Genomic DNA, 288,358 nt, shown 5'->3' on the forward strand with positions numbered 1-288,358 from the left:
TCTGCTTGGCAATTCCTGCTTTTCTGGTTATTCCTAGTTATGCCAACCACCTGTGTAACCTACCTGTTGGTAACCCAGTGAGTTGGTAACATTTGCCAGGCCTGGGCAAGGGCAGAGTCCTGCTTGTGCAAGGTAATTCCACTCCTGCAATCCTCCTTTGGGGTCTGAAAGGTGTTACAGTGTGTGTGTGGTCTGGCTGTGCCAGCTGCCCTTTGGGCCAGCAATGGGCATGGGCTCTGCCTGGCCTGTTCCACAGGCACAGGGATAGCCAAAGGGTAAAGGCCTGTCAGGACATCTAACATTTAACAGTTTTATTCTTAAGGCATTTATATTCTTTCCTCTTTATCATTTTCCTCTTGCTTCCAGATATTATACCACCTTAATTCAAGAAGTTTCCAGTTTTTGTTTGCTTTTGGGTTTTTTTTAACTAAATATTTGTTAGCTGATGCTCTGCTTCACTTTATCAGGAAAATACAAAAGAGAGAACTGTGACTGGAAGGGCCTTAAACGTGAGTTAACTAACCTGAAGATGTACAAAGCCTTCTGCCAAAGACTTCAGAAGACAAATCTAAATTCCCAGAATAATAAAACTTGTGAATCTGTAAACTCAGTTAAATCTCTGAATCTGGGATTACTTCACATTATTTTGAAGTATATTCAGTTGGAAAAGAAATTGCCATTTGAATTTGCAGTCTGGGGCAAAATCTGTTGAAACCCTTGGTAGTTTTGTTGGTGCTCACAACTGGGGCTAGGCTTGGCTTCCAAATGTAAGCACTATTAGAACAAAAAGCATTATAGTCAAGTGGAAATTACATTTATTACTCAAAATAATCTCTCTGTTCAGAGAGGCCAGGCCTTGAAAGTGTCCCAGAATTAAGACTTCACCAAAAAGTTATAAAAAATTCGTGTAAATTTGTACACTGTTCAGAAAAATGCCTGGGAAGCACACAAAGCTATTGGGAAATTATTTTTTTTCATTAATCATTTAATTTGTGTAACATACAGCAATCAAATTTAGAATAAGCCATCTCCACTCAGTAAAGAAATGCTCTCCATATCTCTATGTTCCTACATTTTTATAGCATTTTGACACCGAGTTGATGTAGTGCTAAAGCCGATGTCTCCTGGTACATGTGACAGAGCAGGACATTTCACTGCCTTGTACTAAGCCTGTATTCCATCAAGGAATCTCCCAGTGATGCTCTAGTGATTATTTTTGGTTCTAAGTGCCTGCAATGGAAAGAGCAGCTTTCATCTTGAAGAAATTTTGGTTTTGTGTGTGCCAAGAGCAGCTCATGAGGTGTATGAAGAGAAAAACTACGTGAAAACTTTTGACAGAGTTCCCCAGGACCAGGGCTGAAACATGGCATAGTTCTACCAAACCCTAGATATGAGGAATCTTGAGTGACCCACCCTACCAAGTTCCAGATTTTCTTTATGCTTGCAGTAGAAAGAGGGGCTCAAGGGCCAATAAGAGAGTTAAATTACTGCACAACATGGATATATAATCTGCAAAGGTCAAAAGGAGCCTGAATCAACCCTTGAGTTGTAGCCTAACATGAAACTGCCTGGCACTTTTGAAAAACTCAGATTTGATCTCCTTTAAAGAAGTCATAACTAAAAATATGTTTGTGTTAAGACTGAGACGTGTTGGTGACATGAGAATGGGCAAATTACAGTTACTGGGTTGAGTTCCTGCTACGTTTATTTTTATTGAATGACATAGTTTAATTATGCTGCAGTAGGGGATAATTTAACTTGTCCAAAAAAGTCAAATTACTGCCAAGTTCACATATTTATAATACCCTAGGTTAGATTGAACTAGAGCTGTATTTTGAAAAGGAAAGAAAAAATTATATTTTGCACTGGAAGCATAAAATTTTCAGGGTAGCATGAGGGTAGCAAGAAGTGTAATTGGGTAACTTCAGTTAGAATTATTGAAGAAATTATGCTTTTAATAGCTTATCAGTTACTTACTGATATTTAGATAGATTTCTAAAAAATTAGATTTTTAGATTTCTTGTGTAGCATCCCTTTGAAAGTCTAACTTCAATATTCTGTATTTTATCATTTATATGTCACTTTAAAGGAACACTGCCTGCTTATATCCTTTGTTTTGGTACCTCCTCTTTACATTTATGCAGTCATTCTGTGTATGATAGTAGGAGGCTGTTCTATGCAAACAGTGGTGGAACAAGGTTTAATGGATAGCAGGAAGGTGTTTATTCTGCCTGGAGGGGAAGAAACCCAGCACATTTCATCTACTTTTGTGTAAAGGCCTAATATTTTTAGGAAGGACTGAATTATTTTTTGTGTGTAATCAGAACTATGGAAAATATACAACATCCTGTTTGTATAATATGCTTCTCAGATGTTCCTCATTAGTAGAATCATCCTTCCTATCCAAGCATTCCTCAATCCAGCATCATTTATCTATTGCTATCCTACCCAAATTCATTGCAATTTGCTTCTATCACAATTTAAAGATATCAAGAACATATTTTAAAGAAAGCCATGCATGACTTAAAGTTCATCCATGAGAAAACTTGTTGAAGTCATGGTTTTATTTTTTTGGAAGGGGGAAGGTTAGATTTAATCTTTTGCAGGAGAAAAATAGCATTTGTTTCTCTTCGCCAAATCTCACAAAGCTTTCCCCATAACTGAATCATCAGCTTTTGCATCAGTGGGCAGGCAAATAAGGTGATGAGTTTTTCCATGGAGATTTACCAGAAAATGCTTCAATATGTTAAGCATATATTGCAAAAAAAAGAGTAATAAGATAATGATTTTAGATGTACAGCATGTTTTAAAATATATATAACACATGATGAAATTGTTAAAATGTTATTTGCCCTAGCATCAGTATTCCTAGTTTCCTTATTTTTTCCTCTCTAGCAGTTTTCTCAATTTGGTCATTCATTAGCAGTAAACAAAATAGACTTGCACTATGTCAGGGCAAAAAAACAAGGCAATCTAGTTAAGATAAAGTAGATTTTGCTGAAGTTAAAGAGACTTAAAATCCCAGAAAAAGGCTTCAGAGAGTATTTGAGTTGATAGTTAAGATAAAGGTATGACAGGTCTGATTTTAAGTATGTATGAAAATATGCATATTTTCAGATCAGCCAACATATCTTTGAAGTGTAACAGTGCAATGTCAGCTTACATTAACAGTTGTTATTTAGCAGATCTGGCAGGCCTTTTGTCTTTTATTACCAATGCACCTGGCAAGCTGAGACCTTCATCAATGGCTGATGCTCTGAGGCTCTGCCACACTACAGTTACCCAGCTAGGGACAGGGGAGGTGCTAATATTGGCTCTCCAAGATAAACTCCCAATTACTTTCAAAACATAGCTTCAGTCTCCTACTCTGTGTTTTCCAATATTGTCTTTTCCCAAATTTTACTATAAATTGACTGATAGGATAAGTTCAGCATTGCTACTAAAGACTAGGGAATATACATGGGTGTAATATATTGGAACATTCGCAGAATGTTACTTTTAAAATAATTTCTAATCCCTCATATCTGTTATGTAGTAATACCAAAAACCTCAAATCTCTAAATAGGCTCTAAAAATGATTAAGGAACAAATATATTTGGCAGATTACCCATATTTCATCACTGCAGTGTATCATGCTGTGAGGTTAATATGGATATGTAGCTTGGTAAACAGTAGGACACTTGGATACATAAATGTAGTTTCAGCTAAATATGTCTTTAAAGTGTTTTTAATGTAACATATACACATAGGCTGCTTAGTTTGTTATTGTTTCTTCCTAGTTCATTTTGTTAAAATGACTTCCATGCAAAGTACATGATTAGGTTCAGGAGTTCAGTGCTAATAGTGCTTGAAACTTTTCTCTGATTTGAAAGTAGAGGTAAGATGAAGTTTGTGATGGAAAATTTAGAGGTCGCCTCTGCCTGTATGCTATGAGCTGATATTGCTGTAATGCAACAGCTTTTTATTCTTCCAAGCATGCCAAATTTTGCTTTCACAGTGAAATATGATAATGCAGTTAATTCTGTTTTCACCACACAGCCTTTCTCTATGTTCTTGAATGGTGAGAACAGAATTAGAGCCCTTGTGCACATCACAACAAGAACTCTCTCTCTGGTCTTTGTGTGTGCTGTAATTCAGCTCAGTGGTGGTACTTGATGAGAGCAGAGGGATTTGGGGCTGTCTCTTCAGGGCCAAATACTGGCAGTAGAGGTTAGTGGTGTGTTGCAATCTGCATGATGATGTGCTGGAGGAGGAGGGAGCCCTACCTATCTCATCTGCCTTGGGAATCTCCCCAAGGTAAACAGGAGGAGAACGGCATGTGTGAGGGAGGACAACCCCAGTGTGGCTGAGTAACAAAAACAGCCAATAAATTCACATCAAGCATGCCATCCAGGACACCAATACACACTGAAATCTGTGATCTGAGTGTAAAAAAAAGAAATCCCCCTTGAATAAATGAGATTATCTGACTGAAATGCCAAGCAAAGGGTCAAACGGTTACAGGAAGATTAAGGGGGAGAGGAATTAATAACAAAAGTGCTGCAATGGTGGAAAAAAAGAAAGATCAGAGAGAAATGTTTCAATGCAAGATTGTCAGAAAGGTTGCCCAGCATACATTATGAAATGCATCCTTTAGAATAATTTGCTTCTTCCTTCCTATATCTTTTAATAGCTATCATTAGCAGTTTTCACAAATTATAATTAACAAGATAAATGATAGTTTAATTAAAGTTCACTGAGGATTTTTCAATGGAATTCAATTTGCCTTGGATTTAACAGGGAACAATTATTGAATACTATTTTCACCTTGCAAATTTGGACTGAAAAAGTTATTTCTCATAACTTCATGAGAAATAAATCCATCTAATTTTTAGTTTACTTGATATAAAAGGTCACCCAGTTGCAACACAGTTGCTGATCTGAATTAATAGATTGAGGAATTTTTGTTTTCTGCCCTTGTTTTCCTCAGAAAAAAATAAAAGGAGCAGTTGTTTGGTCAGAGTAGAAATCGCAGCGTGTGATCTACCTTTTTGTATGCACAATGTGAAAGAAAAAAATAATCAATAAATACCTGAAACTACTAAGTAATACACATCTTATTTGTTGAAAATTCATTAATCTTTGTGATTACGTCAGGAGGCAGACTCGTTTTATTTTCTTCTATGGTCAGCACTTGTGAAGAAAATTTGTGTTTTCCTAAGGTTTTGGTGCTTCTTTCTTTTGAAAATATTACCTTTAAAAATGCTGGCAGTTTCAATTCATTGGTACTACATTACATTAGTGAGAAGTCTGGAATATTCTTCAACACTTCCAGTGAATCAGGGACTTGCTGTTTGGTTTGGATCTGTTCTTTGGACGTACTGGATCAACCTATCTCCAACATATGGCTGATGCACATCCTTGTATGCTCTATTCACTCAGGATAAATGATACTATATCAAATATGCAGTACCAAACAAGACAAGATGTTTAGAACCCTATAAAACTATGGTTTACGACATGAGGTTTTATCCCACAGTATTGGGATTGCTGATAGAGTGGGGCAAAATAAGTGGGGAAATACTGAGTGGTTGCTTTAACCTATTTGGAGCATGAGAATGTGGATGATTAAAACAATTAGGCATGCTTCTCACAGAACTTAATGAGATTGATAAATCCTGCTACAGATTCAGCTCATATTATATTACATTACAGCCACAGCTCCTAACATTCCCAAAGGATCTTATTTAAGAGAGACCACTGAAAAGATCCCAAGAGTTACCAGAGGATAGAAGTATCATATTTGGACAGAGTTTTGGAGGAACCATCATGTTAATTTTGATTGTCAAGTCTTATTTATTCATTATTAAACCAACATTTGGTTATGTAGTTCCACACAGTAAACCAGAACAAGAAAGTGATTATGGCTGAAAAATTATCTGAAAAAGCACAAAAAAGATATCTTCTGGAACTGCAGCCAAATACAGAGTAAAAATAGATACCTACATTCGAGGAACACTGAGGAGCTTTTTCTGAAATCTTGCTTGTCTCTGAAATGATGATATATATGTTTACTGAGAAAAAATTACCACAGATTTAAAAAACCATTTAACTTAAAATATTTGACGTTTCAAATTCCCAGTATTACACAGGGATTCAGTTTTGCTGTAGAGATGCTCAGCAGCTCGTAAAAATAAAGGATTTTTTTCCTGAGGTGTCTCAGACAAGGCAAATAAAAACTAATGCACATGAAATTACTGATTGCCTTCTGAAAACTTACACATTTAGATGCAGATGGAATTTCTTGGCCAGGGATGGAGAAATAATGTGTCTGAACTGAAACTGGTTGGTGCTACAGGAGACATTTTAGATGCTGGCTGAATTTTCTGCAGTTTAATGAGTGGAATAATTCAGGTGTTGAATTAATGACCTTGCTCTTATTCCTAGATGTTGATAATTTTTCACATATATTGCTCATATTCTCCTATGCATAAAAGCACAATAGGACAAAAATTCATCTACCTTTTAAAAATTATTTTAAAGGAACCAAAGCGATTTAGGTAATCACTTCAATTGAATGTCTTTGGAGATATCATCATCATGTGATTATGAATTTAATAGCTCTTTAAATTATGAAGAATGCTACTGTCATTTTAGATCTATACTGATCAATATAAAAATCTGATACTGTTGCCTTTCAGAAAATAGAGAGATCCATAGCTGATTGTGTTTAAGCAGGAATCAGATTCAAACAGTCCTAAAATAAAAGTATAACAAAATGAAACTGATTTGTTGTGAGTCAGCTAATAAATATACGGAGTAAGGAAAACAAAACAAATTATGCCTCAGATATTTTTCTTTTCTCTTCATGCTTTCATATTTTGAGTTAAGCATGCTTGAATGATGAATTACTCAAGAATACTTTCATTCTAAATTACCCTGGCTGTACTTTGTAGCTCATGTAATTAAAATAGTTGTTTGGAGAATGCAAATGACTTGCAGTTTATGTGAGATCATGTCTTTAGGAGATAATCATAAAGCGGATTACTAACTGCCTCTGGAGCATTTTAAATTTATTTAATTGCAATAGAAACAACCCATTCTCTTGACAAAATTCCATTCCACTGATATTCCTATTTGCCCTTAGAACTGTCCATAGCTACCTTGCAGGATCAAATCACACAGTTTTGTTTTGTAGTTTCACCGTTGTGTACTGCGTTTTCTTCTCTTAGCAAACACGTGCATAGTGTCCAATTAAAAAAATAAAAAACAAAAGGGAAATTAACAAAACCACAACCGAAATCTGACTTAAACATTTGGAGAGGGGTTTTGCAAGATAACTATGAAAAACCAAAAACTTAAATCCTGTTAGTTAGTCTAAACAGAAATGGCATTTGAAAGAAGGCAAGGTGATTCTTGGTCAAGTATCTACTTGAACAGTGGTATGTGCTGGTGCTGAGGAACTCAGATTTGGAATTCAATATATTTTTAGAGAGTTTCAGCTGCAGCCAATCTTTATAAATACTGAAAGTACATTGCAGCTTGGAATGATCAGTTATTGGCCTAGGCTGAATGGTACATTATTTAAATTATTTTATGTAGTTTATCCTATATGCAGCTTCAAAATTTTCCGTTTGCTTGTTGGATGTTGTTGCTGTATTTGGCCCTTTGTAGTATAAATGAAAAGCCCTCCTTCTGATTTTTATAAGATTCATAACTTAGCAGTACAGAAACAAGCATATTTGGAAGGCACAAACTAAACAAAAAAAGCAACTGAAACATTTCAGGTAGCTGTAAATATTTCCATTTTGCATGGCAAATAGACCATGGCAGATATCAGAATTTCACGTCTTTTCCCTGGGTTTTATTTTTACCAGATGCATATTTTTATCCCATTTATACTATTTTGTCCCTAAGCCAAAAAGAATATATCCATTAAAACAAAAATTTCTTTAGTGGTTACACATAACCACCGTGTTGTTTTTTTTTTTTTTTTTGTTTTGTGCTTCTTGTATATATTTTTAGAAAAAGTCCTAAACTTAACCATAATCTTATTCACCTTTCAAGTGTTAATGCATTTCAGGGTTTGGACAAAAAAAGTAAATTCAGAATTTTAACTAATAATATATATAGCTTATGGCTTTAACCTGAAGGAACTGAGCACCCTAAGTAGTGTTCATTGCATTTTAGAGATGGCATTTGAGAACTAGCAAAATAAGCCAAAATATTGGAAATGCTGATTCAAACTCTGGCACTAACTTGGAATTTCATGTTATTTATATAAACATTTGAATATCCTTTAATTTTGGATCTGTCAGCTTGAGGAGGTTCCAGGGGCTGTCATTTAGGTCATAAATATGGTATAAGTCACAGGTCAGGTTACCAAATCAGAAGTGTGGTTATATGTCATTATATATCAAAGTAACATTTTCCTCTCCAGTCAATATTGCCTCTGAGTTAGAAATTGAAGCTCTTGTTGATGAGCACCTTGGACTAGGCTGCCTTTGGATAGGCTTTCTTGTTCCAGGCTCCTCTTCTGGAGGATGAGGATCCAAACTGTGCTGCCAACATGAGCTTCAGTACATCTGGTCCAGCATGCTCTGACCAAGCATGTAACAGTGCTGCTGTACTCGGATGGTTCTTTGTTTCTGCCCTGGTGGTGGTTAGTCTGGTGATCCTGGTGCATGCCTTAGGTTAAGGATGGCCTTCCTTCATGGAAATAGCTTTATGATCCCTGTTGTGCAACGATGCATGAAACTGTAAACACCTGGAGAGATTTTTCCATGGTGCAAGCACTTGTGCATCAGTGGCCAAATGTCTGGAACTCATTGCAAGATTCTCAGTGGTCCCTTCAAGTGCTGATTGAGATTTCTTTCTTTTTTAAGATGCACATCTCTCTTGATGTTGATTCTGAAAACTGAGGGAACGCGGAGGGGGCATGGAAAGTTTCAGACTGGCAAATATTATCTACTGCCTAAAACATGATCTGTTAAAAATGAAAATTGTCAGCATGCATGTATATAAATGTTTTGAAATAAAATGCTCACTTAATACTGCATTTGTTGTAGTTACCAAATAACAAACTTTTGGGTATCAGGGTGACTGTAAATACTTCGGAGGTTTGATTTAAAATTTTAAAGTGGTAAACTTTAAAATTTGTGGCCTCAACACAGTAACTGAAATTCCCCAATTTAGGCTGGTTCTCATAATGTACATTCTTCTCCTACTTTGTGGTTTTCTTTTTTCTTCTTTTTCTGTGTAATGATTTAGAGAGGAGCAGTGAAGGGAGATGAAGCAGTTCCAGTTCTGTTATTTCCAGCTTGTCAGGTTTCCTCCTTTCCGGCCTTTCAAACATAAGTCTTTATTGTGACTTGTTGCTGATACCTGATCATATTGGTGCTTGGTACCACACTCTTTTGAGGATATCTGGCACATTGTGGCTTCACCACATTTGGAAGTTGGTACAAATTAATCTGTAATGACTGCTTAAAGTCAGTCATTTTTGAGTTACAACAATGGTGTAATTTTCAACTCTGTATGATGGCATATGTGGAAACTTCTTACATTATTATCTTTCTAATCTATCTTCCTTTTATTTTGACTTTTCCTGTGAGAAAATAGGGCTTTTTCCTGAGATGTTTTGATGCTGCTCAATGTAGGACATTTAGTGAATTCTTCCTTGTCAGGCTGATCACTTAGCAAGCATTGGAGGAAGAAAAATAAAAGCCTCCTTATCCCACGTCTTTTTTCCCCAGAAGCATGAGCTGTATAAAGAAACTGGGAAGCAAATATTTGTGATGACTTTATGCTACTCAAAGATACTTCTTAGAGGGAGATAATAGCATAGCTCTAGTAGCTGCCTCTATGTTCTGCTAGTGTGTCAGCAACCAGATGGAACCAGTCAGAGGCTTTAGCTTTAATTGTAAAATTCATGTTAAAAGGCTTCCATATGCATATTTTGGTTGCTTCTAATATTACTTTTTAAGAAGCTGAAAGATACTGACTGCTGGGATTTGGTTTGTGTGAGTTTTTTGTTTGTTGGGTTTTGGTTTGGCTTTTTTGTTGTATTTTTTATAGAAAATGAATACAGAGTTTTGAACCGATGATGCTGAGTATCCGTAGTTTGAGTATCTGCAGAGGTTTAAGCTTCTCTAATCTAATGCATTTATGCTGAGTTGTCATACATGATTGAAAAAATGAAAGCTGAATCAGCATTTGCATAAGTCATATCTGTTACACAGCTTTTTTTGGATTTACTTTGAACATATAGAAAGTATTGTTATGTTAACCCAGAGCTGTATTAAAAAAAGAAAGACATCTGCCTGGTCCTCTAACTTTAAAAAAAATATTAGCCTGGATGTATTGATCGTGGTGGTTCTTTGGGAGCATGAAAGCAAAAGTTTTGAAGGGTTGTGAATTGAAAAAAACAGTTTGTTGAAAAGGTAAAGGAAGAGCTGGAAAATGTTTCCTCTCTTCACAGTAATTGTTCTGATTTAATTGTGTATGTAACTGTTCCAAACAGAGGGAAAAATACCCAGGTCATAAAGTGAGCTCTGTATTCATTTTCTTTGGAGCGAAGCTTCCAAGTCTCATTGAGTCTTTGTCTTCATTGAGAATAATTGAGAGGTGGTGGAGACTGAACTGCAGAACAAACCAGAGGATAGAGTGTGAGCATTTTGAGATTGACTTCAGCCTAGCTCTCATGTGGCTCCATGGGCTGCATACACCTGTGGCTGGAGCTCATATTCACTTTAACTTCAGCTGAAAGAGATCCAGTTCTCATGGTCCAAATCAATAGTCTTTATGCAGGGACAATTGGGAGACATAACCTAAACCAGTAATGAAACTCATCCATTGCTGACTGAGAACATGCCTAGGTCATTGATTACTGGTTCTGACAATTTTTACTGGAAGTAAATGAGTGCGACCTAAAAATGAGGAGTTTAGAAAAGATTGAGCTGTGTATACATTTCCATTTTACTTTTCCTGTGGAATTTAAGATTCCTTTTTCAAAAGCATGAACAGTATTTATATCCTATCCTCATTTTCAGGTGTCTGTTTTTAATGCAAAAGTTTCATAAGGGTTCTTAATTTTAAATGAATTAGAGTATGAGAAACCTTTTCTAGAATCTTATGATCTATAATTAGCTTCTTGGACAGCAGAATGTTCTAAACTGCTGACTTTGAGAAGTTTGACATATACAAAAATGTAGCTAGAAGATGTTTGACAAAAAGGTTACATATGGATGCAGCAGTGACTTCAGCAAATTTGTATTGAATTGATAATTTTTTTTGGACAGCTACTGGTTTACAATGAAGAAAATGTCCAATATAATTTTGGGTGGTAAACTTAATTCTTTTTAAGAATACACATATGTGTGCACAAGGTGTGTGTGTGTGGATATATATATATATGTAAAAGTGAGAACACTATAGTTTTTCCTGAGGTAAAGGAAAGCTTCATTCAGTGCCTAGAGTAACAGGAAAAATTTCACTAGATTTAGACTGTCACATATGATTCAGGTCTTGCCAGAGACTGAAGTCAGTGGGATGTGCTAAGTATGTTACTGGCCCAGGATCGAAGGCTTTTTCAGACTCACATAAGACTTGTGTGGCAACGGTGGAAGCTTAGTTCAGATCTTCTGATTCCTGGTCTGGCCTTCAGATTGCAGGAACATTCACCTTTCCTCTGTTCCTCAGCTTCCTGTACTAAGTTTTCTTGTGTGTTGAGCAGTTATAATAGGCTTGTAGGTCAAACAGATGAGCCACTGGTAGATTTAAATATTTCATCCCATATTCCATAAACTCTGCTTTTGTTATCAGTGAAAGGAGTTTGTAGAGAGAGCCCTTAAACACAAAACGATAAAAATACGATAAAAATGTGTCCTTCATCTTTACTGCTCACTCTTCCTGTCACCTCCCAGCTTTGCTAATACTGTCAATACATATCTCATGTGAGGCCTTGAGGAGAAATGTAAACTTTTAGTGCACTGAGGCACACCAACTGTGAGCAACTTAATGATAAAGGAGCCATTGAAATATATTGCTGGAAAGCCAGGCTACATTTTTCAAGCATGTGTTTATAAACTCTCGTTCTAAGCACAATGGCTGCATTATAAACCAGAGCTGGGGAATAGGCACAGCTCCAAGCAGTCAGGAGTGCAGGAGGAATAACAGCTGACTTTTGTTTATCAGAGCAGCTTGAGCAGGATGTGCTTTCACGTATCTAAATATTTATGTAAACAGATGCACATTAAACCACTTAGAAATAAATAAAATTTTCTGAAAATAGAACTCCACAATGATGTCAGGGGCTGTTTCTCTTTGAGAAGTGTGGGAATGAGCTTGAGTATGCAAATATTTCATTGAAAAAAGGCAGTAAAACTAGATTCAGATGTAATTTCTTCAGATTATAAAACACAGGCCATTTTTCTCTGCTGAGTGTATAGATGTACTAGCTGTTTTTTCTAAAACCAGCCAACTTTACTTTCTTGCCTAGCTTCTCATAATGGTAGGTGGCATTTACTTGTTGGCAGTATAGACTTTGGGAGAGTTCTGTATGCTTTTCTGCATGCTGAGGCAGAGCTGGAGTTGTGTCTGCTCTGCTAGGCAAGGACAGAGCTTCAGTATTGGCTGTGTCTTGCCTGCACAGTGCAAACACCCCAGGGCAGCACAGGTTTTCTCCACTTACATTGCATGCCTGTAGGGAATTTTGTCTCTGCAGAAAGTCCCACAGAGTTTCTGAAAGATGCTATAGCAGAGCTATGATTTAAGGTTGCTCTCTCCATGCTTTGGACATTTTTGGTTTGGTTGCTGAGGTCAGCTTGGTGGTGGTGATTTTTTTTTTTTAATGTCATTCTGCTTTTGGCAGCTTTGTGAAATTTTTCTTTTATAACTTAAAACATGTCCTAAATGTCCTTCCCTCCCCCCGCTTCCTTTTTTTTTTGTTTGATGCACCAACTCAGGTTGTTACTTTATGTAATGAACTTTTCCAAACTCTTAAATCTGAAACACTACCGTGGACTTCTCTGTGATCTTGTCTTCCCACATCCTCTGAAAATGCAGCTGTTTTTACATTTCTTTTCCTTAGAGCATTTGTAAAGGTTTTCAGGTAGATGGTTAAGACGTTTTAGAAGTGCATTTAGGAAATATAAAAATACTTTTTTCAGTCAAAATTTATACAGAAGGAAGAGGAACTGACCAGCACATGATCAGCACGTGACTGGAATGTGCCCGGCACCCGTGGGGCTCTGCCCTTGTGCCCACGGACACTGAGCACTGCCTGGCTCAGTCACCTGCCCTGCTCCATGTTCCCACCTGCTCTCCCTGAGCCTTGAGGCAGTGATCCCTTCTCCTTTGGCCACTCCAGTCCCCCTGCAGTTGCAGGGTCTGAAAGCTGGTTTGCATCCCTGCCCCATGCCAGCCCACGGCATGACTGCCAGAGGGATGCTGCTAGCAGCAGGCAGCAAATCTTGACATGAAATGGCAACTTATAAAAAAATCACTCCTGGATGTGAATTTTACCTTTTCTGGATTTGATGTCTTCTACTTGACAACATTAGTTCAGATTTTTGATAGGTTTCTATTCTATTACCTTGATTACACTGTTAGCCCTTTATGGCTTCTGGACCAGCTTCATGTGAAAGAAGCTTGTAAAAAGAGCTTTGAAACAAACTTAAAATGTTGTAAATTTGGGACAAATTAACTTTAGAGCATATAATAGCCATCAAGATATATTAACAGATTTTCATGATCATTTTACATCAATAAATGCTAGTCCTTATTCCATGTGTACTTTCTGTGAGAACAGTGCAGCTGGTCAAATGACTAGAGAGTTTGTGGTTGGAAAAGGAAATTAGTTCTGCTCAGTCTTAAATTGAGGTAGACAAAAGCTTTTTTTTTTTTTTCTGCTTCTGCACGAAGCACCATGTTTTTCAAACTTAGTGTTTTGATACCTTAGGTTTGCCCTTGCTTCCAGTAAATGTGGAGGTTCTGGTGCTGCAACCAAGTAAAAAAAATTGTATTCTGTGATTATGAAATTCTTGTAGCTCTTTGTTCCCAAAGAGCTTCATTTCATGAATGGGACAAACCAGACCATAGCTCTTTTGGCCAGAACACTCATGGTCATAATGATAGACTATTCCTCCCCCCGCTCCCTATCACAATTTACATTTGCTGAATTTGTCTACAGTTAAAATATATCTGGTTTGGCACCCTGCTATGTAGGATTAAAGTCAACAGTCTGATTTTGACTGATTTTATTAGTTGGGCCTGATAAATCCAAAAAGTCAAAACTGCCATTACTTCAGATGCCAACCAAAAATGTTGTTCACCTTTTCTACCTGAAACATTACCCTAGACTGGGGACAGAATTTTTTTCCTAGACTCTTCCTATTTCTTTGAAACCTTTTTTATGTTTCTTCTAGTACCTTACCTCTATTGAAGATAGTTAAAAAGAGAAAAAAACAAATCAATTATTAAACATGAGTTATTTCTTCTGACAATTTTGGTTTAGCCAAGCTTCATGACAGTTAATTTGTAGAATAAAGCAATGCTTTAGCAGTCTTAGAATCCTATAGGATTGCAGCATTATTATCATCCTATGTTGCACAGGATTTATCTTAGAACTTAGTTAAATTGGACTAAATAAATTTTGTTCAACAGTAATTCCAAATACATGATGACTATGTTGATTAAAGTGGTATTGTATTACTATACTAGATTTCTCCTAGGGTTAGTAAATAGTAATGTAATTCTAGGTCTGAAGTTACATTTTCTACTAAAGTCAGGAAGTTTTAGTTTAAAATTAAAATGTCTTGAAATACAGACAAGTTAAGGAAAAAAGAAAATTTCTTCTATGAGAAAAACCCTAATAGTCAAATCTTGTTTGTTCACCTTATCATCCTCGCTACTTACTTTTTTAAAATTTGGTTAATGTAAAACCAATATTTATACTCTCATGTAACAGTGGGTAAAAAAAGATTTGGAAGTTACATTTTTTTTCTTAACAAGTGATCCTGATATTTTTTAACTAAAATTTTGATTCAGACTTTCCCTTTGGTACCTTAGGTATGTATGAGTGGAAAAGGAATTTCTCATCTTTTTCCACCTGTCTTCTGAATAACAATCCAAAAAATTTTCTAATTTGGCTTTCCTTGTTGCACTTCCAAGAGCTACAAGTTTGTATGGAATATATTTCTTCTGTTCTGTTCAAATCTGAAAAGGAGGAAAAGTGAAAACTTAAAATCCTTCCAATTTTTGTGTGCTCACTCCAACTGCTGCAAAATTAATGATATGGATGTGTGTGAATACACTTGAATTTTTCATGCTTAGAGGAAACTGTACAAGACATCAGGGAAAAATATTCCATAAGTATTTTCCAGTTTAGTTTTCTCTACTCTTGTTGACAAGTCGAGATATGTGACATGGATGGATACATTTAGCTTTTATTTGCAGCTATAAAATTCTAAGGGATTTAATACCTCTTGGAGAATAGAGTTGTATTCTTAGAATTTTTTCAATTTTCTGTGCTCCCTAATCGGTGTCATCAGTTGAATGTTTTTTCTGTAAGTGCTCTGCACAAAAAATAAAAAGCTCTTTCATGGATGCTTCTGTGAGAACATGTTGAAGAGGAATGTGTGAAAGAAAGAGGAATGAGAGAAAACCAGAGATTTTCCAAAGTTGTCTTGGGAAGCACAGTTTCTCTTCCCCACTATTATGAATGTAGATGCAAGTGCACATAAACAATCAGAAGAGTTAAATTAACTTCATAAATTTTAGCTACTTTAAATGTTTTTGAAGTTCACTGTCTTACATGAGTAATACAGTATAAATTATCAAGAAAACTAATCTTCTCTTCATACTCAGTTTCCTACTAGCTTTAAGTCTGTGATTAAAATATTCTACAGTGTGTGCTCTGCAGTACTCACATGCCCTATTAGAGTGTGTGCAACTACTTCACGTTTCATTGGAGATTTTTTTTTTTTTTTGATTACTTAGTGATTCATTATGGATGGTGTCTTAAGAGATGATGTGTTCCTTGACTTTGTGTTCATTGTTGGTCGTGGTGGGCCTTAGAGACACACACATGCTTTGTAGCACTGAGTTTTTCTCAAGCATACAAATCTCAAATGATAACAACTCCCTGTTGTTATGAGTTGATTTGCTTTATAGAGCTATATTTCAGCTTTTCCAAAATGCCCAGTATTCAGTGGGCATTTTGGAAAAGTGTGCTTGGCTTTGTTGTTGCTGTTCTTGGCTTGACTATGACTATCCTGCAACTCCTCACATATTGAGAGAGGAATCAATTGGCATAATTGTGGAAGTGTTGGTTGACTGAGACCTTTCAAGGTCATCCAGTCCAACTTCCTTCTCAAAGCATGAACATCAAATCAGTCATGGCTTTAGTCAGCTTTGGACTTAAGACCTGAAGGCCACATGCTGCAGCCTCCAGGCCATGTTAGAAGCCGGTTACTGGACCCTCTCCAAACCCCCCCTGTTCTTCTTGGAGCAGGGGTTGAAGATGGATGAGGCTCTCCGGCTGCAGCCTTACCAGCGCTGCACAGAAGCAGAAAGTGTCTTCCCTTACCCTCCTGCCTGTGCTCCCCCTGCCGTAGCCCAGCTCTGCAGTTTCCCTCGTTGTCATGGAAGTGCACTGCTGCCTTGTTTGTAGTTGGCAGCTTCTGGAACTGCCAAGCTTCTTTTCAGCAGGTGCCAGTTCGGCCTGTGCTTCTGCCCTGGGAGCAGAGCTTTTCACCTCTTGTTGAACTCTCTAAGTTTTCTGCCGGGCCAGGCTGCAATTTTCACCACCTCCCTCTCATTTGAAGCTCCACCCTCTAATTTCTGTTAGTGTTTGAATTCCTGACAAAACGTCTGGGTTTCCCATACGCTGAATATTTGTGGCTTGTGAGAGTAGAACAGTCCCTGCCTCATGTGGTGTTTCTGCTCTGGGCAGAAGGTTACAGAGGTAGTATTTCAAGTTACAATCCAAATGACATTTTTTCATTCATTAAACTCTCTTTAATGACATTTTTCTTGATACCAAAAGCATTTTGAAGACAGATTTCCTCATGGATATGGTAATTGGAGATCATGCAGATAGCGATTAAGCTTGCTGCCTGCAGTAGTGGAGGCCTTGAGAAAGAAGTTTAGCAATGAAGTTTGTCTCTGTTGCAAGCAGATGATAGGTATTTTGTAAAGCTATGATCCTCATTTGTGTTCATTAGCATTCATGAATGGTCATGTCATACTACTTTACAACGAGATTAAAATCCTCAGCTATTACCTGCTTGTTTTGAAAGTTTCCTATTATGATGGCCAGATCATTCTGGCACCATTCATGGTAGTCTTAAAAAGATGGCAAGGGTTTGAACCACCAAACCTTAAAAAATATGTATGCATTGTGAATAGCGTATAGGAAAACACCACACAGAATTTCTTAATGCTCCATTTTGCATTTTTAAGAGTGCTGGTGTGACAATGTGCACAATGAACAATGCTCTGGGCGTTGGGCTTGTTAGTTGTTGGAATAGTCAGTAGTCAATGTTTGCTGCAAAGTATTAGAGATGTAAAAGTCAAGCTGGCCATTAAGCTTTTAATGGTAATTCAGGAAACCAAAACCTAAAATGTGTTCTGTACTTGCATTGCCTTCCTCAAATCTTCCTTTCCTGCTGTGTTGACACCTTTGCATTCAGACCTGTCTGTGTCTGCCAATGAGCCTGGCAGATACATGGCTTTACCATGTGGGATTACCTGCCAAAAGGCATACAAACATGGTGGGGGAGTAAAATTTGTGAGTTCTGCTGGAGTCTTTGCAGATAAAAGAACATCTGAGGAAGACTTGTAAGCATTTTTGAGACCTATTGTTTTTGCTGATGTTGTGTGCTCTTTTAAGAGTGACCTTGGTGTGCCTATCAGTGATTTAATTCTATGTCCATAACAACAAGACTGTTTATCTGTTGTTTTAATTTCTTCATAGAAATTTTGGCACACAGCTGATCTTGAGGTGATGCTACAAGAAAAGATCTAAAGGTCTTTAGTAATATCTTAATGCTGTCTTCTGTTCCATTTCTTTAGGGAAAATTGTGGAGTGATAAGTTGCCATGAAATGTATTCTTTCTGTGCTGTCCTTGATGAAGTCAGTTTTGATGCTGGAGAGAGGGGACATGGTTGTCTTCTGCTTTCTTGATGCTGCTCCCCTTCTTCTTGGAAGGATCTATGCTGTCTTCAGGGACCACTCAGGAGCCCAGAACAACCTGTGGGCAATGTAGAGAGGGGATCCTATCTTGTGGCAAGGTGTCCTGGCTCCCACCAGGACAGGGTTAATTTTATCTGTAGCCAGGACAGGGCATGGCTGGTACAAGGAGATTATTCACAGTGCCTCACCTCATTGCCAGGCACAAGGGCAAGGGACTCTCTTCTTGGGAAAAGGGGCTCCTTTCAGCTGAGTAAGGTGGCAGAGGGAACAGTCAGGTAATGCTGGCTCGGAGTGTTTTGGATGTGAATTTTTGCTCATTTCTGTCTTGTACACTTTTGTTATTAATATTGTTCCTGTTCATTTTCTTACCTCATTGCTGTTTCCAGTAAATTGTTCTTATCTCAGCCATGATCTTTATCTTTTGTGCCTCAAAATCTCTGCTCCTATCGCCGTGGGGGATGGGAGTGGGGAAGGGAGGGAGTGAGCAAGTGACACCTGGTTTCAAGGGTCTCAGTGAGAGCACTAAATTGGGGAGTACCATTCCTAAAGCACAGCACAAAGGAAAGCAATCTTCATGTAGATTAACAGGGTACATCATATGTGAAAAATACAGCTATTTTCAGCTATCAAATGATTTTAGAAGGAAGGAAGAAAAAAATAAAAAAAGCAGCTGATATTCTGTTCGACTGTAGTACTTATGGAAATACCTGCTGATGCTCCAGGAGTGCTGACAGGGGACTTGGACCATCGTCCATAATTTCAGCCATATCATTTAAGTAGTGCATACTCAGAGGTCTTGGAATGCTTAAGGAAGGAAGCTACAATACCTGAATGAATTTTTGCATTCTGGGAATTTTGATGTTGTTTAGGTAGATTGAGAAAGCACTCTAATAATTTCTGTTTAAAGTCTTAGCTTGTGTACCTTAAATAACCTCCAGAGCATGGCACTGCTGACTTCAGAGATGTGTGTCTTTGTGAAAACTTTTGTGTTTGAAATTAATGAATTACAAAATAAAAAATGAAAGCCATGTCAAAATTCTGAATTGGTTTCTAAGAAACAGTTTGAGAAAAAAAAATTCTTATCAGTTTTTCACTGCTTTCGTTCACACTGCCAATGCTTCTTCTATGTGTTGGTGAAGTTTGCCTTTTTTTTTCCCCTTCACTTTCTGCCCTAATTTCTTATATAACCATGGGCTGTGGAACTTTAGCCTGTTCACATAAACCTGAAGGTGTCAGTATCACTTCTGGATACCAAAATGTTTCATCACAAGAGAAATTGATGGTAAATATTTTTTTTTTTTAGTGGGTGGAGATTTACTGCTTTATTCATTTTTATAGTTTCTTGAATCTGGCTTGAGTCACTGGGAACCAAGCCATGGATTCTTTGGTGTAGAGCCTTTGAGCAGCCTGTGTGTTATTGTGCTGAATCACAGCACCTGCACAAGCCCAAACAAACCGCTTTTCTCAAGCCCCTGGAGATCCTAGACTTATGAACTGCAATATTCTAGTCCAACCAACATAATTGTAATAAAAGCATAAAATGTTTTGAAACAGATAAATATTAATCTACTTGTGCCTGGTCTGAGCATAATTAAATTGCACCTGATTTTTGTGATTGATTCTATGAAGATTTACAAAATGTTCTTGTGGTATGTGAAATATTTTGAATGTTGAATTGCTTTGTGTGATACACTTCTATTATTATTTCCATATGCATAAACCCTGGGAGTTTTGTTATCCATTGAACTTCCATAAATCATTATGAATTACCAAAAGATTGTTGTATAGGTCAGATTACATTTTTCCATAATTTTATTAAAATATATATTGTGGTGATATTTTTTCTTATTTTCCATTCTTGCTTCCCTGTGATGTTTTTGTATAACTTTCATCGCTATTACTTGACAGTTAACTAAAGTGAAGAAAGAAGGAGGCGACACAAGTTCTTTCTTTCAAAGTGACTCATATTTCCTATGTGAGTTTGGGCAAATCACTTAACTGCTCCATGTCTGTTTCCACATCTGTACAGCAGGAGTAAATTTCCCATGGGCTTTATAAAAATTAATTAATCTTCGGAAAGTACCTAGAAATCCTGAAATAGAAGGGCCTGTTGATTCCAACATCTTATAAATTACATCATGATGGCATTGACTAATGGAGGACTTGGTTAGAAGAACGTGCTGATTATTTGTCTATTTGTGTCAATAGCTGTTAGTGGTGTTAATATATGTTTCACAGGAATATATGATTATCACGAGCCTTCTACATTGTTCTCTATGGTTAAATAATGTCAACAGCAAAACTGAAAAATGTTAGCCCTGGAAGACTTACATCATTGCTAAAAAGTTCAGCTGCCAATACATAAAGTAGGAGCAGGACAAAAAGGCTGGACTTAAAAAAGAACTGTTTTAAAAAAGTAATTATAGTATTTATTATCAAGGTAAATACTCTTAAAACACTTTGCTTGCATTTTTATCATTGTGGCTCTATCTTTTGTTCCTGACTTCTCTTGCCTGTTATTACTCCATATTTAATCTTTCTCTTTTGGGCCACAAGAATGAAGAGGATTGGATATTTGCAAAGCAATGCTACAGCCATCTGGAGAGTTGTGCTTTTGGCCTACTTCTGTCTTTTTCATGGTAATTGTACTAATTTTCCTGGTACAACTTGTGATCAATAGAACTCCATATTGATGCTGATTATTATTTTAGATTTTATTAGGAATATTAATTAGTATGGCAAAGAGCTTTTCAAATTTTTTTTGGGTGGACCTGGGAGGAATAGCTGAGTCTACACTGAGGAAGCCTCAGAAAGGAGTAAGCAGGTTTTCATCACCAATTTGTGTGACAAAGCAGCTGCCTTTGAGTGTCTTTGGTGTCCTTCTACATCCAATCAGCTGAGGCTGTTGGCCTGACCCAGCCTTTGCTGAACAAGCCTTGCTGCTGAGCAGCCTTTGCTGAGTCTTCTGGTTCTGGAGACTTCTCTGAGCTGTAAGGTAGAGCTGCAGTGTAATGCATTATCACTTGGGCATTGTTATGTGAGAATTACTCAGTAGAAAGAACTATCACTTGAGGCCCTATGAACACAAAGTAAAATATAGTTCTTGATGATCAGCAGTAGTAACAAAGAGGAAGTCCACCAATAATTAGCTGCATAATTACATTTGGTTAGCCCTCTGGAAAAGCCATTTTCCCCCACACCCTTTTCTTCTTCAATCCCCTTTGCAAATTAGCCCTTGCCCAGCCCAAACTTAAAGCCCTTGGCAGGCATATTTAGTCGTCTCTTACTCTGTATAAAGTACCCTCCATGTGAGGCACACATACAGAGAAAGTTTGGGTAATGGTTGGCTTGGCAAAGAGGTTTTTTTGGATGGATAAAAATTCCCAAGGCCTCTGTTTATTTATATAGTTCTTGGAATAACGCTGTTTTCAAAAGGCTGCTCGCCAGCTGCTGAGACAGCGTTCCAGCTAATATATTCCCAATGCAATCACCACACTTTGCTTTTCCCATCATAATATCCCCAAGGCTGTTCTTGGTTAAGTCTCATGACTGGAATATAGGAAAGTTCACATTAAGTCAAAGCTCACAATGCCACAATGTTTCTTATTTTCCTTCTTTCCTTCTTTCTTTTTTTTTTTTTCTAATTTTCTTAATTTCTTTTAGCCAAGCCTCTTTAAATGGAATGGTGCCTGTTTCAGTTGCTCTGTCTGTGGGGAGAATAGAGCTGCATATATAATGCCAAAAATTAATGGGTCACTATGGTGGATCTCAAAACATCTTTGTGAAGAGTTTACTTCTAGCAAGTAGATTAAACGTTCTGTTTCAGTGACTAAGACAAAAGCAGAGCCAGTGCTAAGGATTTCTGTGGTACAAATGTCCGTTTAGCATTTCATTGTTCTTAGCAACCAAACCACTGAGGCAATGAGCCAGGACAACAAACTACACTTTTTCTGTTTGTTTTTTTTTAAGTTGTAAAATTGAAGAGCAAGGCTCATGTGTCTCGTGGTCATAGTGCACAGAGAGCCCAAGGGACTTGAGTTTGTGAGACTTGAGTTTACAAGAATTTCTTTTTTTTATTAGGCAAACTACTACTATCTTTGTAGAAAATTCTTGCCCATTTCCATCCTTCCTCCCCACAACACTTCTTGTATTTTTTTCCCAGGCATGAAAAGAGAAATAAATAATAACACCTAAACAGAGCAATGACCCAAACAATTAGTTTAGATTCATGGTGGTGGTGCCTGTCTGCCCTTGTGATGAAGGCAGTAAGGTTCCCTAGGCAAAGTAATGTATGTATGCTTTCACAGTCCAGCTAGACACAGGAAAGGTGGTTTTATATGCTGCTGTGGGGGATGAGGACTGAGCTGTCCTGGAATGAGCTTTAGGCATTTTTAGCAAAGGCTGAATACAGGCAGAGCCAGGCCCAGCAAGATAACTGTCCTGCAAGATAACTTTACCTAAGACACTTGAAGTATCTGCTGTTCTCCTGCCACTGCTTGACTACACCAAGTATCCAGTGAGACTGTTTCGTGTGGGGGTTTTTTGTTTGTTTTTATTTTCTCCCCTACATAACTATTCCTCATTCTTTTATCTAGGGTAAAGCAACTTTTACCACTGATTTAGCTACATTCAGTATCACCAATGTCTTTACTTGTTATAAGGAACATATCAAATTCAGTGTTTAACCCTTCCTTCACTCCAAACCCATATGTTTAGGCAGAAAGTAATTTAAAGTTTGGCCAGTTCTTGTCAAAATCCATTCTTCATTTCCCTCCTTCATAGGGCCTTTTGTGTTTATTGTTAACCACAGCTCATCCTCACTGTGATGAAGCAGTGCCAAAGACATCTCCTGCTTCCAGTGAAGTTTTTGTATTACGGGGAATTCTGTGACAAATAAATTTCTAAGACCTTAATTCTAAGTAAGCCTTGACTGGGCTACTGGCTTGTTCTACTGCCCTGTCTTGAAGCTTTTGGATGGAGAAATGCTTAAATATGAAAGAGGAAAACATATTTAGAGAATATGACATGAAAGAGGAAAACATATTTAGAGAATATGACATGAACCTTTTGCCACCATGTTTAGCAGAAAAACTAAAATTGCCATAGAGTAAGTTATAGGAAAAGTGGCTAGCAGATAGCAAAGTACCATAAATTGAATTGAGCTCCCCAATTCAAAACCTGGGGGCACTTCAAAATCCAGTCATTGAGAAGTACTTGCAGGGGGCTCCAGTTTCCATAGAGATCACTCTATAAAGACAATGACTTGAATTATTATGTTTGTATTTTGAGAAAGCAAGATTGCTTGCTTAATGAGGGTTATTGCAAATATTGTTCATTCTCATCCCACATTGTTAAAATTTTGTTAGTATAGAACTATTTATTGAACTCATCCGTTCTGAGAGGAGTCAAGTTTTTCAAGCACCCAAAATTTGATTTTTCCCAAAAGGCTGGATACGAACCTCAGGATGCTGCAGGTGGCTTGTCACAGGCAGAGAGTTGCAAGGTCACTGTATGTTAAAGGTCTTGGCAGCCTTTTTGCTGAGAGTCCCACTGTGTTTCATAGATGGCACTATTAGAAAGCCTGAATGTTTTTCCTGCTGTTTCATTAAGCACACATGGGAAAGCAGTATTTCTGTGAAAATGAGCTCAGCTCATGTGCAGTCTGATTTATGTTATCATCACTTACATCTTCTGCACTGAGAGTTACAAAATCTTTTATTTACAACATCACATTACATCTAGTAGCTATACCATTGGATTGGAGGGCAATAAAAATGTCCCATCTTCATTTGTAAAATGCTCCTTGCCACACAGAAATCAAAGATCACATAAATTATTTTAGAGAGTTTCAAAAATCAGAGATCTTGGTAGAGTAAGGTAGATTTGGAAAAAAACCACAGCACGAATCATTATGACTATGACTAATTTTTCCATCACTGAAAAAAATGTTGCCCTGTTACTCTGCTTGATTTCTGAGCAGGAGCATATGTATCTGAGATTACATAAATTTTTATGTATATAGGTGTATACTTAATAAAACAGATATGGACACTAGCTGCTTGTGTATACATAAGCTCTTACCAATCAAAAGTGTAGTCTTTTTTTAACTTGTGCAGGTTATATTGATTCTTTTTTCATGAATGAATGGTAAAAATATAAAATCTCAGTAAAAGATGTATGTAAATAGTTCACTAGCTCCTGTTCCTTTCCTCTGCATATTTAAGCTCATAAATACACCTAGCCTAAATGTTTCAGTATGAATAGCAGGTGGGGGAGGGGAAGGGTCAGTCAAGAATAATATAGATAGATGTGATTATTTATTTAAAAGCTATTGGCTGGGCTACCTTAATAGCTAGGTTTGGTCAGTTCTATCTGGTTTCCACATGTGTTTCCTGTTTTTCTTCTAAATTCTATACTGCTCAGGGACCTGGGGAGTGCAAGTCCAGGATTTTCCTGAAGGGAAGGACTGCTTTGTTCATTACTGCCATGGGAATGTGTTAAATTTAAATATGTGCTGTACAGGTCTCAGCTGTGTTTCTCCAATGGCAGATACAAGCTCAGCTCTTTGAAAATGTAAGAACGGGGAGAAAGCAAGCGGAATATTACTTTTTTTTTAGTGGAGAATAAGTGGAGAGAGGATGTGTATGTGTCTGTATGTGCTATTTACTCTAGTCCTCCTTTTTGTCTGCCAAAGTCAGAGTGAGCAAATTAAAAAAGTGACTTTGAAGTATGTAAACAAGCTCTGTTTTTTAGCCTAGCATAAACAATGTCAAATACATTAGTAGTCTTGAACATTCAGGAAGAGATAAAACATCCCAAACAGAAAACCTGGGAACATTTCAAAAATGTGTTTATTTGAAATCTGTGACAAGGCACAATTGTATTTTTTTTTCCTCCCTGGACAATAGTATTTTAATTGTAAGTGGTTCTGTCTCTTATTATGGCAATCCACTCTACCCCTCCATAAATTGCTTGTTAAGAATCAAGGTTCTGACTGTCCAGCTAAGAGAAACAAGATACTAAGACCGTGGGAGCCAGTTCATTATCAACATATTTTTCTAAAAGTTATGTGCCAAATTTTAGTGGAATTAACACAGTAAAAAGCAGAATTTTCCTGTCTACTCTGTCATGAGAGATGGCTGTAAATTATATTCCAGTATTAAGTACCCTAATACATCCAAAAGAAGGAATTTCTACAGTCCACTCCAGGTCCCTGATATCAGCTGAAAAAATCAGAGCATGATTTTTTTAAATTCCTTTTACAGTTGAGAGAATATATATGTTCTCCTGCAGAAGGAAACCCTGTAAGAAGCAATTGCTACAAGAAACATCATCTCCATTGAATTTTAAAATATTAGCATGTTCAAAATTAACTACTTCATACTCTGTGACTCCCAACCCTCTACAGCAAAGCTCTCCTGCTTTTAGAGCATCTCAGCTTCTCAGAGTCACTGTTAGGGACCAGGCTTAAGCACAACCCTAAAATTCTTGTTTTAGTCCTCAAATAGTTAGCTAAGCTTTGATTAATTAATTTCATTGGCTTCTCCTGACTGCCCAAGGCAACAGAAGGGGAACTAACAGCCTCCTAGCACACACTTTTACCATGCCAACTCCAAATTATTTTATTTCATCAAATAGTGTGGAAGAGTGTAGGTGTGTTGATTTCCTGGCTCCCTGCCCTGTTTGTTACCAACCTGTGCAATCAGCTCAGCTCCTCCCTTTTGAGACAACTGAAGACTGCCTTGGTACTGAGGTTCAGAAATTTGCCTGGAATCTGGACAGGTGGGAAAGCTCTCTTGAGTTGCTCAGACAGGTCTAAGTGGAGACCTGGGTATTGCATTTTCCCAAAGTCAATCCTTCTCCCCCAAGGCCCAGAGGTGTGTCCATGTGTGTGTGTAATGGGGTGGCCGTGGCTTGGTCTCAGACTGAAGCTATGGTTTTGATGCTGGAGTCTCTACATTATCCAGGTGTCATATAGATTTCCTGCCAATGTGTATGACCAGGTGCTAAGTCAGATTTTAATATGTTTAAGCTGCTGTGATACACCACAAAAATGACACAAATTCTGTATCTGAATGCATTCCATGTGAAGACTGAATTGCTGACTCGTATGGCGGCTTAAAATGAAGGGAAAAAGATTTTCCTGATGTGGTGGTGTGTCCATGTGTGTGAGTCATGGGGTGGCCATGGCTTGGTCTCAGACTGGAGCTATGGTTTTGATGCTGGAGTCTCTTTACATTATCCAGGTGTTGCAGAGATGACAATGTGATGAAGTCATTCTTGCATTAGTTAATTAAAGTCTTTAGGGAGGAGAGATGGAAACATTCTTAATCATATAATAAACATGCTTCATTCTTGTTTAGATGATTGAGGAAAATGTTGCCCAATTAGGGCTTAAGGAATCAAATTAAGGACTTAGGCAAGATCTAAACTAAAACCATATTTCAAAATGTCAAGGACTGGTTTGGGAGTCCTAATCTGTCTTTCTAAAAGTATTCCAGAGAATAATTCTTTATAATTTTTAAGGAAACCACAACTTTTGGAAAAGGACAATAAAATATCTGTATGAGAGTATGGTTAATCATCCTTTCCACTCAGAAGATTTTGTAGAGGATGAAAAATGCTTACAAATCCTTGTCTATGTTTCACCAAACTTCCTGGGGAAAAAAAAAAATCAAAGAAATATATATATGGCCAAGGTATGTGGCTTGGAAGGTGAGAAGCAAAAGTGATCACCTTGATAAATATGAGGGCAAAGGTAAAGAACACTACTGGAGAAAACAGATCTGTTAAAATAGGATTTTACTCCTCAATTTTTAAAGAAGCAATAGAATGCAGAGATGCTGTAGGAAAATACTATTTTTTCAAAACAGTTTAACAGGAATATTTAATATTTTCAGATAAATATAGAGCTGAACATCAAGATTTGGTGCTGTTGAGGCAGGAAAAGTTTTATGGCAAAGCGTTACAAAACTTGTGCGTGTGAAGGGAATTTGTGTTGTTCTCTAATGGTGTGCCAGATTCAAAACAATGGTAGAGAGAAACTCTACCATTACTCAGACAGGAGCCACGAATTAAGTTGCTACCATAGCTATGAAATACCAGAAGTACTTCTATGACTAGACCAGCTTTGCCAAATCATAGTATAAACAAGCATGAACAATCAGGGTGACAGAGGAAGTATTTTGGCAATTTAAGTTACAGGCTTGGTCAGAACTTTTCCTTTTCTGCAGTGGTCATGACCTTGCTTCAGGTAACAGTAGAGATTTTTGTTCAACTCTAGTGACCATGGGATTTTGATACTTATAAATCTTTTCTTCTAAAGAGAGCTAACTTATTTCTCAAGAGGTGCCAAGTCAGCTCTGTCTCTGCCACATTAGACAGAGCTCTGCACCTAAACCTGTTTTGGGGCAGAATGCTGCTGCTGGCATGGAGTCACCCTCTCTAGTATTAACAACTTGACTATGTCTAACCCTGATAGAATTACATTTTTTCTTGATAATTCCAAAAATGTATTGTAGTACCATGATTAGGTATGTGTATTAGAGGAGAGCATGTATATTTGTTCTTCCTCTCTGGGAAGAAATCTTGGCTTGGTATAGTCCACAGATAAAATACTCCCTTTTGTGATCTGGAGCTGCCCAGTTTAATTCCTGCCTGTGTTGGCTGAGAAGATTGTTGTGGTTCTTTTGTCTCAAACTGAGATAGTAGTAGTTATGGTTTCATGGGCAAAACTCCTTTGTCCTAGAAAGGAGTAAAGATTACTGGTAAAGTTATGTAACAGTTCATGCTGTGTGTCACTGTTCCTGTTTTTGGAATTGTCTATATTTCAGTGTTGTTGGTCAAAATTGCCTCTTTCCTGCCAATGTGTAAGAACAGGTGCTAAGTCAGAATTTAATACACTTAAGCTACTCTCTCTGATATGCCACAAAAAGGACACAAATACTGTATCTGAATGCATTTCATGTGAAGACTGATTTGTTGACTCTTATGGTGGCTTAACATGAAGGGAAAAAGATTTTCCTGATGTCTGGTGGTACCACAGAAATGGTTTTCATGAAAAGTGAGAGCGATCCATATATAAAACTTTAAGCAAAAGTTAATAAAACCAGTCATTTTTTGGTGTGTGGGTGTTGCTGTGACACCACATAAACTGGGAGTGGTTGGCTCTTAGACACTGCACCTGATTGCTTCTGTTATTCCTGGTTTGAGGAATGCAGCTACAGAAATTGTGTTGTGGTGTTTTTTGCTTTAATTGGGTCCTGTGAAACCAATTTAACAAATACTTGAACCTCAATTTTAATTTTGAAGTTGGTGCTCAAAAGTCCTGGCATCACAAGATTTCACACTTTATGTTACAGTTTAAGCAAAAGTCTGCAAACAATTTTTTCCTAAAATTCTAAATAAAAAGTAAGTGCATTGTTCCATATCTTAATTCTTCTAGAAACTTTTTGATCTTTTCTGCGGACTTGCTTATACTCTAAAACTCCTTACTATGAAACATTTTGGGTTTGTTTTTTTTTTTTTTCCATAAGCTAGGTGAAAAGTTCTGAAGTTTTAGAAGTGTAACGACTGATTTTTACGTTGGTGACTTAGGATTACTTCAGCCACTTCACTGAATCTGTTTCAAAATTTCTTCAAGAGCATTGGTTTCTTCATAAATCAATGAGTATTGATTTTTATTTTTACATTTATCTTAATAAGTACAGAAATATAACCACAGAGTGATTTTTTTAAAATTGAAACTAGGGCACATATCTGGAAATGTATAGCCATTCTATCCATTCACAGGGGAAAATAGGAAAGGAGCAGCTCTTCTCTTGATGCACTTCAGTGTTGTTAGCTTTTTCTCTGGCCTTTTCCAAGGACTGGAATGCAGAATCCAGGGAGCTTTCAGTTAGCTCACAGTAAGTTAGCGTTGCTGATGAGGCCAAGTAACTTATTTGTGTTATTATATGTATATATTTCCCTTGAATAAGGAAAAAACATTATAGTTTAATAAAATATGAAATTAAAACTCTAAGAATATCTCTTCTTCTGGGAGTCTCTCTTTTTTCACAATTTTTTCCATGTTGAATAATCAGCTAATAGTGTTCAAAACAATTGTCTTGCTAAAGGAAAGTAAATATCTTAGAGTTACCAGTAATGTGTATAATGGCAATTGTAGAAGTCTTTTTGGAGAAAGACTTGTCTTCCAACATAGCTGACTGAGCTTAAACAGAGCTCAGTGGGAAGAGCCTGTTGAATTCTCTCTGTGTCCACTGAAGTTTTTCTGAAAACTATCTGCAAACTCAAGTTCATACACTAGCAGAAAATACCCCAAGAAGAAACCCAAAATCAACAACTTAGTGCTATGTATATGGTGTTGAAGGGCAATGCCACCAAAGGCAGATACTACAGATAAATAAGCTGAAATTCAACAGTGAATGCTTTGGAGTTGGATGACTCCCCCAAATGCTTCTCACTTTCTTTAATTTGATCTTTGCATTCATAACTCAGATTCCATTACTACCTGGTTTCTTATTTTTCTATGCTGATTTTATTTAGAGAGCCAGTGATTTGGGAGCTCTTATAGCCTAATGAAGAACTATAATGAGAAAAGAATAATATAAAAACCTTCAGGGGATAATGCTGCCTTTGAGGATTTTCAGGTTAAACTAAAAGTTTTCCTCTAATAAATATGTTAGAACCCTATCAGGGTATTGCTCAGTGTGTTTCTGATTAGGCAGTGCTGGCACCTCATTTATTTTTGCTGTATTTTTCATTAGCTTTGTTATAAAATATATTTAGTTGAGTAATTTTTTTCTTTTAATTATTTTAATGGCAATGCTCCAGATAAGTTTTTTGGAACTCTTCAGATATTTCATCTCTCTGTATAGCTTATATTTTTCTCCTGAGAACTGGACAATTAGTGCAATGTGTAGAGGGAGTTGTTTTTTATGTTCAGACTATTAAAGAAAAGTGTCCTTGCTTCCTTTTGGATTTTTTCCCCCCTGATTTTGCCCTGAAGTTCAATTAAAAAAAGTTCAAGGACAGTTTTCAATGGAACAGATGATTTCTTGGCTCCTAAATTTCACCTTGAGTGGAGAAAATTATTCTGGACTCCGTCCTCCTAGGCAAAAAAAAAAAAAAAAAAAAAAAAAAAAGATTGCCTAGATTAGATTGCCTAGCTGAATTAAAATGTAAATTCATTCAAGTCTGATCTGGATGTAGAAATGCAAAGGATATTCACATCTAAAGTTGTAGCTGTGTCAAAAGGAAAGTCCCAGGATAGTAGAGAAAAAATGAAAATGAGAAAAAAAGTCCCAAACAACCAAAGAAAAAAAAGCAAGAAAGGCCATGCCTCAAACAGAATGGATTTTAATATCCTGAAGTATCTGACAGAACAGAATGAGAGGACATAGCCTTAAGCTGCACCAAGGGAAATATAGATTGGATATTAGGAAAAAGTTTTTTACAGAAAGGATGATCAAGTACTGGAATGGTCTGCCTGGGAAGGTGGTAGGGTCACCATCCCTGGATGTGTTTAATAAAAGACTGGATGTGGCACTTGGTGTCATGGTCTAGTTGAGGTGTTAGGGTCTGGGGTAGACTTGATGATCTTAAAGATCTCTTCCAACCTAGTGATTCTGTGATCTGTGTTTGTGTTTCCAAAATATTCCAACAATACTCACATGTAATTGTACCAAGGTGAATAAAATATGGTGATGTGTGTATATATGTGTGCATTTATACATACAGTTAAGATCTATGTGTATGTAAATAAAAAATAATTAAAATTTTCTTAATTAAATGTGGATTAAGCCTTACTAACAGAGAAAAAAATCTTAAATTATCATAAATTAATCCTGTGCAATTGGTCGCATTTTTACAATTCATTAGCAAGTAAAACCCAAAACAATTTTTTTTCCTTGTTTCTTTCTTTCAGGAATGATTCTTTTCCCAGAAGAATTTTTTTTTCCATCAGAATTGACTCTGAAATTTGCTGTGGGCCTAATGTGTCCATGAAATGCTTAACTTAATGGAAATGAAAAATGCCCTTTGAGATGTTCCCTTCATTTTAGACATTGCACTTGAATGAAAAACAAAACTAAAATACCTTCAAAAGTGAAACTAAACCCCAGTAACTTCAAAATATTTTTCTCCAAAAAGTACTGGAATTCTGGATGCTTGGCAATGATTTATGACAATACATTTGAACTTTATTGTGCTTAATATATGTTTTCTTGTAACTTCTGTCTGTTCAAAGTTGCTTTATTTTTAAACTGTGTTGGCAAATTCTGTGGTCTGCTTGTCTTTTTCTTGTAATAATTCTGCAGCAAACATTTAGATTGGTATCAATTAGGATGCTCTATAAAGACAAATAATTTTCAGTGCATTCCTCTGAGGCCAGTACTTAATGCTAGAAGCTGGTTTGGGGAACTTTATGTCCTGTAGATCTCAGAATAATGATTGAAAGAATGTACTCATTGTTTGTATTCTTCAGAAAATCTTCATAAATAATACAGCTGCAGACTCGGAGTCCTTAGGAAGTGTAATCTATTTAGATGTCCTATGACAGAAGACTATGAAAAGGAATATGATAATACACTTTAGAAAGCAAAGTGACATAAGGAAGATGACGTGCTGAGATTTGCTTCTAACATGTTGCTGGTACAGATAATTCCATCAGAATAATAATCATTTTGTATTGTGCTTAAAGGTCTTCCTGCCAGCTAAAAGTGGTCATTTCCTGATGTGATCAGATTGCTCTGCTGGGCCAGTGTGTTATGACTGTTGTTCTTCTGTTGCTATGCATGTCTTACACACTGTGAGAGAGAGCTCTTGCAGGGAGATCTTTAAAAAAAACAACAGATGAGATAAATTTGGATTTTATTAATTTCTGTATTTCAGAGTAAACATTAGCATTGGTTTCACCTGTCATGGCACAGACTTCCCTTTAGTAAGTACTGATAGAATAAGAACTTCACTGAATTTTTGGACTTTTAAAAAGATTCTTTTTTTTCACACTCCTATAATCTTGACTGACAGCTTAGAAAACTGGAAGTATGGTAGTAAGTAAATTAGCCACAAAAGATTTGTAGGCTAAGTTTTGTCTGTTTCTGTAGCCTTTCAGCCTGCCATGGTTAAGCTACCTCAGTTTCTGCAGATGATTTCCTACAGGAATGTGATTTCTGAAATGTGATACCCACAAGCCCTTGCCTCCCTACTTGGACTACCAGAAGGAAGGTTCAGCCAAAAGTTCTGAGCAAGAATTAAAGTAATGCCTCTGGATCCATAGCAAGATACTTCAGTCTTTCAGAGACCAATGTTAGGAAAGAGCAATATCCTCTCATGATATAAATTTTTGCTGCAATGCCCTTTCTCCTCACACATGGACACATGGAGTTTGTTCTTGCTGTCCTGGGTTCTGAGTGCATTTCTGTTCATTGTGCAGCCATCCTGCAAGTGCCCTGGTGGGCTGCACATTCTCTGCATCCTTCAGGCCTTCCTGTGCCAGTCTGAGTCTGGGCTGGAGCCTGATACAGGTGGTTACCTTGCATGTTCTGTGAATGCAGGATCACTTTGGGCTGCACCTTCTGGTTTGTAACACACAAAGAGCACATTTTAGGCCTAATGATGGGAAATTATGGGAGAACCAGAGGAAGAGGTGCCATTAATGTGGTCAAACTGTATGCTTCTTATTCACAGTTAAATAACATTTAATTAGTTTGACCACAGCTTCAAGATCATTCCTCAAAGACTTTTGTGTTCCTGAAAGCAAGTTCCCTTGGAAAGGAAGATGAGGAGGGAAAGCAGGGTAACCTTTAGGGCAGTTCTTGGGGTGAAGCTCACTCTCAGCCAGCTACAGCTCACTCTCAGCTAGCTCCAGGCTGCTGTGGGGTGCAATCAGCCTGTGGGCTGAGCTGCTGCCTTTCCTGCACCTACTCCCTGAGGAAGTGATCATCCTGATCTGTGCAGGGTGTAGGTCCAAGAGACCCTTGAGCCTACTTGTACTGTAGCTCATTCCCATCCTGCAGTGAAATGGAGGAATTGTGACAGAAGCAATGCTGTTCCTGGCAGAGGAACAGCTCCTTGAGCTCCCTATCCGCTGAGTTCTTTGTGGTATGAAGTATGTATTATGTAAAGTTCTTGGGGTTTAGGATGTGGCATGTAGGATTAATAGGGCTGGACATTCCTAACCTAGAGTATTTTTAAGTATTTAAAGGCTTCTCTTTCCTAATTCATACTTTTTCAATAAAAACGCAGTTATCAGATCAGAAACTTGGTTTCTTCTTTGTTTATTGATCCAGAAATAGACTGTGAAGACATAACTATGGTTTTATGAAGGAAATTTAAAATTAATCTCAATATTATAAAGGAATTTACTTATTCTGTCTTGTATTACTGTTCCACATTTTATTGTGTTGTGTCCAGGCCAAAACAACAGTGGAGGATTGTTCTTGATTATTTCTAAGTCAGCAGAAGGAAATAATTTTTTGGCATTTAAAGCCATTAACTTTCTCTTCTTCAAGATTGAGTGGCCTGTACTATAAGAGTGTTTAACTCAGCAATAGAATTCTGGATTTATGTTAATTTCCCCTCTTCTGGTTAGACAAACTGTTCTCATATCAGATGTTCCCTTTGACAGTGATGCACAGTATTTGAAACAATCAATGGTGCCATAAAATTGTTGTGTAAACTTCAAATGATCTGTACAATTTTTTGGTTCTTCAGGAGAGTCTACCAGCTGTTATTAGGATTTGCTTTAGACTGTCACCATTTGCACTAATTAGCAATAGCTTCATGATGCATGAAATGTGGCATCCATGTTGTTGTAGTAAGATTCAGAATAAATTCTTGGTTTTCTGATGCATTCATACATCAGCTATCTAATACATTATAATCATAAAAAACTAAAAGTTTTGGCAAGCATTGAGACTCTCAGGAGGTATGAAGTATTTTAGTCCTTAACAGTGACAGTTCTGAGCTATTGGCTCTGGGCTTGTCCAGGACAATTAAACTGTATGTAAGAATATGGAACTCCTATATTTCAAATTCATCCTTTACATCATAGTAGTAGTTCATGCTCAATATGTTATTTACAGGAATTTGTCATTATATTATTGCATTTTCACTATTTTCCTATTCAAATATTTCCAGAGAGAAAAAGGATTTGATTTCATTTTTTAAATTATTTTTTGAATTAGTATAGACTCTATAAATATGGGATTGTGAGGGAGGACAGACATACATTCTGTGAAATCTTGCAGATTAATTATTTCAGACAGCTCACCTATCACTTTAATAGGTATCTCAGTAAGGAAAACCCAAGTTTTTTCTCTTTGGCTGCCATGAGATAGGTAAGGAACAGAATAATTGATGCTTTACGATGCAACTTTTTTAAAGAGTTTTTTATAACAAAGGCATAAACCATTTGTAACTGCAGAAAAAAGTATAAAAAGTCAGTTCTTATATAAACTCTGATGATCTAGCCATAGCTGGTCTACTGCAGCCAGTAGAAGGCAGAAAATAGCAGCAATAAAAATTACTGCTTAAAAGAAGAAAAAAAAGTCCTTGGCAGCAAGTTTTCATAGGCAGCTTGCCAGTATCCTGATTCAGTGTTTATGGGAGCATCTTGAAATGACTCCCAAATTAATGACTGTATCTTCCATCACTACAGTCTGATGTCTGAACATGAGGAGAAATAAACAATAGTTAATGATCTGGAAGCTGCTGGCAGTTACTCTATTAGTTCTGGTTCTTATTTTCACTTACCAACAGCAAACTGTTCTGATCAGATGTTTATCTTTGAAAAACACGTGCAATGGAAAATTGCACCTCGGATTGCTATCTGTTTTACAGTCTCTTTCACAGGGACACTTTCACACAGTGTGAAATTATTTCATTTTGATTTCATAGCTAGGTGGTTTAGAGATTAAATAGACAGTGTTTTTTTTGGTTTTTTTTTTTACTGAGAAACCCTAGGCACCTGAATATTCTGTAGTGTAGGGTTTCCATGTAAACTCAGTAGGGATACATGCCCAACAGTACCAAAAAGGCTTTTCTTGCCCAATACCATTGGCCAGGCCAAGCTGATGGGGAGAGGCAATTAGTTTTTTAAGCTAAGCAAGCAGATGATAAATTGCCATAAGATTAATGATTTTTCATTTCACATTGAGTCCACATATACGATGTAAAGGGCTTCTGTGACATTAGCTGTAAACATAAAATTAGACTTTTGCTTTTTATCCTTTTCATTTATTTGGAAGTGAATGTATCATTTTGCTGGATAATGTCAGAAATTGGGATTTTACACGCACTTGCAGGCTCATACAGTATGTAATTGAATGCAGAGGTAAGACCCATGTGATAGATTTCACAATCATGTGATAAATATTTTCAAAGTTAGCTCTGTATTACGTAATTCTAACATTGGAACCAAGCTTCTACAGGTCCCTCAGCAACTTCATAAGCTCACGTGTTTCTGCAACAGCGATTTTATTTTTGCAAATTAACGTTTTGTGTCAGCTAGGGACATAGAACTTGAAGGATGCATTAATTTTTCAAGCCCAGAACCTGGGTGGTAGAGGCACCATGTTAAGTAGCTCTTTCCCTGTATTTACAGTGCTGCATTTTAAGATTTTTTTTTTCCCTTTCCTGCCTCCCTAAATGTGAAACTCTTATTCTTCCTCAGAGAGCAAGAAAAAGCTTTCATTCCCCTAGACATAAAATCTGCACCTTTTTCTAATATCCTTTGGTCAAAGAGAGAAAGTGAGTGTTTCATGTTGTCCTTCCTCTTCAAAATATCTGTTTGTAGGCTTTGCATTATCCTGGGTCTAAGATTCTGCATAATTTGATTAAAAAGTTTCTGAAGGTCTCACATATCCAACTAAAAATCTCTTCTACTGAACAACCTTCATTTTGACTTATTTTACTAAAAGACTAGAGCTGCTGTCATGTATAGAGAAATACAAGAATACATTTTGTCTTTATATTGCAGTGGTCTTTATATTCCCATGATATCATGGAGAAGTTCTGGAAACCTTCATTTAGGATAATGTCTCAAATGCATCATTGCTATGTGCAATTTAGGCTTCTCCAGCTAAGACTGATGAAAATCGTTGTTGCATTAGGATATATTATCTTCTTATATGCTTTTGAGTTCTAAATCTATTTTCTGCCTTACTCTATAATTACTCTCATTCCAGCTCATCTTATTAACTTCCCTTACTTCTCCTTAGAGAACTGTTGCTATTTTTCTAGGTACATTTTAAGGAATTACATCTCTAATGACATGCTTCAAACACTGCTGGAGTGGTTGAAGAAATTGCTAAGTAACTTAGAGAAATGTAATTTTTTTTCTGATTAATTATTGGGTTTGCTTCTTTGAATACCTTTTCCTGAAATATGCATATCAGGTGTCATTTTCAACATCTATTTCTGAGCTTGAGAATCCTCACAGGCATCTTCCTTGTAAGCACAGCTAATAACCTCCCAATCCATTTCAATTTCAGAGTTTCAGAACTGTATATCTAGTTCCACAAAAAAACCCCACACTATTTACAGGAAGCTTCCAAAGTAAGAAAATGGTTTTCATAACAGTGGCAGCTGAATTTCAGGTGAACGTGCATTATTAAACTTTATTCAAGCTGCAGTTTAGGAAACAAAAATAGAATTCCAATGTGAACAAATTTTAATCATTGTATGTTGAGTCTGGATAAAAACCTTACCCTGTGTGAATTCATTGAAACACAACTATTTATTGTCATTGAATAAAGGTAAATCTTGACATGAAAGAAATTAACCTGGACCTTTATATGGAGGAAAAATACTCTATTAGGAAAGCTACTCTAACAAAAAATGAAATTTATTTTTCAAGAGTCAACAATTATAATTTGAGGTAGAGAGGAATGTTCACGAAATTATGGCAGCTTGCCAGACCACAAAAACTTTCCCATTCTCCATCTCTGATCTGTGTTAGCCATAGGAGAAGCAGCAAGGTGCAGCCAGACCTGCAGCTGAATTTTGGAGAGAACTCTCTCTGAGGTTTGGCACATTCAAGTCAGCTGTGATCACAGCAGTCTCATTGGGCACCTCTACTTTCTCATACCTTGTGATTGAAACCAACAGGGCAGATAGGCTATAAGGAGTCCCCATTGCAGAGATACTGTATTTTAGAGCTGTAAATACACCCCAGTCTGAAATTTTGTTCTTTTGTCTAACCTGCTTGTATCAGCTTCATCCATTTATGCTTTAGACTGTATTTGCCAGTGATCTCAAAGGCAAGTAGGAAACTGCACAGTTTACTGCTTGTCTCCTGTACTGCTTGATACCTGCATGAAATAAACATTTCTTATGAAATCGCTTTCCAAGAATAGACACATTCTTTTTACCCAGAAAGAATTATGGTAAAGAGCTTTGAAGACATCAGATTTTGGTATTCTGCTCTGGAGCTAAGGACATGCATTTGCACTTTCACCTGGTTTCACACCAGAGGTTATTTTCAGTAGGACCAGCTGGAAGTAAGTGTGACTAGGTATTTAGGACTGGAAGAGGAGGCAAGGGTACCTGGATATGCTGCTGCTTTGTATATTAACAGCTCCAGAGACAGGTGTGCCTTACCTGATCTAGCCCTCATTATGTGTTTTTGAGTACCTCTTTTATCTTTTTTTTTTTTTTTTGATGATTAGGTGCAGGATCCAAAGTTAGATACCCACATTAGGAAACATGAGCTGGTGTCCCAGCTCATGAAGAGATGGTTGTGTAATATAGATGCAGTAGAATTTCTCTGATTATGGTCAGAGATTATTTTTAATTTATAGCTCACATTAGCAACTTTTTCCTTAAGTATAAAGGAAGAAAAAAGCAGATTTTTTTTTTTTTTAAATCCAGAGATTTTTCTATATGTATATTTTTTTTAGTATCCAGAGAAAAGCTCACTCTGGCTAAGCCTGAGGTGAAAGCATCTGTAATCAAAAAATGTGCATTCACTTTTCAAGTTTAAGTAAAAATCAAAACTGACAAATTATGGTCCATTAAAAGAAAAAATATTTTTTTAATTTCTTGATACCTGGAAGCCGTACTTGGATGAGGGAACCATGGACAAAAGTAAACTAATGTCTTTCTACCCATTTCCCAGAATGGCTGTAGAAATGGCACCAAAATTAGACAAAGACTCTTAGATTTTTGAGGGATAAGTATGTGTCATCTGCTTGGATCTTCTGCCTAACACAGGTGAAACAAGCTCACATATTCTCTGACACAAGGAGCCAAGACCTTCTGTTTAAGCTGCAGCACATTTGTCTGTAAAATGCCAAACCTTATTTGAAAATTTTGGTTGGTGAACTTTCTGCTATGTGGTTTTAGATAAGTCTTTATATAGCCCCATTATTGAAATGTGTCTCTCATTGTTGGTTTTTGTTTGATTACTGGCTCTATTAGCCCTTTCTCTGCTGTCTGGAGAGCTGTGGACCATTAGAAATTTCCTCTTCGTTAGCCTCATTACTGCTCTTGGGTTTTGGCTTGCAATTTTGACAGTGCCAGAATGCCCCCCGCCTACCAGGCTGCTTCATTGCTCTAAAACTCGGGAGGGATTCACCAGTCATCTATGCACTCTTTGTTGACAAGGAGCTTGATTACTGCTAGTAAGAAGTATTTTAAACTTCTACAAGTTCTGCTTAAGTTTGGCCATAAATATCCCATTCAATATTAGAACAGAACAAGAAATTGTGCAAAAATTAGAGAGTATTTTTTTTTTTTTTGCATCAAACAATTTTCCCACTGTATAATTATGCAATTATTTAGGTAATAAAATTTTAAGCTGGTAAACGCCTGTAACTTCCTTATACTTTTTCTATTAAAACCAAGTGCCCTTAAGCATTTCACTTTTGTTTTATACTCACTTAATTTCCCAGAATAATTAAAGCTTAGTCATTCTTTATGGTGCCATGCAGGTAGGAACATAGGCCTGGTTTACAATCACAAAGGTAGAGCCAGGCAGCACTTTGAGTCTGCTGTTGTAAGAGTAACAACTTTTCAATAAAGTTCTCAACTTTCTGCATTATATAATAAAAGAAAACAAAAATTTGGTGTCAGAGCATCCAAGATCAGAGGTCTAGTTGTGCAAAGAAATATTCATTCTACTGACTTGAATACAAAAAGGAGGTTACAGCAGCAAAGTATCAGGGTCTACACATTCAAGACAAGCCCTTGTTGTTTAAGCAAGCAGTACTACACCACTTTAGATGAAGGAAGGCTGAGACAGATTAACAGGGTCACACTGTTCTATATTTACCTGTTCTATGAGACCAGAATTTTCAATTTTAGTGTTTTCAGGCAATGCATGGGTACCCACTGCAGAGCTTGCAGTGGTGTTTATAATGATTGCAGGAATCCCAGAGCAGGGCTTTGGTTCATGCAAGTTCCAAGTCAGCTTTAAAGTTTCATTTTGCTTTTTTCTTTTGACTGTGATAACATTCTTTCAGGGTTCCCTCTTACACCGCCCAGCTATCTTGAAGCTTATCTAGTACTTATCTATGTCATTTAGGAAACGTTGCTTTCATCTGGGAACTCATAATATTCAGTCAGTGTGTGCCATTCATAACTAAATAGCCTCTGCTCTTCATTGTTCTTTTTAATTAATGATTGTTGATTGGTTTGACTTGCTGCACATTGTTGCAAGGCATGATCAAAGAAAATCCATGATTAATCTGCTAAACTAGATGTCAGATTAGTAAATTCCTCTGTGCTATTATAAAGATTTTTCTCCCTCAGTAAAGGCCTGTCAGTGGATGATGGCTTTGCTATACCTCTGACAGGTCAGTCCAAAGGTCAGCCCCTGAAAACATGCATACATTAATGTAGTAAAGCATGATGAGTCATTTATAGCCAGTTCATAACTCCAAGCATTCTCTCCATGGATGTCAGTCAGGCACCACTGAGAAAAAGATCATTTGCTTTGATTGCTTTTGAATACAGATGAAGAAAAAAATTATACCCTATCATGTTGTGAATACATGTAGGTTTTTCTCAGGTCAGTAGTGGAATCAGTCAGTGTAGTAAGCCAGAGAATAGTGTTGTGATTATCTTTTCATCAGCTGGAATATCTCCCTTACTTCTGTGTAACCCCTTTAGACAGAACTTGATGGACTATGAGAAGTAGTGGACTTCAATTTAAAGTAATAAATAGTGAGCTGAAGCTCCAAACTTTAACTTTTACAAATATCACTAAAATCACTGGTATTTATTAATCTAATTTCCCCCATTTATATACTCTTTCATAAAAGGTATCCCCCCCAAAAAACCCAAACCAAAATGGCCAGTAGCAGAAGAGATGAGGACAGTAATGTGCACATAAATTGTTTTATTTATGGATCTTTGGTGCAGCTCTACTGGAGACCCTTAGTTGCTCCCTGTCTTCACTAGGACAGCTTGCAGTCTGGGGCTGCCAGGTCTTGCTGGATAGCAGAGAGACTGGATTTCAGCTGCCTCTGATCCTGTGGTGCAGCTGCTTTCATCTGCCTTGGCATGCCAGAAATCCTTTTCCCTGTCTGCCACTTCATTAGCCACTGCAGTGATGGTGCTTAGCTCTTAGCCAGAAAGCAGAGAGTTTGAGCTTAAACATGGTCCTTCTGCTTAATAGCTCAAAGATGTTCATATGGATCTCCTATTTCCATCCTTTCTTTCATTGATAACATCTGCCTCCACTGCTGGAAGCTATTGGTTGAGATGAAGGATTGCAATAATTTTCCCCAGTGACACAGACGGACTGGGCTGCTTTCTTCTGCTTTATGAAATGCTTCCTTATCTCCAGAAATAATACCTTTTTAGCAGAAGAAAATAAATAGGTGCATTCCAGCCTGGCCCATGGGGGTTTTGCATTTGTCTCATTTTGACCATGTATCAACAGAATGATTCTCTCTTTTGGCCTCCTCCTTAGTACAATGGCTTTCGTGGTGCTGCCATCCACTTTTGCTGGTAGATCTCTGCCACAAAACTTACTCCAACTAATTGTGCTTAAATTTAGAGTTGATTTTTAAAATATTTTTCTTTTTTCCTCACTTGTAAAAACTTTTTATTCTTCTTTTGTTTTCTTTCTAGTTTCTATTTTTTTTTTTTTTTTTTTTTGTTTGGCATGAGTTCTTATGTTTCATACTGCTGTTGTTTCCAGCAATCAGGAAAAGCAGTGATCTCAGATATTTATAATTTAAGTGATCCCATGTGAGTAATCAGAGGCAGATATCAGTATTTTCAGACTTCACCTGTGATGAAAACCATATCTTTTGAGTTGTTTTTTGTTCAATTGGGGAAATCTTTTATTGATTCTTCAGATAACTCAGTATTTGAAATGCCACTGTGTTCTTCCCTAGCTGATTTTCCTATTAGTTCATCACATGTGGTCAGCAGATTAAATATAATTATTTCTCTTAAATGACCATAGTGTTGTTTACTCTTCAGCTTAAAGGCCAAGGAAGAAAAACTTCTAGCCTAGGATCTGTCAAGTTGCACTCCTCAGTTTTCTTTTAAACCACTACAGTAATTAATTTTTACTCCTACTTATTGAAGGATTTTTAGAAATGTTCATTTTGACAGCTTAATTAGCTTTCTGCCATGAATAAAAGATGTTTTCTAAAATCTTAGAGTAGGCAGTGGATTTCTAAAGTGACAGAAATCACATAAAACATATATGCCTTTTTCATACGGGAATGGATGGCTCTGGCTGTTATTGAAGGGACACCATCTTTGGAAAAGTGGAAAAGAAGTTACCACTCCTGTAGTGCTTTTAACTTACTGAAAAGTTATTTAATTACAGATGTTGTTTCTCCAGACAATTGTTGATTCTCTTCTGGGAGAGCACTGTCCACGTTTGTGTTTGTTTTATGTCCACAATAAAGAAGATTTAGCTCATTCTAAAATTGGGAAAAGAGCACTATCATCTCCTGACTTATATTTTTTAACGAGCTGTAGTATTTCCACAGGCCATAGTACTTAAATGCTCCAAGGATAGAGTATGGTTTCCTGTAAATCTGCAAACTGAACTGAGGTCATTTTGCACCTGAACTTTTCCAGGCATGTCAGCAAATTGCTGTAGTTTCCTTAAGACAAAAGAAAAAGCAGAGCAGCTGAAAATAATTAATATTGAACTTGACACATCAAAAATGTCATTTGTCACTTGTGATTAAAGCCTTTATCTTTAGTTCTATTTTTATATTCATCATAGGTCTCCCCTAGCTATCATTAGGCTCCACATGGTTGGAGTTAGTCTGACCTTTGATCCATCCCCACAGACAAAGGGATCTGTTGCTGCTAAATTGGAGCCTCAGCTAGTCAGCAACAGTATAGATCAGCAAATGTAAGCTTGGTTAATAATGATCAGTTTAACCACTCCATTTGGTTTTTAAGACCATGTGGTTAATTTAGATGCTGATCTGCAAAAGAAAGTTTAGATTCGTAACAAAATTTAACAGTAGGAATTTACATTGTGGTCACTCAATCTGATGTGAAAAGTAGAGGTAGCTTAAGTGATCTATATATTTTTAGTATATCCGTACACTATTCAGTTGAGAAAACAGCAAGTGATAGTTTTACAAACTTTCTGTTCTTTTTCTCATTCCTCTGAAGCCTTCCAGCAGTTTGCTAACTACAACAGATACTGTGATTATTTTCTAAGAACAAAACTGAAATTTTTGAGCTGCCACTGTCCTACCCTGCCAGTGCCCTGCTGCATTACTCCCTTTTATATCATTGTAAACCCATTCTGTCACACTGCATACAAACTGAAGAAATCCTTCAAAATATGAGAAAATAATCTTTTAATTATTAGCTATGTCTTCTTTTTTTTCAGCATAGGCCTGTGTAGCTGAAAGCAATATTGTTATGGGTGTGACCATAGGTGATGTCTTTTCAGAAGCAAACCATTATTTAATTCACTGTTTAGTCACACAGAAAGGCTCACAGTGCAGCAAAGTCACACTGCCTATTGATTAAAATAATTTCAGGATCTCTGTTAAAGATAGATGATGTGTTTTGTGCTACAGTTTTTTTTGTGGATGTGATGTGAAACTCTAGTTCCTGACCCTGTGTGCTTACTGAACTGCTTTCCACAATAATAAAATCCTAAGCCAAACCCTAGTTTGGTCTCTAGTAAATAAAGCTCCCTTGTGAATAGAGTGAAGACTATTAGATTTGTAGTCCTATTAGTAAGTATTTTTTGTGGTAACAACTTCATTATTCTAAGGTCATTAACACACTTCCTCTTTTACTGCAACTGATTAACTGATTTAACTGGGCTAAAGTAATTATTTTAGGCATCTACATTTCGTTTATCAACATCTAATCACAAATAGCCTGCAGTTTCTGGAAGCTGAAAAAAGCTATCTGAAGGTTATTATCCAGGAGACCATTTCCCCACCCCTCCCACTGCCTTCAGCAAGCACCTCCATCCCTGAAGCACTGTTTATTGTGGAAGTGATGATGATTAAAACTAGGAATCTGAGCATTTAAAGACTGAAAGTACCACTGTGTTTCCTTGATGTGCATAAGCATTGGTGCTGTTTTTTCAGCAGTTATCCTTGCATTGCCCACATAGCTTGCCCTTTGCTGTGAAGTGTCTCTCACATTAGGCTGAATCATCCTGTCCTTTGGCTTAGATAATTAAATAATTTTCTCTTGTTTTAGGTTAATTTTGGTAGATTGTGAATAGGTTTCAGTATCCCGTTTTCCTCACTGGAATTTCCAAATTTTCAGTGTCAAGGTTTTGAGTGTCAAATTGGAACCTCACATCAAATTTTCTCATTTTTGTGACTCTCTAATTCTCCTTGTTTAAAAGGGAGACATATAGCACTGATTGAGGAACAACTGGAAAAAATTTCTCCCATGTGGCCTCTAGGTTGTTTGTTAGTTTGTGTGTCTATGGCAGCACCTTTGCCCTTTATTCATGTATTCAGTTCTTTGGGAATGTTGTTTTGAGCAAATCAGTGCATAAGTCAGTATTCCACCACCATTTCCTGTATCAAGCCAAATAACTTGGTAGGAATTGGCAAGGTCTAGTTTAATCTTCAGATATTCCAAAGAAGGCCAGTGAGAATTTAGAGAGAGGGTAAGCAATACCCATGTTTCTGACACATCATAATACTAGCAGCATTTTAAAACACTATTAGTAATTTTGTTCAAAATCCTATAGGACTTCTGTCATCCATTTCAATAGACTAGACTCTTTCTGACTTACTTTTTATTTTTTTAAATTTATTTTGATTTAGAGGTCCCTTTTCATAGCTTGGTCCCACAGGCCTCACAAAACCATAGCATTTCTTCAGTAATGGTCCTGCACTTTCATATATTGAAATATGAGAAAGGTCTTCCTTCAGTGATGAAAATGCTGCACATCTGGATGGAGAATGAATTTAGAATTTCAGTAACAGACCCTAATCCCATTCTACTTCTTTCCCATGTTTATATTGTCCTGGTTTTCAGTTCACAGTTTTTATGTTTTTTAATGAAAAATCAGTAGTGGAAATAGCTATTTGACAAAATGGAATTTCTCTCCACTCTGAGGTATTTGAGTTTTTATTAATGATATTTGCAAAATCAAGTTATTTTTATAAATAACATTTCCTCTGCGCGCTTCAGTTTTCCTCTCAAAAAAAATTTTTCAGAAGACAAAAAAAAAAAAAAAAAAGGGCTTCTTGTCACACTTGTCTCTTCTTCTTTTTGGATAATTTAATGGTTTTCCCTTGTGGACCCAAGGTAATTGTTTCTACTCTCTGCGTAGCAGTGCCACAAAATGTGGATAACTCTCCATTTTGCCATTTACTTCAGATATATTTCCATAAAAGTAAAGGGAAATTCCAGTTCATATTTTGTGGCTGTAGATCTTAAGTCTATTGCAACAAACATAATTTTTAATTATTCATTTAAATTTTTTTTCAGGTATTTTGCTCAGCCCATTCCCCACTTCTGTGAGATCAGTGCTGACACCAGTGAGACCATTGGAGACATAGGTACAATTTGATATATTGACATTCTCTGGAAGGTGGTGTCCTCTGTGTTTTCATTGTTTTCTCCTTAGCAAATAAGGTGTAAGGAAGTTATTAGGGAGAAAATGACCCAAGTAAACAAATAATGGACATATGGCATAATTCCCATCCTTTCCACTTTTGCCCATGTTAGGCCTTAAACAAAGATAATATTTGTGTTGTTTTCAGCTGTTAACCCATGATTGCAAAAAAATGTTATGCAGAGAATCACATCATAAGCAGTAAAGCCAGATAAGCAATTTGTTTTACAATTTTCATCATATTCTTATTATTCAGGTACAATGAGATGTCAAAAAAACCTAAAAGTTGCCTTTTGTAAAGCAACTCTTATCTCTTCTCACTTCTCTCCTGGCTCCAAGTGCCAACAATGATTAGAAAACTTAAGTCATATTTTCTAAACAATGAAGTTTTCTCATAACCAGGAGGATTTATTTGAAGTCACATACGGTTACATTTCACACATGTAAATGTGCTCAGCACTTATTCAGCCTTTGGAAGTGTCATTCCAGTTTCATACCAATAAAACTGTTCACTGTGCACTGGTGATGTTTAAAATGAACACATTTCAGTTCAATTTGGTCTGTTCTCTTCTTACTGCAAAGTGAATGTCTGCATTTTGCCCTCTTTACTCCTGAGAAGGGCGTTCATGCGCTGCTTTGGCAACTGGTGTTGCTAGTGAAATGCAATCTCTGCTTTCACCGTGAAATTGCCAAAGTTATAAAATATTGAGCAGGCATGCCAGTCTGGAAATAGTTAAATAGGCCATTTACTGGAATATTTCATTGTGGGAACAAGAATAAAGTGGTTTTCCAAGATGGTCAGTGGTAGCCTTCCCTGCATCAGGGCTGAGTGCCTGAGTTGGCAATGGTGGCTGGGGCTGGTGGCTGGAGTTGCATCCATGAGGAGCATCCATGCTGCAGGGCAGGCCTTTGGAGATCATTTCATGCTGTGACTGGCCTTTTTAGGCACCATTTTAAATGTGTTGGGCTCGGTCATGCTGCTCCTCTGAGCACTCAGCTCACAAGGGTGCTCCCCAGCAGCACCCTTTGCAGCACCCTCCTACCTCATGGAGCTCTGCCACTGACCTCAACCAGGCTTTTTGCACATCAGAAGACTGGCTCTGGCTTTCAGATTGGATCCAGCTCTGAGTGTTGTTACTGACTATAGTGAGAAAGAAAATTTTAAGTGTACTGTGAGATTTTATGACCTTAGAAATTTGTGCTGCATCTTCCAAAAAAAAAAAGTGATCGTGAGTGTATCATGCTCTTTTCAGAACAGGCTGAACGGAGCTTATGGCTGAATAACACCATGAATGAAAAACACTTTAAAGCTCTACCTTCCCACCTCCTCCCTCCAACTATTTCCTACATTTCTTTGATGTTAATCTGACTGGAGGGTTTTTTGGATTACAGATAGTTTTGTTTGCTTTCATAACCAAATTGCAAAACAAAACTCAAATTAAGCAGTTTGTACAGAAAGCAATTAAAAGACAAAATGTTTTTCTCTTGCTAGCTGGATAGTTATGTGTTGTCTGGCAAAGCAGCAGTTGCAATGTGTATTTGTGTAGGAGGTTAAATCTGGTGTCAGGGGTTTGCAATGGCAGATACAGTATGTTCCTATGGCAGTGACAGTGCCATTGAAAGAAAGATTTTTCCTGTAAACCTTTCAGTAGGTTGGGGTTGCATTTTAAACCTCCTCAAGATACCAGGTACTAACATTTTGTCTTAAAAGTGGCTGAAAGCTCCTCAAGAAAACAGGAACAATAAGTTCCAAATATGAAGGGATTCAAAATGTTTATCTTACTCCCATAAAAACTAAACAGGACATTTTGGGGTCAAATTGTACTGACTCCTGAGGCCAAATACTCTGCCAGTGTAAGTCACAGTAAGAACAGGGCTTGCTCAGACCCCTGTGGTCCTCTTATGGAGCCTTCACAGTTTCACAGAATCTTCTTGGTCGAGATTGTCCCTGATTTCTCTGACAGGAAAAGTATCCTTTCTCACTTGTTCATTTGTTCTTGTTTGTGTGGAATATAAGAAGTTTCACAGTTGTAAATGGAGACTAAAAAGGAACAAGAAAGAAATTAACAACCTCTGAGTGCTTCTCATGTGAAAATAAAACATATTGCTGCTCGTAGGGCTCTGTATTGCAGCAAGTCCTGACCTGAATGAACTGTGCTGGCATTGAAACTCATGAGACTATCCAATGCTCTTCCAAACTGGGAATTGTAAATCTGTCTTTTTTATAGGCCCTTTTTATATGGAAATCTCTCCTCTGTACAAACAGTTTTGGAAGCTGAGCCTTCTTGCAGAGTTCCCAGATGTTAGTGAGGTAGCTGTTGTGGGGCTGGGCCCACGTCAGTGAGTGTGCTGTGCACAGTAAACTTTGTCACCTTGTAGGGTAAATGCATTCCTAAACTTCCTGAAGAACATGTGGGGGAAATACAGAGACTGAATAGAATTCATAGGAAATAAATAAACAGCTGTATAAACTGGCATTAGGAAAGCTGATGAATGTTTCCACCTTTTCTGTTTCTTTTTATGGCTTTGGTACCTAATTCTGTGCTACAGAGACAGTTCAGAGGAAGTCCATCACATGAAATTGATATATATATTTTCTTCTTCTATAAGGTCCATTTTATTTCTGTTGCAATTAAAGATGTTGCTCTTAATCTTGAGAAAATGGCCCAGATGAAATTTTGTTGCTTAAGCAAATTGTCCAGCATCTAGGAATGTGGAATTATTATAATTACTACAGCTGCTTAGGACTGGGAGAGAAAGCTGAAGGTAGGGTAAAAAGAATGCATCTAGAGCATATAGGGTTTATCCTCTCATAGTGAATTGAATTTTCAACCCTGAAACCTAATACTAAGCTGTTTGTAATGTTAAATTAATCCATACTATACAAAGCTTCATCAAGACTTTTTGTTCCCTGTAGTGTCTAGGCAGAACTCCCCAAAATTAATTTTTCATTTGAAGTGAGAATAAGAACAACTTTCCAAGGGACTAAACAACAAACTGAGGTACTAGTCTTCATATCACCTCCAGATGAGAGAAAGAAATCAAGTAGAAGTAATTCTATTTTCTCTTAATTGGGAAAATCTTGCTATTTGTCATGTCAATTTGATATTTTGGATGCACAGACATTTTAAATTACAGTGGTTTCATATATAGAAGAATACTGTTTAGGATGGTGTAAATCATTGCCTTTTGAATAGAGTTGGGATTTTTTTCCTCCTGGTTTGACAGTAAATTAGGGAAAATAGAGATATTTGCCTTCAAGTCACTCTGCAAAGTAGAGTTTGTCTCAACAAGTTTGTCAGGCAGGATCTGTTGATTCATGATTTCAGACATAATGGAACAACAACACAAGAAAACAAACATACCTATTAGGTGAAGGGTAATTTTGCTGGGAATTGCAGAATAGACAAGGTAATATAGAAAGCAAAATAGTAAATGCCAAAGCTGAAACCTGGAATTCAGAAAACAAGTAAACATGTACTGTTCACATGGTAGTGTAGAGGTATCCATCTGTGTTAAGTAGTTAACATCTACTGTCATCTGAGGAGTAGATGTCACTGTGGAGCTTTTATTTGTTCTGATTTTTATTCCACTGTGCTCTTACGCTGTTTGTTAGGGAGCACAGATGAAAGGAAAATGAGGAGGTTTCCTCAGGATGTGACTTTTTCTTTGTCTCTTGTGGAGGTGTCTGTCCATGTGTGTCCCACCTCTTCCCCCATTTTGATACTGTACAATGAAGCATTGCTAGTTGTGATTGAGGGAGAAAAAGATTAGTGAATCAGAGACAGGGGAAAGACTGAGGGTGTTCTGGTTCGAGGCTGTATTGCCATTTTAAATGGAATATGGGAGGGAAATCCAGACCTCACTGAGGTCAGTGAGATTGCAAATCTATAGTCAGAATAGCTACTGTGTTCTGTTAACTGAGCAGGGTTTAAAAAAAGTACTGAACAGCCAATCAGCTGGTAAAAGAAGGGAGAAAGGCTAAACTTTTTAGGTCACTGGTTTTTTTTTGTTGGCCTCAGCAGAAGACAGGCACTGGTAAAGTTAGACATGGTAACTATAGCTGTAAGAAATATTTCATTCAGCCTTTTGCTTACATTGATCTTCCTCAAAAAAGTGAAAAAAGGCTTATTTACCAAGATGTGATAAAGATGTGGAGCAAGTGCTATTAATTAAATTTAGTCTTTAACTTGTCCATACCTTCAGGAATCTGATCTTCCTGGGCAAGTGACACACTTGTTAACTTGGAATAAGTTAGAATTTTGGTTTTTTACAAAATTTGTGGAGATTGTCTATTGGAAGCATCCCAAAATATCTAAAAGTATGTATAAATGATTCAGAGAGCTCCTCACCTTACTTTCTCAGGATTGTCAGGTATGAAGGTGAAGCTGATTTAGAGGTGTATTATTTGGGAGTCTGTCACTTGTTCTCATTAATTTTCTTAATTGATGCCCTTAAAAATGAATCTCCTTTCTAGAAGGAGATTGAAAACAGTTATTGAAATTCAGTTATATTCCTTTTTTTTTTTTTACCAAATTGAAAGAATCTGCTTAACTTTTGGGCAGACTGAATTTCTTCTTCACAGTGTGTGTCTTGTTTTTTGGTATGAATTTATCAGTATTTCTAGAATATGCTACTATATCATGTTATTGAATATTCTCTCCTGAGCTTATGCTTGTGTTAAAGTACATTTTAATCTCCTCTCTAGTTCTGGTTTGTCCTTCATTCTTTTATTGCAGTTAAGTTCCCATGAAATTGTTTGTTTTCATTCACAGGTCAAGACACTGCCCTTTCCAGACAAAAGGAGTGTGTTTATTACTCCTGAAGTGCATGATATACAATCAAACAAGAAATGATATACCATTCTGATTTACTGCAATAAAAGCCAATATACAGTGACACAGTTCTTTCTCAATTAAAATGTCACAACTTTGTGTTTTCTTGAGAAAATACAAATATTTCTGAAATCATGGTGTACAGTAGCATTTATTTTTTTTCTTGGGTAGTAAGTTATAAATAAGTAGCTAGTGAATCAATAACTAGAAGTTTTACTTCCTGGTTTTTTATTAAATCCTATGCTGTCTGCTCCTGATTTAGGGCCCAGGAAAAACAATTATAACTTGCATGAACCAACTTGCTGAGTTACTGAGCCAGTTTACCTTTGCTTCTCTAAATAAAGGACTGTAAAACATAAAAAAGTGGTTTAAGGAATTTTTGCACTGAGTTGTCACTTTCAACTGGTATAACCACAGAAAACTGTACCATATCTCAAATTGAAAAAAAAAAAAACCCCAAACATAATTATCTTTTTATTTGTGAGATTTTCTGAGATATGTTCAGAAAGTTTAAATTTTTATATGACATCTTCTCTAAGAGTGTTCTATAAAACCACTTAAGTTTCTTGAAACTGGCACAAAATTTTGTTTTAGTCACCTAAGTTAGATTACAGCAAGTCAAACACTCTGGATATTTAAGAAAAATGTGCTGATTGGTGAACCTACCACAAATGGATTTACCTAAATGCTGTTCTATCGAGATGATAGTGGTAAATGACTCCTTTGTAGGATGGCTATTTCAAAGAAAAAGTTATTACACTACATATATAATGATAATGAAGTGTTAGAAAACTTCCTGCTCACTTAAAGTTTGAATAAACAGTTAAACCCCAAGTTAGCTCCTCATGTCATGTTACCTGCTCTACACAGAAGTGTCTACAGGAAGAGTTTGTTTTGTTTTTAATTGTTTCTATAACTTTAGAACCATATTCCTCCTGTTCTTCAGCTCTATGGGAATGCATGTGGGGTGGAAGGGTGACTGTGAGTTACCCTATGGATGTACCAAAAGCTCTGGATCTGAATTCTGACCCTGTCACTTGGGTCAGGCCATTGTGTGACCACTGTCATTTACTTTTCGAACATACAGACATAGGGCTATCTCATTGTATGAACATATTTTGAGGAAAAGCAAATCCAGTTTAAAAAAAAAGGCCTCAAAAATTCTGGGGACAAATTGGAGAGCATTTGAGAAGTGACTCTCTTAGGATGTGGACTAAGTACCAATGATGCTGTTAGACAAACACCTCTTTGGAAAATCGACAAGTGACTTGTGAAACTATAAAGAGGAAGTATGGAGAGATCATTTTTCTGTCCTTGTGGAAGGAAGGGAAGAATTTCTCCTAGAAATTTGTCTTTCTTCAAGTATATTTAAGAACATTTGGAAGGTTTTGATTCTCTCACAGCTCTTTCTGTTCTATGTGTTCTTGACACATTAATTTATATAATAGAAGGAAAACTTGTTTATGCCTTTATTTCAATTCCATTCTATTGCCATACTTTTTTCAGGGAAAAGCACAACTTCTGTTTTAGAACTGTGAAGAGTAGAATAAAAAGCAGCCATGTTGTTTTAATGTCTCTTTCTATTTTAGGGACAATTGTTAAAGGCAGAACATACTCTGAGAGACAGATAAAGATCACAGTTTTCTTCCACTGGGGAGCGATTTGCAAATTTAGCCTCTAGACCCGGTATGAGTGAGTGCAAATCTCTACTACTTGAACATATTGAGACCAGGTGTGAGTCTGATCCTTCCTCTCTTGTGGGTCATGCAAGTTTCTATTCACTGTTTGAACTTGCACAATGGTTGTCATCAAACTATTACTCCTCATTATTTAAGAGGCCAGTCATTAAAAGGACTAAAAAATGTCAGATTTGTAGCTTGCCAGGCAATACAGATGAGTGGTAGCACTGGTATCATTTAGCACTGGTGAAATTTATGTGGCTGTTCTAGGAGATAACAATAAATAGCAACCTCTTTGTAGTGGCATGTGCTCTCCATGATGTGGAGATTCTGGTTTTCTCTTTAAAGACAGGACACAGCCTTCAGGTACCTCAGAAGGAGCTGTCTTAGGCATTGGGTGGGTTTTGGAGATATCAGTATAATAGAAACAAAGTCATTGATGTCACAGACATTTCTTTTTAGGTGCAGGCAAAATAGTGAACCTCTCTGACCAAATGTTTTTCCCTGGAACATTACAGAAGTATTTTACTGAAACATCAGGAGGGGGAAATTTTTGAACAATATTTTTTGTGCTGTGCTAGAGGAAAGCCCTAAAACTTCCCTTTTCCATCCCTCTTCAGAACCTTGGTCAGGATTTAACATTTGTATTTTTTCTCAAACTTCCTCTATTAGATTTTCTGTATAGTAATTTGACAGTATTACATTAACATAGCCTAGAGCTCGGAGACATCCTCATCCTTATGCACTACAACAAAACCCAGATACACCAGGACTAGATGAAGACATCTATCTCACTTTTTACATGCCTAATTTCACTGAAATGAGAGCTTTAGAACAAAATACTAATGTAATTTAAACACAAGGCAAAAATCAACACAGTGCATGCTGCAGTATGCAAATTAACCCTCACAATTTTTTCAGTATTACCTTCTTTCTCCCTAGCTGTTGCCTGTAGAGATTTAAAGCTGATAAAGGCAAGGAACTCATGAACAATATTTTCTGTATTCCTATACAGTATAGGCTGTTCCATAATTGACAGTGTTTTCCCATTTTCCAAAAACACTTCTTAAAAATTAGAGGAATGTGTCTTTCTGAACAGCAGACAGATTAAAAAATGGAAATATACTTTATCTTGAAAGAAAAAATGTCATAAGAACTTATGTCATAAGAACAAATCTTTGGTTGTTTTAGTACATCTATTATAAATTTTGACATTTTTGCCTAGTGTTTTAAATCTGTGACTTAAAAAAAAATTGTTAGTGAGATTAATTAACCTAATGTCATTGAACTCTTGCTTTTGAACTGTATTTTCTTAAAGGAAAATCTTACAATAGTTTTCCTGCTCTGTTTGGGAGGTTGTTTCTTGTTAATCCCCATCAAATGTTATGAAGTAACTTTGTTAGTGAGGAGGAGTTTGCTATTGCTAATCTTCCTCTTTCAGTGTTTTTGTTCTGTTTAGAAATTACAGTAGATAGATTTTTCTGTCAAAAGTACATATCAAAATCCATTTTTCTTCATAACAAGAAATTTCATGGACTTACATTTAATTTATATTTAAAAATAACAACCACAATGGCTTGAAACTTCCAAGGTCTGAAAGTACTTATTCCTTTTGAAATTATTCACAGCTGTATCTCACACCTATTTAAAAAATCACAGCAGCTTTATTGAATGGAAATACCTTGTCAGTTCAGAGAGCCCGTCAGCTACAGAGACTTCACTTCTCATAGTTTTCCTTTAGCTACTTAACCACCAATATTTACCAAGGACACCTATTGCTTTCTCCTGTCAGTCACTTGGGAGAGTGGAATGGAACAGGCTGAAACAGGTCAAGGACCAGATATGTGCTGCACAGATGGTTGAAGGTCAGGTTCAGTGACAACCAACACCCAGATTCAGTCCACAGCAGAATATCTTCTGGTCCTGGAAAAGGTTTCGTTGTCTTTTTCTTTTTATCCCTGATTTGGAACACTGCAAATAACTAGTTGAGATTTTTGTTATAGACAATGGCAAAGTTTTGCTACTTAGGCATTAATTTCTTAGGCACAGGATATCGTAAAATTTCAGGTATTTAAACAATAAGGAAAAAAATAAACTCAACTAAGCCTCTCTTTGGTTTTGACTCTCATAGAAATAAACCCATAGGGACTGAACCTGATATCTGTGAATGTCATGTATTTAATTGAATTGTTCTCTTTTGCAGCTTTTTTGAGAATTCAGAATTCTTCAGTAGGAAAGCCAAGGCTGTATATTATGTCAGCAACCAAACACTGAATTATGAGGCATAGCAGATACCACCAGGCACATCAGATATTTGTGGCCCTTACTTCAGAGTCTCTCATCATAATAAAACCTGTTTCAAAAATCCTGTTCTTTTTGAAAGGACATTCATTTTTGTTATCTTCTGTGATAATTATCTTGTCTTTCAAGGATGCTGAGACAGAAAGCTTCCAAGTGAGACAAGAACTGTGAGAAGTAGGTAAATTCCAGATAATAGCTGGATCTCATTTGCATGAGAAATAAAATATTATGAAGAGATTGACAAAATATGTCACATAGCCAGACACTGAAGTGCTTGAAGGTTATGTCCTCCATACTCATCCTTGTATTTTGAAGTAGCTAACTTCATCTCTGTCTACTACTACTACATTCTACTGCATTCAGATTTTGTGGAGCAGACTAGTTTCTCAGCAAGATTTATGTGTTCAAAAAATTCAGTAGCTGTTTCAGAATGGAGAAAAAATGATGGGTTTTGACCACAGCTGTAACAGCACAGCACGTTCTGCACTATCCATAGACTCAGCACCTCGCAGCATCAAGCTCTTTAGTGAGATGCCTTTGTGTCTGGGTATAACTTACCAGATGGAAGTATCCAGTGGTACAATGGATATCACTGCTGTCAGTCAGTGGGCTGTGGCCACAGGTACTAAATATTATCCAGTTGAACATTTCAGCTTTGAAACCACGTGATTTCTAATGCTTCAGGTAAAAGGTAGTTTCAGTAACACTCAGAGTGAGAGCTCCCTGCTATTCCATAGTCAGAGTGCATCTTATTTTGCTTGTCACTTAGTCCAGAGCAGGCCAAATGGAAAGAAAGAAAATAAAAAATAAAATAAAAAATTAAAAAAAAAAAATCAATCCACATTCATAGTCCAACTTATTTCCTTTCAGAAGGCTACATTTTACCTTTTTTTTTTGTATGGTATATCCCATAATTGAATTTACCTGTAATCAAAGCAATTAAATTGGCCTTGAATTTAATGCAGAAGGACGAACCATTCTTATGTTCTCCTTCTTGGATTTACGATATCAAAATTATGGCAAAATTTTTCTAATAAAACTTGTAACTCATTCTAAAGTTGTCCCATAAACAAAGAATATTTAATTTCCTTAGATCTTCCCTTTCTAGGAAAAAAAGGTTTTTAAACAGTTAATATTTGTAAAATGTGAAATGGCTGTAGCTGCTGATTGGTAACTAATATTTACATTCTCTCTATGCAGTACTAGCCTCATTTAGTGGGTCTTCTAGTATAAGCAATGGCTTTCTGGCCTTTATTTGCTTTAATAACAACTAATACCAACTGTCATTGGAGGAATTGAAAAAAGTCATGATAATCTATTTGCTGAACTGTTAATAATACTGAAGTCTTTAAAATGTTTCTGTCTATTTGGAATTCTCATGTAGAACTCTGAGGAGCAGAGCCAGAGCCATTCATGCTTCTTCCCTGCAGCAGGCATGCACCAATTGCTTGGGACAAACTTTTGCTTGTTTTGAAGCTGCCTCTGTTCCCAAATAAATATTTATACTGGCAGTCACCCCATTTGTTTACCAGCCATTCACAGATTGAACTGCATTTGAAGAATTAATTGCCTTCATAAAGATGCTGTTTATTCTTTGACAGCAGGTTTCTGCATTGCCCCTCTAGATGGCATTTCTAAAAACAATTCCAGATGGAAACATGCAAGATATTTCTGTGTTCCCCAACAGCTTTAAAAATAGATGCCTCTGCATGTTTCACACTGAACTCCATTTGCACCTCTGAGCTGACCTGAGATATAAACACTTTATAAATAAAGTATGCTGAAAGAATAGATACACATTTTTCCCCATTTCATACCAGTTTGTTTTCCTTTAATTTTTTTTTTTTTTTTTTTTTTTTTTTTTTTTTTTTTGCTCAGCTACATTTAGAGAAAATTATGCTTATGTAGAATTAGAGGATTTTTAGATAAGGATATCTTGCAGGGTTTCCTAGTATTTTGGTTTGGTTTTGTTCAAGGTTTACCAGAAAGTTGTAATCAGAAGATATTAATTAATCAATCTTCAGTTGAAACACTGCGAATCTTATTTTAATGTACCTGCAGATTTGACTCTGTGGCATAAGTTAAAACATCTTACAGAAGCATGATTTGTTTGCTGAAGCTGGAACATGGAAATGAAATCTTTCCTATGGTGTGGAACATTGGAGAACCACTGCAGCCACAACTGTAGCCTGCAGGCTCCAGGAGATGAGGAACCCTACCCCTACTAATCCCATGTACTCTGTACTACTAGATACAAGACATAGGAAGTCAGCCTTCTGCAGCTTGTCTCATGATTAGATTGAGCAAAATCATTTTGACACATTTCCCACCTAGGTTTTAAACAGGCTGTAAAATCTCTGGCATTCTCAACCAAAGTGATCATCTGCTATAATATCATTGCTTGTTAATGATTTCCTTAAATTTCCTCTTAAAAATAAGGTAATCTGAGAGGCAGCATTGGCATCCTGCTCAGAGCTTGTGCCCATAAGGAATTCCATAAGATGGATATCCTACTGAGGTAAAGCTATTAGTCCTGAAGTTTTTGTTCTTTGAATGCTAGATAAACTTTAATGTTATTCCTACATGGTTACTCAACAGCAGTGACTGTTATTCATCAAAATGTTTCTTGCCTCTTAAATACCAAAGTAGTGTTCTAGAGAGCTTCTAATGGACAGTGTCATAAAATGTGGAATATTTTTTCAGTGGAAGATAACAGTCCAAATTGCAATATTGCCCAATAAGGCTGTAAGGTGCTGGCAGAGCTCAACTTCTCTGATGGAGTAAAGGAAAACTGAAAGGGCGTATGTTCTAACATGAACCCAAATCCCCCTCCTTTAGCAGCCATGTAGTTAATGGAGTTAGAGATGTGTGAATGCTTCTCAGCCTAGCCAAGATGAGAAAAAGAGAGTTAAAACTCATAGTGTGGTCCTCAGACAACTTTCAATTCTGACATTTTATGAAAAAAGTGATGTAAAATATAGCCTGTATCTTTCAATGAAGCTGAGTGAAAGTGAAGCATTCTTGAATTGCTTTTATAATAATAGTATTGCAGTCATGAAACTCTTCTCTTTTGACTTGCTTGAAGCTAAAGGACCCTTAGCAGTCAAGCTGAGGAAATGCGGGAGGAGAGGGGGAACAGACAGACTCGTTCTCCCACTAAAGCTTTTAGGGCCAGGCATCTTTTGCTGCATGGCAGCAGACTGGGACATAGGAACCTATGACCTAGTCCATTTTACTTTATAAAATAGCAAGAGGGGAAAAGAATATGTTAGGTATTGTTGGATATTTTTATGAGATTTGCCTTCTTGGGTGTCTTTGGATTCACTGTAGGGGAAGGAACCTTCTTAGAAAACATACAATGTCAACATTCAGTTGTGGATCATTCTGTTACTCTGCCGTGAGAGCTGAGTTATCCTAAATAAACAGCCACTAGATATTTGAGACAGTACTGTGAGTTTTTCTCCTGATTATAATCTAAAGTTTACTAGGTAATTTAATTGTATTTTCTAAATCTTTTCCTAAAATGAAATATGTGGTGAAATGACTAAATAACTTAAAAAGGATGTTCTAGGTTTTGATCTTTCTTTTGGTTTGGTTGGTTTTGAAGTATGGGGGTGAGATATCCAGAAAGAATTCCTGCTGTCCTATTTACCAAATTTAATGAAATTGCTATTTGGGTCCTGATCACTTTGTACTTTTCTAAGAATTCTTATTTGCAAATCAATAATTCTGGCATTGCAGAGATAGTAAAATTTCGTCTACAGAAGTCTGATTTTTTTTTTTTTTGTCAGAACAGTTTCTTCATTAAGAATATGAAGTGCTTTTTAGAAAACTTGAAAGTTTTCACAGCCCCAGACACCACAAAGATTTAAGAGGTGATGTTAATTTTGTAAACATCCACCGCTTTATGTATACCTTGTCTTGCCCCATGCCTTGCCATAAAAGAAAGATGCATGCAGTGTTACTTCCAAAGGAAGAAATATTTTTCCCTTATCTTTCCAAGTAAAAGCAACCCCAAGATATTTTAAAGAAGATTACAGTCTGCACCACTGCATGCTATTAACAAATGGCATGCTATCTGTTACAGGGGAGCTGGCTGTACGTGCTCTATCATTTGAGCCTCAAGCAAGTGGATCACTTTCATGGACCCACTCCATGAATATACTCAGATCACAGGAATAAATAACCAAAGATGTAAGAGAAAGATGCAAAATCACACCTGGTGTTTTTTCACTATAACAAATATTGGAGATTAAGAGGTAAAATAAAGGCATAATACACAGTCTTCCCTTGCATCCTCAGTATATGTTGAAAAAGCTGAAGGGCATGTGAATTTTTTTTTGTTTGTTTTTCCATACTCAAAGCAGAAGATGGGGAGGGTGATAAATTCTGTTAGTCCATTGTCATTAACTGCTAATGATGGTGATTTAAGAAAGGGTATTAATTAGATATTCACTCTAAGGCATAAAGAACAGAGGTCAGTGAGTAGCACCCATTGAATGAACCTTTTGAGTAAATTACTACATAGCAACCAGGAAGCTTCATTTAAGAATTTCAGTGTTGCTCAATGGGATTTATCCCATAGCCTGAGCAATAACCTGTCAGGAACGACAGAGTGGGTTTTGGGATGATTAAAACCAAAAAAAAAAAAAAACACCAAAAAAAAACAAACCCAAGCAAAAAAAAAATCAAACAAACCAACCCAACAAAACAAACAAAAACCCCCACAAAAACAAACAAAAAAAACCCCAAAAGAACAAACCAAAAAGAAATCTAAAATAATGGAATGAACAGGATCTTTAATAGGCAAGGACTTCTATTCCCAGAAGGGTTTAAGGGCTAATTTGGGCTAGCTATCATTTTGTCATAGAACGGTCAGAAAAAACATTCCTGCTTTCTCATCACTACAACTTGAAATTTTAGCTCTCATTTGTACTCTTGGCTGTTTATCAGCATTGTGAAAGTACCACTCACATCCTCTTCCCTCTTCTGAGCCAGCATTCCTGATATGCTCTTTATAGCCCAAATGCCTTGACTGAATCCCAGGCAATCTGAAACCAGCTGAAAATGTACATTCATCACAGGGGGATTTGGATCAGGCACAGCAGCAAGAACATTGCAAATTAGGAATGATGTGGAAAAGTGGGTGTCATGGCAGAAATATGTGTGTGGGCGCTTGTGTAAAACCTGCTCACAATATGCTTGTGCTGTTTTTCCAACTATTCTTTCTTTTTAGCTGTTTATTTGAAAAGAATGCACTTAAAAGTTTTAATATTGATTTGATGCAGATTTTCATAAAATAGTAAACAGGGAGAATCTGTATAAAGACGTTTTTCCCTTATTCTGTAAAAGCAGAGAATTTGAAAGAGAGGAACAATTTGACTGAAATACTCTTGAGAGCCCCACAGGAATATCTTACTTTTGAAAGAACCCCTGAAGTGCAGCACTGACCTTGTATCATTCGAGAAAGACGTATGCTGAACTGTTCAGTGCGTGCTGGCGAGTGATTATTTACACAATAAACAAGATTTGACCAAACAAATCTCTCCTCATGTCACCAATATACTTTGGCTGCACTTTTCCAGATTCATTCTAAAATCCCCCCTCCCCAGGCCTTCTGTTTTCTTTTTTTTTTCTGCAAGGGCTTCTGAATGCCTCGGTGTGCACTGACAGCACCAGGCACTCATTACTGGGAGACTCGCTGTCAAGACAATGAAACTATGCAGGGCAGGATGGCGTTGTCACTATCTTCTTCAGAGTCTGCCTCCAATATGGGAAAAGTTCTTAAAACAGCTTCTACCGTGGCTTCTCTCATGTCATTGTGACCTTTTGTTTTTGTGCAACTGGAACTTCATTAGTTTGTTGCCGCATGCACAATTTCCAACGGCTGCTTTGAAGACGTGGTAATTATAGTAATAATTTCCAACTCATTTACTAGTCATTGACTATTTTCTTGCAAGGCAAAAGTGGAAATAAGATCGTGCCCAAACCACTCCTCATTGAACAGTAATGCCTTAAATCAAGTTTCTATCTAGAATTTTTTTTCTCCAGTAAATTTTGCCAGAAGCCATCCTTTTTCCAAGGTCTGTGCTTGTAACTGCATAATGCAAACACTAATACTCTAGATCATTTCACACGTTAGTAATAGGGGAAGCATTTACCCATCAGAGGAGGAAAAAAACCTATTAGATAGAACACTTCATCTACTGAAAGCTAAATAAGCTGTTATTCTGTGCAAGTTTGCAGTTACTGTGCTTTTCCTTTAAGCCTGTGAACAAGCCTTTGGGCTGCACTGCTTATTTGGTCATCATAACCATCAGTAGCTTCACTGTAGAAACTCCAACAAGAACTCCCTGTGTTGGGGCTTGATTCTGCAAGGAGCTGAGTACCATCTGGAAAGTATTTTATGTTCACAGTTTCTTGGTAAAGCAGTTTGAACCAACCTAGGCCTTTGGCCAAGATTTATCATGAGAAATATAGGTATCTTTTCAAAAGGAGCCAAAGAGAGTCATGTGTGGACATAATTGGTAATGCACAGTGCTGTCCATTTGCACATGCAAATTTGCTAACATAAATACAGACTGGCATGTGTATTCACTGGTTTATGGGCTCTGTCTTAGTACCTGCTTGAATTTAGCCCTTAGCGTTATTAGTTGCTCTGATAGAATGCTCTGTTTGCACTACATACTTTTGCTTCCATAGCAAAAGATCTGAGTTCTGGCTCAGTTCTGGTGTTGTATTACATGAAGTAAGCACTTTGAAGCCAGATTGAAGCCTGCTCAGCTAAACAATGCACAAAGGAGAAAACCCCCTTCTCCTAGGTGATCCATGGGAAAGTAATAATTCCTCAGCCACCATTCCCTACTGCTGTTGTGTTGGACTGTGAATGAAAATTCAATTGCTGTGTTTCCTGTGGCCACCCCTTTTGCAGATGTTTGGTGTTTCAAGCTGCAGAACAGCTGAGCTTCAGCATTAGCTGATGGTCCACAGTGGTTTACTGGAAAAGCTGAATGCAATGGCATACAGCTATTGAGTAATTTTTCCTCATATTTGTTCTCTTTGTTTCCTGCACTTGCTCAAATGGGAACAGTTGTCTTAATGGGATGGTAGAAAATTGTTCATGTGATGGTATTCAACCTTACCACCAAAGCTGACCACTTAGGGAGCAATTCTAATGGTGGCAAGCCTGTGGTTGGAACTGGGGAGATTCCTCCTTCAGCTGTGATGATCCCAAGGTGCTTTCACATCGGATGCTTGGGTAATTCCAGTTCATGAAATGTTGTCATGATTAATAGACCAAGTACTCTGAACAGGGATGGAGGAAGAGGAGCAATGGGTTTGGAGTGTCTTCAGCAAGAGCCCACTGCAACCATGACTTTGACACTGTGCAGGCCCTGCACTTAGTAGAATACAACATTTATTTAGGCACCCTCTCAAACGAAAGGGAAATGCTTAGTGAGGCAGATCATATATTACACATTTCAGTGACAGCTCATTCGTCACAGATCTGGTAACTGAGCAAATGGTACAGCTCTCTTTGGAAATGAAAGTTATTTTAGTAATTTTATTTTTTTTTTTACTAATGCATAAATGAATCTCCAGCATTAAGTGTGATTACTGGCCTGAATGCAATTTGTTTTTAATTGAAAGCACAACTCATATTAAATAAAGGAATTTCTAACACTTCCTGGTTCAACTGTGCCAGTAGCTTTTAAAATACTGTTATCTTTTTTGAAATTTAGAAGTTTTTACTTTTTGATCATTAGGAAGGGCTACAGAGGACTTTATTAACAGTCACTGGAAGCCAACATTGAGTTTTATCTTGAATTTAGGCGAGGATTATAACCAATTTATTTCTGAGTGCTTGGTTATTGTTTGTGAGCAGGGGACAAGCATGCATGAAAGACTGAGGAGGTGATTCTGCCCCTCTATTCAACCCTGGTGAGGCCTCACCCATAGTCCTTTGTTCAGTTCTGGGATCCTCAGTAAAAGAGAGACAAGCAGATCCTGGAGCAGGTCCAGAAGAGGGCAACAGAGATGATTGAGGGACTGGGGCATCTCTCTTAGGAGGAAAGGCTGAGGGAGCTAGGATTGTTCAGCTTTGAGAAGAGACAACTGAGAGGAAATCTCATCAATATTTTTCAGTGTCTGCAGGGAGGTGTCAGAGGATGGAGCCAGGCTCTGCTCAGTGGTGAAGAGCCTTAGGACACGAGGCAATGGGCAAGAACTGACGCACAGGAAGTTCCACATGAGTATGAGGAAGAACTTCTTTAATGTGCAGTAACTGAACACTGGAACAGGTTGTCCAGAGGGGTTGTGGAGTCTCCCTCACTGGAGACATTCAAGAACCGTCTGGAAAAAATCCTGTGTAGTGTGCTCTGGGATGACCCTGCTTGAGCAGGGGAGGTTGAACATGAGAACTCATTGTGGTCCCTTTCAACCTTGCCAATTCTGTGATTCTGTGAAAAAAGTTTTAAAGTTATAACCTCTTGTCTGAAAAATTGCTGTGAATTTTCTGATTTTATAAAATGTAAACCTTTATATAAAATTGTTAATTTTACTGAGGCAGATTCCTTGTTACCTCAGGTACAATGCTGTTTATTTTCTCTCTCTGTGGCTGTACACTCGTTTTTTGGGACTTAAAAGCTGTGAGGGAAGCCAGGTAGTCCTTTTCTCTCTCTTCAAAAAGGAGTTGACACTAGCACAGTGTGTGATGGCACAGCTGGACCCTTTTGGGTGCCAGGTAAAGCCTGCTTTTGGTGAAGTACAGTTCAAAGTCGCTTAGACCCAACTTCTGTGGATGATGGTGGTGATCTTTCCTCAGGCACAGACCTCACCACAAGGTGACATCTTTACCTCTGTGGGTAGGTCAGTGGAAGAAGAATGTTTGTGGGAGAAGGAGAGGAAGTTGTGTTTGTGCATGGTTGGCCCAGAACCCACCATTCCTGTGACTGTGGGGCTTCACAGGAGAGCAAACAAAGAAGTCCTATTTAGTTTCTGTCAGACCAGTTTTAAAAACCTGCTATTTCAAATTTTAGTCATATCTCTATATATTGATAAGGGAGAGGAGGAAGGTGTTCTTTATCTGGCATAATTTCCTGGGAACGTGTTTGCAGATCTGATCCAAGGTGTGTATATGAATACACTCCCTTCTTTGTTGTCACAAAATAGTTTTCTGTGTTTTCTCTGGTGGGAATTCATCCATATTAAATCACATCATGAGTGTGCATGGATTCTCAGAGCAGTAAGTTGTCAATTGCTTTGAGTGTTGTCCCTTGGGAATGCCAAATGTGGTGCTTGTAGCCTCATTTCTCCGAAGAACAGAGACGCAGTCACGGACAGAATATTAAATGATTTTTTTTTTCCCCCTGTGTAAAAAATTTTTATGCTTTATTTTCCCTCCATATAGATAATTTCATTGCTGTCTTGGAAAAAAACAGCCTGTTTAGATGGTTAAAATATCAATATTCACATAAATAACTTCCCACCTGTAGTAAAATTCTGGCACAGCTGTACTAAGCTGTGTGATTTGACAAGGAACTGATTTCAGTTAGCTAAAAAAAGAAGCCAGGTGAAATAACTGAATGCTGACATTTAAGTAGGAGTAATAAATCAAACTGGTGGGTGGGGGAAAGGAATGTTCCTGTCATCAGAAAGAGGCCTGTTTTTTTCATGTGAAAATGAAATGCATTTGCAAAGGCTGGCTTGTTTATACTCCATACCATTGCATATTAAAGAAATTACTCAAAAAAAAAAAAGAAAAAAGTATAATTACAGCCTGTTAGATAAGTTCAGTAGTTTACCAGTGGCACAAGTATCAAATTCATTAGAAGCACAGCTTAAAAAATTTAATGTGATAATTGCCTGTGTTTTTTTCTGTTCTGGTAATCTCTACACTTGTACATTCCTGCCACAGCTCTCTTTTGGTATCTATATTTGTCAGTAAGAGCTTTCCCTGAAAACTGAATTGATCAGTCTCAAAACCAGTTGTTACCTGGGAGATATCCCTAGGTCAAAATTAATTTCATCTGTGTTTGTTTCTGGCATGAGAGGAAGCACAGTCAGTGTGGTGAGATGTCTCTGCAGGGAAGCTGCTCAGGTTAAGGCAAGAGAGAAGTGAGGGGTAAAAAACTGTAATGACTTCAACATGGGTAGTACAGCTCCAGCTTTTCATAGTGGCTAACAAGTGAGTTTACTTTGTGGAACACAAATTATTTTTTTACTTTTGGAAATATTTTGTTAATCATGTTTCTGTTTGTGTCCTGCCCTACTGCTTACGTGGGAGGTTTTTGTTCACTTCTTTATTACTGGGCTAGGAATTACTCCTGTAAACCTGTAATAATTCTCCAATTTGTCCTTGGGGAATTAACTCTGTCATAGTCAGATGGGAACTTCTTTTCCTGAACAGATAATTTCTTTGCTGGACCTATGCAGTGCAGTATTGCACTCTTGGTATTTTCCTCTCACAATTCCTCCCTCTCATGCCCTAGAACCTGCAGTTAGGAATAAATGCTTTTCATCATCTGGTGTAGTTAAGTTCCATCTTAATTTTAGGCTTTTAGGCTGAATATTCAAACCAAACTTATGTGTCTGTAGGAGTGAATAAGGACTTCTCTTTCAAAACACATTCACAGAAAACCATTAGCAATAATAAAAAATACTTTTTGATCCATAGGAGAATACTTGAACTCAGATATGAATTCCTTGAAATCACTGAAATTTTAAGCATGATTGAAATTTTTCTTCATGTTTCAAATGATGGATCATTGAAGTATATTCACAGTGTGTTAAGTTTACCAAACATTAGTGTAATTTTGATATGATTGACCCTAGGTGAATTATTCAAATGACATATATGATGTATCTCATTTCCAAACTGGGTTTGTATGGCTTTTATAGGAATAATTAATTATCTTAATATAAGCTGTGCAAAAATGTCAGTGAATATGTTTGTTGCTGTTGGTTGCTGGATTTCATAGGAGAACTCCTGTGCTAGGTGACCCAGTGCAGTTCAGCTGCTGGCTCACGGGACGACTTTCTTTAGCTCATTGCTTTTCTCATGAAGGAATTGTTGTCATTGAATCTGTATGATAGGAGATAACAGGGCTGAAAATATACCTGCAACCTTGCTTGTGACATTTCAAGGACTGATATGAATCATGCTAATATTAAGTCATGATTATTTTTGCACAGGGATGAATGTATGTCAGCACATAGATGTATTTTATATATATATATATATATATATATATATATATATATATATAAAAACTTGTGGAAGAGTCAAGTGACAAATGGGCCCCAAGATTACTAGAAAATATAGCTGAATGCCACTAGCTAGAATTACAATCTGATGTTACATCCACCTGGTTCTCCAGGGGACTCCTGAAATTAAAATTTAGACTATTTCTCTTCATGTGTCAGTGATGTGTGTGTGTGATGCAGTTCATAGACCTATAACAGTATGTAAGGTGATATTTGGAAATGAATTTTAATGAGTTATGTGGGTCTTAAATGGATTATAATACTTATGATAATTATAGAAATGAGAGAAAGGTAAAAGGAAAATGTCTGTTTTACAGAAAGCTGCCAATCTGCTCTCCCAGAAATGATAAGGGAATATAATATGTGCAATATAATAACACTCTTCCCTGATAAGTAACAGATGAGATTCTATAGTGTTGCAGTTGTGGTGAAAGCCATGTCAATGGCACTCTTTGTTTGACACTAATGAATGTAAATCCTCTGGGTTGGACTGTTTTACCAGATTTTCATCTAAGACAAAGCAGGGAAGAACTGCTCACAGGACTCCCCAGACCTGTTCCAGGTCCTGGCTCTGAACCTTGTCTAGATCTGATAGAGATCTGGAATTTGTTAATGTGCACAGAAAACCATAACAAAACATGGTGATTGATGTATTCTGTTCCATAAACAGATCTTCCTCTGAGCAATTAAAAGAATCTCATTGCACTACACCTTCTTCAAATTCTCTTTAGTTAGTTAGTCTAAATTAACTTGATGTACAGATTTTAAAGTTGTCTAATATTTATAATAGTCTATCTTCATTTGTTTATAATATTGCCGAAATGTTGTAATTTCAGTTAATATTTTCTGCTTCAGGTTTAATTATTTTGGAAAATGTTCAGCGAAAATGGTTCAGTCCTTGCTATAAAGGTACCAGGAGGGGCTAGTTTACCTTGATTTAAAAATATGCAGATAATGTATTGAAGAGTTCTAGTAACTTTGAGCTTTTACAGGCATGGGAAAGTCCAGATTTGGTGGTCATGAATGTCTTTTGTCATTCTGTGAGAAAACCAGTGAGTTTTGTTCAATTTGTAAACTTCTTAAAGTTTTATATATGTACATAGCTTATTGAGATTTGATAGAATTCAGCAGCATTGTCTGCAGGATCCCTTCACATTAGACATATCCTAGCCCCTATATATCTCCATTCTGCTAACCAGACGGTACACTTCATGACCATAATTTATATTCTAGTCCAGGACTCTAAGGGGCAATCAGGATTTTTCATTCCTTTTTCTGCTTCCCTAGATGCTCAGCTTCACTGTAATACAAGTCACAAAGGTATAGATTTTGCTCTCAGGGGAAAGACCCATTTCATATTACCAGTTGTATAGCAGATATTGCAAAGTTGTGTCCTAACTTGACTGAGCATATTTATTAACAAGGTTACTGCATATGAAGCTGAATTCCAGCCTGAATAACACTTGTTTACTCCTGAACTTTACCAATGCAACCAACCCATACCAATAATTTTTTCACAGAGTGATTTACATGGATAAATATGTGTTGCTTAATGGTATTTTGACTCATTGCAGCCCTTGAACAACGATGTTCAAGGTGCAAGACTGAAGTTTGTGGTAATTGTGCCATCTGGTAATCTGAATTCATAGGCAAGAGCATGCCTGGAGCATTGAGGAATAAATCTTCTCTCTGAGGTTTAAATGGTTTATATAGAGCAGTCTGGCAATAACACAAAATTTCTACCCCAAGTCTTCTCTACATGCCATCTAGGCCTGGAAATTGGGAACATGCTTTACTAGTTAGCTACTACTGATTTCTGTGTGTTTTCCAGCCCACAGTGAAGTTTTCATTTTAATTGAAGGAGAGAGAGGGGAAAGTTTCAGAGTGACATAGCTTTTTCCTGACACGTGCATGAGGATAAGGGGCAAATAGGAAGCCACAAATATTCTAAAAGCACAAATTAGTGATCCTATTTCCTGTAACTACTCTTCAGCATACTGCTCAGCAAGTTTCATGTAACAACTCTCCTTGTGGCAATGTTCCATTGTGCCAGCCGACTTCTTTGAAAAAAGTATTAAGCAGTCTAAATTTCAGCTGAATACACAACTCTAAGAAAAAAAGGAAAAAAAATCCATTTGTTTTCTTTCTTAATGGCCAGCCATTAGTGATTCTGAAAATAGAATCCATTTCGAAAGCAGTTTAAGCACTACTTTCATCAATCTTTATTATTTATTGGTTGACACAGATGACAGATCTGAGCTACTTTATAGTTGAAGGTGTGGCTGATGGTTTGTGTGCCCTTCTTGACCTTGTCAAGGGCAAATGCAGTTTAAAGTTGTTTATAAACTATAAATCTCATGGTAAAGAATGATGTGTGCAGTGTACTTTTCAATGATTAAAAGTACATTGTGTAAACAGGATGCTGCACTGGGGAAGGCCCTGAAGAGTGTGATTCTGCTCAGACTACTATGAACCGACAGGTAGTATAAGCAGATCATTAAAAAAAAGGTCTCTGTAACCACACCTGGTGGCTGTGGCAACAATTTTGTGGGTATTAGCTGCATGAAGCTACTACAAGATGTTGATTTTTAGTTTTAAAGAAGTTAGGTTAAAACCAAGTTCCATTAACATTTCAAGAGAACTGCTCATGATGATCGAAAAAGACTGCTCTGTTCCTCACCTCCTGAGAATTTAGAGGTGTATGGTAAGAGCAAGCTGCAATGGCTCGGTGCTCAGTCTCAAGTTGGATACCTATGGCTGTTAGACATTTGCCCTATAATTATACTAATTCCAAGCCCTGCCTTGCCTCTGGACAGGATCCTTCATTCTGTAGCATCAGACACTTCTCCACTATTTTTGCACATAATATTTGAATGAAATCGGTGTATAAAGGCTGTGGCATTAGCTGCTACCCTGTGCTTAACTTTGACAAGGCAGAGCAGGATTTGGGCATTTGAGAGAACTATTTGTAATGCTTTTTCCAAAGCAAAGATTAGCAATCTCAAGGCTTGCAGTTCTAAGGAAAACAAACTGCATACGAGACTTCATGGGCTTGCTACGGCATGCAGATAAATCTGTTCATTTATTCATGATTCACACACGAGCTTATACAAATTCCTGTGAAGATGTTAGAAAGTTTTGATCCTAGAGAGCTTAAACTGATTGCAAAGTGGTATGCAACTGTACAGTTTTGGCACTCTAAAATTACCATGATTAATTGGTGAAAAAAATTGCATATTTGGTGGTGTGATAAAATAGATGCAAGAATGACTGCCTGCTGATGGTGGTTTTGTAAGCTCAAGTTTCATCACAGCATAATAAAGAATTTGCTTCTCTACCTCCTGCATGAGGCTCCAAGTCCTCTTCTTGTGTAAGATTCTGATACTGTTCTTTTAATGGCTTAATATAATCCTGTACAGTTCCTCCCCTCCCCACCCTATTGTCAGTTACCCATTAGGTTTTACAACATATAGATGATAAAAACTCATAAAATTCTGTCATTGTGGAAACTGAGGGTAATTTAATGCCCCACTAATTTATTTATTTAATTGCAAAGGTAGAAATGAATGACAGAGACTTGTACACAGTTCCTAGCTCATAGCTTAAGTTTGTTTGCATATTTTGAGTATTTCTCTGGTGAATAGATCTTGAACTACAAAATTAGGATGTGAGTCTGCATTTCCTCAGATGAGTAAAGAGTTGGGATTTAGACTTCCCACATTATTATTTTACACTTCCACTAGTGACTTTTTCTAATTTCTGGAATATTTAGATAGAAATAGTTTAATTTCAAATCTCCCACTGAGTTGTGTTTCTGCTCCTCTGGATGAGTTTACAAAGGGCATCTCAAAGGTATAGTTATATTTTATCAGTTGCAGAGATTCTTATCAAAGGTATATTGGGCATCTTGCAATGATGCAGTTCTAGACATGCTTCCCTCTAGCAAGCAGAGGTGAATGCCTTAAGCAAGGTTTGTACTAATTTTGCTCTGTAAATATAAGCTTTAAAAGACAGACCAGCTGTGAGAGCTGCTCTGACCCTGTACATAAGGGTTTTTTTCCAAAATTGGAGAGCAGAACACCTTCTACTTTCACACAAGCAATGCTTTTCATGCAGTGTTTTCAACCAAACTGCAAAAGGACAGTAGTGGTATGTGAAAATGAAAAACTAACTGGACACTGAGTTGGTTTTCAGCATGAGCAGGGACTGTACTGGAACTCCTTTAAGCCGATTACATGAATAGCTCCTCTTTTTGGGGTGTTTCCTTCTGCTTTTCATCAAGAAACAGGAAGAAAACTTTCCTCTTGCACATAGTAGCTTTATTTAGGTCTTGCCAGCTTTGCTTATCAACCTGTCAGATTGTCTTCAGTAAGTCAGTAATAACAATGGTTAAGAAGACAAAGGGAGAGGGATCCTTGGAGTCTATAATTAGAATTTAGTGCAATATCATACAAGGGGAGTAGAAAGGAGCAAGAAGTGATGGAGGAAATATACGGAAAACTACAGAGAGGCCAAACAATGTTCATTTTCTTTGGGAGGGGGCAGGGAAAGGGAGGCATCTGATCCCCTGTGCTTCATTTGAAAACTAAGAGTTTAGTATAAAATTGTTAATGCTCCAGGTCTTACTTGATTACTACCAATATTTTGAACTTCTGTGTTTAGTAGACACCTTAGTTTTCTAGCTTATGGGACAGTCTGGAGTTTTGTTTGGGTGTTTAATTCAACTTATGAACTAAATACTAGAAAACCAGAGTTAGCCAAAAACAACACCTTAGACCAAATTTTAATCCATAGCAAAAGCTTTCTCATTGTCTCAACTGAGCATTTTGAGCTATTTTCAGCTAAACCAGAACTGTATGATCAAGCAGCATAGGTTTCTTATAATATATGGCGGGCAGCAGAATCTGGTTCCACACTAGGATTTTGCAAATTGGACATTTTTTGAAGCCAAGATATGATTTTGCTTTTCATCCCAAAAACTCCCAGAGTCCAAAAGAAGTGCACTGAGTGCTACAGATACTGTATTCCATTCACTGTGGATGAGGACATTGGAATGTGCCCCTCACTGAGCAGCATCATCTTTGCATGTACACAGCAGAAATCACCTTAACCATGTAAATTTATTTCATCAAGCTCTTAGGTGCTGCACTTCTGAACTTTAAGGAGCAAGAATGGAGATGAAAAGTGGAAAACCCACAAGAGGATAGAATTGATCTCGTTATAGCTCAACTGATCCAAAACATATTTTTGCAGATGCATATTCCAAGAACCACCCACACAGTCACTGATCTGAGCAGACTAAGCAGCATTAAATGGTAATGCTTTTTCCTTTAGTCTTTTTTGATGGTTAGCAGGGTTGCCAGTCTGCTAAAGTACAGTTCTTTTATAACCACCCTAGAATTGCCAAAATGTTATATAAATTGATGAGTGTATAATATATTTTACTCTAAGGAAATGTTACAAATCTTCCTAGATAGCTGTTGGTTTTCCCTTATTCCGGTTCTATTTAATAGTTACTTGCCCAAAAGTTTTTTGGTTTTGGTTATAAGAGGAATATATATCCCAAGTGCTCTGGGTGTATTATCAAGATATGCAGGATCTATTCTTTATTTGCATGTAGCTGTGGTAAAGTAATGCTGCTATTAGAAAGGAAAGTAGCAATGTAAGTGCTAAAAAATTTAGACAGTGCTTTACAGGCTGTATATATGTACTTCGTAGGCTAATTTTACAGATGATAGACCTGCAGCAGAAATTTTAAGTGGCTTGTCTGAGATGACAAAAACACCTGCAGTTGAGTCAATACTATTTGAAATGCTGACTGTTCTAATGATAATTAAGCTTGATCTCTCCTATCTGAGCTATCTTAAATATAATCCAGAGTCTATGTGGCAAACTTTTCATTGCTGTAGAGCAATAGAGCTGGTGGAGAATCCCATGATGAATCTGAACAGCCTCTGGCCCACTGATTTTTCAATAATATTTCTGTCAGATTGAGAGAATGGGCCCCATAAGGACAGATGGAGAGGAAGAGGCTGGGATCTTTGTTTGGCTTTGTTGCTTTTCAATTAAGAAAATAATCAGATGTGACATGAGGAGATTTTGCTGAAGATTCACCCCCTTGAATCACTTGAAACTTTTCAAATGTCTAATTGTCTGGCAATAGTAGAGGCAATAGTAAAGTATGGTGGCACTGTATCCTCAAAAAACCCACTTACTTTTCCTGTTGAAGGTAACTAGAATATCCCTCACTACTCTCAAGGATTTCTAACCAAATAGAAAATGCATGATTTTATCTGATCAAGATAGTATTTTAGATTCTGAGCTTACAAAACTGTAGTGATGACAGTGGATTTTAATTAATGAAAGTCTCAAAGTACTTTGCACTGCTTATATCTTAAATAATGGCTTGTTCCATGTGCATTCAGATCATCAGACTCACATCAAGTTCAGTGGTCTAAAGCTGGATGTGCAAACTTCTCTCAAGCTACCTATCCCAAATAGTGATGAATTCCTAGATGAGTATGAAATGTGCAGTTGGTTCTGCCCTGCTCCTTGTATTCTTTCAGTCTTAAATGTACTCTTTGTATATTGTACTATTTACTTGGCTACACATTACTTAAAAGTAGAAAACCTCTGGAGCTGGTAAGACCTCAGTCTTTACTCAGTAAATTCTCTCAAATACACAATTTTTGTCCCTTTATAACAGCACCTCAAGGTTCAATGCTTTCAGCCCCTCCTCAGAGGGCCAATGGTGGAGTCCCCTCCATGGGGGTGGCCTCCACTGGATTATTGCCATTTATCAACATCTGTCCTGCACTGGGGACTACAGCTGGGGACTGTCATGTGATGTGGTGACACTTACCTGTCACACGTTCCACGCTTCGCTCATCTGCCAGAGCCATTCCAGCCATTGTCCCCTGTGTCCCCATCTCTGCTACCAAAGCAGCACTGACCAGAACCAGAATGTTGAGGTCACATGCACAGAGCCAAACACAATCTAGTTTTATGGTTGGTAGAAACTGGAGACTCCAGTTTTCCACAAGAAGCCTCGTGTTAGGAGTCATACAGCATTACAAATTCCAAGGGTTCTTTGATGTGAATGAGTTCTGTCCAGAAATTCCAGCAAAACCCTTTCCTGGGGGGTTTGCTACACTAGATATTAAAAAAATATGCTGATTGTGCTTATTTTGCAGAAGAGAAATTTTCCCCTAAACTTTCTCATTAAAATTGTTTTCCCTTTAAGAGGTAGAAGAGGATTAAAATATTCACTCCAAGCCAGCCACTGATACTTTTTGACCTCTAACTATAATAAACAGGAAAAATGTTAGCTTTAAATAAAAATGTTTTGATTATTAACACAAAAAATACACTAGGCCCATTGGGTATTTAAAAAAATATGGCAAAACAGCCAAGGTCATAATAAAAATTAGTTGCTACCATATGTGAAATAATTCTACAGCAGTCTTAATATGTGTGTCTGTGTGTTACCATTGTTTCACCATATGGAAACATCTTTTTTTGATTCTAATTTAGATATTTACACATGCATGCTCTAACAGAATAGGCCTCCTTTGGGTGCTGTGAAATAGGGTGTCTTGACAGCTTCAAGATCAGCCTGCCATGTGAGCAAAAATATTGGAAATGCTTGTGGTCCAAAGGCTGTATAAATAGCTGAAAGGCCATGCTAAAACTGGAATTACAGAATGGGGAAATTTCAATTAAGTTGAAATTCAAATGAAATCAAATTAAATCTTTAGTAAGAATAAAATAGTAGAAAGGGTGGAGAAATCTTGAAGAAAAGCTCATTAGTTGTGAGCTGGGTGTTGCATAAGACAGACTTATTTTGCAAAGAAACCTGAGCTGGTTTCTACAGACAGTGTACATAATACAGAGAAGTAGAGGTAATTATTCCTAATTTTAGTCAGTGGTATTGGTAATCCCAAGGAAACAGTGAATGGATTAATCTCCCAAAATCCTGAAATTCAGAATAATTTTTCTAAAAAAGCCCCAAACAGAACTCCACCCCCACTCCCAAAATGGAGGTGAAGGCAAGGTGATTTATTTTACTTTTGTTGCCTTTCAAGACCTTGGGAGACATTGTTCCTCTTTTCTCCAGGAGCATGAGGCCTTCCTTCCTCCCTTGTGAAATTCCCATGTTGTCGCACAACTGCATTTAGGTAAAAAAAGCAAAACAAAACCAAACCATATTTGAATTACTTGAAGAAAAAAACCACAAATTAATAGCAATAACACAACACCAGTTTTCAATTTGTTTTCAAGATTTCAATTACGGATTTAGGGTAAGTTTTCTACAAAACTTTATGACCTATATCTTTGAAAAATACCAGTGGGCTTTGGTGTTGCAATGTAACAAGACTTGGATCTTCACAGAGCTCTAAGTACTGCTTTCCTCAGTTGTCATCTCTTTGTGGTAGCTGCTTTATAGCAAGGGGCTACATCTTTCTGGTTTGTGTTTTAAATTGGGAGATTTTGAGAGATAATTTCATGATTAGGCAGGATTAAGTCACAGATACACTTTGAGGAACACTGTTTATTTGGTAAACTACTTTTTCACATTTAGGGAACAATAAGCAAAATTATGCATGGCAAAAAGGCAAAGGCAAAACTAGAAATATATTCTTAAATGCTTCTTCTATATTTCGTATTTTCTTTTTTTGTGAGAATCGAACTATTGGGGAAAAAAAGGGAAATGTCTCTGGGTATTATTGTTTACATTTTGACTGGAACACCCATTTTTTTGTTCATATTCAATATTAATAAGTTGTCTTCAAGTAATTATTCAATAGAAAAAATATTTGTATGCACTGTATGTTTAGTCATTTCCAATGTTGTTTTTATACTTTTGTGATTATGTTAAGTAAATTAAAATATCTCCCTTTTCTGTGTAATGAGACCAGGTGTGTGGCTACAATCAAATTAAGGTGTCAGCCTTCCTGAAAATGAAACATTCTAGACAATTAATTTCTCCTATGAAATAATCTAATACTTTATCCTTCGTAGTAAATAAATGAATGAATAAATAAAATAAATCCAAGCAGTAGCAAAAACAATAGTAAAAATAAAGGTTAACTGGGTCTGAAAATTATTTAGTGTTGGAAACAGTGGCAGGACTTTCAGTGGGACAATGAAAAACTTCCCACCAGACCATAAAAACATCCTGGGAACCTCTTTTTAATATCAAAAGGCTCTGTCATCCCAGTACATTCTTTGTGTCTCCCTTAAAGTCTTCACTGGGCGCCCTCTGATGAAAACATTGCAGCCTCTGCTGCAGGCTGGTCCCCGGCAGACTTTCCTAATGTGATGTGCCAGAATCTTAGGGCAGAGCAGAACCCATTTTTCCTTCCCCCGCTACCATGCTGGCAGGCCAATCAGTCACTCAGATATCCCTACAACGTGCCCTGCATGCCAGCAAAGCTTTGGAAACTTAGGATCTGATTGCTCTCTTCTTATGTCTGCCACAGAAAATGAACCCATGGCTCTGGATAGCATTTATTTCCAGCCCTGTGCAGTGGACACAAGGCTTGTATTAGTGGTTCAAAGCTTTGGAAAATACCTAGGAAGTTGTTATTTTCTAGAGTTACTAAATATTCTTGAATTAGCCTCTTGTTCCATGGACTTTTCCAAGAATTAAAAAAAAAAAAGTCAGTTTTGCAGCTGAGTAGAAATGCTTTAATTTGGAAGGTTATTCATGTAGTATTTAGAAAATTATTCAGATACACACACAAAAAAAAAAAATCTCTGAAGATGAGCTCTATTGAATCAAAATAGCTCCAAGAGTCTGAAGCTCAGAATTGTTCCCAGCTCTGCTTTTATTGTGTGTAAACACACTGGATAGTAGTAACTGGAAAATTTTATGTACCTAAAAAGCCAGATTACTTTTTTTTTGCATTGCTTTACTAAATAAGGTCTATAGTGGAAAGCCTGGGGAAGGAAGAGCTTGCTGTGGTCAATTTTTTTGTGAACTTTTGGGGGGCCTGCAACTCTGTTAAGAGGTCCCCATTGACAGTAACTCTTTAGGAAGCTTCTCTTAATTTACTGGAGAATAAGCAGAAATGACAGGATAGGTCAGGCCCTGCTGAATTTTGATATATAACAGTTTGGCATTTTAGTCAGATACTGTTAAAATTTAAGTTTGCAGATAAAATGCAGTTGTTGCTGAGTAATGTAAGAGCAAAAGAAGAGTCCTAAATGTTTTAAGATTCTCTCATTCCACTCCCTCTTGCCCCAGCTCTAATTAATCTTTCTTTCTTTGCCCAAAGGATTCTATGCTGGAGACAAGAGTTAGGCTCTTTACCCAGGAGCTTTGCATTACTTGGGGGTTCTCACAGTTTCTAGATGGGGCTTCAAACTTCTGCTCTTTAATTTTTGTGCAGGGAAAACCAGATTCCACCTGGTTTGTTGCCCTAAACAGCTGCAAAGGAACCACACTAGAAAGTTAACCTAAAAGAAAAAACCTTGCATTTTACTAATTCAGTGCAATTACCCAGACTTTACTGGAAAAGATAAAATGGGAGAATCATTTAAAAAAGATGAAAAATTGATGGGTCAGGCCCTGTGTTCATTATCAGGAAAAAATTGCCAAGAAAATTAAAAGTGTTTTTCTCAGATTACAAGATCTTAAAGATTCTATCTGGTGTTTTAACAATTGCAAACCTGCACTGTACATGGGCTAAACATTTTTTTGTAAATGTTGGCTAAAATAAACTTGATCACATGCAGCATTTGGATTAAAATCAAATTTGGAATATGTCAGAATATAGGGTTTTACTTTGGCCCATTGCTAACTTTTATAGTTCCCAAGATGCAATTCAGATTTTCAGAGGCTGGAGAGGGAGAAATTAGAAAATCAGTGTTGAGGATGATTAATAACAAATGGTTACAATATTCGATAGTTACAAAGTAATTAGAATATTGCCACTTGTAAAAACATTTTAAAGTGGATAACATTTTACATCAATAGCAAAATATGTTAAATGCAGCTTTGAACGACATTTCTTTAAAACAAATTCAGTAGAAACCAGCAATATGACAGGTAAATTTTAGAAAAAAGTATTCAAGCTTACCAATGCCTGTAAGTTCTTTTAAATAGATGTTGTGCGCTCTGATTCTCAAAGAATGTGACAGTGATGTTTATCATTTAATTTATGTAACAAATAATAGTGAGATGCACAATAATTATATAGATAGCTAGGATTCCACAAAAAATATAGTAAGAAAAATGTGTATTTATAAATGCTAACTTCTCCAACAGGGCTGGGAGGAGGGATTATTTTTTAGTTTGAGAGACTCCTCTTTATTTTGTGCTTCAAGTCAAAACAATCAGGATTCAAGATCAAGGAGCCATATGGTGCTTTTTGTTGTTTTGAGTAAATAGTGTTTGGGAAAATAAGAAACTAGGTGGAAAAGATGCTTTGACCACACGGAAGATCCTTGTAGTCAGAAATAGAGCAAATATTTTCTAGAAAAGTGTATTTTTAAGATGTTGCCAAACACCATCCAAATAGAACTGTTTTGTTATACAAAACTTAGTTGATCCAGACCCTTATGCTTGTGGTTCAAAAGGAGCATGACAAAGGATAATATTATTGTGAAATTGAAATCTCTGAAATAGGATGGCAGAATAAAAGTGAACAGTGTGCTGCCAGAGCACAGAAAGCCTGGGGAATGCTGGGTTGCATCAACAGCAGATAAAGGCATTATTCCATTCTACTCAGCACTCATCAGGCCACGCCTCAAACCAAAACTCTTCTGTTTTAGTCCACACTGTACAAAATTGTTGTGAGTGGGCTGGAGTGTGTCTTAGAGAAGGGGCAAGAAAACAGTGACCAGTGACAAGGCCCAAATGAATGGCCTGAAGTTTTGTCAGGGATATTAGAAAAAAGTTCTTCCCTCAGAGGGTGCTTGGGCACCTTGGAACAGGGTCCCCAGGGAAGTGGTCCCAGCACCAAACCTGACAGAGTTCAAGAAGGGTTTGACAATGTTCTCAATGTTGAAGGGTTTGACAATCACATGGTGTGATTCTTGGGGTGTCCTGTGCAGATCTAAGTGCTGGACTCGCTGATCCTTGTATGTCCTTTCCAATTCAGAATATTCTATGACTCTGTGAGGATGTTGGCCTTAAACATTTCAAAAAGCATATTCTTATAGAATCATTTATGTTGGAAAAGACCTTTAAGATCAGTGAGTCAAATCAATGGCTGTTAAGTCAGGTATCATCCCAAAGATCAAGCCACTTGAGATAGCCATTGAGTAATAGCTGCAGCTTCGGTTTCTGTGGAAGAGGAGAAGACATCTGTTTTTTCACTGTATAGGGAGGAATTAGCACAGGAAATGAATATAAATGGGAATAGCTTTTAGAACCGGGGTTTTCTTGTGTGTGTGTCCCTGGCCAATGTCTGCTCTTAGGCATTAGTTAATATTTCAAGTGTAAAAAACCACAGCTCATTGCAACATTTTTCTGGCAGTCGGCTAAGTTTGTTCAAGTGTGGGAGAAAAGATAGACTTGCTATGGGGTTATTTTCCTGATTGGTCCCTTGCCAGGATTAAACTGTTCAGCTGAGTTTAAATGATAACGAACTTGCAGCCAGGATTGCGGTCAGAAACACTTAAGTGGTGCAGTGCAGGGCAAATAACTGCTGTGGTAGAGACAAACTCCTGTCCTGCAACGTGCTGTGTACCCCGTGGCATCCGGCTGGATCCATCCAGGTTGCATTTTAAGGAAGGTGAAAGGTTACACAGGCTGCAAAGGGGAAGGCTTTCAGCAGAGTACAGCTGCTGGAGGGAGGGCGGGGGAATGAAGTAATCCTTTAAAGCAAACAGAGTTGGTTAAATAATGCCATGAAACTTCCAGTTCTCAACAATGATCAGAGATCAAGCTGTGTTTGTATATACAGGGTTGAAGGTTAACCAGTAACTAAAGTCTTCCCTGATTGCCAGAGGTTTACATTTTCTCTGTCACTGATGTTTGCCAAGTGGGATTTTGTGAGATTAGAAAGAATACAGCTGGGCAAACGGGTATATTATAGGGCTTACCCAAACAGAGCTGAGAGGGGGACCACGGTGATACAACACACATGGCGGCTTCAGACCGCCCCAAGAGGCCTGATGGCTCCTGTCACAAGCAAGGGCTGAATGCAGAAAATGTTAAAGCATAAAGACTACACTTCCCTCTCATTTCATGTTTCAAAGAAGTTGCAACAGTACACAAAAATACTGCAACTAAAAGAAGCTACAAAAGGATGTTTTCTTTTTGTTTTCCCAGCGTATTCTCCTTGCGGTTTGACAGCCCTTTGCACAAAGCTGGTTTCACTCGTTGCAGTCTTTTGTTCTCACATCATTTGTTGAAAAGCTGCTGATAGTCAAAAAGCAATATAAATAACTTCTCTTGGTAAACAGTAGTAACAGTAATAATAATAATCAGTAAATGATATGTAATTAAAATGGCTTTGTCTAGTAATTTTCAAATAACTGCAATGTGCAAGATTAATTCTCTTAAGGAGATTCTTTCCATTGGCACTTTGTTCTTTTCCTTTCTTTCAGCCAAGCAGAACTGGCTAATTTATCTCCATTCTTTATGCTCCTGCTATTTTTCTTTGAGCTCTAATGAGAGCTTTATTGATTAGATATGTGATCTTGATGCCAGTTCATTTGGCTGTTGAACCTCTTTGCCCATTGTTGCTTACAGGAAAAAATATTCACATTAATCTAAATTCTGCAGAGATAGAAATTAGTTCTGATACTAATAAATGATCTGGCAACACACAGCAAAAAAAGAGTATTGAGATGTATAAGTCTGTTTCCTATTCCAGCATGTCTGTGCATCCAGCACCCGGTGCGAGGTTACCCGTGGAGCTGCAGGGATGCTCTGGGACCACAGCTGGGAACAGTAAGGTTTTGTGCAAAGGGGTGAACTTTGGTAATAATTTCTTACTCAAACTTCTGAAAGTAAATACAATTTCTCATGTCTAACAGCAAGAACCACTAAAGGTTGTCTCAGTGTGTTTAGCATGTGGCAGGATAGGCTTTAAGACAGACTTCTGCTAAGGGCAATTATGTTGCCTGGATAACACTTTTCTCAAGAACAAGCCACAAAATACTGACTCTCATCATAATACAAAGTCTAGCCTTGATATATTATATACATCCCTGGAATATGGTAAGTTTACTTTCTGAAGCACAGCATAAAACCCTGAGTAAATGAAGTCTCCAAAACATGTCTGCATTTTAAATGTATTAAAGGCAGAGAAGTAAAACAGAAGGCTTCAAGAGAAGTTACAATATAACTGTATTCCTGAAGAATGGATTGTTTCTTTCAAATGCTGTATAACATTTCTAAGATTCAAATGCCTTCATCTGTACCTACCCTTGATGAAAAAATACTTTGGACTCTCAGAGGCTAGCACTTGATGTAAATACAGGCAGCCCACACTATGCCTCAAAAGCATCTTTAAATTTACTAAAATTCTTTTTCACAGACTGATTGGTTTGTAGAATTCTGAGAATTAACATGCACTATTAATTTGATTCCTTAACCCAAGCTAAACTCCCCTCACTTTTGCCCTTTTAAACCCCTGAAGAAATAATAGTTTGAACAAGGCTCTTTGTATAATGCAGCAAAGGATTGAGCAGAGCCTGTATTGGTACAGGGGGCTTCAGTTCTGTAGTGTCAGCTGAACTCTGTAACATTATCACCTACTGAGTTTCATGTAACTTGTGCATGAGGAATTTTTGCTTTATAGGAATTTTTGCTCCATTTCTGCAGTATTGCTTCAAATATGAGAATTTTCACCTCTACATTTTATCCAAATCTGACTCTCAAACATTTTGATGCTTTTCCTTAATTAAAAATTTATTTATACTTAAGCATCTCTGTTTCTGTTCTCAGTTAATGCCATGTAGAAACATGTCCAGTTGCTTAAATGTCTCTTATCTCTTGCACTTTTGTAGAAATGGAGTGCAATCAGGACCTTGCAAGGCTGGTATGAAAATTCTTATTAGTTTTGGGTTGTGTATGACCATGACACTTCCAAAGTGTGAAAGACTTGGGCACGTATATCTTTTGTTTCATATAGTAAATTCCTTAAAAGATGGAACTATAGGTTTTCACTTCATTTTATTTGGTAACAAACCAGGAAAAAATTCAAGAACTTCAGAATTGTAAGGTTAAAGTCCATCTATTGTTAACATTTTATTTGCTGACCCTCACACCATAGAAAGAGATAAGTAAGTGATTAAGGCTTTTTTAAATTAACGTGATTAAAATGCTAATATCCTTTATCCTTACGGTCTAACATATAGTCAGCAAAACAAAAGACCTATGAAAGCATTTAGCAAGTAAATATTTGTGCATGAAAGACTAAACAAAGATAATGTTAAGGCTTAGTTACCATTAGCTGTTGCTTACAAATGAAAGTTAATAGGTAGTATTCAAAACCAGCTTTCAGAACACTTCAGAACTGCTTTCAGCATTGTCAAGAGAAAAGTACCTTTTCTTTAGGTACCCCTGCCTTAACAGAGGAGTATGAAGGTTTCAATGTTAGCATAGTTGGGCACCTTCTCTTATTCATTAGGAAAACTTTTTTAAGAAACGTTTAAGTGGTTGAGATCCTGAGACCATGGAGAAGGTTGTCACATATTCCTATAATGCATGTTTTTAACCACTTGAATAAACAGCTGTATTTCTCTTGAGGCCATACAAGTTACATCTTCCCAGAGCTGGAGTCAAGTTAGTCAGTTCGGCACTCCATGTTTGTGTATTCTTGAATAAATTCTTGACAATAAGATTTTTCATGTGCTATGGTGCCAGGGGATCTCTTCCATGGGAAGAAATCAATTAATATCATTAATATGGACCAAAGCTTCCAGAGAAGTACTGGGCAAAAACTGACCAGATTGATTAAATTGCTGAGATAAAAATATGCTGTCTGTGTCAGCAGATGTAGCTATTAAGTAATGTTATTGTGACAGTGACTTCAGTATTAGAATAATGTGCATGGAATTTTTGATTTTATGATTTTAGTGTTAACATTCATGGGAAAAAAAGGTCAAGTTTCTTAAGTTGCTAATTAACAGTTTGTTCAAGGTGTTTCTCTGGGTGGTCAGGGAATTTCTCTGTGAGTATATAAATTACCCATAGCCTCTTACAATGGCCCCTTTATATTTTGTAAAACTACTCAAGAATGTTAAGTCTCTTCATTGTAATCCAATTTACAAAATTATCCTGTAATCTCTTAGAACATGAACCATTCATTTTAATGTGAAACGTCTTATAAGGTAATAGAAACCTGATTGCACTATGCAGAGAGAAATGTGGCTGGTTTCAGCTTTTTTTTTCTTTTTTTTTGTAATCTGGAAGTGAGTTTAAAATGAAATTTAAAGTCCCTTGATGATTAGTAAATTATAACAAACACATTGGCAAGAAATTCATTGATTGTTCTGAGAGACTGTCAGTATAATTACTGATGCAGGCTAGAAAATATTCACATGAATAATCCCATTTCTTTTAATAGCAAGATTCAAAGGAATTAAGCTGCTTACATCATGCTTTACAGACGTAGATCCATGTTTCCAGTTTAGTATGGATTTCACTGATGGAAAAGGCAAAGAGCAGAGCATCATGCAATGTTCATAGTATATGAAAGAGCTGCAGAAGTCCAGTGACATAGAGACCTCTTGAACCTCTCTCCTCTTTCACATTTCTCTTGAAATTTTCATCTTCACAAATTCAGCTACTTTCAGGTTAATTTATTTTCATTTTGTGTGAGTGACAGGCCGAAACTTTGCCCATTCTTTCCCCTCTATGGTTAGCAAACAACAGATCCAGTCTTACCTGGCCAGGCTCAGTACTTGAGACACCCACAAATCAGGATTATTGCTCCCACTTGCTTCACCTGCACAGTATAAAACCAAATCCCAGTCACCACTGAGATTGGTTGCAACTGGCTGTTGCAATCCTTTTGTCCTTACAATCCATTATTTCATTTTGTGCAGATGTAACTGACAGCAGCAGCATTGTGAAGTTTTTTTGGCCACAACTGACTTTGAAAAATTCTGTGAGTTTGAGGCAACAAACTTCTCCTTCATCAGGAGTGATTCCTAGTTTTCAGATTCAAAAAGAAAACCACCTGTAGAAGAAAAATTGATTCAAACTCCTGTGTTTCTTTTGTACCTTGTGTAAAGATGCAAGTGCTCATCTGCATTCATGAAACACATTTTACAGACAGCAAAAGGAAGCTGAACCTCTTTAGACTGCTTAGTTCACTCAGGTACTATGTGCCTGCAGATAGTCCTAAGGCATGTTTAAATCCCTTATAAAACAGCTTGGTTGACATTATACTGTTGAAGAATTTTCTAATGTGCCTTTGAGACAGTGGGAGATTGGGAATTGGTTTATGGAGTTTTTTTAGTCTCCTTGGAAATGTTGGTAGATGAATTAACATTAGGATAGCTGCTTAAGTTGTCTTCCTGTTATTGGAGGTGGATGTTAGCTTCTTATAAAATGCTTAAGTTCACCTTTAGAGAAATCAGCTTGCAGGAGTTTAGATGGCTATTATTTTAGGTGGCTATTATTCTTTTCTCTTTAGCAGCATTTAAATTTTATGTTGTTAAAGGTCAACCTTGAAACCCTCTGAGAAGTCAACATGAGCAGCCAGGGCATTTTTGTGGCCCACTTTTCTTCGTGGAGACACTATCATTTGTTTCCAGTGGAGGATTCCACTTGCAACTAAACCAGAAAGAACAAATGCTTTTAAAAGATCAAGTCTGGTCTAGGCTGAAGTACACAGAATGCCATTCAATATAGAGGGGTTTGCTCTGCTTAAATAAAGAGCAGTTTTCATAAAGTGTCAAGTCAGAGTAGATGGCTGACAGTAAATCTTTGATCAGCTCCTGGAGCATATAAGCATTTATGAGGAAATTCTCTGCTTGGATGTGTGTGCTTAAGAATTTACTCCTATAGTTTTACACTGATGTTAGCTGCTCATTTTTTGGCTGTTTTGTATGGGTGAGCGATTTTATTTACCTTCTCCAAGATAAAGAGGTATCCCATAAAGGCACTTTGTTTTCCCTCTCTGGCTTTGATATGTTTGATTTGTTGGTAGTACTGTTCTGCTGTGATCCATTTCATAATGCTGCCTATGTGTGTTTTTCTGTTTTACTGCTAGCTCAGAGCAGACTGACCATGACAAGAGTTGTCAGAAAACATAGTTCAGCAAAATGTTATGTTGATATTTTGAAGTCTGGATCTGTTATCAGTCTCTCTGATTTCAGAAAGATTTTTCTATGTTTGAAAATTCTGACATGCTGTTGAATTACAGGAAAAAAACTCCAACAACAAAACAAAAAACCCAACTCCACCAGGTATGCAGCTGGTCCTAAGCAGCAACCTGTGCTGGTTTATTATACATGTATGTACACAAATACATATTTGTGTATATAAATATATAATAAACTAGAAAGAAGTTCAAACCATAAGACAGTATAGAATTCAAATGTCAAGGTCTAGTTATCCATTACAGTAATGGCATCTCTTCCACAAGAACTTATCAGTCACCTCCTTCTGCTTGGACATGCAGGAAAAAAGGGTCCTGAGAGGACATGCTTTTGTAAAATTAGTAATATTGCAAAGTGACAAATTATTTTCTCTCCAGTATTATTCCTAGTCTTGTTTTTATAGGTTTTTGTAATCCATTTGTGTACTTACATACGATGAAAATTTAGGCTATAGAAATGATTCTTTCAGAAATGTCCCTTGCGGTCTAATTGGCCATTCTATGTCATGATGTGCCATTGTGTGTTTTATTCTTTAAAAGTATTTTTGGTTCTTTATATTATTAAAATAAAAAAAAATCAGATAATTCCACAGGGCTGTTATGACAAAAAACTGAGACATTTGGTGTTATTTTCTAGCTGGTATTTATGAGGAGGGACATTTTCTTAGGAGGAAAATAGTTTTCTGATTTATGATCTTCATGTTGAAACATTCAAAAACAAATAAATGGACTTGTTGAAATATAAAATCAATTTGAAGACACAAAATAATGATTTTATTTCTGTGAAAAACATGTTTTGGAAGGTTGTAAGGCAGATGCAAAAGCCACGGCTCAGTTTCAATAAATTAATAAATAAAAATAAACTTTAGCCACAAAGCGAGTGTAATATTCTTTAAATAATTGCTGTCTTCCAGAATTATCCCTTAGGTAGTGAGTAAAATATATATCAATAAGTTGAAGGCAAGAAGGATACAGCAATGCCTGTCACTGAGGAGGTAGCATAACTTTATATAATAAAATTGCTTTGCCTATGTTACAACAGAAGGAAGATTTTAACATATTTATTTTACAAAATATTTTAATGCTGCCTTTATTTCTATGTAATTTTCCCTGCTCTCTGGACAGGTGTTAAATGTTGTGTCTATGACGTGTATTTTGGCCTTTCTCTCATGTTTTCTCTGAGCTGAAAATTAACTGGACAGTGCAGTGTTTGGTTTTGGAAGATGTTTTTTTTTTAAAAGCAATAAATCTGTTTTAAAAATGGATAAGCTGTAAGTTTGAGAAGGACAGGGGAAGGAAGATGTCACACATTTGGAGAGAGAGGTGGAAATGCTTGTGCTGAATCATAGCTCCTGGTGGAACTCATTCTTCAGGTTGGCCTCCAAAAAACTTCATTTTTCAGCACAAACAAGCTGTACCTTTGCGTTAGAAATACAATGATAGAAAATTCATTAATATTTGCTGTCAGCATCTGTTCCCCTTCTGTAGGTGGTCTTTGCCATCATCTTTGTCACAGACCACAAGGGTTTTGCACTCGACTTTAAAGGCCTTCACTTGATTTCAGGGAGGATTTCCAGTGTAGGGTGTGAACAGTTGTGATGGATTTGTTGGAGCCCACGCTGATGAAATGCTGTAGTGAGAGACACTTTAAATAGCATTAAGTCTTGTTGAGGTGGAGACAGGAGGTACCAATACTTCATGTAACTAAGAAGTTGCAAGGGTTTTCTCTCATGTGAGGATGATAAATATATAAACAATAGGCGTGGCTGTACAAGCGTTTGGTAACAAAAGACATTTTGCAGCAGTCCTATGCTGTGTACTCAGAAACTGATCGCTGCCAACACAAGCAGAGGTAGCTGGCATCTTCATGCCCCTGTCACACCACATCTGTGTTTTCTTACTTCACATCCATGTCAGAAATATCTGGAGAGCAAGTCTTTTTGACAGTATAAATGAAGAGCATGGGGATGGATGGAGTTTCCTGTTACTGTTGTTTGGATGGAATGATGTAAATCATTTCAGCACATTGTGTTTGGATCTCTGCCATACCTTGGGACAGATGATGTTGGATTATGCCAAGAGATCAGGAAGATGAGAATTGATATCTGCTCACTGAAAGTAGATCTTCAACCAATCTCTCTAAATTATGTCCTGTCTTCTGTGCTGGCTTTGATCCCAAATGTGATGGATCAAGGATATTGGCTTCAACTGAATGAATTATATTGCTCTCTGGCTGTCGTTTCAGACCTGTTCTGAGTTGATATACAGGGTAATGCTAAGGCAGAGTTTTCTTATCTGAGGATTTTTCAAGTGTTTGTCCAAATACTCCATGCCCTAAAGAAGAAAAGAATGTATTTTCTGTAGCTCAGGCATGACTTGTTTCAGGCATGAGGGGCTGCAGTCACTCATGTGACATTCTTTCATCAGCTAGGCAGGTAAACCATTTGTAAAATCTTTGGAGGAAGAATCCCATTCACTTCTTCAGTATTCCTTGAGCAGTGTAGGCATTTCAAACACTCCTGGAGCATACGGGAGGAGCTGGACTGCTTAAGAAACCTCGTGTGTGTGGTGATGTCACCAAAGCAGGAAAATTAATACTTTACAGTAATGTGAATTGACGAAATATCTTCCATTCCAAAAGATACCATATACTTTACATCTCAGGCAGTTAAACTTGCAGGCTCTGGCACAGATCCAGAGATCTCTGAAATGTCTTTTCTTTCACCCCATTGGAGTTGTCAATCCAAGTTGTCCCAATAGCAATGATTTCATATGCCATGCATATGAGACTGCTCCTGTTGTGCCTTACGTCAGCTCACAGGAGAGGACGGCAGTAATATGTACAATAATATGTACAAGTTAAAAAAACAGTCTAATTGAAATTACAAAATAAATATAAATAGGAAAGTAGAACAGCAATCCCAAAAAACTGTCAGTTACCCAAGGCTTTGATAGTTACATGGTCTTCTTGAAAGAAAATTCATAGCTGCTAATGAGTAGAATGACTTGATGCTAAAATGTTCCTTCACAGTAGGAGGAAGTAACTTGCTAAATCACCAGTACCAGTTTCCTCACTGGTACTGGAGTACCAGTATCAGTACTGGTACTGATATCATATCATCTTTGGTTGGTTTTTAGTCAATCTCCCACTGCTGGCTTTTCTCCTTTCCAACTCAGCGGGTTTGGAGCATGAATCCCTGTTGCTCTAAAATGAGTGGAGGCAGCATGTGCCCGCTCAGCCTGCGCTGCCAGCGGGTCACAGACAACTCAGAGGGGACGTGGAAGGTTAGACACGTGTTGTTCTTCACAGGACAAACCCTGCAGAGGCCTGCTGCTTAGTCTGAACTCTGTAAAGTTCACACATCCAAGGAAAAACTCTTTTGTTTCCAGTTATCTGAAGTGTTGGCCGAATGCATTTTTTGCTAGATCTATGTGAATAGACATTAACAGCACCAAGAATGAACTAAATTTGCTGCTGTCCTTCTTCCTGCAGATTAATTTGTAGTATTTGTCTCAGCCTCGTGGTTAGCAAGGAGAAAAAAACAGACACAAAATGTAGCTCATATTTGCTAACTCTTCTCTACCCCTCAAAAACATGTAAGGATTATGATCCCATAACCACCAGCAAATGTTTTGGATGGGCAATCTACGTGCTAGGTTACAATTTGTTTTTACATTTTTTACAATATTTGCAATACATTAAAAAAATAATAATAATAAACTTGTTTTCATCCATTTAAACCAAAAGCCTCCCTTCAGGAAGTTTGCTTACTATTTTCAATACTCATCATTATATTTGGTTCTCTTTCCAAAGTACACATAATGTGTGCAGAATGTTCCCTAACCAACTGGAAATAGATTTTTTTTTTTTTTTTAACAAATGGGGCCTTGCTCACTAAAAGTGACAGCTCATGTCCCATGTAAACTAAACATAGATGAGCAAAATCTCCACCCCAGGTAGGTAAGCACGGCAGCATCACAGGAGCAGGGATAGAACTTTCCTTGTCTCTCTTGGACCTAAATTTGATTTTCTACCCTTTGCCCCCTTAAAGGCAGAGAGTGCTCTAGCTGTATCACTGCAGTGGAACTGTGTGTATGAGGCAGAGTGTGCCCTTGAGAACACATATTCAAATAATAAATATAATGGAATTTCTTAGATTGGCTTTGTGGAATTTGGACTCCTTTTTCTCCATGGACAAAGTAACATTTATTGTTGACATATAAATGTGTTTATACAACAATATTTTTAAGGCATATAGTGTTATTTTTTTATTGATATAGTGATATTGTGTTATCTTTATGGATTTTATCCATAAAACCAGTCAGGTATGATTAAAAGCAACGTGTTGCTCTTGTACTTCTTTCTTTGTTGTTTTGCTGGAAAGCTAATGGAGGTGTGAATCTGAGTGTACCTGGCTGTCTCCAACTGCATGGTGGGGAATGTCATGGATTTCTCACTCTTCAGAGATGGTTGAGTTCTTGGGAAGATGTCTTATATACCTGAACAGGCTGGGTTCAATGTCCTAAAGTTTTTATAAGCTTTGGAAGCAAACTAAACTGAGTCTCTCTTTGTCTGTATTCATAATGGGCTTCATGGCTTCAACACCAAAGCTAAAGAATGGCTGTCAGCAAAGGCTGGGTGCAGGCGTTGGTGGTGCAAGGAGGATGATCAGAAAAAACATTCTGTGGGGCATTTAATTTGCAGTACATTCAGAGGAATTTTTAGCGTTCTGATCAAGGGAGGAATGGACTAGAAGAACCTACATAAATTACCTGGTGAAATCTAGGAGGAGAAAGTCCATCTCTGGTTTGTTACACTTGTATTAGGAGAATAGTAACATACTAATGACTTCTAAATCTTCCTGTACATATGCCTATTTTCACACTTATTTATTTGTGTCCTATCATGAAAATTGTATTTAATATGGTGGAAAAGAAGCAACTAAGGTGACAGTATTAGCCAATAAAAAAAAAAATATATAATAAAACATGCAATAGAGCACACATACTATTCATAGCCCTAGAAAGATTAGTTTCCACACCAAACTGTACTGCAAGTAAGTAATTAGATGATGAAAAATGACTGTGGATATGTGACATTGATGTTTTGTTTTATATCAAGAAGTGATTTAACTGGAAGTATGTGTACATCTATGACAAATTTAGTTACCTGTAAATATTTGCTGAGGTGACCATTGGTATTTAAACCACTAGAAAAGGATTTACTTAGGTGTACAAACAAGAGTGTGTATTTTTTGCAAACCTTTTTGTGATGCATTCCTTTGATCCCGTTAACAATATGCAGTTAACAATTTACTCATGGTGTGGCTGTTTGCCATGTCTTTGTAGTTTTCTGAAAAGAAACAGGCAAATAGAATTTATAATGACTGAAATATGCAGATTCTGGAAACATTAACCAGCTCCTGTTTGCAAACAAATCTATCACATACTCTGCAGCTGAATATAGCTGACAGCTTAGGAACTGGGATATGACAGGATTGAAATGAAAAAAAGAAACATACAAAGAACAGAAGGGGGCTGTATTAAGACAAATAACTTTGTTGTACTTGTTTGGTTGCTGGTGTCTTACTGATGGATATTTTTTGCACTCTTTGAATCACATAGTTAAATATATTTCCTACAGGAAATAAAGCAGATAAATTTATTTCATATTTAGTGAAAAACATGTTTTTCACATTCAAAGTTCAGTGACAGTTTTCTCACAATCTGAGTTAAATAAGGGACAGCTGATGTGTCCAAAGAATAGGAGCTGAAGCTGAATCACAGCATGAGTTGAGTTGGAAGTGACACTACAAGGACCATCCAGCTGAACTCCTGGACACCCCAAGAATCATGCCAAGTCCCTGAGAGAATTGTCTAAATGATCTTGAGCTCTGCCAGGCTTGGTGCCATGACCATTTCCCTGGGGAGCCTGTTCTGGTGCCCAAACCCCCTCTGGGCGAAGAACCTTTTCCTGATGACCAACCTAAACTTTCCTAACCTCCCTAAGCTTCAGGCCATTCCCTTGGGTCCTGCCACTGGTTACCACTGAGAAGAGATCAAGGGCATACATCACGCAGGGGATGAGAGGGAAACATAAATGTTCCCATAAGGAAGTTGATACTACTGGAGAAGGATATGGACAATTAAGGATGTCAAGGCAGGAGTCACTGTATGGAGGTAGAGCTAGTAGCAGAGTCAGAAAATTTGAATTTCCCAAAATAATACTTTTAAACAGAGATGTTTTTTGTGTGTTGCAAGGGAAAGTGTCCTAAAAGTAATGGAAGTGTGTCTTGTACGGTTTCAGACTTTGAATATTGAGCCATTAATTTTTGTTTGCTTGCTTGTTTGTTTTTTGGGGGCGTTTTGTTTTCTTCCAACATAAGATCTCCCCATTCTTGTCATTCCAGAATGTCAGTGAATTTCCAGTGTTACCCAGTTAGAATGGCACAAACACACAGGAATGAATTCTTCCAAGTAATGCTACCCTGTGGGTCAGTGTAGCAGAAAGGGCTGAACTGTTTTCCATCAAAGATTAAACTGGTCCTTGCCATGGTTCAGTAACAGCCGTGCCAGGGACAGTTCCTGCTCATTTTCCAGGGCTGCCTTTGTTCATGCAACATTACTTTTTGTAATGGGGCACTGAAAAAATGTAAAACATCGAGAAGGGTAGGGCAGAGCATGATTTCTTTTCAGTCCCTTCTCCCCAGAGACAGAAAAACATCAGCACCCATTCTCTTGTTGATTACAAAAATATTATTTTCTCTGGTGTGGTACTGCTCAGGTACATCCTATTTCTATTTTCCAGTTGGAAGAGCACCTGTAATCCTACAGATTCCATGCTCAGTGCTAAAGTTGCTAAGGATCATATGAAAGTTAAGAACAACTGTTTTACCCTTTATCACAAGACTCTCTGTTGCATTGCAGTTCTGAAGATTTGGAAAAGGATTTTGCCACTGGTAGTTCACAGTATCAAGGAAGCATTTTGCAGTATACTGATGCATAATGGCACATTTTTTTCAGAATGATGGGGTTTTTTCCTATTTTTTCTCAAATAATGAATATACTCTATCTTAAAAAAAAAAAAAAGATATTTGACTAAGGAAAAAGTAGTTCAGCTATGTGGATCACAAGGTCTCATTGCAGTTATGGAAGGGGATTAGAGTGGGTTCATCCTAGAACATCTGAACTGAAGGGAAGCTGTCTGTGGTATAAGAATTGAATTTCACAATTCCCAAGAAATTTATTTGGTATTTTCTTTCTGTTTTGTCTTCAAAATCAGGTGTGGTTTTTGTGATATTAACAATTTATTATTTTTATGGATTTCCTTTGGACTGACAGCTGAAGTCTTACCATGCTTTTATGCCATGTCCCTCTTAAAACTCTTAAGATGTACATATGTTGGAGTTAAAAAAAAAGGAATACATTCTTTAAACCCATAGTAAGTTTACTTTCTTAAGACAGATTTATTCTGTTAGTTCAGCACTCAATCAAGAAGGAATTTTCCTTGTTTTAGTAATGACATAAAAAAAAACCTAATTAGATTTGAGGTTTGGAACATTTCTTTTCACATACAATGTCTATCATCATGAGCATTATAGGTATTGTCATGGAGCCAACAGCTCTTAAAAGCAAACACAAAATTCATTCACATTTCTACAAAGGAGGAGATGGTAGTCATAAACAACAAAGTTTTTGTTAAAATTATTAGCTGAGGTACCATTTCTTAAAACAAATGAACCCTTTTTTCAATCATTCACCCCTTAACTCCTTTTCTTGAATTGTAGATTCAATTTTCTGTCATTGTTAAATATTGGTCAGAAGTAAGAATATTCCATAAGGTGGATAAAGATTTCTAAGACTATTTGATAATTTCTCTCTCTGGATTGTTTTCCCTGCCTTTGTGAATGTGATTCTATGTGAATGACGAAATACTCACATTTGTATTATTTCACAGAAATTACATCCTAATTACAATTAATTACATCTTTGCTGGCTCAGTTCTTCATCTGGAAGTGCAATCAGGAGGCTGCAGTGAAACAGCTTTAGATAGTGTCAGGTCTAAAATAGCTCTGTGATCTTCATCACTCCAAAGGTCTGAATGTTCACATATCCAGTATCAAACCTGAAATGCTTTGGATTCATTCTCTGTAGCCTTTCCTGGAACTGAGCTGAAGGAGAGTTGAAGATCTCCCTGTTTCATCCATAGAAGGCAGGAAAGCCTGTGCTTCAGATTTATCTTGTCTCCATATCCAGGGAGAACCCCTAGATACTGTAGGGCAGCTGCAGACACAGCCTTCAGGTACATCAGTAGAACCCACGATACAGAAATGAATTCTACATTTCCTCACAGACTGTCAGATAGCTTGATGCTGTTAACCTTTTCTGCTGTGTGCACACAGGCTGTGTGCATTGGCTTCAGTGCAAATGTGGGGCACAGAGTTGGATCTCAGACCCCTGTGAGTGAAATGCCACCAGTAGGGTTTGAAGGCTGACATATTTTGTTCTTTTGGTTGCCAATAGAAGTGTTCTGGACAACGATAAAATAAGTCTCTACCAAAAACATCTACAGAGCCTTCTCTGTACATCCAGTCCTTCCTGTTTGCTACTCTTCAATAAATGGGGGCAATCTACTTGAGAGTAAATCTTGGCTCAGACTGTAAGAGGAATAGATAAAGAGAAAAGCAGCAACACATAAAAATTTACTGAACTTGAACTAAGGATGTTGTGATATGAAAAGAAAAAACCTTTCAGGTTTGAAGAGGAAAATGTAGGGCTTCATATTATGCTTTCATGGAAAAGAAGCCAGGTCTTTGCCTATTAATCAGACTGAACTGAGGAAGACTGTGCTGTGTTTGCTCAGAAGTTGCTAAGGGCAATCATTTAACTTAGTTACACTGGCAGCTAGCTGTAGCTTGTGTACATATGAGCCACTCCAAAAATTTATCAAGAAATCTTCCAATTAATTCACAGAAGTTAAATATTAATGCAAAAGTAAACAGTCTGTTGACTTGCTGTGTGGCTCATTAGTTGAGAGCACAGCGGCAGTGTTGAAATAGTGACAGTTTCAAGAAATGAATGCTAAACCTAGTCCTCTTTTCACAGAGCAGCTATGTATCTGAAAGGGAACATAGTAAATTCCACAGTAATTTGCAAAGGGAAAGTCCAGATGAGATTCATTTTGTTCTTTCTCTGATCATCCCAAGCATTTCTAGCTTTGCGGCAGGGGCTATGGTGGTGTTTATTCAAAATTTAAATTATGTATCTTCTTATTTCAGATCAGTACTGTTGCTGCTGTTTTTCAACAGAATCACAGAGTGTACCTGAGGCTGGAAATGACCTCTGGAGATGCCTGATCCCTAACCCCTCTGCTCAAGGCTAGGGCAAAAAGAGCAGGTTGGCTGAGTGAGGTGAGAGCAGTGGATATTGTCTACTGCAGCTTCAGCAAGGCTTTTGACCCTCAGCATCCTCGTAGGTAAATTCAGGAAGTGTGGATTAGATGAGTGGGTAGTGAGGTGAGTTCAGAGAGGGTCATGAGCAGTCTGACAGGGTCTAACTGGAGTCCTGTCCCTTGTGGTGTCCCAAGGGTCAGTACTGGGCCCAGTATTGTTTAACTTCTTTATCAATGACTTAGGTGAAGGGGCAGGTGCCTCCTCACAAGTTCACTGACAGCACAAAGCTGGGAGCAGTGGATGATTCCCCAGAGGGCTCTGCAGCCCTTCAGAAGGACCTTGACAGGCTGGAGGAACACTGAAATTCAGCCAAGGGAAGTGCAGGGTCCTGCACATGAGGAAGAATAAAGCCATGGACTAGCACAGGCTGGGGGCTCAGCTCTGTGGAGAAGGACCTGGGGGTCCTGGTGTACAGCAAGCTGTCCATGAGCCAGCAGTGCCCTTAAGGTGAAGGAGACCAAAGGTATCTGGGGGTTCATTAGGGAGAGCATTGCCAACAGGTTAAGGGAGGTGATCCTGCCCCTCTATGAAGCCCTGGTGAGGCAGATCAGGAGAGCTGTGCCCAGTTCTGGGATCCTCAGTAAAAGAGAGGCATGCAGCTCCTGGAGCAGGTCCAGTGGAGGGAAACAGAGATGATTAGGGGACTGGAGGATCTCTGATGAGGAGAGGCTGAAGGATCTGGGCCTCTTCAGCCTCAGGAAGAGATGAATGAGAGGGAACCTCACCAATGTCTGTCAGTATCTGAAGGGAGGTGTCAGAAGATGGATCAGGCTCTGTCAGTGGTGTTGAGCAATAGGACATGAAGCAGTGGGCAGAAACCGATGCCCAGGAAATTCCACATGAACTTTTAAAGTTACCTTGAGCTCTTTGTAAGCTGAAGGTTTAGGAACACAACTGCATTGAAGTTACATTTAAGTGCATTGCCAAAGGTTTTATCTGTTCAGATACAACAGGCCCAGAGGGACAATTTAATCTTGGAGAAAAGGAGAGAAAGATATTGTAGCAAATAATTTTTCTCAGTTTATGTGTTTAGGGTTTTCTCTCTTTACTCTCCAGTTTTGTTGCTTCAGGGATCAAGATCTGAGAATCAAGATGAGACACTCTCTATAAATGACAGTGTTGCCCAACTTGTTGCAAAGAACCTGGCACTTTAGATGGAACTTGAAACCCTACTGATTAATTTCCAATCTTTAATTCAGTAAATTTTTAAAAATATATTATTCTTTTGTATGCTGCTTTTACTAATGGTGCTTCAAAAAAAATGGATAACTTCATTTTATTTTGATTTGTTATTAGTTGTCTGATATGACCTTATCTAGATGCTTCTATCACTTTACACTTTCCTGATTCTTCATTGTCTGTCTTGAGTGTAGCTCAGAAAAGACAAGGCAGGAGATAAATAATAAAGGAAGAAGTCAGATCTTAATTTTATATTTTCCCAAGGGATTTTATTAAATTACTAGAGTAGGACTTCAGATACTTTATGGAGTCATTTAATTTTTAGGGATAGGCCACCTTTGATGGCATATTTAAATATATGTATGTGTGTGTTTCTGTATTATAGTAACCAGTCAGAAACATGAATATTTAAAAATTGAAAATAGAAGGAAAAATGAAGAATTTGGCTTCATTGATTGTTGATTTATGAGAAGATTTTCTTGCCTCACTGAAGTTATACTATCTTCTGAACAATCAGCTCCAAAACTGGGTTTATGAAATCATGGATAATTTTCAAATGTTAAAGATCTCCAGCAGTTTCCAAATCTCTTAATGGATTGGAAGACAAGTTGAATTTTATGCAAAACTACTCTCCTCTTCCTTAAAACAGATGAGCTAAAAGATATTTAAAGCCTTTCAGACTCTGGAATTAATTTTTGTTAGAGCAAAACTTATCCAGACTGAGACAATTTTTTATAGAAAATAATTTTTGACCTTGGGAGAGAGAAATACTGAAAAGGTCTGTAAACAAATCTCTCCCCCAGATTTCTGGTCTTGGAAGAAGAACCATGCAGAGCAGCCTTGCTTCCTGGCCTCTCAACTTCACAAAATTTTTTGCATCAAATATGAGCAATGAGGTCTCCTGAGCTCCCTGTCCTCCTGGAGCATTCCCCACCTGAGCAAAGCCAAGACCTTCCAGGAAGCTCTCTTGCCCTGCCACTGGTGTGCAGAGATTGTAAACAACCCCTTCATTTTGGCTGGGGTCAGGCTCTCGTGGCAGAGCACCCTCTATAGCAGACAGACAAACAAGTGAGGCAGGTCTGCTGTCCCTCAGAAGGGACAGGCTCTCACTATTTCCAAAAAAAGTTCCATCAGACTTGCTTGTTCTGCATGATATAGCTGGGCAAGCTCTGCCTTTGACTGTAGTGAGCTCCACAAGTGTAAGAGCACAGCTTTGGAGATTCTGGGGCTGCTGGCAGTTTGTTTGGTGCTGAGAACAGCATCATTTTTGTTGGAAAAGATCTCTAAGATCAGCAAGCCCAACCATTAACCCAGCACTGTCAACACCACCAGTAAACCATGTCCCTAAGTGCCACATCTCCCTGTCTTTTAAATCACTCCAGGAATGGTGACCCCACCACTTCCCTGGGCAGCCTGTTCCAGTGCTTGACAACCCTTTGGGGAAGAAGTTTTTTCTAAAGTCCAACCTAAACCTGCCCTGGTGCCCCTTGAGGCCAATTCCTTTTTTCCTATCACTTGTTACTTGAGAGAAGAAATGCTAAGGTTTGAGAGTTGATCTTAACAGAATGCAGCAGAAATCTATTACACTGAATTTTGTGAAATGCGGTGGCTGGAGGAGCATTTCTTTTTTCAGGGAAAACCCATACTGAAAGTAAGCCTCAGAAACACAGCTAAAACAAAATGTTTTCAAGTCTTTTGAGCTGAACCCATCATGCTGGTTATAGATTTAAATCTAGTAATTTCTACTACATATGTTTTTCCTGGAAGGAAATGCAGGAAATTGCGTGTATTGTTCTAAAAATTGCTTTTCTTAAGCATTTCAGTTGTCTTTCCTGGTGGCTAAAGGAGATAGAGTTCATCTGCACCCAGGAATCAGTATGTTTTGCTGTAACAAATCAACAGAATTAAATAAAGCACTGCATTATGAAGCTGCACCAGTCATTTCTTATATACCCTAATGAAAATATTCTCCTATTTGGTTTTGGGGTGGGTTTTGTTTCCTTTTACTTTTTCCCCTGTAAGTTCATTAAAAATGCTTACTTTGAATTGAAAATGAAATATATAATCAAGTTTTAAGTACAAATGTCTTATATTTAATTTATGTATAACATTTGCAAATACGGTCCTTAGGGAAGAATTAGTGCTGACATCATTTTAATTTACCTGAGCTCTCATGCTGGGTCAGGAAAACTTCTCTTTCCTTGTATCTCATTATAGTGTGTATATCTAGATAAGCCAGAGGTGTATTTTTAAAATATTTTTATATTTGCAACTTGCCAAAATGGCTTTTAAAATGTTCCATGCATGCTGTGTCTCACAGGTTTCTGCTAAGCCATACTTATTCTGTAAGCACAAAGCTGAGATGGGTTTTTTGCTTGTTTTCAAGTTATTGATTCTGAAATTTCACCTTGAAGAATGAAAGACGGTAACATTTTCCATTTTGTACATCAGCAATAAGGATCCAGGAGGCTGTTTGTGCCTTTAATAATATCCATAGAGCTCTCCTGCCTTCATACTCTGTTCTTGGTGGCATCTGTGTGGATTCACTGCCTCCTAAATAGGTCCCACCATGCACTTAATTGTGAATTTGGTCAATGGTTTTTGCTGGTGAGGTTTTAGCTCTAATCAATCCCTTATCTAGGGTGGTCTCTGATTTTTAGCAATGGCAAAACTCGAAGGTTGGGCTTAATAGATGACCTTGGTGCCTCAAACAGGCATGCTATCTGCTGTCTAGAGTGGAAATAGTGAATTCTTATTTATCCACTGAGGTTCCTCACACAGGGCAGGGCCTCAAAGCTGAAACCAAACAAGGTGGTGGCTAATTACGGAGTGCAATACTGCTAGTAAAAAATACCCCAATAAACCACCAATCCAGAAAATAATTAAACCAACCAACAAAAAGCAATAAAGATTTGGAGCAATAGTATAACAGAAGAGCCACACCCATACAGAGTTTAGACTCTGTGGTACAGTGGGTCTACCTCAGACAAAGTTTTACCCAGGTAAATATGTTGCTTTAGGAGTTTATGTCACAGTAAATAACCCCTTGAAGCTCTTGAGTTTATTTAAAGCTGGCTTAAGTATCTCTGAATGCAGCACAGTTTGCAGAACAGCCATGTTGAGCCTCAGCAGAGGTCTTCACACCTTTCCGCTGGGGGAAAGAGCACTCATTCTTCTTCCTTCTGAGACAGAGCTGGAGGAGAAGGAAGGGTCTTGAATGGTTTAGTAGCTGTCTCCTTGGAGGGTAAATTCTGCCTCTTTGATGTGAATTGATAAATTGACTCCCAGATGAACCAGGAAGGTGGAACAAAGGACAGTGCTGTCCCTTGGTTACTCTGGCCGGCCCATTTGGTGGTGGATTCCTTTCTCTAGAACAGCTTGGCATCAGCTGTTCAGGAGTAAAGGTAGGAGGTTAGAGCAGTCTCCTGGGAAATGAGGCTTCTGAATGTCTGGGTGCTTAGGAGCCTGTTGGATCCAGCACCCTCACCTGCCGAGTCCTGCAAGCCTTAAGCTGCTGTGTGAAAGCTGCAGATTCCCACCCAGCCTTTTAAAAGACAGTGAGCAAGTCTGCATTTTCCAAGGAACCTCATCTTGTCAGTTTGCTCTGGGTATTATTCCATAATGATTAATGTTTGGAATGCCTTAGGGGGCCTAAACATTCCTTTGCCAAATTTCTAGATCCTATCTTGGGAGGGATGTGAGAAATAGGCTTTGAGCTATTTAGACTGTGGCAATTCTTAGCATGTACAAAGCAAACAGCCAGGAAACTTTCAGGTCAAATCAAGAGGAGAGCTGTAAGTTTAAACACCTTCTGGAGTATGGAAAAACTTCTAAGAAGTATTTTGGATTTCAGTTTGAACATCTGGGTCTCACGTCTTAGTCAATGTTCTAGAAATTTGTGCTGTTTGCTGAATGAGGCTAATAGACACTGGAGACACTTGTACTATTCTAGATAAACACAGGAAGCAAAATGTCATCAAGCATGAAGATACCTGGGGTTTAATTTTCAATCTGAGATGCATTCATGTTTTTGCTACTTTATTGTGGATGATGTCTATGTGTGAATAGACATCATCCACAATAAAGTAGCAAAAACTGGGTTTTGATAGACTCTTTATTTTCTTGATACTCAGTTTACACACTCATTTTTCTCCTTGATAATGCAATGCTGTCTTCTCTAAACTAAACTTGAGCTGACTCAGAAGTTAACTGAAAAATACTTGGGAACTGAAGAGTTTAAGCCATCAGGAGTTCTTAGAAAGTGAAAACATTTGACATTCTCATGTAGCCATGATAGAAAATGATCAGAGGATACTTCTAATTTGACTTTTATTAGTGTTTCCAACTATTGCTTTGCAAAAAGAGATTTTACAGAATTTCACATAGCACAGAGAAAGTAATATGAGGTCTTAGGAGAGATAAGAAGATTGGTCCATCAGAACACTTCCACTTTTTTGGATCACATTTACACCTCAGACAGAGGCAGAGTGATTTTAAATTTAATGTGGCTACCAGTTCAGAAGCTATTTCCCACGAATTCACACCCATTCACATGAACTCACTGCATGAAAGCTCTCACCTTTGAAAGAAAAGTTCAAAGTTGAGTATGCTTTCCTGACTGGAATTATTTCCAGCTCAGTTTCCCCTGGTTGGGAAATATATTATCACATTCTTGTCTGGTTCCCACTGTTCTAAACGTATCTAAAGAGCTTTGTTTGTAGAGGTTTGTGAGGATTTTTTTCTTTTTTCATCTTAATGATCCTGTCTTTGGTCAGTGGAAATCAGGTGCTGTTTATTCAATTTCTGAAACACCCACTTCATGGGATTCTGAGTGTCATTACCTCTGCCCATAGCTTTTGAAAAACAAATCTATTCTGATTTGGGATTGCCAAATGAGACTGTCTGGGGTCAGAGACAAAGGAAGCAGGAAGAGAGCAACAGTGAACAAGGAAACATTAGTATGAAAACAATTTTACTTCTATGAATCATAGAGCCTGTGGTGAAATTAATTAAACAAGGTCCTGGGCACATTCAGAGAAGGAGTTGAAAGGTAAAATACCTCTGTGAAGGTGAAATAAGTTCACAGTATTGTTTGAAGTGCTCTCAAGGATGTTCCATACACAAGGAAAATGGGAAAAAAAATGGAAGTTGGGGTTTGTGGGTAAACACAGCATATTTTATTTTTCTGTTGCACAAGAAGAAAGCAGTTAGACTTGTAAGCACATTAGCCCAACACCAGGGGATAGAAAGACAAACTTTTGTGACTCACAGATGGGAAGAATGAACTGATACCAAAAGCTTTTCCATTTTTCCCACTGCATCAGAGACAGGAAAAGAGTCTTTGCTACAACCTTTGGATACCTTTGTTTGCTTAGAACAGGATTGCTACAGCAACTTCCATGCAAACGTAGACAGAACTTCCCTCCTTTTCAGTCTCAGCTATATTTTTAGTTCTATGGCCACCATTTTGAAAAAGATATTAGCCAACAGATGTACACCCCTGATTTTGGTGAAATGAAGCTTCAACTCTGTAATTAATGAACAAAACTCAAATCAAATTACAGCCATGTACAATTTTGACAATGTATATTTTTTTTCTACGAGAAATAAATAAATTTTTTCTACGAGAAAGCATAATATAATTATGCTTTCTGACTGCAATTGGGTTTGCTTTTTCTATTCTAAAATTTAATTTTACTTTTCTTGTAATGTTGTAGCTTTCCGCCCTGGTTTCTACACAGATTTCTAGTTTTTGCAATGTAAAATAGGCCTGAGTTTTCCTCTGCATCTACCTTTTTTTTTTTTTTTTTTTTTTTTGGCCACTACACAAATACATTTTTTATTTTTTAATTTATCTGTCTGTGTTCTTGCCAATTTTTAATGAGTACATTGCGGCTTACTATTAAAAGTGAAGAACAAACAAAATCATGTCCTAAAACATCCTGTTCTGGCCTGTACAGGTTTGCATGTAAATTTTAGGCAGGAATCTTTCTTCCTGATCTAAATATTAGTTGCTGCAGCAAATGGAGAACGTTGTTACTTTTCATTCAGTAAAAGAACCATAGAACTGTCCCATATTTTGACATTTTCAGGGAAATGGGGGAAAAAATTCAGTATTTTGACAAGGTTGGCATGAATGATTTTGACACAGGCATACATTTCTGTGCTGCCTGACAGGCAGGGAAGGAGGGAAAAAGACAGGCATTAGAGGGATGATGGGACAAAGCATAAATAGAATGTGGTTTGCTGGCAGGTGAACTTTCTACACCTAATTCTCTAGTGGTGTAAGAAAATGGGGCAATATTGGCTTCTCCCTCTATATCATACACTGACAGAAATATTATTGCATAAAACTGTTTCAATAACATGCTAGAGATGAGTATTTTTACTTTCTCAGAGATTGTTAGGTAAAAAAACAAACAAACAAACAAAAACCCCCACCTTTTTAACTGATCTACTAGGAGAAAAGAGCATTTAAATAGAAGCTAGCAAATTAGACTAAGTTAGAAACTTTCCAGTGCCATTAAAGCTGGATGCTTATTCATTAAACCCCAATAACTGTACTTGAAACACTTGGATTTGATGCATTCCTAGCAAGGCATGGAGCTCAAGGAACGCTTCTCGAATTTTTATTTGGTCTTTCTCTGAAGTCAGTGATGCTGAATGTCTTGGGATACTTTTTGTCTGGGGCAAATCCTTCTGATGTCTCACAGGGCCAGAGAGCCAGAGCTGCTCACAGCTGCTGGTGGAATGGGGTCTGTTCCTCTGTTAGGGCAGGAGCTGATGAGGGATGAGGAATAGAGCACTTCATCAAACTGCATTGCTGGATGAACACTTCTCAGTTAGTTGAGATTAAGGCCTTAATATTTTGGACTTTGTTGTTAGCTGATAGCTTAGTCAGACATGAGAAAAACTTAATTGTCTTCTTCTGACTGTGGAGTAGCTGTAAGGAAAGCTCAGTCTTTGCAAACTTGGCTTCTGTGAGAAGAACATAGTTTCCAATGAGCAGTTGCAAGTCAAATGCCAGAACTTCCTGCAGACCTGTTTTTGACTGTGGCTCATTTACATGAATATTCTGATTTTGTACCAAAACAGTAAGAAGGGGCTTCTTTTATTTCTATAGGAGTAAAAAGTCCATGAATGCTTTATTGTTGCATGTGACCAAATGCAAATTGCACAAATAGGAATTCTTCAATTCATTATAATTTGCAAAACTCTCACTAAGTAGATTGCTACAAAATACTGCAGGCTTCTTACCTCTGGAAGAATTTTCTCTTTTTTTAAATTTATTTACAGACTTTTGTATTGCAGAGCTATTTAGAAGGAGGAATCTTAATTTTCTCTTTGATTTTATGTTTATATGTTCCCAGTTTTGGGGCTATGTTTGAATAAGAACTATGATATACACATTTCAAATTTTAAATTTGATGTTAGCACTTGAATCCAAAGTTTTTCAAAGCTTTTGGATGGTGGCAGAATATCTTGGTGTTCTAGGCCAGTCACATCTGTAAGTTAGAACAAGGAAATGAAAATTGCAAGGGATTATTTTCAGGAAATATTTTTCTAGCAATTATTTTCTGCTTCTGCCCACTGCTCCTACCCCCAACCAGTCTCTATTCGATTTTCACCGTTTCAAAAAACTCCTGTCAGGCACTGGGGGAGATGTGAATGTGGAGGGTTTCACTGCACACCAATTTTAAGACAAAGATAAATGTAGTGTTTTTTCTTTTGAAGGCAGTGTGTTTGAAATCTGAATCATCCACTGTCAGTAAATGGGACAAAACCAGGACAAATGATGGAATCAAAGCCTAACATCCTTAGCACAACCTTAAAAACAAATAAACCTGAAAGGGTGCCAGCATGCATGTACTTGCAGGAGAAGGTTTGCAGCTCCCTTGCTCCTATTCCTTGTGCTGACAACTTCCAGCTGGGTGAAATATTTAAACTGGGCTAATATAAGCCTACTGCTAAGTTGTAGAGTGAGAATAATATTATCAGTTACACATTTAAGGAGAGCTGAGTAAATTCAGGAGTAAAATAATTTTTTAATTATGCTTAGAAAGTAATAAGTTTTTCAAGTTTTGGAAGATGTTTGGCAAAAAGCCCTAAATCTTCTGTTCAGCACCTTTCTCTGCTTTCTCCTAAAGATTGTCTCTATCAACTAACTTACCAGCACTTCAGACTTTCTCTTTAAAGTATCTATAATCTCTTTCTTATACCAGCAGCAGTCCTTGAAGTTTTAGGCTGCTGCTCTAAAAGTCTGTGTTTATAGCCAAACCCCTTTCAGAGGCCTAAGCACATAATGAGATTTTAATGTAAACTCAGAGATGGATACTGGGAGTCCACTTTCAATTCCCTTCAAAGCCTTAAACTCCCTTTATTTCCTTTCATCCTTGGAAGAAAGGCATTTATTGATAGAATTTTTTCTTTTTTTTAAGAAAGTACCCAACTGATTTAACAGTTTATTGTTGGTGCACCTGAGTGCAGGAAGCATGTAAATTTTTAAGATTCTGTTTGATGGCCAGTCTCAATCTCAAACTGCCCACTAGATTTCAAAGATGGCTCTGGTGGGCATAAGTGTGTGCTCATTTATATATTTATATTTATTTCTCCATCTTACTTTTCATTTGCATATGTCTTCCTATCTGTCTATATGTATACTGAGAGATGAATCTTTATATACATGTATTAAAATAGTTTTAAATCTGTATTAGGTTTCAAGTCAGTACAAGAGTGTACAGTTTCAGTAAGACAGCAAAACATTTTGCTGAAAGCATGTTTTACCTTTCAAACATTTCATTTTCATTGGATGCAATATTTTTTTGGTCTTAAATTTCAAATTGAAAATCATTTCAAACATACAAAAGGGATTATTTTGTTTTGAAACTGTTAAAACAGATCACTTCATCAACTTTAGGAACTCTTTTCTGAAGAAGACATTAATTAAAACTGTCTTTTCAACTGATGTTTTCTAGCAAAATAAAATGAAAATAAGAAGAATAAATTATGAATGTGTGGCTTTTCAGAGAGACCTCTGCATTATTTTGTTAACTAATGGTCAAAATTGTATATAAAGATTAATTATAATTGTCAAATAACTTGGAGGGACTATTTTACTGCAATGAAGCATTATTGAAGATACAAAATGAAAAACACACATCCAGTTTAGATAAATATTCATGGTTTAAGGGACTTTGGCAAAACTAGTACCCAACAATGGATACATAATCAATATAATATACCTCTACACTTAAACCATTTTGGGCTATGGAAAATGTAAATATAACTATCAAATTTTTTGTGGTAAGTTCCAGTCCTGACTGGAACATTATAACTATATTTATGTGGTGAGCTCTTGGTAAAGAATAAAATGTATATTGTACAGTAATGTCTAAATTAGTTCCAAAATGTGGGCAGTGTTTTTTTATTTATGCAGATGCTTAAAGATACATTGGGCCTGTGCAGTGGAAACAGGGTTATGATGATATTTGGGGATGTTTCAGGAAGAAAAGGGTCAAGTGATGGAGCCCCCATACGCACCCCAAGAGTCTGCATGTTGTCACTGTCAAATTAAATAAGGGTATTTAGGACAGTCATATAATTAGGGAGGGAGAACTGCTTTGTTTTTTGGCTATGGGGCACTCATAGTGCATAGCTGGTATGTTATTTCACATAATTATTCACTGGAAACATGCAAAATGTAAGAGTGATCTGAGCAGAAACTGTAAAATGGATCTCTCCATAGCAGGCACAGGGACAGTGTCTCTGCTCCTCTTCTGATGAATGCTTTAGAAGCATTTTGCACAACCTGTGAGTAAAAAGACAAAATAATTACTGCAATTAGAACACCACAAGCTGGGCCCACGCTCAGCAGCCTCTTACAGAGACCTTTTTTGATAGTTGTCTGGCATTTACTCTTTACATAATAGTAAGGGCTGTGTATCTTACCCTAATTAACCTATGAGTATATTTAAAATAAATTTTAAATATATTTAATGTAACAGTATATTTGAAATACATTTTTTTTTCCCTCTCAGTACTTTCCAATGTGTTTTGCATTTCAGTCAGCACATGCTGAAATATTGCAGTTAGTCCCATTTTTCCAGTGTTCTGACTTTGGGTTTTATTAACTAAAGGTCTTTTAATCAAAACACTTTACTGCTCTCCAGCATTGACCAGACAGCTTTTCCAGCAGGTCCTGTTGTTTTTTCTGAAAGAAGGAAAAATTTATAAAAAAGTTTATTTTCTTGAAAGCAGCCCTGCTTATTTACAAAGATTGTCTAAGGGCTGGTTTCTGTAAGCAATGGAAGAATCCGGAAAGCAAAAACTATTATTTCATTGTTTCTAGTGTCAAGGCTCTTGAAACTTTTTCAAATGTATTACAAACATTCTCCAACTCCAAAATATACTCTCCAGACTTCTCTTACAAAAATATTCTTTGATTTCTCTGAAAAATAAGCTGGAGTATTTCTTGCTTTATGTTCCTCCTCAGACTTCCTGAAAGAGATGCTTGTGAGAGTTATGTCAGGCAGCAAAGTGGGATCCTGGGGCCAGCGCCAGGCTTGGTGTCCTCTTCCCCACAAAGCACACGGTGATGTTGGCCCAGCAGGAGACTGGGGAGGTCCTGACCTCCCCAAGCTGCTGGAGTGCTGGGAGACAGCAATAGGGAGCAGCCCTGTGAGGGACTGCCTCATGCTCTCTGCCCTTAGCACTCTGCTTTCACTCCTTCCCAGTCAGAGCATCATGGTAATTTCAAATGAATTTTTCCATAGATTGTTCCTTCATCACATTAGATTTATTGGTTTTTGTTAATTTTTTACAAAAATAGGTCATTCATTTCCAAGAAGAAGGCTGGAGGAGAGTAGGTGGTTTTGACAGTATTTATTTTCTTCTTCTGTTTTTTTGAGTAGCTATTTTGAGTATCTATCCTCTGTGGTTTGGAGATATACACTGATATTTAGTAGTGAAGTGCCTTTGATTGTGCTCATGAAATTTACTCTATGTTAAACTGGAAACAGGGAATCAGGGGGAATTGCCATTGTCATACATGCTAATAGGATTTTACATCTTCTATTTTGTTTGTTTTGGTGACAGCATTACTAATTTTCAGAAGACTTTGTCAAACAAACCAAAAGACTTCTGCACAGGAAGATATAATTTGATGCTAATTTTATTCTGAACTAAGATGCAACAGCTGAGAGACATAAAATTAATGTAGAAACATCTATAATGTACAAATATCAGAAATATCGAATTTTTCCCAGTTCAGCCCCACAATTACATTGATGATGTAAGCATAAGAAGATAACCAAAGTACAAAAGGAGAGAAGATGATGTTCATCATGCAGAAAATTTTGTTTCAAGAAATAATCTTCTGTGGAAAACTGATTTGGTGTGTGTGCTCCCACGCTCACTCTAAGAAACCTCTCTGCAAAAGAGATATTTTTCTCTGTTCAGTTTAGTAGAGATTTTTACAAGGAAAGATGATTACCTTTTCTCAAAACTGAGCTTGAAATGGATATTGAAAAAATTAATTCTGTAACACTTTTTTAGCTGCCTTGGACATAGTAAGAAAAATGTTGTTATTAATAACAAAGAATGTGATGCATTAGTCCAAGAGTGGAATTAAGTGAGAATGAAACTCAGAGGTCTGAGAGCTGTTCCAGAGAAGTCAAAGAAATAATGACAATCCATCTAAAATTAATTCCTACATTTTTCAGGCCCCCTTGCTATTTGCTAACCTTTTAACTGAACAGATGAACCAAGAACCAACCTTACTAAGAAATTTCAGACAGCTGCTTCCACTTAAAATACCTCTTGTGTTTCCTACTTTCATCAAGTTTCTTAGAGAGGGGAATTTCTCTCAGCCGGTGTTGTGATCGACGTGAAATAATCGATAGCAGCATGTGATAATCTGCTGTGTGATAGACTGACATAGACCAAGCACGAGATGGATCTCTTGTTTCTATAAATATTTTACACTTTCTCAAAGGACTGAACTTTATGAAGGACTTGGAGACAAATGCCTGCAAATGTAACACTTTGCTTTGCTCAATTCCAATTACGTTTGAAAATGTAAAAATTTCTCTGACATATGAACTCTCATGTGCTTTGTTTGGGGAGAACATGATCCATGAATTCTGGCTTTTTTTGGGGCTTTAATTCTCAATTTTAACTCAGAAGAAGCTACGGTTAAGCTAATATTAATCAAAAGCAGAGATGTTTTTCATAAAGTTGCCCCTTAGGTATTTATGTCATTATAAATATTGGGGAGAAGGTTTGTGCAGGAGTGGGAGAGCAGCTTAGCTGAGGGGTTAATCTTATCTTTAGTCATTTTGAATGAAGACATGTAAGAAAACAGTTTTTATGACCCTTTTTTTCTCTAAGTAAGGCTCCAAGTTTAGACTTGGTTTTATATCAATGCCATGTAGACATGGTGTTCTAAAAGGGCCATCAGCCTGGTCCAGTGGTACATTACTCATGGGACTTTTTTACCATTCTAAACCCTTCAGTCACTAAAAAGCCTCTTATGCAATGTAAAAACAAGGAAAAGAAAAACCAATCTTTTGGTTTTGATTTTTCAAATTTATTTCAATAGGAACTGTAGCCCTACCAGTGGTATGATCCCTTTGATCCATGCTCCTGCTGAAAAGGATGGTCTCATCCTCTCATTACCACATCCTTTGCTCAGTTTTTCCACCATTACTGTTTGTTCTTCCTTGCATTGAGCTTTTCTGGGGGAGTTCCAGGGGTGGGAAGAAATTGGGAAACAATGCTTTTTTACATAATGACTGAGAGCAATGTGCTGGAAATACAGCTTTGATACTTCATTGGGAACTACTTCATGACAGTGTAACAAAAAGTTAATTCCACTTTATTCAGATAAAAATGTAGGCAGGAGAAAGCCTAGGTAAAAGGCTGAAGGATGAGAATTGAAACTGTATTAAATATGTCTAGAGAATGGCAAGTGAAAGTAGGAAGTGCAAGTGCTACAACTTGTTGAACTTAACTTTGTCACTTACTTGGAAATAGGACTGAGCTGCTCAGTAAATAAGCAGCCCCAAAAGTCCTACAAATCTAAAACTCAGTCTAGACAATGATGTAAGAAAATATGTCATGGTAAAGAAGAAAGCTTGGAAAGAAATAGCTTATTCTTTTATAAAATGGGTTGGGTAAGCAAACAAAACCTGAGACACTATCCTGAAGCATTTTGTTCTCTACAGAAAATTTATTTGGGGCAGAAGAGAATACTAAGAGGCATGAGGTTATGTCAGTGTATACCAGATGGACATGATTTTGTCAGACAGTATAGATGTGAAGAGACACACAGCTTTGGGCTGCTTGTGAAAATTCATATCATTGCAAAAGCAAAAATCACTGTGGGGGAGACAGAAACAGGGTTCCGGACAACATCTTACAGTAAAGACACTGGCACACTGGAAGGGGTTGAATTATGGCCTGATTAAGTCTCTAACCATCTCTAAACTTTATTTCTGAAATCTTAAAAGCTAAAAGAATGCAATTTAGCATGACTTTTCTGAAAAAATTAGTGCTTAAACACCTGAAGGAGATCTTTCCAACTACTGTCGTGGCTCCATTGACTTGGTTTAGTTGCAGTTATCCAGGGCCAAGGTCAAATTATTTTGCTGTAAGCTTGGACAGAAGAGATGAGGTAGAGTTAAATACAGAGTAAATGGACATTGAAGATACACGTGAGATCCTTGCAGTGTGATGATATTGGCTTTGGAATGTCTACTTAGAGAAAATATAAAGTTGTTTTGTGCTTTTAAAGTAATTCTGAGCGAAGACCAGTGTAGCGTGCTGAAGTACAGTGATCTTCCAGTGGCTGGAAAATGGGCTGTACTCCATAATTTTTCCAAATACTGTTATTCCTTACAAGAAGCCACATAGGAGAAGGATCAAATTTAAGTATTTATATATGAAATAAGTTGTAGAGATTCAAAATTACTTTCAAATCAAAACCAGATTTATGAATCTCTGTTGCTTCTTGATTGAAGGCTGCACTTTTACAGACTCTTTGTGCCCATCACTGAGGTTTTGATACCCAGATGCTGCTTTATAAGCTTGGTAACACCTCTGATAGTAAATTAAAGGATTGGCTTTTCAAGTCTATTTGAAGTCATGGTAAGTTTGTGATTTTTTTTATATTCTTCTTCTCTTTCTTAAGTCATTAAACGGATGTAGTAGCACAACACATCTAAAAATCATTCTGACCTAAACAAAGGGCTGAGGAAGATACAGTGAAGATACATTAATAAATTTGAATGCTGTTTGCCCTAAACACTTACTGGACATTGCTCCAGTAGCTGTGCCCAGGAATTTTTTAGAGTTGCAGAAATATATAAACTCAGACTTTGAATTTCCTTTAGATACAGGAAAAGAGATATAGTTGCTGCAACTGAGTGTTCTGCACACCCACACATGGTAAACAAAGCAGAAGGAGAAAAACATGCTGCTTGGCAGGGGTACCAGTAAATTGCATAAGCAAAAGCTATGCCTGTAGCCACCATAAAAAATTAATTTTCACTTTAAGATTCCTGTGCTTCAGTTCAGTCAATATAGAAGCTAAAGCACAAATGCCTTTAATAAGATATCCAGCATAAGGGAAGAGGAGAAAAAAATATTGTTGTGCCTCTGTTTTGTTGCTTATATTTGGATTTGAGAAAAATAAGCTTTGCTTTCTTGCTGTAAAAAGATTTGCAAATGATTTCTAGGCTACTAAATTGCACAATGAGGCTGTAATGCCAAGCTTTAAAACTGGCAACACAGAGGTCATTCAGATGCTGTGTTATGGCAGTGTTAGTGTTACTCTGCATCAAATCAGAGCTGCATGAAGCAGTCCACATATGCTGTTCTTGGGAATAAAACAGCAGGCTTTAGTCAGATATTTGGATGCAGCAGATACTATCTCTGAAATTTAAGAGATTTCCCTCTTTTCCACTCTAGCAATAGTCATAAACAGATGTCAAGGCTTGAAAAATGAATTCGGATGACACTAAGTCTTCTTACATTTCATCATGCCATGCTTAGGAAAGGGAGAGGAGGCAGGCGGCTGATAACCACTCACAAGCAAACTGAGATGCATGGTTAGATGAAGAATTACAGTGAAATGTGTTGGAATTAATGCCTGCTTTCCACTACAGGACGGACAACAAGTTCCTCAGGAGTATTCTGCTTCTACACCAGTGAAATCTGTGTACAGAAGGAAAAGTTAAGGGCTTGTATCAGGGATAGAGCTACTCACTGAAGACAAGATGCAGCAGGCCAGAACAAACTTACCAATTACTCAGTTCCCCAGAGGCATTAAGTCAAATGTTTCTTGCTTCAGGAAAGTGGATTTTACTTGCAGATCAGCAATTAGGCTACACATAGGGCAAGTGTCCATTAATTTTCAATTATCTCCTTCAATTGTATATAAGTTTCCTAATTGCCCAGGAGAAAATTTCATAAGAGGATGGACAGCATTTTCATGGATGTGAGAGAAGTCTCCATCCTATCGCTGGTCATCTTTTCCCAGGCCTTGCTTTCTAACAGCTGGACTGAACTTGCTGTTCCCGGAGCAGCATGGCTGTGTGGGGTATTAGGAGGTGTCCAAGTGCAGTTTGTCTGCCTGGGAATTGTTCCCCTCCACAGCAAGGAGAACTTGCTGGCTTCAGAGGATGTGAATGAAAACAAATGGAAGAGAGCAAAGCTCTGAGGATTATTTTATTTTAGAGACAAAAGCATTTCAGTGTTGTGTTGTTTTACTGAGTTGTGAGGAACTTGTTCTACATTTCATTGTTTTATTTTGTGTGCTTGTGACCATGTGTCAGTGTTTAAAGCAAAACCCACGGGGGTAATGTCCTGTGCTGTCCTGACAGAGTGATACCTTAAAAGAAGTGACAGATACAGTGCCAGTGCCTTGCTGAAGGCAACCCAGTTATCACTTCATGGAAGTAGCAGTATCTTTGACCGACAGCTTCAGCTTACTGGTTTTATTGTGATTCAGATTAGAACAGCAGATGATTTCCAAGGACCCAGCTGCACATTTTGCCTGTCTTGCTGAAGGTGTCTAGACATTTGTGTGTTAGTCCTTTGTAAGTTAGCTAGCTGGGTCATAGAACAAATTCTTCCTGGAGGTTAGATTTCCTTGTCTTCTGTTAGCAGGTCCAAGACTTCCAGATGTATCTGCCTGCAAGAGATGTAGGCAATAGCACTTTCAAGGTTATGTCTCAGTGTCCAATTCAGAAAAGGGAGCTAGTGCTCCTAACAGTTCTTGATCATGTAACTTCTTTCAGCAACACTTATTTGAAGGGTTGAATGCTTAACTGAAAAGAAATTATAGAAGTTCCCAAACAGCTGTGAGCTCTACGTCACCTGCCCAAATCCCATTACTAACTGGTGTGTCAACCTACAAAATAATGCTGCAATTGCTGAATGACTCCATGCTATTTTTTCCATCAAAACTATATCTTTTTTTTTAGCTTACACAGCTGTCTCTTGCTGTCTTGGCATTACTGCTTGTCGATTAAAATTCTTGGCACAGAACAGCCTTTACTTGTGGGTACATCATCCTTGGATTATTTCTATTCCTCAGGGGAACTGAAAGCACATAATCTCTGATTTGTAAAGCAGAGTTCTTACTAGAATCTCATTTTATAGTATTTATAATAGGCACATAGTATAGTATGTTCCTTTGATTTTAAAGAATATTTTAGAAAATGTGCTTTCAATAAGGTGGTTGTGAGGGTGGTTGTAGCCACAGACCAATCAAACATGGACATGGATGGTACAGTAACTCAGCTTCTTCTCCCAGCCCACTGTTTGGTTTGCATTTTCTTTTTGATGCATTCTTGTCAGGATGAAGTCAGGCCTCAATTACTTCTTGATGTACCTTGATTCTAAACTGGAAATCAATGGAAGTCTTTTGAAATGTGTCTCTTGCCCACAGGCAGCAGTTTGAGCCTTTCTTTGCTCTACCAGCAGAGCACAGGTAGCAGGAGGTGGATTTGCATGCCAACCAGCAAAGCTGCTCTATTGGGGTGCTTCCTTTAAGGTGTTTAATTTAAACATCCAGCTTTAAGACAGCTCTCATTAGAATTACACAGTGAACTCATAAAATCTTTCAGGTTCAAAAGGCTGGGAATCAATAAACACTTTCCTTTTATTTAAACCAGAGGTTTAGAGTTATCTATGAAACAAATCATTACCTCTCTGAACCGAAAATTTGTCATTGTAAAATATTAATTTCATTTTCCATGGCCTTGCTAGTCTACATAAAAGTTGGTTAAATGGTATGCAATAATTTTCATAAAATATGTGAAGGAAGCCACCTTATGAATTAAATTTATTTAGTCAAAGTCATGAAAGATTAAAAATGACCCCAAAAAAACCTATCATGGAACCATACATAAATTCAAGTTCATTAAAAAAACGTAGTTTTGTTAAAAGACAAATGTTTTGCAGGAAGATTTTTACTTAGGAACTGATTATGCTTATGTATCAACCCAAAAAATTTGCACAAGCATAAAGACCTTTTCCCAGTTTAAGTTCAAGAGAAGCATAGAGAATTTCTTGTTCTCTGTTGCAGAGTACAAAAATATTTGCAATCCTGAATTTTTTTAAGGATGAGAAATCTGATTCTTACATAGATGTAAAATTATATAAGTATATGCCTTCTCATTAGATTGTTCTGCAGTAAAGTACTCCAGTCTTAGAGGCTGCTTTAAGAACAGTGGCATTGATAGCCAATTTAGATTACCAAGCTGTTAAAATCATGGTTTGAGGTTTTTTTTCCAATAAAAATGCTTCAGTACTCTAAACTCTGTTCTACACAATAAATCTTACCTTGGTTTTCTGTGGTGAAATCAGCAGTTCTTGGATGAGAATGTTATGTCCAGTTCTTGCTTTTGAATGAATAAACTAGATGTTACAACTAGTTGTGAAATACTTTTGTAGAGCCATGTAGAACAATTTACATGTTCTGTCACCCACTTAAAAAAAGAGAATTGCAGCAGCTTCCTATAATGTCAAGTGTTCGTAGTGAGAAAATATTCATTATTATGATGAAATTAAAATAAGATAGAGAGTATTTGCTAATGTATTTATGGCAAACAGCATATATATGTAGTTTCAGCACCCAGGGAAGCAGGAGTCTGGAGGAGTTGGAGTGTTTGCTGCTAGCAAAGGTTCTCAGGATGAATTTCCTCATCAAATTATCAATAAATGGGCATTTTGATGACATTGTCTTTGGAAATATTGTGAAGAACATTTTTGAAATATCTTAATTAAAACTCTACATAACAGAACTTGTTGCATAGAAACTAATGAAAATTGTATTATGCCTGGTAGTAACTCATTAGTTAATACTTATTCCTAACTCATTACTCCACTCAATTATCTACATTCACTTTTGGATATGTGTAGCCAAGGTCTTTTGAGTTCCTAATTATGTATATATATATATATATATATATATATATATGTAATGTTTGACGTTGTTTTGTAAACACAACCTGTCTCTTTTACCAGACATATTTCTTTTGTCTCCTTTGGAGCATCCATATTTGAGTTAGTAGTATCTGTGTGGGAACCAAAAGGAAAAAAAGGTGACAAAGTCTGTTAGCCATAGAAAATAGACACACAAAATAATGTTCACAAGCACATCTTGATCAAGTATTGCACATTTTCCAGGGCATGTTGCTCTGTCTATGTGCAAATTGTTTGTTGTTACATACAACAACAATGGGGTTCCAGACTTATCTTTTAAGGGTATCGAGATAATAAAATATGTGATCCATGAAACACAATACCTTTGTAATCTATGCAGTGATTACCATAAACGTTTTAACAAGGAAGTCTGGTTTTTTCCCTATAAAGTAAATCTTCCTCTTCCTGATGTTCCCCACTTTCCATATTATCACCTAGTCTTATGTAGACAACATGGGCAAAGTTAGTTGTTCTCCTGATCAAATTTACATTTCATTTCATTTGGTGTTAGAGTAGTTTAAAGAGTCAGCAAACATGGTGTATGTTCCAGACCCATTATCTACAGAATGTTCACTTTTTGGAAAAACTAAAGCTCGGAATGGTAGCTTCCTGAAGTGTTTATTTTACTGAATGGAGTCAAACATAAAACATAAATGGCTCTATCATATAATTAGCTAAGTTCCCCCTGTGGTTCTGTAAGCTGTAGCCAGGTTTTTCTCACTTGCTTTTTCCAGAGGAATTCCATTGTGTAAAGCTCTGCTATTGTTTCATTGAATGGAGGAACATGGAAAGAACAATCAGTGGGCAGATTTAACCTCACTTCACCCCACACTGGTTATAAAATTCAGCTGATGTTCTCCAGTAGAAAAATGAATGCTAATATCAAACAGCTTGGAAAGTGAAAGGAGTGGCGGCGTGTACCAACTATTCAGTGTAATCCACTGCAGTTTAGGGTAATGCACCATAAATCATGGTATTTAGTGGCCAGTTTCTGACAGGCAAAGAGAGACAAGTATTTCATGTTTTTCTTCATGTCTTCATGCAAACACTAGAAAGGCCTTGCCTCAATGTGAATCATGGTCAAGTCTTACAGGTATTTTCTCTTCTATCTTGGAGCCTCATCTGGCCACTGTTGAGGTCAGGGAGAGTTTAGTGATTGAAAACATGCTTGCAGTGATACCGTCCCTCCAGACTCTTAATAATCAATTCAAACAGCTAATAGCTCAAAATGAATCCTCTTATGTCTGTCCTGCTTCCCCAGTTGAACATTTTGCTCAAATTAAAGTCCTGGCTTCTTATCATTCTTAATTGATAATCTTGATCTCAAAGTAGGCTATAAATACTGCCCTTTGCAGTCTGTGATTTACACCCCTGCAGTTCTCACTTTCTTTGCATGTCTGCTTTTCTTAAAAAACACATTTTTCCTTTTATACATAATAAGTGAATGACTGGATTCATTGATTCCAGTTTGTGGTGACATCTGGAATTTACTGAGCAGTTTTAAGTTTCCAGCAAGGTTCTTCATTTCTGAAAGTAAACTGAAAGCCTGCAGTGATTTTGGTGTTATGACATATCATAGTTTACACAAAGGCAAGTGCAGTCCAGCCTAGACAAGCCCGGGGCAGCTGATTTTGAATCAGGGCAGAACTATGTCAGTGGGGCATCAGGGAAACCAAAAAACAGAGAAAATGCACCTCTGTACTTCTCTGAATGATCTACAGTGATCAAAGTTTTCCAGTTTAAGTCTTACTTGAGTACCTTCTCATGACACTGAAGTAATTTGTGTGAGAGCAAGCAAATGTCATTTAGTTTCCTCTGATATACACATGAACTTTGACAGTGTTCAAAACTCTACCGTTTTTCCCTTGGGCAGGCATCTTCTGCTTTTGCACTCCATACCAAAAGGAGCAACCTGCTTCTGCATCCTCCCTAATGCAGTGGCTCGGATCCTAGTCAAGTGTGAAGTCAGAACATAACCCAGTTCTCTTTAAATACATGTAAAGATTTCACAATATTGTTTCACCTTCCAGGGATGGGATTTTAAGCTCAGAAAAAAAAAGAAAATATGTTTTCAGATTATATTTTCTTCCTTTCTGCTTCATGGCTCCCTTCTAATGGATGAAACAAACAAACAAACAAACAAAACAACCAAAATCCATTACATGCTGAGTAAATGTTACAGGAAAAACTGACTTCTGAAACATATTAGCTGCCTACAGTGACAGCCCAGGTCTCAGTTCAAAGAAAGTTGTCCTGGTCATCACAGACACTTTGGAATATGTCCTTCCCACATTCCTCTGAAACCACAGGACCTCCTGCACCATAACAATCCTAACCTGTGGGTTGCTAACAGCCAGGAAAGAGAGGAGAGAAGTTGTACTTAAAGAAAGAAACTATCAGACCTTTCTTCTGTGCTCCAGACTCTCAAACTGATTCCTGAACCGAGTTCAAAATGCTCATTTGTGTTTTCTACATTATTTGAAACATGCTTCAAATGTTATGATATGTAGGCTAATATGTGCTGTTACAGTCTCAGTGACACTTTTATCTTGATTGTCTTTTAGGGTTTTCTATGAGTCTCAGAACAAACCAAGCCTATAGAAATAAAATCTACAAGTAAAATAATATATCCTTGACAGTTAAAATGCCTGTGTATGCTGTGCTATTTACTATTTTTCAGGAAGAAAGCGAAAATGAATAATTAATTCTGCTATGTTCTGTCAAAAATCCTAACTAAGGAGATGTACTGGAGTCTTGGCACTGCTAGCATTCAGGGATCTTTTTGAAAAGCAAATTGTACTTCTCAAGACAGTGTGTACTCTGTTCCCTTTTACTTGCTTAAGAAGAGGGCACATCAGAGACTAAGGAAATGTACATGGAAATGCATCCAAATCCAGTCCTTCTATGTTTGATGAATAGCAACTGTTTATGGGTGCTATTTACTTTGAATATAGAGTGAAGAAATGCTCACCATTAAACAACATCTCTCTGAGGTGTTCTCATGGTACATGAGCTTCACCACCTAAGTAATACTTTCATTTAAACAAGCATGTTTTCTATTTATTATTTAGTTTGTTTGCTGTATTCATCATAAATTTGTAATATTTTTAATGCTTATTCAGAAAAAAAAGTTTTTCCTTCCTCCATAGAGGGTAAGTTAAAATGGTAATAGTAACTCAGAGAAGGGGGCAGCAAACAGGTAGTTTTAATAAAGTCAATACTTCATAATGGGAATTAAGTTTGTCTCATAGTTTTCACATTCAGTTTTGCTTGAAATCTTTCTTATAATTTTCTTTTTTTCCTGTTCCAAGGTGGCTTTCTGCAGTCTCACACTGCAATGCAGTCTCTACTGTCCCTGATGCCAAAAGACTGATAGAATCAGAGACAGAAACCCTGGGAGAGAATGCAATGTTTTACTTCACCAAAATGAAAACAAAATCTTTTGATTGTAGAAGGATTTGGGTTTTTTTCTTACAAGGGCTAGAGACATCTTGGCAGCTATGCTGCTTTTCTTGTGATTTGTGGTATTGTTTATTATGAAAACAAATTGCCCATCTACTGGAGGGTATTGAGCCAAATTTCTGATGTCAGTGAAGATACCCTGCAGCTTAAATGAGGTTGTTATAGCCCATGCAGGAACTTAAGAGGCTTATAAAAATCCTGCAGAGAAACATCCCAATTTTGGAACTTTAGAACATTTTTATCTGGGAACCCTGGCAATGTGGAGTGGAAGTAGCATCCAGCTTTTGGGTTGGGCTTCAATTTTAAGTGGAAGAGATAAAGCTTCACTGATGTCTGAAAGCAGAGGTCTCCAGGAGCAGAGGACAGGAATCAGCTTTTAGTGAATATTGTCTCACCTGTGGTGGATCAGCACATTCTTAAACCAACCACAGTCCAATATCTATTGCTTCTCTCAGCACCAGCATCACCACAATTGCCAGGAAAATCATTCCTCCAGTAGAGGGAAATCTCTGCTCCATCTGGGCCTTTTGCTCTGGCGGACACAGTTGAGTGCTAAGAGAACAGCACAGATCTTTTCTAGTGACTCCTTTGCTTTTGAGACACAATGAACTCCATGCTCAAGTCTAATGAGAAACAAGAAATAACCTCTTCTTTCCACAGCTGTGTAGAAAACCAGATTTCCTAACCACTGATAATAATTCCTGCCCAGTAAAGGAAGTGCCAAGCCATAAAAAAAAAAATCCATCAGAGCTTTCTCAAGTGCCGAAGAGATGAAAAAAGGCAGGACTGGAAAATAAGGGAAAGTTTGTTAGTCTAGTCTATATTGTGCAGGTAATTTTGTAGGAGCTTCAGGTGAGGGGCTGTTCCCAGCTCCTTTTTGGGTGAGGTTTGCTGGTCTGCATGCTGGGTCATGGCATGAGGAGAAAACATTATGGAGAAAACATCTCTTAATTGTGAGAAATACAATGTCTTGGACACTTGAACTAGTGCTAGCCATGTGCCACTACTGTGGTTTGAGCTGCACCTCTGTGACCTAGCACCATAATCAGAGGGCTTGAAGAGAGCATTTTTGTAGTGAGCCTGGCCTTGCTGGGTATGCAGTTTTATTAGGCTGTGACAGTGTACTTTCACAGCAGTTATTTCAGTCAGTCCCATTAAATATGACATGTTCCAAGCCTTTCAGCTTCACTCCTTTCAAGTCTGCAGAACAGACTTCTAAGATTGACAGAGTGATAAGGAGACAGCACTGCCCTCTTTCACCTTGGAATATGGAAATGTAGAAATAATACAGACTGTTTGCACTTCATGTCTTCTTAAGATCTGTATCTTTATATATATACACATCTATGCATGTAATTTGTGAATGTAATATGCTTTATTTCAAGAGCATTTGACCTGTTGGCCCAGTTTGGAACCCATACAGGCCACAGGGCTCCATAAGATTGCTTCCTGCTAGCATCACATAAGCCCTAGTCTAAAATTCTTTTTTTATTTTTTTTAATAGAAGGGAGCTTAGACCTTTACTTAGACCAGTAAAATAATTAGAATTTCACAAGTGGGCTCCCCTTGGGAAAATGGATTAGATATGTTTCCCTCTCTTTTTAAGGGCAAAATTATTTTAGCTGAAAATTGCATAATTCTGTTTCTTTTACCTAAGGCAAGTTTTGCCACTGAGCCATTGAAGGTATGCATTTAAGCAGAAAACCAGCATTTCTGGCTGGAAAGAAAAGCAGCATTATCTCTGCTTTGTTTGCTTTGAGTGGGCCAGCAATGCTTTAGCACGAACATGGGAGTTCAGCACATAGGGAAGCGGAGAGAGAGTTCCTAGGAGAGGCAGAGAGATGAAGTCCACATATTAGGCATGGGTGTGTATCCTTTTAGGCCTGGCTCAGAAGGTTTAGGATGCCTCGCTGAGCTAAGCTGTGAGGTGTTATCTCCTCTCCAACACATCAGCCTGCTTTGCCTGGGTGAAAACTGACCACCATTCGGAATAGCAAGACTGGCTCTCTGTGAGAGGCAGAGGGCAGGGCTGGCTGAGAGCTCTTGCTGCAATGCCTTTAACCCCTCTGAACTTCATGCAAGAGAGGTAGAATGCAGCTGCCATCAGTGCTTCCCTCTACACTCCCAGAGGAAACTTGTTCTGTGAAATTCAACTGACCAGATAACTAGAAAGGGAGAAGAAAGAAAGTGATAATACATGCCCTGTGAAACTTTATCTTAAATTAGTGTAGTAACATTGAGGGGAGGTACTCATGTTACTGCTTTTATAACTCCTGTAAACAAGTTAAAGTTCTTTGTTGCTGAAACTATATGGAAAATGAATTCTTTGTCAAAGAAATTGATACTTCACTGGGCATGCTGCTACAGTTTAAATAACTTTAAAGTGAAAGTTGAGAGGGTTTGGAAAACCTTTTCTAAAAATATAGGATGCAGGTGATTTCATCAGAAATGCAGAAGTAAAATATGTAAAAGATATTTTTGAAAATTCTAATTTCTTGATATTCACACATTATTTACTTTCCTGCTGTTAGCACACTGTCAGGTGCAATGTTGTTCTCATGTATAATACAGGCATCATCCAGATCCCTATGAAAATAATGGAAAGAATCCCACTGATTTCAAAGACCTTGGAGCCTAGCCCTTACATAAATTGCTAATTAAGCTTGATTAGTGAGTAAGGTCCACCAGTGGAAAAAGTTTACCAGATTTATAGCCTACCTGAATAATGGGTAGTGGAATAGGTGAAGGTCTTCAGCAACTTCATTGCTGAAGTTCTGTTCCTCCACTACACAGCATGAGCTACAGTCCTGTGTTGGTTTTCATCATATTAATCCCCTGCTTCATAGAAATAAGGTAAATTTTCTTTCTAACATTAATTTTTTACTGTTTGCACAAGACAGTCTTCCCTTCCATTGAAACTTTTGTTATGTTCCCTTTGAAAAACAGTGATACAAATTAAGGGAAAGGGAGTATAATTTACATTAGTGGCATTAAATTTAAAAAGGAACAATTATGCAGAATATCAGGGGAAACAACTGTCTCTTAGAGAAAGATCTGTTAGAGTATGGAATTGTCTCCTGCAGGAAGCAGAGGAAGCCATGTCAATTGAGGGAGTTTAAAGCTAGATTGAATGCAGCATATAAAAACCCAGGATTTAAATGAAATTGGGAAATGGGCCTGCTCACTAGTTAGGCCTTCTGTGTCTCAAATGCCTAGAAGATTTTTAAGAGTTTACAATTTTAGGAAAGCCTTGTGGATGCCTAGGCTTAGCTGTGGTATTGATAATACTAAACAGTTTACATCAGACATTACATTAGGCAGTTTTCAGTGACCCACATGTAAGGCTAAGCAGCAGAATCTTCAAGCAAAAAGAAACAAAAATAAGGTGGAAACAAAATCCTTGTAGCCCTGAAAGGCTTCTTAATATGCCTGGACCTTCTGACGTTACCACTTTGTGTCACTGTGGTTGTAATCACTTGACTGTCCAAGGTGTTGGGTAGCACTCTGACCTGCTGGTATGAAAAGCAGAGGTTGAGTGAGGGCAGTATTTGTCTGACAGTGCTCACTAATAACAAAATTCCCTGGTTATCAATGCTTTAGTAGATTAAACATATTGTATATTGAACTGGCCCCAAAAAACCCCAAAAACTTCTAGAGATAGCTATAGTTTGCTAGTAGGTTTTGGTTCCACTGATTCAGTTACTGAAAGTCTGTAGCTGCCTGACTTATTTTATTTGATTAACAGACTTTGCTGTGTGTATTTGACCTCATTAAATGGAGGGTGTATGCAATAAATCCTACTAAATATGCTGTAGATAAGAATATTACATACCCCAAAAATCTCTCTTAATACACCATGAAAATATTATTTTCATTAAAATGAAAAATGCTGCTGTATATTGGAATGAAGAAAAAGTTATTTTCCTCATGGCTTACTTAAAATTATTAAGGTGTTCTTTGAAGGCCATCACAGCATGCCTTAGAATTAATCAACAAACTGTTCCTAAACATCATTTGCCAGGAATAATCAAACAGGCATATGTTCAACACTCAGGAAACATTTCAGAGGATTAAAAGTTAGAGCGTGGAGAGGAATATGAAACCCTAAACCTCCCCCTGCACTCAGACAAGCAGACAGCCACATCATGAGCAGCTGAATCAGACTTCAGGAACTGCTTGCACAAACTATGAAAATGTTTGGCAAGATAAAATGTACCCTCAGCTGGAAGAAAATGATTCAGTGGTCACATGGTGTCCCATGGCCATAGCTTTAAAACAGACTTTCAGAAATATACTCCAACATGTGTTGGTGATCACACAGATGAAAGAGGGCATTGTACAGATGGGAATTCCAGTGTCCTGCACAGGGCCCTCAGGAATTACGAAAGAGAGCATTTAGGGTGCACTTTTAGGACAAATGGGGGAAAAAAAGTGCCTTTATCAGTCAGGACAGTGGTTAGGGAAGCTTTGTTTTCTTGAACACACTGAAGTACTCCCAGGTACACATATGGAATTGGAGATTAATTCATCTGTCCCTGGATGCATTCCTCATCAATGAAATAGCAAAATGAAACAAACAAAATGGAAAAGATTGCTCTGGAAAGAAAAGCACATTCAGTCAAAATCATAACAAACAAAAAAAATTTGGTTGTGGTAATTGAATTATTTTTGCATGCCTGTGGACCTGAACTGCTCCCCTAAGTTGTTTTGCCAAGTTTCATGACTTGGCCAAACAACCCTAGATATGTATTGGGTACATAATGAAGAAATATTACAAAGCATGTGTAATATAAAGCCCCTCACCACCACTTATTTTTTTTTCCTGTAATTTTTTTTTTTTTTTAATTTTAAACAGTTGGGGAGAATAAGTGTTTTGATCTTTTAAATATTCTCAGTTACATAAATTATTATTTTTGTCTTCATGAATTTGTAAATTCAGGGTTCCTTTTTTATGGGAGGCCAGTTAAACCTCCAAGCAGATAAAAAATTTCCTTAAGATTGACTGTAGCTTCAGATTGACATTCCTTAATGAGTCTAAGCCCCAAATCCTGCCTTGCTGAAAACAGTCTAAGTTCACTGAGGTTTCTAATATTTCAGCTCAACTTTTAGATGTATAACAAACCCTCAGACCAGGCAAGAAGTCAAAATAAGCAAAGATCTCTCTGGGGTTTTTTCAGTGTGTTCTCTGGAAACACATAAATCTCAGTGTAGGTTTTATCAGATATATTTTCCTTTGGATCTAATGTAACTTTCTGATTTTTCTCATGAAGTTCTGTATTGGTATAAAGGCATGGATGTTTATGTACAACATTTGTTCATTAAGGTCGCAAAAACTAGCTTTCAGGATTAATTTCTTAGATGATTTTTCTACATTTTTCGAAAGAATAACTGCTTAAATGCTTTTAAAATTACTGGTACAATTTGAGACAGGACAAATTGTCGACTGAGGTGGAATTACATCAAAGATTAAATTAGCCCAGTGTTAAAATTATTGGTGTTGGGCCAAAGACTAAAATTTTAAATGAGTCCTCATTCAGTCATTACTCCTATTGATCTTTGGCAGGTTTTTCCTTGCAGAAGTGAACAAAAGATGTGAGTTTGGCTCCTTAAGCTGTGTGTCATTAAAGCAAAATTGCTGACCTTTCTGGTAGATGATCACAGTGACAAAGTCAGGTTTCTTTCCAGGTTGGATGGCTACAAGATTAAACTCTGAGGATTTATAATTACAGCAAAAAGTAGTTTTGCCATAGCATCCAGATAAAGATAGACCTTTTCAATACTCTGTAAGTGATAAGTTCAACCTGATTTTATGGCAGAAGTGATGAACAGTGTCCCAGTCAGCCACTCAGTGTAGCCACTTTGCTCTAACATATTTTAATCTCTGCTTCTTGGACGGTGCCATCCCAAATTACAATGGACCATTTAATTATGTAATTTCATTGAGCAGATTTACTGTTGCTGTCTTTGTTTCTAATACCTTTAATTATGCTTGGACTTTATGAAAAGGCCACAACAAAATGTCTGAGGAGCCCTATAACCTGGTTTTCCACATTCCTGGCCTTTTGTTTGTTCCAGTATTTGTAACACGGTAATTAATAATGATAGGTGGCGGATGAGATAATTGGTTTTACTGTCATTCCAGGAAATCAGTTTACTTGCCCTCATGGCCAGAAGCATATTTTATCTAACAGTTTTATAAATATTTTTTTAAGGAATAAAAAAATTAATAATAATAATTTTTCCAAAAAAGACAAAAAGACAAAAGAAAACCCCAAACCTAAAAAAAACAAAATGAAAAAACCTAAAAAGAGGGAAATCCTGTATAAATGAGCCAAGATAATAACTGATAGTGATAAAAAACTAAGGCAAATAGGCTGCTAGTGCAACTTGGCAGCACTGCTTTCTCTGCGCTACAATTTCTTCATAAACAGCACTTCTACAGTTTTGGTCATACTTTAATATTATTGCTTGTATGAGCATGGCTCTGGTGATTTTTTTTCTGTAGTTTACAACATTTCTAAGATACATGACAGGGTTGAAACATACCTTTACATCTGTGGTAAAGATCTGCTTGTGAGAAGCACTGAAGGACTGGTACAGAGAATGTTTTTCATTCATTTAATTTCAGTGATACTCCTTGAAATGGCAATTTAGCGTAATCTTGGGCCATAATTTGTAGCACACCCTTCTGGGAGCTGACTAAATTCCCACTGATTTTTCAATTCTGGATGTTGCCAGAATATTGCATGAAGCTGAAATACCCAGGCTCCAGTGTCATTTTGAGGTAGAAGAGGCCACAAAATGTTGATGATGAATGTGCCTGTTGTGTGTTATTGAGGAAAAACAAACTGTTACTGCTTAGGAAAAAGAAATTTCTAGGAAGTCACTAAATCAGATTACAAAGGAGATGGAAGACTAATACTTAAAAGACAAAGAACTTGTGAAGGGTAATTGCAGAGCCAGTATATCCCATTTGGAATAAGCACTTAAATGTGTCAGCAAGACTTGTGGCAGCATCTGCTGAGCACATTTTGATGCCATCCTTTATAGCTACTAATTTTTACAAGGCATAGCCATTTCTGAAACATATCTGAGATTACAGTGCTGCAAACAGCTGAAAAATCTATCAGTTTCTTGACACTGAAATGAGCTGGACTCTTCTCTTTCTTGTCTTTCTGTCGCTCTTTCCACCCTTCCTTTGTCTTTATTGAGTAGTTATCAGCAGGGTTATGAAGCTGGATTGATCAAGGGAAGGATGCAACCAGCTTTAGCTATTTGTCTGTATAGACCTTGTAGGAAAACATATAGGATGGAGATTGAGTGGAACCTCATTCTTTTAGTAAAAAATGTGTTATTAGAGCTCCTAACTGCATTTTGCGTATCCAAAGAAATGGTGCTAGCTGAAATATTCTGGGTGCCCTACACTGATAGCAAGATGCAATATGAAGGTCAGCATGGGCTGACAGAGAAAAAGTATTGGACCTGAGTGTGTCAATTCCTTCTGTGACATTGTGTCCTGAACCTGTGCATCCAGTTATCTGAACTGCACACTGTCACTAGCTGACTGTCTTGTGAGGTGCAAATGGAATGTTCAAATGTAAACCACCCAGAAGAGCAAGTTCTGGGAGTGCAGGAGATTCCTCCAGCCCGCTGGTGTCATCAGAATGATGAACCCTGAAACATCTGCTTGAGGTAATGGAGGTACAAGAGAAAAATGAATTGTTTCAAGGAAATTATAAGAAATTAAAATGCCTGGGATACTGGAATATCAAGCAGAAACTATATGATTGGATTAATATGCAATATTCTTGGGAGAAAGAGATATTCTAATATGTAGTGATCTGGTCAGTCTGGTACATGGTCTGTCATCCTCCTCCTGCTCATTTTCACAGAGCACATTCTGAAAACCATCAAAGTACAGTAAAAGCCATACCACATTTCAAGTAGGAGCATTTTGAGAATAATTCTTCTGCGTGGAAATGTTATGACAAAAAACATTTTCTGACTCCTTTTTTCTAATGGAGTTGGAAAGTCCTTGGGAAATGAGTAATTCTCAGAATAGGCAGGAATTTACTTGGGAACTTACTAATTGCTGGACACTAGAGAAGTGCTGGCCCATCCATTATTCCCTGGTCATCAGCAGTCCTCAGCAGAGATCCATGTGATTAATGCAGTGAGCCTCATCCAGACAATGAAGAGTGTTAACAAGACCTTTGCAGAAATTGTGGAAAATGTCTGGTTCTTAGTGTTGCACAGAGGTGTAGAAAGCTGAAGGATTTTTGGAGCCGTTGATGTTTCTTGGGGGATGCCCATTAAAAAAAAATCCTGGAGGTGCGAGAAGACATCTGATATATTAGAACCTGCAGATCAGATGCAGAATAGCTAAGAAAAGAGGAAAAGCTCTGTTTTGTGTCTAACAAGTTACACTTGGGCAATAGATGACAGAGCAGCATTCAGTGTCTGAATAAGTCATGTGGTCTGAAAAGGATCTTGGACTTTGTGAAATGCTTGTGGCCCTGTCAAACAGGGAGCGCATGTATGTTAGTTATAGACTCTAGTCCTTGTGGGCAAGCTAAAAAGCTCTATCAAAAACCAAGATCGTGAAAATGGACATTTTATGTATTTATGTCAGGGAATGTCAGAAATATGAGGAAGAGAAAATTCTAATACTGTTAGAATTTAATATACATATCCTATGAATCATCTCTTAGTATGTTTCCCAAAAAGTAGCATATTACTTGTTTATGTTTACTTCAGACAAGTAATAAATTTCTTTTAGCTGTTTAACTTTTTAAAAATATTTTTGTTGGCTTATAGATCTGTTATAATAAAAATATGCATATTAATTTGTGGGAATAATATATATATAGCATGCTTGTCTTATCTAAACTAAACCAGTTGACAAATGTCTTCAAAATTTCTGCCATCTGAGATCATATTATTGACTTTGGTTTTCTATGCTAGGTTCCTCAATATAAACTGGGACCTACACTTTTTAGTTTATGACTCAGACTGTTCATTTAATACATTTAATTGAATTCTAAATGCTCTTTAAAGAGAACCTTTAAAAAGGTGTAAGCAGTATATCACTTTTTAACAACCCTTCTATACCTCTGAAAAAATTGGTATTTCAATACCTCTTGTGTTTCTTGAAGTACTGGATGTCAGAGGACTTGCATTTTAAGCATGGTTCTTTCTGCTTGTAACTTAGTGGTTCTATTCATTGATTTCTTGGCGGTCCCTATGTCTTCATTTTCTTCTTGATGTTATTTAGACATAAACAGAGCATAAACAGAATATATATACATGTACAGGTTTTGGGTTTGGTGGGTTTTTATTGGGAAGGTGCTTTTTTTTATTCTGTTGGGTGGGGGTGTCTGGTTTTTTTGTTTTTGTTTTTGTTTTTGTTTTGCTTAGTAGTTAGTATTATTTTCCATTTTATCCATAGTATTAAATCTTTGGATAAATATACCAGAAAAAAAATGTAGACAACTCTTAAGACATGTCTGAAAAACATTTTGTCACATATTTCTACCCATGTAAAACTGAATAGATCTATGTTAAGTGGTTTTCCTTCTATTCTTCTGCCTTTTAAGCAATTTTGGTTTTTTCCTTTAAAGAAGGTAACTCATGTTTAGGAAACTAAACAGCAGAAATCCAGGACAAATTCCCAGACAGGATATATTTAATGTGAAGAACTGCCTGTGTTCTAGGAGCATCTTTGCTTTTTTAAAACTCTGAATCGTTTTCTGTTGTACATCTCTGTCCTCACAGAGCTAAGGTTTACATCCCTCATTAATGTAATTTATAAGACTAAAAGACAAGCATACTTAAGGTTCTGCAGCTGATCCAGTTAGAAATATACAGATAATTCAGATTTGTCCAACCTGGTCTTGTCAAGTCAAGCAAAACAAAATCAATCAGTGAGCAGAAGTGGGAGTACTTAAGCTCAAAAAGAGTCTTTTTTCTGCTAGGGATGTGGATCTGGGCAGCCTGTGCCTTTGCATTTCAGAGAAAATAATGCAGGAGCTGATTTGGGTTTTTTTAAGTGTTGAAAAACTATGAGCAGTCCTTGAGAAATCCCCTTTTTTCTTTCATCTGTGCTGCAGTGAAGAGTGGCATGATGGCAGTGCTTGGGAATAGCTTTCTCCAAGAGAGTCCAAGTCAGAAAATTGCTATTTGTCAGAGAATCACATTTCCAACTCTCAGCCACTAATAATAACCTACAAAAGTGTTCACTTTCAGTTTTCAACGACCTCTTGTACTTGCTGCTGCCACAGAAATTGTCAGTTGACACAACTGGTATTTTCCCTCCAGCTAAGAACCAGCTATGACTGGGAGGCACTGGTCAAGGAGAAGAAAGCTGAGTCTTTGGACAGGGAATCTGATCACTCAGGCTGTGGATTCCTCTCTCCCTTACTTCCCATTTTGCCTGCACATGCATCACCAAATAACACAATTTCAAGCCTTGGTTGAGCTGGGGTGGAGGTGGTGGAAACTTAGTTCTGCTACCAACGTTGAGTTTACTGCACTGAGCAGGGCCTGCCTGCAGACAGCTTTCCTTGGAAAGAGTACACCAGCTTCATGTCCAGTGAAGCTGCTGAAAGCTGTGCTCTCACTGGAAGGATACTGGAGAGTCAACAGCCCTAGACTTCTTGCCTCACATGGATTTTACCTGAAAGCTCTAGCATGTAGTGTGTGTCAGTGTGCCCAGTGCCATGAGCTAGTCAGAGACATGTGAGCCTGTTTGTGAACAGTTCATTGAGCAAGGAACTGGTTTTTGCTTTATTAGCCTGGTTTTCATGCTTGTCTGGAGTGATATACAACGAGGTGTTTTCGGTTGAAGAGTTTTGAAAATTTGTAGTAACAAAATCTGGTTTGATCTAAGTAAAAGCAGGAGTAATGCACTGCAATTTATGTCTTGGGTCACAAAGATTAAAAAAGAAAATTCTTAACACTGTGTTTACCTCCTGGCACAGCAAGAGGAAGGAGAAAAGGCAACATCTTCATGAGCAGCTTCTTGGCTCCCTTTGCTGGTGGCTCATTAGGATGCTGTGTAACCAGAGTCTACACAGGTGGACAGTTAAGAGCCAAAAATTTTAATTAGTGCTTTTTTAGATCTATGTACTCAATGATCTCTAGGAGCTTGATCTTTGGCCAAAAACCAGTCTAATATTTTAAGTCATTGTGGGCCTGCAAAGATGCTTGTCTTGCTAGTGACTAATTTATGACTTGTTCTCTCCACAGTTAGTCATAGCACTTCAAGTTTCCATAGTGTCAAGTGGCAACTAAGAGGAGGAACTAGGGCAGAGAAAAAGATGTGTAAGAAAATTAAAATGGGAAAGATTTATTTCTATACAACCTGGACTGAAAGAAAAAGAAGCAAACTAACCTGACAGATATACTGTAATGTGAGGTTCAGCCAGGTAAACTGCCAGGAACTGCTGGGGTTCCAGGGACTTAGGTGTTTTAAAATCAACATTAGTAGTCAGGAAAAAAAAAAAATTAAAAAAATGCCAAGACCCAAAATATTGGCTATCATGAACACCCTATTAATTAATTTTTGTTCAGTGTACCATGGATCAAGCAGCAAATTCTGCCTTTGAAGAGCCCTGGCTGGGTTCCGGTGATCCTTTCTAAGATTAGTTTGGTTACATTTGGTGATGGTCTTACCAAAGTATCAGGGAGAACTAGAGAAAGTCCAGTGGGATGTAATACAAGTCTTTGGACTGATAGACCTCAGAGGAGGAATTTTGAAAGGGGAATTAGTAATGAGATAGCTTATGTAGAATATTTTAAAATGGTGAACAGTAAAATCATAGCTGACTTATAATGTGATGAGATGAAGGTTTAGAAGTTTTACATTTGAAATGGATCTAAAATGCTGCATGAGGCTTTCATGTGATCAAAAACTCAGACATCAGATAATTAACCAAAACACTATTCAATGCAACTGTTGCTTTCATAGGCCTTCCTTTCCAGGCTGTGTTTTCTAGAGGTGGCATTATATTCTCACCCAGTGCAGGAAAACAACATATGTTAAAAGATTTAGTGCTTTAGTTAGGTATATCCTGGGGTCCCATCAAAAAACCCCAGAACTTTACATCCCCAAAAGATACTTTCTTGCTGCATAAACTGAGTATATTCATAGAACAGCCCAGGATTGAAACAGCTATGCTTTTTTTTTTTTTTTTTTTTTTGGTCTTGTGCTAAAAGACAGCTTGTTTCAACACTGCAGGTTTATGAGCATATACTGGAAACACAACAGAACAAGCTGGAAACATTTTGGATGAAAGGCTTTTGTTTATTATATGTATGGAAGTGCCAATAACTCTTCAAATGGATAGCAACCAACACTGAACCTCAAAAAATTCAGACTGCTCAGTTCAGATAAGCATCCAGAAATTAGTCTCTTGAACCAAAACTTGTCCAAACCTCTTTGGTCTGGAAGTCAGAGTGGAAATGTTACATGAGCAGAATTTCTTATGAGTTTTCCAGTGCTCATTTCCTTTTGCCTGCAAAGAGATATCATGAGAACAACTTCTTATAGTGTGATGTGTCTGCAATTAGGTTCCTGCACTTGGCTGGAAAACACCCCAGCAGTTAACCAAGGCTGTTTTGAAGTTGTGCAGGGAATAGATTTTTTGCCAAGTCCAGCCCTAATAATCACACAGAAGAGATAAACCATATACTCTTATGCAATGAAATATGCATAGCATTAATTCCTTTGCAAGATTTTAAAGCCACTTCCTTTCTTCTTGTGGCACTAAATCCAATAGTTTCATTTTAAAACTGAACTTGGACTGAAATTGAGTTCACTTGTAAGCGAACTTCAAATTAAATCTAACAGCAGAAAAATTGCTAATCTAACAGAATTGTTTCTGCCCTTCTGTGTTTCCATGTCTGTTGCAGTGTGTAATCACATTTTGACATACATTCCACATTTTGGTCTATATTCCACATGATCCTTTCTGTGAAAAACAAAAAGACAGCTTTTTCAATGGCTTTGCTGTGAACTAGGCTAGGAGAGCTGGCCAATGTTGGAAAAACATATGAAAAAGATAAAAATGTTATGTACTTAGTAAAATGTGTTCCTCTGTCTCCTTTTATATTAAAATCAACAATTTCAAAGTATAGGAACCTAAAGAACCCTGGACTGAGCTGTTGCTGTTGGATATCCATGTGCTTGGCTGTAATTCACACAGTTGCCAGCAGTTTCATGCAGACCTGTGCAGCTCCTTGGAAGTTCAGTACCACCTGCAATTCAAATGAGTTTCTTCTAGCCACAAAAGAAGCAAAGGTGTTCCAATTACTAAAGGTAACACTAGTCTATCTAGATATGAAACATTCTGTTCAAAAGTAGAAAAGAACCTTATCATTCCTAAATAAAGAAATTCTGGCAGAGACAGTGCTAAATCAGAGAAAAAAAATGTTTTGGTTTTTTACATTGAGGTGTTAAATCACTTATCTGTTACAAAGATAGAGGAACAGCAAGCTGGGCAGGAGACTTTACCCTTTACCCATCAGCAGCCTTTTCCACACAAACCTGTATAGCTTCTTCTGTTTGGCTTTCAAAAGGAAGGAAAAAGGCTTACTCATGTTGCTTGGTGTTTCAGTCAGAAAAGGGTCTTCAGAAGTACCTAACTACAGAGTTTCCAGAAGTTTTGAGGTGACTTATATACCCTTGGCAGCATAAACTGTAGCAGAACAAGAGCTCTAAGCACCTTCACATTCAAAAATTGAAAGTCAGCTTTTACATAACATTTATGTTTTTTCAGAATTTCACCTATAAAGGCAAGTAGTTGGTTTCATTTTTTCAAGTCCAGGTCTCCATTTTCTTTGTGGCTTCATTTTAATTCTGCATATTCCTAAGAATGCATCTCAGTTGTATTTGTAGGCAGCCTAGATCACACCAGCTGTTTTGTTTCCCAGAGCTTTCTGTAAGAGGGAAACATCAGGAATACTTTATAGTTTACATTTTTTGTTGCCACTAGTCTGAATAATATCTGATAGACACATTCTTTGGAACTTGTCAGGACAGGGAATCATCTTTTCTTTCAACTTATTTCTGATGAAATAGCCCTCAGAAGTAACCACAATGTCAGAGGTTAAGGAAACAATTCTGTTTAAAGAAAAAAAAAAATCAGAAGCAACTCAGACATTGAGAAATACAGTTATTTTTTCCAAATTCTCTCTCATTGTTTGGTTTCTTTCTGATTCTGCTATACTTAAGTCTTTGAATTTTTTTCTCTGAATTGTTACATATAGTATGCAGAGTTGCTTCTGCCTCAAAAGCAGAAAATCATCCTGAAAGTACCATAGTTCATTTAGTGGAATTAATGGTCTTATGTAGTCTAATCACTCACAAGGTTATATTCTGTGGAGTGAGGAGTTTCACTGACCAGCTATTTGCTGAAATCTGAAAAAATCACTGTGCTTGTATCTACAGAATGTCAAACCACAACTTCATTCTTTACTCTATCTCCACTGTTTCTGAATGGATGGCTTATCCATCCAGAGGGGAGGGAGGACAGGAATAGCTCTGTGGGCTTTCTCCAAAACTGAAACAGCTTTAAACTAGTCAGAGTAAACAACAAAAAAAAACAAGGAGAGCACAAAAGATAGTTAAAGAAGTGTTAACCCCAATGAACCCTGCATAGAGAATGGAATTCAAGGTTGTTAGGGTAAGTCCCACAGAGAGTAACCAAAATGTGCTCTGTTGCCTTCCCTAATTCATGTCCAGATGAAATTCTGACTGGCCACTTCTGTAGGTGGGAATTTTCAGCATCTGCTTTTGAATCTGCTTTTATGTTCCTTCCATGTTGTTTTGGAATGAGCAAAATATAATTTTAGCTCTACTTTCCACAAAATAACCATTCTTGATAAGAAGCTACACCAGGTAACCCAGGCAGTACAAAGAGCATGGCATCCATGTGAATCTGCCTTCCTACAGATTATTTCAGTGTCTGTGGCAATCTAAAAACCCAGGGAAAGATTCAAACACATTATTTCAAAAAAAAAAAAAAAAATTGATGGTCACTTGAAAATTACACTAGGCAGCTATAAGAATTTCAAGTTCATTTTCTCTTCCAGAAAAAGACATCAAAGATCAAGGGCACTGCTCTCTTTTGTCATTTCCTTCAATAAAAAAAGGAAGGGACAACCCTAGGTACTTGAATTATTTTAATCAAAACTAAAAAAATGTATATTAATCAGCTCTGAAGCTTGATAGAGCCCTTTCTTCATGCAATGGTTTCTTAATTAAACCCTGAATACAGGAAAAGAAGTTGGAAACTTCAGCATACAGCATATGGTCAGGTTAAAATGCAGCTGATCAGATGAAAAATCTGGTAGAAGCAGGTACCAAAAGAAAGACATACAAAATTTGTCTCTTTTACTACAAATACAATCCCCCTTTCATGTGAAGAGAGAGAAAGAAAATGTAAATAGCTGTCTGGCCCTCATAAGAGTGTCTCCAAGAAGTGCAGTGATAGAAAGAAAAGGCAGGGATCTGAAGAGCTAATGGTAATTTCATCATTGTCCCTGCCAGTTCTGATACATACATGATTAATTTTAACATGACTCTCATTCTTAAATGCATTGTTATAAGACATGCAACATTTTGGTTTGTACATGCCTTCCTCCCCTACAAGAAAACTCCAACCAACCCACCAATACTGAAACCAGATAAAACCCTTAAAAGCAGCACAATTAGAGGACTATTTCTTCTGCAGTAGAAAGTGGAAGCTCAGGGCAGAACCAAGAGTGTCAGACGTCTTCGTTCCACTAATCCCATCATACTGAAATGTTGTATCTTAGCCACTCAATTGAAATTAAAACTATAAATTACTATTATTACCTGTACAGAGTCCAGTTTGGTCAACCACATGCACCTGAGTAATTGCTGTGCACTGACTTGGGCCATTTATGTGCAGTGTAAAGACATGTGGAAATGCTGGTGGCAAAACCAGACCCATTAAATGTAAGTGAATCTTTACTTGACAGCAAGAGTTGTCAATTCAACTATATACAATTCCCCACCTACAAACCATGCTTCTTTCTACCACACTGTACTTCTTTGTCTCTGTAAAGGAAAATCTGCCAGGCTTGCAATGTGTATAACCCTGCACACATGGCAGCTGTGTGGTGCGTCATTCCATGGAGGTCCTCTGCACATCCTCAGAGCAATAGGTCTACTTCCACTTCAGCATGTTTGCTACAAAATCTCATCTGTTTTTGCATATGATCCTGAAATAGGGGAAAGGAAATATATGATGTAGTTCCCTGTAGCATGAGTGTGTTGTTTTGAATAGCCAGGTTTCCTTTCCATGCCCCAAAGCACAATTCCATGTGTTCATAAAAACAGCATTTCTTATTATTTTGGATTCACCCTGATATGTTGAAGGAGGAATATTTTTTACATAATTCCCTTTCTTTATTGTGACTCATCAGAAGGACCTGCATCCATTTGAGATAGAGGCAAAAATGTAGCCTGTATGTGTGGATGATGACTCAGATGAGCAAAACCAGCAGTTTTAGCAAGTTTCTTCCTCCCACTCATAGAAGTTAAGAGTACTGGAATTAGAGGAGAGTTGACTGAATGGGATTCCTTCCTGAGAACTGCAGTTTTCTAATTATTTATGCTAACTTACAAGAGAGGATAAAAAATTTCACACTAAAAAACACAGGAGCATTGAAGAAAATAAAAAATAATCTTTGGTTCAAAATTCTGTCTTGGCTAATTAATTTCTTTCTGTTAAGAATTTAATTTATAGCATTTTTATCTTTCTTGTCAGATTCTGTGACAAGGAAAAATATTTCTTAGAACATACAGAAATAATGAGACTTTATGGAAGGGTATCTGAGACAGGCATGTGACTAAACCTGGAGTTCTGGAATCCACAACCACTATCATTACTTATGAGTTATAAATAGAAGCTACTGACATATTTACAGACAAAAAATTCTGGGTATAAAGCTTAACTATGACAGTGTGAGCATTTGGCAGTTCCTGAAATGTTGCTTTAAATTTAGAACCCAAGGTTTCTCATTGAAGTACAGGTGAAGTCACCCAGGATTTTTTAGGATGCTATAGGATACAGGCAGGATGAAATGCCCAGTATTTGCACTGATACCTCCAGGGGGACTCTACCAGGGAAACACAGAGAGATCTGATGGATTAACTCATGTAATTTCCACGAAATCAGCTGTATAAACCATTTTGAGCAACATTACCCAGAGAGGCTAAAATGCCTGTTTAGGATCTAGACTGAATCCAGAGCCACTATGGCTAAATGCCCTTCCAGGATCATGACTGCAGCATTGCTTGAGGTCTTGTATGAAATGAGAGCAGTCAGCATCCAAGGCTGCATTACTGTTGGCAAGCACTGGAGAAGGCTGCCCAGGGTGGAGGAGGAGTAGGGAAAGCCCAGATGTTGTGCTCCAAGCTCAGCTGACTGGGGCTGCCACTGATGGGGTAGGACATGTGTACTTTGAAGGATTTATTTTCAAAGCTTTCCCAGTGGCTCCAGTCTCTGAACAACTTCCAACACTGCTACTGTCACCTTCTGTAAGCAATGAAATTGTTCTGCTTGTTAAAAAAAAAAAACAAAACAAAAAAAAAAAACAAACCAAAAAACAGTTGAAATGAAATTCATTGCTGTTGGTGGCTGGAACTGAAAGTGTGGGTGAACTTTCAACACCAGCTCCGGTTTCTTACTGGGAACTATTTTTACTCTCACTGGGAGCAGTTTCAGTGGGAGAAAAAAAGGATGAAGAGGGTAAATAGGCAGAGCACAAGGAATATCTGAGGCCCCATTCTACGGTATGTGTTTGATGGGCAACACTTTAAAGATTCATTTTCTTTACATCTTAAACTTTTGTAAGAAGGACTGTGCTAACAAGTTGGTAATATACCTTTTTACAGGCATGGAAGGAAGACAGAGAACAAAAGGCTAAATCTGCCTGAAAAATGTATTTATCATTCCTCAAAACCAGAAAATCTAAAAGGTCATGATTTGTTGATGATTTTTCTATTTTCTTTGCAAGTTTTGATCAGCACCAAATGGCAAGCAGGATTTAAAAGAACTAACTCAAATTATTTGCACAGGTGCAAATTCTTTGCTATCCCTTAACTTTTCAAAATTTAAAAAATGCAAGAGCTCAGTGCAAATAGAAATGCAGGGAAAAAATTCTGTGTCTGGAGTGTTCCAAAAGAGTTAGAAACAAAGAAGGAACTTCTGCAGTCAGTGATTTAGTTTTTTTTCATATTCATAAATTCAAATTGAAAATTGGGCAACAATTCACTTCAATATTTCTATGATCTCAGCTTGTAGTTCTGTTTCTTTTTCCATTCTTTGGTTGCACCAAAGCCAATTTAGTGCTCTCTGGAATAGAAAATTATGAAGCATAATAGAATGAGATTATCATGTCAATTTGGACCAGTGGGTGCTGCATAAATATTAATGATAATTAACAGGACTTTGGTTTTGCCTTTAATGTCCATAAAGGATGGTAGGGCAATGATTTCACTTCACCCTCAGGTGTAGCATTACTGATTTCATGTCATATATTGACAAAGGAATAGGAATCCTATTATCGTACTTTACAATTGAATGATGTAAAAATACATCAACAGAAAGTAGCCTCTGCTGAAGACATAAATTTTTTACACATTATCTGGTTTATATTTATTAATGATGATAGTCCCTATTTGTAGTTTCTGCCAAGTGGAATTTTAATATTTTAAATTTTTATTTAAAAAAAATTAAATTTTAAATTTTATGTTGCTTAATATTGGAATCACTGAGAGATAAAAGTAGCAATTCTTTTTCTTAGAGCTTTTTCTTGATTTGCTATTCATGTTTGTTCCATTTGGAAAAATAGAAGGAAAATGCTTGGAATATCCTAACAATGGAGACAGAGCTCTTGCCCTGGTTTGGGGAAGGACGCTGGGGACCTCCAGGCCCTGCAAGTCCAGGTTCCCAGCAGCTTGCTAAATGGGCTGTCAACAGCCTGGACAAGGTAGCCAGCAAGAACCCAAGTTTTAACATCTGCTTGGCAATGAGGCTCATTCTGGAGACTGCTTAGGGTCTCTCACACTGTGTTTGAAATTAAACCACGTCTGTGAAAAGTTCTAAAGTGGCCAAATCATTGAATTCCAACAAAACACTATTGAGTAAGAATTTTCCAACCTGCTCCAAATAAGAGGCAATTGAATCACCACAGCCACGGCCATTCTTGTTTAAGTTCTGACCTGTCATTGTCTCCAGTGTTCCAGTTTGAAATGATATGTGGATATGTATGCAGGTCCACAACATATTCTTGAATCCAGGAAGTCACTCTTTCCAGCTGGGAGAAAAAAAGGAAAAAAAAAGCCAATGTCTATGACCTGTTTATAGTTCTATCACCTCATGATTTTTTTCTGATGAAGGTATTTTTTTAGTAAAAGTATATTTCTCTCTGCCCAGATTTTCTTTTTCTAAGAGATATTGTTTCCTGATGAAGAGTTTTTTAAAAGTCATGCAAATTGTACTGTTCAGCCTGACTAAAAAATTACTATTAAATATGTCTTAAACCTAATATTCCCTGGAAGATTAACTACCTTATAAATGACATTTTGACAGATTGTTTTAGCTATGAAGGGTTATGCATATGCACTGAATTTTAAAGTCTGCCTGTTAACTCTCAAAGTGAATTGAAAGGAGTCATTTATTTTGCTGCTATTTAGTATGTTATGTCATTTCTGAAATATAGAGATCTTCATCTTGGGAATATAAAAGATGCTGTAGAACCAGCAGGGCTTAGAACTCCACATACAGCCACTTCCTTTGTACTGGGATATCAAAGGAAACTCTCAAAATGGAGAGATAGATTTTTTAAAGTGCATGCTGAGTCCTTTATAAAATCTGCCTGCTTTTGACAAAAGACTAGTGGGTGCTGGACAGTTTGTAAATCACCATGGTCATATACAAAATGGTAAATGAAGGGTTTTGAGACGTTTGTTCAGTTTAACACTGACAGGATGATGACAAGATCCAAACCAGAAATATCATCTTGATTCACTTGACTGTATTTCCTAGAGAGGAACTTGTTTCTTTATATATTTTCTTTCTTGGCTCCTGTGTTACAGCTCTGGCCAGGTGAGGGATGCCCACGGAAGGCACGTTCTATAGGCAGTGTGTGTTCCTGCATAGAAAGCAGAGCCTGTGTCAACACCTGTGGCTTCAGCTGCTCCCCCTCTGTTCATGCTGTGAGCCCTTTTACTTGGGCAGTCTTTCAAAGGTGGCCTTTGTGACAGTCATATCTTTGCAGATACAGCAACACAAATTGTCTGGCATAACCCTGGAGAGGGTTATTCATACCTGAATCTGCTTATCAGATAAGGAGATGAACCTCAGCAGAAGGAGGATGGTCACTGCAGTGACACTGGTGTTCCAGGCTGCAGGAAGAGGCCCTTGAGTAGACTCAGGGACATTGTTTTCTGTGAGGGAACTCTGTACAAGGGCTCAGATGTAGCCTTTTACTCACCTTTGTTATGCATGCTTCAATGGCTTGCTATTTAGAGGAAAACCAAACTTGTTCTTTTTTATGTTATTTTGGCTTCTCTCCGCTTGACTTATTCGCATGTGGTACAGTCAAGGAGTTCTCTTGGGAGCGCCTTGCCTCGTAAAATGTCCTGGAGATTATCCTGTGCCTGATGTAATCACAGCCAGCTGACTGACAGCAACTAGCAGTTCCAGATTGTGCATCTGTCTGCTTAGCAATGGCTAAGGAGTACACAGCTGGTGTGCATGGGAAGGACTGGCCTGAGTCCTAATTATTCTGAGAGGGAGAGAAGCAGCCACTGGGATTTGCCCAAGCCTCCCTTTTTCCATGATGAGATGTAATACTAAGCCTTTCTGAGTGAGTCACTACAAAAAACAGCTGGGGGGGACACAGTTTGGAGGTGAAGCTGGATGGTCTGTGGTGTTCTGGGGAATGATTTGTAAATGATACCGCATGGAGCTGCATGGATGAATTTTGCAAATATTGATGGTCATAAGAAGCTATTTAAAAGTTTCTTATCCATCCCAGGATGGACCATATGTTCACTGTATGTCTGAACAAAAACAACACTAGAACATGAGTGAGTGTCACAGCTCTGCGTAGCTTCAGTGCATCTTCCTGACTGTGTCAAAGTATTTATCTACTGCTTATGGCTAGTGTGGGAGCTTTGAAAATATCTGATGGCTATCTCACAGCCAAAAGATTTACAATGGGAAAGCTCAGTCCTATGATTAGGTGGCCCTGCCAAAAACAATGCTGGGAGAGAGTGAACACTGCTGACGCCCAACTGAGTCTTACCTAACAGACCCTTGGAGACTCAAAGTATCTCAGATCAAGATTCTGTCATGATAACAGCCTGAACAAAGTAAGAAACTTCCAAAAAGTCTCCATGCCACTCAGGGCTGTTGGTTTGTGTGAGCCAAAGACTGATGATGAATGATTGCTTGCCAATGCAATTCAAATATACACATAATATTCATATAAATAAATGTGACTATTTAGTATGCTGTTTTTGCTAAAGTCAGAAATATTTCTGAAGCCTCAAGAAATGTGTATCCCAAACAGAAAGAACTCATAGCACTATGGAAGGTCTGATGGAGATGACCTTTTTCCAACACAATCTGGTTTTGTGCAAAACTCGGATCCAGAGGAACACATCTGGATTTTATTAATAAATAGCAACAGTCATGTGAGCTGACTGTGCTTCATGCCAGACTCTGTACTACAGAAATAATAACTTGCCATTTGCTGTATACTGGGGGCATTTAGGTCCTACCTGCCCACCTGGTAAACTGCATTTGTTTAGGATCATTATCATCTGTAATGTCTTCAGCCAGTGTCAGTTTTGCATGCCTTTATTAGCATTTGATACCCAGACTTGGAGGCATCTAGAAATGTGTCCTGGTTTGAAAATGCTTTCCTAGAAAAGAACACTAGAGCACGTTTCATTTCTCTAAGTAACTGATACGTGAAAATGTTGAGTAAACAAGCTGGTGAGCCAACGTGAACAGGAAGTCATAAATTGGTCCTTAGCCTGTGTCATGCTGGTAGAGAGCCCTGCTTCAGCCTAGAGATTAGGAAGAAAGTAATCATTCAAGATGCATTGGTTGTCTCCCTCCTGCAAATTAGGATCAGCCTGACCATGCTCAGAAACTAATTTTTTATCCTGAGAAAAAATTAAGGGCACTCAATAAGAGCTCTGGAGTAAGTGCCATCTGAAGTTTTGTTAAGCCCACTGCTTCATGAGACATTAGAAAGAAAATATTTTGTTTTCTTGGTTTGTTTTGGCTTTTTCTTTCTTGGATCCTTTACAGTACTCCACAGCAGGGAGTTTAGGATGGGCAGTGTGCCAGGTTTGCAGCCTGTACCATCCTTCAGTCCTAGGGAGTTCCATTAGAAAGGTATAAATGTGTTCTCTGCTGAAGACTGGCAAATGACAGGGGGAGGAGAGGGATGAAGTGAGACTTGTGTGTAAGCAGAGAATTCATCCATAGCTGGACTCACAGGAAATCTTTTAGGAGAAGTCATGAACTGTGGTACTTCTGGTGATGTGAGCCCATAGCAGAGCTGGGAAATGTGTGGATTTTCTTTCTCTTGAAAAGGGAAGTGGGGTGCATGTCATGTTGAAAGATCTGTTGATTAAAGTTTCCTATTTTACTGAGGGTCTTCTAGAAGGGGCTTTCAAATGTCAAATGTTGTTTTAACAATGTATTTTATATATTTATAAGATGAAAATAGCTGCTGTGTATCAAGATAGAGTCAAGGAAGAATCTTGCTATGACAGTCACAGCCAATGTAGAGAGGAGATAACCTTTGAAAGCCCTGTTGTGAAACTGCCTCTACACTGTGCCATGTGGCTTAGGCCCACTCTTGGACATACCTATTACTTCTGGTTCAAATACATGTGAAAAATAATAGATGTCTTAAACACTGAAAGAGATTTTCCTCATTCTATGAATGGCTCACTTCATATGAATGTCTATAAGCAGCTTTATTTTGTTTATTTTGTGGATTAGCCCTGATTCTCAACCATTTTGGCTTTGAGGAAGCATCCATGGCAGCCTATTGATGGCAGAGAGAAGGAAGGAAGGAAAAAGCCATTTCAACATTACAGGAAGAAAACTCTTAAAACTAGCCACATATGGTACTTGTGCACAGAACACAAGACTCCGTGTACTTGGCAGTGTAGAAATTAGTAGAAAGAGAAAATGAGCTGAAGAGATGACAACTAAGAACAAAACCATGAAATGAAATCTCCATGAGAAAGCTTTGGCTAGAAGAGCTCTGATGCAACCAGTCATATATTGTGAGAAAAACCCACATGTGAACGAGAGTCTTTTTACTGCTCCTAAATCACATGGAAAGCTGAGGAGAAATTAACTTGAATTACTGGCCCCAGATCACGCCAAATGGGTTTAAGTGTTAACTTTTTCTTTTTTTTTTTTTTTCCAAAAGCCAACCAAGGGCCTTAGAAACAAGAAGACTGTCTTTCCACTCAAATAGAATTTAGTAGAAATGTCATAATAGCCAAAATTGCCAACTCTTAAAAGACATATATACTATTTGAAGTTTCAATAAAATCTCAATTGATCTTTAAGGTTTGCAATGAACGTGCCAAAAGCCCCAGCTGCTGGGAAAACTTTCTTCACCAAAATGTCAGTGTGGTTTTCCTATGTCCCAGACTCAGACTGAATTTCTTGGGAACTGTAGACAGTGCCTCATCTTTCAGCCCTGATACTTCTCATTACCAGTGATTGTTTGTACTGCACAGTGAAGTGCAGTAACATCTTCATTATTGTCAACTATGTAAGATAATGAGAACTCCTTACTTCCTATTTTCTGTCATGAAAATAGACGAACCCAACGGTAATGCGTAACTGAAAATGTTCTTGGATGTACAACTGTGGTGTTATTTTTTTCCACAGACATTAAAATCCCAGTGCAGCACTTATGATGTATTCTCTATGGCCAAGTTCAGAGTTCTTTTTGCTCGAGAATCACTACTGACAGTCAAAAAAAGGATCCCAGTGAGTCTCAAAGGTTTATCTTAGCAGCTTTCTTGCTGCTGGTTTTATTTTGTTAGCAATCCAGTTCTAAATTGCAGTTTTATGTTTCATTTCTTCATGTGTTCAAACCGGACTAAAGCTGTAACTTCTTGTTTGAATGGTTTCAGTGAAGGAGCATGGACAATAAAACTCATCTTCTAACAGATAAAACAGTGGATTCTGAACTGAATTCAACTGCTCAGGAACGAGACCTTGCTGCTCTGATAGACACCAAAACATCAGCTTAATGTTCAGTAGCAGTTTTCCAAGCAAAGAAAATGCTTCTTTAAGGATGAGAAAAAAAATGGAAAGAGCACTATGCACAGGTCATTTCCAACCTGAATGATTCTTAGTGCAATACAACACCTCTGAGGAATGATTATGTTAGAACTTGAGAAGGCACTGAGAAGGATGGCCAGAGGTATAGAGCAGCTAGCAAAGGAAGAGTGATGGAGAAGGCTAGGGTTACTCCAGCCTCAGGAGTGAAACAAAAGAGCTCTACAGAACCTTTAACAGCATGAGATTTGACAGTGATCAAAACTGATCACCATCTTTTTCAGTGTCAAAACCAAGGGCCAAAAAATGAAGCTGGTAGGAGATGAGCACAGAATATTTTATTAGCTAGAGCCCTGACTGTTTGTGTGACCAACAAATATTGAGGCTATAGCTTCTGTAAGATTTTTTTTCTATAAAATCTAAGGAAAATTCTTTATTTCTTGGCCTATACAGTAATGAGATCTGCAGTGTGTATGAGATGACCAGAGCTATACCTCCTGCTAATTGCTGACTTTCCCGAGTCTGAAGGGTCAGTTAGGAATGTCAGTTTTCATGTCTGTATCTTCACAATTTATGGTAAAATATCAAACTAAGCTGGTGCTCTAAAATAGAGAGCTGTGGAGCAGGAGTAGATTCTGCAGTATGTTTCTTAATCTCATAATCATAGCAATGCAATGTCCTGATATTTTTGTTTCACTTATTTTACACACATTCTGAAAGGTTCTGGGAGTGTTTGGAATATCCTTTTGTGTATGAAAATATGTAAAAGTCAAGTACTATTAGAAAACATTTCTTCATCTAGTTGCAAACGGAATATTCTTCCTAGGAATGAAATCAACATCTAAAATTATCATTTGGAGAGGGGAAGAAATGGGTTCCATATGGGCATAATTACGTGGTCTTCTTCTCTTGAAGCAATACAGAAATCACTACCCTGATGAAAGAGACAGAAATAGCTTGTTTATCTAGAATATATTTGGGAATTTATTTGGGCATCACAACACTAACACAGGTCAGAAGGAATCTGACACAGATGTTTTCTGTCTTGATTATTGGTTATGAATGTGAACAGTAACTTTCAGCTTAGAAAAGTTACCATAAATCCTACAAACCTGTTTTTTGAGGCGTCACCTCTTATGCTGAAAATATTGTTCTGTCTCTGCACTCATCCCAGTCCTTGGTTTCCTTTGTGAAAAATTCAGTCAAGGTGCCAATTGTGGCAGAGGTTTTAGTGGTGTGGATTCCTGTCCATGAGATCACCAGCTCATTGACCAACCATGAGTTGGTAATGACCACTTGGTAAGTGACCTACACTGGGTTTGAACTGCTGACCTTCATGTGGAAGACTCTGAATGCCACTTTTGATCTCTGGAGGATTTAGTTGCTAGGTTTTGTTCTAAAATAAATTCTGTTCAGCCTCAGACTTCTTCCTCAGGCAGTGTTATGACAATAATCTTTTCTCTGTTACCTTGAATTGAATTGCTTTGTATCTTCTTCAGTACTAAGCTGGTCTTCATAATTTCATTCAGAAATAATCTTAATTAAAAATTCATAGCATATTAGAAAAATGTATTTTTCAGCAATGGGAAACATTTTCATGTTTGTGGAAAGAAAAGGAAAAAAATTTAACAGCTATATTCATTATCCTTGAGAAAACACCACACATTGTAGCGTGGGAATGGCCCTGAGTTCCTTACTCCAGCAAAAGCCCAAGTCAACAAGACTTGTGCCTGATGAACTACCACAGGACTAGCCCAAATATTTTGATGTTTCTAGCTGCAGAAGTATATAAAAAGGATAAAGAGACAAAAATAATTCCAAATTTCAGAACATTTAGCTGGAGCTTGCTTATGTAGCATTTTTTTTTTTTTTTTTAATAGCCATTCTGGAAGATTGAGCTGTGTAGCCCTAACTGAGCCCAAATGTGTACCAGGTACATGGATTTAAAGCACACAATGGTCCAGTTGTTTGGAAGCACATTTTAAAACATGGAATTGGATTTTAGTGGGGTTTTTTTTCAAATTTATGTATTGACTTCAATTACCACTCTTCTCATGAAATTTTCTAATTTCATCATCAAAAAATAAGGAAGGCAAAAACTAGAATTTTACTGTGTTCAATATTCATGAAATTTCTTAAGCTGGCATTATTTATCAAGACATGAGCTTTTGTACTTATTTTCCCCTCTTTTCATGACAGAATATTTACCTACATATAAGATAAATATTCTGTCATGAAATCATGGACTTTGTAAAACCTTTTTTGGGGGTGAAAGAGGGAACACCTATATGACTTTGGTGCAAATTTTAATTATTATTATCAAAATATTGATAATTAGATTTTGTGAATCTCAGTTAAGAGGTATTCTTGAGAGTTTTTCACTTCTATACAATACTCAATTCCTGGTGTAGGGGGTAAAATTTCACAATCTTGCTTTATTGACATCAGGGTTATATATCCAGGTATCAAACTTCAAAAGATAAGTGAGCAGTCCTTTCCTGGAACACAGAACTTGATCAGACTGAATGCAATAAATCAGTGGTTCAGTAAGCAATGATCCAGAATAAGCCAATATGCAGTATTGAGTAAAACAACTCCCTCCAAGAAAGGAAGTGAGTTCTTTTCTTCTCAAATGTCTGCTATTTTGTTAAATACAGAAAGGATCTGGGCATACAACTTTTCTCCTCCATATGAATTATAATATGGATACAGTGACTTCCCAAAGATTCCAATTCTGCCAATTTTGTTGCTAAAAGTTCTTGACCTCTTTCATGAAAATGGCTGGTCTTCAGCATCTGGTCAAATACTTAAAATATTTGTATAGAAGAGCCAGGAAAATACATTTTTTAATTACAGATCCATGAAACTCTTGAGGTTAAGGAGGAAGAAGATTCAAAAATTTGTACTGAAGTCAAGGTGGCTGATTGATAAAGTTAAGTGAGAAAAGAAAATTAACAAATATAAATATTTGGTTGTATATCTGTACATTTTTATATTCTGTACAAAACTGAAGTTGATTTTGTGACTGTTGTCCCTGACTTGCAAGACTGAGCAAATCTGGCAAAGACATGGAGATATACTGAATTTTGGTTTTCCTACGACCCAAAATGTCTATCCTATGAGGTTTGTGTTATGCTTTCAAAAACATTTTCTATCCTACATCTGCTATATGGACTTAATCCAAGTGTGGTAAACTCCTCAGAGGGAAACAGATTGCAATTTTTATTGTAATACTTTTTCAGAAAACAAAAAGGACTGTAATTTGTCACTTTTTTGTTTCAATAAAATTTTAAATTTTTTGAAGGAAGTTTGTTTTTTCTTTATTAATGATTTGACCAGATAATGGCTCTTCTCTCCAGAAAGTCTCTGCACTTCTCTGGAGAAGAGAACTTCTATGCCAAATTTAAAACTATTTACGATAAATTTTTAAAAAGTATGTTTGAACCTTTTTTCCAAGTTGCTCATTAAAATGTTCACTGTTGTATGACCTGCCTCATTGTGGTAATTTCTGTTTAATTTAGCTTAAGAGACAGTTGTTTTCTTAACCAACAGAGAAACTGCATGTGTAGATACACTGAACACAAGGAACATCACTCACTTTCATTCATGAGATTGTTTGCTCCTCATGGAGAAAGCACTGAATTTTTCCTTCTTATTTACTCAGTATTTTCCTCCCAATTTTTCATTATGAAATGTAAGTTTTGATAACTCTGTGTAGGAAAATGCTGTGAAAATTTTCTTTCTGAGGGATAAAATGTTTACAGTTTCTCATTTCTAGGTGTAAATATTATGCAGCCAGTGCTAAAGTCTCTAATTTTTATTTCAGCCACATGGCACCCGGTTGATAGTGGCTTAAGGGGCTCACTAAAGAGTGAAGCTGAAATCTGGCAAAGCCTCTATTGAGGTGATAGCTCAGGTGAGCAGCAGGAATTAGCTGGAACAGCAGCTGCTGTTGGGGGGCAGTGGCACAGGAGGCAGCAGCCTGATAGGGAATGAACAGAAGGGAAGAGATACTGAGGGTTGGCCTTGTCACTCACGGCATTGATAGTGTAGCAGCCACTGGTGATGTAAACTTAAGTGTTAGAGTGCCTTTGCTTTTACTCAAAGGGAGTGAATCCACACCAAATCTTTGCACTGAACTGACTTGTAGAGTTGAAAGCACCTCATGTCACTCTGTGCAGCACAGAGCCCTCCCCTGTAGGGAGAGCATCCTCCCCACACAGCCTGGATCAGGCTCAGCCAAAAGTGAGATCCTGGTTTCCAACCTCATCCTTGCTTTTCCTATCAGACTGAGCAAGTTACTGTCCTGATTGATGATCTTGAGGAACTTTCTTTTCTTTCTCTGAGTCTATTTTCCATGGGGAATGTGTAAGCAATTAGAGATATTCTGTTGAAATATTGAACATATAATACATGTTATTAGATGTGATGCTGCTCTAGCAGGGTTTCTGCATCCTCTAATGTTTTTTCAGACAAGATAAGGCTTTTGCTGAAGCATGTAACCTGTTTTCAGTAACATGGACACAGCTTATATATTTTTCATTTCGGACTAGTCCATGAGGTGATCATATGTATAAATCACTTCAAGTCTAGATCTAAATCTGGGCAGTGCTTCTGGGCTCTTTTGAATGAAGTGTGTTACAACTTGTAACAGTGATCTGTAGGATGTTGTGTGACCCAGGAAGCCAAGGAAATGTCATCTGAATGCAGGTCATAGCAGAGGGTTGTACCTGGAAACCATTGTTACAGCTTTTACTCATCTCAAGCTTTTCCCAGCTCTTCACAGCTGAGAACATTTCCATTGACTTGAGTGAGGCTAGATAAAAGGAGTATGTCTGTGTTTAGGATGGTAATGTAACAAACACATAAATTATGTGGTTTTCAACAATGGAAATATTTTTTGTTTAAAATATCACAAGCTTAAAGGTGATTCTGCTAGTGTTTATGCTTGATATTTCAGATCATACAAACCTGTTTATATTATAATGTCCTCAGTTACATTTATGGTTGAGCAAATCAGAAAGGAATAATCTACTAATGCTTTAAAGAAAAATACTCTGAACTAATTAATCGTGATTCACCAAAGGTAGGTTTATAATAAGGAAAAAATTATAGAGTTAGTTTAATATTTTATAATATTAAAAATTATATACTGAGAACAAGTACCATGTTTCCAATTGCATTATAAACCACCCAAAACCTAATTTCTTTTTGAGGACTGAATGCTGCATTCATTTCTGTGAACTGAAAACAGATAAAGCCCAGTTCTCAAAAGGTAAAAGCCAGGGTTTGTGTCTCATTTACATCACAAGTCCTGTAAGTCAGAAAATGGACTGTGTCATGGGCTGTTCTACTGGGAACCCCATCTTCAGTAGCTGCTGTCTATGTCTTGGAAATGGTGTTGCAAAATTTGAACAATTTGATTTCTACTGCATGTGTTTGAAAAATTTATAAAGTGATTGTAGGGTAACTAGTCTGTTCTTGATATTGGCTGTGTAGTTCTTCTCATTGTTGCTGTGCCATACTTTGTCCTGCCTTTTGTGTGGGATCTTACACTGGCTGAGGAGGAGGACTCTTTCAGTGATATTATTACAGAATTTGCTGCAACTTTTTTATCAGGTTCAGTTTTTCCAATAGGGCATTGCTCCTGGACAGGGAGGGAAGGGAGCCCTTCATTTTATTTTAGCTGGATAGCAAAAGTTTTCCAGAGACTTCTTTACAAGCCCAAAGAAAAAGTGAAAGAAATTTCCCTTATTACTAGATCTCAATGAATAGTGACATAACTTTGATGTCTGCAAGGCTAAATAAATGGATTTTCCTCCATGACCTGAAGACTTTTCCCATTATATGATCCCAAAATACTACAGTAATTTATTTCTGCTGACAATTGTGTACAACATCATTTTATGGAACACTTTTCTAAAGAGACTGGATTTTACAGAGCTTTAAACTAATATAAATTTGCTGTATGTATGTCACTTGACCTGCAGGTTTCTTCTGTTTATGTATATATATACATATATGCCTATTTTGTTAGAGAGTTTTATATCAAAGCTTTTAGAATAACAGAGATTTTAGCATGTCTAATCTTTAGGATATATAATTTTATTCTTGAAAAATGTGAGGAAAAGGATGTATTGAAAATAAAATATTTGAAGAAGTGGAGGCAGGCATTAGTGGTCTCCAAGTATCTTTGGCAAGACATTCATCCTCTTTTAAGGATCACTCCTAAAGCAGAAAGCTCAGAAGCTCAAGCATATAGCTTGTACCTTCCCAGTGGTATATCAAAATAATCTGCAGCCTTATTGATCCAGGGACCTTCTGACTCCAGGCTGCTGGGAAGCTTTCACCTAAGATCAGTTTTTCCCATGTCTGATTTTCCCTGACAGTTTTCCATAAACCTTCAATAGCACAGAAGAGCTGATTTCAAACTAACCTTAGCTTATTCCCAGTGATTGGGGTTTGTGGGGATTAGTTTTTTAGGTTTGTTTGGGTTTTGGTGTATTATTTTTTGTTTTGTTCTGTTTTGGTTTTTTTTTCTTATTTTTTAACCAAGGCTACTAAATTATTGCTTTTGTGAAAAATCCATATTGCTGTAGAGAAGAGCAGGCCGTGTTTGGGGTTTTTGTAGCCTTGATTTATCTTTGCTATGCACAAGGTAAAAGAATGAAAAGAATGGCCTCTGACAGAGAGAAGCATCCCTTGAAAGGCTCCATGATGCCAAATCTGATGTTTCTTGCAGGCAGTTTTGTCATCTCCCTCTTCTGCTCACACATGGAGTCATTGGCACACCCACCAGTGCTTGGCTCAGCAGTCAGGTGGTTCTGGCACAGTCTTGTGTGGGGCCTTGCTCTGCAAAGGAGCTCCTGTCTGATTTTTGCTACTGAGAGAGTTTTGCTTTTTCTCCTCCCACCACCGATATCAAAGGTGACATAGTCCAAATTAGGGTTTTGACCAGGGCACACAATCACGACTACAAGACCTGCTTTCCTTCAGGTATAGGTGGGAGAGAAAGGAGCTGGAAGTGGTCTTCAGTCACTAGGAGACTCAGAAGACAGTGACAAATTTGGCTTCTGTGTAATGAGTTGCAGGACATGCCTCCACAGAGGCCCATTTGAAGATGGCATAACTTAAAGCTACCCTTTATTACTGCAAGCTGTGTCCATGGCTGAGATCCAAGCTGAGAGTCAGCAGAAACAGATGAAAGCAACCAGCACTGTTTCTTCTATGCCTTTAACACTAATGAACTCTATTATGTTTATTAAATTGGTTCTCACCTACAGCTTGAAAATGCAATTATAATTTGGTCCTTTTACCTCCTGCATATTGTTTAGTATGCTGCTCCTAAGCCAGTTCAAAAATACCACAGCATAAAAAAATTGTTCTCAAAAGGGCTTTTATGTTGTTGGTTTTAAATGCTTTGAAAACCATTAGATTGTTCCAGGCTTACCGGGACATTTCCATAAAAATAAGCTGCCTGCCAAAGAATCTGAGATTCATATATTACAGGATATGGTCTCCTCACACCCTCCGCCTACTCATTTGGAAGTGTCTCATGGTTTTCCTGCATCATTTGACACATCTGTAGTCATTTAATTGTTCTAGCCTTTCAGACTGTATTGTGAAACAATTGCTAGCAGGACTCATTAAAAGAAAATATAACAGAAAATTCCCATGCGTTGTACCTCCTCCACAGTAACCTAAGCCTTGGAAACTTGCAGGGTATCCAAAAATTTTATGTTTTTTAAAAGCAGAACATTTTGACCTGTGTTAGAGTAGGCAGCCAGTGTGTTGCATGAGTATTTGGACAATGTTTCTGTATGTCTTCAAAAGTGGTGAGTGAAATGGGAACGTGTTACACATTCCCACTTCACTCACATATTTTTTTTTTAGCATTATTTGCTAATTTCAGTTTGGTCCTGTCTCAGAAAGGTGCTTGACCATTTCTGTGTCAAACCTCAACTAGCAAAGCCTTTTCTTTAGTCTCACTGAAATGGATGCAAATGAAACATATGCTGAGAGGATTATCTTGGGAAGTTTTGCTGAATGGAATATTCTCTGACTAGTCTTTGAAAGTTAAAACGTTGTAACTGGAGTGTACCTGTTTATCTCTATTAGTGTTGTGTCATACAGAAAAAAACACACTGCCAAATGCTTGAAATTCCACTGTTCCTTATTTCACTCCTCAGCACTGAGGAGAACTCCCTGTCTCTCCAGCTGAGACACCAAACATCTGGCAGATCTCTAAGTTCCTCAAGGTCATGGAAGAAGACATGATAATGATGCTGAAATAGGCTTATGCAATGTGATGGATGTCGCTAGTTTTAAACGTTTGAAATTGGCTTTTATATATATATATATATATATATATATATATATATACACGCCAGTTTCAATGCAACTTTTTTGTAGAGACAATGCAGCTTAGGTGTTGAGGGAAGGATCACATCTGAATCAATCCAGTACTACATTAACCACTGACAGATGTTGATAATGAAAATATGAAAATCATCTGGGTGGAGACTAAGAGTGCCCACTTTAATGTGAAAATGGCTTAGTAATAGGAAAATAGAAACTGAAAGTCCTTTGCTTTCTACCTTCCTTTTACAGGGCTTGCATAACACAACTGTTTTCTCTAATCTGAAATGTTTTAATTTCTCTGAGCTAGTGTTTTGGTAATATAAATGTTCTGGCAAGACTAGAAAAGTCTCACCACATCCATAAATGCATTTTACACTGACTTTGTAAAGGGATACATAACAACAGAATCTATTGTACTGTACCTGGAGCAGGGCAAGATCTATGGTATTTTTAGCTTAATATGTAGGCTCAAGTGATAAACAAACTTTTGCAAGAATGAGTTTTAACATGCTTGAGACAGATGTATTGCTTCTCAGAGTACCAGCTGGGTTCCTCTTTATTTCAGTCTGTCCATATTTTTATGCCACATTCATCACTACATTCGACTGCCCAGAGACTTGACTCTCCTCCCGTTCAGCTTTCCAGGCACACAGATGTAGTAGTGATGAATAGAGATGAGATTTTATTGAAGCTCAGGCTCTCAGGCTTCAAGATCCCTTGCAGAGGTCTCAGAAGCTCTGCCTTGAGAGCCAGGGAACCCAAATACAGGCCTGGGTGCTCAGGACTAGCAAGAGGAATAACAGTCTTCCTGTCAAAACAGCAGTCAGGTGTGGTCCTGGATCACATGTCATGAGATCCCATGAGAGACAAGAGGTATCCTTCTGGTTTTTCCTTCTCTATCCCTATTCACTTTCTCCTGATATCTTCCATGATTTATTCCACTTCTGACCCCAAAACCATGTGCTGGATTTGGCAAACACCTCATCAGCTTTAAACGACACATAGTAGGTTCCACAAGTGATCTTTTCCAAGATAACTTCATTTAATCAGAAAATCACTCACTTTCTCTGGAGCCAACTCTTGTTCTGTTTTCCTCTCTTCCCTAAGAGGGAGGAAACAGGATAACCCTTAGCAGTTTTGTTGGGACACATCATTGCCAAAGATGCTCAGCAAGTTTGCTATACCTGGGGAGAAACAATAAAAACGGTAATTTAGCAAACACAGGAAAAGGTCCATGATTAATGCAGGAACAGCTCAGTGACTTTGCAAATCCCTTCTCAAAGGCTAGTGGTGTTTAATAACACAGAGAGGTGCCTCTCTTTGCGCCCACACTCAGTACCTTATAAACTGTACCTTAGTATTTCACTATTTTCATTGTAAGGCTTAATTCAGAGTTCAGACTACACGGGGGAATAGTGTGCACAGCACAGATTTTATCATACTTTCCATCTCAGCTGGCTTTCCAGCAGAGAGGTGATGTAAGCACTCTAAGGAGCAGTTTGGTTATATTCAGAAAACAGATTTTTTTTTAATAGTTTTTCTCTCTTTTGGTTTTATTGGTGTATTAGAATAGAGGCAGCATTAAACAGCTTGTGTTTAACTTCAAACAGATCATGAACTTTTGCCAATTATCATAGATCTGAGAATACATATGTATTTACAGAGAATTATGTATATGTGCCAACATATAGCCAACACAGAAATGTGCATGCTTGTAGCAGAAAAGTTTGAGAAGAATATACAAGCTAGTGGAGAGTCACAATGTGTTCATTCATAATGGATTTTTTTCATTTTGAACATGAGTTTCAAGTTCTTTTCCAGTACTAATTGAATTGAGTGTGTCTAAAGCACCAAGGGTTAGCAAAATCCAGTGGACTAGACTGGGAATCTTTTGCAGAAAGAATTCCAGATCTAACTGTGTTATAGTAAGTAATTTTCCTGTGGCCTGACACACAACATGTTTCTGTGCAGCAAATTTAACAGAGGTTATGCAGTTTGCATCGTCTTTTTTTTCCTCACTTAGTCAGTTTTTCCAGCTAATGGAAAGAGAATGTCTTGGCTTCATCTTTATTCCACCCTCATTCCATCAGGCCCAAACTCTGAGCTGGATAACTCCCAATAGGATCAGGACACATATGGTCTCTTAAGTAATGCTTCTGAATCAGTACATGCATTTGCAAAATACATTTTAAGTCTTTAATTTCTTTGCAAGATCAATTCATTGCTCGGCTTACATTTCTTCCCGAATAAACAAATATGTTTATGTTTGAATGTATATGCATGTAAATGTATGCATATTTATATATTAGTGAACCCATTTTCTCGACCTTACCAGCCCTCCAGAAGGTGGTGCTTCCAGCTCTGTGTATGTGGGCTAAAGAGAGACATTTACTTTTGTATATGCAGTGACAGGAAGTGGGATGAACCAGTTCACATCTGTTAGCCATTAAACAGCGAAATAACAACAACAATACTAAAATATGATTTTAGCCAGGCCAGCAAGAACAGAAATCAGACACAGAAAGCTGAAGGTGAGTCAAAAGACAGCCCACATCCAGCTGATTTCTTCAAAGGCAAAATGCTATGTATTTTTTCCTGGTTTTCAGTTCTGCAAAAACCGCCTTCCTGGATCATTATAACATGCCATCAGAATGAGAAGGTTTGAGGGTTTCCTGTAGAAAACTATAGCAGCATTCATTCCTGCAGCAGTGTCTGAGAGGAACAAGCACGGGCCTCAGAAATTCTTGGATTTAGAAAAGCAGCACTTTTCTTAAACATCTTCCCAATCACCTCCTACACCTTGATCTGCTGATCTTTTCCTGGGACCCTGCTGAACAATTGTAAAATGGACTAATTAGAAATGCATTCCATTTCTTAATAGATACTACCTGAGCCATTATCAGGGGTTGACAGGGTTTATTTGATAGCTCTTGTGTGATGTATTCCTGACTTTCAATAAAATCTTATCAACCCAATGAGAGAAAAAGAAGCTTTAGAAGATCATGCCTGAGGACATTTCTTTCAGTGATAAAACAATCAATTCTTAAATTTAAAGATTGCTCTTTTCCTTACATGAATGATAGTTGTTCCCAGATAGCAGCTGTCATTGCAGAAAATTCTGGCAAGCTGGAGGAAAATCATGATTAATTGGAAAACTGGTTTTCACAGAAAATGGCTGGCTGCCAATGGACTGCAAAAGTAAATAGTATCAATTAAGTCAACATAGCTAATTTTCTCCTGAGCTAGTAATTACACTCTGTGCACAATGACCTCTTTATTAAAATAATGGAATATTGTAGAAATATAAGTGAACAACAGTTTGAGTGTTATTTGAGCTATTTCTTCATGGTTTGATAGAATTAAAAAGGCAAGCCCTGACTTTTACCCATTTTGGTCACTTTGGCAAATAACTATTTCTTCTCAAATTCTCTATTTTTACTATTTCTGTTTCATCAATCTTTTCATGTGTAAATAAAAAATCAAGCTCTTGGTAGAGAATTTTATAAACATCAATGTGCAAATATTTGGTACAAGTTTGATTCCTAGTTTTAGGCTGCTTGTTTGTTTCAGTTTTCAAAGTCACAGTGTGTTTCTCAAGTCAGGGGCTGCGTGGTGGTGATCCCACGGTGTTGTTGGTTATGCTTCACTGGCAGGACAGCCCTGAGCCTGGCCTAACTCAAGTGTTCTTGTCCCTGCGTTCGGAGGGACAGGACAAAGGGTGTCCAGGACGAACTGTTCCAGGCTTGGAGGACCTGTTGATGCAAGCAGACTGGCAGAAAAGCCGGTACCAACCTTTTCTATTTCAGTAGATATGGCAGGGCTGTGACTCAAAGGCCCCGCATGGCGGATTGTGCTCACTCCCACTTGGCAGAGAATGACAGGGGAGGTGGATTCATGTAGCCATTACTGCTGAGCTCAAATGTGGAGTGCTGCTGGCTGTTCCCTGAGGAATAGGAAATTACCACAATGACACCACCACGATCTTCTCCAGGTGAGGAGGGAGCAGCCTCTGTGTGCTTACGTTGTGTCAGATCGTAGCTGTGCACACATGTACATTCCCCGTTTGAACTGTCTCACAGAGAAGGTCAACAAATAATCTGAACCCTGGCCAGACTTCAAAAGTTCAGAGGTTTGGTTCAGAAAGAGCTGCAGTCAATGATTCAAAGTTCATAAAAGCTGTCCAGATTTTCTGAGACTGTAAAACTGGGCTGGAGCAGAATTTTTCCTGTAGCTTTCAGCACTTCTGTTTCCCATCCTAGCTGGACAGTGGAATCAAAAAAACACTTCTTCAGAAATTCCAAGAGCTTAAGAACATTTGGTCCCAGTCTGGTTCTAAAAATGAGTAAGGATCTGGGAAGCTGTCTGGTGGGGTAATATCTAACCTGCCTAGTCAGTCCCATTGTGTCTGCAGCTCCCTCTGGACTGGGCAGTATTTTTGTAGCTGGAGTTTGGTGCGACGCTCAGCATGCTCCCTAACAAACTGGCTTGTCATCTTTTCCTAGTTGTTTACATGTTTTTATGGATATTAAAGCATATTCTGTTTAATCTTTGATAGTTAGCACTGTACTCTAGTGAAGAAAGAGCCCAGTGGTTTCACAGCTTCAATATTGCAATGTCAACAGGGAGTCTTATATTTCAGAGTAGCAGAAAACATGCTCCTAATGCTTTGGGGTTTCAAATACAAAAAGGCTGTTTTTAATGTCACATGGCCAAGGCATGGCCTAGTCAATTCATGGGAAGGAAATCGATTTCAGCTCCTCCTGTTAACTCTTTTACAACATTACTTTGGGATTACGGTGTAAGGACTAGATATCCATTCTTTTTCCCCTTGCTTGAAAAATGCTTGGGGTATTTTACCAGAGTGTATTTACAAAAGTTCTGGACTACTACAACAAGTGGGTCAGAGCCAACAAGTTTTGTGTGTGCCGGCAATGACCGCTGTAGGGGCAGCAGCCTAAACCCTATTGCTGCAGCTGGAAGAGAATTTGTCAGGTTTGGACATGTTATTTCCATTTGGCCAGGCTAAATAAATGCATTTTAAGCTATTCTTACCCAAATCTCTGGCCTTTTAATTTTGATTTTTTTTTAATTATTCACTGGGAAAACTAGACTATTCTTGCAGTCCTGGGAAGTGAGGATTAGTTTTCTAATACTATTAGTTTCTACCGTCAGTAAAAGAAAACTAGCTGACATATCATCCTAAGAAATTTCAGGCATGCAGAGGTAGCAGGCATTTTCAGAGACCCCCAAACCTCCAGATTTAAGTTCTGCCCTTCAAGCATAAAACCAACTGAATTGCAGGGGTATTTGCAGTATTTACAAGAGGAGGGAAAGTATTGCTAAACCAGTTAAAAGGACAGGAGAAGTTTTAACACTCAGTTTGGGTCTAGGCTCACACATTAGGCCATTCAGAAGATTTGGGATCTGTGACTGTGATATGAGTTCACTCACGTTACTCTGTACAGTAAGAAACTTCCAGCAACTGTGCTTATAGTTTCAGTGGGGAGCAGACATCATGTGGGGCTCCCTGGATGCTTCTGTGGGAACAGACTGCAGCTGTGTGTAGCCTCTGGCTCCTCCAGGGACACCACGTTGTAGGTTCCCTGTGAAGGAGTTCTGAGAGATATTTATTCTCACCAGCACAGAAATCTTCCTGTACTTTCCCAAGGGACTGAGTGCTGCCTAAATATTACAGACATTGCAAAAATCTCTTTGAACCCATCTGCAAATTTAAACCACTTGGCACCTTTCTTTTCATCCCAGGAAGAATTTTTTTTAGTTTTCTTTGTTGCTTTTGGAGTCCAAGATAGTCAGGATTATACCCCTGTAATGGTGCCTTTGTAGATCCTACCTTTCTCCATCCTTAAATAAGTACCATGGTACTTCACAAGAAGGTCAAGCAAATTCATATTTGTGTAGTACTTAGAACTCTTTAAGCTGAAGGGAGTGTACAAATGCAGTGTTCATTTAATTGGGTGCATTTCTGGAGTACTGTGTTCTCATTGTGTTAAACAAATATTATGTTATAATATTTTGTATTAATAGAGACAGTTTTAAATAATAGCTAGTTAATAAAAATAATGTACAATTTTACATCTTATCACAGGATACTTTTAGCAATTAAGTGTTATTTAGACTGAAAATAGAAAACATTGGAATTAGTACTGTGACTTATCATGGCGCTCCAGAGATTAATTTAATGCCTGGTGGATATAGTTTTGCCCCTCTCACTTTTATTACATTGTACATTTTACTCCAGTTTTGGGCTTCTCATGCTTGGTTAAAAAGGTGCAATAGGCTGCAAGATTCAGCAAGACTTCCCACTAAATGCATTATCCATGTGCACTGCATGTGAAATTCCACATTAAAAGAACATTATTAAGATTTTTTGAGGCAAGTAATTATGAAAGTGGAGCTTGAGACTGCATGCACACTTTCAGTTCAGGTCACACATTTGCATTTTGATCATGTAGTTTGGTTTTTTAAGTCACTAGTCCCTTGCACCTGTCAGCACTCAGGATATGTCTGTTCTTCAGATGCACCAGAGCTGTGAAATAAGGCAGGTCTAATGCCTTTGGGTGTGGATTCAACATCTATGTCATCACATGCATTAAGTGAGGCAGAGGACTGCTGGAAAAAAAGGATGATCTCTGCCCATCTCTTCCAGAATTCGTATGAGATGGTTCCAAGCAAGGCACTAAAGTCAGTCCTTATCAAAGCTGAGAATGTTCTGTTTCTTATTTCTGATATTTAGAGGTGCAGGAGAAGGCAATAGCATGTGTACTGTGGACATGTAGGTACTGTGACAATTTCATTCCTCGGGATCACAACTAAAACAATAACATTTCTTCCATTATTTCAGCTGCTAAACAGAAACTCTATTGTGAAGATAATTAATACATAGGAAAAACAAAGATACTACTGCATTAAATATGACATGAAAAATTGAGGAAATTAATAGAGCTATCCTGAGAATAGCTTTTGAATAAAGGGAAGCACATAAGGCCTGTGATTACACCTTGAAAATAAGTCAAAACAGCCAACTGAGCACTGTATTTTTGTGAGCACTTTTTATTTTAATTCACAAAATGAGACAAAGACCCACTCAAAAAAAAAAAAAAAAAAAAAGCCCCAAACCTGACTGTGTAATCATTTTATTATATATTCACAGGGAGACTAAAGAAAGGTCAGGTATATTGTCATTTCTGACTTTCTGAGTGTTTGACTTGGCAACTTCAGCTCTTTATGAGTCACATATGTACTGGGAGAAAAGTGCTATAAATTCGTGGTCAGATCTTTTTTTTATATTATTCTTACTTCTCAATGTCATAAAATAACTAAGTGCAGCTCAGTTTCACCTTCCATTTAAAAGAAATGCAGTGTTTTAGATGTGGTTTTGTACTTAGTGAAGAATGTAAATTTGACATAGGAGAACCTTAGTTCTTTTCAGGAAAAGTTTCCTGCTAGGAGCTTTCAGAAATAACTGGCTTTTCTCATCAGAAGCTGAGTAAAAATGAGATACATTTGTAAATACCACTGACCTGTGAAGAGACCATAACTGTTTCTTCACTTTTAAAAACAATATTGGCTAGCCACTCAGTCATGAATGGGAGCAGAAAAGAACAAGGAAAAAGTCTCCCTTAGTGAGAAGATGGGCAGAAACCAGACCACCTCTAGGGAAGTGCTGTTTTCCTCATACCACCAATGTTTCTTGCTCTCTGTTAAAAGACAAAGTTTGTTTCTTTGTGCTTGACCATTGTCATAGCCTACTGTTCAGGAAGCAAAGACAAAATAAGGCAAAGGGAAAAAAAAGAAATCTGTCAAGAGAAAAGTGATAACTTTTAACAATTTTAAAGGTTGAGGTTTAAAAAATGGAATATTCTTACAGAAGTATTTAGGCTCTTCTCAAAATGCTGACTGTGCCGGGACTCTGCACTTTAATTATCACCTTGCAAATTTTTTTTTCCTTAGGAAGTGGTTTCCACACAAAAATAAAAAGGCAGGATCAGGCAGCCCTGCAGCCTTCTGCACAGATGTTCATCTTTTTGGTGAGAAGGGGTAACAGTGAGCAGTTGCCTTGGCACGGTTTTCCCTAACCAAGGGGAGGTGTGGTACAATTTCAGACATGCTGCACACTAGGTGAGCAGTGGCCTTCCAGGTTTCCCAAAGGAAAGCCAAAACTCCAGAGCAGTCAGCCTTGTTTACTTCAGACAAAAGAACTGGAGATACCATTCTGGGTGAAGAAGAGGATGAGAGAGATTAGAAAGTAATTGTCGATATTCTCCTATGGACTTTTGATGAACTTTGTTGGTTTTCTGTGACTTCCTCTGTTCCTTTTCTCATTCATATTTTTAGCACCCTAGTTTGGGAATGAGAAATAATAGCACTAGGGTGTTTTCCACTGCTTTAATAAAGACACTTACAGGACTGTATCAGAAAGGTGGAGAAAGATGTTTCCCTATCCAGAGGTTTTGTCTCTAACTGAGTATACTTCTGTGCAAGTGACAAATACTTATTATTATGTTGTATTAGGAGTAGCATTGGTTCATAAACTTTTTTTTTCTTAAAAAATATCCAGTCAGACTTTGACTAAATGCTCCTCTGTTGTGATTTTAGGATGATGCAGTTTCTCCTAGGAGATTTGAAGTAAGAAGGAGGAATATTCATTTAGTTCACTCTTCTCTGCATTTGGTAAATAGAAGAAATGAAGTAGCAGAAGTGCAGGGTTGGTGGCCTTGTTGAACTCTGGTGGAGAGGGTTCTGTAGAAGTTGTTTGACTGTTCAAAGTAAGAAAATATCAAAGCTTACTGGTGCCAGATTCTTGTCTACTAGAAAGCTAAATTAGGAAAATAAATAAAACATGCTCATGGTTGACATAAGCTTGATCCAATAAGAAAATAAGTCTCATAGATAAGGGGTGCCAATTTCTGTAGGAAAAGCCAAAATATTGTACAAAACCATTATAGTTGTCAAGAGGCTGATGGTAGTGACAGCAAGCAGGTAAATGCTTCAGTCTGTGCTTATTGCTGTGATTTCATCACCCTGGTAGCACTCAGACCCAGTTTGTGTGCAGCCATTTCTATTACATGCTCCATCCCTTCACCAGCTCTGTTTCCTCCCTCTGGCTGCTTGGGGTACCAGGTTTATTTTTGGTGGCTGTTTAAGCTGATGAAGCATATAACCTTGGATCAACACGTTTCAGGTTTCTCACTCAGCACTGCCTGTTTTTCTTTCCTAGGAAAGCCTGGGGTAAACACTGCACACACTAGTAGTGAGATGCAGTACAGATTGCCTCCTCAACAACTCACCAAACAGCATGTTTTGTTATAGAAAAAAGGAAATACATTGGGCAGACAAGAAAATAGCTTGCAGCGATGAGTGGGAGTTTACAAACTAACGAAAGAGCTTTGATTCCTGTGTCCTCTAGTTGCACTAAATACCAGAAGATAATATCACAGCCTAGCATAAGTGAAAACACTGAAGGCAACCCATTTGTTTGTTTATTACTGTTTTGTTTGAATTTATGGATTCACATGTTCTGCTCTGGGTGCTTACAGAGTTACATAAACGTAGTTTTGCCCAGGTAGGTTGGGTTTTTTTTTCTTTTTTTTTTTTTTTGAGCCACAGCATGTTTATCATGCTGATGAAGCAATGGTTGGGGGACAAATATGACATTAAAAATAGACTTGGATTTCCCAATCATCTGAAATGCTGGCTTGCAAACCCATGCAGCAATGATGATTTGTGGGTAGTTAAATTTCTTGGCCATTGTTTTTCTACTGTGTGATGCCGTGAGGTTATTTCTAGGCAAAATGAAATATACAGTTATACATAGTAAGAGAATTGTATAGTAGAAAATGTTCTTGGCATGTACACACTACTCAGAATGAGTACATAACGTGCACTTGAATGGATGAGCTGTTTTTTGTTTGTTTTTCCACTGGCAAACCAAGAAATAAAGCACAATCCATTTTGAACCTAACTTTACTCTTTTTTTGGTTGGGTTTTTTGTTTGCCGTTGGGGTTTTTTTTGGGTTTTTTTTAAGATTATTTAAGACACAAAATCTTATTTTCCTTTTCCAGTTCAAAGATTCTGGAGCAAGAACTTATTTAAGTGATATTTCCATCATTGTACTGACCTTACTTATTCACTTTTCAACCCAGGTCAAAAATCTTAAGAGATTCAGATACTTGGGAAAACAAGATCTGTATTTCCTTATTGAGTACTGAGTTCAGCTTTTGATCCTGATGTAAATATGGAGCTGAAATTCAGCAGGGGACAGAGGCCAGCAGGAAGCTGGGCACAAACACTATTTTGCAATGTTTGTATGGGGGGGATAGCTCAGCACGTCCTCATTGCCTCACATGAGCAGTACCTGGAGCTGAGGTACTGTGGTTAGACAGAGCAGAGAGCATAAGCTGGGCTTGGACTTGGGTTGGACTCAAAGCCTGAGGGCTGGTTTCAAGGCTAATGGAAAGAGAAAGACTTTCCTCTTGTTTCATTGGTCTTTGGACCAGCCTGAGATTATCTGGCCCTACCTCATTTTCTCCACAGAGACAGAGACTGTGGATGCTGTTCCAATACACAAACTTAAACTTCTGAATCAAAACAGCTATAACTTAACTCCCAGTTAGTTTTTCCTCAAGCAATCAGATTATTTGTTCTTTTAGAGGGTGATAGCAATTTCATTCACAGCAAGTAACAGAAAATTGAAACATTCCTGGTACAACAAAACCTAATTTGCAGGGATTGATAAGCATTATTGAGGCTAAAAAGAAGTTGTGGCACGGCATCTTCTACTGTGAGATCATTTCCCATTTTTCTAGGAACATATTCTCCTATTATTATGCTTTGAAATGGAAATGCTAGGAAATGGATACAAGCAGGAAATGGTCTAGGATTTCTAGTAAAAAAAACCTCACTTCTTGGAAGAGCAGAATAATTAAAAAAACAGTACAGTTAAAGAATTCAAGTGACAAGCAATTTGCATATTTAATGCCATGTATTTTCTTTATATTTTATCCTCACTTACATCCATAACAAAATGGAAAGCCTCTTTTTCCTTCCATCTAGATATTTTTTTTTCAAAATTCAAATTGCATCACTGCCTTCCCAAAGGCACTAAGTGTCTTTGGTGCATATGGGGATGGAGTCAGGCTAGGGTCAGAGTGCTATCTTTTAAATTCATGCCCTAGACTGGAAAAAAATGGTTAATGACTTGCAGAAAACAGATTGGTTTCAGTCTTTTGACACAACAGAGGTGTCTGTCTGTGTTGCTCAGGCTGTCAAATGCTCCTAGGAACATCAGTTAGGCAAACTGGTAAAGAAGGGGATTCAAAGAAAAGGAGCAGCAAGTTGAACAAGCTCAGCAATCCTGAGTGGACACCTAAAGAAGAAAAGTCCTTGCATTCACATGTATTCTTGCTACAAAGCAAGATGTCAAAAATCATCAGTTTTTCTGACCAGACTGTGCTAGTAATTTTGTAATTCTAGGGTTCTTTTCCTCCTCTTTCCCATCCATCCCCAGCAGTGCTTCAAAATTAGCTGTAATTTTCATGGTTCAGTTATCAGGGTATGAAGTGCATAAGGTTTGGCGGGTAGCAACAATGAACCCTAAAATTAAGCATTTAGTACTGAAATGTCTATATTACCCTGGATAAATATGCCTGTATTTTTGTTGGATGGGCTCAAGAGCTAAAGAGGTTGGGAAAACTTGAAATCAACTAAAACTAACTAACTGAGGGGAATGGAAAGCAATTATTTACCTCAAGTGGTGGCTGGGGAGTGGGGAGAGCAATAAAGGGGAAACCAAGCAAGACACTTGAGAGAGAGTGATATAGATCTGGGGCACAGACTTAATGTGGGAGGGTTAGGAGACAGAACTGCTTATTTGCTCTCTCTTTATATTCTCTGTTCCTTACCTTTCTTCTGTGTTCATATTTTCTTGACATACTTCACTTTTTTTTTCACTCTCTCCCCTTTTTCCTTTTTCCCCCCTTTTTACCCTTTTTATCTTTCCTCACCAATCACACTTGACCCACTCTAAGCATTCTGTTTCTGTACATCTTACAGCAGCCCTTAGACCCAGAAAAAACCCAGACATTGCTCTATACATTACAGCAGAGGACGTTGACTTGTGCTGAAGGCCACAGCTGTTCAAAGGAGCACTTGTTTTAAATTTAAGGTGTGCACTTAGGTCTCACACAGAGCCCTACATATTTACTGGCAGACAAGAAAGTAAATAAGAGGTTTGTTAGTGTAGGTGGAATAGTGAGTGCCTACATGCATGCCTCCAGCAGACCTCATTCTGGAACCACCATTGTGCTGAGCCCTGGGCTGGTGGTTTTGTCTGTGTTATTGTGGTATTCTGATGAAGAACAGTTGTATGAGATAATGTCATATGCGAGATATGCAGTCATTTATAATTCTGTTAGCCACAAACATTGTTTCCTAGTCTTTTTCTATTTTAAGCTTGCACTTTCCTTAGTGAGAAATTCAGCTTCCCTTCAATGTGATATTCCTGCATGAAAGGAACTTCCCTTCACCCACACTTTGTTCTTCACCTGGTATCACTTTATTTCTTTCTTTCATCTTCTTTAGGGGCTAACCTGAAATAGAAAGAACTCCTGCTCTGTACTGCTCTTGCTATTTTCCTTCCCATACTCATTACCTCTGATCTCACTGTATTTTTTGTTCTGGCTGTGAAGTTTTGTTCTACCCTGGTGAATTAAATTTACTCTTATTTTCCCACATGTTCAGCATCACCAGCTGATAGAATGTACTGGAGCTGTTTCTTTTGAGGGCGTTCTTCATTTTCCACAATACAAGAGAGGGCTCTGTTGCCTTCCCTTCTACACAAGCAAAAAGGCTGAATCCTGCTGAAGAAATAAAATTTGGTTGCACAGAGACTGCAAGAGAAAAATTTCCATATACTATTAGAAATGACCCACCAAAGCTGGTGGGAAATGTGGAGTTGTGCTAGAAATGTTAAAATGAGCATCTTAGGAGAGTAAATGGGTAAGTCTGGTTGCAGAGATACCAGACTCAGTAGGCAGCTGGAGAAGGGTGACGAAAATGACAGCTGGATTAGCAGGTCATCGGGATCCTATCACACATGTGCAGCTTTTCAAGTCACCCAAAGTGGGAAACAAAGTAGAGTGAGTAAATCCTGATGACTCACAGAGGTGGAATGGGATGGAGACATTAATCACTGTCATCCCCTGAAGCATGCAAAGAGGCACATCTAAAAGCAGCCCCAGGCTGCCAGCTGAGGAAGCAGAGGAGACATGAGGACATGACAGGTCCTCTGTGTGTCACTGCAGAGAAGCCAGGACAGGAGACCAGGATATGAGCACCTGGATGGATTCATGTATGCTGGGCAGACCACTCATGTGCAGCAAGCTTGGCATTCCTGAGTGGGGGGTGGGAGTATGAGTGTGTCTGAAACTTGGTTTAAAATTACCTTCTACTACAAGTCTTTCATGACTTGCTGTATTGTTGCTGCAGCAGCTCAGGCTTATTTCCTGCAAGTGGGGCAACTGCTACCTTAGGGGTGGCTGGGAGTTGAGCTTCCACTGGGACAGAGGAAAAAGGAGGACAAGAGTGGTAGTCCTCTAGTATGCGTGTAAGGCAGAGACACAAGTGTGTCTCCACAACATAGACATGGGGGCTGAAATAATATTTGTTGAACCACCAGCTTCACCTTTGATAAAGAAACTGCAGCCGAGACCTAAGCCAAGACATCCAAGACTCTGATGTTACACACCCTGTGCTTTCCTGCCCCTGGAAGCAGAAAAATGCTCTCTTGATGAATACTACAAGCTCCATCTATGGCATGCTGCCACACTTTTACAATTTTATGGATAAAGCAGAAAGGAGAGACAACTATTCTGCATAAAGGGAGAAGCATGGTTCAGCACACTGACAGATGTGTCTAATGCTGGAACACAGAGTACTTGGCACAAAACTGGAAATGCATGAAAACCATTGATTGTTGCATTCCCCATTCTCATTTGAAATATTATCCAAATAATCTCCTCCTCCTAAGTATCAGATTTCAGCTGATTAGCCTTGTTTTCTAGCTAGACAAAAGTGATTCAGAAGCAGATTGCTTTAAACATAATAACATGCTCCTAAAAGAAGATGGTGAGCTGCATAGCCTGGTTTTCAGATTCTTGACACCAAGGGATCAAGGTTGCTTGTTTCCTACAGGATTTAAAGGTGAAGATAGATTAGACCTGTTCTTCCAAAAGTGTCAGCATAATGAGCAAGGAACCCTTAATAAGACCACAGTGTCTAATAGCTCATAAAACCAGCGAGCTGTTCAATTTTAAGTCAAGGATACAGGGAATTGTTTATGTTCTGCTCTGAAACCACAGACTGGAGCCCCCTTTGAGGCAGATGCTCTGACATGGGAAGATAGTAAATTTAGCTGGAGCTGCAATTCTGGAGTGGAATATTACTTTAGTTGTAGGTGGTTTGTAGGAATGCTTGTATTTTATGTCCAAGACCACTGCAATACTAAATTGCAAATTTTTTCTTGAGGAGCATGTGTCATTGGCATTTCACAAATCTGTAAACTTACACTAAATGGGTCTTTTACAAAATGCCTGTTAAAAATTAACTCACTTTTATGGCACCTTTAGAGGTTAGTTAAAATCCCATTTAGAGATATTAGAGTGGGACAAAAATGTCACACATGTCCAAGGTCACTTAATTGTTGAAACAGAAGAGCAAGTAACAACAGGGAATGGGATGGTCTGGTTGTCTTCTGTATTCCTCTCAGGCTCCCTTCCCTGCCACTGTCCCATAGAAATTGTACCGTGAGTTCAAATCTGCAAACACTTTTACCTAATTAGCAGCCTCTCAGTCAATGGCCTCATTCAGCTGTCTCAATTAACGCTGCCTTTTACCAGGTCCCCTTCCCATTTGGATTCAATAGAATATTTATGTAAGAGTGATGGGGGACTAGCAGGACTTGTGTGGGCTGAGCAGGTTTGATGTGCCTTTGTAATGGAATATTTTTAAGCATTTTCTTCTCAGACAGGTCTTCTCTTTCTTGTCTTTAAGTTGGTAGTCTCAGTTAATAATTCTGCTTCATTTAAAGTTGTGCCAAATTAGTGCTGTTTTATAGGGTGTTTGCTTTGTAAATGGAGAGCTGGTAAATCAGTGTGCTAATTTCTGTTGTCACCCCAGTGTTTAATTCTGTTTTTGTCTGATGATTATCTGTTATGTACACAACACTGTTGTTTCGTACTTGTCATTTGACTCTCTCAGTTACAAGACCCTCGTTGCACTCCTGTCTCAAGGCTTCTTCTACAGACCTCTGACTGCAGCAAGCTTACAATTGTTGCTTTAGAAGCCTAAAGGATATGAAATTGCAAAAGGGGAAGAAAATTTTAAATGCAACTGCACATTAAGTATGGTTACTGAGTCATTGTTTCGGTTTTATGCAGTACATATTTCTGGCTAGTGTAAAATGCACTAAGAACCAAATTTTAAAACCATCTGCACCTCCTGTTTCTAAGACATTATTTATGTTTTTGGCTTTGTACCCTGAGCTAAATACAGAATGTGTAAAGACTGTTAATTAACCCTTTGAGACATGAGTTTCCCATCCATGTGTGCCACAGGAATATGTTTTTAATTAGGTAGTAAAACTCCCAGGATTTATACTAGTTCAAAATTTGCTCCATTATGAAACTAAAGAGAGTACATGTTAAATGAATTAAGAGGGGGAAAAAAAAATCAACTCTGTGTTTAAGTAAAGCTAGATTTGTCTCACATTCCCACCAAAGCCAGGAAATGCATATTTCCATTAATCCAAGATGTTTTAATGAATATGATCATGGTTAGATACAATTTTTCTCACCTGAAGGGGGAATCTGTTAGTATTTATTTTGTCTTTTCTCTAACATTTTTTTATAGGATCTGTTCATGCCTTGGGTATTTTCCAGTATGCCAAGTCCTCTCCCATTTTGGTGGAGGTGGTAGTCAATTAAAGGGGGAGTTCTGCATAAAGTTGAGCCCAGCTCAAGCCCAGAAAAATATTTGAGCACGTAGCTAACATAAAGTATGTGAAATCAAGTTCATTAGTTGCATAACTGAAGTTATATACATCAGTGACTTGTAGCCCAAAGAAACACTCTGGCTATTTAATAATAAAATCAGGCAATGCTCTTGTGATGTGCCATTGCTTGCCATAACCTAAAACCAACTGAACTCTTTGTGGGGAGATAATCTTACCTGTAGTATTATTTCAATCCTAAGTCAAACTTTATAGAGAGATTGTAATATTGATACGTGTAATAAAACATGCTATAAATAAAAGGCACAGTACTTGTGTTCTTATACTGCAGTGTTTGCTACTCAGTCATTTCAATTTTAAATCAGAAATTCCAGAAATGCCTAATTCAAGCAAAAGTCTTAAGGGTCTGAACAATATGTTTTAAATAAAAGCTTGTTTAAGTTACACAAGCACGAGAGAGGGAAAGCAGTTCAAACTGGGAAACCTGTTTGTTTTTCTTTGTACATGTTAAAATTAAATGCAATATGTTTTTTTTTTCTTTTTGTTTTCTTTTGAAGGATTTTAACAAAACTCTTCACACTTATATATAGTGTCTTATAGTGCCAGGTTTCAAGCTAAATGCCTTTTTTTACACCAGTGGTGAAACAACACAAATAATAGTTCAAGGTAAATGTCTCCAGACAAAAGAGGTTCAGCTGTGTAACTGTTGGTCGAGAAGCTCCATGGGCTTTCAGTTTGGTAGAGTGCCATGGAGGATTTTTACAGTTCCCTGCAGAAAACCCCCTCCCCCTTTACCATATCCTCTGTAATGATCCTGAACAGAAGCAGTGCCTGATCCTGCTCTCTTTATAGGAAAACAGAGACATTGCTTAAAAAAGGTTTGCAGGCCGTAGCATGTAAAAATTAAAAGAAAAATACACTGAATTCAGTGAATTGGCTTGACCATTATGTTGTTTCTAGTGCTGGTGTTTGCACCTATGCTAGCTGAGTATAAACTGATGCCATCCACGCCACCTCATCTCCTGCCACAAAGTTTACAGCAAAGCCACACAAACAGCTACTCTGACAGCAAAGTGGTGGGGCTAAGGATCCAGGGACAGGGCACACCGTGGTCGCCTCTCAGCTGAGGAGCTGCTGTAAACTAACTGTAGGTGAAACATCAGCTTTAGAGGGTAAAATTGCTATACCACTGTTTGAACACAGAAGAGCAACTGGGAGAAATTAAAATCTTAAATCACAATTTAGACTATGTGCAGTAAGCACATTTTTTATGGTTTTGTATTTAAAAACCCCTATTGTTTCTATTTTATATTAAATAAGATCCCTATATGTTTGATAGCAAAAGTGTGTATAGTTCAATTCATGCCCACCTGAGACCTTCAGATCCCCCAGTCTGTTGTTTTTCTGTGCATGATCTGAGATATTTAAATGCACAGAAATGACAATGCACTCTAGCACTGTGCCTTTGTACTGGGATTATGAATAAATAAATGAGGAGGAAAACAGGTTGGAAACAGCAAAAATGCCTGCCTTATAACAAGGTAATTGCCTGTTTTGATAGCTCAATCAACCTTCCACTGTACTTCAGGGTGCTCTGATGGGAGAGTAGATCTGGTGACTCACTGTTGTTGTTTACCCTTTTGACCACTCTTTGGCCTGATAGTCAGTCTTTGGTCCCATTGGCTGCATCTGATTTTCTCTGATCTGTGGATGAACTGATTCAGTTTGCTAACACAGAAGAGTAGGATTTGGTGGGAGTGGGTATTTTTTTTTTTAGTGGTGATTTTTAATTTAGGTTTGTTTGGGTTCGTTTGGTTGGGTTTTTTCTTGGTTTGTGTTCTGCTAATTTAATGTTTTATGTCCTTTCTCAGAGGACTGGGTGAATATACAGTCCTTAGGGTTCCCAAGTAACATATTAACAGAGGTAAAAATTTTATAGGTCTTAATGCACTTTTAAATCAGTATTTCTCTGATGTTTTGTACTTCAACAACTTCTGTGTGGCAGATACTATAATTCTGCATTTAAATATCAAAACTTTCAGCTAATGTGATCCTTTAGGAGGAATATGACTTTGAGTTGTGTAGTAATTAAGGTTTTGAAGCACCTGAGTTGTCTCCTCCTCTTCCAATGTCCTACATCAACAACTGGTAATAGTTTATAAATATGTAAATGACTATTCAGTCTGCAAAGCTGGATGAAAATCAGGCTCCTTATCATGGTTGACTGGGGAGAAGTCATTACAGTTTTTAGAAGATGTCCTGCAGGCTGTTGTTCCTTCAAGGGGTTCTTCTCTTCCTTGTGTTTCTACCAAGGCAGCAGTGATGCTGGAGTTGATGGGGAAAATGATGGGAAGGCAGGATGTACCCTATGGACTTGCATGATGGTTTGTGTATTATCAAAATAGCCAGGAATTGCTTTAAAGTCTACAGACAGGCATTATAAGTCAGGATCCTTCACAGGGTAGCTATGTGTTACACTTTTTTATTAACTAAAAGTCTAAAGTGGTATAATGGGAAAAGGAACACAGCACAACTAGATGCTAAACATTGATTGTTCTCCCAACCCTTTGCTGTTTCTGGCATTGGAAAATTCAAGGTTGCTGCACAACTGTGTCTCACTGTTTGTGACTTTCAGATCCTGGCAGTGAATGAGTGCGGTTTTTTTCCTTTTCCTAATTTTTTGCTCTTTGCTGAGAAAACAGGTACCAACATAATCAATGCATGGTTTGGTTCTTTACTGTGTCTTTTTGGGGCACAACTGGGTCAGAATATTTTGGTTCATTTTAGAGCGTAACTGGAATACAGTGATATAATGCTATGGTTGGTTTGTCTCTGTGGGAAATATAGTGTCCTGACCTAACCAGCTGCTTCTTCTGTCTTACCAAATTACCTCAGTGATACATTTCATGTGTATCATCTTCAGAGACCTTTACTACTAATGTAAACTGTTTCCTGGTATCAGTTACTTTATTCTTCCAGTTTGAAAGGATAAAAGTATTCTATTATAATTCAAATGTTATTTGTGAAAATACAAAGATAAACTAATCCTATATTTTTTGACGGTAAAAAGAATCCACGGAAGCTAGGTAGAAAAATCTTGTGTGTAAGTGTTCTCTTTGGAAGTTGTTGATTAATCAGAAGTGATAAGCTTAGCAGAGAACAGCCATCTTGGATAACTGGGACTTGAGAGGCTGGTTAAATTTCTCAGAAATTCAGTGGAATCCCTGTCCTTGGAAGCCAGGTTATTAAAATCCTGCAGGTGCTTACTGATCTGATGTAACTCTTTAGCTGGCTCTGCTTTGACTGAGGGCTTGAAGTGGTTGAGCAGAAATCTGTCCCAGTCTCAGTTTTGCATTTCTGTGTTTTCTGAGAAGTGCTTTACATCTGCAGCCTGTGCATTTAAGTCACAGGCTAATCTTTTTTTGGCTCAGAGGAGTACAGTTTATAAGCTTTGATACCCAGGCAGTGATGATTTTTTGATGACAGGTTAAATGACCTGAGCAGGTGACAGCATACTGACATTTCTGTGCTAAAGTATGGAGCTGGTACATTTTGGAGGCCAAGAATTGAATGCCATGAACATGGAGAACTGTGTGTAAATCTGAAGTTAGACTCTTTCATTCATGTGAGTGGTCACTTCCACAGTCCACTGAAATCTGTGAAAATCATCACTCCACATGTTGCTCTCACTGCTTGCTAGAACTGTGTGCATCTGTAGGAGAGATCTTCTAGCTCTGTAAATTATCCCAAATCATTTTGTGAAAGGTATATGATTATATAAGTTTCATAGAGTTTCAGTAACTCCCTGAAACTTGCAGCAGATATGCCTGCAAAACACTTCTTGTGGAGAAAGAGCAGCTGATTATGTTGCATTTTTCATAGCATCTGAATTAGTGGAGTGTTGGAAATATTATTTGCAGAGTAAATGAATTATTATAAAGACAATGTAAATCACTACAGTTTTCATGTGTTTTATCTGTGTCTGTACAGCAACAGAAAGATAACTCCAAAATAGTTTGCTCATCGTGTGAAACTAGAATGCAGCTGCAGAGCTCACAGGCTTTTGAGCTGTTTGATGTACAGAGGTGTCTTAAGAACCAAGTGTGGGCTACATTTCCTATAGATCTCCAAGATAAACTGTGTGCTGTGTAGTGCTCAGCTATTACAGCAGTGCATGGAAAGTCTGTACCAGGAGACTCAGCAGGTCCTGCTCCTAGCCTCCAGCACTCTTTTGCAGCTGCCCTATGCTGTTTTAATTGTTAGCACGTTTCTTGGTGTGATTGTGATCTGCGCCAACTGGCAGCCTCCTAGGAAGTCCTTGGGCAGTCTCCAAGGAACAGCAAAGGTTAGGGCAAAAGCCCCCAGACAGTGAGGCACAGAACACATTTAGAATAGGGAAAGTTTAGCTATATGGAAGGTGAACTGTGTCCTGTCACTTGCTCCTTGTGCCTTGAGGCTCCTTGAGACAAAACACTTCAGATTTTGCACAGTGCTTAATGCTGGACAGTTTTGAAGCATAAACTTGCCTCTCAGTTTTCCTCATCTCCTTTGAGGCAAGCTCTGTAGCAGGGATATCTGCCAGCACAGCTCTGTCAGTCTGCATACAAACAGGCAGGATCCTGGTCAGCACGGCAGTCCCAGCTGAACTGTCCCATGGAGACACAGTAGCCCTGTCAAACTGCTCTTTAATGCTACAGCTGGTTTAGTTTTATCAAACCCTTGAACAGCTTTATGAGCTGTGCCCCTCTGGCACTCTCAGAGCTCTACAGCTCAGGATGCAGCCTTAGACCATGAGCCAAAGATTAGAGTGATACAACTGGCCTACAAGGAAATTTGCAGGTGAGCTCTGTTACTCCCCCATCTGCCCCTGGCAGATCCTACAAGCAAGCATTCATTACCCCTGCAAGCTCTCATGTAGGTTTTTGCATGCTTCTTTCTTCCATACAAGCAAGAGCATGTTGTATATTGACTCAGTTGCTGGAGTGGAACTCTGTTTCAACTTTTTTCCAATCCAAATGTGTAGACATTACTAACTGAAAATATAGTTTTCAGTCTAAAGGAAAAGCAGCTGTAGTTACACAATTTTTTTTTTTTCTTCAATGTCATGCCAAAAAGATCTACAAAGATGTTTGAGGGAGAGGAGCTGTAAAGTTTCCCGTTTAATCATTAATAGGAACCATTTTTTTGTGGCTGGTATGCTGCTGAAAACTGGCAGAGCAAATTTATTTTTGCACTCTGTGGAACTAAACTCATCTCTGGATTAAGGAGACTGAAATTCCACTGACTATTATGGGACTGTAGCCCATGTGTAGAAGTCATTTTTTCTAATCACAGGAGAAATGCCCGAACTTTAGCATGAATGCAAGGATATCTTATTCAGACTGAAAGTCAGTGTCTCCTCTGTTGAAGTTGATTCATCAAAGCACACTTGTTTGCCAGAGGCTGTAACAAATCTTCCTTGTTACCTATGACATAAAGGATTTAGCAGGGGGGTTAGTGCTGATCAGATTATTGCACCATCATCTGTGCACCTACTCCATGGAGCCAGACAGTAGCCTGTGGATTTTTGCTCATAAAAGTGGGTGCTCAGACTGGGATTTAAAGCTGAAAAATTCGTGGCCCTGCTGCACCAATACCCAGGGGATAGAAAGCATGGAAATATGTAGGTGATTTGATGACAAAGGATGTCAAGAATGTATGGTCTCTATAGGTCTGTGGATATGGAAGAAGGTGCTAGATATGATTCGTCTTTTTTTTATCCTTTTCTACTCCTGAAGTCTCATAATTACTAACTGTTAATTATTATATTCTCATAGGTGACTTTTATTCCTGATTCAACCTTCAGACCAGACAGGTTTCTGAAATGAAGGAATTTTTGCATCCTCACATGAACTGCTTTAGTGCATCATACCTCACAGTAGAAGTATTCCATTTGAAGTTCATCAGCATTCCATGGGGTTAGGGGAGAAACTGGGTCTCAGGGAAGAGCAGCTTCTATCATTCAGTCTTCAGCTGACAGCAGAAGGAAAAATGCTTCCCTGTGAGTTAGTGCATGTTCTGTTTCCAACAGCAACCTTGCAGTGAAAGAAAATATCTTTTAGCTGCCATGCTATCCTACCCTCAAGTCTGTGTTCTCTAGTCCCTAGAGAGAGAGATCAAATAGAGGAAACTAGACTAACTCTTCATAACTGGAAGGTTTTCCTGCCTTAGGAAAATATTCTGCTTCCCCTCTGGATAGTTTTTACACACCATAATGCATTTAAAGCATGTTCTCTTGAAAATGCAAGACAGTTCCTATTGCAACAAGGGTAACAGGCTTTGCCTTCCCCATGGGGGCCTCTCCTCAGATGTATGTGCCCTGCCTCCCTGCCTGAGACTGCGTCTAAAGAGGCTCAGAAACCTCCTGAGAAACATCAGGAAGGGATTCACCTAGTCTGAATCTGCATTGTCACCTCTCCTAGGTGCTCACAGGATGGCTGGATCCATTGTAAGCATTACTAGCCTTTTTTTGGAAGGAAGGGAGTGAGGGAAGTAATATGACATGGGGTGGGATGGAATATATCTAGTTTGGATGTCTGGGGCTGGGTCAGGTGAGACCTAAGCCAGTCGTTTCACTGCTAGCATGAAGTAATGAAAAAAAACAAAAAAAAGATGGCTGCAAGTGTCTTAAGTTTTTTTTTTTTGGCTGCAAGTGTCTTAGGATTTTTTTTTTTTTTTTGGTCAGGTAGAAGAGGAAGGACATTTATAAAAGCAAAGTATTCTGAGACAAACAAAGAGACTCTGCTAGCCCATGTCATGACCTACACATCTCATAGTTTTATTTACCCAGATTTTAGAGTATTTGGAACTTAATTTTTCTCTCTTGATAAGCTTTTGTCTTTAGTGTCTTGAATTTGTGACATGATGGCCGAGAGAGCTAGCTCTGAATGTGCAGTCTGGCTAGGCTGCTGTAAGGAGTAGAATATAATTCAGTAACAAAAAGATTGTACTAGAGTTTCTTGTGAGTTTGTTTCAGAGGAAGCATCAACATGGACAAAGATCCTGTGGGTGAGATTTCCCATTTGTTAAGGCTGCTTGCCCTTTACATGTCTTTTTTCTCCTGGATAGCAGCACTGTTGCAATATCTTTGGGAGTGTGGGTGATGGGATAGATTGGAAAACTCTTTCTGTTAACTGTTGGAATTCATTCTTATGGCAGCAAAGTGAAAAGCTTGGGGTAATTTTACTTTTAGGATGAAGTTCCCTCCTTTGAGTGTGGATGAAGAATGGTACAAAACCAAAGTAAATTTTAAGTTCCTGCATTTGTAGTCTGATAAATGAATATTTATACAGGCCATGGAATCAAATGGTAGATCGTTATACTTGCTGGATGTGTATAAAATATATAAGCTGCACACATGTAAATGGGGTCTTCACACCTGCAGTGTGATAAAACACAATAAATGTAAATATGAAGTATGCTTCTTGAATTTATGTAAGCAAACAGAAGCTAGAGAGACCTCAAAAGATGCGTGCAGATGAACTTGGACCTTACTGGGTCTACTCTTTTATCACACCGCTTTTCTTTGACCTAAGCCAAAAATAATATAACATTTTCCATGAGGCTGAAAGCAGAAATTTTTGCTGGAGTTATGATTCATTCATAACCATAGCTAGATGGCAGGAAGGGCTGTCTGAGTGCCACATGTTGAGCTGGTTTTCCACACTCACATGCCTGTGTTCATGCATTCCCCACACAAAGGTGCACTTGTAGGTGCATGAGGAGTTGTTACAGGTGCACCTGTAACAACTGATGCAATACTTGCTTTGGCAGTGGACAGAGACAGGACAGTGCAGTGATATTCTAGGCCTGCTTTTATTGTAATTTTCTGGTTATTAAAGGAAATCTAGTAGAACTTATCTACAATAAAAAACCTCGAGTATTGGGAGGAACCAATAAGTTCCTTTTACTTCATTTTCAATTAGTGACCCTAACAGGACCCCCCACTCCTGAGGTCTTAAGGGACAAGGGCTCTGCAGGATTACTGCTAACAGCAGAACTTGTAGGGAGCCAGCCAACACAAAGGTTATAATGCTGGTGTAAGTCAGAAAAAATTATGTAAAGTGCCACAGTTGTTTCCCAGACCAAGATCTGCACTCTGCACAGACTACTAAAAGTGACCACAGGAAGAAGATGCAGCTTGGCTTAGAAGAGCAGCCAATATGCACAGACTTATTTTTAAACAAGTGAGGGTATTTAATAATTTAATTTATAGGTGAAAACTCATTTCATTTAGTCATATGCAAAATGGTTGAGATGTGTGAGCCTTGAGAGAAGGGAAACCAAACTAGAAGACTGAAGACTGCTAACTAGGAGTTCCTTTCTGTGCTCACTAGAGTCACTTGCTCTTCACAGCTGGCCTGCATTTCCCACACATACCATGCCCATAAGATCTCCATTGTCAGCTAGTTATGGTTCAGCTGAAGGGGAGACCCTGGAGGTCACTGGAGGTGAACTCTAGAATGGAACCAGCCCATGGAGGCAACAGAAAGAGACATTCAATCTATACCTTTCCACTAATCATTACAGCATCTCAGTTATGGGCAAATTAGTGCTAAACTGACCCCAAATAAATTGTTGTTTCTCTACAGCCGAAATAACTTGACTTGGAGTCACCTAAAACTGCATGTGTTGTTAAAATTTTCTATGTGGATAGGAAATATATAATATTTCCTGTGAGTAATAGAGTTTAAATGGAAAACGGCATCTCAAATACTGTTACTTCCCACCTATTCTACCTAATTCTTCCTGCATGGCACATTTCAAATTGCTGAATATTATTTTAACTAATAAAAAGGATGCATAAAAATTCAAAGAAACTACCTATAGAGGTTAAAGAGATTTTTTTTTTTAATTTTGGTTAGCCATACTGTTCTAATCTATTCAATGTTTCCACTGCTTTTCCTCCCACAAAGTATCAGCTATTTGCTTGGGTGTATTTTTAACATGATAGAAATACTAATAAAGGCACAAATTCTAATATGTTTGCTTACATGGATTATTTTTTCTCCACATATCTGTGCTATGTAGGGCTGTAGGCCAAGCAATGTACCATTTGTATACAATATTGAGCACTTGTTAAGAGAAATACTCGAAAATATAGTCAGGTTGCTTATGTAATTACCATCTACAAAGAGAGGAAAAAATAACACTTTTAGCTATTCCTTCTGCTTTATTCCTTTTTTTTTTCTTTATTCTTTCTAGTAACTGAAATATAATTGCAAATCCTGCATGAGTTTCCTTGTTTTCATCCTTAAAGTGTGAGGTTCCTTGATCCAATACAAGCTTTTTTATTTTTTTTTTAATGGCGCAATTTAATCAAGACTTTTGTTTCTCTATTTTTAGGCAGCTTACAAAATTAGGGATTTCTTGCCATTTTAATATTTATTTTTTTATAAGATCACGTCTGGCTTCAAATCTCTTCTTTAACAAGGTTCAATTGTTATGGTTTGGCAAAGCTCAAGCAGGTCTGTTTGGACAAAAAATAATCAGTTTTTTAATTAGGAAATAAGCTGAAGTAGGATGAGTATAAATAAGTTTGTATGTAAAAATAGAGCTATCATTGGTCTGTGTCTGAATAGTACTCTTCTGGGCATATAAGCTCTCTGGCCAGTTTTTGGTGGCTCACAAATTTGGACAATCCCAGGCTGACAGAGTTAGATTCCAGGTTCTCACTTCCCAGGGTAATGCTCCCACCACTGAGCTCTTGCATTGAACCTGGCTTGTGGTACCAAATGTCACTAACAAGGCTAACCTCTGCTTGAGTCTTTGAAAGACAAGGCAAAGACTTTAGTGAAGGGACATCCCAGGCTGCTGATCTCAGACAGGGAAGGATAACCTTGCTCTAGCAAGGAGTGATGGGCAGAAACCCTGTGAGGGGTGAAGGTCTGGGGCAATGCCTCCCGTTTTGTATTTTCTCTTGGGCGGTTTCAAGTAGCTGCATGCTGAACACGCTTATGTCAGTTGTGTCTCCTGGTTCAAAGGCTGCTTTAGCTCCTCTGCTGAGGCTCCTGACTCTCATTAACTGTAGGGAAATCTGAGACACCTCCAGCCTCCAGATGCCACAGGGAGGTAGGCAATATGCCATTTTATTTTAATTGCATCTGTCTAGAAATGACTTTAGAGCATGCATTCTTTGATTTGTGCTCTTTGCTTCCAAGAAAATCCCACCTGTAATGAAGGATTTGAAAGGTCAATCTCATAATTTAACATTGAAGATGTTAAACTGGCACAATTTTAACGAATGCCCATAATTTTCTATCTCAAAATTCTTTCCTTGGAAAAGTTCTCTTTGATGGAATCTGAAGGTTTCTTTACAACTGTATATTTGTATAATGAGCAACATTTTCACATAGAAAGAAGAGAGAGAGATAAAAATAAAGGTTGTCCTTTTAAAAACATACATGTCATATTAAGAATATGTATATCCAGGGACCGATATTAATTTCAGAGCCTTCAAAAAAGACTCTGGATTGTATCCATTACTGTCCATGGCCCTTGTTCAACTTTTATATAAGTCAATAGGCATCCTGGCTGTTTCCTCCCATAGCTGTTTGGATCAGGCCCAAGGCAAACAAGAACAGTCAGAGAAAGATGCTACAAATGGTGAAACTTAAAAGAAAAAAAAGGAAAAAAAGGTTAGGCTGCATGTGGTGGGTGCTAGCAAAAAAGCTCTGCATGAGTACAGCCTAAACTAAACACTTTTTTTGTGCCTGCAATTTCTTTAAAGAATATCAGAGTTCCTGGGTTTTCAAACTGAAATTGGTAGGGTAGAGTTAAGGCTAAATGTCTCATGCACTTTTCCTGCCTCCTGTGAGCAGCCCTTGGGAAGTGAACCCCACCTGCCAGTGCCACAGGTACAGGGAGGTGGCAGCAGGGGCCATGCTGCCAGCTGGGATATTGCCTTCCCTGGTCCCCCCAAAGCCCAGCTCCCTGCCAGGGACACTGGCAAGCAGGAGAAAAAGAAGTCAATCGATTTCCTCAGAGGTGCTTTTTGTGCTGGCCCCTCTTGCCCATGCACAAAAGGGCTCAGAAAGGAGGGCGACCTCCTGATCCCCAGTGCTGGCCAAAAAATAAATGAGAAATAGCCCCTCTGTGGGTGCAAAGCAACCCTCCCCCCATCCTCACTGTGGTTTATTTATAGATAGCCTTATTTGTTTGTATTGTCAAGAAGCAGTAATTCCTAGATTATTTCTTAAGTGTCTAGAGAATAAAGATCAAATGCTGCCAAGTGTACACATGACAGATAAATGAGAGTATAACACCAGAATCCTCCTTTGTCATGGAAATTGTGTTGGTTTCCTGTTAAGAAAATGAAAAACAGATGTTAAAAAACATAGCTGGTTGTGTGGATACTGCTGTATTGGGACAGCTTGGATTATAAAACAGTGAATACTTGGGGAAGTAGGGAGGGTTTAATTTCACTTTAAAAAAGAATTGAAAAAGAAATGGAGCTGCCATTCAGATGTTTCTAGCACATAGCAGCTTCAGCTGGTTTTGGGATAGGAAATACTAATATGGGCCTCTTCTGGATTAGAGTGACCACAGCAATGCTGCAAATGCTGGGCTTTATCCATTTTATACCGGGAATGTTTTGTCATGAACAAAAACCTGGGTGGGTAAGGGCTTTTTTATTTTTTACCCACCATTGGATTCCCTCTATCTGGCAGCCAGTCTTGGCTATCCCATGTCAGCTTCTTGAGAAACTAAAGTGTCTTGACTTTCCTTATAGTTTCATTTTGAGGTAGAAGGCAGGGAGAGGGAAGGGACTAAAGCCTGTAAAAAGGGAAAGACAGATTTCTGCTTTCAGATTGCCTCTGCCATGGAAAGGTTCCTACCAAAGGAGAGAGAACCATTTTCTAATCATCTCTCTCCCCGTCCTTTGTAGGATTTTTGTGTCTTATCGAGGAGAGAGCAAAAGAGCAGAGGCAGTTATGGGATAAGGAGTGTGTTATGGAAAAAGGCAGCAAGAAAATATGTAATTACTTATAACACTGCTTATTTGGGTAGTTCCCTGAAACACACATATCCCTTCTGTGGGGTATGAGACATGTGAGATTTAGGCTAGAACTATGCCAGCTATGATAAAAAAGGCATGATTTATTTTTCCTTTTTTTTTTAGGTGATTCTCCTGGTTCTTGGTTGGTATGCAGTCTTTTTAATGACCTGTTACTGCAGTGCTGCTTCCTGTTTGTTCACTATGTTGACATAGTGAAGGTTGAAAGACTGCCCTGTCTTCCCTGTAATCGATATTAAATATATACTCCTATTATACAGATAAATGTACCTACACAAGATTTAACAGGAAACAGGCAGGATTGAGGCAAATTTCAGCTTTAGCCATTGGAGCAGCCCTCTGGAGAGGGAGAGCAAGCTCCCCAGCAGCTTCCAGAGAAGTCTCCCTCTGCAGAGATGGCAAGGGGTGCTCTGCAGTCAGCAGGGAGCAACAGGAGCAAGCTCACTGCCTTCCTCCAGCCCCACCACTCATCAGCAGCATCAGTGCTGCTCTGCTTTTGAAGCAGCACCAAGTGAGGCTGTGCTGTTCCTGTGCTGTGTGAATTTACCTTGGCCGTGGCACTGGGACTGCTCCCAGCCCGTGTTGCACAAGGGGAGCGAGCAGCAGGGCTGGCTGCTGGGGGCTCCCAGGGAATGCATCCTGCACACCCTCTGCAGAGTTTAGCTGGTGCTTCTTAAGCAGCTAAACCCATTAGGACTGAATGTTCCTGAGATCAAGGTGTGGGATGTGAAATACATAATCCATGTTTTCCAGAGTTTTCAAAAGTTGAAAACACTCATTTTTAGTTTTAATTTGACAAATTCTCAGCTGTTTTTTTTTTTATTTCTTCAAGTGTCCTCTAGATTTTCCTTCGCATTTTTCTCCCTCTGTAGTTAACAGTGAGTTGCAGGGGTGTGTAAATGCATGTGTATAAATTCTTATAACAATCTGACTGCAGTCTCAGTGAGCTCTTAGAACAGAAGACAGCTCACTCAGTTTTGCTGAATTTGCTTCAGTTCATGGGAAGATGAACTCAGTATATAGGTGAGAGATTTTAACATCAACTCTGACAAAAAGTTCAATGAAAACTTCTTTATTTACCCTGGAAAACCTTTATTTTTCCCTGTATGCAGACGGATCAACATGTGCTTCCTTTTGATTCTGCTTTTTCTCTTCCCCATTTATCAAATGTCTGCAGTCCATGGAGTTAGGACAGGGAAACTCCAGATTTCTGGATGCAATTAAAAGGTCACATCCTTTTGCTGTTGTTGCTCTCCTCTGCAATCCTGAGGTTAGAAGTGGAATAGCAAGTCATGAAGTGTTCAAGGCCTTATTATTTGGATGATTATCCAAAAATATTTATTTGAATCATCTGATGCAAAACTGTTTTGTGAAAGAAAATCTCCTTGCAGTATGTTTCCTTACTAACCTCGCTTGGAACAGAAATACTGAGAGTATACGTTTGCTTTGAGACCTTGTTGTTTTCACATCCACTGCAGGTAGAAATTGGAAAAGGTGTTGGATGAAAATGTGTAGGCTATTATTACTTGTGCAATCTAGTGACTGAAGCAAATATGGGCTATAAATGACCAGAGAAACCAAAATATAGAGACTTTTGTACACAAAAAGGAGATTTTTAAAAGTTGTAGATAGCATTAGTAGAACACTTTGGTGATGATTGCTTCACAGCAGTTAACTGGAGAGGCTCAGGAGTCTTCTCACATGCTGACAACTGTCTTTTCATATCATATTTGATGTACTTTGGGATCTTCTTCCCCTGTGCTAATGCTGGCTCAGTGCTGCAGCTCTAAGTCACCTGAGCATTTGAGCTCTGAGGAGATCAGTTTGGCACATTGCATCACTAAGAAATTCTACAAGAGATGTTGGGGTTTTTTCTGTTTTAATGTTGCTAGTTCATTTCACACAGGCAAAATCACCAACTGCAGCCATAAACCTTTGTACACAGGAAGAGGGGGTCTCCCTAGGGCTCCTCCTTGAGGGGGTTGAAGGACCCATGAGGAGGAGCTTAGCCTCCCTTCCTGGTGGCTCTTTGGTCTGCCCTTCACTGATTTAACAGTGCATTGAATTCCTGATGCTTAGTGGGGGAGATTATAAAACACCATATCCCCAAATATGAGCACATGCACATGCAATTACAACACTTTTAACGCCCACTGGTAGTTTGAGGGGTTTAAGGGCTGCTGTAGGAATTAGGAATATTTACCTATAGAAAAACTACTTGTGTGAGAGAAACGTTTAACTTCTGATTTCGCAAACTTACAGGGATGATTTTTTTTTTTTTTCTTTTTTTTTTAATGAGGCTAGGTTAGGTCTAGTTTTCCATGGTTTCCCGTGAGCTCCGAGCCGGGGTCCCGGCGGTGCCGCTGAACGCCTTGGCAAGAAGGTGGCGCTGGCAGCCCGGGATTGGGACTTGGCCGGCGGCGGCGGGTGACTCCGCGTCCGCAGGGGTACCTTTAAACAGCTCCTACGGGCCGATTCGAGAGGGAAAACAACTTCCCTGCAGCTGTTTTATGTTGTTTGGGGTTTGGTGGTTTGCTGTGTTTTTATTTTTTTCTTGTTCCGATTTTCTTTTTTTCTTTATTAATGCTCGGTACTTAGAAATTCCAGACTTCTCCAAAGAGGGTTCTCTCTTCTCCCGTGAAAAGCAGCTCAACGGGCTCCCTTCATACACCACCTTCTTTGTATCCCAGCACTGACCAGCTTGGGGAAGCTCTTTGGCTACAGTGGGCTTCTTTGTAAGGAGGGTGCATGGCTGTGGGGATGACCTCTGGCAGCAGTTTTAGAGTCCTCCACCCTTTTGCTGGGGTGGAGGACACAGTGCCCTGAGCAGGGGGGCCCTATCCTGGTGTCAGCATCAAGGGGTATAGTTTTGCTGCCTTAATTGCTCCGGGTGTAACTGGTTTTTTTGTTGTTGTTTTTGTTTATGTGTTTGATTTGTGTCTTGTGGCCAGCTCTAGCTTGCTTGTGTCTAATTCCATTGAGTTAAGTAAGACTTTTACAAGGTGAGGTGTCCCCTCCTCTCTAGGGTGGCTGTAATGGGTGGGTGTTAATGAGAGTTGGATTCACTTTAACTGTGATCTTCAAGACATAAAAATTCATTGTTCTTTTCTCTGCCAGCACCTACATTTTGGTGTTTTACCAACCATCTTGGTGCACAGCAGCCATATGCATAGCAGGGAAAATGCTGTTACTTTCAGCAAGCTCTAGGTGTGTGTGCAGGGTGTAGATATAAAATACATGCTCCCATTTGCAAGGTGCTCTACTGTGCCAAGTATTTCTCCATCTAAGACTGTTTGCATACTTTGCCATATTAGTTGACTGCAGTTTTCGTGTGCCATAAAATAAAGGTTAGGATATGAAAAGATTAAGTCTCTATTATCACAGGCTGTGCAAATGGCCTGTGTGTACATAGCTGTATTTTTTTTCTAGACAGATTTTTTTTTATTATTAATTTAACTATGGTATTAAAAATTCAAAATTCCTATGGGTATTTTTTTTAATGGAGGGAATAATTTATCAATAAAGTATTATCCTAGTCACAAATTTCTCTCTATTAATTTCTCTTCTAAGAGAAGAGGGAGGACCAGGAGAGCTGGAGAAAGAGGTGTGTATGAACACAAGGCTGCAATTGGCAATTCATCCCAGCATTTCCTGCCAGCACAATGGTTACCCCAGTATGCAATTTGTGCAGAATGGGTAGATGATTTTCTTCATAAGCTTTGAGTACAAAGGGTATTCCATGATGCCATCTAATTGCTTAATCCCCAAGGAGTTCTTCAGGCATTTATTTAACACTAATTGCATGTGTAAATGTTCTTAATTTACAGCGTGTGAAAGTTGCAGTGAATGCACACAACAGAGGATGTCAAAGTGACGCTTCATGGAAAAATGCAGTTAAGGCAGTGCTAAGTTACTTCTAAATAGGATTAATCATTTATTAAAGTTCAAAGCTCATCAGAGCACAGGGACAAGCATATGATGGCTCGTTGCTGTTCAGAAGTAACTAGAGGAGTGGAGCTGTGCCTATAAAAATTTCTGTGATGTACCTTACTACGTTGCAGTAAAGGAGGAACTTCAAGCACTAAGCAGGGTGAGCGATTCAGTTCAAGGCAAAGAATTTCTCTTGGCAACAGTTGCACAAAGCCTGCTTGGGCTGTTAATTAGTTCTTGCATTGTAATAAAGCTGTGGAGTCCCAGGCACTGTACAGAGATGTAGGCAGGGGGTGCGAGTGCTGGGGCTGGCCCTGCCCTAGAGCTTGCATAGCTTTAGCCCCCAAGATGTGGGAACAAATCAGTCTTGCAGGGCACAGTACACCCTCAGAAATCTCAGAACAGGTAGGTGGCTTTCTTTGGAAAGGGACCTGCAGCCCCCACAGCAGTGCCTGCTATTTCCCACTGGTGGAGTGAAATCTCTGATCTTGTTCAAGATCTTGAATTTCATGGTAGATACATGCACAGGAACACAAGCAACAGCTGGCACCTGAGCTTTTGGGAAAAGCTCAGGTCCTAGGTTCTCTCTGTGCTGGGTGTCTGTGTGCTGGCAAATGAGCTCAGGAAATCCCATGATGGAGAAAATTATACTTTTTGTGATGTGATTATATACTCTAGAAACATAATTGCCCACAAGTCCTACTTTGTGGTGCACACTGCACAAGCACCCAGAGGTAACTCTGAAGAGGGAAAACCTGTTGGTTTACAGTGTTATTGAGAGGAGCAGAGTTCAGGAGAGCTGGGCTCAGTCCCACCCCACCCAGCTCAAACACAGCCCTTATTCACCCACCTTTACACTGCATGAGATGTACCAGCCCTCGCACTTCTCTGGTTCTTCAGTGGATGCTGATGCTTATACCTGTGTCTTAGTACTTTCAGAGAGGGAATAATTCTCACAGGGAATCAAAGTGTGATAACTCATCTGGAAAGGCAATTTGTTCAGAAAAAGTGGGAAAGGTGAAGGCTTGGGTGTGAATTTTCTTGTCCATCTCTGAAATGTCTTGATCTTTTGTTAGCTGCAGAAATGGTACTGATTGAATATTACCTGTTTTGAGATTGGGGACTTATGATATTCATTCACTTTAATTCCTCAAAATTAGTTAAATGTATTATGCCTTTTGTGTGTCTAAATCTTACATAGTTTTGTATCTTTGAGTTTGGTCTTGATTGTCCTTAGACCCATGAGGAATAGCATGGGACTGTCTCTTCTTCAGCCATGCAGGGTTGTGAAGGCTTTATTTTCAGACATGGCAGAAAAATAATTCTGATTTTCCAGAATTCCATGGTGACGACCAGAGCTGAATAAAGGGCTAAGCATCCTGTCACATTGTGTCTCAGTGTTTCCTACAAAGTAGAATCCCTAACATAAAGTTCAGTGCCTCTGGCACGGACAGAATTATATGTATCAGAATAGGATCTGACAGTACTGAGGTCCAGGGGAAAGAGTAATCTATGGATCCTGGTAGGCTATGATAAAGAGAGGCATGTGTTTCAAATTTAGCCCCACTTTTATACTTATATTTGAGCATTAAAGTGTTTTTTCAGCCATCTTAAAGGAAGGGCATGTGAAAATGGAGACAAGAAAAGTTAATCATATCTGGATGCCAAAACCAGAAGTTAATTTGTATGGGAGTTCTGGTCCAGGATCCAAGCCAGGTCTTTTGTTAGGCTAAGTGGCTTCATCATCCCCCTGAGAAAGTGCTGAAGAAAGCTGGAAGAAGTTTATGCATGATGAGGAAAACTTAACTTCTCTTGCATCTTTCCTGTGCCCTTTATGATTAATGGAAAGAGTCCATTAACTCAAACAGATGCTCTTGGTCTCTAGGGGAAAAGTGGTTGTGATTAAAAAATCACCTTCTACTCTTATAGTTTAATTTCCTCTGTCTTTCTCAAACGAGACCAAAAACTGGAAAGAATACGGATGGCCCAAACAATTTAGTTTAAAACAAAACAGAACAGCCACAAATTCCCTTTTGCCAAGCTGCTCTGGAAGGCTTTGGTGCTCTGTGCAAGGTTGGTTTTTCTCCTTACTCATTGCTTGCATTTTGACAGGATTGGTGTGTCCTGAGCTCACAGGTCTCCACAGCTTCCAGAGTAAGGAAACCACAGAGGGAAAAGCCTACATCTTGCATAAAGCTTTCCACAGTCTGTGCTGAGGAAGCCCCATAGGTGTTAAATGTCAGGAAAAAGGTACAAGCCTGCACTTCCTGTAAGGCAGGACCTGAAAGCAAAGAGATCCCATGGAGAATTGGTGAGGCTGGCTGCCTGTAGGAACATACAGGGTGTCTTCTGGACAAACCTGCTGCTGTGGGAGAAAACTGACAGGACAGTACCCTTGGATGTCTTCAGACATCCATCTAGCTAAGGAGGATCAACTCTGCTCTTGCCAGCAGGCAAAGTGACACTGGGACCATTTAAGGAATGTCTTACTGGGTGTTTAAACCGATTAAGTTCTACCTGAACTCTAAAGACCAGTGTTCCCCCTTCATTTCAAAAGGTCATCCATTGGAGCAGACCCAGGCTGTCTGCTCCCTTGCACAGCAGAGGTGTGTGCAGCAGCAGGATATGCTCCTGCCTGTGGTCTGCCAAGGCATCCATAAAAAGCAAGCAGGTGCCGTGGTATCCTCAGAGGGAGAGGAGCTTCCTGGGATGCTGCTGAGGGGATCACAGGCATTGGAGAGCCAGCTCTGACTCAGAGGCAGCTGTGAGGAACAGGGGACAGACTGGTCTTGGAGTAGATGGGAGGACCCAGAGGGGACTGGGCACTGCTGCTGCTAACAGTAACCTGTTGGCTGTGTGTAACCAAGCACCACTGCCCTAAGGTCCCCCTTGTGTGGGTGCAGCTATTGGAGGAAGAGCTACACATAAACGCTTACCTCTTCTGTCCTGTCAGATCTGATTATTATGCTTAAAGGGTTAACGTTCTAGATTTCATAATTTTGTTTTATTCCTTTAGTTCAAATGGTTGTCGGTCTCTTTGGGTAAACAACCTCCAAGGGAAACCATAGTTAAAGCTAGCTTCAAAACTGGCTGGCCCAGTGTCTCACCATGAAGTACTATAATGTGATATGACCCTTTGTTCACTTCTTAAAATTTCCTCATGCTTTCCAGTGTGTGTTTGTGCAAAAGAGCCTTTTGAAACCAGAAACCTGTAAAAACGAATCCTACAATTACAATAAAAATTGTCAGTGTAAAATAAGACACCCTTAGTAAAGACAAAGTCATGCCTCCTCTGGGGTGTTTATAATCTGAATGTTATCAAGAACTGAAATCTGCATTAGCAATATAAGCAGACTGACTCTCATGTCATTTCATTGCCTTGTTAAGGACTATCCTTATTGACTCCTCCATGGCATAGGGTTATGCCTGAGGTAAAATATTTTTCAAGATAAGAATGAATATACAAAGTCACGCTATTAATGGTTTCTAAAATTTCATCATTATAGTGTGTATGTTTGTAATTACCCCACTGACACCCTTTAAATGTCCTCAGTGAAATGTGGTTTAAGCTTTTAAGAGTCCCCAAATAAATATCTAAATGGATTTATAATAAAGAACTTTAAAAACAGGGAGTTTTAAGAGAAGCCATTATTTAACACTGATTTTACTGTTGGAGGTTCTGAAGTGGACCTAGTTTTTGCAAGACAACTGCTGTGCATATTTATGGAGTTTTGGTGAGCTAACATTTAAGCAGCTGGCTCTTAAAATACCTTTGCACCATACAGGTGTGTACGGTAATCCTGGAGGGAAGATGGACGAGAAGGACAATTACAGGATTTCTCTTTTCCCCCTCCCTTGCCACTCCTGCTTTTGCCCAAGAGGAAAAGGCATCGTGTTTCAGGTCCTAGGAAGTCACACTTGCCCTGTTTGTTCTCTGATAGAGGCCTATAAACAGAGACATTCAGTCTGTAAACAAGTCAAGCTTACAAAGTGACTGAAAGATAACAGTCCCCCATCTAGCAGTGGGCGAGGAGGGAGGGAGCAGGGGGAGGGATGATAGAGAGGCTGCAATAAAAACAGGAAGGTTTCTGTTGGTCCTCTTGAAGTTGGTGGTTAAAAACATCAAAGCGTGGTGTGTGTTTTTTTCAGCCAGACTGCTGTGTCACTTTATAATTCTTCATAAAGCAGTCATCCAGCCACTAACATACTGCAACTGTTAGTGTGAGCTGTGCTTTGATTTAGAGGAACTGGATCCTGCTCCAGGCATGTTAAGCTGAGGAATCTCTTGTAGGTTTTCTTGGCATGCTGTGTGCCATTGAAGAAACTATAACTTTTCAGAGCTGCTAATTGCAAGCTGTTCAGGAATTTTTCCTTCCATGAAAAAAAAAAAATCAAAACAATAAAAAACTCCTCACAAATAAATTACAACCCTCTTCTTTCTCGCTCCCCAAACCCAAATAATTTTCCCAGGCTCTGAAGTGTTCAGAATTTCCTACATTGAAATTTAAAGTGGAAAACAAGATGGCAATGGAAAGGAAGAAAAAACAACTATACCATATGTGTCAAAGCAAAATGTACATATTCTCAGCTTGGTTCTAAAAAATATAAATTATTCAGCAGCTGCTTCAACAGAGAGATATTTTACAAGTTCGAAGCCAGCAAAGTACATCAGTTCTCTTAGGTGGGGGAAGACATTTTGTTCTCCAAATGTAAGACATTCAGAAAATGGCATGGAGCTCTTGTCTGCCCTTGGAAAAGCAGCCAAATAGAGATAGATGGGAAGAGGAGCAAAGATGGGCAGGAGTCTTTAGAGTTGAAAGAGTAGCTGCATTGTTCTGGGAGGGGAATAGTGAACTTTGCTGTAAATGGTGTCAGAAGCTTCTCTGAAGTGGGCTGCACAGACAAGCCACTCTGATTTATTATTGCTCAAACAGCTGACTTACACTGAGCAGCATTTGGGTTCAGCTTTAGCTCAGGAAGGAGACAGCAATAACAATTCTCTACATAGGAAGAAGTCAGACCAGAGGCAGCCTTAGGTCTGTACCAGAGCAGCTTGTCTGAGGTTGGAGGCTAAGTTTGTTAGGTATTTAATAGCTTTCTTCCAAGGCAATAGCTGCTGCAAGATTTTCCACTCCTGTAGGGATTACTTTTGTAGGAGGTGTTGCCATAGTTGGGAGGAGGAGTGAAGGCAAATGTACTAGATGGAGGAAATGATTGGTGCTGATGTGCCCTGTTATCAGATATGATAGGTAAAATTCTCCGTCTGGATGATGATTTAAATTTCCTCCAGCTGGGAAAAGGGATTTTAGCCTCGATCCTTCACTGCTGATCAAAGCCAGCAAGCACTCTCTGCAGTGGTAAAGCTGCAGCAGAGATTTAGAATGCAGGTCAGCAGTGCAGAGCTCATTCAGGGGACATGGGTTCCATGGGCTTCCACGTATAGGCAGAATTTGAAAAGGCCACCAGTTGCACCCACAAATTGAGACACCTGAAAAACTCTTTCCTCTGGCATATCTTAATGGTGTGCATAGCTCAGTACTTAAATGGATAATTTGTGATTTCTCTAAGCCTTTTCTAAAGGATATTTTTTTCGCTTTTTAATATTGAGCGCATCTTGCCTATAATTCTTTTTTGAAGGTGAAATTTGTTCTTCCTTGCAGTTTTTAACAACCAAAAATATAAATAGAGGGCAACTTAAACTTACAGATCACTTTGGGTGAACCTGTACTTCTACAAAGTGCTGACGCTTGCTTCCAAAATGTAAATTCATTTTATACTATCAGCTGTTTTACAAGAGTCTGCTCCAAATAGTATCACCATGAGTAATGACCTGTACTAATATGAATGCAGCTTTTGTCTTTAGCACAGAGTAAATCAAAAGACGAGCAGAATTTTTTTGTAAAATCACTCATGAGTGGTAGTATACTGCAAGAAAGGGCTGCAATCATCCTCTGTCCAAGCTTCCATTTGTATCAACTTAAAATGAGACTTTGCTTTTAACTGATGGAATATATTCCTAAAGTACTAACCAGGCCCTTAAAGGTGAATATGTGTGCATCCATGCAGGCAAAGATGTAAAAAAGTAGATAGGTAAATGTAGGTGAAAAAGCATTCCCTTAGAGAATCTCAAAAGAATTAAATGCTGGTTCTTCAAGAAAGTGGATGGGGCAGGAGCTGATTGTGAGAGATCATGGAAACTTCTTGAGTTCACACCAAATTTTTGTACACATACACATGATAATGTTTTAGCAACTTACTCAAGCTATGTAAAGGGAATGTGGAAAATAAGAAGTGGAGTTGCCTGCAATTTAGAGTTTTTGATTTGGTTGGTTTTTCTTGCCTTTAGGAGTTTGCCATCAGCATGAAAAACTTGACTGAATAATGAAACTTAGTATTTGCAAGCATCTACCAGATAAAAGCCCCAGAGTTACTTACAAGGTATTAGTGCATCCTACTGTTTGCTTTTCGTGCACATTCATATGTATGATGTGTCTGGAAGACCATCCATGACGGAGAAATTCCAAAATACTTGCATGAATAAATATGAGCAAATGTTCATCAGATGTTCATACCACAAGTGGCTTGCTCGGTTCTTTTGCCTATTTTTCAAAGCTTGTTGTCTATTTCTAGCAGATAAAACACAAAATAAATTTGAGAATTTGGGTTTTGTTAAAAAATGCCTAGGTAATGTTTGCAAGGATGCTTTTATGGGCATTTTGCACCTTCTAAAATGTATTAAGGAGATACATTAATGGAAACATAAGTAGCAAATGTATTGAAGTTCATTAAAGTCCCTTTGTGAATAAACAAGTCTGTTTTCTACTGGTAGTTCTTACCTGTGTTAGACCACAAGTAGCTCTGAATATTTAAAGCTAACATGGGTATATTGCATGCCTCAGAAATCTGCCATATTATAGGTAGCTGGGATGCAAGAATCCAATTTTTTTTTTTTTTTCCTATATGTCAGGCTCAGGTTTTTGGTTTTTCTTTGTTTTTTAAATTATTCTGAGACAGATCAGTACCTCAGAATTCAAGAAGAGTTTGGACAGTGCTCTCAGGCATAAGGTGTGGTTCTTGGGGCTGTCCTGAGCAGGGCCAGGAGTTGGACTTTGATGGTCCCTGTGGGTCCCTTCCAGCTCAAGATATTTTATGATTCTATAACAGCCATTACACATTTCTTTAGGAAGAATTATTGTAAGTTTAGGTGGTGCTAAACCTATAGCTATTGTGAAAATCCACCCTTCTGTAGTTTCTATAGAACTGTGAGTGCCTGCAAAGCCACTGAAATTAACAGGGGCCCTTCTAATGACTTAAATATACTCTAATTTGGACTGCACATGTGTTATTGACAGAACATCATTTTTCATTTTTCTCGTGTGTTGCATACTCTGTTTCTTGAGTCTCCTCATCCCTGAATGGATGCCTTTGGGTGCAGCTGACAAGGCTGCACTGCTGTGAGCCAAGGCATGCTTGCCACCAAGCTTGCATGAAAATCCACAGACTTTAGCTAAGCTAAGGGAACACCAACACAAATTTTCATGGGTAAAACTAATCCACAGAGTATTTGGAAAATATGTGGCACCTGAGGTGTTGGATAAAAGCAAGATACCATGTGCAATTATTCAGGAAAAAATATTGTGGGGGAACAAAAGTTTTTGATACTCCAACAAAACTTACTTCTTACTTACAAACCTGCCTCAGCAAACACATTTTTCTTCATAGTTGGCATACACTGAAAATACATATATGTGTGTGAACTCGCGTTATTATTTTTGTAATTACCATAAAGTAAACAGGAACAGTAATTAATATTATTAAGAAACTGATAGGTTAGCACATGTTTTTTTTGTGTGTGTGCATGATCTGTGAGAGAGCACAAAATAATGACAATGGTGTCACCTCAGAAAGGTGAGCTGGTTTTTCAGCAGGCATAGAGGGGGACAGAGAGGGCTCTATGGTTTGATTTCATCTCACTGAAAACCTGGAGAGCTGTGGATTTTATATGGCCAGAGCTCGGCAGAACAGAGCTTTGTCTTGATAACTCAGAATGACTAGATCATGCCTGGTAGCTGGTCCTGGAAACCTGACCCTTGTCACAGGCTGACTACATCAATTTGCAGTAGATTGATGATGTATAGACTGTGGGTGCCCCAGGGGAGACCCAAGAAAGGCCTGAGAAACATTGTATTGTTAATCCATACCCCTCATTAGCTTCTGCTGTGCTAGATTTCAACTCGCTGGCAAGGCTAGAGGAGCTGGAGGGAGAATGTGGCGTTGCCTGGCATTGTTATTGTTGGTTGCCTTTTGAATGAAAGGATGTTTTAAAATACCTTTTCTCCAAAGTTTAATACATCAAAACTGGCAGGATTCTTTATTTTCCTCTCTATCCCTCTTGTCAAGCGTCTGGAATGCCTAGATTTTCTTTGTATATTGATTTAGCGCTCTCCCCTCAATAGCCCGAGCTTTATCTCTTCCCGATAAGAGTCTCTCTATATCCTTTCCCAAGTAGTGGCAGGCAAATTATATACGCTGAAATCAATTTACATTTCCCTATCATTCCTCAGCTCGGGCTCTGTGCTGCCCGTAGAGGCTGCAGCCCTGCCTTCAGGGCTCCTTTCTGCACTTCAGGGCGTGTTGCTTAACCATTTCTGCTCAGCGCCCTGCAAGGTTTTGATTTGAAGGAGGCTGTAGTTTCAAACGCGGTTTCCATCAAACAGTAACATCTTTGTCAAACTTCAACAGAATTAACCTTAACTGCCAAGGAAGTTTTGACTGCCATCATAAAAATGTTTGATTAGTGTTAATAATTTATTAAATTGGTTTGTCCTGACACTGCCAACATGTTGGAAATCCCTCAACCATTAAAACATTAACAGAGGCTGTAATACAATGCTCCTTCTGTTCTACATTTTATTTCAAGACCACATTCTTATGAGCCTGGTTCTGTGGTGTTCCAATATGCTCTCATTAGGACTGCATTAAAAGATGAAATATGACAAATATTAAAAAGCGTGGGAATATAGAGTAAAGCATGGTGGGTGTACTTTTGTGGGCAACTCTGCTGCAATTAAATTTTCGCAAAGCAAGCCTGTTTTTGCAATATGAGGAAATAAAATTACCAGGCAAGCATTTCACTGAAACAGACCCAATATGTTCAATTGCTTCATCCAGCCTCCTAAAATACACAAGCTTAGGTAGAATTTCAACTAAAATGGGAAAGCTGATATTGGACCTGCTTATGCTGAAGTATGCTGTTCAATTATAGAAGAAACAGAGTCCTATTTGAGAAAGGTATTAACGCCTTGAGAATATATTGATCAATTTTTTATTTGATAGTTTACATCTGCATTTGAATGGCTGGTGGTAGGAGCTCTCCCGTGTTCCACCAGAAACACCTGTTTTGGCTCACACAGTCTCAGGAATTGCATGTAATGTATTCCATATGAAATAGCATTTAAACAATAACAAGAGTTTGGTTTGTTTTCTAACTGGATAGAAGATAATTGAAATGGAGGCTCAGTTTATCCTTTGTGATTTGCTGTTAATTTCAGTGAAAATAAGTCAGTAATTAATTTTTTTCCTCTGCTTGATAGCCATGTAGGAGCTCCAACCTTGTCTCAAATATGTAGACTGGTGTTGCACGTTGCATAAATAAAACACAGAGATGTTAACAAGTGAAAGGAAAGCCATCATTTCTATATCCCAGTTATGAATATAATTACTGAGAGTAGTTACAATACCTCCCTTTGAAATGTAATCCAAGGATTTTTAACTTTTGGATTGAACTGTTCTATAATTACTCATAACAGCTGGACTGGTCCCCAGTCTTCTCTTTTTGGTAGCTGAAAAAACTATGAGGGTCACTTTAGTGAAAGGTGTATTTTATTTTATTGTATGAGAGGAATTAATCTAACCTAGTCATACCTGTATGCTTTAAACTCCATGTGTTTTCAAATTAAGGCAAGGCTTGCTAGTTTCTAGGCACTCAGCTGTGTGGTGTAAAGATCTGAAATAACTGACCTTGAGTCAGAGGACTGATTTACAGTGAGGTCTATTAGAATGCAAGCTGGCCCTTCTTTCAGTTAGTCTCCACTGATTTCTCCTTTCTGTTATGTGCAGAGTAACTTTATGGAAATGATTACCATAGATCAGCCTTCTGCAGATTTCTAAACTTAAGAACATCGTTCTTAATAAACAAGCAACGTTGTAAATGCTAATTTGTTTTAGGATGCAGTGTGCCTTGTAAGATGTTGGCAAGAACTTTGCAGCCAGAGTACGTCAAAACGTAGAAAATAATCAATTGTTTCAACATCAGAAAGTCATAATCCATCAACTCAACAAATTCCCAAAAGATGTGTCAAATACATGACTGGGGAACAGGCTGAGTGCAAACATTAAATTGTGTCTCTGCAACTGTCAGGAATACACTTACACTTGCCTTTTTTTTTTTTTCCCTTCTGCTGTTGTTTGTCTTTGTAATTGTTTCCTAATTATTTGCTGTGTTAATAATGAGAATTGTTGAATGTTCTGAAACCTCAACAGTTCTATGTTTATTAATTACAAGACAAAGATAAGAGGAGAAAGTGTGATATGAGGCTTAAATATGAGGCTTCAAATGTCTCCAGTTCTTGACTAAACTGGGATAAACTAAGACAAGAACTTTTAATAAGTGCCAAGATATTTCCATCTTATTAAGGCCATCCTCAGTTCCTCCTGACAGTATGTTTGCTGTAAATGATCTATGAGTTTTCCCAAATTGTAAACCAAAGGTTGTATTTTTCCTGCACAGAAAAGTGGCACCTGATGTTCATGGTTAATGCATTTTATTTGTGGTTGATACATTTCCATACTTCATTTACCCAAAGTAAGGAGGGTTGGAAAATTTTGAATTAAGTCCATAAACTAATTATTTTCCATTCCAATGTTGTTTCTTTTGTAATAGAACTCCTGACTCAGTGCTTTTGTAAATGGCCTGCAGTTACATGACCCTGATTGTGGTCTAATGAGGGCTGGAGGGTGCCTCTTAGATGATGCTGGAAAATCAAAGGGACCTTTTTCCTCTAGCTTTTCAAACTAATTATTCTTTGATTTTACATGAGAACAATCCTTACATATATGTTGAAATCCTTTTCATTCAATGGCACTCTTTTCCTGTCTCCAGCTTTGATGTGGTGCCCATATTTACAAAAAGCCTATGTAAGGGGAACAGTAGCTGATAGATCCCACCATGGTCCTAGCAGTTAAACAGCGAGCTCAAATACAGTAGGGTGAATGAACTGAAATTCAGCAGAGGAAGAGAATCTCAGTTCTGTTCAAAAGAAAGCCATGCCTTTCATATGCAGTTATTTGTATCCATCTTTTGCCCATATTTCCAGCTTTTGTCCATATTTCCATTATTTAAAGACAGTACAGTTAGTGGTCAAGGGGCCCACAGACACCTCTGAACCACTTGTCTGCTTATGTGCTGTGACTCTGGCCTTAATTTGTGTGCCTTTGGTGACTTTGCATACCCTTCTGATTCCTTGGAAGCTCTCTAAAATAAGATATAAGCACAAGGTAGAGTTGGCTTTCTTCACTGCCTTTCACCAAGAGCTGCAATATAATGTTAATGCTTTTGACCAGTCACAATGCTAACAAAAGGAACTCTTGGCCAAATATCTGGTTCAAAGCAGTGTGTTAGAATACCACTTCCTTATGGTTAACTTTGCCCAGCATTGTCCTGGAAAATTAGAAAGTCTAACGCTCGAGTTCCTCAGCTAAGATGTGAAATCTCCAGATCACTGCAACAGAACAAATCCTGGAGGTTGCTCTGACACGGTTTCCTCTCGAGGAGGGATTCTTCAGTTATTAGATTAATAAATGTGCACTGTATAATTATTGAAAATATTTGTCTGACACTGGAGTCCAAGAGTATGTTGGATGAAAAAAACCCAAAAAACCCCAACAAACAGAACCTTAGAAATGCAAACAGAAGATGAAATTTCACTAACCCAAAGCTAGCAAAATGTTTAACTCTTAGCTTGCCTCATTGTGAAACATAAAACAACAGTAGGCAGAACAGTTCAGTACAGAAGCTCCAATCCTGCACAAGACAAAGCAAGAGCAATTGAAGGATTGGTTAGGATAGGATAGGATAGGATAGGATAGGATAGGATAGGATAGGATAGGATAGGATAGGATAGGATAGGATAGAATGGATATGGTTTAAGACTGTTCATGAGGTGTTAAAAAAGTGACAAAATAGAATTAAAAATATCAGCAAGGCCAGCCTAAATAATTAATGAGTAATGCAAATCAATCTTAGAGAAGATTTGTTTCAATGATAGTTTTAAAAATCAGAATAGAAAACAACAGGACAGTCAATGATACCTGAAAATAAGAAACCCAGGCTGGAGAATTAAGATATAGTAATGAGACAACATTAAGTATAGATCTTGTTGTTTGTGACAAGTAAAAGTTGTGCTTAGTGTGTTGTGCTCCTTGTTTTGTTTTCTAGTGCAGTAAGGTTATTTATTCCAATCTGTTTTAAATATGGGTTAATATGTCTTCTTACATCTCTAGGTTTATGGGTTTCTAGATGGGAATTTAGCTGCATGATCAGTACAAATTCACCTGGCAAGGTGGTTGTGAATTAGTATCAATGTCTGTATAAGTCACAGTTCCCTTGCCAAATAGGCATTTAACATTTCTAAATGCAAATACTGGATATTTTATTGCTCACAAAGCCTTAAGTTGTTTGGGTCAGTATTTTGTGGTTTTGTGCTTTTTTTTTTTTTCTGACTTGACCTCATTGATAAGCTTTACATCAAGAGCTAGGCAGAAAAAATAGAAATGTGGCTGCTGAGTATTTTCTTACCCATATCCATGCAAATTCTCCAGAGTAGTGTCTTTCTTTTAAACTGTGATTAAACTTTTCCTTGCCAATGGAGGCAGAAAGAGCCAAGGCAGACAAGAATCCACAATTTTACCCTGTTTCTTCATAAAGATTTGTGTCTGATAGCTGGTGTGGTGCAGTTACATGAATATATGTTGCAGGGTTCAGGAATGAAAGCTGCTCCACAAATAGTCAATATTTAGCTATGATTATTGAAGTTGCACTGGAATTGCATGGGCATCTTTAAGAGGAAAGAATGAACTTTGTCCTTGCTAGTAAAGATGTTATCTTTATTAGAAGATCCCTTGGACTTGTGGTGCACCTGTGCACCTCTCCTTTCATATGCAGTTGCATTTTACCTGTTAGAAATCTTTGTAGCATCAGCAAACAATTGTGTTGCTTCTTTTGGGTTGTTTCTTGTTGTTTTGGTTTTTTTCAGTATTAATTTTTTTAAATTACTTTACAGCCTTTTCTTCTTCCTCTTTAGTCCAACTCACAACTGTGAATCACTTCCTGATGCCCCAGCTAAAGGAAGTTTTTTCAGAGATATAACATCAGGTGATTTATGCATTTCTTTCTGGGATAATAAATATGGGGAGCCATTCAGCATAATTATTGAACTAGCCAAATATTTATTTTAGATATATTGTAGTTTGTATTGCTCTATGGCACATTAAACAAAGTCCATATTGTGAGAGCAGCTAGAACCTGGCGGGTGCTTTCATCCCAACCCCAGTCAGGCTTTTATCACAAACCTCTCCAGGGAGGTGAGGCTTCACACTCCCATGGGAAATGACAGAAAACATTTTTTTATTATTGCTCTGGCAGGGCTCTGATGGAAGGTAGATTTTTACTGGTACAGGTGTTGACAGCACTGCATCCTGCATCCTTTCGGGAGCAGCTGATTGTGCAAGAAAGTACTTCTTACTGCTCTGTGTTATAGGCACCAGGGTATCTGCTTTGCCTCACTTTTGTATTATGGAATTGTGTTACTTAGAGGAAAATAATTCCTTGCAAGCAGTGAGGTTGCAGCCACATCCTCTCTCTCAGTGGAGCACAAGCTCAAGGACAGAGCAGGTCTGTGGGCTGGGCAGAGCAGCCCAGGGAGAAAGGTTTCTGCAGCTTCTTCTGCTGCTCCTCTCTGCAGGGCTCTGGTGGGTGCCACTGAATTGTGAAAACTCACTGGTGGAAACTTGAAAACAAAGTTGTTATCCCCTACAGATGTTGTCCTTTAAGTGGAAAGGCCTCAAACTTTGGAGCACCACAGCTATCTTAATCTACACTGATGATGTGTTTGAATTGATCCATCCATGTGTTTCAGAGCACTTTGGAAAAAAGATCACAGGGTGTTTTCTGTCTTGGGTTAGGAAAACAGTCTTGGTACAGAATTATAGGGCAAGGGAGAGAAGCTGGGACAAAGCCTCTGTCTTATGACCTTTGTGGTGCTTTCAGTAGTATCCCAACATGATTAAAAAATACAGTTGTTCATGTTGGTTTTGCCTAAATTGCTTAAATTTATGTAAAGCAAGTACATAAATACTTTTTTTTTTTTACATGTTGTCACTACAGTCATGCCATTGTAACCCAATTATTAACACTCCCAAAAAAGAAACATGATATTATTTTGCATATGTGCAAGAGAATTTTCCTGCTCTGGCAACAAGTCGAGAAGGGGGTGAGGGGCAGGAAAAGGATTACAGGGGAATCCTTTAAAATGAATGTAAATATATTGGTAAAATGTATTTCAACAGAAGAAAGCGTGCAGAGTTATAGTCTCACAGCAAGAAATAAACATTGTAATTATAAACAAATGTAACATTGAGAACAGAAGACAGTGATTTTATTGTATTGACATAGGATGCTTGGGCAACAATGAAGGACTTGTTCTCTTAGGACACACTGGCATGAGGGCCCTCTCTGTGGCCATTGCTTCCAGATAGTGTGTGTGAGAGCTTGGATTATAAAATATCTAGGAATGTCACAGGCAGGGAGAAGGCTTGCTTTGAGGGGAAATTGGAGAGCCTCTTCACCACAGGGCCTGAGAGCGAATGTTCTCAAGAACTCTGGGAACCAAAACAGCAGTGAGGCCTGCCCTGCCTTTCACTTAAATTGAAATGCTTATATTCCCACTCTGTAGAGCATCACCTGCATGTGGCATTTTGGTTTAGAAGCCAAAGCCAGCTCTGCAGATTTATGCAGACTGATGAGACAAACTGACAATGCGTCTTCATGTGACACCATGCCCTGTCCTCATGTGTCGGGTGTCTGCTTTCTGTGCCACTGGCTTAGATTCCATCAGATTCCTCACACAGATCCTAGGGGATTGCTTCTAAATCTGGATCTCAGCGGGAAATGTTTCTTGCAAAAGAAGCTATCTTGGAGGGAGATGTTTTTTGTGGACTTATGGACACAATCTGGATAGCACAACAGACAGACAGTGCTGTGTAAGGATGTGGGAAAAGCCTTCACCCTCCAAGAGTCATAAGTTCTTCAATTAAGCCAAATCAGTATACTTGCAAGGGTGTACTTGTTCTTTTTCTTTCTTTCTTTTTCTTTCTGTTCACCATATTTTATCCATACTATTTTTTTTTTTTTTTTTAATAACTTGACTGCTGGTGAGTTCATAGTGAAATAGGACAGAGCTCGTTCCCTGTGGGGTTTTCAGCCCTGTGTATTTAGGTAGGAAAAGAATGGCAAAAAGGTGATATCATTTTCCTTTTTATGGGAGAGAAGCAAGACAGAGAAAACCAAAATATCTTGGCCAATTTCTTTAGGGCTTTTGTGAAGAACTGGGTATTAAAAATCTCCAGGTCCTGTGCAATGTCTATTTAATGTGTGGTTCATATGTGCTTTGAGAGTATCTTCTAACTTTTCCCTTGTTTGTTTAGAATACAGACTCATTCTAAACAAACCCCTTGTTTTGTTGAGATCAGATTGCAGATGCTGGATACAAATGTAACATGAAGCTCAGATCCTGTTTGGGTTTTTTGTTTGTTTGCTTGTGTTTAGTTCTAACACTAGGAGGCTTTTAGGGATGTTAAAAACAAAAGCAAACATACACACAGAAAAATAATACCAACTCAGAGCTGCTGTGTTCTAGTGCAAGCATAACGAGGGGATGTCTCTCTCCTGTCAGTACAAGGTACAAAAACAAAGCCTGCACCTCCCTTTTCTTGTAAGGGGTTTGAAGTAATGCCCATGAAGGCACAACTCCCATTTGAGAAAATACAACCACAGGAAGCTTTTGTGCATTGATAGAGTGTTCAACACATTCTGGGGCATATCTGCAAAGCAATAACCCTTCTTAATAACCTGCTGGCATATGGGGCAGAGGGAAGCATCTAAAAGTTGATGCTTTGTTGTTGATGCTGTTAAGATCAGGGCCTGTTTCTTATGAGGCACTTTACTAATAAATCTGAGCAGCCTTGCAGCAGCTCTCTGAGTCAGGGAATAACTCATCCTTGGAAGCTGCCTGGTCCAACAGGCATGCTTAGAGCAGATCCAACTTTGAAATTAGATCCAGCTACAAAGATAACTTGGGCTGCTCAGGGCTCTGTCCAGTTGGGTTTTAAACACCTGCAAGAATGGAAACTCCTTGTTCCCTGCACTCCTGTTCCAGTCTGTGACCACTCTAATGATGAAAAAAATTCCCAATACCTAACTGGAATTTCCTTGGTTGCAGCCTGTGTTTATTGCCTCTTTCCTGTGCACCTCCAGAAGTTTGGCTCTGTCTTCTTTAGAAGCACATGTTATATGAATGAATAAAATCATAAGATCTTACTTTCCTTCTCAAGTAGGGACAAATCCAGTTCTCTCAGTCTCTCACCTTGTGCTCTAAATACCACAAAGTCAGCAGACTGGTCCCTTCATCCAAAGCAAAAACTCAAATTAATTTACAGCAGATATGTTTCGGCCTTCAAAGCATCATTGAAGGCCAGACACGTGGGGTAAGTTATTTCCATGTTTGAAGGGAAATGTGCTGGCACAGACACAAGATACCTTGTTGCTAATGTAACTTTTGGCAGGTTACATTAGCATAAGAAACTCGGACAAGTTTCTTAGATGCCAAAAGCAAAGCATAGTGTAACCTATATTTCTCACATGTGGCCTCACAAGCAGCCCTGTGTTCAAACTTGCAGTCAGCCTTGGTTTTTTTCCTGCCACATGGCAATGCATATCTGAGAAGTAAATTCAGCAAACTATTTGCAAAAATAAATAATCTTTGAGTACTCATGTAACTTCTGACTATAATTTCAATTTAGTTGTATGAATGCCCAGAACTATTCCCTTTATTCCAAAATATTCAGAAATATTTGAAAGAAAGAAATATATGTATGGTTTGAATTAGTTTGCAGTATGATTCTTCACTGACTTCCTAGATAAAATTGATTTCAGCCTATAAAAATCCTTTCTGGACCTTGTCTGTCACCAACCTTTATCTCCTTTGCTCCATTGTAACCTGTCTTCAGTGCAAACCAGGTTTCAAAGAACTTGTGATGACAGATTGAACGTCCAAACAGAGAAAACAAAACCTAATTGTGTAGGAAATTTAACTTGTGGGGGTTTTTAGGTGGATTTTTTTTTCCCCCTCACAGTGTGAAATGGGTCTTTAATTGAATGGATTTAATTGTTGTAAAAAGTTTCCTTCCTATTTGCCCTGCTGGCTGTTTTGGTAATGTTTCTCTAGTTGGTGCTTTCATGCCAGGTGGTGTTGGGAAGTGCTTTCTCAGGCAATCTGCCAACATAACACCTTCTTAGATGTGACTGGCTGGAGGTTTTTGTGCTCTGTGCACACATCTCTGAAGCTACACTGGCCAACAGACTGTCATTATTATACCTGTGTAGCATCTCCAAACTCACTGTGCCCTACTTGCAGTTGCTATTAACACAGATGCTTAAAATTGCCATTGGGGAAAAGGAAGATCATGTGTTTCTCTTGCTGATTATCTTGGCACCTGTGATTTGTTTCCCCCCAAATTATAAAATTTCAAAGCAATTTTTAGCAAGATTCATCTTCTAGTTTTGGACTTATTGACTGTTCTGGAGCGCTTTATCACCTTGGTGTATCCCAGTATTTCCATACTACTCAAGAGTCCTGGAGGACAGGATCAGGTCATGAATCTACTGGCAGTATCTCCTTACTTGATTGCTATCTGTACAGTTTTTGCCTTTCCTTTTCCATTGTAATGGAAATATAATGAATATAATTCATTAGAATAAATTATTTCCAGTACAAATACTTCAAGGATATTTCAGATATCTGTTCCTCTGTAGAAATTGCTTCAGCAGCAAATCACCAATTGATGTTCTTCACTCAGTTGTGAACATTGTGATCTTTTCATTTAAACTATTTCTTTCATTAATATTTATATAGTCACGTACTGCATGTCAAAATTCTTATTCAAGCTGAAATGCATTTACTTCTCTCCTGTTACATACTGAACCCAGTAATCCATCAAGGACAAAAACTGAGCTGGCTTATCATGTTCTTTTCCTTGCTCTTCTTATCACTGTTGTATTCCAGTGGTTGAAAGTTGTTTGCTCTATCATTTGCTCTAGAACCTTTCCAGGACTTGAGTGGGTTGCAATTTCAACAATTACTCTGTGATTCCTTCTTCCTCTTTTCTTCTTGTTCCTGTCCTCTGTATACTCTCAGAGGTTTCAACACCACTTTGATTGTTCCTGAATTGGTCAAGACCAGATTTCATTAAACCTTTTCCATTTGGAGATATCTGTCTTGTCTGAATAATCCATATATCTTCTCTCTCCTGGTCAGCATTTATTTCTTTTGGCATCTACAGTGATAAAAATAATTTTTTTAGTAAGAATTTATTCCTCTAGCTATTTTGCAGGTCTAAAATGCAGACTATCAAAAGTAGTTGTCATTGGTCTAAAAATGATGGTGTTTATCCAATTTTTAGAAGAACTGCTGCAGTGACTTGCCTGATACTTCCAAACTGGTCACTGGTAAAGGAATAGTGCCTGGAAGTTTTTGACTCTTTCTTATGATATTGAGCACTCAGAGCCTGCATCATGGGTCAGGACTCAGCTGTGCTAAACTTTGTGCAAGCAAGATGATCCTGTCCAGAGCAAGTTATGGGGAAAAATATATGATAATATATGATAAGAGGCCGGCAATGCTGATAGACAAACAGGAACACTGCAGGAAGACATCAGCAGTTTGTAAGAGATGCACACAAAAAAAAGAACTTGACCCTAAATTCTCCTTTCAGCAGTTCCTAAAAGAACATTCTGTTAGTGTGTGAGATCCATGTGTCCTTGCTGATGCCAACTCTTTTAAAGAGGAGCATGAGAAAATTGATGCTGTTGAAACTGCAGTTACTGAGTTTGACCAATTAAAATTTCTCTTCAAGCACTGTTACAAACAAAATGACCATCTCAGACTGTCCTCGGCCTCATTGCACACAGTTTGCAAGCTTGGTATCTCATCAGCCTTTCAAAGAGAATGAGAAATATAGTATTGCTTCTCCTATATTGTGAAAGGACTCAAAAGGAAATGTAATGTTGGTCGAGAAAAATGTAATGTCTGTAACGAATTCAGCATTCCAAGTCCCAAACACACCTTGAAGAAAGCTCAGATTGCTAACATCTCTACATTCCTGAAGGCTATTGAGTAGTTTATTGTTTTCATCATGCATCATATTTGATTCATATTCAGGATTCACCTATCTGAAAGGAATTTACTGAGCTATACATGCACAGTAGGTGCATACAAATCTTACTAGTCAGCCTCTATTTCATGTCATGTGTGTTTAAAGCACTCTGACATGATTTGGGAGTGTGTAACATAGATGAATCCAGGGTAAAGGACAACCCAAACACTTTATTGTTATCTTGATGGGGTAACTGCAAAATTTGTCTTCCTTGTAATGGCACTTGAAAGTAGCAATTAAAAAAAAACTTGTATAGAGTTGGGGGAGTTTTGTTGTTTGGTTGGTTGGTTAGTTGTTTTGGGTATGGTGTGTGGTATACTAAAGTGAATATAGGAATATATGATCTGGATTTGAGGAACCATCCTCCATCTCACCCTCCATAATTCTGTAGTGTTGGTGAGGACATGGGAAGTATCTGTTCAAATTGAGGAGAAAGAGGTAAGATGGTGAGGGTTCCTCGTGAAAAGATTGGTTGAGTTATTGCTAGGAAGACAAACTGAGAAATCTGAACATACAGTTACTTATCATTTTAGGGGTGTGTGTACACAGGCTAGTGATGTCAGATAGCATGGATGTACATGTGGCTCATTACATGGTGCTATAATCTTTCCAGCATATGAAAATCTGGAAGGGAGTTCACAGAGAAGGTAACAGTGTAGCTCCTTACATGTTGATTGGTTTTCAAAGTAAAATCTTGGATTACATTATTCGAATCAGTGTTCATTTTTTAAAAAAATCTCCGTTATACAAATATGTAGAAAATGTGCAGAAGCTAGACAAGAAGGTAGATATGTTGTGCATTTATATTAGTGGATGATTTGATGTAGTATACTTTTACCTTATAGTTTTGTGAAATTTTTATATTATCCATGGATCTGTTGAATTTCAAACTGATTTTGACGTTTTCACACCGTGAAAGCAGGCAAAATTTGATGTAAGGACTTCTGTATCCTGTGCACCTCTTTTTAGACATCAACTATGCTCATCCTCTGACAGCAGATGACTTCTAGAGTAGTACCCAAGCCTGCAAATAAAATGTGAAGAATATCCCTTGTGTGCATTTGAAGCACAGGTTTGGAAACTTGTAAAACCCAGTGTTTGGCAACACCGTCTCTGTGATTATTATATTATCTCTCTTGATTATTTGAGACAGATTATTTCAGTTGTTGCAGTTCCCAGCCTGGGAGTCCCTCACTTAAACCAAACCTGCAGATTGGTTCCTTCAGCCCTGAGGTTCCCTACTGTGTGTGTGGAGGCTGTGGCTGCCACACATGTACGTGACCAGCCTTGCTCATGTGAGCCATCTCATTTAGAAATGCACACATGGGGCAGCGATGCCATACCCTAAATGATCAAAGAAATAATCCAAATCCCAAATTCCTACTTTCATTCAAGCATGCACATAATCCTTAACATACCAAGTAGTGTTTTAAATAACCATTGAAAGCAGTAAGTGTTAGGCTCTGAAACTGATTATGCATCTAAAAATCACTTTGGCTAATTAAATAATTTCATTTCTATTCATATTCCATTGGCTCTTTCTCTCCTTTCATTAATTTTAACCCACAAAAAAGCTGACTAAAATCACCCTCAGTGTAAGTGCATGCTCACAGTCTTTGTTCTAATCCCCACGGAGTGTTTGGTATTATTTTCAACTCAAACCTAATTAACAGTGTATGTTCTTTATTGAAATCTGAACATTTCTGTATATTACATATCAATGCAGATTCTTCTTGTGTGCTGTCATTTTCAGAATATTGTTCTGGTCCATGCCTTTGTCCTTAATTTCAGGAGGTACCACTTTACAGTAGAGATTCTTCTGACAGAAAACAAACTGGTTTTTTCTCCTTTTTTCTTTCTCCTGTGTTAGTCCTGGTTTTAACACTGTGTGTGTGTACTGGTTTAAAAGCTGTGTGTGATCGAGAATTGAAGAAGAGGACTCATAAAGAGAAGTGTCGTTTCCAAAACTACTAGTGATGCCCTTAGTAAAGGGCACAGGAGTTGAATAAAAAGACTTTTCAAGATCAGGTGTGAGTTCTAGGGGTGCAGCAGTATTGGGATGGTGACTGCTGCCAGTAGCCCTGATTCTGTCACTAGAGCAATGTTTCCAGTTCGATACAAGGCACAAACATGTTTAAGTCCTTTTTGCATGTCAGTGGAAAAAGACTGCGTTGTAGAACCCCTGCTTTGTACAAGATGGCACAGTTACTTGCATGATGAAAATTAAGCATTTGCTGAAGTGTCTTAGTGAAACAATGCCCAAAACTACAACGAAAAAAAGAAAATTCAAATAAAAACATCCAAGCAGAAGTAGATACGTGTATAAGCATAAAATATATTTGGAATAGCTGTGATGCAGCATCTCAGTTATAGTCAGAATTCTGCTTGGCCAGCTCAGGCTGCTGGTCACAGAGGTGAGTGCCTGTCTGGGAGAGAAGGGCTGCCTGTTTCACTGGCGCTCAGGGCAGTAATCCCAACATTAGCATAGTTATACCTGTGTTGATGAAGGCACAGGCATGCCAAGATCTCGGTATGGCCAGAATAAAGTATCCCTAACTAGGTTTAAAACTCAAGTACCACTTCCCTTTATCAGCTCTCCTCAATGGCCATCTCTACCATTTTGAGGTTCTTCAAATCTGCATAGTTGAAGTGAAGACATGAGAAGGATCACTCGTGATGGAGGGAGGCTGCTGGATAATTTAATTTCAAATGCAGTTGTATGGTAAGAGCTAGCTTCTTTTCCCCTTCCTGACATCTTAGAGACATCTTTGGGATTCAGTGCTTTTAGCAATTCATTTGTTTAGTTATTTAGATGGAATTGCAATTGGAAGGCTTATTTCCAATGAATCATTCTTTGTTGCTAATATTTAGTAGGAGGACACTGTTTTGTGTTTTATTCTCAATCACTGATACTCAATAGATTTTTCTGGAGTAATAAAAGAGGTTCTGATAAAATGAGTATGGATCCCCCGAGAAATTTCATTCTCACTGTGACATTCTTTCAGACAGAATGATTTTTAGAAACTGCTTGTGGATGGATAATGACTATGGAACAGAATTATTTAGGATAGCTGAATACAACTATTAAGGCTACATAATATCCTAGACTATATCTAAAGGTAAGCAAATCATATGTCGAGATTAAGAGGACACAAGGATTACATAATTTTTATGTGGCAGAAAATTTCTGGACACGCATAGTGAACCCAACCCAGAATTCAGCAAGAGTTTCTGCCCTCAATCATCTGGGGCTGGAGATGATTTTGGGACTACCTAGCTTAATTCAGACAGTGATAATTTTTTTAAGTAACTATCTTTGTTGGAATGCTTCAACATTTCGATTCTCACATGAATACTGTTGTCAAAATCTGAGATGGGCTATTTTCTGTTGGTTTGTGTCTGCCAGGTAAAAATAAAAGTAACTTAGATCACTCTCCCACGTGAGTGTAAAGTGTACAGAGGGAAAAATAGGATAGCAAAATAAAAGTAACCGGATTCTATTTGAGGTGTTCCTGAAGCAATATGGAAAACTGCTCCAGGGGGACCTTGGTTCTCCATTGATCTAGTGACCTCAGGCAGGTTGCATCACCTCTCAGTTCTTCATGAACCAGAGATAATGCTCAAGGCCTCCTTTTGTCACATGCTTTCAGATCTGTTGATGAAAGGTGCTTCATAGAAATAATAACCCTATTCACAGAGAATTTAATGTCTTATTTTCAAACTTATTTTCCATGTTAATGCAAATTGATTCAAGAGTACTGGAACTGAGAAGCCCCATATGTGCTCTCGGCTACTCCAGCTCTTCAAGGCATGCTTGTCTTGAAAAACAGATATTTTTTACATGTCTCTCCTAAAAGGATTCTGAATATCTGATATGTTATCTGCTTATTCTGTTTCATACTCTTGTCCTTGGTTGGTTGCCCTTTTTTTTTCCTTCCCCTTCCCTCCAAGTCTTGCAGAAACTCGGTCTTTGAACTATTCATTCCTGTCAACTCAGGCCAACGACCTAAAGGATCAGAAGCTGTTATGGGGGTGGGATGGGTGGACAGAAAGTGTTGTGTAGCATGATTGTGTAGGTCTCTTATCCTTAGGAAACCAGGGCAAAAGTCATGCCTGCCTTCATTCCCTCTGCTTTGAAAACCATAGAATGGATTTGCCAAAAGAGTATCTCCAAACTTGAAGCTATCTTTATCCTTAGCAAATGGGATGGAATTCAAAACAAAAAGTGAAAGAATAAGATTTGCAACACAGATGGGACTGCTTTGTGCATCAATAGAGCAGGTGAGGCACAAATTAAAATCCTCATCACTGCATAATCTAATCCAGGAAAGCTGCTACAGCTTCCTACAGAGGAAATGGGAAAAGTTATGTATAAGATTTCCAGTTCTGTGCAGCACTGAGCTATCCAGAGAAGACAAAAGAGAATCTGGTTAGCTTTAGAAGGGGCAGCAGGAAGGAGAGCAATAGTCTGACTTGTTCACAGTGATGAAATCAAGCCTTAGCACCAAGAAAGAGGTAAGGTAGATATTTTATGGGAGAGATGGAACCTTTCTAAGGCAAAGGTTGAATGGATTAGGTGGGACTTCTACAACCTCTGTTTCAAAAACTGGCTTTTAGAACAGGATTATGCAAGTGTCTGTCAGGAATTACATAAGAATACCTGATAAGTGCAAGGCCTCCTGAGCTCCATTTGAACCACTTTTCTATGATTGTTCCATAAAGTACAGGTTGTCTTGTGAAACACAGATATGCAGTGACATAAAAAAGACCTTTGTGCACTAAGCTGTTAAGGTTGGTCTGGCTGGAGACTGAGAGAGCTGAAAGTTTGTCTTATGCAAAGCAAAGCTGCTAATAGAAATACTGTCCTAAATGAGTCATTCAGCCCTCAGAGGAGGGAGAACCAAAGCCTTTGAAAATAGCCCCAACTTGCCAATAGCATCAGGACTCAGAAGCACTTTCAGCAGCATTGTGAGCACAACTCATAGGATGGTGGCATAATAAACATTACATAGCACTGCTGCCTTGCTAAAGGCTGCAAACACTTTTACCTCATCTGGGCAGCTCCCAGGCAGAAAGAATCTTCTCATCCTTGGTTCAGTCATGGGTACTGGGATGGCATGTGAGGTGAAGAAGCAGCATCCATGTCAAGTTCACAGCTAGAGAAATATTAGTATTAGAGAAAGGCATTATCCATCAGAGAAACAAGTTGCCATTTTTTGTGAGCTTGGATGACAGAATTCAATAAGTGCTATTGCACCAAAGGTCCAGATCCCAAACCCTTACACATGCAGTCTTATTTAATCTTCCCTGTAGTCAGGTGCTTGTTTAACCCCATAATAATTCCCTGAGATACTGACAGAAATCACAACCAGCCCAGAACTCAGTTGTAATATCTTTGGCACTGCCCAGTGACACTGGATCTAGCAGCAGAATTTGTGCATAGTGCTGAAATTTGGCTCTACAGCAATTCACTGCTGCTTGGTTTTGTCTCCCCATCAATGCTGATATATACTTTTCCATTCATTTTCATGGACTGTTATGGGTAAATAACCAAGGTTTTAGTTTTACACAAATATATTTGCCTGGAAAGAAAGTCTTTTACTCAGCAATATTACATTTTCAAAAAATAAAATCCATCAAAATCTTTTTATCAGAAAACTGTAAAACAAAAGAAAAGGTCAATAACATTTTATTACATCTTCTCTAATACTTTCTAGTTTAACTAAATTTACTGAGAAAAGCCTCTAGTTTTTCCAGTCAGCACAAGTACCAGGCTTGCAAAACCACTTTTGCTCTACAGAGAGACAGCATGAAGAGTTGCTTATGGGGAAATTCTAACTTGTCACATTAAACTTACTGAGCCGGGAGAGAAGAGAAACCCCGACAAAGCCGCGGATGGTGGTGCTTGCAGCCTGCCTCGAACTCACCGAGTATGACGAACAGTGACACTGCTGTCTTAATGTATTGCTGACAGAGCTGCTGGACTCATTAACCTTTGATGAAACAAGATGTCACTTTGTTCACATCAAATGCTCCTTGATGCCAGTGCTCAGAGACTGTTTTTGTTGCCGATGCAGACATCAGCTATTGTTGAAAACGTTCTCTTTCCCTTCCAGCGTTTCTCTGCCCATGGGGATTTGTAGGTGCCGATCATTATCAATCTGCAAATGGAGTCTGAAGCCAAGAGTGCATGTTTAATTTCTGCAGCTTTTAATTATTTATTTTTTATTTAAAATCTTTAATTTAAACCTAATTCACCTATATTTAAACTGAAAACATTAAGTTCTTGATGTGCTACAGAATGCTGCCAGGAACTCAAGGACACATTTGAGCGATCCCTTCATTTTTCTCTTTGAGGCTACTGGAACTACTAAAGAATTATTTACAGCATTAGAGCTACATACTAGAAGAACATTGTAGTGGGAAGAGGCATTGAGTAGTGTAACATTCCAGTCAGCATTATGATTAAACAGTGGCATAACATGGATTAAAACAGACTCTTCCTAGTTCCTGATCTGCTCTCCAACCTTTTATCAGTATTGCTTCTATTATCAGCATTAGGAGTCAATCTTGCTGTCCTGTGTACAGTAAATATCATGTTGTCTAGCAAGGAAATCCTGACTGATTGGGAATAATTCTCTGATCTGGGAATAATTTTTGTTTAGTCCTTATTTTTCATGATAAGTACATTTATATTGCATTTATATTGCTATGAGATAAATGAAAGCAGAGCAAGAAAGAAAGGAAAAAAAAATTCATTTCCTTGCTGAATGCAGAAATTTTCAGTACTGAAAGCCTGAGGTAAGGGGTGCATGTTCTCCCAGTTGCTTTTGTGTCTGTTATTTTAGTGGACAGAGCAATATTTACAGATGACCTCTAATGACATTCTTTCCACTTTATAGTCCTCAGTATCCTTTCCTTCATTAGGGGACTGTGCAGTTTTTGCATTTGATTTGTTTGATTTAATTTTTTTTTTTTTCCACAATCAAGCCCGTCATTACACCTGTCATGCAAATGTAACATCTTGGGAAGCATTTGAAGATAAGAGTAGGGATTCTTCTAATTTGCAGTTGTGCAAAAGAAGAGCATCTGATCATAGCTCAGTGCTGGAATTCTAGCTAAAGGTCATGCCATGCCTCAGGGGGTGATGAGCCATCAAAGCTTTGTGGGATAATGTAGCTCTAGAAGTGTTTTTAAAGAAAAAGATTTGAAGGAAGCTAGGTAAACCAGCAAATTGTTTAGGGCATAGGAGACTTCAGACTCTGGCAGTAAGAGGAGGCAGCAGAAGTGAATGCTAAAGACAGAAAGTGTAAGTGGATGAGCTGCAGGCAGAAGTATTTTCATGGGAAATGTAGGAAATATTAATAGTTTGCTTAACACTGAAGTGCATCTGTCCCATATTGAGTGATGAAAGCCCAGGAGATTAACCATCCCCACAAGTCCAGCTTTACAAGATGAACATGTGATATTCACAGAGTAGCAAACTTACATGAAATGTGACCGTGCCACTAAACAGCAACACAAAGGAAAGTGCATCTGAGAACGCTCGTGGAATACGATCAAGCATAGCTGATACAGAGTCCTTGAAAGGTGCTGCTAAATACACTCATTTAAAGACTTTCACCTGTTGCTTTAAATCATTCATGCCCATGGCATGTCTGCCAGCACCATGACCCCTAGCACAGAGTGAGGAACATCAAAGGCAGGAGGGAGCAGATCAGGTCTCAGGTAGGCGTTGCACCCTTGTTATGGATAAAAGAAGTGACAGTAAGTTATAAAACAGGTGGAATTGGGATATTGCAAGCCTCATGTGAGTAACCAACAAATAATTCTGCTCATGCAGAAACACAAAGAAGGTGTTTTAAAATATTTTTTTGTCTCAAAGACATGTGAAAATACATGGGCTATACACTGATTCATTATTAAAAGCCCTTCTTGACTTCATTGATTTTTTAAAGATTTTTTTCAGTCCAAGAACGATTTACACTCTCTGAAACTGCCTGTAAAGCCAAAGGAAAATAAAATTATTAGTAAATTTTTATCAATCAGGTTGATCTTTCGGAGATACGTCACCATGCCATGTAACATCTCTGCTGCCAGGCTGCTTATTGTTGGGTATTTACTGCCAGGCACCCTTTGCTGCTGAAATGGCTGTTTTCTCTGGAAATACACACAATGTTGCTTCCCATCTTTAAATGTTCTTAATTTGCTTTTAGGTACAACATGTACAGACTGGTTTTAAAACAGTAGAAATTGCTCCTTGGAAATGAACTTTTGTTAAAATGGAAGACAAGCTCATTTGCAATCTGAACAAAGTCTGAAAACGTGTTCTGGGTATCTAATATCAGGCCAATTTCAGTAATGGTCACTTGACTAAGTCCTGTATAACCTGTAGTTATTGTACTAGAAAAAGTCTGTTATGAATGTTTATTGCTTCTAATCACTGAATCCTAACATCAGAAAACTTTTGAACAAGAATAAAAACACTTTCACAAATCCCCTTCAGAAATAGCAATTTTAGGGTGTTTGCCTGAACTAAGGGACAATTTAAGAGTTAACCCTGTTCATAATAATGCTGATGATATGAGTTTCAGGGTTTCTCTATGGTCCTAGACAAAACTGACTTTGGGGAGCATTATTTGCCATCTCAATACAGGCCCCAAAGAAGTGCTTTCCAGTGCTTTCACAACAGTAGACCAGAACCCTGCCCAAGCCCCCAGTGTAATGAGTATCTGCTCTCTGTGCTAATACACACTTACATCCTGTCTGCTGTACTGACAAAACCCCTGCTGCAGTCTTTGAACTTTTCATACATGAGTGTTTTCAGAGTTAAAATTCTGTTTAGCAGAGAGTTGGCATTTGGGATGGATTTTTAGTTTTTCAGTGGTGATTGTCTGTTAAAGTTGGTAATAATTTTTTTTAAGTTTACTTTGGTTGCTGTTTACTTTTCTGGTGGTAAAGGAGAGGGGGGAGGAGGGGTAAGTTTTGTCGTCTCCTCTGAGTGGCCAGAGCCTGTCTGTGACCTTCTTTGAGAAGTGATTTCAATGAGTTAGAAATGCTTTCTCCAGTGTTTCTATGTACTTTCTCCCAGGTTTTGAGATCCAGTGTGTATCACAGGAGTTCAGGTTTCATAGTGCCCTTGAGCAGAGCGTGTTTCTAAGACAAACAGCAGCCTGATGGTTGCACTGAAATGCAACACTGCATAGCCCCACTGACATGAGGAAGCTGGATGAATGCCAGTGGAATGTGGGCCTGGTGGAGATGTGGTGGTCTCTGCTGGGAGAAAGGGCATTTTCTGGAAGCTGGAAATGTGTGATGCTCACATCCAGCTTCAGATATAGCGAATTATGATAATCAACAGTTATTTGACTCACCATGGCCAGATGCTCCTCTGGCAGGAAGGGACAATATTTTCTGTAAAGTTGGAAATAAAAACTGCCATACTTCCAAAATGCCTCTGCTATGCCTCCATCCAGACCAAGACTTCAGACCACTCCTTTGGAAGATCTTATTCAGTGACAGAGGAGACAACATCGTATTTCATGCTTTAGAACATCTACTGGTTTTAATCAGCTCAGTTTTGGTCTTTCCCATGGTAGTGAGTCAAGACCTCTTCCTCCCTGAATGGATTTCCTTACCAAATTTAGTTAATTTAGCCTGACTCAGTATAAAGTAGTTGTGCATAGAAATTATCAGTGTTATCTCTGTCAGTGGATGCTGTGGGAGCAATTCCAGTAAACCTCTGGTTTATGTGTATGAAGGTTTCTCTTGTCCTAACAAAGAGAAACACGATCTTGAAGTAAACATAATGTTCAATATAATAAGTTAGCTTTCACTGGTTTTCTTCCACCAGGGGAGAAATTGGGTGCCTAAAATACGGGCACAAATTTTAAACCCATTCTCAGATCCCAGGGCACTGAGTTGGGCTGCTTTCCATACTTCAGACAGAGCTGTTGGAAGCTGCAAGTTTTGCCTACTGCCAAAACTGAATTTGAAATGCTCTCTTGTAATTTTTCATCATCTCTTTTCACATCACTGCTGATTATCACTGATATTGGCTTGGAAAAGGAGACACTCTCCTATATAATCATGCAAACACCACAGTGTGCAAACCTCTCATGGGCAACCTTTCTTCCTGCCGTGCTCTGTGCATTTTTGCAATGACTGCTCTCGTAGCACAGGCGAGTTTTAGGGCTTAATGAGTTGGTGCCCACAGACCCAAACTCTTGGCAGGGATAGTGAGGTTAATTACTTTCCATTAAGGTGATGTCCTGGCTCACAGAAACTTTTCCTGGTGACTTCAGCACAGCTTGGATTTCACCCTTCAAATACCAGTGACTGTGCAACAAAAGAATGTGTCCTGCCAATTTGTGAACCTTTGATTTCGGCTGCTGCTGCCCTACTTAGCGCTCTGTGCCGGCTTAGCGGTGTCTGGCAGCCGTGGGCTGATCCTCCCCACCTCCTGGGCTTGGCTTCCCCCAGCCTGTAACTAATAAGTGATGTATTCTTTTATTTACCCACTAGTAATCTCTAACTGTACTGGACCCTGTCACCGGACACTTCTGTCTGTTGTAGGAACTTCAGATTTTATTTTGGAAACTTGGCGAGTGGCAACCTAACCACAAAGGCTAGGAATAGGAATAGCAGCATATGTGCACTTTAGAGAGCAGTTGGACAAAATTGCAACAAATCCCAGAAATTCCGCATCTCTCACAGACACAAGGGAGGTTCATTTTTTAAGGCTGTCGTTGGTCCCACGTTTCTGAAGGACACCATGTCAGCTATTTTAAGTAGCCAGTGCATAGTCAATTATATTTTATTTGTTTTAGGGGTGAAGGAGAAAAAACTTTTTTTTTTCTTTTTTCCTTTTTTTTTTCGGTAAGATTTTTAATTGTCTGTGAAGCTTTCTGAAGGATACTTTTCTTCTTTGATGAATTATCAAAGGTTCTTGACCTCACGGTAAAACATTTAGTTCAAGGTTACAAAGAACATTTAAGACAATTGAAGTAAATATTCTCATTGATTTTAAGGAGGTTGACTACCAGCAGTAATCACGTGCAGAAGAGTTTTCTGCACTAGCTCTCAGTTAAATTTAAACCTCGGCAAAATATCCACTGGAGTCAACTGGAAAGTTTTCCAGAGTAGGGAGTGAATATGAAACTGAGGACAGTCTTGAGGACCAGGCCCACATTAAATAGTTCTACTCCCTAAATACAAACAGCTGAAAGTTTCTGGATAAGCCAAGACAAATACCTTTCTTCTGTACCTTTTTCTTTGCCAGCCAAATCTAATTTTAAGCAATTGATGAGATAAATGCTGCTGAAGTGACATGGAAGTGGAATGAATCTGGAAATGAAATGTCACTTCTGCCTATAGTTTGTACAGTCTGTTTCTCAATTTAACTTGTATTTAATATGTATCTAGTCCCAAATGCTGCTCAGCTTGTTTAGTTTTTTTAATTTATGTAGCATGTAGAGACAATCAAGGCACTATGTTCTTTCCATAAGGTTTTTCCTTTCATAGCACAAGGCTGGAATGGAAATAATATGAGAGGGAAAGTGTGCTTCACCAATGCCAGGAAAAGAAAAGTATACAAAGTTAAAGCTTTTGATTTAAAGAACACAAAGTTTAAAGTTCAAAAATCAAATAGCTTCCTCCAATTTTTGGATACTTGGGACCAATTTTCAAATGCAGATTTCTCCTTTAAAAAAGCCCACAAGCCCAACAAACAAAAAAACCATCCAAAGCCCCCCAGCAACAAAACAAACCTGAAACAAAACAAATACTCTCCACAAATGTCCTTTTAATGCCCTCCCTTATTACCTTACTGTGATGGACCTCTTCTTCCCTGGTCTTTTTACTCCGACTGACAAGTAATCTTAGCCTGCTAATCCTGACCCTTAAACTCTGCTACATTATAATTAACTTTCAGTGTCTCATGACTCTGATATTTATGTATTAAATGCATGCCTTGTTATCCACTCAGTGCTGCATAAGACACCAGTTTCACAAAGAATGGAATCCAGTGCTTGGGAGGGAGCTTTATTCATCCATAAGACAAATAAACCCTATTTCCAGGACTTAAGTGACATTAGAGGTTTGTTGATATTGAGAAATTTAATCTGCCAAATGCTTAGAAAAATACAGCTTTCCAGCTAAATTCACAGTCTTCCATTAAATCTCCACTGATTTAGATTGTAAGGATTTTCTTCTAGGTTAACTTAAGGGATTTTAAAAAAAAGTATTGCCCGAACAATTGTTATTTTTTTTTGGGGGTGGGATACTAATCAGCTGGCAGAGAGTCCTTGCAAGATCCATTTGTAAGGTGATGATTTTCCATGGAAAAATGATGAGCTTGTTTACGAAACAGAAAACTTTGAATCAGTAAAACTCCCATCCAGAGAGAAGCTGAATGACTCATGGGACGAAAGAACTTACTTACACTTGGACTCAAACTCATCAGGTTTAATACTGGAATACTGAAAGATTCAAAATTAAAACTTCTGTGACAAGCAGAGCAGGAAGGGCAGGATCTTACATTTCTTAAAGCATGTGCTTCAAAAACAAACTTTTCTTTCCAAATAAGTAAGTTTATTGTTATTTTTCCAGGTTTTGATGAAAACAAACAAGATTCAGATATTAAATATCTTGTTTCCATGAGAAATAACAAGTTATCTTTAGAACAGCAGATGTTATTTCTTCAGATGAGAAAGGTGCACTTTAATTCACTTTTGCTAAACAGACTTTTGGCTTTATTGGCAGATTGTCAGGAAAATTAAGTGAAAATGACACTGTGTTGCCAAAGTGCAAAAGACTTGGATTTAAAAACATGTCCACCAGAAATCCATTTCAAGCCATCAGTCTGAGAGTTTTTCCATGGCTTCAGTTAAAGTAAAAGGAGAAAACAGGGCCTAAAATTCATAAAAGCTCTGTTCATTTACTGGGTAAGTCATAGGAAAAGCTGACTATATCCATTTATTGCAAAACATTGATATATCTTGTCAAATGCACCCCTTCTAAAGGGGTTGAAAAGAAAGAGAGGCCTCTTGGAAGGCTGTAATCCAGCAGTGGATGCTGAAAATCAGGGCTTTCATTTGTAGAGTCCATGAGAAACCTAAGGGCTGGCTGGGGAGATGGGCAATCAAGTTTATCATTTAATTTCAAGAAGGTCTAAAGGCAGCCAGGAAGTGAGGGGACACATTTGTGGGCCCACAGGAGCAGCTGACAACCATCAGAGGACAGCAGAGTCTCTTGCTACAGACATGGGCAAAGCCTCCATCTCTTTGAAAACAGAGTTGGTGCTTTTTGGGGAAGAGCAAGTGCACTGGTTGTTTGTTACAGTCCAAAAAGTGAATCAAGGAATAACGAGAGCCCTGGGCAGGTGGGAGCTGGTGAAATGCAGCCTCAGCCCAGGTGTACCCAGCAGAGCTGTGAGTGCTGCTGGGTACAGCTGGCAGGGCCACCAGAGCCTGGGCAGGATGGGCTGGCAGCAGGGTCGTCAACTCCTGCATTCCCCGCCTGCTTCGGAAAATCCAGGGCTTCAGTTGATGGGGAGTTACAGATATTACAGGAGCTTGTTGGATGGCTGGAGGACAAAGGGGATGGAGAGTTCTCTTTTCTGCTGTTCCTCAGTGGCCACTCTCCCTGCCTCATCTCACTCTTGTGGAGTGCCCACTTGTGAGCACTCCTATGGAAGGGAGAGAGTTGCCCAGGACCTAAATAGTTCAGATTTTTGAGCAGATATCTCTTGTGTCAAGCCACTAAATCATCCTGAGAAAGGGAAGTTTGTCTCCTGCTTTTTTATACCTCTGTGGCTGAGACCCCTTACAATAAATGCTTCAGACAGTTGTGTCTTTTCAAAAAGAATGTAAATGCCCATGAGCTAGTTACTTTGATTTAAACTGAGCTCTGCCTAAAAGACCCACAGCACTTGTAAGCATGATTGGTACTTAAATATGCTGTCCTTTAGCCAGCAGATAATGCATGTAACAGCCACTTAATTCTCAGCAAAAAACAAAGATCTGTGTTGTTGATTTGTTTGGATTTTCATTTTTCTGATTTAAAAGAATGTAGCATGTATGATAGGGATATAGACAAATTGTCTTAGAAATTTTGAGAATAAACTCCAGCTCTGCTAAATTCTTGGCTTCAGGAGTGACATGAACAAAATTGTGACTGTAAATGAAAACCTCTGTCTCTGAATTTAAAAATAAAATGGGAGCCACCAAACAGCAAATGTGCTGTAGTGATGAAGAAAGGGGTTTTTTCCCTGTTTCTATGAAATCACAAAAAGGCTGGTGTTACTTTATATCTTTTCCCATTGCAAGCTTTTGCCAAAATGCTGGAGGTGTAATATAATCCCCCATAATTACATGTTTTGAGATAGAGCATTCCTTAGCTGTTTATATGGATTAAAACTTAGAATGCTAGAAGGCATTCCAGTCATAATGGTAAACTAATTAGCAATTAATACTGTGCTATGGTTTAAGAGTCAATTTCTGTTATACTTTGCTGCTAAAACACAAATATATAAGTAAGCTATGAAAGATTTAATGGAGTTTTATCTCATTAATGTGATAAATTCTTTATTCCTTTACAAACAGAAGGAAAGTGTCAAGGAAGAGCAATTAAAGGAAAGTAGTGTAGGGAGCAGCACTAATTTCACAAAAAGTCATTACTTATTCATCAACTTGTGTTTATCTGTGGCAATAATTGACAAAAGGGGCAGGATCAGATCTTTAATCTTTACATTTATAAATAGACCAAAAGTTTGTTTTACCCCTCTGCTAAGGTGTTGGAATCCTGGAATGGCTAGACAGATCATAGAACAATACTTCCCAGATTTGTCCTTATACAGATCTATTCTGGCACCTTTTTCTCTAATGATAGGTTAATGGTTTAGTTTAAAACAGCTGCCAAGTATGAGTACTTCTCTGAACTATATCCAAACTGAATAGGTCTAAACTAAGATATAAGTCTATTTTTTTCCATTTACTTCAGTGGGCCTTGGATCAGATCCCTACTGAATCTTCGAAGTTGAATTAGAAATCTTGTGTAATCGTACCTTCTTGTATCCCTTGAGCTGATTCCAGCCCTACAGCTGGTCTGTGTAGAGATTTCTGATAGTGTAGAACACTAAGTGTGCCTGGCAAGGTTCTTTGAATTTGGTAATGTGTCCAGGCTGTTGATTTCTTAGAACCTGGAAAATGGAAACTAACGCTGTGTTTTCACAGGGTGATTTTTTAGAGTTTCATTTCTTTTCTTTAACAGAGTTACCATTCTTTGTTGTTATAGTCAAATGCCAGCAAAAATCATGTTTATGGGCATGTATGGTAACTGACTCACAGTACTGACAGTCACTGGGCATTCAGTCTGATTTAACAGTGAAGATGATCCAACAGGCAGGAGGAAAGCAAGAGCTTCAAAATAAATCCTTTAGAAACATTTTTCTTCTCTATGCTCTGTAGATACGACTTGAAAGACTGGCAAAAACAGATGAAAGAGAGGTTTCTTTCCAAACCCTGGCTGTCAGCTTAAGTTACAAGTGCCTTTTTGTAAAATATTGTTGGTTAAAGTGCTTAGGTGTTTAAATAGAAAATTTGCATAGAAAGTATCTTTTTCATAAGTGCCCTTCTGCTTAACAAAATGGTTTTTATCAGAGAACAAGTCAGTCCTTGCAAGATTGGCTTGATGTTTTTTTAACACCTTGGCTGGAATTCCTGCATGCCAGCCAACCCTCCACACATCCTCAAAAAGGGGGGGTCCCTCTCTAAGTGGGTCACAGAAACCCTGCTGAAAACACCCAAAAGAAGAATTTGGGGTCTGGAGACTTTTGGAGGATACTGAAGGAGTGAGATGGGAGAGTGCACAGGTGTTTTCAAAGGTCTGCAGTAAATGAATTTTGACTTTCCAAGAAAAACACACAGACCTGTGTTATTCCCAGCTAATGTCATTCAAGATATTCCTAATGAAAAGCAAAACTGCTCACATTTAAACGTTTTCCACATTTCATTATAAATTTGAAAATGGTCCAAGTTATGAGGAAGGGGAGGGACTGATGCACATATATTTTTTTAGTTGGAGATTTTCCAGTTTCGGGTGTCCCCTCCAAAACATGAAAAATATACATCTCTGAAGTCAAACTAATTTTTTTTCCCCATCCCCACTTAGCAGAAAGGAAAACATGGAGAACATTAAACCACAGAACAGTAAAGGATTAGCCAATAAATGTGCAACTTTCACACTGTGCAGCATCCAACCCCTGAGAACTGAGGTTTCTGTGGGGTTTGCACCAGTCCATGGTGCTGTGCTTCAGTCTGCCCCTTTCTCCTCCCTTGCTGAGGAAGTGGCATCAGCCTCTGGCTCTGCAGGGCTTCAGCCACATCCCTGCCTGCCTCTGCCACGCTGCAAATCCCAGAGCCATGGGGACTGCAGGACCTCTTATGGCTTGTGGGGAACAGCTGCTGGTGAAACAAGTGGTCCAGCTGCTGTGTTAATTCACTGGTGGCTATGATGGCACTGCTGTGGTTGCAGCAGAGCTGTGAGCAGCTGCAGAGGGCCCCCAGTGCTGTTCCACAAGCTGAGGCACCTCCTGCATATGGGCTTCTCCCTGCTTCCCTAGCCTAGTGACCAGCTTCTGGGGTAGGGGCTGGATGGAATTCAGAGGAAATGCCATCAGATCTCGGTTGCCCCAGTGGTCCATGCATTGGCTTGGAAGTCATGGAAATGTGGCTCCTTTGTTCTTCAGCCCCTTGGCCCCTGTGTGTGCACTTGAATGTATTTGCATCTGGGGCTTTATCTGTCTTATTTGCTCATGTTTTAAAAGTTGAGACCTCTGAGGTATTTTGGCATTGTTAGACAATTTTAAGTGTTTAAGGATGCTGGAATTCCCTGAGACAAGGATCTGGCTCGTATCTTACTGAAGGCTGTCTCCACAGCAGTGTAGAGCTGTGTGGATTAACTAAGCCTGTTCCTGGGAGCTGCTTGCGTGTGTCAGTGGATCGAGCCAGTGCAGGCTATTGCTGACCACAGCTGGTTAGACCAAACTGAGAGCCAGAACCGTGCCTGTGCCTCTCCCAGGGTGTCTGCTCAGGTGTCTGTTGCAGGTCTGCCCCGTGCCACACACCCCTCCAAGGAGAAAACCTTATCCTGCAAGTCACCCCCTCTAGTGTAGGGGTGGTTCTGCTATACAAATAATGAAAGAGTTTTGCTGAGACACACTTGCAGCAAGACGCTAGAAGTTCTGTTGTGGGACTGTGACAAGTAATAGCATATTTTCCATTCAAGTTCTTAAATTTAATTAAGAACCCCCCAAAATTAAATTGAATCAAACACACATTCACTCTGCTGGTCAGTCTGAGGCAGTGTAACATGGCTCTGATTTCTAACCTGGATTTAAAGTTTTGTCCTCAATTAGGTTATCTAATTTGCTTCATTTAAACACGACAGGAAAATGAAAAGCAGGTGTTTCCTTCATTGAGCACCTATTGTTATGCTTTCTTTTCTATTTTGAGTTATAGTCACAGTGTTTTTGAATAATGAGCCAGGACCTCCTCTTTGTTCTCAGGAAAGTGGAACGTACAATATAGGACTGGAGGACTGGAGTGAAGCTGATTCTCCTGGTGGTTACTGTCATAGGAGATAAAGCTCTCCCATAAACGGGAAAGGGCGAGGAAAGGCAGCTCCAAACCTTTATTTATCATCAGTGTGTCTTGGTAGGACTTGTAATCTCCTGTGGCTACTATGACTAATAAAACAAAATAGTTTCTGGAATAAAGGAGCAGAAGCAGAGCTCTGGCCTGAGAGCAAAACAACAGCATCCCAGATAAACATGAGCTCTGTTCACAAAGTTAGGGAGCTCTCCTAGCACAGAACTGTGCAAAATGAAAGAAGAGCCATAGCATCACTTGGCTGAATAGTGATTTGTTTCCTAGTTCAGCCAGGGTGGCAGGCACTTACTTTGTGTCCTATTTAACTGCTGTGTTGGTCTTTTGTGAGGGCCACTGGTTGATCACAGGATGCAAAGAACAAAAACTTAAGAATTTGAAACAATCAAAAACCAGCCTATGTAAATTTTTTAGGAATTATTCCTTTTGAAATTACCATGTGTGTATAGTAATATAGTTATCATAATCAAAACTGTAGGTAGCTTACAGTTAAAGAAAGAAGTGGGTGAATTCTGTGCATGCATTTGAAACACAAGAGCTCAGAGATTGTATTGGAGAGCCTTAAGAAAGTACTAAAGAGTCCCAAAACAGGGATCAGCATGAAGCATCCTGTTACCAACTGGAGAAGGAGGTTTTGGAATAGCCTTTCTTGATTGCTTCAGAAGAAGAGTGAGCATTCGTGCTACAGGAAGTGTTTTCTGAGAATTCCTGCAGGCTGAGGAGTTCTAAGTCATGACAAAGATTTGCTTATTATGAATTTTTACATTGATTTTCCACTAGCAATGGGCAAAATTAATAGAGGCCAGCGGTTTTATGCATTTTAGTAAAGGATGTTTATTAAAACCTTACCCAAAGTACTGTGAGATAGAAATCTTCTGAGATTAGATGTTTGGAAAACTGTTGCTTAAGCTGCAGGAAATTGGGTGTGATCATTTTGTTATGAACCAATTTGATTGCTGGCTATCTCTTTGTAATTCAAGCGAAAACCAGCCAGAAGATTTACCAAATGCTGCTCTGAATGTTGATCTCAGCCCATGATATAATTCACTCCACTGATTTCAACTGAAGGACAGCAGTAGGGGGACCGTCTCTTCCTTGGGAGAGGACTTACTGGGCTGCACAGCTTACACCATTTCAGAGGTCTTCAGGGACAGGGAGCAGCACTTGTAGCTGATGAAATTCTACTTGCCTTACTAACACTCAGTCATGGTATTGAAATGGTGGTTTTCTCAGCCTGCTGTGGTTTGAAACACTAGCTTTAGTTTCACAGCAGTTGACCTTGATCGTGCTAGACAATAAGCAGCAACACCAGGGAAAAGTCCCAGAATACAATTCTCTTTAAAAGAAGCAAAACAAATCTGATCCACTGGTAATCTTAGAAGGTATTTAATCTAGCAGTGAGATGACGGCTTTAACAGGAGTGTTTAAAAACTTCTACTCATATGCCAGTCCTAATGATTTTCAAGCACCAATAAGCACTCAAATCATTTAATTCCCCAGTAAGTTGCCCCCACCTCCTTCTAGAAAAGCCTTAACTTTTAAAGAATGGCCTTTACCTGTAGATAAATACTGCATGTGGTTGGGTTATGAGGCTCACATTCTTCCAGACTGGATTCATATATGCACACATTTTTTAGCACAGCACATGCATGAATAAGCAGCAGGAAGGTTATGTAAACACCGCGTTCCTATTCCACTCCTTTTTAAAGCACATTCCATGCTCGTGAAAGCTGATGGGCTGGGGAGCAAGAAAGGCAATACAGTTCTGTGGCCTTATATTCTGCTTCATAATGGCAATGCAAACATTTTTTTCCCCACCTGGTCTCATTAGTAAGGGTGAATGAAAGGGGGAACTTTTCTGTGGCTGATTGTCTCATTCTTGTGCTGTGCCATTATTAGCATACAGTGCAGCATGTGGGCAATATTATTTGGGGGAAGGGGAAATGGGCTGACTTGCTTGTTCCCTCTATTTGTGTGTGCACAAACAACTGACACTGAGGGTCTCATTTAGCAAACCTTCCTCTGTGAATGCTCCGGTCTGCTCATGCTGGTGAGGCTGCTCAGAACGTGCTTAACTGTATTCAGATGTTTAAATTCAAAAGGATTGGAACATCTGCTTCTCATTAAGTACATGCTTAAGAGCTTTGCTGAATCAGGGCCTTAGCCATTAGGAAATAAACAGAGACCACCAACTTATTTTACATATACTCTTGAAGAGTGCTTGGATAGATAGTAATGACTCTCAGTCAGTACTGCCCAAAGTTGGCTTTGAACTGCTGACCTAGAGGTGAAAGGCTTGTATCCTATTACCAATCCCTGGGGCAAACCAGACTTACTTGTTTTCAAATATTAATGAAGTAAGGCAAGTCAAAAATGTAGCCCCATTGATTGCCTTTTCCCCCATATTTTTCCTGTGTCAGCATCAGTAAGTGATGCTGCTGTAGAAAATCTTCAGGAATCTGTGCTGCCCACACTTCTCTGCTTTAAATCACTTACATTGTAAGCAGAGTCTTAACAACTGAAACACTTGGTCAGTTTTTAAAAATATTTAGAAATGGACCTTTCCACAAATGTTGATAGTAACTGCTCATCAAGGAAAACATACTTATGTGTAGGGTCTAATGAATTATTTAGCTATCTATTCTTCTTATGATATGCAGACATAACTCTCACTGACAGTAATAGGAGATTCATATGCATGCCAGGAGCAGGGAAAACCCTTGGAGAGTATTTAGACAATATTCCTTGAAGGACTGGGGGAGAGGGGACGCAGCGGGAAGGAAAATCAGTGATGCAAACATGAATTTGTCATTTTTCTTCAGAGGATATGTGTATTTATGTTTTTAAAAGGCAGTGGGGGCCCTTAACTAACAAATATTTAAAATTCTCTTTTTCATCCTTAAAGGCAGAATTTAGATGAAGGCCACACACAGACCTCCAGTTGAATGTAGAGGCACAGTAATAATGAAGAAAAGCAAATGCTCCTGGCAAGTGCTGTGTTGAAAGCTCTGGGTTTAGTCGTGGGTATTGGACTTTTGAGAACATTTTTTCCTACGAAAGGAGGTTTATTGAACCCCAAGCACTATATGAAATCGAGGGTGGGGATCCAATGATTCAGGGGTTGAGGGGTTCTGCTCAGATATTGCAAAGGCTCATTTCCAGTAGGATTTTCTCAGCTGCTGAGTGGTGTATGCACAGTGCTGTCCAACACACATAGGACCTGTGTGACCCAGAACAGGTCCACAGACCACGGACATTGGAGCCTAGACCATGGCATGCCTACAAATGTAGAAAACATTCAGGTGCCGTGGCAAGAGATGCAATAATTTCAATTTTTTTTTTAGTCTTTTTAAGCCATCCCAACTTATCAGAGAGCCATCTCTCCAGTGGTGCTGTACCAAAGAAAATTCATGCAATTTTGTGCAAATGGCTGTCAAAATCACACTAATATCAAAATTGCATAGTCCACTCTCTGCCTCTGCTGCTTCTCCTTTATGGTGCTATCCTGTCCTAAGTGGCTCCTTCAGTTGTTTTTGATGTGGGTCCAAAAATCCTCAACTTGGTGTCACCACTGTGCTTCATTCCTAAAACTGGCTATTTGGCAACAGGGAAGAACAGATCTCTGAATAAGCCTTTCTGGGGCTTTTGGTATTTTGATTTTACTTGCTTTTCCCCAAGTATGTGTTCTGCCAACGGCTGAGCCAGGGCTGAGGAGGGAGGGGAATGAAAGCTCTTATTCTAGGTGAGATTTTTGAGGTCCATGTTTGTTGCTGTTACTGAATTTTGAAACTGAGATCCTCTGCCCCACTGTATATTTCTGGAGTTTGGAATTTCCGAGTCCTTCCTGTAAGCTGTGTGGCAGGCAGGTTAAGTCAGTTTATGGGAGAAACTGTGATGCCATTAGTAAATGCTTCTGGCAAACTGCAGCTAGTAATCTGCAACCCTGAGAAAGTTATTATGGCTTTTTTCTCTGCTACACACCTGGCAGGAGGACAAGGTGCCAGAAATCATCACCCTGAGCTGCTCCTGGGTTTCCTGGCTCCTGCAAGGAGTCTGGCCCTTGCTAACCTTCAGGGTTCAGTGTAACAGGGTGCAGTGCACAACCTCCAGACAGACAAAGCTGCTTTAAGTGGGTAGTATTTCTTTACTGTAAACACTTCCCATCAGCTCTGGAAAACCACAAAATAGTGATAATGCAAAGTTACTGGAAAGAAAAACTCATTAGAAATTGTGTCCTGAAAACAAAAAGGATAAGTCACAGCAAACCAGTGACATTTCTCAGGGGAAACAAAGTGTAAAAAGAGCAAGCTGCATTTCCAATGAAATATAAATTAAATTGCTAAAACATTTTAATTAATCAAAGATTGAATCAGCAATTCACAAAAGCTATACTGAGCATTTACTATCTTATCTTGAGAGAATATCATTTGTGCAGAGGATAAGAGCTTACCTCTAGGCACGCAAATATTTCTAGGAATTCAAGTATTTTAGCCTGTAGAGACTGCAGTTTACTTTAGCTGAGCTCATTTTCCAAAAGAGGATAAATTCCTCTACCATCTATTTTGTCATATTTTATATACTGCTTGTTTTATTTACTGCTTTCTCTGTGTTGGTTTTCTTTCCAGGCTAACATAAAAGAACAAAAAGAAATGTTTTTGCTTAGAAACGGTCTTTATTAAAAAGACTTGAAAACCTTTTTATGAAATGTTAGTTTGGTTGTGCTGGATCACTACATCCAATTCTGGCTTGTGGCATATTTAACAGAAGTGTCTTCTCACTACAGTTCAGAGAAAAATGAGCAAGACCATGCAAGGGGGAAAAAAATCACAAATCAATGATAGTAAAACTGGGTTTGGATAAGTCTACAGAAATATTTCTATGTGTAAGGTGATATTTCTGTTGAAATGCTTTAGGTTTTGGTTAAAAACAGCCAGAAAGTTTCCTCTTCTTCATTCCCCCAAATAAATTTTTTTTCATTTTTGTCAAACAGAGAAAACTCTCCTCTTTTCCCAAAGCTGAACATAATTTTATGTGGTCCTTTGTATGAGAAGGTGTTTATTCACATGCATTGTCCACTACTAGTTTCAGTAGAGAAAACTACTGAAAACTATGTAGTTTATGGTACTTTAGTTAAAAGTACCATACTATTTATGGTACTTCAGTAAAAAACATTGCAGAATAACTAAACTGGAAGTTCAAAACATTCCAGATTGCTGTGCAGTTATGCCCTGCTCTTCCCTCGGACTGATGGTTCCAAAGTAGAGGCAAATACAGAAGGAGGAGATACTGAGGTTTCAAAAGGTCTTGGGGAGCATTTTAACTGGACTAGGCTGTGTGGTGGCTCCAAAAATCCTTCTTCAGACAGAGACACAATGGTGCCAGCCCATTAGCCCAGTCATTTTCACTTCATGAATAGAAGACATGCATTTAGCTGTCAGTGAAGGTAAGGGAGGTCATTTGTATCAAAATGGATTGTTTTTCCAGGGCTTAGGGTCAACATCAACCTAGGGCAGCACCTACTCACATGCATAAATATTGGTGTCCTTTAAGGGAAAAAACAGTATAGTACAAAAAAACAGGGATGAGGGACAGGCTAATTGACTTCAGTCACTCCTGATCATAGATACCTGCTCATCATTGCAAGTTTTCCTGTCAGAGAGTTGCCTGAGGGGTGTGGGATGCTCTGCTGTCAGACCTTGTGCTGTTCCCAAAATCCCACGGCCTCCTCTGCAAGGCAGCATGCCAGGAGCTTGTTGGGGACAGAAGGGAGCTGGGGAGGTCACCCAAGGCACCCACAAAGCTCTGCAAACCTGTGAGGGCACAGCATTCTCTTCTGCTGTGCCAGGCTGCTGCTGGGGCTGGGGCAGGAGAGCCACAGCCCCTGTTGCCTCCAAGGGTTTTTTTGCAGAAAGAATCCAAATATACATCACTAAATTTGGTCTGAGATGGCTTTTTCTTTTTTTTTTTTTTCTTTTTTATTTTTTTTCCCTCCAGGGTGAGGGATTTACCCAGACCTGTTTTCTGGCTGGGGTTTTCAATGGTTTGGTCTATGTTTCCTTAACAAAGATATATGCTGGGATTAAAGGATCTTGAGTTAACCTCCCAGGCTTATTTGAAATGCACTCTTTGTAAAATACACATCAAAAGTGTCATGAACTCTCTTTCACTCTGGGTGGCATGGAGGGTGGAGAAATGTTATAAACAAAGTAATACAAGGTAAATTGTAATCTAAGAGGCAACCTTTTTTTCCTATAGAAGGCAGCTGAACCAAAAATGCACTCTCTAGCTGCAGAGCTGTGCTAAGGAGGATAATGTCCTATTGTTATCATTGCTTTATTGTTAAGCTGCTCCAAATCAGTATTTTGTACCCTTCTGGGAAAACAGGTTGTGCATAAACATACTTTCCATGCAGTTGAGCACTGCTGTTTGTTTCAGAGGGAGGAAGTTGCAGGTGGCTTGCAGGTTGGCAAGTGCACTGTGTTTAACACTGCTCAGCTTCTGCAGAGTGGCCTTTGGGGCCAGGGACTCACTGACATCTATTTACCTTATGGCAGTTCCCAAGACACTCCCTTGCATACCAGCCACTGGTTGTGCTTTCCCACTCTTGTCAAGTAACAGATTTGGAACAAATTGTGTAGAATTACAATTGGCACAAATGCAATGCATAATTTTCTACCTAGCTACCAGAAGAGTATGATAATTATGTTTTTATTTTAAATCATATACTAGAGGTGGTTACATTTCTTATAGTTCTAGTGTTGCTATGGCTGTGACCATAATAGCACTTTAGATTTCTAGCTCAGAAATGTGGTTTAATCTTTTTTTCCCCCTAGAGAAAATTACAGCCCAAGTAGCAGAAGGCAAGTAAACACCTTACTTTACACATTGGCACTTTCATTACAACAGGCCAGAGAGCAACACGGCACATCCTGAAAATATATTTGTATAGTACAATCAAAGTCTGTAACGTGGAGAAGGTTTTATCCAAGGGGTAGGGAATTAGGCCCATAACAATAGCAGAACTTGTATTTTAATTTCCTTTGGTAGTCTGTGCACTAAAAAGTACTTCTTGCCATGAAACCAAAGAGCAGCGTTAGCATATTGACTAGTCAGCAGTATTTTAGGGGAAGAATGGGTACAATATGGTAACTGCAGCTGTGAGAGGCCAGGATATGAGCTGTCACTTGGCCCAGCCAGCCCTTATGGCAAAGATGTCAAACCGTGCTGCCTCTCACCCTTTACACATGTCACTCTCCCTACTGTTGCTGCTTACTTGCTGCAATTCCGGTCAGAGCTCTGGGACCACCATCCCACCTGCTCCTCTCCTCAGTGCATCAGATGTGCTGCTGCATCTGTGCCCATATAATTTGTTCCTGTCTGTTAAGTGCCACTCTCCAGCTACAGGCACAGCTCACTGGCCAAGAAGTTGCTGGTGAGAGCAGAAGCTGTGTGGAATTGAACTCTTCTGTTTTAGTGCTTCATAATTATGTTTTGCTTCATAAGACTTTTTGTAGCCTGTTGTTAACATGGACCTGGCACTGGGATGTTCCTGGACTGTCAGAATAGAATGTTTTTATTCCCTGCCAAATGGGTGACAAAACCATTCCAACTGCAGTGAAAGAAATAAAATGAGGAATGGAAATTACCTTCCCTTTGAAGGACTGAAGGGAAATGATCACATGGGTAGAGGGAGCCCCAACCCAAAGTATTGTAAATGCCCCCCACCACCATGCACACACCCATTGTGCTCTGAAGTCAACATTGAGCAATGAACACTGTGGGGTGCTGCTACTAACAATGCTGTTTGAGGGCTTAAGCAGCAAACTTACACATGGGGTTTGTCAAGACTCCTTTTCTCCCATAAGGTCACCACCCCTGTTGTGAAATTATGTTTTAAATTTAGAGACTGATGATTCTTGGCAGCTTTCTGGATGACCATGTTGTTACTCTGAGTTATGTGGGGGTTTTTTTATAAATTTTTTTTGCATCCATCTCACCTTTCTGAGGCCTGAGTTTTTCCTCTGTCTCAGGAACAGGTTTTCTCTGTACTGTATAGCTCTGTCTTGGCAGGGATGTGACACAGCCCCTTGTAACTCCTTGTAACTCTATAAGGTCACAATGTAATAAGTAAATGCACTTTGTCCTCTGTGGGTGATGAACACCTGCATTAGGAGGGCATGGAATTCTTTCAATATATTCTTGAATAGACTTGTGAATAGAAGTATCTCCTGCATCTCAAGACATGTGAAAACAATAGTCCCACAGAGTCAAAGGCACTGTATTATGAAATTTAAACGTGTTTTGCTTACATGGGTCTTAGGATAAATCCTTTCTTTCTTTCAGCTGTGAAATCCCTCTTTCAATCCTTCAAATAACCCACCTGAAAGAAATCATTCCAGCAGAGCCATTACAAATAATTCTATTATACAAACCTGTAGTTTCAGATTTTCATTAAACTGACAAATGGTTCCTCAGAGTAATTTTCTAAATTACAAAATGTATCTTGGCTGTTTTAAAAGGCCTGTTATCACACAGTATCCTGTAACATAGGACTATATTGGTGGTGTGAAATTTAGTCCTCAGCCAGGATTTTTTAAGGAGTTATATTCATTGCTGATGTCTCCAATATTAGTTTTAAGTTACTTAGGATCCAAGGGAGTTGATTGGTATATGAGATTTTGGGGGGGAAAGTTTCCATCTTTATGAGGGCCCTGTGAAAACATTGATGTTGGGGAAAAAAAGGTGGCACAAATTGCCAGGTATTATTAATGGCATTTAGAAACAGGTTTTGTGCCAGTATTTACTGGCAGTCCTAAGCACATCTTTACCATCCAGTGAAGTTCCTGATTTGCCTGGGCTAGCACTAAGCTAAACCCACCAGGAGTCTTAGAGGAACCTCCCAAAAGCAGCAGAGGGGCTGTTATGTGGGCAGGCATGGGGATTTAGCTGAATGGTCTCCTAAAGAAATCAATAATCAGATCATTTCAAAAGAACCATTCAACAAAAACTTGGATAAAATGACAGATTACTTACAACATTGGTTGAAAGCATTTATGTTGATAATTAAGAATAACAGACAAAGAGTATTAAGTAAAGGAGAGCAAACATCTAGCCAGTCATTAAAAGAATGGAATTTTTCTAATCCTCTTACAAAGATGCTGTTTTGGGTTAAAGTCCCTTTCTGCACAAAGCAGCCACACCACATTTTTTAAGTCAATGAAGAGCTGAGAGCTGTAGCCCAGACCCTCAAAACTACTTTAGACAGACAACTCCCACTGAGAGACAAGCATTTAAATGACTCTGCGGACTGGGTCCATGGGATGAATAAAGAGTGTCTTTCACTCTGTATTGTATGGCAAATAATTATGTAGCCAAATGAATCTGATAGCAGAAATTTATTGATGTTTATTGGTTGGGAGTTTCCACATTCTGTATCACACATGTTTTATCTCAGGGTTAAGAAATTCTGAGAAGTGCTTTTTATTAGGTTAAACCGAGAGATTTTAAATCATACAGAGCCACATTTATGGATAACATCTGGTCTTTACATTGCATTTATTTCCTTTTTTTTATTCAGTGACAATTTTTTGTTCCTGGGAAAAGAGGCTATGTAATTGTTTCTATCTGCCTCAAAAGTAACTCTGAATCTGCAAATTAAAGTAAAACTTTCTTTTTTTTTTCCTTAGGTACCTGAGAATCCCACTCAAGCCTCATGATCTACTTCTGCTACTCCAGTCATTAGTAAGTGCCCTTGATTGCAGTTGTCTTCTTTTGAGTCCTTTTGACCCCTCATAGGATGTGTGAGGCAGTAAGGTCCAGCAGAAGATTCTCCAATACTAATCTCAAATCTTATTCAATTAGGCCTTCTTGGGAAGACATTGTTTAATGGGTTGGAAGGACCTCAAATTCTGCTTCTAGCCTATCAAGCCCAATAACAGCTCCCTAAGACGCATAATTAACCTTCCCCTTGGCAATTTCTTCTACACTTGCTTCCATGTCACCTCAGTGGAAGTCTCTGTCCAAAATGTCTTTATCACCCTGCTTGTTGCTCAAGCCTTGAAGAAGTCTCTTGTCCTACCAGCCTGACCTTGCCAGCAGGTGTGGTGAAGCAGCTGGGAGGATGGCACTTGGCACTCTCCCTCTTTTCTCACTATCCCCTGCCCTTGCTGTTGCAAAGGTACCACGTGTGAGCAGCAAGGTCCAATGCTCCTGTCTGTAAGCTGTGCACAACAGAAGTGACTGGAAGGTGGCACAGTCTGCTGCTCTGAGAAATGCTAGGGTCATAAGCTCCTTAAGGGTACCCTGGCCAGCAATGCTTTTTCCTTCTGATGTACAGACAGTGGAGCAAACTTAGAGAAAGGGCTCAGAACTTTGGAGAAAACAAGACCAATGTTCTGTGTGCTAACAGCTGTCTCATTATACCAGTGCTTTGACAGAACCCTTGGTGTTCAGAGGTGATGTGGACTGCTCAAAACCATCTGTAGTACAAGAACAATTCACCTTTTCACAGACAAATAAACCAACAGAGGAGCAGGTATAGTAAAAAAATTATATTTAAGTCATGTGGGATTTTTCTCTTCAGTAACATGTAGGGCCCATATACAAACTGATGGTGAACCTTGCTGGATCTCCTTATACAGAGAAATGGTATTGAGCAAGACGATGGAAACTAAGGCAAGGCTCAATTTACTGCAGTTATTACAAGTAGAATTGTAAAAACACTTCCACCTCCTCATTTAAATCAGTATTTCTGTAGTAAAAAAGATGGTGGGTCAATTTATGGGTTTTTTTTCTCAATGATTTTTTCCTTCCTTTCCTGTGGGATAAACAAGAAGCTGCCCTTTTAGTGTAAGGAATGGAGAGAAAGGAGTGAGTTGATTCCTTCTGCTTTTATGGACCTCATTTATTTAGGACCTTTGTGAATTAAATCCTGTCCTGTAGCATATTACATCTCTAGGAAAAGAAAAGGGATAAGGAGCTCTTGGTCTGAATAAAGCTAGTTTGTGGCCCACAACAGCACTGTAGTGGGCTATGGCTTCAAATGCAAAACTTCTCTGACAAATGGATCATATTATACCCTACAGGTACATAATTATTTTTCAGTACCTGGCTGCCTTTAACCCTGAGTCAACATATTAATGTCCCACAACCTTAGCCTATTTCCTGAATTAGATTTTGTCTTAAAATATTCCTAGTGAGTTTGTTTTTATCTTTTTCTTCTGTCCTTATTGAGATACTAGCTGATGCTGGTGATGACTCAGGAGGCAATTTAGGACTAGGTTAGTGGTGTTAAGTTTGTCACTTCACCTCCATCTCTGGCCTCTGTAGACAATATGTCATCAATTTCATAACATAACAGGATGGCAGATTTCAGGCTGTGAATAATAATATGATTCAAGGTCTCTTGAACCCTCTGTAATTACTTCTATTAACAAATGACTTGGTGCTTAATTAGCAAGTCATTTGGAATTAGCTCATACAGTATGTTATATTTCATATAACTCTTCTTAGAAAGCCCCCTAGAAAGATATTTTTCTGCCTTTAAAAGAAATCCAATCTGTGCCATCTAAAATCAGGCATTGATCAGACTCTGAGGAGGCTACAGGAATAATTGTTGTACACAAAATGCCACAGCCTTTGAAAAAGAAATATTTTCTCATGGAGTGATAACTTTGATGTCATAATTATGACCATCTAAACTAGCAGCGGACAGCAGGGAGAGGCCAGGCTCCAGCTGTGCCTGCAAGCTGGTGCTGGTACATACCTGCCAGCATGGGAATGAAGGTTTACAAACACTCCATCACTGTTTCACAGACATTTGTCTGAGGTCTTTCAGGTTCCTAAGTGACACAGCTCCTGCCACTGTCCAAAGAAGAGGCAAGTATTAACAAAGTCAATGACCAAACTGATTGCCTGGGGCCCTTAAAAACATTGCTGAATCCAGCAGTATTTAGCACAAGCTCAGCATCCTTAGGCATCTTCATTTTCTTGTCTCATGACTTTAACACTCAGACCTCTGAAGTTCAGTTTTATTTTTTTCTCTTTTGAGATGTATAATGAATAATAAGGCATAATTGGAGAGTGATTAATCTTAAAACGCTTGTAATTCTCACATTAAAATGGTTCTGTTCACAGTGAGGGGGGAAAAAAGCAGTCACTCTCTGAACTGCCTGCACTAAGCCTCAGAGCATTTGGTGATCCTTTGGAAATGCTGCTCTGTGAAAGCATTTGGAGTCTCAGGGGATTACTGGAGTGGTTTGAGAGTCCTCAGAAATGTCCCCTAGTTCAAGCATAGTTTATACTACACTGGCCTTTAAACGTGACGCTGTCTAGCTACACAGAGAGTCGGGTGTTCTGGAAACCCCCGAGCAGACCCACTGCTGTCACCTGGCCCTGGCAGGAGGTAGGCAAAAGTCCTCACTTTTGTTATTTGGACCTCTTAACTCAGCCAGTGATTAGAAAATTAAATTTTGCCAAATGCTGGAATTAAAATCACAAAGTGATAGAAGCCAAGTTTCTCTTAAATAAGTTGACCTGCCAGAAAGATATGACTTGGAAAAGTAGACTGGAAGCACATGCTGTTCTTTGGTTCTACTGCATGGCTTTAGGGTCCTTTTTTTTTTTTTCCCCCCCAATTCTGTCTTTTTCGAGTGCAAACAATGCAGATTGTTTATATCATGCATATATATTACATCTGAAGTTTAAATTCTCCTGTCTAAAAGTTGAATGTGCTGTTGTGGAAATATTTTTGTATAATTTTCATGTTTGCCAGTACACATTAAAAAAAAATCAATTTCTTCTCATTGTGAGGTAATAAGTCCAATGTGTGTAGGACATATTGGTCTTCCATCTAAACTCAGCAAGCGTGTTTGGTTGCCATGTGTTAGAGATGCTGCTTTGGGACTAGACCCTCATGTAAGCATAGTTTATTCAAACTTAAGTCAGACTTTCAAAATGGTTTTGACTAACTCCTGCTGCTTTTAGATACTCTTGCATATGAGAAGATGTGGTTTAAGTTTAAAAAAGGCTCGAGTAACCTTACCTGTTTTGTCAGTTTCTATTATTGTGTCTTGATTTGGTCCCTGATTTCAGAGAGACATTTCTAGGCCAGCACTCAGAGTACTAATGTTGTTCAAGCAGTCAAGGCTATGGTTGAAAAAGCTAAAGAGTTACTTTGCTAGAGCTGCCAGGATTCCAAGGCTGCCAGCATCATCCCTAATGTACAGGTATTTGTACTAAGGGAGAAAAAGAAGGAATTTGGGATATCTTTGCTTTCAGTCAGGTGCAAAAGAGAATTGAAGGAAAAAAGTGTTAGGTTTGTCCAAAACCCTCTTCCCCCAGAAACTCATACACATGCTGCCCAGGGTGTGTCAGGTGGGTCTCTGCTCAGCATCCCCACTGTGCTCACCCAGGGGTTGTTTGTCTCATTTTTCAGTTTGCTTCACTTCAAATCGTGGCTTGCTGAGAGGCCACCATTATAGGCCTGACCTGAATACTGGAGTTATGAAGAAGAAAAAAGTCACTCTGATGGAGAACAGATAGTGACAAAGACTTTATTCTCCTGTCCACACCGTCAGCTGAGAGGGCCCTGCTATCAGCAGTAACTGAGCCTTGAATCGCACGTTTTCAGTGCTGCAGGCGGGAGATGGGCTTGGGTTACAAAGCTGAGGCTCACATCAATTAAAGTCTGTGTGCACAGCAGCTGCATTCAGAAAGGTGGAAGAGATTTAATCTTCACCTTTCACCCTGGGTCAAAATACAAGGTTACCAAGACAGACTTATTAAAAATGGATTGTTTCTGCAATTTTAATGTTAAAGTTTGCAGTTATTACAAAAGCACTTTAGTGTTTGCCCCCCTTTTTAAAGAAACATGCAGTTAAAGAGCAAGGAAGTAATAAAATTCTTGAAAGAAACAAATAAATGTTTGTGTCAGACTTGCAAAGTCTGCAGCAGTTGTATTCTTACTTCTTGATAAAAATCAGGGAATTATTCTCTACTACATCTTTTTTGTGAGTACATGGATTGTTCTGATCAAGTACAAACAGTCCCCTAGGACTGAACACTGAAGGTGTTCTTAGCTTAAACACAGTGAAAGTGAGATTTTATTTAGTACAAATAATTATTTTAGAAACAAACCCTATCTGAATCCCTGACTTCTTAGCTGCATCTCAGAAATCATATGTCCAATTTCAAGTCACCACTGAAGTCTTTGGCATCTTTCATTGTTTTTTGAAGGAGGCTGAATGAAGCCTAAAGGGGAATGTGTTGCTGATCTGTGTTCCCAGGATGCACTAAAGATAAACAAGATATGATTAATCCCATTGCTATCTCACTGCCTTTTAGATTTGTGATTTGTTTGTGAATTGAATTGGAGGACAAACAGTTCCGTGTGCAAATAAGCAAATCCCTACAGTCTTGTGCTTCTCTGTGCATCTAAGTGATTTCCTCAGAGAGATAAATACAGACATTTTTCTGTAGTTTGATACAGCCTGCTTTCCAAAGATTTATTGAGAAGTATGTAACTCCAAGAATATATATGAATTCTAAAGATGGGGTCAAAACCTGTGTTTCATGTGGGCAGTGGTTTGTCACTGCAAAAATCAACGGAATCTTTGTCATTGCCTGGGAAGGGTATGAATGAACAGCCTGTGAACAAGGGAAACTTACTGTCATTATTTTAAAGGAATTCTGTCTTTCCAGTTTTGTGCCATTAACCTCGGGTTGAGTAAAGCTGTCAGAACAGAATCGTAAAAGCAAACTCTGCTGGTAGCAAACCTTCCTCTTTAAGGAGAGTATTTGGAATGAGAACTCAGCCTGGAAAGTTGAATTTTGGAGAGGAATTCTCACCTAATGCAGGAGTTGAACATGCAACTTGGTGTGTCTGTTCTGGGTTCTGGGTCACTCACACAGCAATTGTGTCCCTTTAAAAAAGTGATGCTGAGTGCACAGTGGTCCTCTGTACAAAGTGTGTATTTCATGGCTTGTGTGCATTGCTTGAGTTACAGCTGAATAGGACTTCTAATATATTCCAGATATGTTAGGCAACAACAGAAGAAATATGTGAAGCATGCTCTAGTCTTTGTTCAAAAACACATGTATTTTATTTATAATGTGGAAACTGTACAGTCATCACAATAGTTACACTCTGACATTTAGCTTTTTTTATTAAAACAATATCTTTATTAAAATTGTAGCAGTACTTTTAATGAATTTTCTGTTTAAATTATGATGAGTCTTATTTAGAGTTTGAATGGTACAGAGTGACATTGGTCATCACTTGAATATTAAAAAAAAAGGTTCTGCTCAGTGTTTCCAGCTCTGGAATAAGTCCTAGGGCCTTAGATTCATGGTGCCATATCTAGGCTTTCATGAAAAAAAAAAAAAAAATAGAAGTCTTGCTGTATATTATTGTATACGTATCTAAATAAAGGTTTTTCAAAATGAAATAAATGGAACTGTCAGAGCATCTCAAAGGTTTCAACACTCCAGGTATATCTTTTGCCATTCAAAAGTCACCATCTAGTCCTTGTGACAGATGCCAACTCTCAGCACAATGTAGATGGAACGAGCTTTCCCAGCCCTTGTTGCCAAGATGAGATGAGTGCCCTCCATGCAAAGAGCTTCTGCTGCACTCCTGCCTTGGGCACAGCTGAGCCTGCCCTGGGGCTCCACATGGATATCAGGATCCCTGGGACAGCCCTGGCAGTGCAGAAAGCAAACACATTGCTCTGCACCACCTTGTTAAACACAGATGCAGCTCTTGAGAGGGCCTTACTGTCTAGAGCTGCCTCACCTTCATCTCCTTGGGTACCAGTATCCCACAGAGGCACCTCTGTGGTGCTGCCCTGGGGGCAAACCAGCCTCAGGTAGGGGCTTTCTGTTGGGGCTTTCAGTGGAGGGCAGAGGTGCTGCTCCAGTCCTGACCTTCTGGGGAGTTAAGGTCAGAAAGGCAGATATTTTTTTGTTTGTTTAAGTACCAAACTTTGAAAGTGTTTAGTTAAGTTGAGAATGCTTTGAAATGTTCATGCCCCAAATCTGAAAGCCTTTGTATATAATATTTGAGAATGTAATCATTACTGCCTGGCAATTTATTAATCTAGGAAGTCAAGGGTATTGCAGATCAGAATACCAGAAGTAGAGGTAGAAATAGGTGTAGCTGCTGCCTTTCTGGGTTTGAGGGGGTTTTCCTTTGTTTTATTTTGTTTTCAAGTGTCTCATCATCTGTAGTGGATGTCTGTTTTGCTTCTGGTAAGGGGAATGATGAAAACTGGCACCATTTGATTGAATTCATCCTTCATTTCCTTCATGTATTTATATATATATATATATATATATATATATATATGCTATGATTTTGATTAGACTTTTACCAGGACTTTTCTGTTCTAGAACAGAATTTCTGCTGATAGAGATTTCAGAAGTCCTTTATTTATCCATGTTCCCTCATCTGTGGAAACAGTCAAGTCTTTAGTCCAAATCAAACAGATGAGAGCACTGACCACCAGGTTTTTAACTGGGACTGCATCCTGAGTCTCTCCTGAGTTTTTGGGTTTTTGCATAAAACTTTTAAGGCCTTCTTTTTCATCCCAACAGGAAACAGGAAAAGATTTTCCCTGAAAGATGAAAAAATTTCATGGTACAGAAACACCACTTCATATCCATATGTAATCCAGAATTGAGTTTGTCAGTGCAGTCTGAATTCTGTCTTTGATCTCTAACAGAGAAAGGCAGCCCATGAAAATACTCTTGAACTAAAAGAACATAAACAGGCTTAAAATACCACTTTCTGATGGGGTGTATCCCACAAAATTTAGAGCCCAGTGAGTTTAGCAGGGAGACTTATGCTGCAGTAAAGGGACAGTTTCAAAGCTCTGAAATTTGATTTAATTTCTAATCTAAACATCTGAATTTTTTTGCTGGATTTCCAGTCTCATTATTCAATAATTAGTATTTTATTTCCAAAGAAGTATGGCAGAACAAATCATTTTATTGGCAAAGGATGTACACATCCAGTGGGCTTCTCTGCAGAGATCTTTTAATTGGAAGCACACCTCAGATTGTCTCAGCTGATTCTTGCTTAGGAATAAATGGGCAGAGAGTTAAATAACCCTGCCTGTCTCCAAATCCTGGAGAGGTGTGTGCCAACCATACTCCTTGCCTCACCTGGGAGGCAGCTTTGAGGCATCCCATCTTTTAGAAAAATGATGAGAGCTCACCTGCCTGGCTGCACTCAGCATGCAGGGCCCTGGAGCAGAAGATTGCAGTGCCACTGGTGTAACTGGGGCATTTCCAGAGCACTCTGAAAAATTCTGAAAAGCCCAAATGGTTCTCTCTGCTGATTCTTAATGAATTCTGTGGGAGAGTGTCTACCAGTATGGAAAAGAAGTTCCTGGAAAAGAAGTTCCATGTATCTTAGCATGGATCTTTTGCCACCAGAATATAAGAAAAACATGGCATAATTATTAAAATAAAAAAACCAACTGTAAGAACACACACTGAATGTCCTACTAGCTCAGCAAGGAGAGATGGGAATTTGAATGGCCTGAGATGGCTTAGTTGTTATCTGCCTTTTGCTCTGATTTTATTCATGGAAAACTTGTTTTCCTCTCAGTGCACCACAAATAACCAGTCACCTAAAACATTAAATAATGAAATTCAAATGTACTGAGTTAATCACTGGAAAAGTGCTTCATCTGAAAACTCCACAGGGGATCACATTTCAGAACCCAAGTGTCCTTGTACAGTATGCATTTCCTCCTTGCTTCACAGGTTTGCTCATGCAGAGATTTAGAGTAATATTGAATTACTGCCTGAAGCCATGCCTGACTATCTTTTTCATTAATTACCTTCCATGGCTTTGGGACAGATTAACTGATAAATATATGAATCCCTGGTGCAGTAACCTTTCCTGTGTACTTAGAATTACTGATAGGCATGTAATTTCAGAATCTGTGAAAAACTTTTTCTTTCTTCCTATAGATTACTACTGAGCTTTTGCCATCTCAGTTGCCCATCCAAGCTGCTGTGTTGTCTTTGCTGAAAGAGGCTGTTAACCAACAACTAGGACCTCTACAGCAGTCCACAAGGAAGATTGGTATGCCTTTACAGAAAATGTATTTGTTTCTCTTTTTTTCATATGTTAGCATGAAAGATGGGAAAGATGGGGAAAAATTCCATAATGCCCTGTCTTATCTTTTCTGGGCAACAGATGCTTCAAAGTAGTCTAAGAAATGCAAATGAAACAACTGTTTTTTCCTGGTTTGTTTTCTGTTTTGTTGGGTTTTTTGTGTGTTTTTTTTTTTTTTTACCTTTTTTATCTTTCCTTAGCAGAATATCTCAGGAACTGGTCATTCTGGAAGGCTAATCACACTTAAAAAAAAAACCAAAAAACTAAACAACAGCCCTAGCCCCAGTTGCAGCTGAGTTTTATATTTCTCTAAGCTGCCCTTCAGCAAACTATCTGCCACAAGTTATTTGACCAGTGTACCACCTTCTCTGTGCAGAAATTACTTAGATTGTTTAAATCTTTAAATTCAGTCAGAAGCACTTCAGATACTCCTTCTGGGCACGGTGAACTGTTGTATTTTTTTGCTTTAATTATGTCTTGTGGGTATTCTTACTGCATAATCTAGCTAATGATCTATTTAGGCAATATTTTTTTGAACAGAAGCCTTGCTGGGATTGCTTGAAAACTCCCACATGTAATCCCAAAAGTTTTGCTTGAGGTGACCATTGCAAGTCAAAAGAATTCCTTAACCACAGTCTGAAGAAATCAAACAGAGCCAGTAAGTATTGTAAAGCACATATACAAAATTAGCTGAACTAATGTACTTGCACACTTTCTTCTAAAGCCTTTGCATTGATGCATGTTATAATTGTTGGTAATATGTGGTAAGAACATCTACTTACAGGAAGTAATTGTAAGTGAACAAAACTTTTCACTGATGTCATTATAGGAGATCAATTTAGATCTATTCACATTCACAGGATTGGATCTAAGTTAGAATTACACTTTTAAAGCTTTAAACACGAAAACTAACTATGCAGGAGGGTAGCACGACCAGAGCCTTTGTGATCTGTTAATCTCCTTTGACATTGATATAGAATTCCCTTCAGCAAGAGGTATTTTTAAAATTACCAATAAGCCTCTGTATGCCCCAGAAATATGGGAGCTGCATTGCTAGTCTGTAGTTCCTTGGGGAGGAGAAAGCCTTGGTTTGCACACCCAATTAAGCAAGTCAGTTTTAGAGCAACTTCTGTCCTCCTGAGCCTGAGCACTCCTATTGCTAAGCATCCATAAAATTTATGCCTAGAGTAATTTTTCTTCCATCTGTTCAGCTTGAATGGAGAACACTTGTTAAACCATGTTTGTAGGGATGCTCACAGTGAAATGCATGCCCACCCTGATGTTAGGTTGGTTAACTTGGCTTTTTAAACACAAAGCTGACATTGTTAGATGGCACAGAGCTCCAACAAGTACAAATATGAGACATCACAGTTTTTTCTTTTCTTATAAACTTGAGTGTTCTTTCCCATTGTTGTTCTAAGGTGAGCTAAGACTAACTGCCCACTTAGAATGATGAGTAGTTGAAGTCTACCTGTCAATTGCTTGAAGTTAGATTAAGTCCAGTCTTTGCAGTCTGATCCTTTTTCAGATTCAAAAAGCCAGAGCCATGTAAACACTGAAAGTAATTATGTCTCTTTCTCCTCCTTTTCTTTCTTTTTTTTCCCCCTTTTTCTTTCTAATGTTAGTTATTATAGAAAGGAGTTGACTTGAGTTTCAGAGAGTCTGCCAAAAAGCCTCTGGCATTCCCTGGGGGATTGAATTTTACATTCTTCAGCAAACAATGTCTGTCTCCAGAAATGCAAGAGGAAAACACTGTTTTTCTTTTTAATCTAATATCAGTGTCTAAGCCTAATGGAGCTCTGATTTTTTATTTTCAAGCCTGGGGAACATCATGTGTTGATATTAGTATGTGCCTTTTTAAACTTCATTTGTTATCTTTAAGCAGCTGCTAAAGTGTAAACAAGTTGTTTTTCTCTTCTGTGTTAAAAAAAGCTCTCTACTTATCCAAAAACTCCGCTGGTACTGTGCTTATTGGGCTATGATTGAAGCAGTGAAAAAACATTATTGAATGCAGCAAATGTTTGGTTTATTTCAAAGCGTTTCTAAAGTGCAAATCATCTGTTTCTTTTCAGCCTTTTCCTTGCTAGTAGAAAATTAAAGCAAATCAGTTAGCTAGGAGATAGTAACATAAGAGGCTGTGATTTTTTTTTTCAAGTGTAATAAAGAAGGGATTTACATTTCTGACAGTGATTTTATATATAAAATTCATGTACAGTCTAGAATTTTAAAAGGGATCTTGGTTGAGCTTGTTAAAGGAGGTCTGATTTCTCAAAAGAGCAGGAAGTACAAAACATTGTTCCCTTCAAAGTAAAGCAAGCTGTAATCTGACCTTCTGGAATTATTTATACACAGCATTTATAGAAATTTCCCTCTTTCTCTGCATTACCCCAGTTCCATATTTCCCTGCCACACCACAAAGACTTTCTAAGGATTAAAAAAAAAAAAGACATAGGGGAGAAGAGTGGTTTTAAACATTTTGCATACAGACAGCAGCAGCCATGTCTGTGTGTGTGCTAGAGAGGGAGTGACAGGTGACTTTCAGGACTGGGCTGTTTACCATCTCCCCTGGCTAGACCCCATCTCCAGCAAAATCACTGCCACCAGATATAACTAGATTGCTAGAACCATTTCTTGAAATCTTCATCTTGAATATATTTATGCATCTTGAAATCCTCTTTGGACTCTCATAGCAAAACTCCACACCTAGGAAAACAATCATGTTTCCAAATCATTCCTTACGACTCTCTAGATTTTCTTTTTACTTGCTTTGATTCCTTTCATGTTTTTAGTTTGAGTTTCTCTTTTTATGCAACTTTAAAGTAATGATATTTGCTGAGAAACCCACAATGCACAGAAAAGGAACTGAACTGCAACTTATGCATCTCCTTTAGTTAGATGCATATAAAGTGTGGCTCAGGAGTCTTCTGGCAACTGAATTCCAGCAAGTGCCTTGCTCAGCCTGGCACTATTTAAATCCACCAAAGGACTGTGCAGAGCTCTGGACAAGTGATTTGTCTCCCACCTGGTGGGCAGAGGGTTCTGAAACAGAGGGCACTTCTGGGTGTCTCCTCTCATCCACAAGATTTGTTCAGAGAATTGTTTTCACTCTGTACAGACTTTTATTCCATTTGAATACTTCCAGGGAGACATTCAGCACTGGTTCTCTTCACCACAGCTTTGTCCTCTCCATGCTAATGGAGACATGGATGTCTGATCTGGAATGAATGGGTGTTCATATGCTTGTTTTATGTTTATTTTGGAGAATAAAAGAGTAAAAAGCCTTAGGATGGAGTTAAAGGCAGCTTTATAATGAATCAAACTCCCTGAAGAAGCTTTGTTTCCTGCAGGTTGCTAGAAGGTGGTAGGGAAAAAACATCACACCAGCTGCACACCTCTTGGGATCTCCCAACTCCTGAGGCAGAGTCTGTGTGTTTGAGGTGTAGGAGAAGTAAAACTCCTGCCAGGGTTCACCACAAGAAACCAGTGTAGGGCTCAAATGAGCCACCTGAACAGAGGTGAGGTTTGTCACAGGATCTGCCCTTTGCTACTGAACTAACTGCTCTTTCTTTTGGTCACCTGAGATGTTTCCTTTTGCTTAAATCTTCCTGGGTCTCCTCATGTGCTCTGCTGGAAACCCTATGAGTTTAGCTTGCTGTATATTCTACTCAGTAGAAGATATTTAGGATGCTTTAGAAGACCAAAATAACGTGCCCTAGTGAAGTAGGAGCTATTTTAAATATCAGAAAAATAGGTGGACTGTTATAATTTTAGCATGAATATGTTGCATCATCAGATACAAAATGGGATGTGAGGTTTTTTTAATTTTTTAATTACTATTATTTCCCCTGAAGTGATGTTGGTTTTTTCCCCCACAGGGCAAGACCTAGCCAACTAGGCATTGTTTGCCTCTCAAAGGTGTAAAGAAAAAATACAGTTCTGTAATTTTGCCTGTATTGCAAACTGTCAATGAGATGGATAACACTCCATACCAAAACTACTAGAACTGTAGATGTTTAAAAAGCACTTAATCATTCTATCTTCTGGTACTCATCCCATTTGCCATTTTGGAAAGTGTTATGGAAAGCAGGCTTAGCAGATGCCAAGCTATCCTGCACAGAGCAGATCACTCCAGCTTGATCCTGCATGGCCAGTTCAGTTCTGAGATTTTACAACCTCAGGATAGTGCTGCAGAAACCAAGCAGGCCAAGTGACTTAATACATAATTTTCTCCCCTCTGAGCCTCTATGGATTTCATCTCACAGTAGAGGGCACTGTGCAGTTGGCGTTCATTCTCTCAAAGAACTGTATAAACTCTTCTTTTCCTTTAGCCACAGATTCCAGGGTGCTCTTCAAATTTATAATTTTAGCTCTGTTTGCTGCTCATGCTTAATTGACATAGTTATATTTTATTCCAGCTGTTGCTTTGGTTCCTAATGGATTCTTTTTTCTACTCTGTCTCCTCTGCTGCCATGCATTGTTGTTTTCCTGCCCTGTTCCACCCCAGATATGGCTATATTTTAGTGGCCAGCCAGTGGATTGCCATATCAAGTATTTAGCTAAATGCTTTGCAGATCTTTCTGTATGAAAAGAGCTCCATTGAGACTAAGAGGATATTATTATTCACAATGTGGTGACTAGTTTCACACATGGCTGAAGCAAAATAAATCATCAGTGTTTTTAACAAAACAGTGAGTAGACCTCTTGTTGACCACAGCATATTTGTGGTCAGCAAAGAAAGAGTCTTTTATAGCTATTAATGTGCTGCCAAGGTGCTTTAGCTGAGATTTTTGCCCTAAGGGAGGTGGGCTTCCCATACCACATATTCATGTTTCTCTGCTGGGCCCCTTTCCAGAGCCCTACCCTTGCAGAGTGATTTGTTGCAAAAAATCCAGTACTGAAGAGGGAAACAGGTTACTGAAAGAACTGAGGCAGATGAATATTGCTCAGATGCCGAATCTGATAAGAAAATAGGCAATGCTCTGCAATGCTCTTGACTGTTCAAGTAGTAATTTTTAGTTCTGAGCAGTTGCACACCAAAAAAAAAAAAAAAAAACAAACTAGTGATATGTCAGCGTTTCTGTTCTGCGCAGAATATTAAAACCTGAAGGCTTGAAGAAAGCCCAAGTGGTAGTTATCTGGCATCACACTGACACTCCAGGTGTTTGTGCTTCCATTTCTGAGCATTTAAGCTGGTGTTCAAATCTTTTTTAATCGTTCTGTTTGTTTCACAGTGAAGGGAATGACATTGGTCGAGTATGGAATAATCTGATTTTACACCTGTACACTGGTACCTGACTTCCTTGTAACAACTTGGGCCCAAACACAGTGATTTCTAATGCTGAGCGTCCTCCTGAGATGGAGCCTGTGCTGGTTCTTCTGTGCTTACTCCCATCATTGTGCAGAACTTCATATGAGCTGTTCAGCCATCTGGCCAGCTGAAAGTCCTACCAGAGATTCTGAATGCTTTTCCAGTCAAAAAGCAGGAAGTTTGAACACATTGATATGCTGTTTCAAGGGCACAAATGAAATGTGGTTTCTACTAAGAACAGCAAGAAGGAAAGATCTAAAGCAGCACTTAAAGAGAAGAGTCATGGGCGGTATGAGAAGAAGTGAAGGAATATAAAATAGGAAAGCTATTCTCCATAGCATATCATTATGTAAACCAAAAGCAGAACCTTTGCTTTAAAGGCTTACATTTGACTAAAACATGTTTCTTGACATACCATTTACAAAAGGGCCTAATCTGATCTCAGTCCAGTGTAAAAAGAAACAGCTCCACTGAACATCTTGAAAGCTCAATGAATTCATAGGAGGGAAAACTTCTGTGAAATAAGCAGGGTCATCCTTACAAACATATCTAAACTATCTTAAGCTCTCCAGATGAAGTTCTAAAGTTGCATGTCTGCAAACAAGAAAAATGGAAAATGCAAATAGTTTATTGAAGACATTTCTCAGCTTCTTGCGTATTTATAAATAAACTTGGATTATATTTGTAAGGCATACAGAGTGCAATCTCTATGTTTACTTTGCTGTCCAGCTTTCAGTTTTCACATGAAACAAATGGTTTCTGCCATCTCTAAACTACATTAAAAACATCCATTCTCTGATTTTTTTAAGAGATATTAAATTCTTCATGACTGTTAATCCTGAAGTATTCTGTGTTCTACCTATGCTGGCCAGATACAAGCCAGTTTAGACGTAGAGTAACTGAGTCATCATTGCCACAAAGATGTATCCAGATTAGTGTACTTGATCTCTTTTTTAGGAGAGTTACAGCTCACAAAAAATTATTGAATAGAAAAATTTCTGTCTGAATAAATGCAAGTGTAGAAATACATTTGGTATTTCTCTTAAAAACTTCATGCTGCATCTGTATCCTCTACAGGTGGGTATGTCCTGTATGGCATATGAGGTGCTGGCAATTCTCTGGAGAAACAGGGATTGATTATCATTGTGAAAATGAAATTCAGCTGAAGTAACCAGGTCAGATTTGATTTCCTGTCACCTGTGGCAAACATGCATGTTCCACAAACTGTTAAAAAGTAAAGCCTAAAAGCCATTTTCTCTAAAACTTTCTGGAATTCTATCTGTGCCTGCATATATTTTAATACCCACCATCATCTTCATCATCTTGGGGCTTTTTCTTTCCAACTCTGAGACAAAAACAGAGTATTAAAATGGACTTGATTTGGTAATGGTGAATAACAGAGTTCCTGCTGATGCAATTGTATTGGTTGCTGTTGATCAGAAATTTTATATGATAATATAACAGGAGAGCAGATAACATTTGACAATATTTTCCTATGGAGAAAATGTCATCCTTTTTGTTGTTGCAATATCAACTTCATGTGAGTGTAATTAACTGTGTTATAAAAAAAGTGAGAAAGTTTTATGGGTTATATTTTTCATGTATAATCAGATCCAAGTGCCAATTTGTGACTTTATCAATCATGCTCCTTTCTCCTTCCTTCTATAATAAAATGGAAATTTTTTGAATTTTTGTACAAGCCACTGCACTTTTTTTGCAGGACAACACGGATGATGTCTTGGGGAGTGCCCTGAAGCTGTTTCTGGGGACTTGGATGCCAATTTTGTTGCAGGATCTCTCTGGTGTAGGACAAGCATCTTACACAACCCTGTTCCTGGGCCACTGCCTTTGAGAGGAAGGTATTGCTTTTCAGTTTCAGGAATGTTTTCTCAGTAAAAGATATTTGTAAAGTCTGTGGGTTAGGGTTCTGTAGTGATCTGGTGAATATTTAGCAGGATTTCACTTTTCTTGCCTTCTCCATGTTAAAATCTGAGAAATATGCACTGGCTGTTTCAGGGGAAAGTTAGTACTGAAGATGTCTGAGTTGTTATGATGGTTATGAAACTCACTCACAGTTACCAAAAGTGCCTCATGAGGAACATTTAGCTGAGCTGGGAAACTTCTGAAATTTGCAGAACTCACTCCCACGTGCAGCAGTTTGGCTCCTCTTCAGAGAGCAGGGCTTTCTACAGCAGTGATGCTGAGCATCACCTTCCTCCTCCCCCTCCTCCTCGTCCTCCTCCTCGCCTGCAGAGGCTGAGCTCGCCACGTCCAGAGCCTTCCACTGCAACACATGAAAAGACACATTGGCCACCAAGGCAATCTCATTTTATCAATAAAACAGGGTGAAAGGCCATGTTAGGGTATAACAAACCTGACCTTTCTGTTCATAGGTACCAGGCTGCTCAAGCCAGCCAGAGATATTTTAGCTGGTATTTTTTGACTAGGCCAAACTGTTCTTGAGAAGTAAAGATTGTTTATGAAACCCCCACTGAAAGCAGGTGTTGCAGACATCCCATTAGTAACCTCTGACTTACCTTCCCCTTAGAAACTTTTCATCCCAAAGGACTGACATTTCAAAGCCCCCCCCCTTTTTTTTGTGTGTCCCTCCAAGTTTGCATATTGTAAACATTTTTCTTCTCTGCTCTGGTGGAACAGAGCCAAAAATCTGCACAATGGGGGAACTAGATGTTAATGAGCAGAGATTGTGGGAAAATGTGTACCGGGCTGCCCTGCCTGACCTGCATGATAATGCTACATTTAGCACATTCTTTTCCATTAGTGTAGCAGGCCTTGAAATGGTAGCAAACAACATGCATTGTGAAGGTTTGTTTTAAAGAAAGCTGCTTTCCTAGGAGAGTGGAAATAAAAAAAAAATTATTTATTGTGTAGTGTTGGCAGAAGTACAGCTGGCTCTGGAAATATTTATGCACAAACAGTGGTGTGAAATTATATATTTTTCTTCACATTTTTAGTAAAATTGCTCTGTGTGAAGGTTTACATTATGTAAAACCCACAGATTACGTACGAGCTCCTGAATCAAAAAAAGTTTGCAATCTATGGCATTTAGGCACTGATAAGAACAAAAATGGCTATTGGACAAAAAATATTCTTGCACTTTGGCATCTTCTAAATAGATGTTTTTTTCACCCTGGCTGTGTTCACAACCCCTTTTTTAATGTGTTTATGTCAGTGGAGTTTTGTTTGTACAAAATGCTTCTGAAAAATTAATTTTGGCTCCTCTGAGCCAAGTTTCATTTAATCATAAAACAAAATTTATGTCTCAACCATATGAAAATCATTAGGGGCAAAAGGATTCTGAGAACATAAACAACACCATGTGACTTAGACACCCAATTGCACAGCTTGAACCTATCAAGTGGTGAACATATTAAAATGCTAAAGAGAACACTTACAGTCAGCATTTGGTGTGCAATGAGTAGGGAGAAATTTGTTTGCACAAAACTTCTGGCTAACAAAGATGAGTACCGAAGGAATTAATAACAAAAGACTGACTGTAGATAATTTCTGAGCAGAGAAAAGGACTAAGTCTGTTTAAAAAGCTGTTTCTTGCAAACATTTTGCTCAGCTAATTTTTTAATTATCCTTTTACACATCCAACTTCACTCTTTCAGTTAAGGAAAGAGTAATTTGTGTAGTAAAAATTTAATCCAAATGTGAACTGTCTACAAATGACATTCCAGATCCTCAGTGGGAAATGCTTATTTCTTCACAGTCAAAGATTCCTAAAGAGCTTTCTATGGGGAAAGAGACTTCCACTCATTACCTTAAAAACAACACTCTTATCTCCACTGTGGAGTGTATATGGGCTCTGAGCCATATTTTGTGAGGGACAAAGCAAATTCTTTAGCAAAACATCTGCTAGATAAGGGCAGCATTCCTTAGAATAGGTTTCCTGATGAAAGAGATGCCAAAGCCTTGATTCCAAATGTACTTACATGCTAAAACAACTACTGTCTGTGCTAGTTCTGGTTCATGCTTTCAGGAGAAATGTCAAGCCCAGCTAACACTGAAAATACAGAGCTGCTTAACAAGATGATTTGGGGCTACCCAAATCAGCTCACCTTTTGCAAAGTCAAAGGAAAAAATGAAGTATCAGTCTTATCTCCAGAAATCTTTAAGATGGCATGAGATGCACATCTGTGCCAGTTAGGAAATGGGATTCTTTCCTTCACAAACACTGTTCTTGTGCCATGAGCAGTGTGTGATTCCAGCAGCTTTGCCCCAGAGTTGCTCAGGGCAGCTAAAGGGTGATGGCCTGAAGCCTGTGCACTGAGGAAGATGTTTATGTACTGTTGCTCCATCAGGAAGGGATTCACAGAAATACACTCCTAATCTATCCTGCAAAACCAGAGCATGCCATTGAGAAAGGAAACATGGTAAAGGGGACTGAGCACAAATTTATTGTGTGTTCATAAAAGCCCCTTGGTAACACCAAGAGAAACTCTGTGCAGAGAACTTCTAGGGCTGGAAGGCTCTGCCTGAGGCCTTGGTTTTAGTAGAGTCCTTGTTGTTTTTTCTGAAGAAATCTTCATGATCCAAGCAGGTATCTGTCTCCAAGCTGGGTGCTTTCAGTTCCCATTTGTCGCTCTCTGTCTTCCATGCCTGTTGTTATGGTTCCAGCTTTCTGATGGCCCCTACTGCTTGGTGTGGTAACTGCAGAACATGTCTGTCTTGTCAAATATTTCTGCATAATGGTTTGAACCAACCTTGGCACATGGTTATGGCAAGCACTAACATGGTGACCTTGTCTATTGAAGCATTGTGCTCCTTCTCTGTTAAACTTTGGCTCCTCTACATTTCTCATGGAGCTGTACCTTCATCACATGCCTTCTGTTTGCTTGTCTTCCTCTTCATTGCACTCGAGGGATGTTGTGGTCTGTGTTTTGGGAGCTTCCCAAAGTGAGAGTCAGGGAGTTGAACTGTAGCTGGAAACAGGAAAGCAGGAACACTGGGTCTGTAGTGAAAGAGGAGAGATGGGGAAAGTTGCTTATTCTTTTCATCTTCCTTCAGTTCCTGTCAGGTGCTGGCTATGTGTGGCTTTGATTTTAGTTTTTCAGATGGAATTCTGCAATTTGTAGACCATCACATCACAGCTTATATATGATGATTTTGCCCCCACAACTGATGAGTACATCCAGCCTACTACCTTGCTGGTCCTGCATTTATATTCTTGAAATTTTCTCCAGATTTGCTTTCAAAGCCCTGCAGAAAATATTTTTATCTTTGTTCTTTATTCATGAATTGGTTCCTTAAGCTTCACTGTCTGAAATTCCCATATTCTGTATGAGTGCCATAAGAGATTGCTTCCAGCTCAGCTAATGCACATTAGCTTGGCTTCTTCCAGTCAGTTCTAACTGCTTCTTGACCAATTATATCACTCATCATTAAATGTTGTAGGGAATCAGATAATACTGATAATACAGAGCTGGGTGTTTCCTGGACAGGTTTTGTTGGTAAAAGAAGGTGTTCCCCCTGCTTCCCCACAAGCATTTGAGTGCTCACACTATTGAAACCTGTAAGAGATGAAAGTTTTCAGCAGCAGTTGCCTGCCCACACCCATGCTCCTCTAAAAAGGCTGAATGAAGAGTTATGCTATGTTCAAATTATTTCAAGTTGCTCTTGCTAAATTTTCAGGACTCATTTGTTAGATGTGAAGTTTATTCAGAAAACCTGTATCTGTGCTTTATCTGAGCACAAGATAAAACATGAATCTGGATAAGAATCAGCAAGAATGTATTTAGGTACTTTTCCATGTACAAGAATGTATTTAGGTACTTTTCCATGTACATCTTTTCACAGTTGATCTCACATAATCTTTTTGTTTCTTATTTTGCTGTAATCTTAAGGACATTTGCTATAGATACTTCTCAAATATTTGTTCAATCCCTTCTGATGTCTTGCCATCTCTAGATTTTTTTAACAGAGTTCCAAAAATCTCTCTACTGAAAAGTGTATTGGTGTTCCCATTGTAAAAATTATGAGGTGAGTTACAGAGAACAACCTTCCAACTTCACAAAAGAACTGGGCCAGTATAGTACTGTCATCCTTACTTTCCACATCACAGGCTCTTCTTGAAAATGGAGGAGGTAATTTCTTTTGAGACAGTGATGTTTCACAGAGTGAATGCAGCTCTGCTCTCATGTTAAGAAATTTAAGCTTTTGAAAACCCACTTGCTGCCAAAAGACTTCTCTTTCAAGACTTTTAGCTGTGCCTGATCCTCTGTTTAAAGTCTTGTCCAGCTGTGCTTTATAAATATCTCTTAACTGATAGATGAATTATTTCCTTCAGTTAAGGTCTCCACATTGCCGAGCAGAGTCTGCAAATGCACAGTTTTGCAGTAGAATTAACAGTTTTCCAAACTGGTTCTCTTGTGATTTTATATTTGGTATTTATGCCCTGTATATTTTTAACTTGCTGGCATACTTTTGGCCCAATTTGGTGAAGTGTTGTCAATCACTGTTAAAATGCAGCAAAGAATACAAGAAAATAATGTCTTGCCATTTTTAATCTAAGAAAACAGCTTTGTTGCTGATCTTGCTGGCTGTCTAACAGATGGGCCAGAGTCCCATGAGAAGACAGCCACTTCCTTGCATAATAAACAAAGAAGGAGAAGTTGTCTGCAAGCCATTAGTGTATTGTAAAGTTAGATGCAATGTCTTGATACTGTCAGAATGTGTTCCTCAAGCACATTTCTTTGACATTCTGTCATAAGTCAGACCCAAGACAACATTAAATCAAAATTAAAACATTAAAAGGCAGCCAGCTGTTTAATTTTTCCAACAGAAGAACCCCAGTAAAAATATCCTTCATTTTCTAAATTTGATAACCAATAAATAGGCAAGGATTGAGTAGGGTGTTTGATAGAAACAAGATCATTTGACCTATGTGACACATTGCCAGGATTCCTGCCTAATACTATTCTTGCTTGAATTATGAACTGATTATTGTATAGTTGAAGCTTATGAAAATCCTGCCTGGTCATTACATTAGCATTGGGTTTTTGTGATGGGACACCTAGGGAAAATTATAAGACCCACAAAAAATTACTGTATTTTTCTCAAGAGTATTTTCTCTTCTATTCAGAAGAGGATATATTGCTTGTACATAAAACTCTGTTTCTGGCCACTTTTCATAAGAATTTTCACTGAAGTAGAAATAAGTAACAAGTATCATTTGCAGAAGAAATAGCTTTTGTGCTGAAATGGGTTTCCCACCTTTTAAAAAATCAGTACATATAGGTGTTCCAATATTGAACTGGAAATTAGTCTTTCTTTATGGTTCTGCCAGGAAAAAAAAATTGTACAGCTCTGAAAAAGATTTTTTTACCCAATTACTCATGGCAGTTTTGGCACCAAAAAAAAAGATAGTCAGTTCCCAGATGTATAATTCTGTTTAAGCCTGTAGGACATGAAGCTGCTAAGCAATATGCTACTTAGTTGTCCTGACAGGTCTTAAGACCTTCCCACTAAAATTTCATGTTTAAGTTAGATACAGAAATAAATGCAGTGATCTGAGAGAGGAAGGAAAAAAGTACACCCTATCTCAATAGATTGAGGTGATGATCCCTTTTTTATTTACCTTAAAACTAAAAAGGGCTTTAAGCTAGAAATAAAGCCTTTCACATGGCTTCCCACAGAAAAGATAAAGCCTTTTAAGGGACTACTGTAAACTGAAGAACTGACAAAATCCAATGAATCCAAATACCACTGCAGACTGATTTTGTTTGACTTTTATCATAGTTTGACAGCTTGTGTTTCTGTTTCTAGAGCACATGATCAGTAGAGACAATTTCAAGAGAAGATATACTGAAATTAATCTAAGTCCCATGTCACGGGTTTCTTTGTCAGCTTTAGAGTGAATAAAGTTGGTTCAATTTGTGGAAAAAAAAAAGGTGAAAAATAGAAGTGGGATTTTTCACAAAAACCAATAATATCTGAGTTTATATATTCAGCTTATGTGAATTCATATGCAGTGTACTATATACCTCCTGAAGTGTTCTGGCTTTTAGGGTTGGTAATTGTGTATAGAATACTTTTGTCACCTTGCCTCTTCTTTGTTGCTCACAGGAAAAGAATATAAAATTTTATTAGTTGGCTAGATGGTCATTTATGAGAAGTATAAAGGCTGAAAATGCACCTTGACTTGTTCACTGTTTGTAAGTCAGCTTGGTTTTGTTTTACCCTGTATGCTGTTTTATTTCATTCCAAAGATGCAGGGAGCAAGTTACTAGATCATCATGAGACAGATGCAGTGTTAATGTTTATGTTAACTAGTGAAATTAAATGACCCAGATGTGTTATGGGAAACCCTTGTTTAACCTGGGGTCATATGATAATCATCAGAAAGCTAATTTTAAAATATCTTCTAAATATCTCCCATCTCTGTCAATTGCTTTCTCTCTTTACTCGCCACTCTTAGGAAATTAAATGAAACCCACTTCTCAGCAAAGGCTGTGTAACCTGTGGAAGTAATAATGCCACATTTATAAATACCAAAGAGTATCACTGAGGACAAGTGTCTCATTTCATTGCTCATTCATTATCATAGAAAATCAAAGTATTTATGAAGGACCTCAGGACAGTTCTGTGGGATATAAAACAGAGCCAGGGGGCCTGAGGCAGGGTTTTGAAGCTTTGAAGCAGACTTCCAGTGTATTTGAAACAGTATAAAGAATAGTAACTTTTTCTTAATCCTCTCTTTGAATAAAACAGTGACATTTCAAAGGCTGAGACAGTTTTGAAAACATAACTAAGCTAAACCCCTTTAGCTTTGCATCGTGCTAATTCTGGGGGATCATATGTAACCAATGGCTAAAGCGAATAACTGGATCAAGATTTGTGTCTCTACTTTAGCAGGACCTCTGGCTCATACATGGAATCAAGCCAACCCTGAACATTTTTTTCCCTCATTGATCCCTGCTAGGAAGTTCCATGAAGAGCACAGGCAGCACAATGCATCAGCTCTTTTCATCAGAGCTTTTTAGGTCCTGGAAAAAGTGAACAAAAATACTCAGCCTGCTCTGGTTTTAATGAAGGTCATGGCACTGCATTTTGTATCTGTTATTTTCTTCAATAAGTTTGTATCCCTTTTAGTGTGGACAGGGAAAAATAGAGCTAGAATTCATGGATTTGCTCCAAACAGGCCACGAAACAGCAGTTTAGTAAGACAAATTCTTTTAAAATAATATCATTGCAGCATTTGTCTTCTCAATATGTAGAATAATTCCTAGTATTCCTTTATTATTTCAAATGCCTTATGTCAGAGAAAAACGATGACTTCCATCATGAATTCATAAGAAAGGAAAACCATTGCAACCGATACTGTGATTAAAAAGTGAAATTAAAGGATCAAAATCATTGAAGGAAACGGTCTTGCACAAGTGCTCTCACTGCATCCAAAATCTGTGACAACTTATGGATTCAATTTACATCAGCAAGTAGGCTTTGGGCCCTGGCCTCAGGTTCTGAGGGGCGATGTGTAAGAGACGCCAGCTGTAAGAGCGTGCCTGGCACAGGCTGTTTGGGTCCAACCCGGCTACCTATGGACCCCACCCCACACCGTCTTACATGGAGGAAAGCAAAAGACCAGAAGCGCTCTTCTCCACGTGGGGATGAATGTCCATTGTTTATTGGCATCAGAACCACCAGATGGGAAAACCGCATGGAAAGAGAGCTCATGGCTCATGGCGGGAGACTTGAGCCCGCCCCTGTCCCGGAGGAATGGGGGGCAGAGGAAGAGGAGCACAGCCAGTGGGATACCAGTGGGGAGGGGCGAGGGGAGGGATTGACCAGGGGAATGCCCGCCAGGGGGTACAGGGCAGAGGGGTGGATGAGGGAGGGACCATGTTGGGAGAGGGCAATAACAAACCACGTGATACATCCTGAACCGTTCAGTGCAATATAAAGACTACAATAAAGACTACTCAGTGCAAATCTCAACTCACCCAGTGAAAAATAGGACTAAATAAACTATTTGGTGCGATACAGCAGGGTTGTGTGTTGAGTTGCAGAGCTCCTCTGTGCCTGTGGCCTCGTGCAGCCGTGTCCCAGTGCTGGTACCGCCGTGGTGCTCGGAGCCAGAGCCGCTGGCTGCAGAGCACAGCCCTGCGCGGGGTTTGAGCCTCTGATTGTCAGAAAACTCCGACAAAAGCAGGAGCCTGGGCTCGCTGATTCTATTCCCTTGCTGTGGCAGACAGTTACATGACTAATTCTGTTATAGATCTCATTCCCTGCTAGAAAGTTGGGCCAGGATCCTACTGCTGTGACAGTTTCAAGCATTCTCCTGCTTTTCAGTTGCACTGGTGGATGTGCTGAACTCTTTGCTGCCTATGCTACGTCACAGATAAAATAATTGGACACATACACGCTTGGCCTAGATTTTGGGAAGTTAATAATCCTAGTTGTCTTCATTTTCTCTCATAGGAGAGGCTACCTATTCCTCTTATCATCTGAATAGACCTTCTTTGTATATGTTCCAGTCTTTTACCATTCTTGAGTGTCAGGGATGAGAATTTATAGACATGGCCTCAGGTGCATTAGTACTAGGGCATGGTGCAATAGTTTCAGTAATTCTCTTTTCTACTTTGTCTGAAGCCTTGAGAGGTTGCATTTGCTTTTTTTAAATGCTGGCTGTAATCAAACAAAATACTATGCTCGTTTTCCTCCTTGGTTGCATAAACCACAGTCTGTGAGCTTGGAAGGGAAATTCTGTTTTTCCCTTGCTGATATATTGCTGTCCATGCAGCTGAATTCTGCCAAGATAATTCCTGTCCTATACTCCTGCCTTCCTCAGCAGGGGCAGAGCTCCCTGGCTTCATGTGGTCAGTAACTTTGAATTGAGCATTTCTATTGATTGTTTCCAAAGTGAATAATGAATGTATTAAATACTCCTGCTCCAGACTAATGTTTTTTTAGGTGCACATCCATAACCTTCCAGACCTTCAGGTTTGTGTTTTGTTGCGTTCTTATTTGGTTTGTTATTTCTATTGAAATACTGGAACTAATGTTCACCTTCTCAGTATTATTTTTTTTTTCCCCCTTGGAAACATATCTGATGACTTTCTGAAAGCCAGATCATTTCCTTTTTCATATTGCAGTGTGTACACTGCTATATGAAAAAGGACACTTTTGGCATACCTCTGGCAAACCTCAGGTGTGTTTTATTCTGTTTTCCTTTTATGTTGAGAGGTCTTTAATTCAACCTTACTCTTTTCTCCTAGGTTCTAGTCTTGAACAATAGCCTACGATGGCACCTGTGATTGCTCAGACCACTCATTTCCCACTCTGAAATATAATTCTCTAGTTGTGTAGCATGGATACAGTGATATGAGTTCAGCTGTCATGTATAGAGATTCCTTGGAGTTTCTTGACTCCAGTACATTTAACTCTGAGCTTTTCTTTCATTTCTGTTCATATTAATTGCCTTTTCTTGTCTGCAGTTGTTCAACATCATTAGACAATGAGCTGCTCTCAACAGCAATAACAAGATCTCTGTGAGTAATTTCCCAAATATCATAATTAAAATCTATGTTTCATTAGGTTCTCAAGTGTTCTGTTAACTCTAGACAAAGGCAGGGATTTTCACAGTCACAGATAGGATTTAGACATCAAATCTCACCCTTTCACCTTTAGAAAGCCTTCCCACGAAAATCTATATGATTTCTGAACTATTGTTTCTCAGGAGGCAGAGAGTAACATAAGGAGCAGCTACCTCTGACTCTTTTTAATACCTGCCAGTTCTGTAGCATCTCTGGCTTTTTTCTTTGGGGCTTCAGTAATTAGAGCTGTGTGAAGTTTCACACGTAGAGTGGAACTGGATGATTCTGGCATCTAATCAGGTCAAAGGCTAAATTCCTCTGGTGTGCAACATGTTACCCTAGGCTGAATTATAGCCCTGTAAACCGGAATGGTTAGATCCTTAACTCTGGAATATTAACTTGTTAATTTATTTTTCTGCAATAGATAAGGGATCACCACATCACACAACTGTCAATTTTATATCTCTACTGACATCTTTTGCCCACGCCTGCATTGCAGGATGTGTTTCTATGCTCTGTTGTAATATCTCTTTGCTTTCCTAATTGCAGGAGGGTATGTGCATGACACAAAGCATCTCACAGCCTTGGCCCAACAGGCTGATCCACTGCTGACATAAAACAGTGTAGCTGCCTGATTGTGTGCCCTGTAAATCTGGCCCCAAGTGTGGCAATCTCACTGCAAGTGGTAACCACTGGTCTGAACTGGAATGTGTAAGCTGGCCTGATTGATTTAAATTGTGTAAACTGGTTATGGCCTTGACCCTGCCATGAGAATTACAAGCTCTGAATGTGCAAATCAGGGTTCTTAAAAGAATCAGATGGTAAGGAAGCTTTGCAGATAAGTACACACTTGGGCACAAGTTTTAAACAGCCTCTGTGTAAAATTCCACTTTGTGCCAAGTGCCTGGAGAGTTAGATACCCATTTGCTGCATGTTTTCTAAAGCTGATGTAGTACTGAGCCCTTTCCTTAAGATTTATATGTCCTTCCAAAGGGCACCCAATTAATAGGCTAAATGCCTGGCATGCTTTCATCCTGGCTCTGGCAAAGGCTCTGGATAACTGGATCCACAGTCAGAAAATGCAGCTCTCCCCCTTTTCCCAGATGAGAGCCTGAACAGTTCTCTTTAGTTTGGCAGTCGATCATTTCTATCAAGATGAAGTTGCCTTTGGCCAAGCCTCTGAGATCTCTGCAAAGCTTTTCTCAGCCACAAATCATTTCTTCATCCAGCATGTCACTTGACATCTTTGGTGTTATAAATTAGTTCAAGAGGGTGGACACCCATTTCACCTCCTCACCAAGGGCTCAGCTCTCGTGTTTTCTGAAGTTATTTATTTTTGCTTTAGGGGACAATGCAGTTTTACTCTCTTACTGTGCTATCAAGAGAACAAGTCCCTTTGAGCCAAACACCTGCTTTCCTTTCGAAAGAATGATGGGGAAATGCCTTTTGAAAAGCCTCCATTTAGCTACTTTCTTAATTTACAAAAAGTCTCCTATTACTCAGATCCCCAGAGGTTTAGTCAAAAAGTATAGTGGGCCAAAGTAAAAAAGAAAAGGAAAAACAAAGTGCTGCCTTTTTCTTGCCACAACAGGGACAAAGCCATGGCAATGTGCCCCCAAGGTTACCAGACCTTTATTCTCTCATGGAGTCAAAATCCAGAAGCAAGTGGTCATCACTAAGAAAACAGTAGGTTACTTGGGAGGCTTTGCTGGCCAATGCTTGCAAGTTGGGAACCATTTGAGACACACTGAACGTTACTTCTCTCTGCAGGCTCCAGTCCCCTCGTCCATACACTTCCCCTCAGGCTGGACATTTGAGCTTGTTAGAAAGTGCACAGGATATTCATGGAGGCTTTGACCTGTCATGATTTCATGCTTCGTCACCACTTTCTCTTCTCGGGCAAATGAAAAGAAAGATGGCATAAAGCTTCATTCTTCTTCTTCTTCTTCTTCTTCTTCTTCTTCTTCTTCTTCTTCTTCTTCTCCTTCTCCTTCTTCTTCTTCTTCTATTCTTATTCTTAGCTAAGAGTGTTAAACACATAAATCTTATTAAATTCCTAATTCTCATATTATTTTTTGTTTTGGGAATCACACCCTCAATTTTTGTTTTTTTTCCCATAGGTTTTAAGGTGACAACTAGCAGAGATAACATGATTGTTCTTAATAGCATTGCCACCATTTCTGGCTATGCCATGTCTTTCTGTCCATCTGTCTTCAGTGGTGCCTTGCAGTGCCACAGGGAAGAGCTGGTTTTGTTGGTAGTGCCAGAAATTGTAAGCAACAGCTCGTGTTCTATGGACTAAAGAGCACAAACACTCCAAGCATATGTGCAATGGATTTGACTACAATTTAAGCTGTTGTGACCTCAATTACCTTGTCATTGTAACAGTGCATGAAGAGCTCAGTCACACACTGCAGCTGCATTGTACTGCACAAACACAGAGAGGAGAAGGCATTTCTTGCTACCAAATGGTTTATACCCTTGGGTCATCCTGCTTCTAGCTTATTATCTTGGTCTAGTATGTGCAGAACAGTGTGGTCTAATTTGTTTCTAGCCTGACATTCTAAGGCCAGCACAGGACAGGGACATGAGTGTTGCAGTGACTCCTATGGCTGCAGCTGCTCCTGAGCTCTTCAAGCAGTGTTGTTCAGTTTTGGCCTTGGTAGATGGCCCACGAGCCACAGCACAACCCTCAGTGCTGCCTTCACACTGCTTCCTGAATCTACCTAAAACAAGTCCCCTCTGAGGCCAGGCAGCTGCATCTCTTTTTGCTTTGCCCTCTGGGCTGCTGTGCATCCACCTGTTGGCTGGAAAAAAGAAGGCAGCATCACCTTCAGACTTGATTTTTTTCTGTCCAAATCAGTGGGAAATTATTTAGAAGTCACAAGAATATCTATGAAGAAATTATCTTAACTAGTGGTGGGTTTGCCTTATGTGTTGGGGGATTTTCCTTGCTTATTTTTGTTTTGTTTTTTTTTTTCCCATGGTAATGAGTAAATTCTAGTCAGCCCCAGAATGTGAAGGATTCAGATGCAGGTCTCAGGTCAGGGTGAACTAGTACAAGAACTGAGGTTTGGTTTTTCCTATCCCAGGCAACTCAACTATCCTAATCCAGAGACTGCTGAAAACTGTGTGGGGAATTTTTCATTTTATTCTCTTTTGAAGAGAGTTAAAAAAAAAAAAAAATGGCATGTGAGCTTTCTAAATAAATGCACAGAGATTTTAGGAAAAGAATAATAGTTTTCTGCATGAGCCGAAAATGCAGATTGACTCTAGCAGATATGTTTTGGAGTTTAGTGGTGAGAACAGAAAAGAGTTTTCGGGGGAAAGCAGGGGCAAAAACCCCTGTCTTTCAGTGCCTTAAACTCCAAGATTCCTCATTTCCAGCAGTTGGGTGGGGACAGAGAATGAAAAAACCAAAAAATCTTAAGTCTTAATCTGGAATCCTTTAGAGTTGCAGTGAAGAGCCAGAAAGTGTGTTATGAGTAACAGTGTGTTGGCATTGAAATGAAATGTTGAGGAAAGGACAAATATTTATGACATATATTTTCAAGCTCAGCAGAAATGAATTTTCAGCTTGGTCTCAGATATCACACTGTAGTTGAGATTATGTATACTGTAAATATCATGTGTAGAATATAATGTCTTTTTTAGCTATGTACTTAGGCACTATTTCATTGGCAGCAGAGCACACTTAGAAATATTTTCCGTAGTGGCAACTTTAAGATTATACGTGACTTGAAATGTGAAATAGTTCAAGACACAATTGCACACTTAAATGGAAAAGTAACTGCAGAAGCATAATATAATATTTATAATAAATGGCGTGCATTTTTACAGACATGCCATTTCATCTCTAATGACCAAGCCTATTTCTTCCCATTTACACACCCATTCTTGGACAGTGTCTTGTAGTTATGGATGAATAAACTAGGCTTTATAGAGAACTGCAAATCAGTTGTGTCTTAAAAACAACAAGAGTCAGATGCCTTTTATTCTGAATAAATACTCACTTGGCAGGTAACCCAATGGACTCTAGTTTGATACTGAGTAGTAAAAGAGCTGAAAGTCTGATCAAGTGTGAAAAAAGTATTTACTTTTTCTTTTTCATTTTCTTTTTCATTGCCTTGAAAATGTTAATTGAAGCATGGCGAAAAGTTTCTATTGGATGTGAGAGGGTAGTACAAAGGCTGGATCTCTGAAATATGAGGGAAATCCTTCACATTTCTGTTGGCAGAGGGAAGACACTGTGCACTGCTTGAGTTTTGAATCCATTTTTGTTCAGGCAACATTTTCATTTGCTCTCCAGTCACTAGATTTGGTAACGACTTGCCTAAGATTGGCCCAGTACAGTTTAATTTTCAAAAATTACTACATTGAGAAAAGCAGTCATTCTCAAGAGCAAACACATAATCTCATACACGAAACACACCTTGGATTTTACTCATTTCTCACTGACATAAGGTGTAATTTAGTTGTCTGAAGTGGAGCCATTCATGATGGACGTCAGAAACAGGCCCAGAAAAGCTATTTTTAACACACACACACAGAGCCAAATGACATTTAATTTTTTCACATTCACTCCCCAGTGTTGTTGTATACATCCTCGGTGGCATTATTAAGTGGAGCTTTTCAAAGAGATGAAGTATGTTACTTACTGTGGCTAAACTGTAATGAAAGAAGAGATGGCTGTTTGCCAGTGAATGGTGTGTAGCTTGTAGAAGCATGTAATTACATAAATCACAAACATATGCAGAAGATGTTTTCTCTTTACATTTAACTGGTGTTGCCTGGAGTTATAGCTGCTTGCAACTCTATTTAATTACCATAATTATTTTAAATGTGTATATCTGGCAATCTTTGAGCTTTATGAGAATGTTAGTCATACCTTATCTGCAAAAATCTAGAGGGTCCCATTCTTCCCCAAGGGGCTGCAGTAACCAGGTTTCTCCACATTTCAGGCATAGGGTGGCTGCTATGTTTATACCTTTACTTTGATTTACAGGTTTTTTAAAAACCTGAGCCTCTGAAACTAATCAGATCTTGAAATCTCAGTAGACGCTATAATTTCCTGGTAGGAAATTAAGCATTGTACATTGCTTGTGGAAAGAAAGTACCTGGAGAGGTCCTGATTAGCTTCTTTTACCTCTTAATTTGCTGACTGTGTAAATGTTGTTTGGCCAAACAGATCGACAAGTGTCTAGAAAAGGTATTGATTGTGTTAAAATGGATACTTTCTATGGGAAATGTAAAAAAAACCTGACAGACTAGTTGGGATCTTCCAGTTCATTTTGTCAAGCAGTGAAACAAGTTAGAGCATTGAAGCATTTTTCAAAATTCTATTTTGCACCAGAGCGAACCCATTTCAAATAGTTGATGCTAATGGAGTTTCCCTAGAAACACTACAGAGTAAGATGAGCTTTTGTTTCTTCTCTCATTTATGTCAGTTTTGTGTTGGCTTTGTAGCATTTGATATTGGTTGAGTTACTCGTGGCTCAGACCAATAGAAATGGGAGAAGACAGGGGTATTGATACATAGGATGACTGGCCAATGTGGACACACCTCAGTTTGCCCTCACTAATGTAAAGTGGTGAGAATAGCATTCCTGCAGTTGAATCCACTGGAGGTGGTGAAGCACCCAGGAATAAGAAATCTGACAGCTAGATAACCTCAGAAGGCTGAGCAGTAGGAACCGTAAGCAACTGTCACACAAAAATAATGAAGAATTACTGTTATTACTGTTACTGAATCCTTGTGCACTGAAAGACCAAGAAAGGCAGGTTTTGTGAGAAAAAAAATCAGTTCAGCTCTGCATTTATAAAAACACAGATTAGTGTAGAAGTGAGCTCACCCTATATTGCAAAAACCGGTTGGTCAAACATCTGAATGTAAAGATAAGTTGCAAAGAGTTCATATTACACTAAAACAAGAAATAGCCATTATTAGAAAATTTAAAAGTTTATTCCAAAAAATCAGGTAAATATAAATAAATACCCAAGGGAGAGTCAGGCTGAACCAACACACTTCTTTTACTTCATTCAGTGTCAGGCAAATACGGTAATCATTTGCACCTTGTCTCTTTTGTCAACCACTGTAGTTAACCTTGCAAGTGATGCTTCCTTAAGAGCTTTTGTAAGTCATGAGATTGTTTTTCTTTGGTTATAATGTGACATGCCAGCTGTAGATCATATGTGCAGTTTTGTGACATGGCTTAGTCTTGTCTTCCACCACCCAAGAGGCAACATATACAAAGCAGTATTGTCAGAGATCAGTTGCTGCAATCTCTTGTGAAAAAAAAAAAAAAAAAAAAAAAAAAAAAAAAAAAAAAAAAAAAAAAAAAAAGGGAAGCCTCTGGAATGCCAGGGAACAATGCACTTTCCACAACAGAGACTGGTTTATTTAATAACCACAAATTATTTCAGGTAATTTGGCACTAATTTAATTGCACCCACAAGAATGTCCTCAACAACAACAACAAAAAGAAGTAACAAAAGAACCACCCCTACTACCAACCCCATCAGGATGAAATGAAGGCAGAGTTTCCATTCATTAATTTATGATTAGTCTTGCTAATACCTTGTCTATCAAATCCCATTCCGTGCTGCAGACACATGAAAGAGAAACATGTATGGGATGTTTTGAAAAGGAAGTTGATGGAAAGTGATGTTTTTCCCATGCATTAGAATGACAATGAAAACCTTCACATGATGGTGCACACCAAAACAGTCATTAAAAATGCTGGTTATGAACAGCTGAAATTAAAATCAAGCCAAGACATTGTCAGCTGATGTCTTTCATTAATTCAAAGAGCAAAATTTCCTAACTTTGAGGAGCAATTAATCTGGAATTTTTGGTAAATTTTATTCTGTTCTATTTCATTTCACATATTTCCAAATCTCTGTGTGATTGAAAGACTCTGATGGTTGCATTCACCTACCAATTCTGAGGTATCAGCATCTATACAGAGAGTGATATATGCCCTGTCAGTAGGTTAAAAAGCTCTTTACTGAATAGCAGAAGAATGTGGGAATGGGAAATCCCCCTAGTTTTGCCTCTAGGAAGAATAAATCTTGGCCATTTCAAGTAGTGAAACTGATTATGGACATTTGAAAAATTTGTTTTAAATGCTGATGCTGGACAGCTGGGGTGAATTCCATTTATTTCAAGTGTTTTGGGTTCTCTCCAGCACAGTGGAGAAATCCCCTTCTGGCCTCTCTGAAATGCTTTTGCCTGCAGTTGACCAAAGGTAGTGCAATAGGAAGAACAAAGCTCTTTATGAGAAAGCCTTTGTACATCTCCTCATGAAAGCAATGTCCACTGTGGTTATTTTTGCAGGGAGATTTTACCCTTCTGTGGACCAGAGGAGAGCCCACAAGCCCAGTTTTGATACAAAGTCCCTATCTACAAATAAGAATAGAATTTCAGGCAAACTAGTCAATATGATTATTCCTTAAATCTGAGAATCATTTTGTTTGAACCTGATCAAGGACTCCTTAAAATAAAACAAAAAGATCTGATTTCAAGACAGAAGGAGACCAAGGTCATTGTTTATTATTCTCAGACTACCTTCTGTCCATCTTTCCAGCTTTTTGACAACTGGCTATTTTGGGTCTAATCATTGCATTCTCAAAAAAAATATATTTCAATATGTATTTCCTTTATCTTTGAGTGTGCTGCATGCAATTGCATCTGTTGGGGTTTTTTTCTTTTAAAACCTATTATTTGAAAATTATTTTTAAATTCCTTTCATTCTTTTAAATACTTTTAAAATCCTATTATTTAAAATCCTATTTTTAAAAATACTATTGAAATTCCTCTATCTGTCTAGTTAGGTCTTGCAGTGACCAGCTGCATAAATATTGCTACAATTAAACAGAAATTCTCAAATCTCCAAGTGATAAAAATTTGGTACTATGGACAGTTTCAGTCTGAATTTTTCTTGGTTTCTAAAGGATTTCTTTTTATTGTAACTGAAATGGTTGCATGATTGAGGGAGAGAGGAGAGAAAAAAATAGATTCTGCATGCTAACAATAATAGTTAGATGATAAGTGTGAGATGAAACATCAGGAACAACCTAACTTCATTCAAACCCACCAGTTTGTCATAAAGTTTGCAAAACATTTGATCTTAGAAATGATCTTAGAATTTACCATGTTAGAAATACATGGTAAATTCCCCTTTTTGAAGTTATACCCACACAATGAGGGGACTTAGTACTTGAGACTTGAAGAGAAAGAGGCTGGATGTGATTACAAATTGAACTGAAATGCAAATGGAGATTTTTCAGTCAAGTTTTCCAGTGGTGGTTGAGGTTGGCTAACGATTTCTTTCCTGTGCACTGCCCTAAGGATCTGTTCTGTTTCTCCAGGGCATCTTGGCAAGAGACTTGAAGATATTTAAAATACCTAATTAAAGCCAGTTATTTCACTTCACTTTTATTTTTAAAACATGAAAAAAAAAATACTGAGCCAAAGTAAAAAAACAAATATTTTCCATTTGCCATTCATTACAGATGTCAGACAGCCATAAATATAGAAATGGCCAGCTGCAGGTGTAACCTAGTTCTGTTGTGTAATGCACACTCTGTTCCTATAACATTACTAAAAATGGTCTGTCTGGCTAATAAATAGCACTACCATTACACAGTAAAAGGTGAAAATTAATGTGAATGCTGCTGGTGAGTTAGCTATATTAACAAGCCAATCATGTAATATTAGCAGTTATAATGGGGAACAACATAAACTTTTAAGAGTTTATGCAAAGGCTTTTAGTCCTTTCAATGTTGGGAATTTAAAATGAGTACTGTCCAGTCACTTTATTTCTTTAAATTTGGGAGGAAAGGTATGTAGGAAGTTTTAAAATAAAGCCACTGGCATCTGCATCTAAAAATGTAACTAAAATAAGTAAACAAATTGAGTCCAACCCACATACATCCAACCCACTATCATTTCAGATGCTCTTCTGGTAAAGCTCTCTTGCCTTCATCAAAGGTTCTGGCCCATGCATGATAACCTTTGATAGCCTACTGATAAGGAACTGATAACCCCTTACTGATAGCAAAATCTTTTCCACACCAGAGCAAGAAGGGAGTGCAATCTGAAATGGCAGTGAGTAAAGGAAGGCAATAAACGAACAAAAGACTAATTGATTTCTTCTACTTAGACACAGAGCTATGTCTGTTCAACAGCCCATCTGGCCCCACGTCCTCTTGCTGCCAATTATTGCTGTTGCATGGTACTTTGGGAAAAACTTAAGACCAGATCATAGAACCAATGTTTCCTCCCTGGAGCTTCTTTCCAGATTGTGTCAACATTTGAGGGAGTTTCTGCAATAGATGCATCTTGGCCATTATGGGTAATACCCAGTAACAGATCTACCATCTCCAAATTGTCTAATCCTTCCCTGAATCCAATTTGGTCTCCAGTATCAGTGAGTATTTTTTGTGTGCTGTGTGAAATGCAGAGTGCTGAGAGTTACAGCCTTTGCCAGGGGGCTTCGTAGGTCCCACTTGTATGTCCTGAGAGACTTGCTGTTGTGTGTAGTCCTAGAATGTCTTCCTCAATATCCTGCACATCTGGGGGGAAACCACATGCACTGTGGCCCAAGATGATAAGTAGGATGATGGGAATCAGCCTGATTAGTAACATGTTTTGTGGGTTGCTTATATTTGATTCAAATGTGCTAATTCCCCCCTCTCTGTCTTTCTCCCATTCTTTTAATTTTATTCTTGGCTGCAGAAAAGTCACAAAAGAAAAATGTACCTTGAAAGGCAGCTTGTTATGCTTGGCAATGCTTTATTATGTTGCTGTGCCTCTGCACCATATTTGATCTCAACTTACTTCATAGTAGTAAGGAGATAAGTAGGAGATAAGGAGATTAAAAAGAAAATTAATTGGAAATATTCCTGTTTCATTTATTGGCTGTTAACATACATCAGAGGGTAAAAAGTAAAAGACAAATGTCTATCAACTTTAAAAAGCAAGTCTGCTCTCAAATCTAGTGCTATGAGTCCCTGCAGAAAACTTCCCAATGACATTCCTAACCTGCCTGAACAAGAGCCTATGGAAGAACTGATAGTCATTTTATTCTGCTCCATGCTTCTGAAATTATTGCAGTCAAAATTCTGTATCTCCCAAAGTCAAGTGCCTATGAATTTGTACTGCAATTGCATTTTTAATTGCAGTTTATCAGTACTGTGATTGGATGCATGTTGTGGTGAAGAGGAGAAGGAGGAGGGAATTGGATTATTTCTTATTTGTAAAGTGATGTTAAATTCTAGTCTCAGTTCAATTTAATGTCAAAGTTGGAAGTTCAATGGGAGCTGATTAAACCCTAAGAATGTATTGTTATTGCTTATGACTAACAGGCAACTTCAAAAATTTCTTGTCTCCAATCCCTCACAGCAGCTTTGAACTGCTCTGGTTGGGAACATTGCTGCCCAAGAACTATCCACTCTTTTCAAGCCAGAAGACATGGATGTAGGTCAGGAACAGGGACCCAGCAAGGCAGTTCCTCTTTTCCCCATCCCCATGTGCATGTTCACCTGGGGTTTGATCCTTACTGTCTTTCAACAAGAGGGGGAGGCAGCAGTGCCCTTTTTCATGGCAGGCCCTGCGCTCACAGGGGAAGGCACTGGAATGCAGATCAGCATTTGCTGTCTCTGGGTTTAACAGCTGGTTTGGGAAATGGCTGTGATTTTACAAGCCAGCTCCACTAAACCAGACAAAACTGCCCTTGGTGGTCTCTGCTTTGAGTTGGAGTTTAAAGCTATTGAATTTCCATGGTTACATTTGTGAAACCCAGGTGAAATGTTGCTGTCAGGAGGCATCACCTGGGAAAGAAAGGACAGGTTGCACAAGGAGACAGGCTTAGAAGCACCCCAGAGGGCGAGGGCACACATGAACTGCTGCTTCTTGAATTATCTTGGATGCCTGAGGTGAAGTGGACATCTTTCAGGAAAGCAGACTGCAGGGAAATGCCTTGTTGATTTTGCAGTGCTAGTGCTACCCTGAGTGAAAACATTTGATGCTTACCCATCCCTGCTCAAAACACAAGTATCTGTGAAATATCACTGAAGAGAATGACACAGAGCCAAAACAGCTTTTGGCACTGGGAAAGATGAAGAGAGCATATCAAGGGTGCAGTAGTGATTTTCTGCCTCCTGTTGTATTCTGGCATTTGTAGCAGTCACAGAAACAATTTACTGTTCTATTTATGGAGGAAATAGCTATAAATCATAGCTAAGGTCGTTCATAATTCCTATAAAGTGTACTTAAGATTTATCAGTGTCCTAAAGAAACTTCCACTCTAGACACTGTATGCCACAAATTGTGCTTCCAAATTCAGTCTTCAGTTATAATTGAACTGGCAGGAAACACCCCAGAGAAAACAGCATTGTTCTACCTGTATGAATTATAAGGTGTTTTCAGGATACTTTAAGAAATAGCTGCTGACTGGCTCAAAAATAAGCACAGGAATTGTTGTTCTGTTGGAAAAATGGCTTTTGCAAAAATCCTGTGTTGGACAATATCTACATGACTAGTGAGCTAACCTAGTATTTTTCATTGACATATCATCTCCACATTCTTCATCTTTCCACTGACTTTTCACTGTCTTTTTTTTTTTTTTTTCCTCCAGGAAAAGAGCAGGAATTTAACCTAGTTTGCTACAGAGGAAAAATAAAGAAGTTGATCAAAATATAATTTTCTAAAATACATTACTGAAAACAGAAATGGAAAATAGAAAAGTGGGAAGGAGATAGGGCCATTTAAAAAGTCAGAGGGAAAAAAAAGCAGTGATAGAAAGGTAAAATGAAAGAGGGCATGGTGAGAGAGTTGATATGCAGGTAAAATGTAGTAGCAATAAAGAGAAGATTGTGAGAAAAGGTAGTAACAAAGAGAAAGTGATGAAAAATAATCACAGGCAAAAATTAAAGCAAAAATAAAAGAATATAAAATAAAATAATAACAGAATATGGAAGGAGAGCTAGACAGGAAATGGGAAAATAAGGGAAGGAAAAAAGAGAAAAGGAAAAAAGAGTTGTATTTAATACATGTTGCTACCTTTTATCAGAGGGAAGATGGTGCAGGCCAGTTAGGGCTACAGCATGGAGATTTAGAGGGGCAATGCCTTTTTTCTTCTGATTTTTAGATCACTCTTCAAGCTTTTTTAGCCAGGACAAGCATAAGGAGGGCCAAAAGAGAATGTTTAAGAGATGTGTGTTTGAAGAAAGTGAAATGCAGATACTAGCAGCAGCCTCTCCTGAGGAGGTCCCCATCAAGCCTGGCAGGCACAGGGTGGGCACTGGCATCCCTAAATTGTTCTGAACTCTAACCTCTGCTTCCAGCACTTGCAGTGTTTACCCTTACTGTGTTGTGTTTTACAGGGAAAAAAAAAAGAAGAAGGCCAGCTGGGTTGTTGGGCTGCTTTGTAGAGCTGCAGAGGGTTACAAACAACCCGAAAACTCGATACTCTGGCTTTGCTGGGGAGACCCATGTCTGTGGTGACAAGGTGTGTCAGTGTGAGCCAGACAGCAAGCTATCAGATGTGGGAAGCCACTGGATAATGGACTCTTTTCCCTCCCTTTGAAAGCTCCTATTTTCATGACAGAAGTCCAGCATTGGTGTGGTCACTGCTTCAAAGTGTTTTCTGTGGGCAGTTTTAATAAGTAATATTTTATAATGTGAGCTGCAAGCTCTTTAATGAGCTGGAGAGCAAATTTTGTGCTGAAATGTGTAAGAGTAACACTCTTACCCTGGAGTGGAGCCACCAGGAACAAATCCTGGACAGGTTTTGCTAAGCCTTAGTTACCTTTGACTTCCAAGGGGCAGTAGCCAGAAGAAGGTTAGTATTTATGGGTTTGAATGAAAAGATCTGTTTTTATCATCCATCAAGTTTGAGAGTCTTACACCTCTCTTTCTTTTTTTGAATTTATTGTCAAGGCTTACAAGACTTAAGCTCACAGGTCCCTGCTCCAGGCTAGAGCAGCCAGTGGAAGCACCAGCACCAGTATCACAAAGGTAAGCCCTGGTCATGGTAGGTGAAGTCTCCTGATCAGCACAGGGGACATCCAGAGGACACTGGAACTTCTTCTTCCTGGGGCCGAGAGGAAATCTCCATCCACAGCATCTGAAATATCTCTGACATGCAACCCTAACTTAATACAGGTGTGAAGACCAGAATGGGAAACACCTACCACAGCTCTGACAGCCAAAGCAAACAGAAAACAGCTGAGTAGTTATGGCTTCAAAATAGCCTGTTCCTCTGTCCTTTTTGTGCTTCACTGGCATCCTCACAGACACTGCCCACATACTTAGAAAACCCCAAATGGTTTTTAAAATTAGGGAAAGAAGAAAAAAACAAAAAATTCTGTGGGTCAGAGATGACTTCCTGGCCCTAGATTCTCTACCAACTTAACATGTTTTGTTTTTCTTGTTGCTTTTCTCTCTGTTTGATTTGGGAGGGGGAGTTGTTTTTTGTTTTAACCTTTCCTGTTCTTTTCTTTCTTCAACTTTTCCAAAGTACCAAAAAAAAGTCAGATTATCAATTTTGTTCTATTCTTATTTTATAAACCACTGAGAGAAGCTGTAAAATTAAAGAAGTTTTTTTTGTCTTCCTAATTAATTGTTAAAAGAGAAAATATCCAGAATGAATGTGGGCAATAATGTGATTTTTTCCAGCAGTCACATAATCATCAGGGATACTATTTCTGATGCTTGATTAAACAGCTCAAATTTACAGTGATTTTTATGAGACAATCTAGACAACAAATGGATTCTGTCTTTACTACAGTCTCAACATTTTGTCAGTAACCTCTTTGCTACATTTACATCTTGAAAAAAAAAAAAAAAGAAGTTGAAGTTAAGCTTGTGACATTAATCGAGAACAGTAGAGAGATGATTCTTTTCAACATGTCTACCCTCTTGAATAAGAAACTGAAGAGTGGTCTGCTTGGCAACCAGGTACACATCACCCAAAATCTACCCATTTGCTCCCTGTTGCCAAGAATTGAATGCATTAAGGAGGAAAAAGTGGTCTCTCTCCCAGAAGGGCTGGCAGTGCAAACACCCCAGACCCTGTCTTCTCCCCCTACCTGCCCACATCTGCAGACCTGTGCAGGGATATACCTGGCTGCTCACATTTTATTAGAGACCCTGCTGCAGGGAAGCCACTTTGCCTAAAAATGACTTTTCAAATAATTCAGGTACTTCATTTTTGGCATTATCTATTTAACTCCAGGTTCAAAGGTTGCTGAGCACAGAAGCCTCTGAAAAGAAGTCAACATATCTACCTCATTGACAGATATGTTGATCTGAGCATATTTATCTCATTGCATTTATTTAACCCAGAAGAAAAACACCCAGATTGCATTTGGGTGCAAGTTTGGAAATATGAAGTTTTCTCTAACTTGATTTTGGCTAAACTTAATAGAATCATGCAGATTCCCCTAACTTTGAACTCCATGTGGAGATGTAAAAGTCATGCTTTGCTTTAAGCTCCCTGGTCTCTCAGCCACAACCCTTTCTGGTGCATACTGGCATCTCGAACCAGCAAGTACTGAGCACTGTGGGGCTGATGCAGAGAAGCATTCCTGTAAAAGTTTGATTTGGGTCTTGTTGAGGACCAATTCCTGAACACACAAAGCTGCTCACACATTCAGCTGCTTTATTGGACCCAGAGCAGGGCACAAGGGCTCGGAGATGGCCGTGTCCAGGCTGTGGTGACAAACATCTGCACCTGGCAATGAGGCTGGCTTCCCTCCAGGCTCCATTCTGCACTTGGCTATTTTAGGACAGGTTAGGTACCAGAGCTGGGCAGAGAGGGATGGTTTATCAAGTGAAAAAAGGTCAGAAGTTTGCCTGCTTGCTTAAACCAGCCAAATCTGGTTTTAATCTATGAAAACACACCAAAACACCCTCTTTGAGAAAAAGGTATGTTGTGTTTTCCTGACCACCGTTTTCCCTGGTGGCAAGTTTCTCATTCAAAATTATATCCACAGCTTTGTTTATGGGACTTTATAGAAGGCTTTGTATGGGTTAGAGAGGGGAGGGAATACTCCCATATGCAGAAACACAGAACCCATTAAAGCACATGAGGCTCTGCTGGTTCCTCTCCCCAGCTGCTACTAAGTTTATTTGCAGGCTGCAGCCTGGAAAAGGGGCTGTGGCCCATCTGCAGCACATATGTGGGAATTCATTTCCAGCATAGCCACAGGAGTGTGGGTCCGGCAGACCCTCCCCGAGCCCCCTGTCGGATCCCCCTCCACGCTGCCTTAATTGGAGCCAGAGCCGGCACCGAGCGCTGCCGAGTCCCGGCGCGGGCGGGTCAGGGCTCGGCCGCTGGAGCCGCTGGAGCCGCTGGAGCCGCTGGCTCTGGGAGCCCTGCCGGCATTCCCGGGGCTCAACAGCCGGGGGGGGAGGGCTCAGTACACGGGGAGCCTTGTGTGGGCCCCCGAAAGGGGCGAGTGTCAGCCCGGAGCAAAGCTGGCAGCGCGCTGGGGCAGGGGATCAGGGAGGGCGAGGCTGTGCCGAGCTGAGCCGCTTCCCTCTCCCGCCGCAGCGCTGACACTGCCGATCATCGGCATCGCCATCGCCATCGGCATCGGCATCCCCATCGCCATCGGCATCCCCATCGCCATCGCCATCGCCATCGGCAACGGGGGGTGCTGGGAGCAAGAGCCCTGGGCGGAAATATCCCAGCCCCCTGCTGAAACTCAAGCAGGGAAAGGAGATGGGATTGCTTAAATTAGCTCTCGTTCCCATCTCGTCTTCTGCACGGGAGGAACAAGTTAGTTCCTTTCTATACTTTAGGCCCGGCTGGTAGATGTTGGGAAGATGGAAGATGCAGATGTCTTGGAGTGAGAAGTGCAAAGACATCATCTCTTTTAACCTTCTGGTAAAGGGACAGTTGTAAGAAAGTAGGAAAAAGGAGAGATGACTGTAACTGCAATCAAAAGGCCTCATCGTGAGAAGAAAAGACCTAAGATTTAGGGGGCTCTTAACTCATTTGAGGATATAGGAATAAGCATTAAAAAAAACTGTAATTCTATGGTTTAAGTGAATGAAACTAATGAAGGACACTCTTTTAAAACAAATGATTGTATAGGAAGTGCGTGCAGGCCAAATGTCAGCAGACAACCTCACTCTTCACTAAATGTTTTTAGACATTTTAGCAGTTTTTAAATATCCATTTCCACGTGCATCTGTCTATTATTCAGCTGAGTATCTGGCCCCCAGGGCCATCTCTGCCCAAAAGCTAAAGTCACTTTTGAAGTAAGCAGTGACCTCTGAATAAAAAATAACAATGTCACATGCTGAAAAAGAGGTGTGATGGTGACACTGACTTTAAGCTTAAGGTTTGTTTTGTTAACACTAAGTTTCTTAGGGCCTCTTTTTTTCTTCTTTTTTTTTTCCCCTAATAAATGGGGGGTTTTGTTTTTGTTTTTTCATATCAATTAATTTCCTCTCAAGAATTTTGACCAATAATTTCTTTTGGTAAAATTCAAAGTATCTAGAAGCACTAAATTTGGCAGAACTGTTTTTCTTTCCTTAAATCCCTGCAGGGATACTGAGGTCCAGTTCATGGCTGTGGGGACTGTTGCTGTGGCCCCACTTACACAGCTCTTTCCTGGGAGGGGTAAGCCCCTCTCCCACTGCTGTCTCAGCGTGTTGGTATTCTAAAGAGAACTCCAAGGCACTCATTTAAAACTCCCAGACGTGGACACTGGGATGTGGTAGCTGCTGGGGACATCAGTTGCTGTTTCAGGCTGCTACAGAGAGGAGCTGGGCTTTCCAAGGTGCCAAAAGGGCTTGCTGGGAGCTCCCCATCCCTCCTTCCCTCCTGCCTCTAGCTCAGTGGTTTCCTTGCCACTCTCAGCTGCTCCTCAGTTCTGCCTCACCAGTTTTCCTCCTCCTTAAAAGAGAAGAACTAAGTATTTATTTCGGATGTGTATTTTTCCAAAATAGATGAAAAGGGAATAGTTTACCTTGGAGTCTGGGAGTTTGGCCTGTAAATAACCATCTGTAATCCCTGTCCCCTTTGCTGTAATAAACCAAGGTTTAGTCCTCTGGTCTTCAGAGAGAAAACCCTTATTCACTCTGCTATTAGCCACCACCTAATTTATTTCTTTTCCATGGCTATTAGTATTGAATCAAAGTTTGTTTCTGAGGCTGAGAGGAAAGATGGTTTTAGTATTGGCTCTAATCATGTATTTTACCTCATGCCACTGACACAGACATTTATTTGCTCAAGGATCACCAGAGAAGTGGTTGAAAAGCACCTAAAGATTTTATTTGGAATTTGATTTACTTTCAAGATGTTCAAGAATTCATCCTTTTATCAGAAGAAAAAAAGCCTTAAAATACTGATTTGAAAATAACACAGTCAAAAGCTTTCTTATGGTATTTACAAGAAATTTTGGTCAGGGCAAAAATTCCCGAGAAGCTGACTTCCCCTTGTAATTGTAACACTTCTCTGCTAAATTTGGGAACTAAAAGCAAAAGAAACAAATTTTTTAGTTTTTCATTCAAAATGATCCAAAGCTAAGTAATTTGACTTTCTATTCACTATAGAGGAAAGTGCCATTAAGGTCTAGAGTTCACCTCAACCATAACTTCTGTGACAGCTGCAAGTTTGTTTCTAAGATTCCACCTCAAGTAAATACTTGCTCTTTGTATGAATTTTCTGTAGAGGTGATGGAGTCAAAATGACTGCTTTGCTGTTGGTGTATGTACCTTGGAGCTGGATTTTTCTATGAAGTCTGTAGAAGCTTGTTACCACGTTAAATGCCCAGCTTTCATGAAATCCACAGCTGAAGGGTAAGTAAATGAATCCTGAATTTCACATTTGAAGGTATGTGTGCTTTTCATGGATTTATGCCAGCTAGACTTTAGATTTAAAGAAACATTGTCATAACTTTAACCACACTGTGGCTAGGCCAAACCTCAAAGATCTTGTTCCTAGGGCCACTGCCCTTTGAAGTGGCACCACTGACAGTTTTAGCTACTGTAGGTATTTATGAGGTACAAAATTATAAAGTAAACAGGCATAAAATGGTATTTGAACAAGCATCACCAAGCTGATTATATTCTTGTGTTCCAAGCATTGGTTTACTCAATTTGATTTTTGTTTTCTCTCATCTCTTTTTTCCTTTTCTCTTCTTTTTTTTTCCCTATGAACCTGTCCTGAAGAAACATAGAAGCAATATTTGCCAACTGCAATGGAAAGTCTCTAACAGCTCAGATGTATATGTTTGCTATGAACTGAACTCACAGCTCTTAAGTGGTGCTGTGTGTTTAGCCTGTTTACTCCCCAAAGTAGTTGGAGAATTATCTGTGCATTTTCCATGTTGTTTTCAGTGTGCTGCTTTGTTGGATGGTGGTTTATTAACGATACTTGTGATTTATTGCTGTCACTTTATTAGATTATTTGCAAATCGGTGACAAAGCACTATGTGGATCATGCCTTGTTAGTCATAAAAGCACTCAAGAAGCCATGAAAATCAGTTAAGCTTGAAGCTATTGAATGAAAGAGCATAGTGCTCTCTATTGATCAGTAGCCTTTAGATATGTAATGAATAGTAGTACTTTTGTAGCACTGTCAGGAAGTGTTTTCCTTTGCATCTGATAAATTACACTCTTTTGTAGTAGTGGTTTGAGATTTGGCATAAAACATTCTTGTACTAGTATTTCTTTCAGCTCTAGTACTTGGGTGATCTTTCATGAACAAGGCAGATAAATGTTATAAGAAAAACTGATATTTGCTCTCCCAACACAGTTTTGACCATTGAGTTAACACTGATCTGACTTTCATATGTGGCAGGAGATTGAGGGCTCGATTGCAAATGATTTGTAGCACATTTTTATAGCCTGTATGCATGATACATACAGTCTGTCTCAAAGGAATACACTTATGCACATTTGAATTGCAGCTCATTTCTTTGTAAATACAGATTTATTTCTGACCTTCTTATTGAGCAGGCAAATATATAAGATTAATTTTGCATTTGTCGTTGGTTTGAACTGTTCTGTGCTTCTATTTACAATAGCAGTACTTGATTTCCTCCTGTCTTTGCAGCTTGTACCGTCCTTCACATGAAAACAGAGTTGGGTTGTAGGTAAAATGTTACTATTTTATTTGGATGAAGTTAAAGGCAGAGTTTTTGGTGCAGCAGGCCCCAAGTTTTACGTCTGTGTCATTCTCTGAAGGATATCCCTATTAATACTAGTAGTCAGATGCTTTGGAGGTGTTCACTAGGATATTCCTCTGGATTAGAGTCACTTTCTCCTTCCAACCACTTCTCTCCCTTGTAAGAAAAATAATCAAAAGAACGAGCCCAGTAGCCTTTTTTATTAACAGAACTAGGGACAGAAAATTTTCAGCAGCCTTTTTTTTTTTTTTTTTTTCCCTAGATGTCTTCTAAGCTCCTTCAGCTTCCTTCAGTGTTTGCTCAGGTTATTGGTGTTTGAATTAATTCCTCTCAAATGAGCCTGATTTAGTAGCCAAAAACTCTGGGGACTGCTTGGCAGCACAAAAGAACAGTGACAGTAGTTTGAACATCAGCAGTGCCCTGGTGTGTAAAATATGGAAAAGGTTCCATTGAACTCAATATAAGATTTCTTAGCTGGGTTTGCAGCTACAGGCAAAATGCCTGTCACACTTCCAGAAAGTCACTCTTCCATCTTACACTCAAAGAGAAGCAGTGTTTGGTAAAATCTTTGTCCTGGTGTTTTTCACCTTTCATGCACAAAAGGATTCAGTTCCCTACTCCTCCTAAAGACAACAGCTGTGACGGCTGAGAACTGAATTTAAAAAATACAGGTATCAGTAGAAATACAGTAAGCACAGTTTTCTCTGACTGGAAAGGTTTGGGTACAAGGAAAAGGAAGCTTTTATGGGTCTTTACTTAAATACTATTTTTCAGTCTCTCTGGCACATCTGTTTTGTGACTGACTCTGGAGACTCCAATTGTAAGAGATCTCTTCCAGCCAAACACCTCCGTGGGTTAACCAGCAGTGACAATTTTTGCACACAAATAAAAACTGTTTGCTAAGGGGGATGAACTGTGTCCTGTCTGTTGGTTTAGCTACTGAATTCAGGATAGAATGCCTTCAGTTGATATTTTGAATTTTGACCCTTTAAGTCTTTTCAGTTACTTCTGAAAAAATTAATATAATTAATTCTTATATTAAGCTGATTCAAAAGCTCTCTTGGCAACACTGTAACACAGTGACCACCTAAACAGTAAATGAAAACATAGCTAAAAATGCTCAAAGCTTAGTAACATCTGCAGTACATTAAGAAAGGTTTCAGAGCTCTAACACATGACCCAAGTACCAGCATCCTTGCAGAATGTCTTTTACTGCAGCCTGGATTTGCTCTGGTCTTTCTCAGAGCTGGCTTAAAGGGCAAGTAGTCTCTAAAGACCACATTAATTGACCCAACAGAGTAGATTAAGGAGGGGGAAATGATTACCATCTCAAATCAGTAATTTCTATGTAAATTTTTACATTAAATGAATCTAGATCAATGTCTAACTCATTTAATAAATGTTTATTTTTCTAAGAAGGCAACCATAATTAAGTTATAAAATTACAGAAGTCTGACTGAAAATTTCAAGCTACAAAATATTTTGAGGTTAAAGCAAATAATTTCTTGTGACTATGTAGCAATTCTGATAAAAAGCTCTCTCTGGCTGTTGTCATAAAAAAAAGCAGAGTCACTGCACTTTAAACGTCATCCCATCATTTAAATATTTAGCAATAATTTTGTTTTCTGTGGACAATACTGAAATATTGTCAACACCTAGATGAGTCAAAGAATGATACCCCCACCCAATCATGTTTTGATGAAAAAGAAGAGATCATAGTATGACTTGCCATCGAGACTAGGTAAACTGGACTGAAAGACAATTTTATCAGGAAAGCTTTCCATTCATTTGCTTGCAGCTTTAAAGGTATCTGCAGTCATATATCCTCACCTACTCAGAAGAATTTCATCTCCGTGACAATTTCAGAGAAACCATGTGTGTGCAGTCCCTCTCATTTATATGTGACATATTCACACCCCATTTGAAGAGTCAGTCCATCCATGCTGCCTAGAGACACTGAGGGGCAATAGCAAGCAGTGGATATTATTCTGTTCCTATTGAGTAAAATCCCTCTCTGTGGCCTGTCCTGCAGGGAATAATACCCAAAAAAACCCAAAGGAAAAAAAAAAGGCAAAATAAAATCCAAAAAGAAAGAGTTTGCCCCTTATTTTTCTCTACTAAATTGTGTCTGTTTATATCCTCCTCACTTGGCTTCCACATCCCAAGTTCAAAATTCTTACCTAGTGTTGTGTCTGTCATTACCTGCTCTGTGTGACTTAGAACTTTTAGTAAAATTGAAACTCAGAAGGCTTCTTAAATATGGGAAAGGGCTGCCACTGTTGGCAGTGTGACAAGACCCAGCACATTGCTGGGACTTTAATAACAACAAATAGCAGCAAGATTGACAAGGGAGATGCCTGACTTGAACACAGCTCTGTGGCCTGTGCAGCATGAACAGTAAAAGCTTCTAATGCAGCAGTTTGAGTAGTTGTTAGGAGATCAGTAACAGCCCAGGAAATTTACTTTATGGTTTCTCTCACTGAAAAAGTGCATTTACAGACACACAGCTTTAAAAAAAAGATTTATTACTCAACATAACCTGATCTGGTACAAAAGTGATATTTTCTAGTAATGCACTAAATTATAGAGGTAGCAAACAGTGTGTTTGATGTGTAACTGAATAACTATTCTTAAAGTGAAATACAAGAAAAATTGGAATAACGCTTCCTGAGAACCAGAAAGATGCACTTCATATTTTATATCTTGTATATTTTCTTAGTTCTTGATCTGGGGAAATTAAGGGTCTGACAGTGTTACCCTGGGGTTGGTCAGAGCAGGACTCTCCTAAACTGCTCTCTCCTTCTGTCTGCCTGACTCTTCGTGATTCGTGCAAGCAGCTTTTTATTCAGGGCTTTTTCTCATACACCAGCTATGGAGAGCCACCACCATCTCTAATGATGGCTTTGCTAATGTTATTTTTATGATTATTATCACTTGCTTGCAGTAATGTTGTAAAGTGAAAGTAGATTCTTGATCCACTTAGCCTCCACTTCTCCAGGACTAGTCTAAAGAGGAGACTTTTGTTGTTGCAGGGAAAATCTCTCAGTACCAACTCCATTTGGTTAAGAGGGCAAAAACATGAATGGGGTTGACTTCCTTAAGCAGTCTAGCACAATGCTGATGACAGATTACAAAACCAAAGGAAGCTCACCAATATTCAAGTAGATAGCAAACCCACTTTTGTGAAAAGGTATTTTTTTGTATAGCAATGAGAAATAATTCCATCCATAAAACATTTACAAGAGATATGAAACTGTAAAAAACTCTTGAATCTTTGAATCCAGACCTCATTATTAAGTTATTTCATGAGTAAAAAAATACATTAATAATGCAATTTCTGTATATTCTACATGAACCCATGAAGCTTCATCTTAAGATTAACGTTGCATTTCTTGTGGTCTGTTCCAGTATTCCACCTTACTGAAGATGAGATTAAATCCTATCATCTAATTTTTGTTGTCTCTCTGAACATTTTTATAATATTTTTATGGCTTTCAACACAGAAAAAGAACCCCCCCCCCCCCAAATACAATGTAGCCATGACACAAAGTAACAATTATGTCCATTAGAAAAAACATTCGTATTGTTGACATTGGAAAGGAGAGTTCAATCTTCAGGCATCCACACCAGTGTTTTGGGTAAAAACATTTTTATTAAAAGGAAAACTAGGGTTGAATTTGCTTTGATTATTTTTGATTTTCTTTCCCAAACAGAAAGTTCCAAAAAGGAGGCCAAATGAGTGCTATAAATTATTTTATAAGAAGACTGTAGGTTGTATATTACAAAACAACTAAACCAAACAAACCAGAAAGCTCTGGTATTAAGCAAAGGAAAAAAACATTCCAGATGGAAAAGAGCTCAGGAGTCAGAGCTGCTGAGAGTCCAGAATGCTCTGTCAAAATTAGGTTATATTAGAGTAGTCTTGAAAAGGAGGTTTGGAAAAGAGGCAGATTTGCAACAGGAATTAAACTGTGTTTGACAGGCTAAATGGAATGCATTTCCTAGCTCCAAATGGCTGCACAGTACTCCTGTAATGGGTGTTTTGCTCAAAGCATAATGAGAAGAGAAGAGGGAAAATTATTTCATTTATCCAGACTATAATCAATCACTTCCAGGAAAAGAAGTCTCTCATTATTTTCCAGCAGCAATAGGAGTTGTCAAGTGTATCACTTAGATGTACAAATTGCTTTATGAAAGAAAAAGAGAAAAGTTATTAAAGAAACAAGATGCACAAAATTAATCTGTAAATTTTATAACTATTCATAGTCATTCTGCTGTCTTTGTGACTCAATACCTGCCTTCTTTCTTTTTCATCTCTAAAGTGTCAAGAGTCATAAAAGCATGAAAGCAGTAGAAAAGGTGGAGAAGCCTCTGAAGAAAAGGGATTTTTTCATCTGGTAACAGGTCCAGCCCCAAAACCATAAAGACTTTTCCTGAAACTTTTAGGACTGCAAAAGTATACTGAATTTTGCTGAATTACTTATTTCTGATGGAAATTCCCTAATGGTACTGTTGGTTTCTGGGCAATGATAGAAATGATTACATAATGTGATGGTAGGAAAATGATCAGAAATTATTCTGCACAGCTATAATATCCAAGAATTTCTCAGTGCTTAAATTTGTATTGTCTTATCTGGCCATGGGAATAATATCACTCCCAAATTTAAAGAGCATGAGAGCTGAATCACAGGAAAGTCATTCTTGTTCTCATTGAAGTCACTCCTATAATGTCTAGAGACCATCTTTGGTACATAGAATGGAAGACCAAACCCAGAACAGTAAGGATTTCATTTTGCTTGCCAATGTGAACTTCATTCAAAAACAAAAAAATTGAGTTAGAGAAATTATCCTTTATTCTCCAAGTGTGCTGCAATGCTCTGAAAGCCTCTTTAATCAGGAGGTACAAGAATAGATTCAGTGTTTCTATCTTTCCTAGAACCTCTGGAGTCTTGGGCAGAGGAAAAACCAGATGAGCACAAACAAATCTCCCCAAGTGAAAAATGAAAAAATTGAAAAATTCCATGAACCAAGCAAAGCCAGGAAGTTAGTGGCTGCACTAATTATTAGCTTCCAGAAGTCATTTGACATCCAGGAATTTCCTACAGGCGATATTTGTGCCTACATGCAAAGCTCTGTTACTTGGTGGGCTCTCTGGAAGGGCCCTTGCACAGGTTGCTATCAGGGAAATTCCTTATGGAAGCAGCAATGGATGGATGGAGTCTCAGCTGTGCCCTTGAGCATGCCTATACAGAGCTCTCCAGCTCTGCAGATGTCAGCAAAGTCATCTCTTGTGACACTGTTCTACTTTAGGTGCCAAATCAATCTGTTATCTAGGAAAAGCCTGGGTCCTTTAAGATAGTGAGTCAGTTCAGAAGCAGGCAGCTCTAAAGTGTAGGTTTAGGTATTATGTAGCTGCGTGTCAGTTTTACCAACATAATCCCTCAGTTTAAACTGAGCTTTTTAATTTCACCTAAAAAAGAAGCCAGCTGAATTCTTCCAACCCCTTTTAATTCCCATCTCTGTGTGCAGCTTCACTTAGTGTTTCTCATAACAAAAGGCTTTTAAAGTTGATAAATGGCTGCAGAGATTTTGCTTTACTTTGTTGCTTTTCTATTTATTTAACCAAGAGCAGTTCTTTTAGTCCTGACCTCAGCCTTGTCAAATAGACTGTGTTTGTCAAACTGCTCATGCTCCCATTAACTCCTAGCTGTTTCAGTTGTCAAATTTGATGAATGGCTCAAATGCTGTGAGCATCATTAAAAGCAGGGATACTGAGGAAAGTATTATGCTATACTGAGTCCAAATACACACCATAAATAGGAAAATTCCAAGCAAAGAAAATCTTTTATTGCATAAAGGAAATTGCAAGTGGTTTAAACTAATCTCTTTTAATGCCATCTTTCATATGTGCAGGAGACAAGAAAAAGCCGCTCAGGTTTCATGGTTGGTATTATCTCTTCATAGTTAAAGAACATTAGTAGCTTTATAACCTTATTTATACAGAGTTCATGGAAGTGTTTGGGTCTGCTTGGGGGAACAGGCCTGCTCAGTGGGAATAAAAGCACCAGAACTGTTCCCACAGTGCTCTGTGGGTCCGGAGGGTCTGTCCCTTCCCAAAACAGAGCCTGCTGTTTCTGGAACTCTGGCTTTCCCAGAGTGAAATCACACAGCACAGCTGCTGTGGCTGCGGTTTGCCCCGCAGGACTGGCCGGGCACAGCGCTGCCCCCGGCTGTGCCCAGGGCAGGGAGAGCAGCCGGGCTCTGTCCCGGGAGATGCCAGGGCAGGGAGAGCAGCCGGGCTCTGTCCCGGGAGATGCCAGGGCAGGGAGAACAGCCGGGCTCTGTCCCGGGAGGTGCCAGGGCAGGGAGAACAGCCGGGCTCTGTCCCGGGGGCTGCCAGGGCAGGGATATCAGCCGGGCTCTGTCCCGGGGGCTGCCAGGGCAGGGATATCAGCCGGGCTCTGTCCCGGGAGATGCCCGGGAAGGGAGAGCAGCCGGGCTCTGTCCCGGGGGCTGCCCGGGAAGGGAGAACAGCCGGGCTCTGTCCCGGGAGATGCCAGGGCAGGGAGAACAGCCGGGCTCTGTCCCGGGAGCTGCCCGGGAAGGCAGCACTGGCCCCGGCCCGGCCCGGCCGGAGCGCGGCTCCGGTGCCGCTCCAGGAGCCCCGGAGCAGATCCCGGCTGCGGCTCCGTCTGCCCTTTGCCGTACTTACAGCACAGCGAGGCCCAGCGTTAGTGCTGGGAAGTTGGGCAATGGCTTCAGCACAAAGAATAACTATTGTTTTTGTGGGGGTTGTGGTGTTCTGGATTCTGGGCTATTTTTAACTGTTGAAGTCCACCTAAAGGCCAAAGAACTGCTCTTTGAATTTTTTTTTTTTTTTTTTTTTTTTTTTTGCATTTTTGAAGCAGATAAAATTCTTCAGATGAATATTTATATAGAGATACCTATATATTTAGATATGAAAGTTATACACTTTTAGGCTGGTGACACTCCTCTGCTTATTGAGTTCAAGACAGAGTTAATTTTTTTTTTGTTGTTTGTTTTTAAAAATTGTCATCTAAGTGCATATGCATACAGGCTGGTTTTAATATTCCTGAGTGTTACTCATATGGAATTTTCATCATGAAGAAGTAAACTGCTGTAGTAGTTTTTTCCTGGGCAGTGGTACAAACCATTACAATAAGGAGAGCGGGCAAACCATTACAGCTGTTCTGAAACAGAATCAGAAGTAGGTCATCAAAGTTTATATTTTCCTAAACTACAGCAGCATCATTTTTTTTTCTTATTATTAGAAGACAGGAATTATTTATTGATCTTGGGTTTTTAGGAAACACAGAGGAAGCAATTATTTCAGTTGTGTCAGAAGCTGCATCAGCTAGGGTTTGCCTTCAGTGAGTGTAGGGTTTGCCTTCAAGAGTGCCTTCACTCTTCCTGGCTACTTGAGCACAAGCAATGGCAGAAATCCTCTCTCTGCTATTGCAGCTAACTCAAACTTTAGTTTTGAGGTCATCTTTCCAAAACTAAAGCCTTGGAAAAATGATGCAGGATGTCTGTTACTGAACATGAGGCACCATTACTCTAAATCAAAGATTTGCATCACAGACTCAGCATAAATCCAGAGATTTTGAGGGAAGCATTGACAGTTAATCAATTCATGTCAGTACTTTTTCCCTTACCTGATGCCATCTGTGGCAGAGTGCAGAGGTGAGCTCTGGGCTTCCATGACTGCCAGGCAGTGTGCAAAGGTGGGCAGTGAGAAGCCTTCTCCTGCCTGCTGTCTGGACCAGAAATATCCAAACTACCCCACAAACTCAGTGGCTGAGTGATGAGAGAATTCATTATTTCCTCCCAGGTGAAAAGGTGCTGCCTTTTGTTTGGACTAGGTTTCTAGGTTTGCCTGCATTCAGATCACAGGGACTGGATGTGGACAATACAAACTTAATTAATTCATCTCATCCAGACAAGCCATGAAGTGGTATCATTTTATATAATTACTCTACTGGTGTATCTAATGTTTGAGGCCTAGTGCCCTAAATATATATTTGGTTTTCTGAATAGTTCTGGGGTTTTTTTTAAATCAATGGAGTTCACAGTTCTTTTGTTATTCACTGGGTGGTAATACTATTAGCAAGCAAAATACTTTCATTAGGACAAATGCTTTTTTTAAGCCTCAACTTATTCTTATTTCTGCCTGTAGCAAAAATTAAATATTTATTAGGCAAAACAAAGTAGGAAAGCTGCAGTCATTCCCTAATGAGGCTTCCTGCACTTTTAATCATGATTTGTTGGTGTCTCTGGATTTCTGTTACTCTCAGGAGTACTGACTCCATTTGATTAGCCACATTCAAAATGAGTCTATAGGAACACGCTCTGTATTTATTATTGCATCCTATTGGACAGAATTATAACCATCAGGATAGCTGCATCTCTGAATTGGATGTAAGTATGTACATACACAGGTGGGTACCAAGCCCCCAAGTCACACATGCTCCCCCACTAAGATCAGGGAGACCAGCATTTATAAGAAAATAGAGTTCTGCAGGTTCAGTTGGTCTCCAATGAAACATGACCTTGACCTGGGAAAGTGGGATTGGAGATGTCAGTATCTGCACTCTTCTTAAAGCAGTGAAATGAGGAATTTGGCTCATAGTTCACTGAAAAGGCATCAGCAAGGTTAAAGCAAAACATGAGAAAAAGCTTGTTTGCTGTGCCCCCTTGTTCAGCAAATAAGTGATACTGTCAAGAGTTTTGAAGCAAGCACTTCAGCCTGTTCCTGGAAAGCAGCACTGGCAAGAAAATAATTTTCAGTAGAACTCAAGAACTGAGAGGAAAAACACTGTATAAATCAGTAACAAGTTGGCCCCCAGGCAGCCAAGCTAAAGAGGACTCGATTTCCTATGGATTTCTGTTTCCCCTGCCTCACTGTCTGCTTCCCAGCTCTCATCCACCATCAGCCCTGTCCTTTGTGCCTGCAGCACCTGGCAGGGAGCTCTGTGTCCACGGCCAGGATGGCACTGATGTGTGTGCAGCCATCAGCTGTCCCCAATTTGCACGGGACTTGTCAGAACTTGGCTCACTGAGACCTCTGCCCTTCTGTAAAAGGGAGCTAAAACTGGGGGGAAAGAGCAAGCAGAGACAGGCAAACATTCATGTGACACAATTATGTTGAAACCTCATTTCCCTAAGGAGCTGTGTACTTTTTAGTAGTCAGTATTTTTAGAGATTGGATATTTTGCTTATTTTGGAAAGCAAGTAGAAAGATGCATAGAAACAATCCCAGAGGTGGCACCATGTTTTCTCTGAGTAAAGCTGTTCCAGATTACCATATTCCACAACACACATATCCTAACCCTGCTGCTTATGCTCCTTGGATTAAGCTGCACCCCAGACACCGAGGACCTACCTCAAGTGCAGAAGCCCCACATAAAACCAGCCTGCCCACCTTGTTTGGTAATCTCCAGGACTGCTGCATTTATGTCATCTAGATATTTTAATGTTTGGAAGAGAATTTGAAATTTAACAAATTATTCCTACTCAATAGAACAAAAGAACAACACAAATTTCCCCTTGACAGTGATGCTGGTGGTGTCAGGAGGATTGCAGGATGTTAATTTATCCAGCATTTCTGAGTTGGGGGGCTCTCTTTAATAATTGTCAGGTTTTTCCTGTAATGATGGATTAACTGTAGGACTAACTCAATGCAGCTATGATACTCTCAGTACCCTGCAGCAGAATTGTCAGAGCAAGTAAACGCTTTTCATTTTCTTTCCTCTGTTTTGTTTGCTTGCTTATCACTTCAGTTTGCCTCTGAGTGTTTGCCTTGTGCTGTTGCCACTCAGAAAATGCTAGGGCTGGGCAGTAAATAAGGGAAAGGATAGTATCAATGTAGATAACAAGGAGGGTTTGTGTGGGTGGGTTTTAAGAAAGAAACTTTGAAGAAATTTTGCATCACTTGAAATTTTCTAGCTTTTATTAAACAATAAAAAATATACATTTTCATTTTTATATTAATCAATTAAGTAGGGGGGGATTTTTTCTTAGTTTTGAAATTCATAAAGGTGTGACAGAAAGGAATGATTTTCCCTGACATTAAAATATTAAATCATCATCAGAACTTGCCTCTGGACTTAGAGACAACAATGTATGTATCTCCTATTCTCTATTTTACTTTTGTCTCACAGGCATAATGTAAGAGCCCTACTTTTCTCACAGAATGTGCATCTCCAGTAGTGTGTGTGTTGGGCAAACTTAGATAATAAGTTATGTGGGCAACTTGTTGGTTGCTTGCTGGTTAGAGAGTTCTTGTTATTTCTCCTTTCATTTTCCCTATCCAGTATATACATCCTACAAAGCTTGAAACCTTTGGAAAGGACTAGATGTAGCTTAATCATCTGTTAATAATTTAGAGATATGGACCTAAATTTTATTCTTCCCTTTCTCTTTCTTTTTGTCATTTCTGGATGAAGAAAAGTATTTCTAGCAATGGCAAAAATATTGGCATTGTCCAGTGCCCAGAAACCATGTCAGTGTAAATGGTAAATGAAATTTAGTCATATGGTGTGATCTCCAGCTGCCAGAGTCCCTCACCAAAGTGAGTGAGGCTGAAATTCCCTCGTGTTAAATCTCTCTGCTATAAGTTGTGGTGTTGTCTCTTTGCTACAGAAGTTTTGATTTTATTCTCTAACATTACTTCTTTCTTGTCTTTTAGGTTTGTTGTCCTTCTAGTCGTGTATTTTCAGCCCACCCAGCACTTTTCTGAGGTACTGGTACTTGCATCTTTTGCTTCAGCATCCTAGAAATTCAAGGATCTTCTTGGCTTCTACATTATGGGAGATATTGCACTCAGATAAACTGCAACTCTAAAGAATAATCAGCTGCTTGCAAGAATATTTCAGCTGACATCCCTATGATTGTATGTTCTTGTTTTGTTTTACCGTTTCTAAATATTCTGTTTGGTTTCAGCTCCTACAAACTATTTAGAAGCATCCTCCAGACTAGACCTTTGTCCATATTTTAAAATGATAGTTTGCATGGGTTGCATGAGGTCATGGGATCACTGCTTTTTGGGATGAAGACTCACTGAAGATTTAAGTGAGGCAGACAACCTGACTAACTCACAAAGCTAAAGGTATCCAAATTGTTGTGGTCTAACTCATAACTGTCCTAAGAAGGAGTTAAGTATAACAAAGAGGTGGGAATTTCCAGGCCTGAATTCCACACCAGAGTTCCTAGACTCCAAATCATCATAAATGCTTGTTTTTCCCAAAACACAAACCCCCTTCTGACCTCTCTGATTTTCTGACATAAACTAAGAATCTTTTTCATGATAACCAGTCAAGTATCAGTTCCAAAAAGCCATTGCTGTGCATTATAGGCACTTATGCACATTAGGAAACAAAACAAAACAAGCAGTCTACCACTTTCCGGGATTAATGCTATGAAGGATTTTATGGGTGGTCCATAAGTGGACAGAATGTTGCACTAATGTGTGACTGCATGGCAATTAAGCTTAATTAGGGAAGGTTTTGAAAAAGACAAATGAAAGTAAATTATGGGAATGAAAGCAACTGTGCTTTTGGGGACCACGCTCTGGCACACTGGTTCAGTGAAGTGTTGCAAAAAATGTCCCCCTTCTGTCAGGTTCTGACACACATCCAGCAGTTTGTCAAACCAAGCCTTTTTCTTGGGAAGGGGGAATCTCTTAGGAGCACATTCTGGTCTCTGAGACAGCTGTGCTTCCAGAGCAAGAGCAGCAGCAGATGACCCTGAATCCATGGCCATCCGGGTTAGTTCTGCATTGCCTCTTTTCTGCATGGAGTAACAAAGGTAACCATCAGTGTGGACTTTCATGTGTGCTCTGGGGACATTTTTTACAATTTCACATTTTTAGTGCTTTCTCAGCTTTACAGCTGAGCATCCCATATGGAACATCTGATTCTGGTGGAAGTGATTTTCTCTGGTGAGAAGCCCTCAGTAGACAGACCTGGAGCAGTTTCCAGGCTTCCACACTGCATGGTTTGAGGGCATTCCATAAAACAAGCTCTTTCAGAGCAGAGGACTTCAGGGTTTCTGTGCTCACACTGTTTCAGAGCTAGGTGCCCTTCTTCAAGAAAGTTTCAAAGTTTTAAAGGAAACAAAACTCAAAATGCTGAAATCCTCAATGGAACAGGTTTGCTTTTTTCTGCTCTGGACTAAGTGGGTGTTACTGCAGGCACTGTTATAGTATGCTATGTTATATTGGATTTTATTAAATTATGGAAAATAATTGAATAGAAAAGCAGAGGAAAAATGCTGCACAATCTGCAGGCAGATCTTTTTTTAGCTTGAATAGTGTCTGGTATTGCTTTCCACCAGAACATGGGGATGCTTTTTTTTCCCTAATGAACTTTTTACATCCAAAATGAAATACTGATTCTGTGGACAATTTATTAAGAAAAGCACCAGTTTCATGTGAGGAGTTTTCAGTCCAACAGGGAATTTATATGTGGAAATCATATATGGGTATAGGGAAACACCTCATAAAAAGAATGGCTACATGGTCAGCAGCTGTAATTTATGTTCATTCTCTTTTAATAAAAAAATACGTGTTCAGAACGATCTTTTATTTTTTTATTGCAGCCCAGCAAGGTCCCCTCAACTGTAGCTGTTTAACTTCCTGACTTTCTTTGGTTTGTTTTTGCAGAAAACAAAGCTAAACCTAGTAGTTGTGGTTTTGGTTATGAAGCTGATTCAAATGTGAAAGGTGCGACAAGGATGCTTCTCTCCACTGAAGGATATTGAAGTAAGTGTTGATAGAAACATCACACATAAAAGAGTGTTCAAATGAAAACAGAGACAAGAGCATGCTAAATAGAGAAAAGAAGCTGGATCTGGGATTTCATGGCTGACCATGAACAGCTGTGCACAGGTAATCCAGATACATGCCCTAATGCCTAAGCTCTCCAGGTTAGGGGGATATTTACCTGAACTACTCAGACAAAAATATGCAAATGAGGTATGTGTCCATAAATCACAATCTTCTTCAGGTGGAAATCTTTCAAATTAAAAATTATATTCCTAGAAAAGATGCTTCAACAAAACCTCTAGATGGGGTCTAATATTCAGCAAAGTGCTGTATCTGAAGAGAGCTCCCCTTAGCTGCAGAACCTTACTCAGATCCCCTACTTGCTTCTACCTCTGTGGCTGAAAAGTGAAGACACTTCTAAAGAGTTGCTGGCATGTGAGGTAATGAGAAATTCCAGGGTCTGGCTTAGGATCTGTGTTGACAACACTTGTGAGGAGAACTAGCACAATCTCCTTGGCAGAGTTGTTGCCCAGCTCTCCACAGACTCACTCTGTAGTGGTGGTGATCAGATTTGGGAAGAAGTCTGATGCAGCCTGTGAAGCAGCAGGCGAACAAGCCATTTCTTCACTAAAAGCCTAAACCCAGCATTTATTACTTCCTCTTAGGTCACAGAAACATCACTCATCTTTCAGTTTGACAATAACCACACCCTTTTCATCTTCATCTGCCTAAAATAGATGTCCTCCATCTCTTTTGCACATGCTGTAAATGCCCCTCCTCCACACAGTATTTCTGCTCTGTTCCCGCTGGCACCTTCTGCAGCAGCCAGACCTCTGGGCATTCCTGGGACAGACTCAGAGGGAATTTTCTGAGTCAAATTAGTGAGGGCAAAGGCCACTATTGCTCAGTTAATAACAAGAAAAATTCACCTGGATTAGTACTGGCTACTTAATAGGAACCAACAGAGCATCAAGATTTGGCCTTCCATGATTTGGATACTTTCTAAATTATATTTCTATGTCAGAATGCTGCCATGTTGCTTGTTGGAAGACTAGGGAAAAGCAAATTTTTACAGTTTGAGGAGAGCTGCAACAGCAGCTGGAGCTATTCTGCCTATTCTTTCCCCACATTGCAAGACTTCACAAAGCTTTAAAGCCAGAGAAAGCGAGCTGCCAAAGAAAATACACTATCAAAGCAGATGAGTCCATTATTCCCAGTTTTCTAGGAGATATGTATCAGTCTATGAGTTCTGTACTTCTGCAAGAAATGTTTAATATTTAGAGGTGAAGGAGCTCAGGCTTGCTGGTGTTTTTAGATTCCTTTCTAACCTGCTCTCTTTCTTTTTCTCCCCACCTCCTTCCCTTTTTTGTGGCTTTCCAGTGTAAATGGCCACAGCAAACCCCTGTTCAGGATCCAGGAGGAATCCTTCACTGCCAGCCTTAGGAGAATGTTAGTGACAGCCAGCAAAATGCCTTGATCCCACACTCCCAGCACCCTGCCCTGCCAGCAGCAGAAGCAAAGTCCAGTTTCTGTTAATAAGGTGCAGAGAGTGGCCAAAATATTTTGTGAATTTTCTGGCTCAAAAGGGTAGTGAAGCTACCTCTGTCTCAGTGCACTGGCAAAGGAGCAAACTAAACAACTGGGAAACATGTTTCAGAGGAGAAACACAGAGCACATACTTCTCGGATTTCACACTTCCAGTGGAGGCTGAGCTTTGCCTCTTTCTACCTCTTTTCCAGGCTGGCTGAACCCTTTTGCACAAAAAGTAGGAGGGATGGGGGAGGGCGAGCAGGCTTTTCTGCAGATTAGCTTCAGGCAGCTCTTGCCAGACCGAAAGTTACATTGGAAAGCATTTCTTAGTTTATACCAAAACAATTAATTTTTCAATATGTAAAGTGAAACCAGAAAGTTATTCCCATAAATTTGTTTTAAAATCTACCTTTCTATTAGCTTTGAGCAAAAGAAACCTCCACACTGCTGGGAGCACAGTCAGATTCTTTGGGCTCTCTTCAAAAAGCTCTTTTTGTCATTCTTCTCTGACCTCCTCCCTGCTAGTCCCGGGATGAAAAGCAAGCCAAAGATCTGCTGAGAAATGGGCCGAGCCACTGCTGACCTTTGCAAATCCAATTTCTTCAAAGCGAGAGCTAATCGACGTGTTCCCACGCTGTGTATTGCTGAAACGTACGGTGCAATTCAAGGAATGAATTCACCATGGTGCAATCTCATTTTGAATCCAGTTTTCTTGTTATGTGTCAGAGGGTGAAGGAGGCAGAGTGTGGTACAAGTTATAGAGAGCAGGCACAACCAAGTTTCACAGAGTGTGTAAGTCTGTCTTTGAAAGATTTTGCACTTTGGATGGGCTCTTTCACTTAAAACCTAAAATATGTTGGCGTCCCCCCCACCTCCTCCTACCTTCCTCTCCTTCAAGAACAGAGAGACATTTTGCAGTTATTTAAAACAAAAATAAGCTAATGAGAGTTTGCACTGAGCATTCTTCAAAAAGAAAAAAAAATAGTGTTTGAGGGTACTGTCTGATGTGCAACCGATGTGCCTTTTGGAGAGATTTGTGTGCACAGGAGCTGTAGGTGAATGAGACTGTGCTACAGGGAGAGCTTTAAAATTCATATTCAAAATTCATATTCTCTCACTTTGCATATCTGCTGTGGTATGAGCACTGCTCTGATTTTACAGCATCCAGAGAGATCCACTCTGTGAGAAGTTTTGCAATCTCTGCTAGGTACCGCAGCTGTGCCGGCAGGATCCGTGCAGGAAAAGTACATTGGCATTCCCAACTTAAATCTTATAATCTTGTTTCAACAGGTGCCTGGAGACTGGCCCCCTCCCTGCTTCCCAGAAGGTGCTGCCATTTGTTTCCCGCTCCACTGGCCAAGCCTTGGCTGAGCAGAGCCCTGGGCAGCCACTGGACCCAGCGGGAGCAGCGGCAGCGCTCCACATCCTGCTGGCATGCTCCGAGCAGGGCGGCTTTGCGCAACGCTGCAACTTCTTGTCTGGGGCAAAAGGGACACAAGAGGACTCTCATTCCTCGTTTAACTACTGTGGGGCATATGTCATGGGTAGCACATCCCAAAGAGATGCTTTCAGCAGCCAAAGAGAGCTGTTATGTCATTGTCAGCGGGGGCTGGGCTTGGTGCGCCTCCCTCGGGATGTCACCTCTCCAGCTGGGAAGTCCTGGCATGGCAGGTAGCAGCCAAGCTGCTCCACTTTTGGTGCCTGACCACAGACCTCCCAGACTGTGGGCTTCCTGGCCAGTTTGGCCATAGAGCAGAACCAGAGATATCGTCATTTATT

General features: G+C 38.6%; 3 long non-coding RNA genes across 3 annotated transcripts in view; 2 read left to right on the forward strand and 1 right to left on the reverse strand.

Moving 5' to 3' along the window:
- Positions 1 to 45,084: 45,084 nt before the first annotated feature.
- On the forward strand, positions 45,085 to 236,242 carry LOC132325775 (uncharacterized). Its single transcript, XR_009486011.1, has 3 exons — positions 45,085 to 45,156; positions 227,807 to 227,861; positions 236,100 to 236,242. It is a non-coding gene; the product is annotated as an uncharacterized LOC132325775 (long non-coding RNA).
- On the reverse strand, positions 109,927 to 112,130 carry LOC132325774 (uncharacterized). Its single transcript, XR_009486010.1, has 2 exons — positions 112,061 to 112,130; positions 109,927 to 110,405 (listed from the first exon to the last, which is right to left on the reverse strand). It is a non-coding gene; the product is annotated as an uncharacterized LOC132325774 (long non-coding RNA).
- Positions 236,243 to 270,570: 34,328 nt separating the features above from the next.
- The window catches only part of LOC132324722 (uncharacterized), a 26,176-nt gene continuing 8,388 nt past the window's right edge, over positions 270,571 to 288,358 (forward strand). Inside the window, exons 1-4 of the long non-coding RNA XR_009485712.1 lie at positions 270,571 to 270,934; positions 282,974 to 283,177; positions 284,948 to 285,046; positions 287,870 to 288,358. The exon at positions 287,870 to 288,358 is cut by the window's right edge and continues 8,388 nt beyond it. This is a non-coding gene — a long non-coding RNA (uncharacterized LOC132324722). The remainder of the gene's footprint in view (positions 270,935 to 282,973; positions 283,178 to 284,947; positions 285,047 to 287,869) is intronic.

This window comes from Haemorhous mexicanus, chromosome 3 (assembly GCF_027477595.1).
Source record: "Haemorhous mexicanus isolate bHaeMex1 chromosome 3, bHaeMex1.pri, whole genome shotgun sequence".
Classification (NCBI taxonomy): domain Eukaryota; kingdom Metazoa; phylum Chordata; class Aves; order Passeriformes; family Fringillidae; genus Haemorhous; species Haemorhous mexicanus.